Source organism: Polypterus senegalus, chromosome 8 (assembly GCF_016835505.1).
Source record: "Polypterus senegalus isolate Bchr_013 chromosome 8, ASM1683550v1, whole genome shotgun sequence".
NCBI classification, from domain to species: Eukaryota; Metazoa; Chordata; class Cladistia; order Polypteriformes; family Polypteridae; genus Polypterus; species Polypterus senegalus.
The window spans coordinates 42,457,161-42,745,518 of NC_053161.1; the positions used below are offsets into that span (position 1 = coordinate 42,457,161).

General features: G+C 37.8%; 2 protein-coding genes across 11 annotated transcripts in view; one reads left to right on the forward strand and one right to left on the reverse strand.

Moving 5' to 3' along the window:
- Positions 1 to 5,680: 5,680 nt before the first annotated feature.
- LOC120533923 (protein PHTF2-like) lies at positions 5,681 to 181,601 on the forward strand. Of its 5 annotated transcripts, XM_039761038.1 has the most exons (20): positions 5,681 to 5,895; positions 37,415 to 37,448; positions 90,981 to 91,061; positions 117,156 to 117,212; positions 117,451 to 117,462; positions 122,608 to 122,677; positions 126,397 to 126,555; positions 129,159 to 129,324; positions 137,673 to 137,834; positions 142,989 to 143,193; positions 144,389 to 144,550; positions 146,564 to 146,782; positions 147,041 to 147,169; positions 151,562 to 151,834; positions 153,654 to 153,785; positions 160,698 to 160,784; positions 169,170 to 169,325; positions 169,714 to 169,809; positions 170,751 to 170,876; positions 181,386 to 181,601. In XM_039761038.1, the coding sequence occupies exons 3-20, from the start codon at positions 91,017 to 91,019 to the stop codon at positions 181,404 to 181,406; spliced, it is 2,277 nt and encodes a 758-aa protein (XP_039616972.1). In that variant the 5' UTR covers positions 5,681 to 5,895; positions 37,415 to 37,448; positions 90,981 to 91,016; the 3' UTR covers positions 181,407 to 181,601. The 5 variants fall into 5 exon arrangements, with proteins under 5 accessions (XP_039616972.1, XP_039616974.1, XP_039616975.1 ...); XM_039761040.1 differs by lacking the exon at positions 37,415 to 37,448; XM_039761041.1 differs by lacking the exon at positions 117,451 to 117,462 and having other exon boundaries at positions 5,682 to 5,895.
- A 70,451-nt stretch (positions 181,602 to 252,052) lies between these two features.
- The window catches only part of magi2a (membrane associated guanylate kinase, WW and PDZ domain containing 2a), a 1,205,404-nt gene continuing 1,169,098 nt past the window's right edge, over positions 252,053 to 288,358 (reverse strand). For 4 of the 6 annotated variants that reach the window (XM_039761046.1, XM_039761045.1, XM_039761048.1 and 1 more), the window contains one exon: positions 252,053 to 255,869. In XM_039761046.1, the coding sequence (XP_039616980.1) occupies positions 255,094 to 255,869 (776 nt within the window). In that variant the 3' untranslated portion in view covers positions 252,053 to 255,093. The remainder of the gene's footprint in view (positions 255,870 to 288,358) is intronic. The other 2 variants (XM_039761047.1, XM_039761049.1) reach the window with 2 other exon arrangements.

Sequence of the window (288,358 nt, forward strand, 5' to 3'; positions counted from 1 at the left end):
TGCCTAAAAAGATTTAATTCTGTTACAGTTGGTTCACATTGCACCTGTAAGAATCCTAAACAAACAGAAGAAATCTGACCATATTGCACCAGTATTAGCATCTGTGCACCGGCAGCCTGTGTCTTTCAGAATCAATTTTAAAATACTGCTAATTGTTCATACTGCTTTGGATAAACTTGCCCCTTCATTTCTCTCTGAATATTTGTCCCCTTACATTGCCATTTGTAACCTTAAATCCTCACGTTCTGCTATTTCTGCTATTTTAAGTGTAAAACATAAAAAAGTGAAGAGACTGCTCTTAGTTTCTATGCTCAAAAAACATGGAATAATTGAACAATACAAATATATCAGGCTGGCACAGTAGGGCTGTTTAAATTACATCCTAAAACTTCCTTTTTCAATATGATTTTTCTTAAATTTGTGACTAATCACATTTGTTTGTCATTTGTTTCTCTTTTTGAGATCTGGTAGTGGTTCTGTGCCACCACCTTCTGAACAAAATTCCCTGAAGTTGATGAAAGAGAAGAATACTGAGGTCCTGTCCATGAAATCATCTGCACAGGCTGACTCTCTCTTTCATTTTCTTTATTTTGTATCTTAGATATATAATGGGCAGCACAGTGGCGCAGTGGGTATTGCTGCTGCCTCGCAGTTAGCAGACCCGTGTTCGCTTCCCGGATCCTCCCTGCATGGAGTTTGCGTGTTCTCCCCGTGTCTGCGTGGGTTTCCTCTGGGTACTCCGGTTTCCTCCCACGGTCCAAAGACATGCAGATTAGATGCATTGGTGATTCTAAATTGTCCCTAGTGTGTGCTTGGTGTGTGTGTGTGTGCCCTGCGGTGGGTTGGCGCCCCGCCTGGGGTTTGTTTCCTGCCTTGCGCCCTGTGTTGGCTGGGATTGGCTCCAGTAGACCCCTGTGACCCTGTAGTTAGGATATAGCAGGTTGGATAATGGATGGATGGATAGATATATAATAGAATGCCCAGTTGGGCCTGGGTGTGTTTTTGATCATGAACCCCAGAGGTTTTTTCTCCTCTGGATTTTATTCCTTTCCCAACTGACCATTCAACCCTTAGTACAATAGCTTATTTGACTATTTTGTTCTTCTTTGTTTCCACATACTATTATTTGTAAAGCATCTTGAATTATGCTCAGTATTGGAAGGTGCTATATACAGTAAATAAACATTGTTGCTGTTGACCTACAAATATTTGAGCAAAACTGTGAGAACTCAAGAAAAATAATACAAGCTGGTTGGGAACTGTATTTGATTCCGTGGAGCTAAGGGGCTGTAACACTAACTGCTGAGGTGTCAAGTAAGAAATTACATAATAAAATTTAAAGTAGACAGGGACACATGATTAGTGTGAGCTATGCAGGCCTGGAAGCATAATAATAATACTAACCACAGTATCATTCTTATATAAAGATTCCTCAAAAGGTAAGCCAACAAAGCCTGCCATTTCCAATGACAGTGCACAGAAGCATATCAGACTTCACTGCAGTTGTCAAATACATCTACCAAAAATAGCAGCTTTTTTATTCTCTGACTTTATTGATATTGATTTTGCTGTACGGTTTATCAGCTCTTAATATTACCACATTACTATTTAGCATCAACTTATTTTAACTTTTGCCAGCTTTTCCTAGTGTATATTTCCTTCTGCTTTAAAATGTATTCAGTTATCTTTTACTATGCAGTTACCTTTTTTCTTTGAATTGCGATCTTTCATGCTAAATAGTATCTTGTGATAGTGTATGCTGGCAAAGGTGTTCTATAAAATAAGGTTGATGAAAACGTCTGCCCATACTGGTGATGCCTATAGCGATTAGCTCTCCCATCTGAAAGACTAACTGGCCTAATATTCATTGTGAATTAGTGCACATCTGTGTACTAACGATTATTAGATCATAAGCAGATGGTGTCATAAAATGGTGAAGAAAGAGCGTCATCCAAATATGAGCCAACTTACTTTGATGCTGAAATAAATACTAGTGGAGAACAAATTTATAAGCAAAAATGAGCTGAAAGATGCCATGGAGAGCATGTGTTCTAATTGAGATGGAATATTCAAATGTGGGAATACAGAAAAGTATATTTGCATTATGTGTTGATTGATTGGAGGAAAATGTAGAAAAATAGTTAGGACATCTATTAAAAAAATGTTTTGTTTTTTCTTTTCTGTATATTCTTAGTTTCAAAGCAACCCCTGTAGGTGTCTATCTGTTTGTCTAATGCAGCATAGTAGCACCAAATTAGAAAAGAAACAGGTATGACTCTTTTGAACAAAGCAGATGTTAAAGTATATGATGCAGTAAATTAACACTTCCAAAAGGATGGCTTCCATTCATCCAAAAAACTTTACCAAGGGTAGATGGAAGGGTTAAAGGATTATGAGCAAGACTCTATGCTCTTCACACATGGTGTGTTTCTGTGCAGTCCTGTGGTTACAAGGAGTTTGTCTAATGGAGTCATTCTCACTCCTGTTGTAAATATAAGTAGACTTCATTTGATAGCAGGCAATATGTAACCTGTCAGCTGAAGTGTTAGTCTGTCCAGATTGCTGCCTGTCCAACCTCTACCAGGTCCAGTGGTCCATTGAGATAAACTTCTTTTGATTATTGAAAGCAATTGTGATAAAAGCCTCTGCAGAAATAAGGAGTGCATTAAACTCACAAAACCTAAAGTCTTAGCTATACACATTGGCGTGTCACCAGCTTTCCTCAATAAGGGCTAATACAAAATATCTTTGTTTGGCACTCATAAAATACAGAAGGTGGCCCTGACCTAATCATCCAGTTATCTGCTTAATCTATACCGAGGTCACAGAGAGCAGGTGTTACACGGGACAGGGAGCAGACTTAGAAGGAATGGCAGTCCATCACACGGCACAATGACTTGCTGTAAACATTTGTGGATTGTGGGAAGAAACCCAGTAAAACAAGATGAGAAAGCACGTCACTTGTTAATTAACTTGGGGTCCAAGCACTCTAGAGGAAATGCTGCTACTGTACCATTAGTATCTATCTATCTATCTATCTATCTATTATCCCAATGGCTTTTAGTATAGCACTACAATATATACTCTTTGGTTCGTTATTGTTTTTCTTCATCAATACATAATTACATTTTAGTAATTATTTCATAAGTATATACTTGTAAGAAACATAATACAAGGGCATCAGTCCTGCAAGGTCCCTGTTTCTACAGGAATTCAATATGCCCATTAAACAGATACCAGTTTAAAGGGTTAATGGGTATGCAGCTCATTTCTTTGAGCCTGCTTTATGAAAGCTAATAAGCCTCAACCAACACCACTTCCAGACAGGTTCAAACACACACTATATAACTCATGTGTGAACACAGTCAGTCATAAATAAATGACCCAGTTAACTGATGTGACAGTACAAATAGACAATTTAACTCTATTTAAAAACAGTATATGATCCTGGAAGTAAATTATATTTATATGTGTGTCATCAGTGTCCTGACTTGTGCTGCTAGATAGGCTCTGGCCCTCAGTGGCCCTGAACTGGATTAAATGAGTTTTAAAGTGTGTATGTGTGTGTATGTACATACTGTATTTGAGGCACTGTCATTCATTGTTTGAATGTTTTGTGTTACCATTTCATTAGGGTGGCCCATGCAAGCTGGTTAAAAGGCCTGATTGATCTATACAATTGCCAAGTTAATTTCTGTTGAAACAAGACTTTGTTGTCTCACATGATCAAAAGAGAGAATGAATGAACACTGCCAAACGTAAATCAACAGTGAGTATGCAAGTTTTATTTAATAACATTTTGACAGATGTGTTCTGAATAGCCTTACCTATGAGGGGGAAACAGTAAATTTTCAATAGTGGTATGAAATTAGGGTGACTTTCATTATGCAAAAATAATCAATACATTAATACAGCTGTGAGTGGGAAAAACAGTAAGAGTTACAAGAATAATTGGTCTGGCAAAAATGGCACTAACAACAACACCACTACACTACAACACTTACCTTATCATTGAGTAGTAGTTCTCTGTCTTGGAACTGAAAAACTCTACTTGCTACAAGTTTTCAGTCCAGACATCTCCCTTGTTTTAGCTAGACTAATATCTTCAAAAACCATGTTTAAGCATCCTTCATTATTACAACATAACCTAACATTCACAAATCTGTTTAATCCAATTCAGTTTGGCAGGGGCCTCAGTCTTATCTCAGAAGCCTTGGACAAGACACTAGTCCACTTTAGACCTTATTAAGTCATCATGACACTGGGGCCAATTATGACTACGTCCACACTTTAACATTATCATGTAAAAACACAAACATGAGTCCCCGTTTTCACCTTTTGTACGCAATAACCCAGTGTTTTTAACCACCGAAATAGAGGCTTTTACAAACGCTCCCCGGAGCAGTATACATGCGAAAATACAAGCTCAGATCTGCAATGTGAATCGCGCTCTGATTTGTTCATGTTTATTATGAAGCCCTTCCCTGATTAGATCTTGCTCGTTACAACGTTTTATTCCCCGAGTGATCCCCCATCATCACAGAAGAAAATACATATTCCAACACAGCGAACACTGTACAGTTTACTGCATAGGCCTACTTGTGTAAAAGGCGGTTGCTACACTTTTGCGATAAATCGCGTGGGTGGCAGCTTTACCATTCTTGTAAGGATTATTCTGCCGATGCGCATGTGCCCATATAGGTGCATTTTTTGCGTTTTAGTGTGAGATCGTTTTTTTTTTATTTTTAAAAACAGTATTTTAAATGATAACACAGTAGCGTTGACGTAACTTTAGAGTGATCCGTTAAGCTTATACCATCCAGAAATGTCCGCTAATCCCATTATAACATAAATTTGACGTCCTTTACCTGAACTTCCTTATCATGTTTTTACTGAATGTTACAATTTATTAAATTAGTGTAATGTCAACTATTTTTCTCAACTCATTTTTAAAGCACGGACAATACTGAAAATTCTGGTGAGCCTCAAATACATGTTTTTATTTGTAATGAATACGCTTTACTTTTTGCACTGTTGTCTGCACCTTATTTTCATATTTCATTTCATAGCCCACTTATCAACTTAAGGATAGCTGGGAACATGTATTCATCCTGTCAGTATTTGTGACAAGGTGGGATCGAGGCGCACACCAGTCCATCACAGGACATGCTCGAACACTGACATGAATTGACTGCAACGGAAATAACAGAGGATGAAATGTGAACGCTGTAACTGAAATCCACTGATCCGTTTTTACCATCTGGTGGCCCTGAGGCTAACTAACCAGAAGCTCTAGGTGTACAGCAAGCAGGAACTGATCCGAGACACATTCACTCATTCCAGGCCGACGTAAAGTCGCTAGGTGACCGAACAAGCTTTTTTCAAATGTGTTTATACGACAGCTATTTTTAGTGAGGATTGAGAGCTGAATTGCGCCAGCTTAAAAAATAAGACATAAAGATAAATTTAGAATCGGGCCTCGGATTTAATAATTGTAGGATAGACATTTGCTGCCACGCAAGGACCTTATAATGACGTTAAATCAGAAAACGTGAAACGTTCAGCAACATTAACATATCACCTACAACGACGTACCCTGAAGCAACAGTAGTCTTTGCAGACACGAACAGCTGAAATCGCCTAACACCGTCGACTGTCAGCGCGAGCAGGGCACTGTTTACGCTTGAGCGAGCGTGCGCGCACACGCGCGACTCTTGCGAGGATTACGGTAAGGAGTCTGGCAGGCTGGAGGTCAGAGCGAGAGAAAGACAGGCAGACAGCAGTTGCTCGACGCTACAGCTGCATCAACTTAGACACTTCACTGTGGAAGAAGGCGCCTTGCCGAAAGATAAGCCTGTATCCTCGCCTACTTGCAAAAATCAGCAACGAAGAGAGGTAAGGAACACAGTCTGCTTTTCGGGTTTTCGTTGCCGCGGTGGTCCCCCACGGGAGCCCTTCGAGGTGACCGTTGCCCTAGCAGTGAGTGCTTGCAGTGACTCCTCCACCTCACAAGCTGTCCCTTCGGGCACCCATTGTAATGCTCGCTCTTCGTATTTCGCCGTGATTATCCTTCCACCTCAGGTAAAGTTACCGCAGGCAGATGCGCATTGTTCGTGGCACTGGTGTGATTGTCTCATCGCTCTTGTGTGATGAATCGGCTCCCCGCCGAGCTCGGGTCTCTTGAACTGGATCTCAGCCTTGTGATTTATTGCTGCACTTGAGTATGTTTCTCGTGTTTACACGCGAATGCGGGGGGAGGGGGTGGTTGTCGTGTGGACGACTGTTCTTCATAGGTACTATTTTTATCTGCTAGCACGTAAACAGTGCGAGGACATCGCTGAGCTAGTGATCTCCAAAAACCAGATAGCAAAACAATGCAGACACATCTGAAACCCCTTTCTCTGGCATTGTTGCTTTGCCCATACTACACTAATGCCTTTCATTTTGAAGAAAGCCATGTGTGGCACAAAATACGTTTATTGCACTTTGTGCTCAACCCTGAGAGTGGCTAAGAAAAAGAAAGACATTTAAATAATAATCTCACAAATGAAGAAATGTTTAGATTCGTCTAAAACAGCAGTGGAGCTTGAAAGTGTTTTTAAGGTAACTCGCCTTGATCACCAGTCTTGAGCTGCCAGCTACATGGCTTAGCTCACTGATGCCACATTTCCTGACACCAAGAATCAAAATGAGGTAGATGACCACTTTTCAAGTGTTTTTTTCTATTATAAGCAAAAGCTTTAAAGATGTTGCATTGATTCCATTAGACTGTTCATACATGGCAGGTCAGCATTCCTTTGCTGTCCTGTTAATTGTTCTTTTTAACTGTTTTTTATACATTGGCTTCAGTTTGTTTTGTTTGCTCTATTTTATTCCGCAAATGACTGTAATTTGTACAGGGCAAATTTAAAGAAAAAAAAATGAACCTCCCCTCATGATGAAGAAAATGTCCAGTATAAGACAGTTTTACTGAAACAAGAAACTAGATGTCTGATAGTACTGAGGGTAAGGAGACGGTCCTCACTGCCAAGAAGTGAATAGGAGTGAGAGGAGGCCGGGACAAAAGAAGAGAAAGAAAGAAGATGCCATTCACATAGGGGATAATTAATAATGTGGCAGTGCTAATAAGAAGTGCAGTTAATCTAATCAGAGACCATCACAGTTTCCATCCACTCAAGGATCACCTGTACTGACAGACTGAGTGTTTGCTTCAAGGTGCCTTTCGATAACGTGCAACAGAAACAAACCATGACCCATGCTTGTTTCCCTCCTGCTCCTAGTTGCTAATGGAAAGGCCTTATAATGTTATCATCCAGCCATATGTCCACATAACCGTGGTGCACATTTGTTACGTTTTGGTCCTTACTAGTAGGCATACCACATGGGTGCTGGGCTCTATTAATTTTTTTGAAAAGTTTTTGCTCATTGTACTGTATTACAAATTTTGAACTAGATCGCCATTAAATCAGAAATACATTGATGTCTGCCATTTAGCAGGATAATTACTTTTTTTTTTTACACATTTTATTCTCTTTTATATTAAACCGTTTCCCTTTTTTCTGGTTGGATGTCAAGTGCAGTTCTTCATAGGTACTTTGCATTTCACTTCAAGAGGGGCCCACTGAATCAACAAGCTAATTAAAAAGGCAGGCTCAGTTATAGTTCACTCATTCTGAACCTCATGGAGAGAGCAGCCAAGGAGAGAATGAAAGCAAAACTGTGTACCATTGTGAACACTGCTGCACATCCTCTCTCCGTGACGCACCAACACTGAGGACTTTCAGCCAGTGAATTATTAAACAGAACTGTGTGTCAAGACATGCCACTAGAGCTCCTTTATACCTACAGCAATATGCCTGCATAATGTCTTACTTTAACTGCCAAGTCAGATATTTTCATTATTTTTAGTCATTTTTGTGTACATTGTATTGCATGTATTTATATATTTATTGAACTTCTGTAAAAGGCCAGATTTTCCCCTTGGGGTAAATGAAGTTCTATCTACCTGCCCAGCTGCCTGTTTTACATGGATTTTCAGTTCTGCATTCAACAGCTTGAGAATGTGGAAAAATCTTCCAGTTTATAAATTCATCTGCCACAGTTTTTACTCCTGCCGTGTGTTAGTTAGTTCTTTGTGTGTAGAAATGTAGTTTCTTTTTCTACAGCCATCTTCCATCGTGTTCTGCAGTGTGATACAGTTGAGGGCAGCCGCAGGATATGCAGGAGAAAAATGTGTGGGCAGAACCTTTGACTTCCTGCTGATAAGTTGGGGGAGCTGAAGATTAGTGCCTGTTTTGTATACATTTTTTAATTAAAATATAATCTTTTATGGCTTTTTTTTTGTTACACTTGTTGATATCTACCTGGCGTTGCATTGGTTTACGTGTAATATGGAAATTGTGTGTATCTTTACATTGTAAACAAATTCAGAGGTATAATAACATTACTAATAATTTGGGATTGTTTACTTTCATGCACATTATCAAACATTTTTTATTTTATAAAAATGCATTTTATGTACAAAGCACAAAGCACCCATTTACTGTTCAGATCTCAATAGAAATTAATTTGTTTGCTGGGCAGGTTGTAAGATTATACCAATGCTGGCTGAATCAATGGTGTGTTTCCTATTTATGGCGTTTGCTGATAAGTGGAGTCATGGCCTCTACACTGGTAGCGCATGCAGACTTGTGAATGTTTATTTTTTTATTATTATTATCAATATCTTTTTGCCTTTCATGTTATTTATTTATTTATTTTTTTCATTCTTTTGTTTTGGACAGTTGAATTATGGCCTGTTGATGAGGCCATAAGCAATCATTATCATGCCTTCAACATTTTGCTATGTGCTGTCCGTAATGGTGTGACATGCACGTGCAGTTTTGGCCACTTCCTGTTACTGCTTTGTATTTATTTGGAGAGAACAGGAGGAAAAGGTGCCACTTCAAAACAAAAAGCAGAATAAATCAATATTTTTGTATAGAGTAAAATGTTAAGAAAAGGTCTCTTGGGACCCAGTTCACCGTATTTATTTCAAAGCAAAGCCATCTTTTTGTTTTTTGGAATAATTTTAGTGTTGTGGAAGGAGGCTTCAAATGAAGAATAATTCCATTTTAGCTAACCATCTCACCAGTTGTTCCACTAAGCTAGCCATTTTTCTCTGACCGGTAACTGTGAGGTGTTTTCATTGATTTCCGTAGGGCATCCACATCTTACTGAGCAGCAGCAATGTTGTGTTTAGATTTAGCCAGTGCCCCATTGTTTGTTTTGTTACCTACCAGGACAGTAGTGACCTTGTGCTTTTTCAGCCGGGTTTAGCTCAGTTGGTACCTTGTTTTTTTTTTTACTGTTTTATTCTATGCTTTGATCCAGCTGTCAAGTACCATCATCTTCTTGTGTGTGTCTTGTCTCTGTCCTTTTGTCTTCAATACAAGCCTGTGCACTTAAGAATTAGACGTCTTGTTTTGTGCACTTCAGTGTGAGATGTGCTGTCTAGTTCTCCTTCTTTTCTTCATTCTTATACCTGTGGGAAGGGGGTGTTTGTCGGTAACTTGTAGCCCTCTTCAGGTAGCTATGTATAACCTGGAAAATGCAGTTCTCACCATACTTTAGTTTTCACCATGATAGGTTTGTTCAATAACACAGTGGTTCTCCCTATATTAAGAAGACCAAAGTAATTGTATAAAATTATGTTTTCATCAGATATTTCCCCACATTAAGGTTTGTGCTTTGGACCTGTGAGGTTTAATCCAAATAAATAAAATTTTCTCTGTTAGTGCCCAATTACTTTGTTATTGGAACCAGACCTTTTAGGTATTTAAACAAAGGAGCTCAAATATAACCTCAGCCATTCAGCAGGCATAAAGTAAGACTTTTTGTTTGCCCAGTTGGATCATGACAGCTAATAATCACAGTATTTTATTGACACGCACCATTACTGCTAAGAGTGTTTTCAAACAGTTGGTGCATTAGTTTAACTGTATCTTGAATATAACCACTTCTTCTGAAAATTACATTTTTCTTTTGTTTGTTCAAGAGAGGTACTATATGTCTATCTATCTAGTCTTTCCATTCACTGATTCATTCACTATCAAACTCACTTAATCCAGTTCAGTGTCACAAGCATGAGAGTCTGTCCAGGTAGCATTAGGCCCAAGGCCTGCCAGTCCATCACATGGAATGAAGAGATAAAAACGAAAGCTAGTTATTGCTAATGTGATTGCAGAGAACATTTCATTAAACCATTTGAGGCATTTTGTGAAAATAAACCAAATAGGTAATGCGACAAGGCCTTTCGACTTGCTATGTCAAGGTGAAATTCCAATTTGAGAATATGGGTAGGCAGCTTAAGACCCCTTTTACATGCTTACCTAACATGTGCACCAATTCCATGATTTACTTGTGTAATTAATATTCATACATTACTTTTATTGATGGGTCTTGTGGTGTTAAACTTAATGGACCAAATACATGTCGCTAAAATCTAGTTGCAAGTTTCTTTCGCATATTTGTAATATTGTTAGTGTAACTTTTTTGACTTAATACCTATTATAAGCCCTTTTTATTTAATTCTTTTAAGAGTATGAGTGTGAAAATCCTTCTATATAAAAGCGGTCAGGATTGTCCTTCCGTCCCGTGAGTGCTACGCAGGCGCGGAGTTTCACACAAACCCCTCCATTTTGCAATGCATGATGGGATTTGTAGTTTCATTTTTCCAGGTAAAAGATGATTTTCTACTCCAGACTGTGCGATATCTTCTTCTTCTTTCTTACTATATAAAAGCGGTCGGGATTGTCCTTCCGTCCCGTGAGTGGAAAGCGTAGCGGCATTCCGCTTATCACAGACTTACTACTTGCAGCTTGCGGTACGAAGCGACATGATGTGAGCAGAGTTCTGGTGCTCCCATTGTTCCCTTGCTTTTGTGCACGATGCGCTGGAAAAATAGACAAAATTATGTCTCTGGAAATAATTAATGTTGATGGAGTACAAATGCCTCACCGCGTAGTAAATATCAGGGAGGTTCAAAAGGGCGACCTCAATATAGAAAAAAAGTTTAAATTTCATCACAAAAATAACAGAAACTACGAGTATTAAAGTAATAGCGCTCAAATGCAATATAACCAAATTAATGAGTTTGTATAAAATATCAAATTGATCTACATATCGAATTGCCTTAAGAAGTGGTCAACTTAATAGTTGGTCTCCTTAAAAAGCGGGTCAGCCTAGTGAGTTATATTCCTTGTGTGTTAGAAATAAAATGAAAAAGTTAGTTATGCCATACACAGAATTACAGCTTGGTTCAGATAGGCATACATGTAACCGAATTTTTATATAGATTTGCACATAGAAAAAAGAATTATTTGTTGAAAGTATAAGAGGAAGGCTTTGTCACAGTGCATCCACAAAACCTGAAGGCTGATTTTATGGGGAAAAAAATGTTTGATGGTTGCAATACCTCATTGAATGCTGGTGTGCTTGTCTACTATCATCAATGAACAACGGATTTATTTTCATTTTTAATGGCTACATATTTGCACCCATTCTGGTCATGTAACATTTTTATTGTGTTGAATATAGTTTCTTTCATGTCCCACTCTTATTTTTATTTTGACAGCATTTCCCAGTTTAGTTGATGAATGAAAATGTCACGTCACTTCCACACAGAAACATAAAGTTACTGTCTTTCACCTATTTACATTTTCTTTTTTTGGTTATTGCAAAATTGTTTCACATCTTCACTTTGAGTACACTTTGTTGATTAATGTAATTAATATGCTTAAATTAGGTTGTCACATTAATTTAAAGAAAACCTGCTATTTCGTTAATTTTTAGAACAAAGTATAAATAACATAAATTTATTTTATGATAAGTAATTTAGCTCTCTTAGTTTATTATTAAAACAATAAGTTGCTTTCAGTCATGCAAGATTTTAAGAGAAAAAAAATTAAAATGAAAACCCATAGATGGGGGATGTCATTGCCAGAGATGAAGATGTCTTTTTTTTTTTTTGTTTTCTCAGTAGGTGAGACTACAAACTTGAAAAGTGTATCATTGCTTGCAGTTTCTGCTCCTCACTCAGAGTACATTTCTTGATATTCATTGCATATGTCATGAAGAGGACAGTTTGACATGCACGTAGACAAAACTGACATGCTGAGAAATGCTCTTATACCAGTAGCTCTGTGGTTCAGTTCCCTACATCTTTGTCTGTGGTTATGTTGCTACATTCTCAAGTTCTGCTGTGCATCGGAGCATTTAGCAGTGCAGTTTTGCACTAATGAGACCAACTTGTCAAAATCTGCCTTTGGTTTCATCACAGCAGAGGGTGCACTCTGACATGTCTAAGAAAGCCACTGGCAAGCTGAAGGCGAGAGGCTGCACTAGCTAGTTTAGAAGCAGGAACTAATATTTCATGAAGCTTTGCTGTGAATCAACAGTCAGAACAAATCACTAAAGCTAAAGCAGGATGTGATGAATTTGAAAGTAGAGCTTCCTGTGAGAAATTTGTGTGACACAGTGCCGCTTCCAGGGGGCTAAAGTTATGACAATGTTTGTATTTTTGCTATTCTTGGCCTCCAGCACATTACTGTAAATTGTACATACGCATCTAAGTTAATATAGTCATGTAGTTTTTTTTTTTTCACACCATTTCTTGATCTTTAGTACTTGTAACAAGGCCACACTACAGTGTCTAGAATAATTAAAAGCTGTTCATCAATCAAGGCATTCTTGGCCATCAAACTATACTCTGGGTATTAGTTAGTTGTTTTTCAAATATTAAAATAATGGTGAAATTGTGCCATTAAACAGAGTGCTTTAGTAAGTTGTTACTTAACAGCTGGAAATATTAAGAACACTGCTTTTATAACAGCATAATTAATAAGTGAAATTGATACAGAATCAGTTTTAATCTTAGTCTCCTACATACCGACTGAACAAAAGTAAGAGCTTCAGAATGAATAATTTTGTTCTTCATTAGCAAAGCACACTATTGATTGTGTGCATGCACAGAAAAAAGGAATCTTGAACTATGTTAAAGTGGAGGGTAGCATTTTCCTTCACAGATGGCCAAACTGATTGCTGCTTTCAAGGATGGGAGGCAAAGCAAGGATGTGACCTTTTTCAAAGTAAACCATTCAAGTGAAGTCACTTGTGAATTCTTTCACCAGTGCGGTAGAAGTACCTGATGACTGAAAAGCTGCTGCTTCACATAAACTACAAAAAAAATTAATTACTCTAATTATAGATCAGTAAGCATAAGATTTGACTCATGTAAGGCTTTGGAAACTGGTTAGTGGGTAGGAGACAAACAAGTATAAGTAAATGAGGATTAAGCATAATTCAATATTTGTTGTAGCCCAGTGCCAAATTGGTAGGCAGTGCTTCCTCTGTTCTTTTGACTCCTAGATTCAAAATTTAACCTGGTTACTTTCTTTTTTTAGGAGTTTGCCCATTCTCCTTCAGTCTGCATGAGTTTTCTTTGGTTACTCCAGTTTTAGGTTAGGCTGATTTGGTGACTCTCAATTGATTCCCTGGGTGTGTGCAAGAGCTTATCCTCTGATCGGGGCATCTTGTCCTTTTTTGTTTCCTGCCTCAAAGCTAGTGCTTTTGGGGTAGATTCTGGCACCATTGCAAACTTGAATAAGTAAGCTTCAAAATAAATGAACCAATAAGTATTCTGTATTGTGAGAAATTGAGAATATAATGAGTGACACAGTGATGTAGCACTCAGTACTTCTGCCTTACAGCTGCAGAATCCTGAGTTAAACTGCTGGGTCCAGCCAGGCATTAAGCTTACCCAAATGCATATTTCACAGGAAATGTTTTGTCTGTTCATTATATGTGTACGAATTTATTTTAACATTAAAATAATTAGTCAGAGACTGTTTACATTTCTGAAAGCATTTTATACATTTTTTGGTTAGGGATAGAATTTCTACCCAGCACCTTCAAAATAAGGCTGTTATTTGTATGTCTGGCTACAAAATGTTATGTCTGTACTATCCCAGATTTCATCTGTTAGCCCTCCCTTATGTAGAGGCACATTCGTTTAGTATGTGACTCAGTTGTTAGTGTAGTCTTAAAGTTTATTGTGATTGTGAACTTGTGCAGCATTCATTTGTAATGGGACAGACAGGAAATATAATGGGAACGCCCTTTCAAAGTGGTAACCCTCAGTGGGACAGTTCAAAACAAAACATTAAAAAAACTCAAACTAGCTGATCTGTGACGTACTCTTATCCTCTCACCCCATTCAATAATAAAATATTATTGGCTCTGGAAGAATTTTGTTTTTAATAGGTGTTTTTGTATGATGTTATACATTATATATGCATTTAATTTGCTTTTTATTTTATTGTACAACTCAATATAATCCTTAATTGCATTTTTATAGAGATTGACCACCAGTGTCATAGAAATTTCTTTCAAAGTGTTGACTGTAGTACTACGGTGTTGTACCGTGTTAGCCATTATGAATGTAGTGAAAAGTCAAGCAAAATGACACCTTTTTTTGGCTAACTAAAAAGATTACAATATGCAAGCGTTCGAGGCAACTCAGGGCCCTTCTTCAGGCAAGATGTAATCAAAGTGTTGACTGGAATTATATGTTTCCACAACTAAGTGGAAAGGCAAGATGTTGCAGTTGGTAACTTTGAATTACAGAATAATTGGCAGTGGCAAGCTGGGTTTTCAGATCTTGCTGATAAAGTGGATTTCAGTGTGGCTGGTGTCAGTGTCTCTAGATGGAGTGTGGTAGCCTGACTTAAGGTAATTGATTAGTCTTTACTGTCAACCACGCTTATTGACAACATATCTGGTTCTATCAATGTATATCCCTTATTTGTGCTTTTTTGATTGACAAAATGTCTTGTTCTGTCAATGTACAACATTGCATATCCCCATGATTGCTTGTGATTAGTTTTTTTTCATCCTAGTGATGTTGATGTGCTAAGTTGCTTAGCTCCAACCTTGCAAGCCTCATGATTGTTTCATATGTGATAATGTTTTTTAGATCTGCAGATTTGTGTGTCAGTGCTTTAAAAATGATCACCTTGAAATTAATTTTGTGTGCAAAGATTGTGCAATTTACTCTTGTTTTCTTTATAAACCTCCTTGTGATATTGTGTTACTTGAAGGGTGCCATTTGAAGTAAAGATTGACTGACTTAATATTACTTTGTATCCCTAGCAAATGGGCCTTGAAAAATTAACAATGGTAATAATTATGTTTGTTTCATTAATCTCAAGTAGCATACTAGATAGAAAATAAGACACCCACCAGACAGAAATCACATTAACTCTTGTCAGTTTAGTCTACAGAGCACCCAGATTTGCTCAAACACTTAATTATTAACTTCTTGCAGGATCTGATAATACAGATGTCATTCTGGCCTGGTTGTCAAGAGCAAAAGCAGGTTTTTAAAAAGTCAAAATGACTTCCCCTTCTTGTTTATCAAAAACCTATTAAGCACAAGGATGATGTTGCTAACCGTCTCAGTCATCCAACAATCCTTTTACGTAATAATATTAATAATAATTCCTGTTTTAGTTTGTGATTGGATAAAATCTGAGTTGAACTGAAAACTACAAAATACAAAACAGACTAGAAACATTATTTTAGTCTTGCTAGGTCTGTCAAATAGAGAATAATTGGTATTTGTCTTGAATTCTACTCAAATATAGATGAAATCCTGTTGATTCTATGATGGACTACAGCTTTGTATACCACCCACCCTGGAAAAAGAAGTGCTACAAAATTCAAGAGTGTCGATTTTATTAAAGAAGACAGTGATGCAATGAAGCTCACTGAGAGCAGCTTCTAAAACAGGGGTCCTCAGTCCCAGTCCTGGAGGGCCGCAGTGGCTGCAAGGTTTTTGTTCTAACCTGGTTGCTTAAGTAGAAAGCAATTCTTGCCAATAATTACATTTCATCACTTCTTAGTGCTTTAACTCTGCTGTGTTAGATAATTCTCATATACTGGATTTTCTTCCCCTTTCTAAGGATATCATCCAGATGAACAGAAGGCTAAAATGGATGAGTTATTCTCAATCCTTCACTTTTTTCTCTTCACTTTACTTCCAAGTATTTAATTAAACCCAATAGTGCATGATAAATACACACGTGTTTAAATGGTAACAAGCTAAATGGAGAAATGCTGGTCTCTTTTGTCATTTGCATGTTATTGCTAATGAGGAGCAAATAAAAACCAAGACTACAGCTGTTTTAAGACGAAAATAAGCAATAAGGGTTCAAAATCTTAACGATAGAGACAACTAAAGTGAAGCAGAAGTGTTACTTGAGCAATAAGTTATTAAGCAAATGGGTTGGAACAAAAACCAGCAGCCATTGTGGCCCTCCAGGACTGTGATTGAGGACGCCTGGTCTAAAACAAACAAAGGATTCATTTCTGGAATGAACGCCCTGGTGACCCCATACATTTTAGTCTGAATTCTCATTTAAATGACCACGTAACCTTAGTTTTCATGTGTTGCCTACCCACTGAAGTAGATTGTACAGCCCCAGGTGTCTCATATGAGATGCTTTTACTACCACTTTTGTGACAGAATAGGTTCACTTGACTTTCTGCTAGTATTTCATGACCTCCTTGTCATTGTGGTTCTCTAAAAATAATAACTTGTGGGGTACCAATTACACAAATTAGTAATGTCCACTGGAGGTCTGCTGTCTCACTGGTAGGCTCCCCTTTTAAAGCCAGTTTTGTTTGGTCCCTACTTTTCTTGCCTTTTATGGTCCAGGCCCCCTTCTCCAAATCAAAAGTGAAAATACCTTACAAAATATCTTCAGGCCCATGATAACTGATTTAAACCACTTAACAGTCAAGGAGTGTAAACTGTTCATTCCAGCTTTGAAAAGAACCACTTCACACATTTTCTACTTTTTTTTTGCCAATAGGGTCTATGTAACAGAATGGATCTGTTTTGCTTAAAGGAGACAAATTGCTTTTAATTTAGATGTTAAAGTTTGCAACAACTGAGAAATGGAAGATTGTTACTAACAGTTCCACCAATCTATTTAATTTAGTTCAGTGTCTTTGGGCCGGAGCCTATCCTGACCAGAGTGCGTGCAAAGCAAAAAAATAAATACATTTTTGACAGGTCATCTGTGAATTAAGTGCCACACTTATACAAACAAACCCACAGACATTTAAATGAGGCTATGTGGATATTACCAGTAAAGCTAACTTTTTTTGTACACAAAATTCAGCCAACAGTGATGTCAGAAATTAAACAATTCAGCTTAACAAGAGATAAGTAGGAGCCAGAGTGGCCAACCTGCTGTTTTATGTGATGTAAAAGAGTAGTGTGATATGTAGTGTTAAAAATAAGTAAAGAAATACAATGCAGGAATGAGCCTTTCTATATCTGCTGGAGAAAGCAGGCTTTAAGTAATGTTGCACTGTGTTTGGTGATCATAGTCATGCAGCTGTAGTATTCATCTGACAGTGTGCAGAAGCCGCAAGAGAATTTTTTTTTGAGTTCTTTGGATTGCCGATGGTGAATATTGTTTACTTGAACATAAAACATTAAAGGGGGAATGTTTTTGTGTTTGCTGAAAACAGAGCTTTCTTTGTAGTGTGCAGGTCAGGAAACCATGAGGTCTATTGCTCTCTTGCTAAACTCTCAAAATTCAAGTTTCATGCCATGGAGTCTCCAGTGAACTCAATGTCCAGTGAGAGTGCTGACAAAGATAGGGAACTCAGATGTTTGTCACTCCTTTAAAGTTGAGTTGAGTAGATAACGGAAACAAGGACCTTGATCTCTCCTTGAGTCAGGTCAGTTATATTCCTAAAGTTCATCATGGAAGGACATGGTTTTAAAGGAGTTTTTAACTTGTCAGTTGATTTTACTAACTTAGTAATCTCATGTAGCCACCACACTGAAAGAAGAAATCTGTACTGAATGTGATAGAGGTGCCATGAACTCTTGCAGGCAGACTTTCTTTTTCTGTAGTAGAGCTTGGAATTAAGGTGGTGAACCTGTTTTTCTGGGGCAGTCAGTTCTTCAGTCACACACTGAAGTTCAGAACTACAATTCCTCATTCTTTTTGGTGAGTTAAAATAAAAAAATGGATATCCATCTACACAGCAGAAATTATATAAGTCATAGACACTTTAACCAGTCAGACCTAAGGAGAAAAAAACAACAAAATGAAAGGTTAGTCTTTGCCATCTTATAATGTTATTTTTCTTTGTTACTTTAAAAGTGTATGTGCTTCAGAATCTTTAAGCATGGCTTAAAAGGTTTGGAGGGGTCGGATTTCTTTAAGTAAGATGTATGACATGTATTCCTGGGTGTAACAGATAATAAACTGTTAACCACAAAATAAATAATAAGTTGGAATCATTCAGTTGGTCTCATTTCTATGATCCAGAGTTTAGCTTTCTGATTCCTACCATTTATTCTTGATAGATAGTAGATACTTTATTAATCCCAAGGGGAAATTCACATTCTAATTATTTGATGCCTTCATTGTCATTTGTTAAGAAATAAGTAGTTGCAAAAAATCTCATTTTTCCCTTGGAGGATGTTTAAATATTTGCAAAAAACTAAATATTTTTTAAAAGCAATTAGATGGGCATTACAGTGGCTTAGTGGCAAAGGCTGCTGCTTTGCAACTCCAGGGGAAAGGGTTTAAAGTAATGATCTGGTCATATTCTGTAGGGTGTTGTACAACTGCTTTCTGTAGGTTTGCCTAATTAGTTCCATGTACAATATGTTAGGTGATTTAGACTTTAAATTTGGCTTGTTATGAATGTGCCTTACCATGGATTAACACGTTATCCAGAGCTGCTTCCTGCCTATTGTAATTCTGTAAATTTAATTTGAAAATGAACAAATAACAGATAAGCATCAGATGAATTGAATGTTCTGCGGTGGGTTGGCACCCTGCCCAGGATTGGTTCCTGCCTTGTGCCCTGTGTTGGCTGGGATTGGCTCCAGCAGACCCCCGTGACCCTGTATTCGGATTCAGCGGGTAAGAAACTGGTTGGTTGGTTGGTTGAATTGAATGTTTCCTCATATTTCATAAAATAGCAAATGTATGGCATATGGTTGCTGCCAGTTTATAGTCCCTTACTGTACATATTTGACGGGAAAGATAGGACAATACAAAAAGACCTGCCCAATAGATACCCAAAGCATCTAGGTTGATCATTTTCACTAAATAGATGGTTTAGAGGTTTGTCATTGTCTTTCAATACTCTATTGTCTCACTTAGCAATCTTACTGATATCCAGAACAGAAAGCAGTTCGGAATCTGCAGCTAATCTTATCTGACCAGAAATTGATTAATGACAGCATCAGTTTAGAAAATACTTGAAGTTTTTAATAAAATATTTGTACATAGTTGTAAAATATGTACTATGTTAAGTTTTTAAATTATATGAAAATATTATTCATTTTTAATGCCAAATAAAAAAATTTTTCATATTATTTCAACCGGGAGAAGGGATTGTGTAATTGGCCCTGTGTTTGCCTCAGGAAATGTATCTTTGTGGTGGCTGCTAGAAGTGTGTTCAAAGCTAACACATGCTTACCTTAACAGAGTGTAACAGACATGCACAGCTGTAAGCTGTAGCCAGGTTAAGGATTTTCATGACCATATACGTGGGTTACTTGTGTAGAAATCTACATGTGCTAACGTAGTTCCAAGTTTGTGTGACAGGAATAAGGTTATACTTGGCATTTTTGCAACTGGGTTTTTGTGAATAGCATGATTATTAAAGTGCATGTAAATGTATTCATTTACAAGCTCAGAAGTCTGTACCAGGGCTGTCAGAGTGAACGTCGCTATTCATATACAGTATTATATGAATGCGTTACTAAAAAATTGTACTCAATGGCAAAACCAGATATTTGAATGTAAACTTTTGGTTGGTTATTTTATCTCATCCAAATTTCAACATTGTATTGCACTATGTAATATATGATATCGTGATATTTTGCAGATCACTTATTATTGTTGAATGGAAATTTTGTATAATTACTAGTAAAATAGATGGTATGTTTTGCGAATGATTATTTCGCTGCTCTGCTTGTTTTATTTTCGAACTGTTGATTATCAAGCTTTGGAAACAAAAGCTGGCTTTCTTTTCACATTAAATATAATGGAAAGTAACTGTCTTATTTCTAATTTTCCTGTTGACATTGTAATAAAATCACTTTTTAAAGAGACTTTTCAATGTCAAAAGTGATCATTTTAGTTACCACAGACAAGCCGTGGTTTTACAGTTAGTCTGCATCTTTCATTTGGCTGCTGACTTGATATATATTACCAGAAATAGACATAACAAAAAGAAAATATTACATTGTATTACATTTTTTGCTTTAATTATAAAGAGGAAAAAATGGAGTGTCAGTTTAGTTTACTCCTTTAGTTTAGTCGCCCGTTGCACTTAACTGGTGTCCTGCATTAGGGTCCTTCACATATTATCTGTTGTCCATGAGCTACTTTTCATCTAGCCATCAAATTAACTCTAGCCTATTCATCATGTGCTTTACTTTAAAATTGTGTTCAGCAATATTAACTTACTTGTTTCCTGATAAATATCCTTTTACATATTTTTCTTTTTGTAAACTTCTTTGAATAAATGTGTCTGATGAAAAATAATGATGCTAACAAGGAGGAAATACTTTAAAAGACAGATTATGTCTCTTGGTGTCTAGAAGAAAAAGAAGCATACATGGGGCAGAAAACTGGGTTAATGACCTTGTTTAATGTTTGAATATTCCAGCTATTTTGTGTGTTTCTTATGTGCATCACCAATAGAATGAAGCAATCTGAACAGCTTCACTTTCTCTTTGATTACATTACTTTGCACTTGTAGTGAATGCTGTTTTTTGTGAATGGGTGTGTTTTTACGTCTCACATTCGTCTGAACACTGTAGTTTTCCCCTGCATTTTTGATGCACAAGCGATGAGCACATCATGTGTTATTGATATACCATGAGCAAACATGTAAAAATATTGATAATAAAAACCAGCATATTACAAACCTACCATACATGTAGCACTGGGAATTTTCAACCTAACTTTGAATGCTTTCAGATGTATACTTCAATTTAATTCAAATTCAAGTTTTCATTTTTGACAGCCCTACTCTGCACACATTGTCAAAAAACGTAAACGGAGAGAACAGCATTCTGTTAACACCAACCGATATGTAAATACAAAATACATACATACCTAAAATCTACATGTAGCAGCATTTTTTGGTTCTTCATAGTCCAAGCAGCGATAATTTTTAAATGGTAGTGTAAAGTACATCAAAATATGGACATGTTGGTAACCGAGCAAATGGTGGGGTGGGGTTTGAGGAGAAACAGTGTGCATAGATCCCAGAGAAAGAAAACCTCTACGGCTTCTGGCCATTTGCAGGAGGTATGCTAAAAGTCTAACTGACTTAGACCAGCTGTCTGCTCTGCTTTTTTTTTTTTTGCTTGAGAGTCTGTGGTGTGTTCAAATTAGTGCCATTGATTTGTGAGACTAAGGTTTGAGGTAGGTCTGTTACTGGTGAGGATGTCATCTCCCCTCCTCTCAGAGGTGCTTACTTTGTAACATCAGTCTACATTCGCATTTGTTTAAAGCACATTATGAAGAAACCTCTAAACTGTTTCTCCAGTCATGGCATTTTTGTGCTTGCAGTAAAGGTAATTTTGTTACGTATGTGTAAATGTGTCTAGTGCTTTGATTTTGTCATGGGGAGGACAAAGTGAACTGGAACTAGAATTGCAATGAAACTATGAAGGCTGACGGGTCCACTTATATTAGCAGGTAGATTATTCTAGAGTTTGGAGGATCTCCAACTGATGGCACTTCTTCCTGTATTAGTTTACATTTACCCTTGTAATTTGAAGAAGATCTGTATCCTCTATATGACATATGAACTCTGGAGCATTGGCAATAGTTCTGTAACTAAAGGAGAAGTCAGTCGTTCATTTTATTTATTTAAATAAGAATTTAATAGGCAATAAGCATACATGATAGCCAGTACAGAATTAGATTTTTACAGTTGTGCTTTGCAGTTTTAACTTGTATCTCTTTACCAGCTTGTTGTCGTGGAGCAGTACATTTTAATCTGTATTGTATTAACGCACAGTTGAATGCGTTGCATATGTTTGTGGCTGACACGTTTACAAGTGAACTCAACAGCTGACAGATTCATATTCTTTTTTTTTTTCCATATTTCCACAATTGAACACTGTGAGTTTAAGTGACTTACTCAGTGTCTGTGTCTGTGTCTGAGTCAGTGACTGTGTTTCATCCTATCATCTTGTGATGCAGTGTAAACCACTTTATTTATCAGGTCAGCTCATGTATTAATTTAATCATTTTCATGATGTTGTACAAAAAATAACACATTTTTAACAGTTGTCTAATGCTGCTTTTGAAGTAAATGATTTGGCTTTATAAAAGCTGGGCTACTTATAGACACATTCTAAGTGATAAAGATAAGCATTAGCCTAATAGACATTTCCTTTGTAGTTTGCATTAGATAAACTAATAAGTTTCTACCTAGTAGGTTGGTTGTATACTAGAAAAGAATCCAGTAATTTTGTTCTGCTCCTATCTGACATTCTTCTGAGTTGAATTCTTTTGGAAAATAACTGAAATTTAGGAGTAGTTGGTATGATCATAAATCTGTATCACCATTGTAAGTTCCATATGGTATTGTCTGGCATTCCATCCAGGAAGAAAGGTGCCCACTTGTCAGGAAGGGAGATTGGTGTAGAAGGGCAGCAATGGAGTAACATCCTGACCAGGTTGGGAATTTATCCCTTCCCTGGAAGGGAGGCCTGAATGATGGAAGGATTGGGGGAGTCAGCCAGTATATATTCTCCTGACATGCTAGAGGGCAGCATCCATATGTCACTGCTCACATTTTCCATACCACAGGAAAGGCTGGGAATCTTCGTCCCGTGGAACAGCCCTGTCATGGATGTCGCCAGGGGGAGCTACAACCATCCCATCCCTACTTTATGACACTTCCACCTGAACTGGAAGTACCTCCTCCAGACTTTGCCAAAAACACTGGAAGCACTTCCAGGGTCTGGCTTAATATGGAGTCAGAATCTGGAGGCAGCGGACACCACTTGTGAGGAGGAAGAAAAGTTTGGAAAAAGAGAAAAAAGACAAAGAATTCACAGTCACTGGATATAAGGTGCTGTGTAAGGTACATGAATGAAATTAAAATCATTATATCTGAACCCATGACTGTTCATGTCAATTGTGTCCAGGGTTTGGGTCTCAGTGATGCCCCCATCTTTCACAACAGCATAAGTAAAACTTCTGTCTGTTTCAGTATAATGTATTTGTACTCTTTAGACTGAAACTTATGTTAACAAATAGCAATAACAAATTAATGTAAAGATGAATTAACACAGGTGCCTCTCATATCCATTGGAATGCTTAGTGATGATCTGCTGCTCACCTAGATGTGATTGCAGGTGTTCAACTCTCTTGAACCGTATCTTTCTCTTTCATGCTCACTTGTGCCACCGCTGGCTGCCAAGCAAACACAGCACAAGACATGACTTATTCCTGTCCTTTCTTCTTGTTTGGATTGACTCACCCATTAGGTTCAGCTGCATATTGCCCTGGGTAATGCACTTCACACAGTTCAAATACAAGTCCATACACAATAATGTTACCTTTAAGACTCTAATACACCAATTCAGAATCACATTTCTTTTACTTGCATGTTGTATATTTTATGTTTAACTGTGTTTGTATATTTTCCGCAACTACTGATAAAATGTTTTTTTCAAAACGCCTACATGAAGATAAATTTCCTTCTGCCCCTTCTGTTAAATGGGATACCAGAATGAAGTCTAAAGCAGACTTGAGTTAGATGGGCCTTTCAGTCAGAGGTAAACTGGAGCAAGTCGTCGATGCTGCAGGGAAATTGAAGGGGGTTGGCTTAGTATGAAATACCTTATTGTGCTTTCAGATGCCAGGTAGACGGAGATTAAATAATTATTGAGGCAGGCCCACAGAGGTTGCAGGCTTTATCTTGTCTTCTGTTTTATTATCCATAATTTAATAGAAGTGTGATATGGGACTGGAAAACTGACTGGAGGAAGGTCTTGTAGTCTGTTTCTCACTTAACACCATCAACTGCAAACATCATAAAACCATGGATGCACATGAAAATGACAGTATCTTTTAATATGTTTTGAAATAAAAGGTCCTGCCCATCCCAAAGAAACCAAAGACCTACAACTGCACTCAGTTTATCATTCTTTCTGCTGTTGGTTTATCAATTCAGCACAACGTACACACAAAAAGAACACAGGAATGACTGTACTGTGTGTTTATTTGAAAGTATTTAAAGAGTTTGTTTTGTCATTTGTTTATAACTGTGCTGGCGGCTGAGACGAAGTGGGAATAATAGTGTTAGGTCATGTCACATTACATAACATTTGTAGCATATTTCCATCGTAGACTTCATTTACATGACATGAGCAAGCAGGCTCCCATGTTTTTCATGAGATCTAGCATACCCATAACTCACTCCAGGTAGTCCAACAGGTTAGATTTTGTCTTAAGTCGTAGGGCGGGCTCTCTGTCTGTATGAAAACTGACAACCAATGAGCGCCTTTGTGGAAGTATAATGCATATAATGTAGTAATGAGAAATAAAGAATGTGGGCGTTTTACAGACTGAAGAGGGGCTTGTCTGTCTGATGTTTCATGCTTTACATATGACTATAGAATGGGAAAAAGAAGTGAAAGGCAGAGAGATTGTGGTTGAACTTGCCATACCTATAAACACTTATTACAGCACTGATTCCATCGGGCATCAGTTTGTTAGTCATAGGGTCAAACACACTGTTCTTTGGAAGTTTGAAACTGTGCTGGAAGGTCATCATGCATTTATGTTACCTGACATGCCCAGTCATTTTTAGTCATTTGAACTGACAACTGCAATTGTCAAGATTGACATCCCCCCAACTAGAAGTTGTGTAATGTGTTTCTAAAATATGTTGATTACCCATTATTGACTGCTTTTTGAGGATGTCCTTGTCTTACACCGAGGTTTTCTTGGTTTACCTCAGCGGTCAAGCAATGTCAGTTCTGTGTGTATGTGTTTTGCATTGTTTTGTTTGTTTTTCCCTGCTACTCTACCTCTTGGGTTAGAAAAGTATGATTGACTGCCTTTGTGTTATATTCTAAATGGTAATAAATATGTAGATCTGTAAAATAGATAAAATGTGTTCAGTAATCGGGTAGACAGTTTGTTATAGAAGAGACAACAGACTTCTTTGAGTTACATTGTACTATGAGTAATGGAGTACATTGTGTAAAGAGACTGCTTTTTATTCTCCTGTAAAATTAAGCAATAGAGCAAATTTTCAGTTGATTTTTATGTGGAGTGAGTAATAACTCGACAGAGACCATGCTTTCCCCTGCATTACAAAAAAAAACAAAAACCAGCAACAAAATGTAGTTAATGTAGTGCTGGCTCGCTGCCACCTGCTACTGGCAAAGCAACACTTTCCAATTTAAAAGTTGAAAGGATGGGGTGGGGTGTAATGTTTGTTATGGTTAGTTGCAGTACTGCCACAAATGTCCTGGAGCTTCTTCATAGGTTGTACTGTTTGGTTACACAAGGACTTGTGTAGATCAGATTGATTATATGAAGGGGTGAGATTCACCAAAAATCCTTTGACACCTTAAGCAATTTTCAGGCATTTGCTGCATGTCTAAGCCAGTCTTGGAATCTTAGTAAATGTTTAATTTTGGGTTGTCCTTGAGTTGGGTGTATGCAGATGAAGACATTTGGAATTAGATGGTTACATTTTGACTGAAAAGCTTTTTGATGAAAGCCTAGTCCAGTACAAACCATGACCACTGTAAACTACTGTGCATGTAGCATTCAGGTGCAAGGACATTTGTCTTCAGTAGGGACGTTTTTTAAGAAAGAAAACAAACAAGACTCTGTGTACAAAGACTGAGCAAAAATAACAACAACAACAACATTTATTTATATAGCACATTTTTATACAAAAAGTAGCTCAAGGTGCTTTACATAATAAAGAAAAGAAAAATAAAAAAAACAAAATAAGAAAAGTAAAATAAGACAACATTAGTTAACATAGAAAAGGAGTAAGGTCCGATGGCCAGGGTGGACAGGAAAACCAGAAAAAAAAAAACTCCAGACGGCTGGAGAAAAAAAAAAAAAGTTTTAAAAAAGAATCTAAAATATCTTTAACTTGCCATTTCAAAACTGTCAATGGAATTCAATTGATAATCTGTGGAATAACTTCAAAAGTACAGTTTTAGAAAGTGAGAGGTGAAAATTTTGATATGCTGCATTTTCACAGGTCAGAGTTATGGGAGTGATTCAAGTAAAAGCAGGCTCTTGTAAGTACTAGTTCAAAGATGTGTACGTACAGTATGTATGTATATCTGACACTTTTTCTTTATGTATTTATAATAAAGTTTTTGTGCTTTATTTCCTACTAGCAAAATACCCGCGCTTCGCAGCGGAGAAGTAGTGTGTTAAAGAAGCAATGAAAAGAAAAGGAAACATTTTGAAAATAACGTAACCTGATTGTCAATGTAATTGTTTTGTCACTGTTGTGAGTGATGAGTGTTGTTGTCATATATATATATATATATATATATATATATATATATATATATATATATTTTACACACACACACATAAACATATATATATATATATATACATATCTATACATATACACATATATACATACATATATATCTACATATACACACACACATATATAAACATATATACATATACATACATATCTACATATATACACACACAGCTATTTCAGTATCAGTGCAATACGCTGTTTGTTAAAACGGTTGACTCCGCTCTTACGTGCAATAACAAATCAAATCATTCAGTTGTCTTTGCTCATATGTCATTTTAGAGCTGGACGCCTGGCATCTTTTTTTGGCCACAGGTTCGTTTCTGTTTGGTGTGAGGTTCTGTGTTGTGGAGATTCTCAGGATGGATTGCAGGGGCTCATCAGTGAGGCTACTCCTGTGTGCTGTTTTGTTAGTCTTTATCACTGAGAAGAGCTTCTCACACAGATATGTGCTACCAAACATGCACAAGGTTCGAGCCGCATGTAGACGGACTTTTTTTGTTCTTCAAAGTCACCAAAGTGCCGTGCAAACTCAGTGCGCAATAACTCTAGTAAGCGGTAAGTGTTCGCAAGGCAGCTGAAGCGCTGCATTATGGGATCTGTAGTTTATTGTGTTACCAGCGCTTCATATACCCGGCTTTAATAACAATAATACAGTATATAAAATGATCTCGGGCGGATATAATTACACGCCGGGCGGATGTGGCCCGCCCTTGAGTTTGACACATATGGACTAAATAGAACTTGAAAAGATATATTTTTCAAATGTGATCGCGCAATTCAGATAGAGTTGACGCAAGACTACAGCCTGCATGCCTCAATGAGTCATCCTCCCCTCGCTCTTACTTTTTTACCGTTCATCTAATGAATACACTGAGTATGGCTTTACCAAAACAATCACTGATGGCGAATAAAGTATCCATTATTCGAGTATGTAGAGCGGGATATATATATATACATATATATATACCCGCGTATCGCAGCGAGAAGTAGTGTGTTAAAAAAGCTAGAAAAAGAAAAGGGAACATTTTAAAATAACGTAACATGACAGTCAATATACAGTATTTGTTTTGTGAGTGTTACTGAGTGTTGCTGTCATCAAGGATTTGATTATCATTATTTCTTTCAATCAGGTTCGTATTTGTAGGATGTGTTGTGTTCAAGTTACATTCCGTGTTTGTCAATCGTTGTAAAGATGACAGGTTTCATTCATCGATTCGTTTCTTACTGCATCAATAAACAGCTCGTCTTCTTCTTTATCTGAGACCTGACACACTGCATGCACGGGTTTTTTTTACACTGTCTTCCTTTAGCGGGACATTGACTTTTTCCACCGTGTGCTTTGTTTCCACAGTAGCTGCATTTATGAATATGCTTATCAGACGCTTCATATTTTTGCTGCCTTTTCAATTGTGTAATTCAGTTTTTGTTTAGCGCTCTTTGGAACTGCTGCCTTTTATCTGTGCACTGCGTCAGTTCACGTGAGCCACTCGGTGTACATCCATCGAAGGTTCCCAGCTGTGCTGGTGCCATCTCGTGCTATGTCCATGGCTGTATTTAATGTTACCTTAGTCCTGGCACTTAAAACTTTCTCTCAGTTTCGCTGAGTTTGTGTCAAACACCACCCTGACCATCTCATCTTCCTCTCCATAAGCACAGTCCTTCAGCCGTGAATATTTACCCGTGGCAGTTTGCTATTGGATTGCCGCTGACGGACGGCCTTATATGGGCAGGCACTAAATTACAAATGCCAGCGGCAGCCTGTCTATGAACTTAATTTAAAGTGTAGGTTTACATCGTGCTTTGTTTCCGAAGTAGCAGAACTCATGAATATGGTTGTATATGTCACTCGCTCGCTTCTTGTTTCGCTGCCTTCTCAATTATATAATGCATGTTTTCTTGAGCGCTTTTTTGAGGTCTTCCTGGTTTTCTATGTACTGCGTGATTACGTGGGAGGCGTGATGATGTCACACGAAACTCCGCCCCCACGGCGTTGAAGCTCATCTCCATTACAGTAAATGGAGAAAAACTGCTTCCAGTTATGACCATTACGTGTAGAATTTCGATATAAAACCTGCCCAACTTTTGTAAGGAAGCTGTAAGGAATGAACCTGCCAAATTTCAGCCTTCCACCCACACGGGAAGTTGGAGAATTAGTGATGAGTCAGTGAGTGAGTGAGTGAGTGAGTGAGTCAGTGAGAGAGTGAGGGCTTTGCCTTTTATTAGTATAGATGTTACAATGTGTAAATAAATCAAAAACACTTAATACATCTTGAATGCAGACTGCAAAGACAAAGTACAGTACATAATAATCTATAGAGGTTGTGTAGATTTGCTTTAGACCCTGAATGTGCTAGTGTATATCTGTATTTTTGACAAATCATTCTGTAGTTTTTCCTTGCTTAAATTTTATTAAAGAGTGTTTGTAAATGCCCTTGTTGTTTTGGCAACGCTCATCAGTATTAACAGTCAAATGAGTGCACATTTTCAGTAGATAATGATGAACGTTAATTCCAGCCACAATGTCTCACAACTTAATGTTGAAAATGTATTGTTAATTACTCTCATTAATTAACATGATTAGTATAAGCTTTTTGTCTTCCAAAGAATCAAGTCACGTGGCTCCTGCACATTGCATAAACCATGCAGACATAGTCAAGAGGTTTAGTTGTTTTTGTCCTAGGTACTAGAAAGGAAAAATGAGTTATCTGAACAACTTTGACCATGGTATGATTCTTTTTGCCAGATGTGGTGGTTCCAGCATCTCAGAAGAAGCTGCTCTCCTGGGATTTTCACACACAGTAGTCTTTAGAGCAAGGGTCCCAAACTCCAGTCCTGGATGGCCCCAGTGTGTACAGGTTTTCATTCTAACGCTTTTCTTAATTATTGACCTGTTTTTGCTCTTAATTAACTCAGACTCCTTAATTGTTACTTTTTCCTTAATTGGCAGCCAAACAATAATGAGATGCAAAATGAACCAAAACATGACAAACATTGTCATCTGAAAATAGGGAAAGGTGAAGGTCTCAGGAATCTGACCTGATCCACAAAACATTTTAACAGTACTCTTAGAAAAGAGAAAATCAGCAATTTCAGAAATGTATGCTATTGCACAATGAGAGTAGCAACAAGACATGGAATTAAAGAAAGGGGTTAATTAACAAGAATCAGGACCTAATTAAGCAACTGGTTGTAGTGAAATTGGTTGGAGTTTGAGGCCCTGACTTAGTTGGTCTTCTGTTGGCTAACTCACTTCACATTTGATTTCTGTTTGGGTGCCATTTAAGGAAAGAAATGAAGCAATTCAGAGGAACGATGAAGAAATTCAGGGGAGCAAATCTCAAAACACAAGTCAATTAAAAATAATTCAAAAGAAGTTAATTAGCAGCAAAAGCTGGTCATAATTAAGAAAAGGGTTTCAAAGAAAAGTTGGGGACCCTGCTTTAGAGTGTAGAGAGAATGGTGCAATAAACAACAAAAATGCAATGACTGGCATTTCTAAGGGCAAAGACACTTCCAAATTAACAGAAAAGCTACAAATACTCAAAGTATCAATACTTTACAAGATAAGTATACAGCACCAGGGGACACATTTAGGAGTCAAATTACTTTTGAACTTGCCAAATTACAAAGCAAAATTATTCATGTTAACAAAGCACCTGTTTGTCCTCCCTTCCATGCATGCAAGTCCGACTTCCTCTTTTATGGCCTTCGTTAGACAGCTGAGGTTTATATCTGTAAGTGCCTGATATGTCTTTCCTGTAGTCTGTTATTATGGTTATGTCATTGCTCTTCTGTGCTTTCTTTAAGTACATTTCCCTTTTTTCTTTCATCTGGAATTCATCCAAACAAACTCCACACATACAGTCTCAGTGTCATGTCCTTGATACATTCAGCTCATTCTTTTTCCTTAGCACAATCTGAGAAATACATTTATCTAATTGCCATTCATCACAGGCAGTACACTTGAACTGCTTTATTTTTAACTCTTTAAAATCTTACTCTAAATTTTTTTGTGTTGGGTCTAAAACATGAACCAAACTCATGGTGTGTTTAGAGGCATGCTTTTAGCTGTCATGTAGTGGCTTGCAGTTTTGTGTTTTAAACTCATGCTGTATTTCCTTGTAGTCTTTTTCTTGTAAATGGCATGTATTACTTATGATTTCAGTTTTCACCTATTTTAGAGGAAAGGTTACAATGCATTGCTTCCTTCTCTGGGTCAGACCTTCCCCAGGCAAACATTTATAGCCACATCTTTTAAACATTTGGTTGCAGTAGTGTTTGTTTACAGTAGTATTGTATTTTGACACTATTATTGAACCAGTATTATTAAAGTGGACTAATGAAGTTTGAAGTTTCAACAGTATGGCAAGTGAGAAAATGCACCTGACCTAATGAAAGTTTCTTTTGTGTCTGATTAAATTGTAATTGAACTCAGCCTAGAGCAAGGGTGTCAAACTCCAGGCCTAGAGTGCTGCAGTGGCTATAGGTTTTCATTCTTACCATCTTCTAAATTAGTGACCAGTTTTTTCTCCTGATTACTTCTTTTAATTAACAACTCAAGCCCCATAGTTGTTTCTTTTTCTTTAATTAGTAGGAAAACAATAATGAGACACAAAACAAGCCACCACATGACCAGCTCCCCTGTGCCATTAAAGAAAGGTGTTGATCTTGGTAAGGCTGATTTCTCAAGTCACCAAAACATTTTGTCGATGCTCTTAGAAAGAACAGTAATGCAACAGTTTTCGAAATGTGTTCTGTGGCAGAATGAGAGCAGCAACCAGCCATTGAATTAAATAACGGGTTTAATTAACAGCAGAATTGGCTTCTCATTAAGAAAGTGATTGGAGTGAAATTGGTTGGAGTTTGAAGCCCCAGTTTAGCTGGTCATCTGTTAGCTCGTTTCACATCTCATTTCTGCTTGGCTGTCATTTAACGAAGAAAGGAATCAATTCAGTGGGCTGAACTCTTCTAACAGTGCTATTAAAGTGATGGGGAAAAAGTTAATTTGCAGTGAAAATTGGTCACTGATTAGGAAAAGGGTTAGAATGAAAACCTGTAGCCACTGCAGCACTTCAGGCCTGGAGAATGAGGTACAGTCAAAGGTGAGGGTGAACCTAATGGTTTGTGGGAAAAAATGTGTAGCTTCCAGTCGTCATTTGTGACTAAAATGATAAAAACTACACACTGTTTTTTTTATTGCTGTAAGCTAAGCCATGGCATTTAAAACTTAAATACATGCATCATGGTTTGAATCTTTACAATAACAACATTACAATATGTGACAAGTTAGTTCTTTGAGGGGCACAGTGCTTAGATTTTCTGAGTTCATTAGGTTGGTTCTAGAACCTTCTTAATCCATTTTAGGGTTTTGTGAGCTCAGTCTATCTCACTAGGATTTGGCAAAAATCACGGGGACCACTCTCACTCTTACTACTCTCACATAGGCAGGTAAATACACATGCACATACAACCACAATTTTTAAATGAAAGTTAAGATAGCCTAAATAGTGTAAAAAAAAAAGTGTTGTAAATAAATCTTTCTTTACTTGAACATGTCTAGCTATTGTAATTTTCATTAAATACAACTTGAAAGCTATGCATCCATCCATCCATCCTCTTCCACTTATCCGAGGTCGGGTCGCGGGGGCAGCAGCTTAAGCAGAGAGGCCCAGACTTCCCTCTCCCCGGCCACTTCTTCCAGCTCTTCCGGAGAATCCCAAAGCTCCCAGGCCAGCCGGAAGACATAGTCCCTCCAGCGTGTCCTGGGTCTTCCCGGGGCCTCCTCCCGGTTGGACGTGCCCGGAACACCTCACCAGGGAGGCGTCCAGGAGGCATCCTGATCAGATGCCCGAGCCACCTCATCTGACTCCTCTTGATGCGGAGGAGCAGCGGCTCTACTCTGAGCCCCTCCCGGATGACTGAGCTTCTCACCCTATCTTTAAGGGAAAGCCCAGACACCCTGCAGAGGAAACTCATTTCAGCCGCTTGTATTCGCGATCTCGTTCTTTCGGTCACTACCCATAGCTCATGACCATAGGTGAGGGTAGGAGCGTAGATCGACTGGTAAATTGAGAGCTTTGCCTTACGGCTCAGCTCCTTTTTCACCACGACAGACCATGCAGAGCCCGCATCACTGCGGATGCCGCACCGATCCGCCTGTCGATCTCACGCTCCATTCTTCCCTCACTCGTGAACAAGACCCCGAGATACTTGAACTTCTCCACTTGGGGCAGGATCTCTCCCCCAACCCTGAGAGGGCACTCCACCCTTTTCCGGCTGAGGACCATGGTCTCGGATTTGGAGGTGCTGATTCTCATCCCAGCCGCTTCACACTCAGCTGTGAACCGATCCAGAGAGAGCTGAAGATCACGGCCTGATGAAGCAAACAGGACAACATCATCTGCAAAAAGCAGTGACCCAATCCTGAGTCCACCAAACCGGACCCCTTCAACACCCTGGCTGCGCTTAGAAATTCTGTCCATAAAGTTATGAACAGAATCGGTGACAAAGGGCAGCCCTGGCGGAGTCCAACTCTCACTGGAAACGGGCTCGACTTACTGCCGGCAATGCGGACCAAGCTCTGACACGGTTGTACAGGACCGAACAGCCTTATCAGGGGTCCGGTACCCCATACTCCCGAGCACCCCCACAGGATTCCCGAGGGACACGGTCGAATGCCTTTTCCAAGTCCACAAAACACATGTAGACTGGTTGGGCAAACTCCCATGCACCCTCCAGGACTCTGCTAAGGGTGAAGAGCTGGTCCACTGTTCCGCGACCAGGACGAAAACCACACTGTTCCTCCTGAATCCGAGGTTCACTATCCACGGACCCTCCTCTCCAGAACCCCGAATAGACTTTTCCAGGGAGGCTGAGGAGTGTGATCCCTCTATAGTTGGAACACACCCTCCGGTCCCCTTTTAAAGAGGGGACCACCACCCCGTCTGCCAATCCAGAGGCACTGTCCCGATGTCCATGCGATGTTGCAGAGACGTGTCAACCAAGACAGTCCTACAACATCCAGAGCCTTAAGGAACTCGGTATCTCATCCACCCCCGGGGCCCTGCCACCAAGGAGTTTTTTGACCACCTCGGTGACTTCAGTCCCAGAGATGGGAGAGCCCACCTCAGAGTCCCCAGGCTCTGCTTCCTCATTGGAAGGCATGTTAGTGGGATTGAGGAGGTCTTCGAAGTACTCCCCCACCGACCCACAACGCCCCGAAGTGAGGTCGGCAGCGCACCTTCCCCACCATATACGGTGTTGACACTGCACTGCTTCCCCTCCCTGAGACGCCGGACGGTGGACCAGAATCTCCTCGAAGCCGTCCAAAGTCGTTCTCCATGGCCTCTCCAAACTCCTCCCATGCCCGAGTTTTTGCCTCAGCAACAACCGAAGCTGCATTCCGCTTGGCCTGCCAGTACCTATCAGCTGCCTCCAGAGACCCACAGGACAAAAGTCCTATGGGACTCCTTCTTCTGCTTGACGGCATCCCTCACTGCCAGTGTCCACCAACGGGTTCGGGGATTGCCGCCACGACAGGCACCGCCCACCTTGTGGCCACAGCTCCGGTCAGCCGCCTCAACAATAGAGGCACGGAACATGGCCCATTCGACTCAATGTCCCCACCTCCCTCGGGACGTGGTTGAAGTTCTGCCGGAGGTGGGAGTTGAAGCTACTTCTGACAGGGGACTCTGCCAGCCGTTCCCAGCAGACCCTCACAACATGTTTGGGCCTACCAGGTCTGACCGGCATCTTCCCCCACCATCGAAGCCAACTCACCACCAGGTGGTGATCAGTTGACAGCTCCGCCCCTCTCTTCACCCAAGTGTCCTAGACATATGGCCGCAAGTCCGACGACACGACCACAAAGTCGATCATCGACCTGAGGCCTAGGGTGTCCTGGTGCCAAGTGCACATATGAACACCCTTAAGTGCATACGAACAAACAACAGTCAGGTCCCTTCCCCACCCGAAGGCGGAGGGAGGCCACCCTCTCGTCCACCGGGGTAAACCCCAATGCACAGGCTCCAAGTCGGGGGCAATAAGTATGCCCACACCTGCTCAGCCCCTCTCAAGGAGATTGGTTCCAGAGTCCAAGCTGTGCATCAAGGTGAGTCCGACTATATCTAGCCGGAACCTCTCGACCTCGTGCATTAGCTCAGGCTCCTTCCCCTTCAGAGAGGTGACATTCCACATCCCAAGAGCCAGTTTCTGTAGCCGAGGATCAGACTGCCAAGGTCCCCATCTTCGGCAACCACCCAAAAGCTATGCAGTTACAGACAAATGTTAAAAAAGGGAAAAACAGTCGTGAAAAACAAACTTTATTACAGCAAGTGACCATTGTGGACATCAAGTGAATGTGATACTTTGATGGTAAATTTACATTGTAACCAGAAGTCCCAAACCTGGGAGTACCACTTGTGTAGAATGTATTCCCCAAAAATAAAGCCTCTCCTCATGTGTTTAATGGCTGCTTTATCTCATCGTCATCAGAGAGGGGTTAGGGCACGTCCTCACGATGCTGTTCATATTTAATGCAAGTTCTTAATTAAGTTTTCCCCATCAAAGTTTTGACTGTGATTTTATATGCATATTACTTCAAACTGCGGTATAAACTTCATATACGCTGTTCTAAATATTTTGTGAGAATGTATGTTTCAGAGGAGCAATTTTTAATTGGATGGATAGTCTGTTAAAACCTGGACATTTTGATATTCTTCAGTTATTTATCGGTATTCTCCCTGTCACCTAGGTGTCTGGCCACCCCTGTAAATTAAAGTGACAGTGAAATAGTAAATCGTTATAATCTGCAGATAATTTAATTTACCTGTTAGCAATGAAAACCTCAGGAGGCATGAGATGCATACAATCATGTGCATACTTAATCAGACAGCGACTTCCTACATTGTGCATGCAGTCTTCTAGTTTTTCCTTAACTTGTACCGAGGATCAGTTTGCCATCAGTAGTGTCTATTGGAGATAAAAAAGAGGAACATTTAAAAAATATTCAAATTGGTCTGAAACAGTGAACTTATTTGTAGTTAATATTGTTTTTTATATCATTATACTGCTGCTGGATTATGTGAATTCCCTCTTGGGATTAATAAAGTCTATCTATCTATCTATCTATCTATCTATCTATCTATCTATCTATCTATCTATCTATCTATCTATCTATCTATCTATCTATCTATCTATCTATCTATCTATCTATCTATCTATCTATCTATCTATCTATCTATCTATCTATCTATCTAGTTGAAGTCACACAGAACATTTCTCCATTTTAAGAAAGACAAGTACACAAATTCACCAGTGTGTTTCAGTGGAAGATGTTGACATTTTAAAGCTGTGTACAACACAGTCTGTTCAAGACATCTCAGTGAAAATTGACCTGTCTCAACAAATTTCCTTGAAGAGTAAATGTGCCACATTTCAACAAAACTGGTCCTGAGTTTTGCCGAGTTGGCTTATGGAGAAAGAAAGACAGACAGACAGGGCTGTCACAATAGGTGCTTTGGGCATTATATGCAAACATGCCTTAAAAGGGAATTTATTAACTATTCTGAATACGTTTTGAGAGTGCTATGGTTTTAGCATAAGTGACCAACCTGTTTTCTTATAAAGTCTCTTAATACATATACATAGTACATATGTGAACAGAAAAATGATTGTGGAGTTTACAAATGCTGTTTGTTAGTCATTAGGGATCTTTCAGTATTTGCCAAAATGATTGTCAGTCATTTCTGATACTTTTTGAGCATATACACAATAACTTCCTACCTATCTTTCTTTTAAAGAAAGACAATAGCATGGTTAAGTCTCTGTTCAGACTTGTTTGCTGCTTTATTTAGAGTACTTTTTTTCGGGTTGGGGAGGGTGGAGGCGGAATCTTGTATACGGTAACCATTCTTGTCAATCTGTTAGCAGTGTAAAGACCTGTAATCAAGGTTTAGTGCTCACTTGTTTATAGAAACAACAAACAAAGAAAGAAAGAAGTGGGATTTATTTTGTATTCCTAACTTTGGTTTCTCCTTCACATCAATCATCCAAAAAATGTAATAGAAAATCCAGGGTCTGGTGAATCAAACAGCTGATTTGTTGTAAAAACCTTGTTTTAGAATTGATACATTTAATGCAAAGAGAAGTAAGCAGTGAACGAATAACAGAGAAGTCAATAGCTGAGAGCCAAACAAATATATAAAGACGTTGTAGATGTTTTAGTACCATAATATGGTGCAGTCAACTTTACTTTTACTTTTTGAATTGAAGCAAATACAAATACATGAACACCTTATTTTTATTTAAATTCATTTTTTGCCCATTTTACTGGCATCAGGCAATGTCCTTGAAATCTGAAAAGATAATAATATTTAAAAACCAATGTCATTGCTTTTACGGCCTGCGTGGACAAAGAGAATAGGAAATCACAGCCAATCCCATCCTGTGTCACCCTCCACCTCCCCTCGTAAGGAAGTCGCCCATTAACATTTATATTTACTACATATTTAAATAGATTTCAGTTTGTTCTTGTTTATATATTTCCGTACATTTTAGCTTGTGTCCAAAACAAAGTACTCACACATATCGTCTGCAGAGACTAGACTTAATAAGAAACTTAATAAGACTATTTGGCCTGCGTTGAAATAGAGTACTAAGTGCATACCTCTGACACTTGTTTCTGCCACTTTTGCATCCTTTGGCACAAGGTGTGTATTTATACTGGAAGGTACTCTACAGTCTTTTTTTTCTTTTCTTTCAGATGTGATTTAGCTTCAGTTGATTGACTTCAACAGGTAATATGACTTTTTGCACATGCATGTTTTTTAATGTTTTAGTATTATTTTTGCATGATTTGTAGTAAAAAGTCCTTAGGCCACAAAAACTACAAGTGAGCAAGTTTTCTCAGTAAATTAAATTACGATTGACATAAAAAGTGTTAGTAAAAGTAACAGTGTAAGTGGGGTTGGTTTTGTGGTGTTGTGCTTACAGTAAATTGCCCCAGTTCATATTAAGTATTTAAAGAGGCACAGGTGGTAAAAGAGCACAGCTTTTTCTTTGTAATTGTAGAGGAAACGTACATATTATAAGGCATGTACATTTGTGTGTTTTATTTTTATTTAATAAATGTGTATATGTATCCGTCCATTTTCCTAACCTGCTAATCCAAGTTGGCTCCCTCAGAGTGCACTGACTAGCTGGCTAACTCTCTTGGCTCACTAGCTCCCTTTCCCAGAGCTTTGATTTTTACACAGTGTTATATAGTGGGTTTGTGGCATTGTGAAGTGAGAAGAATCAGTGTAACATACAGTAATATTCGCCACACTTCCAAACCCAATTATGGGCTGTAGGGAGCCATAGCATCTCGGGGGAAACACTAAGAGCCAGACAGGAAACAGTCCTGGACAGGGCATCACTCCATTTTCCCACTCACTTTCATATCTATCCAAAATGCCCCCCCAAAATCACACGCACGCACGCACGGTCAAATTAAAGTTGCCAGTTACCTTAGTCTGCATGCATTTGGGGATGTAGGACGAAAATTGGATTAACTGGGAGAAAAAAACCCTTGCAGACAGAAGGAAACAGTCCAAACTGCACACAAGCAGTGAACAGCTGCAGGATTTGAATCCATGATGCTTGGTCCATGAGGAAATTAAGTTACCCACTGGATCACCTTTTATATACTTTACAGGGAATATCAATATTAAGTATTTCAGAAAACAATGTGCACTAATACCAGAAGTAGAAAAATGTTAAGAGAAAGGAGCCTTGAAGCTTAAAAATTCAAAATGCATGTTGAACATACAGTCATGCACTATTTGGGACCGTCCATTTGGCCGTATGTCAGTCAAAAAGTGTACGGTTTATTGCTCTGTGGCTCACTGTTATGCATACTTTAACTGCCAGTGCGAAGAAGCTGAAACTAATTTTCAACTCTCGCCAGCTACAAGTCTTGTCAATGTAATGGAGGACAGTGCAGGCGAATGGCTAAGAATTAGCCATGTGGAGCAGCACTGATCAAAACAAGCCTTAAAGGGCCCTCCAAGAATCAGAAAACATGAGACCCAGTAAAGTAATAATAACGAAAGTTTTAGTACTATATACAGTTTCTGTCTTGTTGATAGAAGAAAACAGTGCAAACCATCTGCAAAAAAGACTTGCAAGCTGCATGAAGAGCAAAGTAAAAACAAAAATGCTGCAAGTCTCTTAAGACAAGGGATTTGCGGTTCGAACCCCATAAACGCCAGAAGTGACTCTACTCCGTTGGTCCCTTGAGCAAGGGTATGATATTAACTTGCATCCAACATGCAGAGAAAGCTCAGGGGTTGGTGGCAGGATTGGCACTCCAGCCACTGTTTTTTAAAAATCACACTGTTCCAGTGTGGCGCTGAGGTGTCACCTGTTGCACAATAGCACTCTGGTGCCAATCCAGGTGGTTTGGCTTGTGATGGGCGCAGCAGCGCACTGTAATCAGTGCATGTTCCCAACCTCTGTGGCATGGCCAACCGCTGTCCCAGAACTTGCAACTTTGAGTGCAGTCGTTTTTTTTTTCTTTCCTGATTGCTAGTTTGTGGTCATTCGTTGCTTGGATCATCAGTACATGAAAGAAAACAGCCAGGAGGCTGCTACTGTATCTCTTCAGCTCTTTCTTTGGCTGGCTGTGCTGCCACACAAGTATGTGACATACAAATGGCACATGGCCTCTGCAACCTGTCGTGGGTGGTTTTGGCAATTTCTAGTACATTATGATCCTATTGTTTTCCTATGGCCCTCGGGCCGTAAGAATGAATGGCCTTGACTTGGTTGGCCATAAATCAGTTAGTGTCTATATATCTGTCCAGTTGTTTTTGAATCCCATTTTTCCATTACATGGGTATAAAGAGCCAGAGCCAATCATGGCTGCATGTGGAGCTTGAATGTAAAAACATAGCATGGGTCACTATTCCATTCATGTGCACACCTGTTTGCCCCCATGACAGAATGGAATGCATGGGATATGGCATCTTATGTGGACCTGCCAGTGTTGTCTACAAACTCTAGTGTATTAGTGGATACTGTTTGACTTTCATTTCCTGTGTGACTTACTATCAGAGATGCACTGAATTTCAGTTTCAATCTGTATCAGACCTTGGTTAGAAATTGCAATAGGAGACCTTCCTGCCTCTCATGCCATTGGACTTAAGCAGAAGATGCAGACTGTATAGCATTCTGCATTTGCTGCATGCTGTACAGCCTATCTAGTCAAGCCCAGAGTATTTTCAAAAATCTTTCTCATTATATTGTTTATTTTTATGTTGCCTTAGTAACTGTCTGATAAAGATAAATTAGGAAGAGCTTACCAGACAGTTGGATTACTGGATGCTTGAGTGTTGCAGTAAATTTATTTGCACCTTATTGTATATAAAGCAGTCAGTCACCATTTTTGTAAGGCACTTGTAACTAGTTGACATGCCATAAATGTGTACTCCTCTGCCTTTTGGTCACATTGTTAAAAATGCATTTTCTTTCACTTTCATTACTTTTTATGTAGCTAGAAAGAATGAGACATTTTGTAATATATTGTAATCTTTTGGTATAATTGTCCCTAATTCTGGGCATTCAAAGAAAGAATCTGTCTTCAATATGCTGTTATTGGTATGTGATGTTACCTTCTTTAGACTAAATTATTCATATAACTAATACTGTATATAGCTTCTCCTGTCACTTAATGGCCGAGGAAGTGCTTTGGATTTTAATTTTAATGTCTCTTATTGCTGTGACAAAGTATTTTGCCCCTCTAAATATCTTCTGTTTAATGTATTTTACAGAATGAATAGCCTCAGACATTTAGACAAAATGCAGTATTAAAGAAAAGGAACCTGATTGAACATACACTGCAGTTTCTAAATCATTAGATTAATTTATGGAACAAAGTTATCCAACGTGCCTATTACCCATATGAAAAAGTAATTTTTCCCTGTATTTTCAATACTTGGTTGCAGCGCATTCAGCAGCAATAATATGAATTAAACACTTCCTATAATTTAATCAGTATTTCATATTACTTTTGAGGAATTTTAGCAAATTCTTCTTTGTAGAACTGCAATAATTCAGACACATCAGTAGGTTTACAAGCATGAACTGTTCATTTAGGGCTCAGATCGTGACTTTGACTAGGCCAATCCAGAACCTGGGGCATTCAGTTTTATTAATTGCTTTTGTGTTTTTGGTCATTGTCCTGCTGCAATACACAGATACCCTTCGGCTTGGTCATGGACAGATGATAAGGCATTCTCCTTACATACTTATAAAGTGCAAATTTCATGATTCATGATCATCAATAGTGGCAATTCTTCCAGGTTCCAAAGCACTCCCATTCCCATATTTTATTGCAGACATGGATTTCTTACTGTTGAACTCTGTATTGCCCATATTGCCCGGAGATCATCTCTGTATAACTTTATTCTAAACAGCTTTGGGATCTTCCTGGTGTTTCTTTTTAAATTTGAGACATGCACTGATGCTGATCTTAGATACCAGAGTATTCTGTCTTGCTACTCTCCCATGAAAACCATTTTTTCCAAGTTCTCTTTCTTAATGTACAGTCATAAACATTAATCTTAACTGAGGCTATCGAGAGTCATGTATATCCTTGAGTGTTGTTCTTGGGTCTGCTCTCACTCTGTGATCTTGGGGTAATTTTGGCTGCCCAGTCTTTCCTTGGAAGATTAACCACTGTTCCAAATGTTACTGTAATGGCTGTCACTGTGGTTTGATGGGATTCTAGTGCCTTAAAAATGGCTTTTTAACCCTTCCCTGATTGATAAGTTTCGAGAACCGTTTTACTCATCTCTTTCAGAAGTTTGTTTGATTGAGGCATAGTGTTCTTCTAGAAACTGTGAGGACTCATTCTTGGAGTAGTCAATCATACATGATGAGATTTAGATTCAGCAGTCAGTCAGCTGAGTTCAATTATCAATTAGAGGTAATTACTTTTTCACACAGGCAATAGAGGTGTTGGATAGCTGTATTACTTAAATATATTAAGTTACAGCTTACTGTAGGAACGGTGTTGAAGTGTTTACTCCTGTTCTATTTAACTAATACATTTTGTCTAAAGATATGAAGCCATTCATTGTGACAAATATGCAAAAACAGAGGGTATCATGAAGAGGGAAATGGTTTTTCACAGCACTGTACATATTCATTATGCAAATTATCTGAGTCTTTACATATTTTGCTTTCTTTTGCCAGAGAGGAATTTTTGTTTCATGCTACTTTTCCTGCCAAACACTAAGCACTCTTTGTATGTTTACACTGTGTATGTAAAAAGGATTTAATATTATTGACTGTAGAAGACGAACTAATGCACATTTTATAATACGTTTTGGTGTTTTGGTTTGACTGTTGTCTGCATCCTGATTTCCATGGAGCACAATCATGCTCCGATTTTTCTCTCGTCCATGTAGCACAACTTTTGTTGTTTGAGGCTATGGCAGTTTGTTAATTCTTTTTTCAGAAAGTTATCTTTTACCTTAATTAATATTGTATTATGGACTGTATTGAGTTACACATAATAAAGCAATGCAGACATGCATGTTTCTTTAAATGACTGTGTTGCAGACAAGAATTATCTTGAGAATAAAACAGTTAATTGTGAGTAGTCTACTGCTGTTTTAGCCTGTACAGCATCACTTCGATCACTTAAAATCCTTTCACCCACTTGTCGATTTTCATTTTATTACAGATATAAAAATACTGCCTGCATAAAAACTTCTAAAAATCTGCATACAGCATAAGCCTGAGAAGCCATGCTTGCACTGCAGTTTAAAATCAATCAAACTAATTCTAGCTGGTGTTAATAATTCATTGGTTTGGGGTATTGTGCCCTTCGATGGGGATAGGAAATCTTTAAAAAAATGGCACAGCAGTTCATTACTGAGAAGAGTAATAGTTTATTGACTTTGTAGGTCGTTTTTATTCATAAATTATTTCATCCAACCAAAACTGAACAGCATCAGGTCTAAGGCAGGAGCTAACCCAGAAGGGAGTGTTAATCCATTCCAAAGCAAAATCACACAGCTACATTCGCTTACACTGAGACACATATTACTCGTTAATCCACACGTGTTTGGGATGTAGGATGAAAACTGTAGAGCTAGGTTGGAAGAGCTGTTGAATATGTACATATGGGAAAAATATGAAAACTCTGTTCTGACAGAGACTGGGCCAGGATTTGAACACAGGACACTGGAATTGTGAGGAAGTAGTGCTAACCATTGTAGGTCCTCTGTAGTTTCATTACAGACAAATTGCACTTTCACTGCTTATTTTATCTTACTTCTTTCTTGGTGTTGCATTTTTTAAACAATCTTGACACCTATACTGTCACATACTGTGGGTGTGTGTATGTGTGTGTGTGTGTGTGTGTGTGTGTGTGTGTGTGTGTGTGTGTGTGTGTGTGTGTGTGTATGTATGTATGTATGTATGTGTGTGTGTGTGTGTGTATGTATATATATATATATATATATATATATATATATATATATATATATATATATATATATATATATATATATATATACTAGTAAAATACCAAGCCAGTGAGAAGTAGTGTGTTGAAGAAGCAATGAAAAGAAAAGGAAACATTTTGAAAATAACGTAACATGATTGTCAATGTAATTGTTTTGTCACTGTTGTGAGTGATTAGTGTTGCTGTCATATATATATATATATATATATATATATATATATTTACACTCACACTCACACACACATAAACATATATATACATATCTATACATATACACATATATACACATACACATATATACATACATATATATCTATACTAATAAAAGGCAAAGCCCTCACTCACTCACTCATCACTAATTCTCCAACTTCCCGTGTGGGTGGAAGGCTGAAATTTGGCAGGTTCATTCCTTACAGCTTCCTTACAAAAGTTGGGCAGGTTTTATATCGAAATTCTACGTGTAATGGTCATAACTGGAAGCAGTTTTTCTCCATTTACTGTAATGGAGATGAGCTTCAACGCCGTGGGGAGTTTCGTGTGACATCATCACGCCTCCCACGTAATCACGCAGTACATAGAAAACCAGGAAGACCTCAAAAAGCGCTCAAGAAAACATGCATTATATAATTGAGAAGGCAGCGAAACAATAAGAAGCGAGCGAGTGACATATACAACCATATTCATGAGTTCTGCTACTTGAAACAAAGCACGATGTAAACCTACACTTTAAATTAAGTTCATAGACAGGCTGGCGCTGGCGTTTGTAATTTAGTGCCTGCCCATATAAGGCCGTCCGTCAGCGGCAATCCAATAGCAAACTGCCACGGGTAAATATTCACGGGTGAAGGACTGTGCTTATGGAGAGGAAGATGAGATGGTCAGGGTGGTGTTTGACACAAACTCAGCGAAACTGCGAGAGAAAGTTTTAAGTGCCAGGACTAAGGTAACATTAAATACAGCCATGGACATAGCACGAGATGGCACCAGCACAGCTGGGAACCTTCGATGCAAGTACACCGAGTGGCTCACGTGAACTGACGAGTGCACAGATAAAAAGCAACAGTTCCTAAGAGCGCTGAACAAAAACCGAATTACACAATTGAAAAGGCAGCAAAAAATATGAAGCATCTGATAAGCATATTCATAAATGTAGCTACTGTGGAAACAAAGCACACGTTGGAAAAAGTCAATGTCCCGCTAAAGGAAGACAGTGTAAAAAAAACCCGTGCATGCAGTGTGTCAGGTCTCAGATAAAGAAGAAGACGAGCTGTTTATTGATGCAGTAAGAAACGAATCGATGAATGAAACCTGTCATCTTTACAACGATTGACAAACACGGAATGTAACTTGAACACAACACATCCTACAAATACGAACCTGATTGAAAGAAATAATGATAATCAAATCCTTGATGACAGCAACACTCAGTAACACTCACAAAACAAATACTGTATATTGACAGTCATGTTACGTTATTTTTAAAATGTTCCCTTTTCTTTTTCTACCTTTTTTAACACACTACTTCTCTGCTGCGATACACGGGTATATATATATGTATATATATATATTCCGCTCTACATACTCGAATAATGGATACTTTATTCGCCATCAATGATTGTTTTGGTAAAGCCATACTCAGTGTATTCATTAGATGAACGGTAAAAAAGTAAGAGCGAGGGAGGATGACTCATTGAGGCATGCAGGCTGTAGTCGCCAACTCTATCTGAATTGCGCGATCACATTTGAAAAAATATATCTTTTCAAGTTCTATTTAGTCCATATGTGTCAAACTCAAGGGCCGCGGGCCACATCCGCCCGGCGTAATTATATCCGCCCGAGATCATTTTATATACTGTATTATTGTTATTAAAGCCCGGGTATATGAAGCGCTGGTAACACAATAAACTACAGATCCCATAATGCAGCGCTTCAGCTGCCTTGCCGAACACTTACCGCTTACTACAGTTATTGCGCACTGAGTTTGCACGGCGCTTTGGTGACTTTGAAGAACAAAAAAAGTCCGTCTACATGCGGCTCGAACCTTGTGCATGTTTGGTAGCACATATCTGTGTGAGAAGCTCTTCTCAGTGATAAAGACTAACAAAACAGCACACAGGAGTCAGCCTCACTGATGAGCACCTGCAATCCATCCTGAGAATCTCCACAACACAGAACCTCACACCAAACAGAAACGAACTTGTGGCCAAAAAAAGATGCCAGGCGTCCAGCTCTAAAATGACATATGAGCAAAGACAACTGAATGATTTGATTTGTTATTGCACGTAAGAGCGGGAGTCAACCGTTTTAACAAACAGCGTATTGCACTGATACGAAATAGCTGTGTGTGTATATATATATGTAGATATGTATATATATGTTTATATATGTGTGTGTGTATGTATGTATGTATGTATATATATATGTATTTGTGTGTATATATGTGTGTGTATGTATGTATATGTGTGTATATATGTAGATATATATGTATGTATATATGTGTATATGTATAGATATGTATATATATATATATATGTTTATGTGTGTGTGTGTAAATATATATATATATATATATATATATATATATATATATATATATATATATATATATATATGACAACAACACTCATCACTCACAACAGTGACAAAACAATTACATTGACAATCAGGTTACGTTATTTTCAAAATGTTTCCTTTTCTTTTCATTGCTTCTTTAACACACTACTTCTCCGCTGCGAAGCGCGGGTATTTTGCTAGTATCTACATATATACACATACATATACATACACACATACATACATACACACACATATATACATATACATACACACACAGCTATTTCGTATCAGTGCAATACGCTGCTTGTTAAAACGGATAACTCCCGCTCTTACGTGCAAGTCGCCGTGGATATTATGAACTATCGTATTTGTTCAAGTTCTATTTAAATTTTAAATAGAAGGAATTTTTATTTAGTCGACAGAAATATCTTTGGTAGGAATGGTAAAACAGACAGGAATATTATTCGTGAATAAATCAACTCAAACCTTAAATAACTTAAAAGAACAAACATTCAAATTTCTTTACTCTTATGTAAATTTATATAAAAATAAACTTAGATTTTAAATATCCCAAAAGATTTTGCTCTCCATAAAAATATATCCTTTCAAAATTATACAAATTCAAATATGAACATGCTGCATAACAAAACCTGGAAATATAAATAAAATGTGTTCCTTTCAGCAATAACAAATCAAATCATTCAGTTGTCTTTGCTCATATGTCATTTTAGAGCTGGACGCCTGGCATCTTTTTTGGCAGCAGGTTCGTTTCTGTTTGGTGTGAGGTTCTGTGTTGTGGAGATTCTCAGGATGGATTGCAGGTGCTCATCAGTGAGGCGACTCCTGTGTGCTGTTTTGTTAGTCTTTATCACTGAGAAGAGCTTCTCACACAGATATGTGCTACCAAACATGCACAAGGTTCGAGCCGCATGTAGACGGACTTTTTTTGTTCTTCAAAGTCACCAAAGCGCCGGTTTATCAGCAAAGTGCGATTTGGGAACACCGTAGTGACGACTTGGTTTAACATTACTTGGCAACAGGGAAAGTTGCACTGGTGCATTTGTGTCTCCCATAAAAGCAACTTCACTTGAAATCACTTTGTGATTGTGCACGGTAAAACGTCCGCTGGTGTCAGATTCTTATTTAATTCTTCTGCTTTCTGTATCTTCTGCATTGCATTCAGGTCTTTCAGCCTCACTGATGAGCACCTGCAATCCATCCTGAGAATCTCCACAACACAGAACTCCCTGATGTTTTGTCTCATAGTGCCGTCTTAGATTAAATTCTGTAATTACAGCCACATTAGCTCCACAAATGAGACACACGGGTTCAGTAAACATATACTCAGCCTCCCATCGGTTTTTAAAGGCTCTATTTTCAGAATCAACTTTTCTCTTCAGCATCGTGTGAGCTAGCTTAGCAATAACTTGCAGCATCATAAGCTAGACTTGATTAACGCGGTAAGTGTTCGGCAAGGCAGCTGAAGCGCTGCATTATGGGATCTGTAGTTTATTGTGTTACCAGCGCTTCATATACCCGGCCATTAATAACAATAATACAGTATATAAAATGATCTCGGGCGGATATAATTACACGCCGGGCGGATGTGGCCCGCCCTTGAGTTTGACACATATGGACTAAATAGAACTTGAAAAGATATATTTTTCAAATGTGATCGCAATTCAGATAGAGTTGACACACACTACAGCCTGCATGCCTCAATAAGTCATCCTCCCTCGCTCTTACTTTTTACCGTTCATCTAATGAATACACTGAGTATGGCTTTACCAAAACAATCATTGATGGCGAATAAAGTATCCATTATTCGAGTATGTAGATCGGGATATATATATATACATATATATATACCCGCGAATCGCAGCGAGAAGTAGTGTGTTAAAAAGCTAGAAAAGAAAAGGGAACATTTTAAAAATAACGTAACATGACTGTCAATATACAGTATTTGTTTTGTGAGTGTTACTGAGTGTTGCTGTCATCAATGATTTGATTATCATTATTTCTTTCAATCAGGTTTGTATTTGTAGGATGTGTTGTGTTCAAGTTACATTCCGTGTTTGTCAATCGCTGTAAAGATGACAGGTTTCATTCATCGATTCGTTTCTTACTGCATCAATAAACAGCTCGTCTTCTTCTTTATCCGAGACCTGACACACTGCATGCACAGGTTTTTTACACTGTCTTCCTTTAGCGGACATTGACTTTTTCCACGTGTGCTTTGTTTCCGCAGTAGCTGGATTTATGAATATGCTTGTATGTATCAGACGCTTCATATTTTTTGCTGCCTTTTCAATTGTGTAATTCGGTTTTGTTCAGCGCTCTTTGGAACTGTTGCTTTTTTCTGTGCACTGCGCCAGTTCACGTGAGCCGCTCGGTGTACATGCATCGGTTCCCAGTTGTGCTGGTGCCATCTCGCTATGTCCATGGCTGTATTTAATGTTACCTTAGTCCTGGCACTTAAAACTTTCTCTCGCAGTTTCGCTGAGTTTGTGCCAAACACCACGCTGACCATCTCATCTTCCTCTGCATAAGCACAGTCCTTAACCCGTGAATATTTAGTGGAGTTTGCTATTGGATTGCCGCTGACGGACGGCCTTATATGGGCAGGCACTAAATTACAAACGCCAGCGCAGCCTGTCTATGAACTTAATTTAAAGTGTAGGTTTACATCGTGCTTTGTTTCCGAAGTAGCAGAACTCATCAATATGGTTGTATATGTCACTCGCTTTCTTATTGTTTCGCTGCCTTCTCAATTATATAATGCATGTTTTCTTCAGCGTTTTTGGAGGTCTTCCTGATTTTCTATGTACTGCATGATTACGTGGGAGGCGTGATGATGTCACACGAAACTCCCCCCCGGCGTTCAAGCTCATCTCCATTACAGTAAATGGAGAAAAACAGCTTCCAGTTATGACCATTACGCATAGAATTTCGAAATGAAACCTGCCCAACTTTTGTAAGGAAGCTGTAAGGAATGAACCTGCCAAATTTCAGCCTTCCACCCACACGGGAAGTTGGAGAATTAGTGATGAGTGAGTGAGTGAATGAGTGAGTGAGTGAGTGAGGGCTTTGCCTTTTATTAGTATATATATATATATATATATATATATATTACACATACATACACACACACACACACACACACAGTATATATATATAAAGCCTGGCAAAGTTAACACATTAACTTATGCAATTAATGTGGCCTGTTTAACGTATTGAAAAATATTGTTGCATCCAGGGCCGGCAATGAGGCAAATGCCTCTTGACAGTGCTTTGCTCAGGACAGCATTTTCATGTAAGTTTTTTTTTTTTTCATTACGAAACAAAAATACAGTGATCCCTCGCTATATCGTGCTTCAACTTTCGCGGCTTCACTCCATCGTGGATTGTAAATGTAAGCATATCTAAATATATATCACGGATTTTTTGCTGGTTCGCGGATTTCTGCATACAATGGGTCTTTTAATTTATGGTACATGCTTCCTCAGTTTGTTTGCCCAGTTGATTTCATACAAGGAACGCTATTGGCAGATGGCCGAGAAGCTACCCAATCAGAGCACGTATTACACATTAAATAAAACTACTCAATGATATACGATATGCTTCCTGCGCAGTGCTTCGCACACTTAAAAGCTCTAACAGCACGTATTCATTTTTGATTGTTTGCTTTTCTCTGTCTCTCTCACTCTCTCTGACATTTTCTGCTTCTGACAGAGGGGGTGTGAGCAGAGGGGCTGTTTGCACAGTGGCTGTTTGCTTAGAAGATACGGACACTCCTCTAAAAATTGCTGAAAGACTACCTTGACATTGATCCTTTCATTGCGGCCGCTTTATCGCGGTGCTTTGCATACATAAAAGCCCAACAGCCCTATTGATTTTTGATTGTTTACTTTTCTCTCTCTCTCTGACATTCTCTGCTCCGGACGTCGAACCTTGAAGAGGAAGATATGTTTGCATTCTTTTAATTGTGAGAAAGAACTGTCATCTCTGTCTTGTCGTGGAGCACAGTTTAAACTTTTGACTAAAGGGTGTTATTTCATGTCAAGAGGGCTCTAATAATGTTAAAAAACGTATTTAGAAGGTCTTAAACAGGTTTTCAATGCTCTAACTGCGAAAATATTAGATTTATAAATAAAGAATCCTACTTCGTGGAAATTCATTTATCGCGGTAGAGTCTGGAACGGATTAACTGCAATAAACGAGGGTTTACTGTATAACTGTGCGGGGAATATTCATAAACAGTGTGGGAGAGTTTCTAAGGGCTTAAAATATATAAAAATAACCTTACAAACATATGGTTTCTACTTCGCGGATTTTCACCAATCGCGGTCTGGAACGCAATCCCCGCGATCGAGGAGGGATTACTGTATTTCTGCATAAATATGACCTTAAACATCATCAGATTTTCACTCAAGTCCTAAAAGTAAATAAAGAGAAACCAGTTAAACAAATGAGACAAAATATTATACTTGGTCATTTATTTATTAAGGAAAATGATCGAATATTAGATATTTGTGAGTGGCAAAAGTATGTGAACCTTTGCTTTCAGTATCTGGTGTGACCCCCGCTTTGCAGCAATAACTGCAACTAAACGTTTCTGGTAACCTTTGATCATTCCTGCACACCGGCTTGGAGGAATTTTAGCCCATCCGTCCATACAGAACAGCTTCAACTCTGGGATGTTGGTGGGTTTCCTCACATTAACTTCTTGCTTCAGGTCCTTCCACAACATTTCGATTGGATTAAGGTCAGGATTTTGACTTGGCCTTTCGAAAACATTAACTTTATTCTTCTTTAACCATTCTTTGGTAGAACGACTTGTGTGCTTAGGGTCATTGTCTTGCTGCATGACCCACCTTCTCTTGAGATTCAGTTCATGGACAGATGTCCTGACATTTTCTTTTCCTCCTTTCTCTGATATGATTCAGAATTCATTGTTCGATCAATGAAGGCAAGCCATCCTGGCCCAGATGCAGCAAAGCATGCTCAAACCATGATACTACCACCACCATGTTTCACAAATGGGATAAGATTCTTATGCTGGAATGCAGTTTTTTCCTTTCTCCAAACATAACGCTTTTCACTCAAACCAAAAAGTTCTATTTTGGTCTCATCCGTCCACATAACATTCTTCCAATAGCCTTCTGGTTTGTCCACGTGATCTTTAGCAAACTGCAGACAAGCAGCAATGTTTTTTGGACAGCAGTGGCTTTCTCCTTGCAACCCTGCCATGCACACCATTGTTGTTCAGTGTTCTCCTGATGGTGGACTAGTGAACATGAAAATTAGCCAATGTGAGAGAGGCCTTCAGTTGCTTAGAAGTTACCCTGGGGTCCTTTGTGACCTCGTTGACTATTACACACCTTGCTTTTGGAGAGATCTTTGTTGGTCGACCACTCCTGGGGAAGGTAACAATGGTCTTGAATTTCCTCCATTTGTACACAATCTGTCTGACTGTGGATTGGTGGAGTCCAAAGTCTTTAGAGATGGTTTTGTAACCTTTTCCAGCCTGATGAGCATCAACAACTCTTTTTCTGAGGTCCTCAGAAATCTCCTTTGTCCGTGCCATGATACACTTCCACAAACATGTGTTGTGAAGAGCAGACTTTGATAGATCCCTGTTCTTTAAATAACACAAGGTGCCCAGTCACACCTGATTGTAATCCCATTGATTGAAAACACCTGACTCTAATTTCAACTTCAAACTAACTGCTAATCCTAGAGGTTCACATACTTTTGCCACTCACAAATATGTCATGTTCGATCATTTTCCTCAATAAATAAATGACCAAGTATAATATTTTTGTCTCATTTGTTAAACTGGTTTCCCTTTATCTACTTTTAGGACTTGATTGAAAATCTGATGATGTTTTAGGTCATATTTATGTAGAAATATAGAAAATTCTAAAGGGTTCAGAAACTTTCAAGCACAACTGTATGGAGTGTCTGCTGCAGTTATCCATAAAGCCATACTTGCTGCTTCCACATTTTGCCCTTTCTACCCTTTGTCCTTGCTCTCTGGCATCTCTTCCTCCTACCAGTTATACTTTAATGATATCTGCTGTATGACCAGAAGGGGCTTTTAAGCCTCGGCTGGAAACTTCTTCTAGCGGCAGCCAATAGATTGCTGGGGTCAACAAAGAAGTAAGAAACTCTTGGAGCTGCACTGTTAGCACTCCTAGCAGCTCCAGGTGTCTCTGTAATCCTGAACCTCTTAAAGAGTTCAAGCCATGCCAGGTTAATCTCCACATAACTTAACACACAAGTCTAAGGGATATGAGTGGAAAACTAAAATATCCAGAGAGATACTCTTAACTGCAGGCAGCAACTGGGTGAGAAACTGGTAATGAGTATATCTGGGTCTAGGTGGGAGCAACTCTAACCACTGTGGCAACTCACTGCCCATATGCATTGCAATAAATTAAAATGTCAACATACACATACGTTGTATTTTAATAATGATATTATTTCCTTCTGTCATTATCAACATATAGTTTATTTACTTTTGCCTGTGTATGCATTTCTCTCCCTTATATATTTATTATTTCAAATAGATAGTGTCATTAACATTTTTAATGAAATCTATACAATTAATGTTACATGAGGATTAATAAAATTAGAAAGTGAAAGATGTTACTCCTTCCTTCATGAAAGCAGTTTTGTAAACCTCTACAAACAGACTTTAAGAAGAACTAACATTTATACGTATAAATGCAAATCTTTTTTTTTTTTTCTTCTTCTTTTCTATGCAACATTGTTGGGTCACTTAAAATAAAGTCCTGGCCCATCAACTCCGAAGTCCAACCCTTAGGTAATGAGAACAGTGTGCCAGCTAAGAACAAAAAAAAATACTAGACAAGGAGTAAGGGTGCTGTTTTCAAAACACAGACTGAAAGAATGACGGGTCTTTGGTAGTTGTAGCATGACCGTCGTTCACCTGGATAAGCAACTGCAGCTCCTGTACGGTAGACACTCGAACAAATAGATGTGACATGGTCAAAACAAGCCAATTGCCATGATGGCTTTGTCCATTAATACTTAAAACATATACATTTCATTGGACTTTTTCCTATTCTTTTGATTAGTATTTTCCTAGTTATTTACAGAAAAGAAAATTTTACTCTGTTTAAAATTTTGCTTTGTTTTATTTGTATCTCTTTAAAAAATAATTAACATATGTTGGTGATATATCATTTATGTTTTCAGCCATTTTAAAAAAGAAAAATATAGTTACTTATTTCATGCTTAAGTCATTTTAAAGATTTTTAATTGGAACACAAGTTAACCCTAATAAATTGCATGGCTCACAAACGTTCAGCAAATACGATATATAGCAAATGTTTTTTTTTTCCTCTTTCATAGTTTTTAGTTTGTTATTTACACTGAATAGGATCTTTCTTGTTTTATAAAATGCTGATGTCCTGATTAGCAAACCAAATTATATTTCAGTTATTTGCAGAGTATGTCCTAGAAATGGTGTGTTAACTCATCTGGCCTGTTTTTGTTGGTTTACTAAAACTCACTTGGCTCCATTTTTTTTTCTTCATTATGTACTTGAAAGGCTTTAGTGCTTGTTACTGCTACTGATATTAAAGAAAATATAGTAAGACTGCAGCATTGCTTTTGTCATAATGCAGTTAATCTGACACAGTGCTAAGAACAGGATTATATAATTAGTTTCTCAAATCAATTATTGGAAATTATCCCTAGATAACAATATATTCTTCCTCAAGCTCAGCTTGCAACTTTACATGGCATACATCTCTCTCTGATTAAGACTGCCTATAATTGTTGAAGGCACATATTATTTTGTCTAGTTGAAATGGAGAAAAAATGTGTTAGTTAGTTTGGACCAGCAAAAATTAAGTTTACTGAACCAGTGTTTTAAACCATGCTGACAATAAGTCGTATTGCCCTTTGACTGGATTTTTATTTGCTGTATTATAGAATCACTTTAAAAACTCCTTCAGTACCCATTATAGTTGTGACTTGCTATTCCTCAGTACCTCGATCAACATTTACTTACCTGTGAGTCTGCTGAATTTATCTCACGTTGGCCTTCTCAATAGTATTGGCTTTCATTTACAGCTGAAAGTTTGTAAGCAGCTTCCTTCCCCCTTCTTCCATTGAATCCATATTTTGCTAGGATTTTTAGGCGGATTTTTGAGATGTTTGCTTTATGCATTTTGTATTCAGAATTTTAATTAAACAGTAAACACAGAAAGCTTGCATCTAAATGAGCAGCCAAAATGAGAACTGCAGTTTTGTACTGTCTGTGTTTTATTGACACTACTAATGTATGTAAACATCAGTGTACCAGAAGGAAATGTAGTTGCAATTTGTCTGTGTCTTCTTTTAGTGGTTTTTATAAAGTAACATGATAACATTTATAAATCATTAAATATTTTCACAGGAGGAAATGTCCAGTGAAGATTTCTTTTACAGTATGTCCTGGGCAAACAGTCTACTGCTGCTACCTTCAGCAAGAAGGCTATTTGTGTGCATTAGGGCAGATTTCTTGGTAAATGGATAGGTTAGTCAATTATATTTTCTTATGTATTGGCTCTGACCTTTCTTTTTTAAATAATTCTCTCTTGTGTTCTGTCTAGCTAGCAGCTCTGATGCTAGCTTGCTTGTTTGTTTGTTACTGTGAGTATGTATAATTCTTGGTTTTTGATTTGAAGTTAAAAGGCAAGCTATCAGGAGGCTGATGATTACTGATTAATAAAAAAAAGCACATTTCATTATACAAGTAGTCCTTTTGAGCTTTCTGTTTCTGTTCAATATGTCAAAAGATTGAAATGAAACAACTTGCTTGTCTTTGTATGATATGTTGATTTATGTATACTAGTCTATGCCATGCCTTCAGGCTCTAATTTAGCATATTGTGTGTGTTTCTGAAAATCCCCACTATATATGGCTCCGGCAAAATGAGTGTGTGCTTCCACAATAATCCTTTTAACAGCATGATCATGGATTAGATAGAATATTACTGGTGAAACATTTTTGCATGCTTGTCTGTATACATAGTGTGGAAGTTTTACACTGCTAATGCAAACTTCTCACACTCTCTGTACTCCTGTACTACTGTAGTAGGGTGGATTGATCATTCTTTTGTACGCCGTTATTAAGTCTGGGAGTCCCAAAGTACATAAGTTCCACAGGCACTTCCAAAAATGTCCAGTAGAAAAGGGAAATCCCATCAAAAGCCCCGACTAGATACAAAAATGGCCATGTAGAATCTTTATGAAATAAAAAAGTATCAAAAACAAAATGCCTGTAAGTACATGAAGCTCTGTAAAAATCCAAAGAATCAAAATTTCAAAAATACAGCAAAACCACACACGTAATATTCACCTGTTCCCTAGCACATTCAAAATGAATCGTCAGGAACTGTGGAAGACCCTCCAGATTTTTATGTCAGAGGGCATTTCCAGGTGGTGATTGGCAGGTGGCGGTGCCTCTTAGGAGACCACCCACAAAATACATAGAGCGTACCACAGGCATAGAAAACAAAGCAGACAATAAACAAAAGTAACATTAAAATATATGAACAATCTCAAAACTGAACAAAAAAAAAAAAACATAAAACAAGATCTGAACCCCCAGCCAGTGGAGGAACTCTGGTCAAAATATAGCAGCTTTGGGTCAGCTGCCATTGTAGCCTGGTTTGCCCATTTGTATATAATTAAAGGGAGCTGCACTTCTGCCAAATTCATCAACACTGAAAAAAATTATACATCACACATTTGGCCACCAGTCATGTTTGTTGTTTTCACTGACAAAATGGCCATGAAATTTGTTCATTGATCTCAGCATTCCATTCCACGCTTGCCAACCTTGGACTTCTTATAACAAGTTGTGGTGGTCATTCAAAGGATTGTTTCCTGTTTTGGGTAGCCGCTACCTTTGTACTCTGTTTTGTCCATGTGCAAGTGGAGTTGTGCTCTACTCGGGAAAAACTATGTAAGTTGTTAGAGGTTTTCTGCATTGTTCCTCTTATTGTTGTACTTTTAAGCTTCTCCTTTATATACTATAAAAAGTTTTAATAATAATGCTTCATCTTTATGCAGATGTGTTATTTCAAAAAAGAAGTTTAAGTTAATTTAAATACAGCAGCAAACAATAGTACAATTAATGTGGTTAAAGGCAGCTTTTGTATTGTGACACCATAGAGAAGAAAGCAACATACTGTATATTGTAAAGGTGAAAGATTAATACAGTAACTTTTCAAAGACCATGTCTTTGGATTTTTTTTTTTCACATCCATGAACTGGTATGTAACAGTTGTCAACTCTTTCTATTATGATGTCACCTTACTACTCAAACCATCCATCATTCATTGCGAGTACAGTACACAAGTGTGACTACAAATCCTAAACTGATGTGGTGCCTTCTGTTTCAGATTATAGTATTTTAGCCTCAAGTTACAAGTGTTTAAATTACACAAGTGAAGTTTTTTGGTAGTATAGTGAAATTTATGATTTTTTGTATGCCTTCTTTCCTAACTGTTTTCTAGTAGCATAGCATTCAGTTATTTCAGATTTACAGTTAACCAATTGACAGTTGCTTATCTTGTGTTTTAAAATAGTTCTACTGATAGCAAGGATAGCCAGAGTTTATCAAAGATAAAGTGAATGTTTGTATTGATCTAGCTTTGTATCTCTAGAGGTGATATCAGGTTATACCACTTCATTGACAGAAATGTTTACTGTGTGCTGGAGGTTAGTTAAAGAAGCAGTAAATTGCTGATTCAGATTACTGGATATGTTTACTGGACACTTAAATATTGATAAGTAGTTCAGACAAATATTTTATTATTAAATGAGAGTAGGCTATTCTTGCATTGTCAAATTCTATTACACCTTTGCCTATAGATTATGCTACAGTATGTTTTGCTTAACTTGCATTCCTAATTTTCTTCATGTAATTGTAATTGAATTACGTATTTATACTGATAATCATTTTGTTAAATTTCACTTTTAAAGAAAGGGTATTAGTTTTTGTAAAGCTAGCAAAGCACAGCTTTTCATTAATAACAACCAAATCAGATTAATGGTCTTTGTAATTGTTTCAACAGTCCCAATCAGTACTAGAACAGATTTATAAAGCCACCAGTGAAAGCATCCTCACTTTCTCCATAACAGTCCAGTATGGCAAATAATCTGCTCACTCCAAATATAAACTGCAACATTTTATTCAGACAGCAGAAAAGGTTGTAGGATTGAAACTGGACTCCTTTGAGGTCCTCTATACAGGGCAACTTGCTGAAAGTATAAGCAACAATGACACTCACCTGGGTAACCATCTCTTTCAGTTACTACCATTGAGGGAACATAACCAGTCACTGAAGGCAAGAACAACTAGACATAGAAACAGTTTATTTCCTGCTGGCTAAACACAGTTTCTGATTCTTCTATCTCTTCCTGATTTCCATTCTCCTAAATTCAATATAAATTGTTTATTTTATATTGGACTTACCTAATATATTACTGGGCTGGAGTGCAAATCTACTCTACTATATTCTTTTATATATCTGTGTTTATTGTATGTTATGATGGTGTCATGTATTGTATATTGTGTTTAATTCTATGTACCGTATTATGTGTATAGTTACAACACAGAGAGAAATTAAATTCTTAACAACTATGTTGCCTGCCAATAAAGTTCAAAGTACAGTTTAATATGTACTGTTATCTCATAGAAGCATGAATTTGTGTCAGAACAATAGATTCCCCCAAGCAGAAGAGCTGTTTTGAAAGCCTAATAAACAGGTGTCTTATCAAAGAAATCATCCAAAGCAACGATACTGGCATAGTTGCCATTATATTAAACAGTCAAGAGCCAGGTTTAATTAGTCGTTGAATTAACACTCCATACTTTGTCCTTTTTCAGTATTGAGAACTATACATTTTAAATTTGAAGGAAAGGCACTGGATACTAAAATAGACTCCAGAGTATTGGCAAGAAAACAAAAGCATGCTTGTCTGTATCCAGACATAACCCTCCCTTATGGCAGTCACTCCAACTGTGTCAGTTCCTTAATCTGTGTCACTCGAGTATTATTTTTTCCATCTGTTTAGTTGTGCCAGATTTTCCTTTAGACTGAATTGCAGACAACATGCAGGACATGCCCTCTGAAATGATGGTGTTTATTAAGCCGAAGCCTGTGTTTTATGCAGTGTCTTTTACATTCAAAGGAGTGTGTTTTTGTTTTGGATAGTCTTCATAGGTTTTTTGCCACGTTTCATATTTGAGGCAGAAGCTATGTTTCCATGTCATAACTAAAATTATGTGACAGATGGAGTGATGCAGGATGATAATACTTGGATCTTCCAAAATGAGCATTGGAGACAAAAGTCTTACACAAAAATGACATATATAACATTTTTAGTTAAACATTATGTGGTCATTAGAGCTAAGTATTTTTATGCAGTATGTATGGTTGTGTAACTGAGGAGCAATGTATTTCTTATCTTAATAAAAATAATTAGCTGTTGACCATACATTGTGCATTCAAGTTAAGCAAAATGAAAATTACACATGCTTATCATCTGCCTGTTTTCAAATGCTTTCACAAGTATTGCTAAAACTAATTTTCTAAGTATCTGACTTCACAAGAGAATTTAGTATTTCTGGTGTTACTGCTAAGTAAGCTCATTCTTTTTGAACAGCTAAGCAAAATGTTGGTAAATTATGTTAAATGTGTATGGGTGCTTACTGTTAAATATGCGTTAGAGGATCTTATGAGTCTGAGTTGTTTTCATAGGAACTATAAATTAACTGCTTTATGAAACCTTCTTAGAAAGTTAAAAAAAGAAAAAGACGAATATAAAAAGCAAAGTTTGCTGTATTGCACTTTTGTGTGTGGATTTAAAAAAAACCTAAATTAATAAATAACTTAGAAAATAAAATGCACAGTTAAACATGATGTGCAGTTAAAGTATATGTTGGGAACTTAGTGATGAATATTTTGAGGACCATCAGCACTGAGACAGCGATCCCTGGTGTTGAGACTGTACATACCATACAAGTATTTCAACTCAAGAGTAGCAGTGTTGGTGCTGTGTAGAATATATTTGTAATTTTACACACTGATGGTATTTCACATGTACATTTTGTCATTATAATGATCCATACTATTGATTTTCACAAAGTTTTTACAAGTTTATTGAAGATGAACTAGGCCAGTTTTCATTTGGCATATCAAATATCCCACAGCTCAGACGGCAAGTATTTTGCTGGTGTTCATTTTACAAATGTTGTCAAAAGAAAAAACACAATCCACAAAAGTGTGTGTGTTTATGTGCAATATTTGAAATGCTTGAAAAGATTTAATTTCCTTCTTTAAAGGGGTCACAATCAGAATATAATTAACGTTTATACGTGTTTATTAAATACCTGAACACTGCAGTTTTGTGTAGTGTTTGTGTTTCTGAACACTAAAATACTACATATTTCCTAAATATTCAGCTGTCTGCATTATCAAGTTTACACATAGGAAGTAAAAATGTTTGGTTTGAATACACAACAGGAGATCTGAAAATCAAAGTACCTGTTATGAGAAGGATTTAGAATTTGGAGTGGACTCAACACTTTCAACTGCCAGACAGTGTTCATAAGCCATTAAGAAGGCTAACAAAATGCTAGGTTATATAACAACGATGTATGGAGTACAAGGTGTTTGAGGTTATGTTCAAGTTTTATAACACACTGGTGAGGACCTCATCTGGAGTACTGTGTGCTGTTGTGGCCTCCAGGCTACAAAAAAGATATACAGTAACAGTACTGGAAAAAGTCCAGAGCAGAGTGATTAGGCTGATTCCAAGGCTACAGGGCATGAATTGCCAGCAAAGATTAAAGGAGCTGAGCCTTTTCAGTTTAAGCAAAAGGATATTAAGAGGAGACATCATTAAAGTTTTTAAAAGTATGAAGGGAATTAGTACAGTGGATCAAAACTGTTACTTTAAAATGAGTTCAACAAGAAGGATGGTATTTACCCTCAAGAATTGCCAGAATTCTTTGTGGACTGGATTGAGCCTGAGGCTGAAAAGATTATTTGGAAATTTTAGACATTGTTGTCTCTCTATAGCAGTCTCTGCAAATTTTCCTGCTGTAAACATGTCATTCAACCTCTCCTAAAGGTGACTGAGGTCTGCAGACTGTGCATGCTATTGGAATAAACTGAACTCACTGTTATGTTTATAGAGCTAACATAAGTTAATGATGTGTTCCACTGACATAGAACATTATGTTGCCATAACGCAATAGGTGTTTTGCAACTTCAAAGTACATCTTATGAGGAGGACTTAGGAATTGCAGTGAACTCTTCACAGAGTACATCCAAAGAGCATATAGAAACTACGAAAGAAGGCCAACAAGATGTTGGATGATCTACCAGAATCTGTAGAGTGCAGTTAAGGGAAATTATTGTAAAACTGAATAATGCACTACAATACACACCTGGCATTGATAATCCTTTGCTTAGACAGTGTGTCCTGCACATTGTAGTGTTTAGTCAATAAAGAATCAAGTTGTAAAATAGTGGGGGTGCCTATATATAAGGTTTACAAATATGCTATAATGTATTAAATCAACTGGTTCCTGTAACTGAGTTTATGAGAAAGTATTGTAGCAGCCAGTATGCAGCTTTTTACTGGAAGGGTGTAAAGGGAGCTGCCTATGAGCCTTTCTCCAGCAGAGCTGGTCTAGATGCCCAAGTTGCAGCAATGGGAACCTTTGGAAAGATTTGAGAAAGAGAGCATAGACTTAGCAGGATTTGGTGCTTGTGGTAGTCTCAGGGATGCTGAACTGTGATTGCTGATTACCTTGATACTGACAATGTTAATTTTGGAAGAGAGAATGTGAGACTAACTCTTATCTTTTCCCATTTCACGGTTGTTGTTTTGGAGGTATTTCCTGTGACCTATAGTATTCTTAACTAACTAGAATTCTACAGAGCTGATCTATGGCAGGGTGATATTGAAACAAATTGGTTCACTGCCTGTAATTATTTTAATCTGCCTAATGAAATAGTCATTTTAGAATTGCATACTGAACCACTAACAAAACCTCTCAGTTCTCACTGGCTGTTTACCACACTAGGATCTACAAAACTAAACAAGCCATACTTTTCAAGTTTGTTACCTTTAACATTAATACACTTGTTGTGATGTGATTTACTTTTTTATTTTTTATTGTGATTTACTCAATAACAGCTATTCTTTACCTCTCAAACAAACCATTTTGTCTTGATTTGTGTATCGATTCTTCTGTAACTGTATTCATTAGTTGGAGGTTGTAGCTCAGATTATAGTAGTTCTAACATCATGGAGTCCAGGTGGTAGTTTCAGAACAGGGTGATTGTCGCTTCTTTTAAAAACAGCAATTTTGGAGAACAACCACTGCAGTCCATTTGGTGTGAGCAGGCTTTGTCATGAAGCCAAGGTTAAATGGTCCAGAGCTTTCTTCACATTTTTATTTCTGATTGACTGCCACAGACGCCAACATAAAAAAATGTGCATTTGATCTTGCCAGTATTGTCTTGGACTTTAAATTTCTTTGTAATTTCATTATATCAGTTTTGTTTTTTGGACTCTGTGAAGTAGTAATGTCTCCAATTATCATTTCTAGTTATGTAGCACTTAATATCTTGGATTCCTAGCATGCAGAGACCTTGTTAATTGTTTGTGCTGAACAGATTTAACTGACTCATAACTGCTATATTGTCTGACACCTCATGCAGCGCTGATATGCAACACTTTTTTGGTGACCAGGTTTTTATTGAAGTTTAGCAAGATTATTTTGTTGTGTTTTTTGACCGTTTTCATAAATACCTTATTCAAAAATGTTTACTAAGAGAGGATTGTTCTGTTTTTTGGGACTTAGGTTTAATATATTGTGTTCAAAGAGTTTTGTGCACTAGAGACTTTCTCCCCAGCAGCAGTATGAATCTCAGAAAATGCAACCCATCTGTGCCCATGACATAAAGGGGGTTTGTGATCGCTAAAAAATATCTCTGTGGAACCATAAATAAACTTTACATTTTTATAACTCCACTTCAAAAGGATGCATTCTCCAGGGGTTCTCATGTTTTTGGGATTTCACTAGTCTGTGTAAGGGTTAGACTTGTTTCTTAACTCATAAATTTTATAGTACATGCTGCCTTTTTTGAAAATAAGCCAGAAGGCTAGCTTGTTTAGGAAATTCGGCTGGCAGTGTTATTAGCCTTTTATAGAAGGAATAATAGGCATTGAATTTTGTAGTTGCTTCCATTTTCTTATCATTTATCTCATCTCATACCTGCATTTTAGTATCTGCAGTTTCACATGCAGATTGAATCAGAAAGTACTGTCCTATACTGATTTGTGTTTGATTTTATTTCATCATGAATAACCTTGTTTTTTTGCTTTTCTAGCTAGCTGCATACATTAATAGCAAAATGTTCATGTTGCTAAATTCTATCTTGTACATAACTGACATAAAGTAAATGAAAAGATTGAATAATGCATGTGCTCCGTACCATGACTAAGGTACATTTATGTGTGGTCAGTTTAATATTGGCACAGCATACACATTTTTAGCAGGGCATCTCCTAGTCCAAACTTATTTATCCAAGAAAAGTATAAGGTCATAGTACAAGCTTGTAACATGACAAAACATCTTATTTTATATTAATGAGGGTAAGTAAGCAAGTAAATGCTTTATTTCCATAACAACATCAGCTGTGTAAAATCTGATTTGGTGAAGACCATACGAAATTTTAATTTCAAAATTTCCGACGACAAATGATATTTTAGCATTTGATATGCACCGCTGCGTAGAATCTACCAGCTTTTGATATTTTTTACAGAGTGAAGCACCATACTTCTGCAGGAAGTGTGTCATCAGCTGAGTTTCCAAAAGTTTTTTAATAAAAAATGTCTTGCCACTTTTGTATTTGATATCATAATTCTGATAATATTATAGTATTAGTAGTATTGATGAAAGCTTTGTCCCCATTCTGTCTTTGCAGTACGTGAACTGTTGTGAAAAACTAGTATAAAAGTTTTTAACAGGAAAAATGATGCATTTATGCTTAACATACCACTCCTGAAACAAAAGGTACAGCCTGTCAAAATCATAATAGCTACATCTTTCCAGAATGTTCACTGTCATCTTCAAAAACTAACATAACCACACTTCCTTTTGGGCATTCATCAAATGACACAGTATTGTGATTTTAAAAAGTTGTCTAGTTTGTGCATAGCCTGTCGAGGTTTTCATAATATGTAGTTGTCCTGAAGTTATTCTGCATAACCGAACAAATCTGAAGTAGTAAATATGGCTGCATCATGCGCATTTTCAGGTGTGCCAGCACTAGTGTTTTGGATTCGACACTTGTTAACAAACACTTTACAAATTATAGAAGGACATCCATTATGGAGTTGTGTTAACCTTCAGTTTCGAGAAGAGGTAAATGTGTTTTGTTTCATCAAGCGCACTTGTACATCTGTGTCACAAGGTGTCCAAAAAGTGTGCTATACAATCACCTTGTTTGTATAATGTTTAGTAACTTGATGTGCCTGTGCATTATTTTCATTAGAATGGCCATGCACACTGCATAAACATAGCACTTGTTGGTGGTGTTAATAACCCCAAACATCTCCCCCCACAGGTGTATATTGCTGCAGGTGGACAGTTTGTATAAAGCTATGGCAGTACGCTTTCATGTTGGATCTGGTGGTTAATGGCTCACTAGTCATCTGGTACTATGTGACTACACAGAACCTCAAATGTTGATCTTAACAGTTACAAATATTGCAGCTATGGTCTTTCAGTAAAATGTTTTTCACCTACAATCTTCCAGAACTTCCTGATATGTATTCTTTTTTGTACATTTAGTTTATACCACATTAAAAGGTTGGTTTCCTGCAGGTATATCATGAGTAATCACTACATTTTGGGAAGATTATCTTTAGATGTTATTAACTACATAGTTAGGCGAGACATGAGAATAATTAGAAATTGGCCAATATTAACCAGTTGTTTTTAAGACCTGTCCATTTAGTTTTTCTCACCCTGATCAGTAAGAAATGGAAAGTCAGGGGAGCCAAAGACAGATATTTTGTGAAGTACATGACCTTCAAAATGAAAACACATTATAAATATTTTTTCTCTTTAAAAGTAACTTTAGCAACAACCTCTTGGTTTTTTTTTCAGGAAATTAGGTCATTATGTAAATTATTGTAGTTGGTAAAATTCAGTTTGATTCAAATGAACTGCTGGCGGCAAAAATGACAAGCCGTTATTTAGAGTATTTTCATTTTGTTGCTTAAAAAAATGCACATTTTGCTAGTGGAAATATAGCAATTGATAACACCGTCACAAGCATCATTCCAGGTGGACACAGTGGATCACTACATAAAGGCATACCTATCATATCTTTGGACTGCACATGTTGTGTATCACATATCACGCATATTTTCTGTGGCAAGAAAGGATGAAGTAAATCTCCTAAAATCAACTGACTTTAGCATTGAGATGAAAGTGTACCGCCCCACCCTGTTTAATGTAGGTGGCTTCCTGAAATGCTAAGACTAAGCTTTCAGGCCTCTAAGCTTCTTTTGGTGTGTGCCATGCACTCACGAGATTGTAGAGAACTTGGTAAGTAATTAAGCTTTAGGTCATTACATACTGCATTTCAGTGCTGCTCCATTTCTTTTTATCTCCATAACATGTCATACCAGATATGTTGAATGCTATGTTTAAAGTAGTTTGGTCAGTCTTTTCTTGCCTGTTTAGTCTTGCCCTTAGAACAAATGCTGAGACATCATAGTCTATTAGTATGTGCTTTTGGCTCTAAGCATTATGTTGACTATTATTACTATTATGTGAAACGTCAGGGATTTCAGCCAGTTAAGCTCTGGTAATCACCTGTCTTTTAGAGTTAGTGTGCCCTCACTTCTTAGGCGGGTTAGCTGTAATTATAGGTAACAGGCTTTTTTAAAACAACGTTTGAGAGTGTGGGAACCACACCTATGTGAAAGCAAATGCCTTTGGCTTACTTTGAGTCCCTCATTTATCAGATGACTACTTTTTGGTCTTATTTAATTAGTGCACTGTACATTGTGGACACTGCAAAAATAGAAGTAAACTGCATAAATACTGACACTCAACATTAACAGAATCTATTAAATTGTTTCGCGATTATTGGTTTGGAAAAGTAGATGGCTGCCTGCACTGGTTTTTTTTACATTACAGGAATATAACAAGAAACCTGTTTCAGTTGTGTTTTTTCTGGTTTTTAGTTTGATAATGCAAACAGAAGTTTATATTCAAAGAACTAAAGATGTATGTGCTAATGATGTTAGATTTGAAGAAGCTGAAAATAACAAAAATAGATTACATAAACTGAGAGGGCATGCAATATGTATATATTAATGTTTAATATGTTAGGATATGATATGTAGTCATCCATCCTTTTTGGTGATGCAAATCATAAATGTTACTTTTTCATGACTAAATAAAAGCAGAACTGCTTTCAAAGGATATTTTTGTAAAAGTTTCTGAACTATCATCTAATATATTAATAGCATCAGAGTTGAACAAGAGCTTTTTGTGGTTGATTTTTGGTAGATTTGTTGCCTTTCTGCATCACAGAGGGTTAATTGAGTTTGAGATCCCATTATAGCTGCAGGGTATGGACAAACTTTTTTCCAGCAATATATTTCTCTTACTCCTAAGAGTGAGTAAGGCCACCATTAGCTTCAGAAGAGTTTCAGTACCTTGTATAATATTGTCAAAAGAAGTCTAGAGGTGTGAGTAGTGGAGTAGTGCATCATTCTTCAAGACTTCAGGTCTTTGTGTGATGAAGAAGGTACAAATTTAACTTGCATTCTGAGCCTAATGACTTTTCATAAAGGTTCAGTGATGTTTAGATCTCCTAATTTGGCTGGTCATCACTCAGTTAATTTAAACAACTCCCGTTTTCATATTCTACATACTTTCCATAGCTGAACTCAGTTTAAAAGGAAATTAATTAGGAAAATTGCCTTGAAAGTGTCTTAACCTGTTTTGTAGATCTTTACATGTTAAAATATTTATTTAAACAAAACTAGTACTTGCTTAACTAAAACAGACTGTGTATGGGGGGAAAAAAAGTTTTGTATATGGAAATTAATGTATGCACTAGATAACAATGGGTAAAAAAATGTAGCTCAGTTACAAAAGTAAGTGAACCACAAGGATTGTTAGCCCTGTCAGCACAGTAAGTTTCACCAGCTGTTACAGTGTTGTGTCCTTGAAAAGCTGTGGCTTCCCATGCTAAAAAAATCTTTCTTGGGAAAAAAAAAATGCCTTTGTTACATGGTAATCAGATTGAGGACATTCCAAATTAAATTTTCCCTCAAAATGAAAGGAACATTTTAAATTAATGATGTTTTTTCAAGGAGAATGACATGAAATAGCGAGAATCTGAATATTTTATCACAGCATTTATGTTGTTGTCTGCAGCACATCTTTGAGAATAGTAAAAACATGTTAAAAGGGGAGCAATTAAGTAGTATAGTGTGGGAAAACATTTTAAAAATAAGCATTGCTTGGATCATAATGAGTTTTCTGTCCAGAGAAACTGACACAAATTTTTTTATATACACACAGTGGACCCCGCGAAGTCACAGTTCAGAGTTTGCGGCCTGAGTCATTTGCGGATTTTTCCTTAGAACCTATCTAATAATTGTTAGCGGAAATCGCAATGGCAATACTGCACTGTAGAGAGAACAGGAAACAACTGTATTGGAAAAAGCGGCTTGGGATGGTGAAGGTAGCCAATAGAATTTGAATCTGCAACTCCCAGCAGTCCCTACAGGGGCTCTGATTGATCTTCTGGTGAGGGTGCTGGGGCTGTTGAGGTGAAAGGATGTCAGCGCGGCTTTTAAAAAGGGAGCCGTTAACCAAAAGCAAAAAAAAAAAAAAGTTTTTGTAATTTGTGTTACAAGTTCCTGTCTGCCTGCCTTCTGTTGGGTTACCTGTACTTATTCATTTTGTCCTGAATCGTTTTGTGTGTCTGGATTGTCTGCCTGTGTACATAAGGACTGTAAGTGGACTCATGGCCATCCTGCAAAGAAAGGAGCGCTCCTGAACCTGTCCACCCGTCTTCACCATTTCAGGAACTAGCTTTACATTCTCATTCAACGTGCGGATCTCTGGACTATCTATTTTCATCATTACATTTCATCCGTTGCCGTTTTTCATGACCGTTTTTCATGATTTACTGTGTATGTTTTGTTTTTGCTTTGTTGTATTTAATGTGTAATCACTGTAAGGGGAACAGGGGTGATATCATTGTTTTCATTTATTTCATTTGTTTTCATTACATTCTTTATTTGCTGTTTGATTACTGTTTTGCTTTTTTTTTTTTTTGTCTCTGTTTGTGAGTGCGTGCGGGTCCAGCCAAGGCTGGGTGCATCCCTGGAATCTCCACCATAAAAATAAAAAAATCACTGTCTTCTTTTACTAGAACAAGCTCTTCTCATAATGCCAGGTATTTGAAGAAATTATAAAGATAATATGGATCTTTAAATTGTAAGACAAGTGTGATATTTCTCACAAGTGTAAACTTCCTAACTGAGACAGGTTACAGGCCAACAGATGAAACCAACCCCCAGGCATAATGCTCTTTCTTAATACAGTTATTAATCAGAATGTTCCAGTTATAGAAAAAAGTGTACTGTAGCTTATAAAATTGTTGCCTTATCTATTACACTACTTTTTGTTAACAACTATGAAAAAAAGAGCTGCTACCACATACTACACTGGCTGTATTAGTATTGATTTAACATCTGAATACCTTCTTACTGCCAGTCAGCATTGCCATTCCACCACATTTGCACATTTTGCTCTGAACCAAAGACTTCTGCACAAGAGTCAAGAATTAAACAGTGAGCTTCAGTGATATGCTGTCATTCTGTTATTTTTGAAGATGTTTCAAGATGTTAAACCAGCCTCAGAAATTAAGATATTATTTTCTGTATGTTCTAATGTTCTGTTCTGTTCTCCACTGTCTGATTTTAAGGTGGGTGTTTGTGGGCTAGTACTGAACTTGAGCTTCCAAAATTAAAATGACCTTAGAAGAAGTAATCCGAAATGTAAAATATAGATGTCATTGTATGACATCCCCCAGATATTCTTTGACTATTTTGATAGATAAAATAAGGAAAATAAAAAGGTGTTTTTTCACTTGTGAAGAGGTCAGTAACAAATTGGGGATTTCGTGCTAAAGAATGCACCTTTTGAAAGTGTAATGCACTGTGTGCAGTTAAGATCTTTGTATTATTATGGTACATAAGAAGGACCAAATAGCACCGGAGAAATTCCACAAAAAATACTCCTACCAGACTCATCCTGCATTGCAAGGTTTGTATTTGGTCTGAAACAGAAGATTTCATGTTATGAAGCATTTCAGCTTAAGTCAATGGATGTTAAGAGAAGGCATGAGAAAAGGAGTGAATTTTTTTCTAATAAAACTTGTGCATTTTTCTTTTTAATCTCCCCTAGCAGATTGAAACTATATGATAGTAATGGCACATCCATTAAACACAATTGCTACACTTTACAATGACTGACCTTTTTTTTTTTATTGTTTTTTTTAACAATTTCATGTTTTAGCCACATACAGAGAGAAAGACAACCTAAGAAGTGTTTTTAAGCCTTTTTTGTTGCTTGTGAGATTGCAATAGTTTTCACTATTTAAGATCCACATTCTATTGTGTAGTTCATCTGTTTATAGGTTGATCAAATAACATAAATTAAATAGAGCTGACATGTTTCTTTGAGTTATTACATAATTTATTTTGGTACAGTAGCAGACTGAAATGATATTTGTCACACTGAGTTTCAGAGAGAGTGATTGTAGTCTTTCTTCTGATACTTTAGCTAAGTTGGTTTTACAAGTTGAATATAGATGGATTCATCTGTGCAACTTAGTACTCATTTGTAGATATTAATTAGTTTTTTCCCAACTCAGAATTTTGACAGGTGTCTAAAATCCCCATTCGGTGGTTCTATTTTATCAGATATTCAAGCATGCGTTATTTCTTGCTCAAATTACTACAGTAAGTTGTGATGTTTTTACTAACATTTGTAGTTTTTAAACTGATTTTGGATTGCACAAATATGGTTTATAGAGAGGTACAGTTGTTATACATAAAATAAATGTAAAACATAACACAAAAAAGGTTGTGACCTAAATAAAGTTTTGGAAGCTAAATGGCAGCACTGTCTGTATTTTTATTGGGGGAATGTGTAGCCAATGAAAATAAAATTCTTCTTTGACAGAGAGTTACTGTTTGTAGTTGTTGTTTTGGCAATGCAGCTAAAACAAGTTTTCTTTTGTGAAGCAGGCTATAAAGTATAGGGAGACTTTTATAAAAACTAGTCTAGTATTAATAGTAAAACAAATAAAGCTTTTGCAAGAAGTCCTTTATTTATCATTTTTATTAGTGTTTACCGATGTTTAATAACGGAAATCTCTTATGAGAAAACATTGGCAAAACACTTTCAACAAGTGTTTTCAAGATGCCAGAGTTTATGTGGAAAACATTCATGTTATCTAATAGCATGATTACATCCTGCAGCTTTATAAGATGTATTACATGTTGCATGTTAAAACAAGATAAAAGATAGCATGCTATTCTATGGCTTATGGTAACAGAATTTTTCCCAACCTTCTGTAAAGCGTATGCAGCAGTACATTTGCCTCTCAAGCTTAGGAATTCAAGGCAGTAAATACAGGGATGGATTTGTATCACAATAAAGTGGTGCAGTGGAAGTAAGTTATGTTAGCTTTTGTGACTGTTTTAAAGAACAAGCCCATAAAAAAAGTTACTTCAGAAAAAAATAATACTTTTTTTTTTTTTTTTAATTCACATACTTAGTTTTTTTCATTGGAGAGGCAGGGGACCAATAAGATTTGTACTGAAAAAAAAACAATCAAAGGAAACGTAATATAATGATAAAGTGATAAAAAATTTTTATGAAGCCCATATTAATTGTTTTCTTTATAGTGGTTAGTTTATTCTCCCTATTTTAATCATGATGAGTTTAGGTTAACACGAGGAGCCTGTTAGCAGTAACATAGCTGGCCCTTGGAACATGTAACAAAAGCTTTTATTATTGTTTAGTCTAAGCATAAATCATTTCAATGGGATTAAAAGTACCTTCACCATAAAATACTCACGTTGCTATTTATTAAATAAAAATGTGATACAATTTACACTTAACCTCTGTGTTAATGTAAGGATTTTGTTTGTTATTTTTTGCATGCTTTACTTTAATCTTCTATCAGTAGATTAGTAATATATTAAGTATGTTTTCTTAATGGGAAATAATTTCCCCAGGCTGTTTTTAATGCCAATGGGAGCTTCTTGGTACAGATGTTAAAAGTATCTCAGAGGTTTCCTATGTTGTTTTTATGGCCCTTACCATAGTCTGATTGTTGTTTTGGAATTTATTGGTAATACACTGATAATCTTTTCCCTGAAGTAGTGATCTGTTTTGTTTAACTTTGAATTAATTACAGTTCACAGGGTTAGGTAGGCAGGTAATGTGTCATGTTTCTTATACCTGGTTCAAAGAGTAAGGTAAAAATTATTTTAAGTGTTTTTTTTTTTTTAATTACACAACAAAAAACACAACTAATTACTTAAATCATAATAAACAAATAGAATTTACCTGCATTTCACTGGTCTCGATTATAATATAAAGCAAAGAGTTTGTTTTTAAGAACAATCAGACAGATCACTAAAAATTGCCTTTAAACTGTACTGTGCAAGATAAGATCATTCCGTTTAACTGTGATGTAGACCTCACCTCTTACTGAGATGCTTTCTCTCAGGCTGTAGAAAGTGAAGGAAGTTTAACAATTTTCTTTGTCTAATCTCTTCATCCCTCTTTCAAAGCGATCTCTCCAGAAGTTTTGTTAAATAGCCTGACTGCTGACCTGTCAGTGTTTAAAGCAGTTCAGATATAACTGATATAAACTTTGCAAAAAGACAAGGAAAAGGACAGAAACTTATTAACGTTGTAAATACTGTCTCACACAACATTGAGGAACCCTTCTGTTTATCATTCCTAGACAGATTCTGGAATATATACAGTATTCTCTGATGTAACAACCATTATTATAGTTTTAAGTGATGCTCTGGTACTCATAATTTATATTTTTGCTGTTTCAGTTATTTTTAAAGACGCTTTAAAGATTATGTTTGTTTTGTGAACACATTACTCTAAACATTCTGAAACTTACTATCATTAGATGCTGATGCTTAAACAAACTAATAGTTACAGTTTTCCCGTTAATATATGACTTCATCTGTTATTTGCAAGCTGCCTTGTAGTTAAATTCCTTTCTACTATATATATATATTTGGTGAAAGCTTTACCCTTTAAGCCAATTAGTTTTAGAAGACACCTATTTATTTCCATGGAGATCACTTGTTTTCATGTATGTGTGAGGTAAAACCTGTGTTGTGTCAGTATTGTGGCCTCACCTACACAATGAAGACAAAAGAGCACTACAAGCAACTCAGTGAAAATGTGATTGAAAAATACAAGTCAGAGAATGGAGACAAGAAACTTTCTAAGTCACTGAATATCCCTTGGAGTCTATTTAAGCCAGTCATTAAGAAATGGAGAGAGTAAGGCACTGCTGTAAAATTGAGTGATCATGCAAAAAGATGATGACTAGTGAGGATGGGCCACCAAGAGACATATTGTATGATAACTCAGAAAGAGTAACAAATTACAGTGGCTAAGATTGGAAAGACGATGCAGATAACAACTAGCTTTCATAGCTTTATGAGAGAGTGTTAAAGAGAGAGCCATTGTTAGAGAAAAATATACACAGAGAGTTAGCCAGAAGGTATATGAGAGACTCTAAAGTGAGCTGGAAGAAGATTCTGTGTTCTGCTGAGACCAAAATGTATGCTTTTTGGTGATCAGATTGAACGACATGTTTGATATAAGCCAAACACCACATGTTGTCAAAATCCAGTATTCCCATCATGAAGTATGATGGCAAAGGAAGGTTCATGCTTTTGAGATTCTTCTCAGCAGCAGGACCTGGAAGGCATATGTGTGTAAAATGAATGTAGCAAAATGCAGGGAAATCCAGGAGGCAAACCTGATGTAGTCTGCAAGAAACAAGTGCCTTGGGAGAAGATTTGTTTTCAGCAAGGCAAAAATCTCAAGCATAAAGCCAAAGTTACACAGAAATTGGTTAAAAACAACTCTAGAATTATCATGGAGTGGCTGAGTCAGAACCTAGATTGCTATCCATTTGAGAATTTGTGGCAGAACTTAAAAATAGGCTGTACATTCATGATTTCTATTAAGCCTGGCAGAGCTTGAGTAATTTTGCAAGGGAGAATGTGGAAGAATTGCAATGTTAAGATCTATAAAGTTGATAGAGACCTGTGCACACAGACTCAAGGCTAGAATGTCTGCCAAAGGTGTGTTTACTGAATATTGACTTGAAGTGAATGAATACTTAAGTAGTTATTTTTTGTGTTGTACATTTGTATTTAATTTGGATCACTTTGCAGAGATTTGATTTCACTTTGACATTAGTGTCAAAAGTAATCTATTGTGATTCAATGTTGCATGATAAGAAATTGTGAACACATTTTATTTTCACTGTATCTAATGGGTCCAGTAATTTTGAGGCAGTTTGTGCTATTTACTATGCTACTGTGCCTTCTTTCAGTTGAAATTTTGTTTAATTAAAAACCTAGGTAAATATGGTCTCTATGTTCAAGATAATGCTCAGAGTTGAGTAAAAACAAATTGTACTGCAATATTTATTTTACCACATGAATAAAAGAAGTTCTCATAGAAGGCATTATGCTATTTTTAAAAACACAGATAAAGAAAATGAGCACCTTCTAGTTATTCTGATTAAATGAATGTTCGATTCCCATACAGTATATGTGCTATAAGTTGTTCTCTCTCTCTCTCTGAAATAATTTTTCTGTGCTTAAACATATGTGGGCATATGGATTTCTTTATTCTGGGTACGTTTATGTGCAGTTGCCTTTTCAGTTCAATGTTCCCAATCACAGTGATTATTTGATTTGTGCTGCCACATTGTTATTTTGATTTGCATATGGGTGCTGCCATATTATCATTCCCATTACCAGAATGCTGCTTACAGTTGCTAATGGACAAGGGTTCGAAAGGTAATGCATCTTACGCCATCAGTACAACCCCTTAAATACCAGTGTGACGATTCATTCATACCTGTGATTTGGATTGAAAACTCTAAATTAATGCAGGGCAAATGACTTTTCCGGATTTCTGGTTTCTAAACTTTTGGTTTTCCTTCTGACTTTGAATTATGATTAGCAATTACTGTTTGATGTAAAGGGGTTTGTCTTCATAGTTTTGAGTTGTTTCTGGTTTTGACCGTGTTTCATCTCTTTGTCCTTTTCTAGCCTTCGGACAGATAATGTGATATAAATCAATAAGTCCTAAGGGAGGGATTAAGTCTTGGTTGTCACCCCAGAATAATTAATATGGCAATTTAAAATACATCATCCATGCAAGCATGTAACAAGAACTACTGTTACCAGTTGTTATTGAATGTATTGAGTCACTGTTTACACTGCTTAGATATAAGGATGGTGAATGTTCAGGTGGCATTTAAGGTGTTTATGGCTTCTTCTGAGTTACTGTATAGAAACAATCTTGCTATATTTATATTGTATCATCAACATCATGACAGACTGAAAAATTTCCATCCTAACTTAAAGGAAATTTCTGAGGTCCTCCCATGATATTGAAATCTACACTGGTGTTGTTGTAAAGTCCTAAAAGCAAACCCTTTATATAGCATGTTATTAGCCGGGATCTTGAAGGATGGCTTGGAGCTGCATTATTGAAAACTGAGAAACAATATTGTAGATTTTTTTTTCGGTCAGACATGTGTGCTTGCACGTGCGTGTGTGCTTTTGCTGTGAACTCTTTGTGCTCTATTTCATTTCCCTTCCGGTTCATACACGCGAATTACTGTATTTAAGCATGTGTTCAGCCTCTCCCTGTTCATTATTCTCAGTCAGACGTGCGTGCTCTACCTGAGAACTCTTTGTGCGCTACAGTTTTTCATGTGCTTTTGCAGTTAACCATGGCTTCTAAGCAAGTGAAGAGTGGTGAGAAGAAAGTTTTGAAGAAAATTGAAATCGAAGTAAAGAAAGAAATTTTTGAAAAGTATGAGCGTGGCGTTTGTGTTACTGATCTTGCCGCCGAGTACAAGAAGTAAAAATCTATGATTTTGAATATTCTAAAGCAGAAAATCTATTAAAGCAGATGATGTTGCAAAGGGAGTTACAGCATTAACCAGGCTGAGGCCTCAAGTGCTGGAAGAGGTGGAAAAACTGTTGTTAGTGTGGCTGAACGAGAAGCAACTTGCAGAGGATATCGTAAGCAAGGCGATGTTCTGCGAGAAAGCCAGGAAGATTCATGGCAATTTGCTGCAAAACTATCCTTCTATGAGTGGTGAAAGTGAGGAATTTAAAGCCAGTAGATGATGGTTTGAAAAGTTTTGCACGAGAAGTGGCATTCATAGTGTGAGAGAGGCTGCTAGTTCTGACGCTGAAACTGCGAAAGAATTCATGAAAAATTTCACAAAATTCGTGGAGGACAAAGGCTACATCCCGCAACAAGTCTTCAACTGCGACGAGACCAGATTGTTCTGGAAGAGGATGCCGAAGAGGACCTACATTACCCAGGAAGAGAAGGCTATGCCCAGCCATAAACCAATGAAGGACAGGTTAACCGTTTTGCTGTGTGCTAAAACAAGTGGCGACGTAAAAATCAAGCCGCTACACGTTTTCCATTTTTTGAACCCTCATGCTTTCAAGCAGCACAATGTAAACAAAGCCAGACTGCCCGTGATGTGGAGGGCAAACACGAAGGGTTGGGTCAAAAGGACCTTGTTTTTGGAATGACTGTACGAGGCTTTTGCTCCCGCCGTGAAGCAATATCTTGAAGAGAATAACCTGCCTAAAAAATGCCTTCTTTTAATGGACAATGCACCGGCACACCCTCTAAGTCTGATCCACTAGCTAAACAGCTAAAAAAAAACAGAAACCCAAGAAATCACCACAGAGAAAACACCTGAAGGAAAATATCTCTCCATCGCGGAGCCAGACTCTCCCTCAAAACTGTAGCCTCCTCTCCACCCAGTTCCTCCTCATTTCATGCCAGAACTCGACTCATGCAAGGTTAGTTTTCTTGGTGGTTTATTGTTAGTTTTTGTATTACGGATTTTTCAGATGTTCATTTTTCGGTTAGTAGCGTGAATTGTTGCAATGTTACTTTTCTCTTTTTTCAAATGTTCATTTTTTTCCCCTGTGCTTATAACTCATTTAAAAAAAAAGTGCTTACAGCAATCGGGTTGTAAGGCTATTAGCGTGATCTCCTGGAATGTTACGTTCTTGGTTGCTTGTGGTTGGTTTTTAAATAATGTTCGGATTTGTTCAAATGTTCCTTTTTTTCCCCCTGTGCTTAAAAAAAATTGTTTACAGCGATCAGGTTGTAAGGCTATAGTGCAAACTCTTGCAATGTTTTCTCTGTTGTTCAAGGTTTTCTCAGTGTTATTCAATGTTTTTATATTAGTTTACTATTACGATGTGCATTCTATGGTATAATTAACTATATTTTTTAGGGATGCACCGAAATGAAAATTCTGGGCCGAAAACGAAACCAAAATTTTTGGATGCACTTGGCCGAAAACCGATACCGAAACCGAAAATGGCTTCATTAAAAACATGTTTAAAATATTTTCTTTTTGTTTGTATTAAAAAAACTACAAATTAATTAAGCAATCAAACTTTTATTGATAATAAATAACAGTAATAAGGCTGTTTAACAATAACAAAACTAAATAAAATTTCTTTCTGTAACAAAATTGTGCAAAAAAAATGCTAGCTGCTTTTTTACTTCAATTTTAAATTACTGTACCAAACAACAGTGCACAAACAGAAGAAAAATAAATAAATCCAACCTCTTACTGTAAACAACATAACTATACACACTAAATTGGTCTGCTTTTAATTTAAGCAAAAGAAGCAGGTTTATCTTTATGAACAAAAGTTTTTCAGTTTTCTGGCTGAAGACACAGTTCCTCTTCTCATGAAGAACATACTGCACTGAATAAAATCACTCAGTCTGTGCTAGCTTTTAGTGCCTTTACGAATTGTGCAAAATATTACCTGCATTAAACGTTTTACTTCAATTTTAAATTACTGTGCAAAACAACATTGCAATAACAGAATAAATAAATCAAACCTTTAACTGTAAACAACATCAATTAGGCTGCTTTTATTTTAGCAAAAGTGGCAGATTTCTCTTTATGAACAAAAGTTGTTCAGCTTTCTGGCTGGAGAGACGATTTCTGTTCTCATCAAGAACATGAGATGCTGCACTGAATAATCTCTCACTGTCTGTGCTGGTGCTTGGGGCAGATAAGTACTTGCGCGCAGTCCATGCAAGCAAAGGAAAGCGATCTTTGTTCGCGCTCCAGTAGTCAAGTGGATTGTCACTTCTGCCAATGGGTAGTTCAGCTAGATAGGTTGCTACTTCTTGTGAAGCTGCGCTTGCTCTTACACCGCTGTGGGTTGGGACGCTTTCCTGTAAAATTTCGTCAAACATATCAGAAAGCGAAGGAATGTGCGCCTCATCACTTGTACGTGACCGTTTCTCAGGCACAGTTTGTTCTGTTCTCCCCGTCGCGGCTTGTGCTTCACCAGAGGTTTCAAGAGCCGTAAGCTCTGTTTGCACCATTTCGCGTACATCCTGCCTTTTCTCATCGTCAAAGTAATGGTCTTTAAAGCGTGGATCTAATATTGTTGCAATGCCGTAAAGAGGGTTGGACTCAATGTCTTGGAAGCGTTTGTTAACAGCCTCCAGTAGAGTTTTTTTAGCTGTTTTTACGCCATGATCTGTTTCCGCCTCTTTTCTAAGCAGGCGCTTCAGTGCTGCGATCAGTGGAATAACTTCAGCAACAGACGCTTGAGCTGAGCTTATTTCCTTGGTTAACTGTTCGAACGGGCGAGAAGAGACAATGTTTTCCACCAACATCCACTGATGTGCACTCAAAGTTGCTGGCAGGTCGTGATCTGTCATGTATGCAGCTAAAACCCGCTTCTGTTCAAGTAATCCTTGCAACATATAGTATGTACTGTTCCAGCGAGTGGCCACATCTTGCTGTAGTCGTTTGTTGGCATCCCAAACTGTTTTGCAAATCTTGTAGTCTGGAATAAGCAAGCGGAGAATGCTTAAAATGTCCCACAATTTTTCTCCCAGTTGCTGTGATTTCTGATATGCTCCGCTGACTAAGCACTCCCTCATTCACAGCCAACTGCAGCGTGTGTGCCATGCAAGGTATGCTCTTTAATCCACTGTCATCCATAGCCTTTATCATGTTCCGTGCATTATCTCTCACAATCACATGCACTTTAGACTTGTCTATGTTCCAAATTTCAAACATGTTAGCCAAAGCATCGGATATTGCTGCTGCAGTGTGTGAGCCGACAAACTCCTGTGCATGAAGCAGAATGTTTTGCAATTTAAACTCCGCGTTTATCCACTGCGCTGTCAAACTGAGCATGCTAGTTGGACTAACGTCAGAGCTCCATATGTCTGTGGTAAAACTTAGAGCAGAGATATCTGTGGTCATGAGCTCATGAACATGTTTTGCAACACGGTCATACATTTCAGGTAGAGAGGTCTCTGCAAAATACCGTCTGCTTGGCAGTGTGTAACGCGGCTCAATGTGGTGTATTAGCCTACGAAATCCGATGTCCTCCACGACTGAAAACGGCTCGTCATCTAAAGCAATGAATTCCATTACTTTCTCTGTTATGTCACGTGCTTTAGCACTGTCATTTGCAAATTTCTTAATTTTTTCGAAAAATGTGGCAACCGAGGGTGTTGATGTGCTAGTTGGCTTAGTTTTAACCAACGTTGTTTGACGGTATTCCTCAAATTCAATTGCGTGTCTTGACTTAAGGTGGCGTATTAAACCTGTAGTCGAAAATGTCTTTGCTGTTGAACCCCCTCTTGAAACTTTTGCAGAGCAAATGTTGCATATTGCAACTTTTCTGTCCTCATCTGAAACTTTGAAGTGCTTCCAAACCGCCGACATACTCCGTGTTTGATGCGTAATAACAGCGCAGCGAGGCGGGAGGATGGGAGAGCGTGGCGACAATTCGCTTTTATTTTGGCGCTTTCTTACGTTTGGCGAAACCGATAATGCTATTTCGGCCGAAAATTTTCGGCGGCCGAAATTTCGGTGCATCCCTAATATTTTTGCTTAAAAATCTTTAAAAAAATATATTTACATACAGTTCATATGGTCTGGATTAATTGTATTTACATACAATCCTATGGGGGAAATTGCTTCGGTTCTAGACCAAATTGGTTTACAACCAGAGTTTTGGAACGAATTATGGTCGTGAACCGAGGTTCCACTGTATTTGTCAAAATTCTAACACTTAATTTAATTATAAAATAACATTACTCCCTTACTGATGCTTGACTTAAGCAATTGCTACTGTTAACGCATTAACTCACAAAGATTTGTAAATATTAAGAAAATGTAATCCTAAAATTGTAACAGCACAATGTCAGTTAAACAAAACATCCCAAGAAATCTCCCTAATAATGGATCATATTTTGGAATGTGATGTCAAGATCTGAAATAAACTACCCATGTACTACAGCCAGTAAATCTCCAGCACTTGAAGTACAGTAAGTGTTCATGGAAGAATGGACAAAAAACCTGAACACGGATGTAAAAGATTAATTACTACCTAGAAACTGTTCAGTTGCTTTCATAACAGCTAAAATATGTGCTATTGCCATTTAAACAAAAAGGTTCTCCTTACTTAGGAACACATTACCTTATTGTTAAGTAGGAATGCCTAGTAAGCATATGTTTACTGTATGCAAGTTGTTCTAGTTATCTTCATTACATTGTTTTTTTTTATTTAGATTTTTTATATAAGGCATAGAGAAAAGTCCAGCAAAATGACACCTTTTATTGGCTAACTAAAAAGATTACAATATGCAAGCTTGAAACATTTAGTTATCACCTCTTTCCAAATACTTTTAGTCTCATTATATTAGTCATTTTGTGTATGAATCATTTTATTCATAGTTTCACCTTCATTATGAATAAGATTTTCATTTCACCTTCTAATTTTAGACGCTAAAAAACAAAACAGCTATATGCTTACTCATGTTTGAGTTTGTTTATACCTGTTAGCTTGTAATTATTTTGACTAATGTAACTTAATTTAACTTCCCAGTAACAAAGTAGTTTTTATAAACACCTTTGTAACTGACTTAAGTTTTAATTTTGTTGCTGTCATTGTACCTGTGTATCTAAGCAGATAATAATATTGTAAATGTCTTGAAAGACAGCATTCCAGGTCAGCTACTGTTCCAGGAGGTGAGTATGGCTGCTCAATCTGCTTTCCCACCCTGATTTACCCTGCACATGCAAACTATTTTTATGCTGTTGTGGCATGTTATTTTATGGCATTGCATGATAGTTTGTTTTAATTTGGGGATTGTATTGAGTTTTACTTTAAAAGATATGAGAAACTTTATTTGTAGTTTAAGTTAGAGCAATATAAACCACATTTTGCATCTGGGAACTTTTATATTTAAACATTAGCTGCTTTAATATTGTGTCCCTTGTGATGTACTCGACATCCTCTTGATCAAAGAGCTCCTAATGAATTGAATATACAGAGACAAATAAACTCTGTATATAATGCTGTAAGAGGCATGTGTTATAAAATGTTGTTCCAGATCCTGACATATATTTCAGTTTTTCCACCACATCTCTTGAATGTTCCAACAAGGATGGAGGATAAGTCTATGTTTGGGTAACTGAGTCTTTACCTTAATTGTTAGTGAATGTAAGTTGGTTAATTACAAAATGTAAATGCTTTGTTTTTGGTTTCTGCATACCATTTTAATAATGTAAAGAATAGGGAGATGGGGTGGGCCAGGCACATGGGTGTATTGATTGTGTTAAGCAGTAAATGCTGCAGTAATCACCAATCAGTAAGTGCTGTCGTCTTCTGGCTACTACACTAGCAATATGTTTACCTTTTACTGATTCCATGTTTGCAAGTGTTTGAGTGGATAAGTCTGTTTTATTTTTGAATTAAAAGAATTGTTTTTGTGAAGTGAAGACCTTTATTTGCTGCTTCATGTGTTGGAAATGGCACAGTGCCAATATAGCTCATGTACTTTATTTGTTTAGTTGCTCAGTGCACATTCACTATTATAAGCCAAGTACAGTTGGGTATTATCTTTATACTTTTCCATGAATTTAGAGTGTAACTTGAAAGTAATTACATATGTGATTACCTTTTTCTAGCAATAATTAATAATGTAAAATCTAGTTACAATTTGAGAGAAATACTTAGTAATTTGTAATGGCTTTCTTTCTGTCATGAATTGGGAGTCCCAAGCACATAGTCCAAAAAAATGCACACCAAAGGAGGAAACTGTCAAACCTAGCTAGTAACAAGGGCAATCTTTATATAAATACTATATATAATATAATATAAAGCTCCAAAGAGCACAAAAAGACATACAAAGTCTGTTAAAGGCAAATTTAACAAAAAAATAATCCCAAGACAGTATTCAAAGAATACTCACAAGGCACAATTGAATCATAGAACTTGCTATACATTCCTAAGTACATTTAAAGTGAACCCCCAGGAACAATGGAAGACCTTCCAGATTTGTAGGGAGGAGGGCCATGCCTGGTGGTGATTATCAGGTGACCCTTCTTCTTGAGGGACCACACACAACACACATGGAACATAACCAAGGCAGCTTATATAGACAGATAAAAACTAAATTAAACGATTATGCACATGCAATTTTTGTTCTTGCTGTTCTTTAAGTCAGGTATAATCATCTTTTGTTTTTTATGAAACATCCCTGTAGTTATACTGACCAAGAAGCATAGAAGTCTTTATCTAACTATGGGCATTTTAATAAACTCTTTACCAGTATTTCTGATATGATGACTTTATGTAGCTTCTTCAAGACAAGCCCAGCACGGGTAAATACATCCTGACCCAGTCAGCCATAAAGTTAAAGGGCTCATGGTGCCTCAGGCCTGTACAAAGTGAGATTAGATTATTTTTAATAAGAAGTATCACGGAAATTGCCCAGGAGGAGAATTCTTTTTTTTCTTTGACAGGTATGCTCTGCTTAGTCTGTTAACACTTAAATCCTTTCTGGAAAACAAGGTAGAAATTGAGAGATTTCTAAATAAATAAGTAAATACAAAGTGATCAATATATAGATTACAACTCTGCTGCTCCTGTTTGATGTATTACAAGTGCTAAACATAAATGACATGTCATTTTGAATAGGCACTAGAGTTTAGCTTTGGGAGAAACTGTTCTAAACATTAGTTTATTTACGCTGTTTTGAGTAATCATGAAAACTCAGCCATAATAGTATACAATCACCAAGATTTAATTCTTATAAAGTAGTTTTATTGGAAATGAACAGAATGCAACAGAATACATTACTTCAGTATATTCACAGACAAGAATGAATACCACACCCAGTGACACATTGCATTTGTTTTGTTTTATTTAAATAACTAAGTAGACTGAATAACATTATGTCAGAGTGTTTGAATGTCCCCTAACCTGAACTTAACTAGGGGCATTTACATAAAACAAAGCCTAAAGGTGACTGTTTGAATGTCCCCTAACCTGAACTTAGCTAGGAGCATTTACATAAAACAAAGCCTAAAGGTTTTTGAAGCAGGTGCTGTTGTTTCACATAAATATTGTATTCCGGGGCAGCATGGTTACACAATGATTAGTGCTGTTGCATCACAGCATCAGAGTCCTGGGTTTGTGATACAAGCCAGGCATCCATGTCTGTGTGGGTTTTTATCTCTGTATACTCTAATTTTCTTCCCATATACCAAGGACATTTATGTTTGTTTAATTGACAACTGTAATTTGTTCATATGTGTATGATTGTAAATGTGTGGATTGATTAATTGATGGCTGGATCTTCTATATTAAGAGAAAAGTCCTTCATTCTTTGTGAACATGATGGCAGCTCGCTTCGATTAGAGATCAAGTCCCCCTCACCCCGAGTTTATAAAAATACCAGTAACGGCGTACTGCACAATAACGTGCAATGAATACACTTGACTTACAGTTTTCATCCTCTTTCTCCATACGTTTAGCATTCGTTTGCTCAGAGGTTGATGTGCTTGCTGTTTCCTGAGCAGCTCTTCATTTCTCCACTCTAATGGCCCGCTTCTTCTCTTCTTTTACAACTGATTAAGTCAGTGGTTGTGTTGCAATTACTTAGTATGTTTTTCTTAATTTTTCACTTAAGCTGGCACTTAAGTGTTCAATCTGCCTCAAGAATGATTTAAGATATGAAGAGATAGGGGAAATGATGGCAAAGGTGGTAGGGTTGAGAACGGCACCCGTACACATGCGCCGCACGGCCGCCCTGCTGTGCGCTGCCAAGAGTTAATTCTATAATAAAATAAAATAAAAATAAAAAGAGTAATAAAAATCATCACTCCGAAAGCAGACAGTAGAGGTCACGTAGTATATGTGTACCAAATTTCAGGTCAAGTAGGTCAAATTGTTTGCGAGCTACAGGTGATTTAAAATCCTGGACAGGCAAACGAACAGCCACAGTATTGTATTATATAAAAAGATCTCTTTACCCACAGGAAGTCATGGAGAGTGGTACGAGGAGGATGAGTGAGAGGAGTGGAAGTCATCCCTGCCTGATTCTAAGCAAGTCATTTTCCCACAATGACAATGCGCTGATGTGCACTGGAAAGCTGACCATTGAAACTTTGGAGAAATCTGTCTTCCAACTGATTGAACCTCCTACGTATTTACCCGATTTAATGTAGAACTATGTGAATTTTGGCTGTTCCCAAAAACTAAAGAACCTTTGTGTGGAAATTTTTTTGAGACATATGATGAATTAATTTATGTGGTAAATGAACAACTTGAGAGCTTAACTCAAGGTAATTTTGCTTTGAGAAATGGATCAAGCACATAAAGTGCATTTATGTTGTGTAGAAGACAAAAATAAATTGGCTTTCATGGGGGAAAACATTTTGCTTTTATTTCTTTTTTGAAAGGCTAATGATTTTTGCAGCACTGCTCATATTTCATATTAAAAAAAATTGCATTTTTGCATATATTTGAATGTGGATTCAAAAATTTTGGTTGTCACATGTACCTTCCTCTATAGGGTGCATAATTTGTAGCAATGAAACCATTAACATGCTGATTTTCAATAAATTGTTTATTACACTATTCAATCTAAATGAATTAATGAATAAAGTTTATTATTCTCTGAACAGTATTTGTAATTGTAATAATCAATCTCAGGGAAAAAATGCTCTTGTGACCCTCTGCATTCTTCCCAATGTTGTTGTTGTTGTTGTTGTTTTTTAGTTTTCAATTACTTTTTTCATTTGCACATGAAGCTTTGTTGAAATTCTGGCAGTATTTATGCTTCCTGTGGGGGATGAATAAAGTGTTGAGAAGCGTATGCTGTCCTGATTGAGTGACATGTGTGGACAGTGTAGCTCTCAAATGAATGCAGCAAGTGGCTCTTAAAAATGTGCCGTTTCAAAAACATCTTGGAACTGCTCCCGGCCACCTGCCTGTATGTGTAACTGCACTGACCTTTTCAACCATTAACCAGTTAATATATTGCTACACTGCTAGTTGTCACGACTGTAGTGATAAGCTTCTTATGCTCCATTTGTTTGTAAAGAATTACCCAAGTTTATTTGATGTTTTTGATTTATTTGCAAATCTGTTAGGATAAAGGCATCTGCTTAATAATCATTTTTAAAGATTTGTAGTCCTGTGTTTCCTCTAGATTTAATCAATTAAATTACAAAAAACAGCCAGGTTGACTGTGTAAGAACAACATTTCTTTAATCATATACTTCAACTATTAAAAATACATCATACATATTTGACAGGCAGACTGAATAGCTAATACAGTATCTACAGTTAGGCTCATGCTGTAAGGGTTTGTTTATACTTTACGCTCAGAAGGCGTATGCGCACGTGTATGGCTGCCATGCTTTCTCAGCATTCATTTGACGCGGCCTCTGAGCAGATCCTCAGAAATCAACAAAATATGTATATGAGTTGCAGCCCCACCAAAAACAGCGCAGTGTGTTCAAGTTGGAATGTGACATCAGAGTTTCTGTTTACTATCAACATGTGACAGCAAGCAGCTTTACAGATCCTACAGGATCAAAGTGCTTGCTTCAATGTTTGATGAGTGGTTTGATGCGGTGAAGTAAATCATCAAACTTAAATGCTGACATAAAAATGTATTTATTTGTGGTGCTTTTCTTCATCTATTTCTCGCATAGGCAATATAAGCGTCACATATTCCCCATTGTAATGATGTGATACATTTTAAAGGTCTTACATACCATTTTCTGTGCTGTCTTTTTTTGGAATCTTTGCTGGAATGGGCACATCCCTGGATTGATGGATGGAATTAAACATCCATCCTTTTCAGAGATATTGTGGAAAGGTGTCCAAGGAATTTACTGGATGTTTCGAGCAATTCACAACATAGTGATGCCAAATATAGTTTTCTCACCATGTTGATATCTCGCACTGCCAGATTTACATAAAGTATGCATTCAATTATAAACAGTACACTGCTTGCATAGTGGTAGTGTCCGTAGGAGCACATGTCACATCGCATGAAGTATAAACCAAGTATAAGTATTTGGAAAGTGATGCAATTTTCACAATTTTTGATCTATTCACCACCACAATAGTTTCAATAGTTTTGAAATGAAGTAATCAAGATGCGATTGAAGTGTAGATTTAAAGTTTTAATTCAACAGGTTTATCAAAAACATTGTATGAGCCATTTAGAAAATACAGGCATTTTTATAAATAGTCCCTATTTTCAGGGGTTCAAAAATCATCAAATTTTTTTTTTCAATACTTGGTTGAAAGTCCTTTCCAGTCAGTGATAGCCTGAAGTCTGGAAATCATGGCTTTCTCCAAGTGCTGGGTTTCCTCCCCACTGTTGTTTTGCTAGTTCTTTCATGCAGCTTTATTCGGGTGCTTGGTGTTCACCAGACTTTCTAATTTCAAATTTGTCTTCAGCAAGTGAAATGCATGACCAGTTGGGTTGAGTTCAGTTGATTGACTTGGCTATTGCAGAATATTTCACTTATTTGCCTTGACAAACACTTGGTTTGCTTTCACAATATGTTTTGGTTCATTGTCCATCTGTACTATGAAGCATCGTCCTATCAGTTTTGAACCATTTGTCTGAATCTGAGCACGCAGTATAGCCTTGTACATTTCAGAATTCATCCTGCTACTTCTGTCAGCAATTACTGTATATCACCAATAAACACTATTGTCCATTTACATTGGCAGTCACGCTTGTATATGCCATAACATGATAGGCAGTGTGGTGTAGTGGTTAAGGCTTTGGACTTCAAACCCTGAGGTTGTGAGTTCATATCTTGCTATTGACACTATGTGACAATAAGCAAGTCACATGACCTTTCTGTATTCCAATTGGAAAGCCAAAAGAAATGTAACAAATTGTATAATAAATTTTGTAAGTTGCCTTGGATAAACTAAATAAGTAAACGTAATTGTAAAACTGCCTCCGCCGTGTTTCACAGATGATGTATTATGCTACAGATGCTTACAGTCAGAGGCTGTCATACAGATAAGCCTTTTGTAATTGTAGATGTGTTTACAACCATTGTGTGAGACTGAGATTTTCCTGGAATTTGATCAATTCTACAGTCATTTACATTTTTATTATGACCTATATATATATATACACACACAATAGAACATACATTTATTTCTAAACTGCTTTTTATTTTGTTTGGATGCATATTGCACATTAGATTTTCTCTTATATTGGGCCTTGGAACCCCCAGAGGTTCACTTTCTCCTGGAGTGTTACAGACTGGAGTTTTGGTTTTCCTCTCCTCCATTGTCAGCTGGCCATAGTCCAGCGATAAGGTTAATGGACTGATAATGCCAGACTCCATTTAAATTAAACAGTTTGGAAGTGCTTTGTCTTGCGTATGTTTAAATAAATCTGTATCTATGTGTACTTATTATGTAATTAATAATTTATAAAGTTCGTAATTGTATTTTATCTGCAAACTTGTTACAGTGCTCTGAGCCAGTACTGTACTAGTATTTGTAGATACTCATGACTCAGGCGCCTCCGGGAGTGGCAGCCTTTCCAGCAGCTCCGTATACGACTTTATCTTTCTACCTTTTTCTCCATTTCACTGATCACTCCTATCACTCTTTTATGTGGACTCATTCCCTGGACACTTTTTACTACTTTTTGCTACTTGGACATGGATTTTTACAGGCCAAGAATCATATATTTAAGTAGTCAACTTCAAGCACTGAGAACAAATGCCCACGCCGGTGTGGTTCCCTATTTACCTGATGAGGTAAGAAGGCGTTATCTTGGCAGCAGAGCCAGAACTAAGCTAAAAGCGAACCGGCTTACGAGAAAGTGGTGTTTCAAACCTTTGGTGCCATCTGTGATCCTGGGAAATGTGAACTCACTACCAAATAAGATCGACGAACTGGCCGCACTGGTGAAAAATGTCAGGACCTACAGAGAATGCAGTTTGTTGTGTTTTTGTGAAACGTGGCTAACAACTAACATCCCAGATGCTAACATGGAGCTACCCGGGTTTAGCACAGTTAGAGCGGACAGAGACGCAAATACCTGCAGAAAGGAGGAGGACTCGCACTCTATGTAAATACAAGGTGGTGTAACTCTGGACATGTAAATGTCAAAATCTCCACTTGCTGCAGTGACATCGAACTGTTGGCTGTAAGTCTGTGTCCCTATTACTTGCCCAGAGAGTTTGGACACATCATTGTTGTTATTGTTTACATCCCTCCGGATGGCGGACGCGGCGATACGGGTGACATAATCCATTCCGCTGTTGCTAAGTTACAAACACAGCACCCTGAGGCGCTTGTGCTAATCGCTGGAGACTTTAACCATGTGACGCTGGACAAAACATTACCTGCCTTCTCCCAGTATGTGGATTGTAACACCCGGGGAAATAGGACTATTGGCCTACTGTATGCAAATGTTAAAGACGCATACAGCGCCACCCCGCTGCCTGCGCTTGGGTAAGCAGGTCACAACCTGGTTCTGCTTCAGCCTCACTGCAAACCAAGAGTGAGGGAGCTACCTACAACCACGCGTTTATTCAGGAAGTGGTCCCCTGAGGCAGAACAGGCTCTGAGAGACTGCTTTGGAACAACGGACTGGGATATCCTGCAGGGGTCACATAGTGAGAACATTGAGGAGGTTGTTGACTGCACTACTGACGACATCAACTTCTGTATAGACATTGTAGTTCCAGTAAGAACCATACACTGCTATGCTAACAACAAGCCATGGATTACAAGTGACATCAAGGGCCTTTTGAACCCGAAGAAAAGGGCTTTTAAAGGTGGTGATCAGCATGAGCTCAAGCGCGTGCAGAAGGAACTCCGAGTCCAGCTCAGGGCGGCGAAGGAGCAGTACAGGAGAAAGCTGGAGCCGAAGTTGCAGAATAACAGCATGAAGGAAGTATGGGATGGGATAAAGATCATCACTGGCTGCAGCTCGAAGCGGGGTGCCAACATTGAGAGACGTGGAGAGAGCAAACCAAATGAACAGCTTCTTTAACAGGTTTGACTACCCTAACCCACTCACACCTTGGAGTACTGCACCCTCCACCCATCCTTCTGCTGATAACAGCATAGGAGAGACAACCCCACCCGCAATTACAGCAGCCCAGGTGAGCAGAGAGCTGAGGAGACTTCGTGCCAGTAAAGCAGTGGGTCCAGATGAAGTATTGCCACGACTGCTGAAGGCCTGCGTGCTGGAACTGGGGAGTCCGCTACAGTGCATCTTCAGCCTGAGCTTGGAACAGGGGAGAGTCCCAAGGCTTTGGAAAACGTCTTGCATCACCCCAGTCCCAAAGGTATCATGTCCTAGTGAGCTGAATGACTTCCGGCCTGTCTCCCTAACATCACATGTGATGAAGACCATGGAGCAGCTGCTGCTTCACCACCTGAGGCCACTGGTCTGCCACGCCCTCGACCCTCTGCAGTTCGCATACCAGGAGAAGGTGGGAGTGGAGGATGTCATCATCTATATGCTACACCGATCCCTCTCCCACTTGGACAGAGACAGTGGCGCTGTAAGAATTATGTTTCTGGACTACTCTAGCACCTTCAGCACCATCACACCTCTGCTCCTTAGAGACAAGCTGACAGAGATGGGAGTAGATTAATACCTGGTGACATGGATCGTGGACTATCTTACAGACAGACCTCAGTATGTGTGTCTCAGGAACTGCAGGTCTGACATTATAGTCAGCAACAGAGGAACGCCGCAGGGGACTGTATTTTCTCCCAGTCCTGTTCAGCCTATATACATCGGACTTCCAATACAACTCGGAGTCCTGCCACGTGCAAAAATTCACTGATGACACTGCTATCGTGGGCTGCACCAGGAGTGGGCAGGAGGAGGAGTATAGGAACCTAATCAAGGACTTTGTTAAATGGTGCGACTCAAACCACTTACACCTGAACACCAGAAAAACCAAGGAGCTGGTGGTGCATTTTAGGAGGACCAGGCCCCTCCTTGACCCCGTGATCATCAGAGGTGACTGTGCGCAGAGGGTGCAGACATATAAATACCTGGGAGTGCAGCTCGATGATAAATTGGACTGGACTGCCAATACTGATGCTCTGTGCAAGAGAGGACAGAGCCGACTATACTTCCTTAGAACACTCGCGTCCTTCAACACCTGCAAGAAGATGCTGCAGATGTTCTGTCAGATAGTTGTGGTGAGTGCCCTCTTCTACGCGGTGGTGTGCTGGGGAGGCAGCGTAAAGAAGAATGACGCCTCATGCCTGGACAGACTAATGAGGAAGGCAGGCTCTATTGTAGGTATGTAGCTGGACAGTTTGACATCTGTGGCAGAGTGACGGGCACTGAGTAGGCTCCTGTCAATCATGGAGAATCCACTGAACAGTATCATCTCCAGACAGAGGAGCAGCTTCAGCAACAGAATGCTGTCACTGTCCTGCTCCACTGACAGACTGAGGAGATCGTTCCTCCCCCACACTATGCAACTCTTAAATTCCACCCGGGGGAAGAAACGTTAACATTATACAAAGTTATTGTCTGTTTTACCTGCATTTTTATCACTCTTTAATTTAATATTGTTTTTTATCAGTATGCTGCTGTTGGAGTATGTGAATTCCCCCTTGGGATTAATAAAGTATCTTATCTATCTATCTGTCTGTCTGTCTGGAGAACAAAAACATGCAAGTAACCAAGGATCATATGAACTTTTGTTCTGTTAAGAAACATAAGTTCATACCTTTGGTAACATATAACTTTTAAGGGAACCACATTGTGCATTTAAACATCTTAACTTTCCCAATGACCTTTCAAATAATGGAGCATTCATATTAACCTGTGCATAGACAGAGTTATGTTTATAATGCAAAATAATTGCAGTGTACCTGAAAAACAAAATGCAGTATATTCAGGTTCTAAAAACATCTGAAATTTATTGCCTTATAAAACACTATATAGCTCTTTTCATACAGTTAACATTTATTTATGTTTTTACTCCATATGTAAATAGTTGTGTGTGAACTGATACGTGTAAAGTAGAGTTTGCCACCTCTAATCTTTGCTATATTTAATATCACCCTGTGAGCTTTTTGAATCAGTGATTATTATAGTATTTGACAACCTAGCTCTAGTTTTATCATACTGGCTTAAGTTTTTTTGCCAGGTAAGCTGTTACAGTAGGTGACTGGTTTGATTTATAACTGTTAATTATTTTTAATTATCCTTTAAAACAGTGCCTGTAATTACTACCTCAGCTAGACAGAGCTGTGAATGTCATTGCCTTTAAACCTGAGGAAGCAGGTTATCTAAAAGGAAATGTTTGAAGAAGGAAAAGCAAGGAGAATCAGTGCTGAATATACACATTAGAATTGTGTTTGATTTAAGTTCTAATTATAATTTCTGCTGGTGGTGCAACTAATGCCATCATGATTATTTGTAAGCATAATGCACTTTGTTTGCCATTGTTTATCGTGTCATTTTTTTGTTGGGAGTCGTGAAGTTAGGAATATACATTGTAACTAAACAAATTTCTGTTTTATTTAAGACATGTCTTTAGTGACAGAGTTAATCTGGAAAAGAACAATTGCTTAACTTTTTACTGTATCACTTTATAATTTATATCTTAATGTTAGGAGCAAACATTAATAACATGGTCATATGAGAAATATGACATTACTGAGCACTCACCCATATTATGATTTTGTGTTACACAGCTAAAAGAATTTTTGAGCATATAGGAAAAAAACACCAACAGTTCCAAGTGTTGTGATGGAAACTGTTAGGTACAAGTCTCATTAAATGCTATTTTTTCATGAAGTGTTTAAGTACATATTTTTATGTTTTGTTAAAAGAGCCTGAAGTTTGTTAAAGTGAGTTTGTAAAGCTTCATGCACACCACCTAATGTTATACATATGAGTCATGGTTTTAACTCCCTTTGAAAATGTACACATTTATTGCTTTTCAAAATAGAACTTAAAAACTTTAAAGGTGAATGCACAATATTTTCTAGATATTATCTTGCATCTCTTAGAAGAAATTACTGGTCCCTATAATATCCTGAAATACATATTTTTGCATATTCTGCTTCTTTTCAGATCCTCATTCAAAACCAGACTACAGAAAAAGTAATCTTTAAATACCTCTGTTTGCTTAAGAGAAAGTGTATTTAAATAATATTACTGTTTTATTAGTTGATGTAATAAAAAATAAATTGCTCTGTTGCTGCTGACAGGCAACTATCAGGTCAGAATAAATCCCACAAGCAGGAGCAAGTAGGCTGCTTTACAGAAGCAAACATCTTATTTTGTCTCTGCGATGTGATAGTTAAATAATAATGAGGGAAGGCGTGATGTCATTTGGTAAACACACCTGCCAAGCTTGTAAGATGAGGCTTTAAAAGAGCAGCCTTTCTACTTTTTGCAATGGGCAGGTGAAGCATTACTCGTTTTACTTTTTTTTTCCCAGGATAAAATGACCACTGTGTTGATCCTTGACATGTAAATGGCGTCCAAAGTCCGAGATGCTGTATTGTGGTACCAGAAAAAAGTAAGTCATCTATTTTTATGTTGTAATTTGTCAGTTATACATTTTGACTTTTGCTTTCCTAATATATTGTCTTGGTCATAAACAAAATTGGCTGGAGAATGGGAAACTATAAGGATCTTGCAGTATATTATAGCTCACCCTTGACCTGAAATTGCTTGAATCAATAGTTGTTAGGACTTTAAAGACATAAGCATGTTTCAACATTACTCATCGGCTTGTTCTGCGCTTTTGTTGTTGTTTTTCTGTGCCTGTCAGCTGGTGATCATTATAAAAGCTTGTCTTCAGTGTAGCTAATAAGATATGTAACTAATAGGACAACATAGTCATTTATCATTTAAGCTGAATTTTTGAGGAGAATGCAGAGGTAGCTGAAAACATTTGATACTGAACTAAACATACACTTATGCTACCATTATTCAGACATGTAATTAGGCTGTCTGGAGACACTGAAGAATTCTAAAGTAAATTAAAAAAAATTCAAATGTTCCTCATGAATTACTCATTTATATAAAATACTATTCTAGTGCTTCAGCACTTTGGGTTACTGTTTATTAAAATTCAGTAATGTGAAATATTCATAGTGCAGTTTTTTTAATCCATTTTTGATTTCACAGTAATGTAAATATATGTTTTAGGTTTGGAGAATATACCTTTTGAAATAGCATGAAATACAGTAAAAAGTGCTGTATGTTTCATTTTTTGAACAATTATTTCTACTGACTGAGGTGAAATGTTTTTGAACCTGTGAATATGAAAAGGCAGGCCTTTGTTCCTTCATGCTTGAACATGTACATTTTGCCCTACCCAAGACTGCCAGTAGCACCAATACATTCTGTTTGTAATAAAATATATGAATGTGTTATTATGAATTGCACATATTCTTTTAATATATCTGCTATGTAGCAACAACTGTAGAGCAATATTAAAATTGCATGTTTAGTTATTTATAGGATAGTCTTTTAAATTACACAAAAGCCATCATATATGTATGTGCTGAAACATACATTGATAAATGATTAGCTCAGTATGTCAAAATGTCAGCAAACTGAGACAATGCTTTTAACTTAGTATTCTTAAATAATAAACAATCAAGTATAGAGAGTGGTAAACAATTAAATTTACAATATGAAATATACAGCAAGTGCTGAAGAGCCTGCAGAACATTGGGACTGGCATACATTTTTTAGGGGTAAGGTAAGGAACAATGGGTTAATTATAAAAAAAATCATTATTTCCAAAATATTTTTATGCCTGAAACAATAAACTAGGAAGTTATTTATTAGATTTAATTTGTAAACTTGTAAGGTGATAATAAATGAACTTCTTGAAGAAATGACAGTGGTCTTTATGTGTCTTTCCTGGGGTTATGCAGCTTAAGAAAATTTGTTCATTTTATTTTCGTTAGATGTCAGGTCCAAACATTCTACAAACTGAATTCCTAGTAAGCAACCTTTTTTGTATTTGTACTCTGTACTGAATTTTAATGTTAGCATAGATCTTCTTATTTTTATAGTCAATATGTTATACTTTTTTATAATATTCATTCAAAAAAAAGTGTTGAAATATATAAATATATATATATACATATTATATTTATGTATCTCTCTATTATAAAAAAAAATCTTGGTGGAAGGGAAACGAGACGTGATCTTCTCGGAAGACACTTTAAAGACCCTTGAGATGAAAGAGATTGGCCAATGTCGTTAGTATTTTTTTAAATAATACTATGATCTCATAGTTTAAAAAGCAATTAATACAACTGTACACTCTTCCAGTTCTTATTTTGAGCTTATTGAGGCACTCTCATGTAGAGTATGTTTGTGGCTTGAATGCTGGAGGTTACTCTTAATACTTGTAGCTCCTAAAATAATCCTGAGTTCTTGATGTTTGAGATTGAGTCCTTTTCTCATTGTTATATGACATAATAAATACTAACGTGTCATAAAAGTGATGTCCTTTACACTCCCATTTTTCAGTCTGCCTGTGACAGTTATGTTTATAATAATAGACTGTGTACAGCTTTTGTACTAATGTAAAATATAATGATATTATTCATCTTGCGATATAATGTTCCTATTCAGAAATAATAATATTGTTAAACATGAAAGTTCTGTATTGCCTATAAGTAATGGAAATATTCAGTCCATAGAACTTTAATATTTTCTTATTAAACATCCTTTATTTGAACAGATGAACAGATACTGTTTGCTTCACAGTAATTCACATGTCAATGCATATTTTAATTCAGTATACTTTGATGTTCCAAACCTTAACAAGCAGTTCAGAGTTATAAAATCTCCTGATATGCAGGGTGATAGTTCCAAACAGTGCATGTCTGGACTTAACTCTGTCCATCAAGAGCACGGAGTCACTGCTAACCACACTGGAAATATTTTGAATTACTACTTATGGCAAAATACCTAGTGTTTTTGACTTTCTCTTCACAGATCTGTCATTGTTTATTAGCTAATAACCAGTGGGTACCATACATTGCAAAATAGGAGATACATGTCTGTTAAAAATGTATTAGTTGTTATAGACAGCAAAGTCTGATGTGAGTTACTGTTTCACAGCTGATTTGTTCTTATGTTAAGATAAAGTGTCTTTAATGAAGCTGCAGTTCATATTGAGATTAGATTCCAAGTATTGTCTGATTTTTACCTTTATACAGTGTAAGCTAATTGTTATATAAGTAGTTATATAACAATTCTTTCATTAATATGTTTTAGTTGTCAATTTAGATTTATTGTACATTAAAATATATTTTCTTAAGCTGCTTTTTAATTGTAGCATGGGAAACAGTTGTAGTTTGAGCTAAATATGATAAAATACTGTAGGCTTTTACTACGAGCAAAATGTTTGTATGACACATTGTGTTACCTGCCATTCTGGTTTTCAAAAACTGCTTGGCATTATAACTAATTTTGCAATTAAAAAATTCCTTTCTGTCAGCAGCTATTTGATGTAATTGTAAACGTGTTGATTAGATTTTTCTCAAAGGTGAAAAATTTGATGTAGAATTATAAGGAAAAGTATGCCTTTACAAATCACATACAGTCTTGATTTAATTGTATGCAAAAGTAGACATTTTGGATTACAATACATGAGACTGGCTGACACTCAGAATGTAAACACAGTATATACCATAGCTCCAAATGAACAGTAGAGAACTGAGATGAAAAAGCTTAAAGAGTTTTTTTTAATGGCTGACAACTTTATTCTAATATATACAAAGTAAAGGAAAAAATCTTTCTTAGTGCACTTTGAAGTAAATCTTTTTTATCCACTATTACTTTTTCTGTTTTTCTGTTTCATTCTACTTTTGTGCTTCTTTATTTTAGAGATAAGTTTCATTATTATTTTAGTTCAGTTCTGTTTTGGCCAAATGAAAAAGAGGGAAATGAAGTAAAAAAAAAAAGCAAACAGATCTTAACTTTCAAAGAAATATAATCTGCTTTTTCAGCTAGATTAGAAGGGCAGTAAGAAGCTAAATTACAGTAATCCTCTTAATTCATTACATCTCCAAGACTTTTTGTAATGTGTCTTTTGAGCACATAATCTTTATCCAACCCAGATTTTACAGTATTTTCTGTACAGCTTTTTAGTTCATATAAAATGCAAAAAGAACCTGCTTATTGCAGTCCTATCTCTCTGTATGTCTGTCCACATGACATAACTTGACTTCCACTCAAAGGGTTTTGTTGAAATTTGATAATCATATTCTTCAAAATTGTTTGTTTGTAAACCATTTAAAAGCATTGGGGAATTTTCAAAATCACTCACTTAACCTCCTAGGACCTGGCGTCCACATATGCGGACATCACATTTTGAGTTGTCTAGACCACAATACTAAATTTTGCTCTACAAGGACCTGATATCCACTTACGAGGACGTTATACTGCCACTTGGTGGTGGCAGAAGAGTATTTCTCATTACATGTTAGATTCAAGATGGCCGAAAACACACTCAGAAGTTCAGATGGCAACTCCCGAGCCAAACTTCGACCAAGTAAAAAATTCAATCACATTTCATGGCTGATTCTTGTTCAGATATGTATAAAAGTGTTCAATGTTTGTTATGGAAGGCAAATTTTACAAAAGTTAGTAACTGTAACGATTTACCATGCCGCTAAACATGTGGTACACGTATGTGGACAGAGGGACTTAGTTTTGTTAGCTTTGTTGACAATGTCCACAAATGTGGACAGAGGGAGTTATATGTTATCATAAATGCTAGCCACATGTGCTAGTAAAATGTGATAATGAAATTGTATTTTTGGATGATTTAGGTAGAAAACAATAGTTTACTACGGTACAAGCAGATATAGCATGTTTTATAAATAAATCTCCATAGTTTTTTATTTGATTTTTCTCGTGATATTTTTCTCAGAGCGTTATTCTCTCACAAGAGCAATGGAGTTACTGGGGTTAATTGGTGGAGACAACTCAGAGGTGGAAGATTTGTCAGACATTGACGATCCCATGGGGGATGCTGAATATCAACCCCCACGACAGGAGCTAAGCAGCAGTGAGGAGGACAGTAGTGGGTGTGAGGACCCCATTCCACAGCCCTCTCAGCTTATCAGGGGACATAAACGTCTCCGTGATGAATATGAAGGATATCATACAGATCGTGACATTGCCAGATCACGCACTCCCAGACATCACTCGGACACAGCAAGCTGAGGCTGATGTCTCAGACAATGTCCCTGAAGAGACAACACCAGGACCAAGCCATCAAGAACAGTCCAAGAAAGGGCATGGGATGCGATGGAAGGCTTCTCCGCTAACACCAAATCGAGCCCAGTTTGAGCATGAGGAAGAAACTGTGCAGGACAGAGAGGGCTGGACCCCACTGGACTACATAGAGCAGTATATTGATAAAGATGTGATGAAAATGATTGCAGATTGCTCTAATGCTACGTCACTGGCTAGAAGTGGGAACCCACTCAACACATCAACTGATGAAATTTATTATTTTTTTGGTGCCTGTATTTTGATGTCTTGCGTACCGTATCCTGCAATCAGGATGTACTGGTCCAAAACCTTGAGATTCCATGCCATCACTGAAAAGTTCACACGTGACAGATTCTTCAGACTAAGGCAATCACTCAAAGTGCTCATTGATGATGATGTTCCAGAGGATCTGAGGGAGTGTGATAAATTCTGGAAGGTGAGGCCTTTTCTGAACCGCATTCTGAAAGGATGCAAATCTCAGGCTCGCCCAGAATGCGTTTCCATTGATGAGCAGATGATTCCATTCACAGGAGCCTGTCCGTGTCGACAATATCTGCCAATGAAGCCAAACCCAGTTGGCATAAAAAACTTTGTTTGCACAACAGCAGATGGTATTGTGCTGGACTTTGACATTTATCAAGGGGCACGTGCACTCCTTGAGCAGGTTGAAGAACCAGAGGATCTGGGTTTGGGAGGCTTGGTCATAGATCGCCTGTCTCAAACACTGTATCCTAATACAAAGGTTTACTGTGATCGGTTCTTCATGTCCATCCAAGGTGTGGAATGCATGATGAAGAAGCAGATGTATGTAACTGGTACAGTTATGAAGAATCGGGTCGCTGCAGCAGTACAGAAGCTACCAACTGACAAAACAATGAAAAGAACGGAAGGGGACCTCAGCACAAGTTACCACTGAGGATGGAAAGATTTGCGTGGTGAAGTGGTATGACAACAAACCCGCATTGATGATGTGTGCTGTTCATGCTAGAAAACCAGAAGACACCTGCCAGAGATGGGACAAAACAATAAAACGATATGTGACCATCTCGCGACCAAGTATTATCCGTGAATACAACTCCAAGATGGGTGGAGTTGAGCTTGTCGATAGAATGATGAGTTACAATCGCATGAGTGGCCTTACAAAGAAATGGACACTGCGGATGCTAATGCACTTTACGGATCTGGCTTTAGCCAACAGTTGGCTACTGTACCACAAAGACCTTACTGTATGTGGCACACCAAAGAAGAACATCATGCAGTTTCTTGAATTTCGCATGGAAGTGGCCATGACCTTCTTGGCTTAGCATGCCAATGACAGCTCTGACTTTTCAGCGTAGGAAGATGACCCAGACGTGTTAATCCAAGGGAAAAAGCATCCAGTGAAGGCAGTGCCCCATGTCTCATTCCGCAGGAAGGCTAATGCACATCTGCCAGAGGTAGTAAAAATGAAGAATGCAGCGCGCTGCAGAGCAAAAGGCTGCTCAGGGAAAACTCGAGTGAAGTGTGTTACATGCAAGGTGTTCCTCTGCTTACAGGCAGATCGCAACTGTTACACAGCCTTTCACACATAAGTGTAAACATGTTGCCACGGGGGAAAAAAGTTTGAAGTAGCAGTTTTGGAGTGAAATGTTTCGTGTTTCATGTGATGTTCAGAAATCTTTTACTTTTTTTACTTTGTTACAGACATATGTCTTCCTGCAACTGTTAGCAGCACTTCAAATGAGCCATATTGCTCAAAGGGGCACAATTGTTGCTTCTCATTTTGTTTTTGTACTCAGGAAAAATGCTGCTGTGTTCTGACACCAAATAAAGAGTTTTGCCCATCATTACTCAATTGTGGCTTTATAGTGTTCTATCGAAATTTAAAACGAATGTCCTCATATGCGGACATCATTTTTCTCAGAAACTACATCAGGTAAAAAGATAATTCTTTGTTTTTATATTTATCAGGTCCCAATCATCCCAAATAGCAAAGAGAAATTAAAAATGCATGCCATGAAAGAGTTCGGGTCTTAGGAGGTTAAATTAAATAGATTTTCCTTGTGATTTCAGTGACCGTTTATTGTTTTAAATTTGCCTTTAGGGGTATTATTTCAGCATGTGTTTTATTTGTATTTTCCTCTTTTGCACGTCCGATAATCTGCTTCTGTTGGCAAAACAAATCCCAGTAAAAGTTTTTGAAATGCTAGCAGAGATGCATGTGCGGCAAAGAATACATGGACACATTAGCTGCTTGCACAGATCTCTGCAACACCAGCTTGTGATGAATTGGCCTACAAGTTTCATTTTTTTCCAACTGTTCTTGACTTCTAAAAATTATTTGAGTGTGGTTTTCAGTGTTTCTTAGGGCAAGGAATTTAGTGGTTGTATTCATCTTTTGTTTCTTTATGTTTTTAAAACAATCCATGTTCTCCTTTGGTGCTGTCTTGTTTTCGTTATGGGTACCTCCATGTTGGAGACTGGTTGCTAGACTGTGAGGCCCTGTTGCTGGAATGCAGCTCCCAGAGGTCACATGTCCTGATGTAACAAGTAAAACATTTCAAAAAAGCTGATGCAATGTGCACCTTATCATCCAAGATCTGGATTTGTGATTGAAAATAAAGAGAAAAGGAAAAAAAAACACCTTTGTGTCATTTCATTCTGTTACATTTTGAATTTACTACTTATAATTTATTTCAGCCCTGGGTTTCTTGGCTCTGGTTACATGTACTCTTTATGGCTTAGAACTTAGTGCTTTGTTCTCTGACCATGATTATGGTATGATTATTTGATTGTTATTTTCATTTTGGGGTTTGTGAGGTGCTATCATGTTGTGAAGAGATTATTGTGTTTCCTGAATGTCTTCTGTGACTTTAGTGTTTTTAATCACAGCAATCACAGTGCTGAAGAGCAAGTGTCATCAGAGTTGTGAGTGCACATATTGGGTGCACCCGTATTCTTCAGCAAAGAGAGCCAGGCAAGTCACTTCTGGACTCTAAATGAAGCACGTAGCATCCTGGAAATATCCAGAATTATATATGGGTGTCAGTAAGCATGAAAGTAGTTCTATGTGAAAAGAAAAAAAAATGATTGCATTATTTCACCAAAAGTTGCCTACTGCTATTGGTGCAACATCATGCTAGTGCATGAACCAGTAATCTAGTTATAACTAGTGTGGATGGGATTATCATACACAGTGGTAATCAACTCAAAAGAAGTGAATATATGTTTTATTCATATACAGTACATTTAATCATCAAATGTGCCATTTGGTTAAATTTAATGTGGCCAGTTTAGGGTCACTGAGAGTCAGTGATTCTCGTGGCACATCAGCCAGTGTTCACCCATGGGCTAGGATTTTGGATGGATGTTAATTACTTAAGGAAGAACTAAATGTATTTTCTTAATTCAGAAATATCACTCACACATTTTAAATATTCATTGTTCAAATAGGTAATTAATATTCAGTTCAACATGCTCAATAATACTGAATCAATCCAGAAATGCATGGGCATATGCAAATCCCATAGGGTGATGTGAGCATGAATTCTGCCACACATTCTGGTTAATAAAACAATTGTATCAAACTTTAACTTGATTAAAACTAAATACAGACAGTCCCCGGGATACGTACGAGATAGGGACTGTAAGTTTGTACCTAAGTTGAATTTGTATGTAAGTCGGAACAGGTACATAAATTTAATAAATTCTATTGTTGACCGACTATAACCAAGTGCTCTGCCAATGAATGATGAAGTTTCCTCTCTCTCTGAACTTTTTATTACTTCTACTTTATTTTCAGTGGTGATGATTTTAGTCTTCTTTACTGTATCACCAGCACTTGCATCAGATTTGTGTTTCAGAGACATTGTTGAAGGGTGAAGACAGCAGGAAGGCACCCATCGTCAACACGTCTGATGTACTGACAAGAGACAACTTCCTGCTATGTATGTAATAGTACAAGCAGGCTTGCTATTGAGAATGAATGGGGGCATCAACAGGCGGTTCATCACCAACCCACCTCACAGTCACCTCCACTACTGTATGTTGCCTGCAGCGTCCGCCCACCGAGAACGAACACGGTGCGGTCAAAGGCATGTAGTGAATCGCCCCCATTCAACAGGCAGCCATCTGATGCACACTACAATGCTACCCCATTTATTCTCAATGGCCTCCGTTCAGCCACAACCGGGTCACTGCTTGCAGCATTACCAGCCGCCCACCAAGAAAGAACAGGGCAGCCATGTGTGGTGAGTGGGCAGTGAAACGGCTTGCCGCTGGGAGCCGCCTGAGGGATACTACACTGCGCAAGCAGCAAAATCGCCCCCCTCCAGCCTCAGTCCAGCCACCGCTTGCAGCATTACCAGCCGCTCACCGAGAACAAACGGGACAGCCGTGTGTGGTGGGCAGGCAGTGAAATCGTTTGCCGCCGGGAGCTGCCTGAGAGACACTACATTAATCTGTCCCTCAATAGCTTTTACTACAAGATTGATGCACATGCATGGACTTCGATGCTACCATTTTTTTTCTTAATTTCAATGAACTGCTTTATCTAATAAAAGGCATTGACTTCCTGTAAAAGCACTTCCAAAAACGCTCTTTTTTGTTTTCTTTTACCAGCATTTTATGAACATTTACCATTGATTTCAATGGAACAGGTATTTGTCTAAAAACACTCAAAAACTGCTACATGCAGTAGTTTACTAACTGCTCACTGCTAAAACTCTTATATGTGAACAGTGTTATTCAAAATAATGGCACTTTTCCAGCAGTTTAGGAGCATTATGGTTTAACACTAAAATGACAGAAAAATGCTTAGGGTTGAATGGGCCCATAAAGTAAAATATGCAGCTGGGAAAGCGAAAAGTCAAAATATATATCTAGAAGGGCATCAAAATGGAAAGGTGCTATGATTCAGTAATTCTCTGACAATGTCAGTTATTGGCAGATCACCACAATGACCTGCTGTCCATCATGGTTTGTTGCAACCAGCAAATTTAAATTCTGACTTCAAAATTAATTGAAATTCTCCATTGGGTATTTGTTCAAGAACCTGTTATATTTAAGAAATATAAACTGTACATAGCCTAAGATGTTTTCATCTAACAACTTATAATAGTACACAAAATGCAATTTACATATGACCTAATTTGGTATCTCGTGTCTACCAAAGCTATTTTAGCCACTACAACCCTATTTGGGCTCATGTTTTAACTAAATGATATTACAAAATGCTGTTAAAACATGGATATATGTACACTACTAAAACATGTAATTGCATTCTTATATTACTTTTAATTTTAAATATGACTCTGTCATATATATGAAATCTGTCTCTGGCATAAAGTAAATACAGTCAACCCTCGTTTACCGCGGTTAATCCGTTCCAGACTCTGTCGCGATAAATGAATTTCCGTGAAGTAGGATTCTTTATTTATAAATTGAATGTTTTCGCAGTTAGAGCATAGAAAACCTGTTTCCGACCTTCTAAATACATTTTCTAACATTATTAGAGCCCTCTAGACATGAAAAAACACCCTTTAGTCAAATGTTTAAACTGTGCTCCATGACAAGACAGAGATGACAGTTCTGTCTAACAATTAAAAGAATGCAAACATATCTTCCTCTTCAAAGGAGTGTGCATCAGGAGCAGAGAATGTCAGAGAGAGAGAGAGAAAAGCAAACAATCAAAAATCAATAGGGCTGTTCGGGCTTTTAAGTATGCGAAGCACTGCCGGTCAAAGCAGCTACAAGGAAGGCAGCAATGTGAAGGTAGTCTTTCAGCATTTTTTAGAGGAGCGTCCATATCCTTTAGGCCAGTGTGCGAACAGCCCCTCTGATCACACCCCCTCCGTCAGGAGCAGAGAATGTCAGAGAGAGAGAGAGAGAGAGAGACAGAGACAAGCAAACAATCAAAAATCAATACTTGCTGTTTGGGGTTTCAAGAATGCGAAGCACCGCACGGGAAGCATATCATATATCATTGAGGAGTTTTATTTAATATGTAATACGTGCTCTGATTGGGTAGCTTCTCAACCATCTTGTAATAGCATCCCTTGTATGAAATCAACTGGGCAAAGCAACTGAGGAAGCATGTACCATAAATTAAAAGACCCATTGTCTGCAGAAATCCACGAACCAGCAAAAAATCTGTGATATATATTTAGATATGCTTACATTTAAAAGCCACGATGGAGTGAAGCTGCGAAAGTCGAAGCGCGATATAGCGAGGGATCACTGTAAACAAAAAGGAAAATACTTAACTTTTAACTTAACTAAGTTCCAGAACAAAAGTGAATGGTACACCATGCATACATGGTGTCATTTATTTTATGTTAGATATGTTGAAAAAATGTTTTTATAGAAATATGAATATGCTAATATGTCTCCATAGTTGCCTTGTCCATTTTCTATATAAAGTACAATGTCTCTGCTTTACAGTATATACAGTGCATCCTGAAAGTATTCACAACGCATCACTTTTTCCACATTTTGTTATGTTACAGCCTTATTCCAAAATGGATTAAATTCATTTTTTTCCTCAGAACACACAACACCCCATAATGACAATGTGAAAAAGTTTACTTGAGGTTTTTGCAAATTTATTAAAAATAAAAAAACTGAGAAATCACATGTAAAATAAGTATTCACAGCCTTTGCTCAATACTTTGTTGATGTACCTTTGGCAGCAATTACAGCCTCAAGTCTTTTTGAATATGATGCCACAAGCTTGGCACACATATCCTTGGCCAGTTTATCCCATTCCTGTTTGCAGCACCACTCAAGCTCCATCAGGTTGGATGGGAAGCGTCGGTGCACAGCCATTTTAAGATCTCTCCAGAGATGTTCAATCGGATTCAAGTCTGAGCTCCACTCAAGGACATTCACAGAGTTGTCTTCAAGCCACTCCTTTGATATCTTGGCTGTGTTCTTAGGGTCGTTGTCCTGCTGAAAGATGAACCGTCGCCCCAGTCTGAGGTCAAGAGCGCTCTGGAGCAGGTTTTCATCCAGGATGTCTCTGTACATTGCTGTAGTCATCTTTCCCTTTATCCTGACTAATCTCTCAGTTCCTGCCGCTGAAAAACATTCCCACAGCATGATGCTGCCACCACCATGCTTCACTGTAGGGATGGTATTGGCCTGGTGATGAGCGGTGCCTGGTTTCCTCCAAACATGATGCCTGGCATTCACACCAAAGAGTTCAATCTTTGTCTCATCAGACCAGAGAATTTTGTTTCTCATGGTCTGAGAGTCTTTCAGGTGCCTTTTGGCAAACTCCAGGTGGGCTGCCATGTGCCTTTTACTAAGGAGTGGCTTCCGTCTGGCCACTCTACCAAACAGGCCTAATTGGTGGATTGCTGCAGAGATGGTTGTCCTTCTGGAAGGTTCTCATCTCTACACAGAGGACCTCTGGAGCTCTGACAGGGTGACCATCGGGTTCTTAGTCACCTCCCTGACTAAGGTCCTTCTCCCCCGATCGCTCAGTCTAGATGGCCGGCCAGCTCTAGGAAGAGTCCTAGTGGTTTCAAGTTTCTTCCACTTACGGATGATGGAGGCCACTGTGCTCATTGGGACCTTCAAAGCAGCAGAAATTTTTCTGTAACCTTCCCCAGATTTGTGTCTCGAGACAATCCTGTCTCTGAGGTCTACAGACAATTCATTTGACTTCATGCTTGGTTTGTGCTCTGACATGAACTGTCAACTGTGGGACCTTATATAGACAGGTGTGTGCCTTTCCAAATCATGTCCAATCAACTGAATTTACCACAGGTGGACTCCAATTAACCTGCAGAAACATCTCAAGGATGATCAGGGAAACAGGATACACCTGAGCTCAATTTTGAGCTTCATGGCAAAGGCTGTGAATACTTATGTACATGTGCTTTCTCAGTTTTTTTATTTTTAATAAATTTGCAAAAATCTCATGTAAACTTTTTTCACGTTGTCATTATGGGGTGTTGTGTGTAGAATTCTGAGGAAAAAATAAATTTAATCCATTTTGGAATAAGGCTGTAACATAACAAAACGTGGAAAAAGTGATGCGCTGTGAATACTTTCTGGATGCACTGTATTCCTGTGTGTGTGTGTCTATGTTCATTGCACAGTCATACTAGTTCTTATCTAAAATTCAAGCATCAAATTACTTTTTCTCATTTATTAATGAAGTTAAAAGTTCTTTAACAAAGGAAATGGAATTGGGTCCAATTAAGAATTTCTTAATTTTTTGTGTCATTTTAGCATTACTTAGTCCTGTTGTTATTTTTTTTAAATATGCAGATAGATCTTGAGAGAGACGCTTGGGATGATAATTACACCCTGACAAGGTCTATGTAAGGTGACTGCTTAGCTGTTTCTTTCTCTTGAATCCAATCAATTACAACATGGCTTGCATAAATATTGTTTCCATCTTTAGGGCTTTTTCTTTCCATTGAGGTTTACATATGGTTGTTTTGTAAGAATGCTATGCTCATTTGCTTGTGCAGTCTAAGGTAAGTATACAGCATTTTCTGCTTTTAAAAATATGCTTACACTACGTCCAACATAATTTAATAACACACTAAGTTGACATGGGGGTATTTAAAAGTGTGACACCCATTGAAAATCGTTTATATATTTTTAATTTCCCTCATTTTCTACACCTGTTTGCTATTTAAGACTCAGCAAAACTTCTGAATTTGTTCTTTTAAGAGGAGAATGTTCAGACTAACTACCTATGGCACTGATGGCAGGTTTTATTCTCTATGTGAGTGGCACTTTGTATAGCCAAATAGTCAATTTTACAAAATATACTTAACTGTTTCCCTTAATCTAATATTGCAGTGTGTTGGGGTTAATTTTGGGTGTCTTAAAAACAGCAAACCGAATTTGAGCTAAACCTTCTATTATTTCCACTTACTGTCTGTCAGACTGGTCACAGGGAATGGAAAACACTAGCATATGTGCAAAAGATTTTTTGTATATGTGGTGAGAGTTTAATCCCCTATTTCATTGTTTCTTATAATTCTATCCTTTTGTTTTTTACATTATTTCTTTTATTATGTCTTTGCATTTTACATGTAAAATTTGGAAATTAGTTATATTTTTAGAGGTTAAACTAGGCTATTAAGGCTATTATTGTTCATTAGTCAAATTAACTAAATTAATACTGTATACTTTCACCTTGCATATTTAAAGTACATGTTGATATCTTACTCATCTTTCTGAGTTGCAGTTTACCAGCAATCCAGGAGCATATACTATACCCTGCCAATTTAAGTGCCAAAAAATTAATTGATCATCATTGAAAACTTTGCCTTTGTTGAGAGTAAAATGTAGAAGGCACCCCTTTACTGTTATCTAGGGGTAATCAAAAGGCAGGTGATTGCCTTAAAAATCATGGCAGTGACAAATTCAGAGGAAATTCTTTCAAGCCCCATCTCACCAACCACTATTTTAGGAGAGGAAACAATTCTTTTTCCATCTAAATGTGTAATGTCTGAATGTATCCATACAATTTTAGTGTGGTAACCCATTAATAAACATATACAAACTACAAGGGGAATAGAGAGGTCTGTCATCACCTCGAAGTACCATATTATTAGATAGAAGTTGAATTAATAAATATAAGTGTTAACACACAGTGGAACACTTGCTCTTTTTTTGTGATGCCATAACAATGGTCCTAAATGCACTAGAAGCATAATGCAGTTATTTTGAAGACATGTTTATAGCATACTAATTTTAGTGTTACACTTTAATTTGTGTTACAGTATATGCTTTATTTTATCACTCTAATGCATTAATGATTCATGCTGAAGCATTAGCCACAGGCAGGGGCTCAAGGTATATGGTATTAGCTAGCAAAAATCAAAAACATTTAACATTAATTAAAGTCATTTTGACATTGTGGCTTAAGTTGCTCAATGCCAGTTTTGTTTTTCTTCATCTAGTATTTTCCTATTTCCAAAAATTACCATCAAAGTTAATTTTCAAAGTATTTCCTCCTTCAAGTAAGTTGCAGCAGCCAAGTGTTTAAGCCCTGTTAATAAAATCAGCATAATTTACTCAGGCAGCAAATTAATAATTCTCTGCTTTTTGGTTATTTTTCTTTTTTTAATGTATCATCAACCAGTGAGATATTCAGATTTATTTTTCAGATATTACATTTTTAGGGCACTTTCTGTCTTGTGAGTTGTCATTGTAAGTTAAGAAGCACAGTTTAAGGAAAACTGATGGAATATGAAGCTAATATTGTATTATGGTTTAAATTATATCAACATCAGAGGTGCTTTCTTTATCTTAATATCAATTAAATTAGAACAATTGCACCTAGAACACGCCATTCAGCCCAACAAGCTTATCCATCCTATTCACCTAAACCAGTGAAAGGCAACCTTTTTCAAGTTGCAGCGCACTAAGTCCAAAAATTTTCTTTTGCGGCGCACCTGAGGGACTGCCTATAAATAAAGTCGTGACGACACACTCTATGGACAATCGCCAATAAAAACAGTTAATTTTACAAGTTTGAAAGACATTTTATTAATAAAGTAATCAAAAGATAAATCTTAAATTTAATTAATGTGAACATTGAGATTGTTTTTCAGCACATATGAGATTGATGTGAGGATCAATTTTTGAAAGACAGACGCGCATTTCCTTGTCGATCATTTGAAGTCTCTCGCGTTTCTTAGTCTTCATTTCCGTAAGTGTTCCGTTATCCGTTTTTTCCAACATAAAATATTTTTTTTGAACATTATCTTTTTAATCAACCAAAAATTCAAAAACACTAGCAATTTTAAATATTTTACAAAGTTTTCTCGGCGCCTCTAGAAAATTCCACAGCGCACCAGTTGCCCGACAATGACCTAAAATGATAAAATAACCTCAACCTGAAGCTCCCTAATGTCCTGCTCTCTACTACACTACTTGGTAATTTGTTCCACGTTCTTATGGTGCTTTGTGTGAAGAAAATCTTTCTAATATTTGTGCAAAATTTGCCCTTAAGAAGTTTCTAACTGTGTTCTTGTTGATGTATTTAATTTAAAGTAAGAGCTCAGACCCACTTAATTAATAACCTTCATAATTTTAAACATTTCAATCATGTGCCCGCTTATGCTTCATTTGCTTAACACAACGCATTTACAACACAAAAGACACTGATGGAGAGGTGCAAAGGGATTTAAGGTTGGCCGGGATTACACGTTTTTTTGTAGGTTTCAGGGATTCTAGTGTTAAGCTAAAAAGGTTTGACTACTTAGATCACAAATCATACCCTTTTAGTCCTGGGATAATCCTAGTTGCTCTTCTCTGGCCTTCTCTAGCACTGCTAAATCTTTTTTGTAATATGGAGATTAAAACTGTACACTGTACCCCAGGTGAGGCTTCACTAGCATGCTATATAACTTCAGCAGAACCTCTGTTGAATTGTACTCTACATATTGTGATTATGTAGAAGGTCTGGATGGGTTGTACTTTCAGTATTGATTTTAAAAGCAAACGTACATACTGTATTTCATCCTTAGTCTGTTAGTTGTTAAACAGTTCAATAATAAGTGATTTTAAATTGTAAGTTTTACTGAAGGTGACTGAAGGATAGAAAAAAATTTAGACGTGACCCTAGGAACCAAGTTACCTGAGCTATTCTATAACATTTCAGTAATTGTTTATGGCTCTGATGCTCATCTTTCTGATCGTTAAATAGGTTATTATGATAGCAATTTGCAAGATGAATTCGTAAGTAATTGCACAATTACAGTATTTGAGGGTTGCTCTAGAGTGCCTCTTTCTTTTGCACGATTTGGATCAAAAACTAATCAGCACATTGTCATCTTGCAACAGGCTTAAGTTTTGAGTTTGGGATATTTCCATCCAGCCATTGTAGCTCTAGACCATCCTCAAGAAACTGTGGCACACAGACACACACCCATCTTTGAGATATGGATTTTTTGAGTATCAGAGGACCCTAAAACATCAAGATCTGTGAAAACCTGAGATTGAAATTTTTGAAGAATCAAAAGCTTTTACTCCTCCCCCATAGATGATAGGTTATGGTGGGAGAGGGTGCAAAGCAATGAATCAAGCTATCAAATCCAGGTAGAGAGTAATGCTTTCAGAGTTTGTTGTAGAATATGCTGTAAAAATTTGAGCCTTGAAAATTTTGTAAAATTGTTTGAATCTCCCATGAAATGTGTGACCCTTTTTAACATTTACATGTCATGTCACTATTGCTAATGTGGACCTGGCAATATTACTGTTGTTTGTTATTCACCAAATTGTGAAAGGTATCTGTGCAGTTCATTTGATTCAAAGTCTACAATTAAAACTCCTATTTTGTGGGAATGATATATTTTAAATTTTGCTTAGCTATACCCATGTAGTGCAGCTGCTTCAAGGATCCAGCATTCCAGGTCTGAAACCCATAAATGGACATTTTTCCTGTAGAGTCTTGTGTGTTCCCTATGTGACTGCATGGTCTTCCTTCCACATGCACATATCTGCAGCTTAGGTTAGTTGAAGATTCCAAACTGGTCCCATTTTGAGTGTGGATATGTGCACAAGTAGGCCATGCAATGAACTGGTCAGGCCAAGGTTGATTCTTGCATTTCTCCCAGTGTTTCCAGGATGTGGCCCTGCAGCACCAAGAATTGGGTAAAGAGGATTTGAGAATGTCATATGCTATACATTGTTGCTAGCAGTACACTCAGTTTATACAATTGGCTTTTTTAAGGGTTTTTTGTTTTGCTTAGGTGGGCAGGATCAAATGGTTTTAATATGCAATGAGAGTCTTAACAAACAACACAGAACAAATAGATTGATTTCAAGCTTAGATCACAGATAAAGGACAGTCTAGAGCTGAAGCTCTCCTTGCAAACCTTGCTTCTAATTAACTAAATGCATTAGCCAGTCTACCGTAAAAAATTGAATTTTTTATTTTTTTCACTTGCTTATTTCACTGTTATAACTTATATGTTGTTAGTTTTCTTAGTTTGACAAACAATTCAGTCTGCCTTGCACATTTGAGATATATCATTATAAACATCTTTAGTAATGTTGATAAAATAGTTTTTACTTAGTGATCACTCCTGTTCACAAGTGAAGGGAAAAGGGATGTTGAGATTGACAGACAGATTTAGGCTATAGTATAGTGGTGATCCAGAAGGCAAAGTTTTGCCTACCCTCATCTACGGTCATGAGCTTTGCATATTCACAGAAAGAACAAAACTGTAGGTGCAAGTGGCCAAAATCAGTTTTCTCAGAAGCATGGCTGGACCTCCAAGAGAGGGTAGGAATAGAGCTGCTGACACTCTGCATTGATGCAAATGCCTCTGCAGACGTTTTACAGGCAAGACCAGCTGGAGGAGACCCTGGGAATTATATCTCCCAGATGGCATGAGAACACCTTGGGATTCCATGGCATGAGCTGGCAAATGTGGATGTGGAAAGAGATGTATGGGCTTCAGACTAAGACTATTGCCCTTGCAAATCAATCTCAGATAAGTGGTAGAAAATGAATGAATGAACATAGTGATTGAGTACGATTTACAAAATTATCTGTTTGTATTTTAACAGCTTATTATGGCAAGGACGGCTGATCAAATATGACAAGGTGAAAAATCAATTTGAAAAACCAGCAGCAGGTTTCTGACTTCTAGAAATGGTGAACATGATATAGCATTAGAAAAAGGCTGCATATAAAATTAAAGTATTCTAAAATACTCTGTGGTCCAGCATAAATAAAATGCAATAAAAATTTCATGTGCGTAATATGAGCACAACAAATTAGACTCAAATGTAAGTGACAGATTACATACATTTTCAATAAGAAATTTGCAGATGGAAAAATTCTGTATTTACATCTGCATCTGTACAACATCTGTTAAAGTCATCCTTTGATTTCTGTAGGTTGTGTAATGGCTTAAATTAAAATTAGTTTATCAGTGCCTGTGTTTGATGTGAGTAGCATACTGCCCTCATTTGCAGCACTTTTAGTATAAATAATATTTTTTCTATATTGCCTTCAAATGACTGTAGAAAGTCTTTTCTACTTTGCATATGTCTTACAGCCTTTTTATCTTTTAAATCATTTTGGGGTTTACACTGGGCCTTTACCCCAGAATCCTTTCTGCATCTGGGTCACACAGCAAAGTTATAGATCCACTAAGTCACAGCACCCTGTACTGGACCTGGATTCCAAGTTAATGACGCCCAGACTTTCCTAAGCTGCCTGTCTTTACTCATACTGAAGGTAACAGGATTCCAGTAGCTTTCTTATACAAATCTCTGTGATTATGTCTGTCAGTTTGAGTGCCTCCACTATTCTCTGGTTGTTAGTGTCCCCTAAGCCCTATAGTTGTGTAACTCAGCTTATAAATGGTGCTTCTGCCCTCATAACAACCCTGTCATGTTAGTTACTATTTTCCTAATTAGTGATTCTAGAATAAATTGAGCCATATTATGATACAGTGCATCTTAGGCTAGTTAACAGAACTTAATCTTCCTTGCTCACTACCTCTTTCTGTCTCACCGTCTAATTATGGCAAGTTACCCAGTGACATTTAAAACTTGTCAAAAATGTGTCATTAAACTAAAAGCACTGCTGATCACATGACCATAAAATGTCTGCCTGCATGTGTTTTTTGAATTTGGAAAAAACCATGCACTTCACAGTATCTTATAAAAGATACTTCAAGTATATAGGTTTCTGGGTCTCCCTCTGCATTATGTCTGGACTGTTAAGTGTGAGCATTGGGCTCCACCAAGGCTACATTTTGTCTGCTTTCCTGTTCATGATTTTCATGAATATGTATCAAAGCTATGCAAAGGTTTGTAGTGTATCCAGTTTTGGGAACCTGTGGGTTGTATGTCTGCTGTTTGCAGATATTGTTTTCATCATGGACTCATTTTTACAGTGATTCTATATACACATTAAAATGGTTCACAGCTGCATGCGATAAGGTTGGGGTGAGAATTAACACCTCTGCATTTCTGGTCATGGTCCTCGCCTGGAAAAAAGAATATTACTTCCTTAAGGTGAGAGATGAGTAGCTGTCCCCAAATGAAGGAATTTAAGTATTTCCAAGGTTTGTTTATGAGTGAGGATAGAGGTGATTGTGAGATGGTCCAATTAATAGGTGTAGCAAGAAGCTTTGGGTAATGACATAAGTGCAAGTGGCAGAAATGAAGTTCATGCACATGGTTGCTGGGCTCACTTTTCTTAACAGTATGAATACCTTAGCATTGCAGTTGGACCTTAGAGTAGAAGTGCTGCTTTCCTGTAGCTGGGATGTTCTTGGAACACCTCCCTAGGGAAGTATAGAAGGCATGACTTACGGAGAGAAGGCCAAAGAGTAGACACAAGATATGGTAGAGTGATTATATCTCTGGAATGTCTTGGGAGAGTCTGGGTATTCCTCAAGAAGGACTGAAGGAAGTTGCTGGATTAGGGACAACTTAACCATGTTGCTAATGTGTCTGACATGGAAGATTGGAATGAAAAAAGATGATGATATCTTTCATCTATGCCAGTGTGTTTCAAAAGAATAACTTATATTAAAGTAAAAGCTAGTACATATGAGTACATGGATTACTGTTGCGTTTAAAGCCTTGATTGGTTATTGTGAACAAAATATTTTTCTTTGTTTTATGGTAGTTATGAATTCCCACTTCTAAATCTTTTGCTTTGTCTTTTCAACCTCGAGTTTGGTTTGTTGTCTTTGACCTAATTGTCTGAAAGTGGTGGTTTCCTGATAATGATTTTTGGGCCATTTGGTCGACTGTTTTGTCTTCTAATCCCATAACGCACTCCCTGCCACATTTTATACTCTTAACTGAATACTGGCAAATTAAAAGTTTGTATTCTAGTATTCTTTAGAAGAAATATAACTCTCCCCAACACTGCAAGTATTAATATATGACCTAAATTTGATAATTAATATTGTCACCTTTTTTTCTTCTTCCACACATTTATGGTTATTTTTTCATTTGCAGAAGAAAGGTACTTTAAGTCTTAAATGTAAAGAGGAGTTAAGGCAGTAATAAGTAAACCCTAAGAGATACCTGAAGCAAATGTTTCTGCAAACCGTTTTTTCCATTAAATTTACTGATAGTTATAAAATGATTAACAAGAAAGATCATTTTCGATATTGAACCCAAATATTTTTGATTACAAGCAGCTGCAGTTTTTTAAATTGTTCAGATAAGCAGATGCTTTTTGTCTTTCTTAAATAATTTGTGCTGAATTAGCCAACAATTATTTGTACAATATTTACAAAGAAGTCCTATTATTATTTTATGTCTATTTGTTGTATCATGGTTACTTTATCTTGCACATAAAATGAAAATACCATATTCACAACTTAACACATTACTTTTGAGGGTTGGCTAGAATGGCCAAGGTTTTTTAAATATAATTTCATTCATTAATTTTGCATCTATACTAATAAAAGGCAAAGCCCTCACTGAATGACTGACTGACTCACTCATCACTAATTCTCCAACTTCCCTTGTAGGTAGAAGACTGAAATTTGGCCGGCTCATTCCTTACAGGTTACTTACAAAAGTTAGGCAGGTTTCATTTAGAAATTCTACGCATAACAATCATAACGGTCGACAACGTCCACCATGTTAAACTTTCTTATTTATGGCCCCATCTTCATGAAATTTGGTAGGCGGCTTCCCTGCGCTAACCGAAACCGATGTATCGATACTTATTTGGTGGTATGGCGCCCCTGTCGGCCGCCATATTGAAATTTCCAACGGTCTTTGTTACCTATGGGCCCATCTTCAAGAAATTTGGTACGCGGGTTCCCAACGCTAATTGAATCCTACTTACGTACATATATACGTCCATAGCCTGCAGCTTGGTCGCCGTGTGAGGCGATGTTGGGTCCCCCATCCCAACGCCTCCCACGTTGTTGGCTGCCTGCCTATATAAGGCCGTCCGTCGCTCCGGTCTCTTCATTCCCTTCCATGCTTCACCACGGTATTCACGTCTCCCTACTGATAACTGCAGCCATTTTATTTAATCCACTGCTTCTCCGCTGTTTTATTGTTCATTTATTATGATTATAGTTATTGTATAGGTATTTTAGACTTAGTTTACATTGTTCAGGTACCCATTTCCTTTATCGTTCCAACCGTACCCCCATTAACATGTCTATCGAGTTGATCACCATCGATCAAAGAACTGTCACTTACCGAGTAATTTCCATGCCCGGAGATGGCGCCTGCCTTTTCCCTTCTCTGTGTTACATATTGCACGGCCATATCAGGCTCACTCTTGATATCCGGGGGAACATTGTGTCTTATGTATTGAATGACTGGGACAGGTTCAAGGTGTGGACTGATGACGGTACTACACAGGAGCACTAGAAGAGTGAAATGCTTAAGCCCTTCACCTATGGTTCTGCTTGTGAGTTGATGGCTCTCGCTGAATTGTTCGGTTGTCATTTTCAAGTGTACCGAAATGGCCAAATATTTTACATATTTGGACAACCGCATGTTTATGAATGTTTAAACTCTCAATAGCTTGATGCGAAGTTATTGATGAAACTGGTTGTATGCTTACAACGCTTGACAGATGCCGAATGTCTCTTCAACACAAGTCCTACAAATACTGTCGTAATTGAAACAAACCATGAATCTCAAACCGATTATGACAGCAGCAATCCAAGCTGTGAGATTTGAGACAAGGTTACTGTTCACATGGCCAACTGTAAGTTACATGCTCAAGAGTAAGCTCAGCGCACAACTTGGTCATATTACAACCGGAGGGCTGAACTGACAACATGGCATACAAAGAGATCCTTAACAAATAATTATTGGTATATTTTCCCACAGTTTAAAAAGGTTTACTTTTCTTCTTAATAAAAATTTTAAGGCAGTACTTCGCCGCTGCGAAGCGCGGGTATTTTGCTAGTTGGTATATTTAAAAAAATTATAGTATTTATATTATTATATATCACTGTTGTCAGGATATTTGAATACACTGGGTTAATCTGCTAATGGCTTACTAAATGTTTCTTGCTCTTTGCTAGATCTTATAAAGGGGCTGTATTTAACTCCAAAAGACACCGTTTTTTGAATATAGATAGACTACTTAATGCCTCACATTTCATTTCCTTCTTTAGCTATTCCTATTGAATAACAGAATAGCATGTGTGGTGCTTCTTTTCAAAACATGAAGTTTCAGTACTGAACTATTTTGGCAGTCAAAATAGTGTGCGGATAACATCAGATCATCAAACAAAATGTTTCCAGTTTCATTTTACCCTTCATATTGTATATGTAACTGTCATAATATGGAGTAAAACTTGGAAAGTTTTTGTATTTTGCAAGACTATTTATTATACATGTGTCAGATCTGTGCCATGGGCTCTATATATGAATGATCTGTACTGCAAGCAGACTATTAATTATTTTTTTTAAACTGCTCCTTTATTTGATATTTCTAAATAAAAATACTCCCTTTTTGGTGGAATGTTGATCCTTACATTTTTCTTTCTAGTTAAACTTTCCTAATCAAAGGAAAGGTAGATAGTTGAAGGTAATTGTATCACAGACCTTGTAAGACTCCTTGGCAATGTATGTTTGATGAGTAATGAAAAATTTATCGTTTCCACTGTTGAAAGAGGGCATCAGCTGTATTATACTCCCAACTAATTTTAACTCCTTAATCCAACACGGGCAATTCTTTCATGTACTCCTATAATTTAAAACACAGTAATGAACTGTGAAATCAGATACAGCAGTGTTTTAAAAAGGAGATAAAATCACTTAATAAACATTTACAGATAATATTTTCGGAAATGTCTTAGAACATTTAAGCTTAAATAATGTAAATGTTTTCTGGTGTGATACCTATCTTAGTGTGCCAATTCAGAGTTTAAAAATACCAGCAAGATGCTTGCTTTACATCTTTTTTTGGGATTAGAAGAAAGACCCAAGGTGACGTAACTCTATGGTGTTCAGGTCATATGATCTCAGCAGGCTGCTTTCAATCAGTAATCATGTTTACTGGCATGTTAATGGGATGTCAAGTCATAGAAAAACACTAGGGATAGGCTGGAAGACAGAACAGAGTATGGTGAATTATATAATGATAACATCAAGAAACCAGACCTTCACATTTGCCGCCCAGTTGTGAGAGAACTTTCTGGTCTACAACATTTTAGAACATTTTTGGCAGCTTGCATTTACAGTGATAGCAGTACAGTAGAATATGCCTGGTTTCACATGCTAAAGTACTGTCTGATATCCAGTATTGCATGGAAAGTCATTAATGGATTATTCTTTTGTCTGACCTATCTCTCAGACTCCTTTACCATACAGTATGTGACCTTATTAAGAAAACATATCTCCAGACAAAATACTTCCAGTAATCATTGAGACAAACAGGTCTCTATAACACACTAGAATCCTTGACACTTCAAAGTAATGTTCACTTGCAGACCTGATTTACATAATCTTAACATGATGGATGCAGTTTGCAACATAGTCCTGTGACCTACCAGCTGTATAGTCTGACATCCCCAGCAACTTAGTCCTACCAATCTGCAGCTGGTCTGTAGGGGTGGGCTGAGAAGTCTCATGTTCTACATACCATGACAAAATGAAATAAAGTACCAAAAGGGCTGAGATTGTGGATGAATGTACAGTACCTGTAAAGCATTCAGTGGCTATGTCAGGTCACACATTTTGTCTGGCAGAAAAGGGGCAGTCTTGTTTTTTCAATACTGAATTAAGTCAATTTTAATTAACTACCAAAAAGAAATAATGTGACTCTCTAAATCCTCCTGTCTCACTGGATATTATTTGCTTTTTGTTTTTTTGATTTATGTACAGTTTTACATTTCTTGAGACAAACACAGTGCATGTGGAGTATTGTGTGAACACTTATCTTTTTTAAGAATGTTGTCTAGCCTTTTGTTTTTGAACTCTGCTTAATAATATTTTTGAAATATACCATAATTATAACTGGACAATTTGATAGAACATTCTATTGTACTGCACAATGTGTAAAACATATCCCAAGTTTGTTTAAAGGAGAAACAGTTCTTGCCTTTCAGCCAACATTGCCAGGATAGATTCCAGCCCTAAAGAGAATTAACCTGGTTTGGTAAAGTGTAGATAGATGTAGCAACAGTAACATTGGTCCAGCTCAGTGTTTTTCAAGCAGTGTGCCATGACACAGTGGTCCGCCATGAGAGATACCCAGGTGTGCCATTGAAATTATAGTGTAGTGTACCTTGGTCTGAACCTGGCTGAGACAACCTACTTGGGTAGTCAAGACCTGTTTGAGGAGGACATTGCTAACTGGAGAAACTGGCATAAAAGTAGCTCTGTGATCACTATGTTCCAGTAATCCTATCGTTATGGGCAGCTGAGGACTTGTACCAGATATATATTTGTTTGTGGTTGGTAAGAAAGATGCCTTAGAATGTTTTTGGTTACAAAAGGTGTGCCACCAAAGAAAAGAGATTGGCAAACACTGTTCTAGCTTCAGCACCAAGTCAGTATCAACTATATGCAATGTAATTGAACAAACACAATTGATTTTGCTGGGCTTGAGGCTTTTTATTTGTGAAGTATGTGGTTTTTCACATTATCTGATTATGACATGATTTGCCTGCAGAATTTAGTATTCGCATCTGTTTTCATGACGTAAATCAGCACTCAAGTGTGCCTATCAGCAGGCGTTTAGATATTGGACACCCATGCAATGGCTCATTCTTCCTACTACAAGGGAAATTCTGTATACCACCTTTCCTTTTTCTCATCGAACAGAAGATTTTTCAGTTTAATTTCTGCCTCTAGTATCTTTCCAAACAAATATATAAAGAAGTTGCCATTGGAGGTGATGAGGTGATATGAGATGGCGACTCTAGTGATCAACTCTAGTGATCATGTAGTGCTGGTAATGAAGCTTTACTTCCACTTACCTTTGGTGGAAAAACATTAAACTTATTTTGAATCATTTGTTATGATTGATATATTTTCCTGAATTCTGTTATTCATGATTCTTTTAAGAGCTTATTGTTTTGCCTTATGGAAACATTCCATTCCTTTCATAAAAGGTAACATATGTATTTGTAATACTTTTTTATGTTTGATTGATTATGCTTTGATTACAGCACAGTCTATTTACTTAAGCTTAAATATGTAGGAATAACATTGAAGGTCAGAATATAAATTAGATGTTTATTTTTTTCTAAAAAAGTTTATGTATTATTATCCGAATAGTGACCTTCATAACAATAGTGTTAAGATAAGGAAACGTTTAAGGATTAATCATTTCTGTTTTTGTATGCGGACATTTTCATGCAATGTTTCATATATGTTTATTTTAACAGTGTTGCAAAAATGTCAAATGATGATACGCTTTATTTTTTATCTTACTTAGATTGGGGCCTATGATCAACAGATTTGGGAGAAGTCGGTTGAACAGAGAGAGATAAAGGTAAACTATACTAAATGTCAAAGTAATTTACTTTTTCCCCCTCTTCATGTATTTACATGTTTCTCAATTGTTTTCCATTTTAGTTTCAGATTTTACGTCTGTGTTTGTATTGATCATTTTTCTGGTCATCACTCTGATTTCCGCTTCATGCTTTTGTTAGTAATTTTCATTTCCCATTAGTTACCTTTGCTTCCAGCTTACTTTTCCTCTTCTCTGATGTTACTTCTCATTTCTGCAGTTTGTTACATTGGTAAGTACTTTAAAGTGTTTTTGTGCACTCTTCAGCATTTGGTAGATTAGCTGATTGGGCTTCCAGATCTTTTTAAGAAATTAACACTTCTGCATGTGAACCATCTTCCTGTTTATACTAAACTTGTCTTAAAAAGGAATGGCTATCATATCACAGTAACAAGCTGTCTTGTCTAGTCTTTTAAACTTCGTAACAATTAGTAAAGTTTAACAAATATATATAGTAATTCTGAATTTTGTGTTTTCTGTACAGTGAACAGTTCAAATTTTACCTTAGTAACAGTCACTGTTCATTATGAACATATTACATTAGGTAAACAAACATATATAACATTTCAGAAATTTTCATAATTATGACAGACTTTAAGTAACCCTGGCCTTTTATTTCCTGTTCCAGTTACTTTGAATTCCCAATCCAGAGACTGGGTTTATTTGGACTCTGCATGTTTTTCACATGTATGCACGGGTTTTTCTCTGCTTTGCCTCCTAAAACCTAAAGACATGTTATTAATTCTTAATTGGGCCAGTAAGAATGTATTGGAAGAAATATAATTTACATTAAGTGATATTCCTTGTTTGACTCAAAAAGTGTGGAAGCACAGAAATGTTGTTACATTAAGTTAATATGCTAGAATTCTAGGAAAAAGCACCAAAAGCATTTGAACTAGGTTATTTTTTTGTATGTCTTCATTTTCAAGTATGAAAGTATATTATTTTAGAATTGCTGCCGTAGATTAAATATTACTCCCCTCCTAATCATGTCAGACATAGTAAGGCTAGAAAAATATGGTACAAAAGAGAAGATATTATGTACTTGATTTTAAATGAAGTGTTCACCTTTAATATGTAAAGATGAAAAATTGTCTTACAATTCTTCAGTGTGGTATTTGGCAATTTTTTTCTGTTTTCAGGCACAAGCAGAAGTGAATGTCTTTGATCTTACCGTTAAGCCAGGCTTAGAACCAATAAGGCTGTAACAGACTGTTATACCTTCAGAAATGTCCTTGGTTCCCAAAAAAACATAACCACGTGATTCTTTCTTTCTCTATGTATGTATGTTGTAAAAGAAGTACAAGTCAAACAGTAAGAGGTTTGAGATCCACCTTGTATATTATAAATTCTCTGTTTCAAAGTAGAGTATTTCCCAATGAGTATTCTTTGAAGACTGAGCCCAGAATGGAACTAGACAGAAGAGGCAAGGATTGGTTTTTATAGGTAGTGAGAGGTAAGAGAATTGTCCAAGGAAAAGACATTAGTACCTTTCGTCAACCCCTGAACTGGCTTTCCATTCCTTGTTAAATCCACTGACTACCTCCCTATGTAGATATATGAATTTTACTTTCACTGTGCCCCAGTTTGACATGCATCTGGTGGAACTTGTATGTATATGGGTCTTGTTGTAGTCATTTGATGTGAATAGACAACAAAGGTGATGTCCTTCATTCTTTTTTATGTCCATTGTGTCACAATGGGAGTATATATTCTGTGTATATATATATATATATATATATATATATATATATATATATATATATATATATATATATATATATATATATATATTCATTGCATTCATAGTCTGAATCACAATCTGATTGTATGGGTGTTTACCTACTGTAATAACTGGAGACCAGAGGCGTGGAAAGGTTTGGGGCAGCCACCCGTTTAATGCGGTTTCCCGGCTGCAATAGAAATTGAGGCATTTTCAAAACAGTTGTTTACACAACAGAGTCCAAGACAGAACTGCCTGCCTAAGCAAAGGCAGTGAGCTTTATAGCTCAGAGGGCGGAAATGATGTCGCCCTCTGGGCCGAACTGGAAGTGACATCACCCTTGGGGCCGGAACCGAAGTGACCTCATTCTTGGGGCCGGAACCGAGGTGGTGTGTCCTTCCTGGAAATGGCGGCTCCTGGTGGGATTTCCGGTAAGACCTGCAGAGAACTCAGAAAGAGCGCCAGCGCACCGCCCTGGGCAGATGTATAAACAGTATTGTCTAAGCCCTTCAGCTGCTTCCCATGCACACGCAGGTGACAAGACTCCCCTCAGCCCAGACCCGTGGGTCGGGCGACCTGCACCGAGAGGTCGTGGGCCCGGAGAGGGCATCGGCGCTTGGCATGAAGGGACCCCTGTCGATGAACGAGCGATATTTGTACTGCTGCAGGTCAAGAAACCACCTCGTGACCCGCTGGATTCGACTCCCTGTGAAGGGCCATCCACTTTAAAGGCGCATGATCCGTCACCAGAGTGAACACGCCACCCAAGAGGTAGTACCGCAGCTGCGTCACCGCCCATTTGATCGCCAGAGCCTCCTTCTCCACCGCCGCGTACCTGGTCTCCGTCCAACAGTTTCCGCTCAGGTACATAACGGGTGTTCAACACCGCCGACGCTTTGGCTCAACACGGCTCCCAAGCCTGTGTCCGGCGTCCGCCTGGAGGACAAAAGGGAGAGAGAAGTTAGGGGAGATTAAGATAGGTGCTGAAGTCAGAGCCCTTTTAAGTCACTGAATGCAGCCCCGCTTTATCAGACCATACCACCGTATTAGGAGCTCTTTTCTTTGTCAAGTCGGTCAAGGGCGCCGCTCTCGGAGAAGCGAGGCACAAACCGGGCGGTAGTACCCGCCAAACCGAAAGGATTGGACTTGCCGCTTGGTTTTGGACGGGCCAGGCCATTATGGCTTGCAACTTGGAACACTGTGGCCTCACAGTACCCGCCCACTAGGTAGCCCAAATATTTGGCTTCTCTCAACCCAAGTAACATTTCTTGGGGTTGATGCGAGCCCGCCTCTCCCAATGTCCGTAATACTGCTGTGACCTGCTGTATGTGCTCCTTCCAGGTGCTGGAATAGATGACAACGCCATCCAGATAGGCAGCACAGAACGAGTTATGGGGCCGGAGCACTTTGTCCACCAGACGCTGAAAAGTCGCAGGCGCCCCGTGTAACCCGAATGGAAGGACACGATACTGCCAGTGTCCGCTAGGAGTGCTAAACGCGGTTTTTTCCTTCGCGGACTCCGTTAAAGGACCCTGCCAGTACCCCTTTGTCATGTCAAGTGTAGTCAAGAATTTGGCTGGTCCCAGTCTCTCGAGGAGGTCGTCCACGCGAGGCATGGGATAAGCATCAAATCGGGAAACTTGGTTGAGCCGACGGAAGTCATTGCAAAACCTCCAACTGCCGCCAGGCTTAGCAATCAAGACGATGGGGCTGGACCAGGGACTACTACTTTCCTCGATCACTCCTAGTGCCAGCATTCGCTTGATTTCCAGTTCCACTTCTACTTTCTTTGCCTCCGGAGTCTGTAGGGTCGCCACGGACGATCACCCCGGTCAGTCAATATGTCGCGCAATCAGAGAGGTCCGACCTGGCTGTTCACTTACCACCTCTGGGACCGAGCGGATAGCTGCTTCGAGCTCCTGTCTCTGTCTGGGAGATAGCTGTTCACCGAAATTAAGGGCACTTACTTCCGCGAAGAGAGAGCAGGGCTGTCCGGAGGAGGGAGATCCCTCTCCTTCCACGGTTTCAGCAGGTTTACATGATATATTCGCTCAGCTGGTCGGCGATTGGGCTGTTTCACCAAATAGTCGACCAATCCCTTCCTCTCCTTAATTTCAGAGGGGCCTAGCCAATGTGCGAGCAGTTTAGAGTGTGAAGTAGGAACCAATACCATGACGCGATCCCCGTTGGAACTCCCGGAGAGTCGTACACGGTCATACAGGGGGCCTGTGCTGATTGTGCCTCCTCGATATGACTTTTTAGTATAGGTCTTATTACATCAAATCTATCGCGCAATTGGGCGATATACTCCAAAATGTTAGTGGAGGGCTGTGCCTCCCCTTCCCAGCCCTCTTTAAAATATCTAATAAGCCCCGGGCTGTCTTCCGTATAGTAATTCAAAGGGAGAGAACCCGTAGAGGCTTGAGGACTTCCGTAGGCAAAGAGGACAAGGGGAGGAGTTGGTCCCAATTCCTCCCATCCTTGCTGACTACCTTACGTAGCATTTGCTTGAGAGTTTGATTGAATCTCTCCACTAGCCCATCGGTTTGAGGATGATACACCGAGGTTTTAAATGCTTTATTTTCAGTAACTTGGCAGTCTCCTTGAACGTTTCCGAGGTGAAAGGCGTTCCTTGGTCCGTCAGGACTTCTCTAGGAATGCCCACCCGTGAAAAGACTCCTACTAGTTCCCGTGCAATATTTTTAGTGGTAGCCGAGCGCAATGGAACGGCTTCAGGGAATCGGGTTGCATAATCCACGAGGACGAGTATATATTTATATCCTCGGGCTGAGGGCTCCAGGGTCCTACTATATCCACCCCAATCCTGTCAAAGGAACGCCAATAAGGGAAGGGGAATCAGAGGAGCACGGTCCTTCCTAGGAATTTGCCGCAGTTGACACTCCGGGCAGGAAATGCAAAAGCGGCGAACCTCCTCATTAATCCCCGGCCAAAAAAAACGGAGCTTAATGCGCTCTAATGTTTTATCGGAGCCGAGATGGCCTCCAAGAAGGTGAGAGTGGGCTAACTCGCAAACCTGCCGCCGGTAGGTCCGCGGGACTAGCAACAACTTCCGGACCTTCCCCTCATGTTCAGCAACCCGATACAATAATTCATTATCCATGACAAAGTGAGGTCCCTGTGGCATGGGCAAATGCGTGCGTTGGCCGTTAACGAGAACCACTGCATTCTTTATGTGCTTCAGAGAGTCGTCATTCCACTGTTCTCTCTTGAAAGAAGCCGGAGTCATACAAAGCACTAGTGGCCCCTTGAATCATACATTGACCTGTTCATGTCCATTCCTCTCACTTTCTCTCTCTACTTCTGTATTTATGCCAGATTATCCATATACTTGAGTATTTAATGCATAGCCTCTTAGGAGCAAAAAAAGCATATTTGTAATTTTGTGTCACTATTTAGTTAATGTAGAAGAGTTGTAGCCTTTTGTTAAGTTTTATAAGGAAGTAAAGCAGAGGTGCAGGTTCTCAAACTGTTTAAATAAATAAGTTAGCCACTGAGTAATATTAGAACATGCATGGTTTATTTGTTTGCCACACTTTAATGGAGCATTTACCATTAGCACAGTGTAAAAAGTACATTTAGCTCCTCATTTGCCAAATGTTATAATTAATTTATTTTAAACATTTATTTTTATAGGGCCTAAGGAACAAGCCAAAGAAGACAGGACATGTGAAATCCGACCTTATAGATGTCGACCTTGTGCGAGGTTAGAAGATATTGTATCACATGTGGATCATGTTTGACTTCTAAATTTAATATTACTGGGACTGTTTCCAGGTTCTTTTTAGTTTAGTGCTGGTATATTGACAAGGGTTGATATATGCATTATGGCCTATTCTACAGATTAAAAAATACAAATTAATATATATTTTTGATTATTAAACTAATTAATGTAACTAGCTGGGTGAGATATGTGTGTAGGTGGGCTTGAGGAGACTTGAGATAGGGGTTGTTTAAAGTATTTTTTTAATATTATCTGCCCTTCTCTATGTAGCATATACTGTATGTGGAGCCATAACAGCAACAAAAAAGTACAGGTATTCAAAACACACATTATGGAAGAATTCTATTTTACACTCTTACATTAAAAATATGCTATTCATTTCTTGAACAAACTGCACCTCTGTCTGTATGTGGACATGCAATGTGAACAGTGGTATTAGACCACATTCAAATTCATAGTTGTCATGTGTAAAGAAAGCGTGAAATCTATTCAAGTGCATGCATATTATTCTGAACCTGATGCCCTGAGCACCTTGAAAGATTTATTGTTTAAAGCCTAGTTTACTGTAAACAACAAGGAGCAGTCTCTGCACTTTTTAAATACACAGTTTTTCCTTTGGCAAATGTACAGTATTATTTAATAATTGGCATTGGCTGATGCTTCTGGCCCCACCAGTAGTTAGGCAGTAGTGAAGATTTCTCATATTTATTCCAAAACAGAAAAAACAATGGCTCATTTGTAATATCCGTCTGTGATGCCTAGGTTGCCTACAGCTGGCACAACATCCCTGAACCCAGGATGTCGATATTCATGAATTCCTGAAGGACTAGGGCAAATGAGGACGCATAGCAACAAGAGGTTCGGGAAAACAGTGAATTGTGCTTTTATTTTCAAAACAAAGTGCAGTTCCAAATTCTCAACAAAAAACAATCCAATAAAAATTTGTGCTTTGTGATGAGATTAAAATGATTGATAAATAGGTCTATTAAAATCCACCAATCAAGCACAATTCAAACTTGTGTCCCTTTTAAAATACCACACTCCAAGCCCAGCACATCTTTTTATGATATCTCCCCAGCTCACCATTCAGATCACTATAGCTATCAGAAATACCAACAGCTGTGATCCCTCTCTCCGGCTTTCATCCCAGCCATAAATCTTTGGCATCCTTTGGGATGCTCAGATCCAGACCTTCGTCTTCCTTACACCCTTGTCATGTCTGCAGGATCTCTAGCAGAAAACTCAATCACTTCTCTCTATTCTGTAGTGCTCAGCAGGGAAGATTCTTTTTCCCTTGTTCGTTTTTCCCTTCCCAGTTCTTTCATCCCCCTCTATCCTATTCAGGCTCACTTTAAATCAGTGTTTCTCAGCCTCGGTCCTATGGACACCTGTGACTGCAGGTTTTTTTTCCAACCAGATTCCTAATCAGTGACAAAACCTGATAACACTGATCTTATTTAATTAGCTGGTATTTCTTTTTCTCTTATTCTACATTCAGAAATGCACAGCAGCATGATTTTTACATTTATAAGACATTTAGAAATATTTCTGCTTTTGCTATAGATTTAAGTGCTTAACTGTCTTTTGTTGATTTCATTATATTTTGCCCTTTCTCTGTGCAATTTTTCCCCTTTGTTGTATCTTATTAATGACAATTAAAAATGAGCTGAGTAGACAACACTGGCAAATAACACTGAATAATCAAAGGCTGCAAGTACTTTAGCATCAGACCCACTAATAAGTAAATAATTGATTAATTAAACAATTAGAACACCTAGAAAAGTAGAATGAAAATCAGGATGAAAATATTGTTAAAAAGAAAAAAATACATTATTACCATATAACTTCTTGGTACATTTTAATATATATGTATACTTTTTTTTTTTTTTTACCAAACTTAGTTTTCTAATTTCTATATTGTTCCCAAAAAGCAGAACTTGGGAAATAACACATCACTTAATTAGCCCAGGAGTCCAATTAAAAACAGAAGCTGGTTGGAACAAAGACCTGCAGCCACAGGGGGTCCCCAGGACTGGGGTTGGGAAACACTGCTTTAAATACCACTGGGTGCAACCTCCCAATTATGAACTGTGGATTGCCAATGTGGAACAGCAATGCAAATCAAGCAATCAGCTCGCTTCCACACTGAACACCTTACAGCTGCCCAGCTCCACAGCATTACCCACACCCACAGAACATGAAACACAGTTTTTTATTTTAAAAACTCACACTGCCACAGACACCTTAAATCACTTTACTTTATCATCAACAACTTCTTCACAAGTATCAGGTAACGAAAATGGTAGTGATTTGAGGAAGTTGTTAATTAAACTGGGGATGGATGTGAAATAAATAAATGAAAGAATGCAAGAAGGCTTAACTGATGCTAAGCAGAGATTAAAGATGCCGTGAAATGCTAAGCAACGCAAGTACACGTTAGAAAAATGACCAGTAAAATTAAGAATAAAACAAATGTAATTGTTGCCCAATATGGTGATAAACTCATGTTAACACCTTGCACTGAAAATTTAGAACAAATTGTGACTAACACTGATGAAATGTAAAACTTTTCTGAATAAATTAAAAAAATAAATAAGCAAGAATATGATAATATTAGAATGCCTGGAATACCTGACAAGCTAAAATGTGGAAAGCCTGCAAAATTCATGTGAGAGCTGTTCATTTAAATTCTGAGAGAAATCATTAAGGAAGTCCAAGAAATTGAAGAGCATATTGTTTTCCTGGCTCAGTAAGTGTTCTTAGAAAGCTTTAATTATCAAATTTGACATGCTTCCAGAAAGGAATATGTGTTATTGCATGTTATATGTCGTATTAATGTATTATTATTATTGTACTGTAATTATCATTAAGTCATATGATGTATATATTAGACTAATGTCAGGTTACTTGAAGTTAGCTTAGGGTAGGTTACGTCAGGTCAGATGTATACTTGACAGATCATCATTGCAGAAATGACATAAAGACATGTCCCTGCATGCTGCTGGTGCCTGGCTAGGTTTTTGCCTAGAATTGAATGCAGCAAATAATGCAGCCATGCAGAAATAGCACCTTGTGTCCAGAGTCAGCGTGGCAAAAATGACATGAGACAGTGGGTCAGTGGGGTCCACGGCCAGAAAACGGCAAACGTTATTGAAACTTCATGAAATAAAATCTCAAATTACTCATGTTACATTATCCACCTTTTACTTATCCAATCATATGATCACAATGCCCAAAAAAGTGCAGGTATTTCTTATTAAAATATTTTAAAATCAACACTGCCTCTAAATTAGAGTAGTGCATGAATTTGAAACGTTTTGCAAGAAAATTCAGGGATTAAGTGAATCTTCAATTTAAAAACTCATTCCAGCTGTAGCACATATTTGTTAAATTCTACCAGTATCATTCCTGAGTTAAATGAGCATCTGAGTAGACAAATGACTTGTGGATTATGCAACACAAGCAGCTTGAGGGTTTTTTATGGACATTTTAATATTGACTGCTCTTCTTTAGCGTTTGCCCCTACTGCCCTCCATTGAAGCCCGATGTATGAGAAACTTAATCTTCATTTTTGATGAAAGCTGCCATCACTACACACATTTTATTAATATATTTAAATGAATCATAACCTATTACTAAGGAGGATTTTTGTTAGTAAAAGAAGATTAATGCTTGTGTTTACATTTTTCACTTTTGGACAGGTTCGGCATTTGCTAAAGCAAAACCAGAAAGTCCTTGGACATCTCTGACCCGAAAGGGCATTGTACGAGTCGTGTTCTTTCCTTTCTTTTTCAAATGGTGGATCCAAGTTACCTCAAAAGCAATCTTCTTTTTGCTATTATTTCTGTACCTCCTTCAAGGTAGGTGACATGACAGTCATGTTACAGTATAAATAGATATGAAAATCTATGCTTTTTCAATTATAACTTTCCATGTAGAGCAAAATAAGAGCAGGTGCTTGATGGTGCATTTCCGGCAGCACTTTCAGGTGTGGTGGAAGAACCGTTCTCCAGGGCTCAGCTGCAGCTGTAACACCCCATGGCCACACCCTCGGATCCCAACAGGGCTGCACCAAACTCAAACTCCTATAAAGCCCTGTGGGAGTCCGAGGCACTGCTGCAGCCCAGGGGGAGCTGCCATCTAGCTTTCCTGGGGAGGTAACATTCTGAACACATTTGCTCCCCCAGTCCTCCCAGTCTGGAGGCATCCCAGCCAGGTCCTTGCCACACATGCAATAACATCTGTATGTCTTTATGTACTGTATCTCTATCTGTGCTATATTACATGCTTTGAATGTACATTATTATGAATATTGCCTCAAGTTTGTTTTAAAATCCATGTACAATCAGGTAAAATTTTAAGTTCTTGAACAGGCAATAGTATTGAAAAGGTCTTTAGGCAATTTTCTGTAATGGTGGCATGTATTCCTGTTGTTCATTCTGAGAATAGATATCATTTATGTAGTCATTCTTATTCCCATATTTTTAAAAGTATTATGCTGTGAACTAAGTAACAAACTAATTTTTTTCACTTTCTGTTTTAGTTGTTAATACATTTGTAAATACTGTACATTTATCTGTGTTTCTGTAATTGCTTTCATGCTGGTCTGAACTGTAGATGGTGAACTGGAGCCAGTAGTCAATTAAAACTAATCTCATTTAAAGTTTTAAGACTTTGAAAGTCCAACCATACAAACCATAAAAACATTCCAGACAGGTGATGTACCATTACTGATGCTGTGGTTATTTGAAAAACTTGTCATTTCTGATGAGAGGGCCTTCTGCATAGAGAGACAGCTCTTCAGTGGATTCACTGAGTCTTACACAGGAAAGATCAATAAAAGCACACAAGTGTCAACTTTTCAATTTAGAAAAAAACAGAACAAAAATTAGCTTTGACTTTATGCATATTGCCTTTGGTTTCTCAGTTTTGTATCTTCCTGACAAATAGGAGATGGAAACAATAAATTGTTATTGTATTCCATAATAAAATTAAAGTTCAGAAATTAAGAACATCTCATCTGGAATATTCTTTATTCTTTATTCCTATATCAGTTTTGTTTTAAATAATTAATTATAATTGTGATAAAGTTTTATCAAACTAGGTTTCATGCTTACAATATGTATGTAAAGCAAGTTATTGAACGTTTCTTGAGGTAAGCCTTTAATTTAAATATGTCTAGCTTTAGTTCAGTATTTTAGTTTATTATATCTCACTACTTATTTAATTTTTGGGGTAGCATGATGTTGCAGGGGTTAATGGTGCTGCCACACAGTTTTAGGTGACTGGTTCCATCACAGTTTGTATAGGGTTTGCATGTTCTCTCTGTTTATATTGGGTTTTGGTCTGGTACTCCGGTTTCCTCCTAAATTCCAGAAATGTACTTGTAAGTTTAAATGCTTACTCTAACTTTTCCCCATATGAGTGATTAGTGTGTCCCTCTTATTCTCCCAGAAGTTTGAATGGAGGATTGAACTTTCTTTAATTCTTGCTTGCTTTCTTTTGTTCTTCTTTTCTTTCCAAAATTGAAGGTTTGTAACTATGGATGTTTTAAAGAGAAATTCTAAAGACACCACTCAAATTCTTTTGTTCTCTACACACTTAGACAGACACACACACTCTCTACTTCAGTAGAACTGTTCAATGTCAATTTAAATCACAGTCTCCGTCACTTACACTTACTTACTTACTATGAAGGAAATTAAATTCCTGAGTTTTATCTCCTGGATGCTGCTAAGTCACTAAGTCTTTAATGTATCAAAATGCAAATTTTAGTTCAGCATTCACTGGATTGCTTTCAAAACAGCCAAGACAAACCTGTTTTATATTTTGAATTCTTATGTGTTCTGAGTGTATTCCTTGAATGCTTCATTTCTGTTCCCATGCATTCAGTTATGGCAGAACATTCACTTATAATCCCAAGTGTTGTATTGCAAATATAACTACCATATTCCAATTTAGAGTTGTCTGCAATCTTTTACAATTTATCATTTCACATTAAGCAAAGATGTTATATATTGAGTTTTACATCACTATTCCAGTACCTAAAGTATACTGCAGAGTTTACCTATGCACTTACCTTTAATGGATTTTTGACTTCGTCTGTATCCACTTTTATATTAGTTAATTAATTGATCTTTTAAATTTGTGTGTTTCTTAAAGTGCTCTATGCCTTTACCTATACTTCAAATGATTTCAGTCCAAAACGTCCCCCTCTTGTAGGCTGTTTATTTTCATAAGTGCCCTACACATTGCTTGTCCCTCATTAGTAATTTTCATTTGGATACATAAAATAAAGTTAGTTTTCCAGCTCTGTTATTTCTACTGTTTCCATGTTTAATTTGCTTTAGGCAGCCATACTGTACATGGAGTTTTGCCTTTAAGGTAACCTGAATGTTTAATAACATTTGTTCATTTTATGCAGGTGTTATTCTCATTCATCTGTTATTTAATTTCTTGGTAGTGGCAGCAGCAGTATTATTTTTTACAATTTCCCAAGAACACAACATCCCTGTTACTGAAGTGTTTGGAGCAGTTTGGCTCATGTTACTTTTGGGAACAGTTCATTGCCAGATTGTTTCAACAAGGACCCCTAAACCTGCTCCTAGTGGTGGTGGAAAAAGGAGAAGGTGGGTAATGTCGTTATTTGAGTTTGGCATAAACATTTTTTGCTGTTAGTAATTTCACATTTTTCATTTTGCGATAGGAGAGTCATATCTAACTACTGATGTCAGTCAGTTTTTGTTCTAAGCCTTTCATGCTCTTATCTCTTGAACAGTGCTTAAGAATGTAAACAAACAAAATATGTCCAAAGTACAACAATGGCATAGCCAAAAATTCACTTTGTTTATAAACAGAATGTAAAAATGTTCCTTGCTGCATGTAATTTGAATGTGTGGTGTAGTATATGCTGTTAAATGCAACCTAACAAAGTCTTCTGTTTTAATAGAGACATGAGCTCATTGCATATACCTAAGGAATAGAAAGTATATATTATACATGCTATATGAAATGGCCTATGCTTATCTATTAATATGTTTAGCCACTTTATTAAAAATATGTAAACATAAATCTTTACTTTCGAATGAAGTATTTCCCAAACCCATTATGATTGTAAGTCGTAAAAATATAACCTTACTATATAAAGGATAAATAAAAAAATATAGCTTCTGTTGACCATATTTTTAAGCATTCACAATATCTGCTATTACTGCATGTTGTTAAGTAGAATATTATAGATGAGTAACTGGCCATTCATACTTTATTGCTGTGTAGTTCATTATTTTAACCTTTTAAAGCAAATTCAACATACTTTGGATCTGGTCTTTTATTTTTATTTTCATTGTAATAAATGTTTAGCTTGGCTTAAAGCATATATTCTTTTGAATTTTTTTTTAGAGGTTTTTAGAGTAACTGTCAAAAACATTTCAGATTCAGTTCAGTCTTGAAATTGAGGCTGTATTATCAATAGAAAAATGTATTAAAATATTCAATACCCATTTTTTTACCTTGATTTTTTATACAAGTGTTTAACAAAAGTTTCAAGATATGACAAGAAGAAAAAAAATCCTTATGATAATCCAAAGGCACTCTGTAAAATACAGTGATGCATGAAAGTAAGTATATCCCTTGAAATCACTGTACAGTGGAACCTCGGTTTACGAGTAACTTGGTTCATGAGTGTTTGGCTAGACAAGCAAAATTTTTTAATAAATTTTGACTTGATAAACGAGCGATGTCTTGCAATACGAGTAGTATGGATACACTTTGTCTGCTGAGCGTCATGTGATTACAACTGAGCTGAAGGTTCTTCTCTCTCGCGCGCGCCTCTCTCTCTCTCTCTCTCTCTCTCTCCTTATCTCTCACTCACACGCAGTGCGTCTCTCTCTCTCTCTCCTTATCTCTCTCACTCGAGCGCATCCCTCTCTCTGCTTATCTCTCTTACTCACGCGCAGCGCATCTCTCTCTCTCTCCTTATCTCTCTCGCTCGCCTGCATCTCTCTCTCTCTCCTTATCTCGCTCGCGCGCACGTCTCTCTCTCTCTCTCTCTCTCTTGAGGGCAATCGTCTCCTATTCTCCGTCTGAGTCTGTGTACCTCACTCAATTAGTCAACATCCGTACGAGCGTATATTGTTTACTACAGCATTGTAACTGTGTTTGTGTGTGTGCGCACGCATGTGTGTGCTGTGAAGTGCAAGTCCCCATCTTGCGCCCAAAAACACGAAGCTGAGTCTCAGTACTTTAACAACACCAGCTTTATTCAGCTTGAAACAGCAACAGCGCTGTTATTTATTGTAGCGGGATCTTTATAATGTTCCTTGTATCACTCATTGACGGCAGGCGCTTATAGCATGTCTGCGATCTTTTTGGATGCGCTTATACGGCGAACTCCTACAGTGCTGGGAGACTGCGATTGCTTTGGGACACTCTTCCGCGTGTCGTCTCATTGGGTGGAGTCCCACAAGAGTTTAGAAACTCACTCACACCAGCCACGATACTTTTTAAAGGTAAAGTGCAGGTTAATTTGTTTTATGTATTTTTACTTTATATTTTATATTAATCATTTTTATATGAACAGTTTTGGGTTGTGGAACGAATTATCTGAGTTTCCATTATTTCTTATGGGGAAATTCGCTTTGATATACGAGTGCTTTGGATTGCAAGCACGTTTCCGGAACGAATTATGCTCGCAAACCGAGATTCCAGTGTATTTTGAACTATTGCAATAAGCAAAGTTATGGCTAGGTTGACCAAGGCCATCTGGCTTCCAAACCATACCCAAAGGCATTTCATAATACTTTACTGAATATTTTGGACCTCATAACTGTAGTATAATCATGTTGTTTATTGTGCTATGTCTGTCACTGTTGTTACCAAAGCTTCCTAGATACTCAGATGTCTCATTCAGTTGTCAATTTGGTCAAGGTGGTGGAACACTGCTAGCAGCCACATTATTATTCCAAATTTTAGTAGGTTTGTTGCTAAAGGCTATAAAGTGGCATGCAAAGGTTTGGGCACCTTTGCTTAAAATGTCTGTTACTGCGGATAGTTAAGATGAACTGATCACCAAAAGGCATAAAGTTAAAGATGACACATTTCTTTAAAATTTTAAGTAGGGTTTCATTTTTAGTTTCATCATTCAACATGTACAAAATACCAAAAAAGTGAAAAGGGCCTGAAGCAAATGTTTGGGCACCCGACATGGTCAGTACTCAGTAAGACCCCTAATGGCAAGTATCATAGCATGTAAACACTTTTTATAGCCATCTTAAGAGTCATTCAGTTCTTGCTTGTGGTATTTTCACCCATTCGTCCTGCAAAAGACTTCTAATTCTGCACGATTCATGGGTTGTCTTACATGCTATGTTCTTTTGAGATCAATGATGTTAATTTTGGGGTACTGTGAGGGCCATGGCAAAACCGTCCGCTTGCACCAATCTAGGTATTCCAATCTAGATTTTGAGGTGTGTTTTTGGTCGTTATCTTGTTGTAGGACCCATCCTTTTTTTTTACTTCAACTTATTTACAGATGGTCTGATGTTTGCTTCCAGAATTTGCTGGTATTTATTTGAATCCATACTTCCCTCTACCAATAACATGTTCACTTTGCCACTGGCTGCAACACAAGCCCAAAGCATGATCAGTTCACCCCCTTGCTTAATAGCTAGAGAGGTATTCTTTTCCTGGAATTCAGCACCCTTTTTTCTCCAAACATACTTTTGCACACTGTTGCCAAAAAGTCATATTTTGACTTCATCATTCCACATGACTTGTTTCCAAAATATATCAGGCTTGTTTAGATGTTCATTTGCAAACTTTAGGCACAGAGTTTTGTGGCTAGGAAACAGAGAAAGTTTTCTTATGCTGACTCTACTTTGAAAGTCATATTTCATCAGGTGTTGCTGTATAGTAGAACAGTGCATCAACACTCCAGAGTCTGTTAAAGCTTTCTGAAGGTCTTTTGCAGTGAAACTGAGGTTTTTATTTGCCTTTGTAGCAATCCAACAAGCAGTTCTTTCAAAAAGTTTTCTTGGTCTTCCAGACCTCAACTTGACCTCCATTTCTTTTAACTGCCATTTCTTAATAACATTACGAACTGAGGAAACAGCTACTGAAAACACCTTGCTATCTTCTTCTAGCCTTCTCCTGTTTTGTGAGTATCAATTCTTTTAATTTTCAGAGTGCTTGACCGCTGCTTAGAGAAGCCCGTGGCTACTGATTGTTGGGGCAAGGTTTGAGGAGTCCGAGAGTTTATACAGCTTTGCAATTTGGATCACCAGGGGTTTCCTAATGATGACTGAACAAATTGTAGCTCTAACAAGCTAATTAAGGTCTGAGACCTTAAGAAGAGTTATCTGAGGCCTCAAATATCTTGGGGTGCCCAAACATTTGCATGATTTTTCTGTCCTTTTTTTAGACTATATAATTGCACAAAAGAAAAACAATACAGTAATCCCTCCTCGATCGCGGGGGTTGCGTTCCAGAACACCCCGCGATAGATAAAAATCCGTGAAGTAGAAACCATGTTTGTATGGTTATTTTTATATATAAACTCTTCCACACTGTTAACATTATTAGAGCCCTCTAGACATGAAATAACACCCTTTAGTCAAAAGTTTAAACTGTGCTCCATGACAAGACAGAGATGACAGTTCTTTCTCACAATTAAAAGAATGCAAATATATCTTCTCTTCAAAGGAGTGTGCGAATTAGGAGCAGAGAATTTCAGAGAGAGAGAGAGCTTGCTAAGAAAAGCAAACAATCAAAAAATCAATACGTGCTTTTGTACTTTTAAGTATGCCGAAGCACCGCGATAAAGCGGCATTTTTTAGAGGAGCGTCCGTATCTTCTAAGCAAACAGCCTCTGTGCAAACAGCCCCTCTGCTCACACCCCCTCCGTCAGGCGCAGAGAACGTCGGAGAGAGAGAGAGCACGAGATTAAAGCAAACAATCAAAAAATCAATACGTGCTTTTGGGTTTTTAAGTATGCCGAAGCACCGCGATAAAGTGGCATTTTTTAGAGGAAGTTCCATATCCTCTAGGCAAACAGCCTCTGTGCAAACAGCCCCTCTGCTCATACCCCCTCCGTCAGGCAGAGAGAGTGAGAGAGACATAGAAAAGCAAACAATCAAGCACCGCGTGGGAAGCATATATCATTGAGGTTTAGTTAATATGTAATACATGCTCTGATTGGGTAGCTTCTAAGCCATCCGCCAATAGCGTCCCTTGTATGAAATCAACTGGGCAAACAAACTGAGGAAGCATGTACCATAGATTAAAAGACCCATTGTCCGCAGAAATCCGTAAACCAGCGAAAAATCCGTGATATATATTTAGATGTGCTTACATTTATAATCCGCGATAGAGTGAATCCGCGAAAGTCGAAGCGCGATATAGCGAGGGATTACTGTATACTAATCCAGCATAAAATGCTGAAAAGAAATGTGTCATCTTTAACTTTATGCCTTTTGGTGATCAGTTCATCTTCTGCTCACTTAACTGTTCACAGTAAGAGACATTTTAAGCAAGGGTGCCCAAACTTTATTACTTTTATTGGATTTTGAATAGGACTCGCATCTTGTGATGAGCTCTTTTAAATAAAGGTAACCAATGTCATATACCATTTTCTTAATTGGATATTTTTGAAATAAAATATGTTAAAAAATGAAAAACATTCTGCAGTGGGTTGGAGCCCTACCCGGGATTTGTTTCCTGCCTTGCTCCCTGTGTTGGCTGGGATTGGCTCCAGCAGACCCCCGTGACCCTGTGGTTAGGATATAGCTGGTTGAATAATAGATGGATGGATGAAAAACATTTTGGAGTGAAAATTACTTTCTCACAGCATTGTATTTCATTATATATTTCTTCTCCAAAATATGTTTTATAATGTGCTACACACTGCAACGTTTGCTGATGTAAAATAATAACAGCATGAGAACAATGTTGCAGTGGATAGAGTACAACGTGATGACTGAGTTTAAAGGCTTTCTACTTAGCTTACATGGGAACTCACTCCTTCAAAAAGCTAGTATAGAGTGTTGGCTACTTCATCATTAGTAACAATGGACCTGCCAGGTGACATTAAGAACCTAACAAGTTCAACAAAAAAGATAACTTTATGCAGTCAATCAAGAATGTTTGGTTAGTAAATTAGTAAAAAAAAGTTAGTAAATTTATCACAGTGTCTCACCCAGATACCTTTGGAAAGTTGTCAAGATTTTTATTTCATCTATAACTTGGGAAATGTTTTCCAGATTCCCATATCAGTGGAAAGAAGTGTTTTCTGGCTTGCGTGTTTAATGCATCTTTATTGAATTCCAAAATTGGCCTTGAGCGTGCAATTCTCTATTTCATTGAAAGAATTGTGATGACTCAACTTTATTGATACCTTTCTTCATATTTATGAAATCACAAAGTGCAATGCTTTATACACAGTTAGCAGCTGGTGGATCTGCTGTAGAGCAGAGATTCCGCATATGACTATATACATAAAATGAAGTGAGTACATCATGTTCCAACCCTCTCACCATCTACTAACAGGTTACATTCTTTTAGTATAAGTAGCACACTTGTGTGAATTTGGTCATGTAGTCATTTATGCAAGAAAATTCAGTGCCAGGGAGCAGAAGTACAAACTGCCAAAATTAAAATAAGAAATAAACTCTGTAATGGGGAAAAAATGAGTGTCAGGTCCATATTTTCTGAAATTTAGCCAAATTAATTGCTTAGTTTCAAGGCAGACTATTATTTCATTTTCATTGATATAATGTTTTAAATATGACATAAAAGCAAACAGTGAATTGAAAAACAGAAAATGAATACTACTTGAAAAGCAAATGTGAATAAACTAGTTAGTTACAATGTAGATGTACATTGTAATTGTAGATGTACCCATATAGTCAGGCTGTTTTAATTTTCCGATTGTTAGAGACTTGTTAGCATGGTCATTTCTTTATTAAACATTTATAGTTGTCTTCTGTTTTGTATTTTACACAATATAAATAAAATCAAAAAGATTCTCTTAGTAACTTAGTTTTAAAGTGACCGCAATACGTTAAAACTAAATTACCTCATACTGTAGTTGCAAGAAACGTTTTGTGAATATTTTTTCAATGTTTGGTTTTCTGCATAAATATATGGTCTGAACTTCACCTAAGTCACAATAGCTTTTCAAACTTAAGCTACTTTAACTAATATTTAAACAGTTGTGCTTCTTCTTCTCAATACTGAATATATTGTTCAAGCATTTGCAGTCTAGGCAGAAAAGGTGTGTTAACCAGTAGGCTAGTGCGCGCAAATTAGATGAAAGTTTTAAATATTCATATTAAGGGATAAGTTTGGTATTTTTCTAGTTGAAGGTCTTTCTTCATGGTATATACAGTATTAGTTTGCCTCATAAAATTATGTTCTAAAGTGAAGTGTATGTGATAAATTAAAAAAAAAGTACTTGTATGTTCTTATAGCATAATATGGAGGTAATTGGTACACAGGTCCATAGGTGAACGGCAAAGCCTTAAAACCAAGTTTCAATCCAAAAATCTCATCTTGAGATTACACATATATTGCAAAACAGTGTATCTATGGCATTTTAAGAAAGGAAAAAAAGCACAAAGCAAAACATTGTTGTAATATTCAGGCATTTTAAAAGGAATGTACTTTACTCCACTGCATCTTTCAGGGCCAGGGGCATGGATTGACCTCAGAAATAAATCACCAAGCACTGTTATTGACACTGAATGTTGATGCCAAGATATGGGTGAGTTGCTGCCTCTTATCTGGAGTCATCTAGGCAATAGTAACTGAAAAAGTGCACTCTTACAGCCGCTTATATTCTTTCACTATAGGGAATCTTATTTCATTATTTCAGCAGTGGCTTGCACCACACAACAACATGCGCTCCTGAATCACTCTGTTCACTCAGGGGCAGAGGCAAGCTGTATGCCACTTTTTCCCCCAATTCCTTGTGGGCAGCTGTGCATCAGGAGCAAAATCTCAAGTCAGTTCTACGAAACATGCAAGCTTGTACTATTAATCTGCCGTATAAGGTGCAGTGAGCAAACAAACAAATAGGTATTCTTACCTCAAGAAAAGGGTTCCAAAAACCAGTAGTGAAATAATTATTTCTTATTTCTTTTTGAATGCATGTTTTCTTAAATCGAAATTCTTCCTACTTTGATTTGGATGTTTTTTGGTACATTTTATGGCTGTTTTATTTACCTCTGTATCTGGGTACCCGTTAGTCCTATTGTAAGCTGTTAGAACTGAAAAAATGTATAAAAAAGATTGTTGATTAGGAAACTACTATATTAACAAACAAAGCTGACCCAAATTCTAAAGAAAATCAGAAGAATCATAAATTCTGTGTGTGTGTGTGCAGGCAGGAATTGTATATGTGACCAAATTCAGATCTCCCTTTTTCCCTTTGCATTTGCAACTTAAGTGTAATACAAGTATCTCAAAAATATATATTATATGGCAGTTATTTTCTATTATATCAGCTGTCCTTAATCTTATTTTTTGTACAAAATGTTCTGCTTCTGTATTTATGCTTCTCTATAACAGTATACATACACTTATTTAGATCTCCTATTATGGCCATTTTTGCCATTTAAGATACTGCATACTTTTTCATCTTGTATAGTAGATACTGATAAACTTTAGCTTCATCTTTCCTCTGTGAAGATGAAAGAGTATATATATAAAAAATTGGATTCAAATAAGGTTTTAAGTTTTTTTCTACTGTTTATTGCTTTATATATATATGTATGTATATATATATATTTTTTTTTTAACCAGTGACCAGATCCTTAGTATATAGAATTCAGCTTTGAGGTCAGTTTTCTTTTGTCGCTTCGGGTGCTGTTCTTATTTTTCTTTTTAACATGTTAAAGAGAAAAAAAAGATAAAGCTTCTGGCATGGGTGATCTGATGATTAACCTCTTTTTAAGCAAAACGCTTTCAATCTCTCTCGCTAAAGGAAGTTAAGAAAAGCAGCACATTGGGAGGTGCATAGGGAAGGAGATGGCTCTAGCACTACAGATAACACACAGGAGGGGGTGCTGCACTGCTCTGATTCTGCAATCACTTACAGCCTTGGTGCTATCTTCAGAGATTTCTGGCATGATTTCTTTAAACCAGGGTGTGTATTTTTTTTTCAAGATTTTATCTTTTATTGTAAGCCTTATTGTGCCTTTCAAAAGAATTATGAGACCAATGATTTTAATACATTTTTATTGCTTTTGTCTATTAATTCAAAAGGACTTTTTTAAAATCACATGTAGTGCTATTGAAATAGTATTATTTTAAAGGAGAAAAATTAAAAAGAGTGGGTCATATACTAGGAAACTTTAATTTGTTTTCCACTCAACTATTTTAAATAGTTTATGAATGTGTAAACGTTTTCATCCAATAGCATTTTTGATAAAATTTGTAAACATTAAGTTCGCCTGTAAGTAACTTTTAATGGTTTAATTTATGACAGTTAATTGAGTTACATTAAAATATATTTTGTAGTGGTGAACTATAATTAGAGTAATTTTTAACAAGGTTTTACTATTATATTTTAATGACTTTCATATATTCTATGCTTATACAGTGGCGTTCAAAACTATTCAGATCCTTTGAAAGTTTTTAAATATTGTCCGATTCTAAATACAGTTTAAGCATCGCGGTCAATTGTATTTTTAGTGCATACTAGTAAGCCAAGAAGAGGTGCCCAAAGGAAAAAAAGTTATTTGTTATCACAGAAGTTACTGATAAATCGACATCTGCTGCTTTCATAAGTATGAAATTTAAAAGTTATAAATACTTTCATAAAGGTCTTCATGTAGAGTATAGCTTTCTTCCAGTTGTCTACACACACTGGCAGTCTTGTCTAAATTACAACTTTGAATGATTCCCTGCCTGCTAGACATGTCCTAGGTTTTTGTATACACAAATATGACCCATAAAGTATGTAGTATAAATATGGTATAATTATTTTTGTAATTCCTGATAAATCTAAAACCAATGTGAGTAGCTAATTCTTAGAACTAAGCTCTTTAAAATTTGGTAGAATTGAAGGTTTGACTCTTATGCTAATACAGTTGGAAAAATAAAACAAAATTAAATTTTGTATTTTATTTATTGAGAAATTTTTGATTTATAAATAAAGATTTTGAATTGTTATATGTTACACATAAAAATATAAAGATGTTTTTTTATTTTGCTTCCTTCTGTAATGCATGACTACATAATCTAGTTCCTTTGCTTTTTATATTCTTGCTTAGCATGTCGCATTGAGCTTTTGCTTTTAATTTGTTGGTTCTATCAGTTTTAAATTGATTAAAGTGTATAGACTTTAGAAGTTAAAGTAAGGTGATAGTAAAAGTTTTAAGCATGTGCCAGACACAGCTCTTAATATTCATTGTGTGATGTTTGTTAGAATTTTGAACCATCAGGCTGTTGGTAGAGGGAGCAGACCTTTTTTTAAAAGTCTTTTCTAAATAATATTACGTTAAAACACTTAGTATTTCATAAATTTTTATAGTGTGTGCAAACATTGTTCTCACCTGTTTTTAGGTAACATGAGAGTATTTGATTTACTATTTTTAATTTGGTATGGCAACACAAATAATAAAGTCTTTAATTTTTAACTGCAAAAACACACACTTCTGATCCTTCATCTTCCCCTGTGTGTGATTGTTTATGTGTATTAATTGCATGTGAAATTAATATTACCATGTGTGATGTCACAGTTGCATAAAATTTGTTTTTATCTTTTATAATAGACTCTTAGTTTTATAAAAAATTATCATTAATGGTTTGTGATTCTTCACTACTGCCATGCATGTTTTAGAAAATGATCTAAGCATGTCATCTTCTGGTAAGGGATATGTATGAAAATAAGTGGAAAAGGAGATCAGCAGTGCAAGGGGAAAAAAATCAGCACTGGTAAAATATGTTAGCATTTTTCCATAAGGCTAAACGAAGAAACTGTCTGAACTTGCATTGCCATTGCAGCTCCACTTAAACGAAACACAGCATGTTTTGCCAGCAGTCAAAAAATACCTCGGCCTAAAACATAATAAATGCTTGAAGTAGAGGTCATTCAGGGAAAAAAAGATCCTTGACCTGGTCCCATTAGTCATGGACATGTTTGAAAGAGCAACGTAAAACTAGAAAAACTGCCTTAGGCACAAAAAATAAATTAAAGGTTCAATTACATCCCATTTCTCAAAAGGTTTGGTGCCAAAATGTACTGTTAGTCAGTCTTGATTTCTAGTACTTATATAAAGATCCGCATGAATGATTTGTGAAAGAATAATGTTTCAAGCATGTTGCTGTTCCTTAGGTGGTAAATAGTCTCTTAATACAAGTCTACATTTAATTATAGTCATGAATATTACTCTAATTAAATAATTATAATTAATATTATTATTACTATATTACTCTTATCTTACGATTTGTTTTTTCATGTATGCTGCACTCAGATTAGCAAAATGCTAAAGAATAAATACATGATGATGATTGTAAAAAAAGTTACCATTATAATAAAGCAAAATAATAGCTATAGTAACCCTGTTTAATGTTTGTAGCAGAGTGATACTGCAAAACAATAAAACATTAATAGCCAGGACAGTCTTGATCTAAGCTTTATGATCCCTGTGGTGAAAGGGCTTCTGAATCAGCAGTTCTGATTCCGTCATTCGCAGGGTTTTATGTTGAAAACGGGTTTCTTGGCCTTTGCTCTTTAAATATCTAGCAAGGCCGAAGGGGCAAGACATCTGAGGAGGAACTGACATCAGAATTCTTTCAGCAGTTCATCTTTCTTTCAGCAGAGAAGAACTCAACAAACATGTCAGTCTGTTTTTCAGTCCCGTTGTTTTTACTCATTAGAACCCTGAAGATGCCCCTAGGAACACGTATCTGATATCATCTTTTCTAAACTATAGGAAGGTTTTATCCTGTAGGAAGAACATTCAGGTAACATTTCCAGAATATCCGTGTTAGTTAGAGAGATGCAGTGTTTTAGTAGGATGTAATTTTAATATTACACACCATTTTGGATACACAGATGGCTTTAGAGAAATGTTTTGCCTTGTGTAAGCTTTTATTTTTAATTTTAATTATTTCCTTTCTATTTTGGGCTTTGGAAGATAAAATGTTTAGATTTCTATTTTTGTTTATTTTAAATTAAATATAAATTATGTTACAGTAAATTCAACTTTTAAGATGGCATTATTAACGTCAAAGTGATTTATTTTAAATAGACCAAGAGTTAAATAAAATAATTTTAAAAAAATTGCATTTTTGTCTGTTTAGGATAACTTATAGTCATTCTTTGATGCTTTTATTTTGAGTACATGTAACCTTCTTTCCTAAAATGTTTGTTTCAAATTAAAAATCCTATATAATCGTAATATTAACATAGTCACATTACATTTTGGCCATATTATTCTTCCCTTGTACTTGAATGTGTGCACAGTTAATTAGTTTTCCTCTAATAACACTATATTTGAAATTAAAATCATATTTATTTATAAGATTGCTGGTGCATGGATCCATTAGTCCAGCTCACAATCACCTCTATCCTCATTCACTAACAAGATCTCAAGGTACATCACCTATTTTATTGGGTATAGATGCCCACTCCTTACCTGCAGGAAAAAGAAAATCAGTGTTTTCTAAGAGATGACTATGAGTTTAGAGGTGTATAGATGCCAAGTCTCTCCCCACCTGTTTCATACCAAGTTGCAAACATTCTTTTTGTGTAACAGAGATCACAGTCTGATAATGCCAAAAGGACATCATATACAAAACAGCAAAGATGCCACACATAGGTTACCAGACCAGATGACTTTACTGAACTTTCATAACTTAATACAATATATGCAAAACCAAGAGCTGAGGTCTTCCAGGTTTGGCCAGAGGGCACTCTCTCTGTCTCAGCCAGGTCACCATCAAGAGTTATTTGGTCGGCAACATGGCAGCTACTACCCAAGAGTACAGAATATACATTCTTGGAAAAAAAAAATCATGATTACCGAGTCAGTCTTTGAACTTTACCCAAAAAATACTGTAGTACCAAGAACTGTCAACCTTTTGTTCTGAAATGGAGTGTGTGTTATGGCCAGTCCATAACTAACACAGAAATTCAGTAACAATTAACTGCTTAGACTCAGATCAGGCAGAGTGTTCCTCCCAGTGACACTCCTCCAGATATGTCAGTCATTCACTTTGTGCTGCAGAGAGGAAAACTTTGTTATTTACATGTATGTCTCAAACCTCTTGTGAATGGTATTCAACTTTTCTTAACACACTGGATTTGGCGCTTAAAAGGGTATCATCTACTGACACACTAGTTGTACAGGGAGATTTTGATGCTCACATGCAGTCCAGATCTGTCTCCTGTTGAAAATGTCTGGCAAATCATGAAGAGGAGAATCACACAATGGCGACCATCGACTGTTGAGCAGCTCAAATCTTGTTTGCAGCAAGAATGGAAACAAAATCCACTTGGAAAAAGTGCAACAATTAGTTTCTTCAGTGTTGCAGGCATCAGTTTCTAAATTTTTTTATGTTTAACAAATAGAATTAAGTTTGTCAGTGAGAACACTGAAGATCTTTTCTTTGTCAAGTGAATTACCAAATTACAGTGTCCCAACTTTTTTGGAAATCGGGTTTGTAATAAAGTTAGTGAATTCTGAACCATCAACTTCCTTGGTATTTTTGTAAAGATGCTAATATTTTTATAACCACATTTTTCATTTTTTTGATTCCAATATGTTTGTGTTGACTGTGTAATTTCTTGTTCTGTGACTTTACCATTGATCATTTCTTTACATATCTATACATATTGGCAGCTGCAGATAAGTAACCAACTCATGCCTTGTTGGAAATGTTCCTAACAGATATAAAACTGGTGGTCAAAGAAGGAGACAGCAGCACAAATACCATTTAACACTGTCTCTACTAGAATCTTAGTTTGGATTTCTAGAAAATGGAACCCACATAATCCACATTCAATAATAATCACACAGTGCTTGTTGTGGCAGCATGATATGTAAGCAAAGTATAGGTGACTACTTTAAATGGATTCATGTTGAGGCCCAGTACATAAACAATGCTCTCGTTAAGCAAATACAGAGGCCTGATGCATGTGGGAATAGTGTCAGTGCTTCAACAGACACATTATTAGCATCTTTATAGTACCTTTTCAGTGAGTCATATTATTATATATATTCTTCATTTTTGTGTTTAAAAATGTCATTTAAAATTACTGAATTATATATGAAAATTCCCCTTTCTTTAGATCAAAGAAAACAAAGGCATCAATTGACAAATCAACAGAAACCGATAATGGCTATGTGTCACTGGATGGAAAGATGACTAGTAAGAGCAGTGAGGATGGCACTCAGACACATAATCCACACGGTGATGTTGCGAGGTCAGAAGAGGGGGGCAGTTGGAATGCTGGTTCTGCTACGAGACACTTACACCATCATGGTCAACACAAGGTACTGTATACCCACTAATACCAAGAAAGTTTGCAGTGTTGGATGTCAGAGCGTTAATGTGTAATGTAAGCTGTCATGACTACCTGTTTTTGGCATTATAGGAAACAATGAGGGGAGGAGTTTCTATTGTATTAGGCTGTAATGGTTCATATAATTATATCAGCACCTGATTATTAGTTAATTGTTATTTTACCATAATTCATTTTTTAAATGTTCAGAATATATATTCTCTGTACCACAGGTATAACCATATAGGATATCTCAGGACTGAACCCTTGAAATGTATTTTATGACCATTCCAAGTGATTCATCATAAATTAAATTGAGATTCATGTAATTTCTCAAACCTATTCTAAAAATTAATATGATCCTGCCTTGTACTACACTAGGGTAACCCAGGAACTCCCAGAATTCATCCTCAAGTACTCCTTGTTGTGACCGATTATCCTTTACAGCTATTTTATTCATTATATCTATTCTATAATCTTAACTTTAGAGGCTTAAAGTAGAGGGGCTTCCACCAGGCATGAAGACAAATTGATATACTGTAGAATGTGATTTCTCATGACATCACCTAACCTTTGACATCTGTTCAGCACTCATCTCTGCCATGTATTTTTCCAGCTTCTGCTGCAGCTTAAAGGAAAAAGTGAAATGCATAATTATCTGCCACAATTATTCCAGTGTGGTGAAGTCCCTCTTACCTTTACCATATTTTCACTTAAGTAATGGGAGATTGAAAATATGTAATGAGATGCAGAGTTATTCTGCCATGCACCCAAGGTAGAGGCATTTAAAGCTGAGAAGACTTAACAAGTTTTTAACCAGACATGGAAACCAGCCTGTCCTGTTAGTTGTAAGCCAGTATACACATAGTTATGAACAAAACAGCAAAAATACTCCTACAGGAAAAGCTGTACATAGGGATGACGAGACCCTAAATGAAGAGTAAAATCAATTTTAGAGAAGATACTAATATAAATGCTTCAATAAATAGATACTAAATAAAGCACTGTATCCCTCAGAAAAGGAGACCAGAATTTAGGCCATATTATGTAAGACTAAAGCTACATTTGTATACCTTAAAATATGTATGTTTTTGGATGAATATGTATGCTATTATAATGGGCTTGTTTAAAAAAAAAAAAAAATGTCATAATTTTCTGTGTGATAACAATGTTATTTTTCTCTTCAGGAGTCACCCAGAACAATGGGCAGTTTGTCTGATGAAGTATCCAGTGAGGATGATGCAGGTGGAGGATTTGTGCATAGCCGTCGTGTAATTGACCGAGCTTCAAGTGACTGTGCATTGCGAAACAGAAAGCTACATCATTACAAGAAGCACTACATTTCTGAAGTGAGTCTTAGTTTCATATTACTATACACCAGTAACAGCGTACTGAACGATAACTTGCAGTGAATACACTTGTAGTTTTCATACTCTTTCTCTGTACGTTTAGCATTCATTTGCTCAGAGGTTGATGCACTTTCTGCTTCGTGAGCAGCTCTTGTTTTCTCCACTCTAGCAACCCACTTCTTCTCTTCTTCTGTTGGCATCTTTTTGCGTTAAAACTGATTAAGTCAGTTTTTGTGTTGCCATTACTTAGTACATTTTTCTTAATTTTCCACTTAACCTAGCACTTAAGTGTTCAATCTGCCTCAAGAATGATTTAAGGTATGAAGAGGTAGGGAAAGTGACAGTGAAGGTGGTAGGGATGAGAACGGCGGCACGGCCGCCCTGCTGCGCGCTGCCAAGAGTTAATTGTACTATAAGGTAAAATAAAAATAAAAAGAGTAATAAAAATCATCACCCCAAAAGCGGACAGTAGAAGTCACGTAATATACATGTACCAAATTTCAGGTCGATAGGTCAAACTGCATGCTTCCTCTGTGTATCTGTCTCTCCTATCACCCTGAATGCAACTACAAACTAATCTAGAGGCTTAAGAATATGTGTTATGTGCACTTAGTTTCTAATTGTACTTATGATCTTCCTGGACATATTTTGAATAAACTATAGGATAGGCATGACAATATTCATATCAGCCTGTGATTAAATTGTTACAACAGCAAAATATACATGTAACAAGTACATGAACTAGCTTTTTGTGTAGTAAGAAAAAAACCCTTCAAAATCTACAGCTGGAAAATGTAGGTTTCATGCAAATGATGTGAGTAATGTATAGTAATATGGGTCATTGTCAAAGATGATATCTGGAGTAGAAGTGGGTTTGACAAAGTCTATATTTAGGCTGAATTTGAAGTTGGCGGTACTCTCATAATTTACAGAATTTCAAATTACGAAAGTAAAATGTTTCACCCACATTTATGCAATGGTAATTGTCACATGTCCACCTTTTTCAGCTCACTGAAACTGTTAGCTAATAACATATTTGTAGTTTTGATTGACAAGTGCAGCTGAGTATTATCATCTGCATAAGAGTAAAAAAGAATATTACTTTTTTTCAATGGTAGCTCTAAATGATACCATAAAATTATAATATTGACCCCAACATTTTGCTTTAATTTGAGGTATGCCATAGCTGAAGTACATAGCAATGAAGAAATGTAAATGATATAAGTTATGGACGATGCAAGCTTAGTTATTGACTTTTTGTTCTTCAGCTGGGTCTGTTTGAAAAGGGATCGTACCAGGTTTCATTTTGGATATCATTGTGGAAAACTCTGTGCTTCATTAATGCTGTTAGGTTAAATAGTGACTTAACATGATCCCACAGTGCTAGGCTTTGAAGCATATATTTTCTTATAATCATAAACCATGTTTAGGTTTTGGTCTATAAATCTCGGAAATTGTTGCATTCTAATATAGGAATAGTTTTACAAAGCAGTTCTTTTTTTTGGTTGTTTTAATTAGAATGTGGGCTTGCCTGTTTTCATCAATCACTTGTGAGTAATATTTAGAGCATACAGTATAATTGAGCTTTCTTCTAATTTTTTCAGTCTGATAAATTAGAAACCTGTCATTTAGTTGTTCTTGTTCTGTAGTTTAGTTTTGGCATGTAAGTGCATGTGTTGTGTCATTACGTATGAGTACATTTTTTGTTTTTCCTTACTTTCTTTTAAGGAAGAGCTATTATATCTAAAGCAGTTGTCCATGATGACTGTAGATTCATTTTGTGCTGTGTCAGTAATAATTTTGAGTTCTTCACAGTATCAGTAAACTGTCCCATACTATGGTATACCTAGGCTACCACTCATGATATCTCTTGAAGTTATTTCATTATGTGCAAATGAAAATTAAAATAGAATGTCAAAATGAAAGAGAACATGATTTAAGGACATCCTGGAAGAACACAGTCTGAACTTTTACAATTGGTGCTTGATGTTGCCTTTCTCTGTTGTTTTACAGGATGCACCGAGATCAGGAACCAGCTGCAGCTCCCATTGTTCAAGCTCTCGTCAAGACTCTGAGAGTACGAGACAGGAATCTGAAACTGAAGATGTTCTTTGGGAAGATTTTCTGCACTGTGCAAAATGCCGTTCTTCCTGCACTAGTGAGACCGAAGGAGAGCACCCAAATGTTTGTACTGGAACCAAGAAAGAGTTCAGAGATGACCCCTTTCATCAGGTCCTTACTTGTAGTTTTATGGTTCTTATGTTGAGATACCTCTGAGAGCACTAAAATATGTATAAAATTGGACAATAAATGGCAGGTCTGAAATATCCTAAATGTCACAAGATCTATAAAAAAATCTACAATATAATAGATATAAAAAGATCATAAAAACGTTGCTTGCAGGCTTTTGGTAATCAATTAACTGGTTGATTTATTTTGAAATCTTTTCATAATTTAAAATTGTGTTTGATTTGTTTTTTTCTACTTAAGGCTCACATCCCATGGCTTCATAACTGTAACCCAGGCTTGGAAAGAGTGAGTGCCATAGTGTGGGAAGGTAATGAGTGTAAAAAAGCCGATATGTCTGTCCTGGAGATCAGTGGAATTATTATGAACCGAGTGAGTAACCTTTATCCTGCAAGCAAATTTGTATTGTTTCAGTGTGTAGTCATTTTTAAATGTATAGGAAAATTCAGTTTATTTAATATACACAATAAATGTTAAAAAATCTAAATGATATATTAGTGTTACCATTGTTTAAATTATTTTAAATTTCATAAAATTGATGGTGTCAAACTGTTGCATACCTTTATGATGATTCGATTAGATATTTCAGGTTGTACAGTATATATCACTTTAATTCTTATTGCCTTAAAATAACAGCTACAATAGATAGCACTAATATTTTAAAAGTGGGAGCTAAATTCATGGAGCCTTACACATTCAGGTTGAGCTCTACCATGGGGACAACAGAGTTCTTAACTGCATTGGTAAAAAGTCCCTCCACATTGAATATTACTATTACTGAATAAAACCAGTGGTCTGGTGTTTTTGAAATGGTCAGGGAAAGTAGTATATTCACACTGCAGCAATTTTATGTTCATTCATACCATTTATTTTTAAATCTGCCTTCATTGTATGTAGATGTATGCATGAATTTATGTATATATATTTAAAGTATGAATGTATAATTTATGCATTTAGTAGTAGTTGTAATATGGACATGTCTACAAAGTTCAGCGAAGTTGTTACTTGCTCAACTAAAATATAACACTACACTCCACTCCTGTTGCTTGATAAACTATTTTTACGTTTCATCAACCAACTACTACAAACCAGAACTACTTAAGAACATTTACATTAAGTAGAATGTCTATTGTGGGCTGGGTGGTCATTTGACATGTTCAGTGTCAATTTTGACAATAGATTTTGATATAGTTTTAGTCTTAGCCTTCTGACTTAGATACATTTTAGTTTTAGACACATTTTAGTAATTAAATTATTGTTAGTTTTGGTCTGGTTTTAGTCAACAAAAAATAAATTAATTTTAGTCGAGAAAGTAAATCGGTTTTAGTCATCTAAAAGTAAAATTAAATTAATCAGTTGGATACACAAATGAGCCAAACCACATGTAGAAGTGTAGAAAAGATTTACTCGAAAAGATCTTGGTCACATAATGGCAGCTCTGGTCCGTCATCACAATTATCTGGCCTTCAACATGCCTTAGTTATGCTGCTATAACATTTTACTAAAACACAGCATTTAATTTCAAGATAGGATTTAGAAAGAATTAAATCATCAGGGACTATCTGATTTATCTGACCACATACAGTACATGTAAATTTATTGTCTGATATATTTTCTCCAGCAACTGAAAAATACTGCATAAAATAATACTAAAAATTAAAATATTATTATATCTTTACTGTCGAATTGGTGAATTCCAAAATAATTTAGGATACTTCCATTTAAACAAACCCTTTAAAGCTGTTTTTGTAACAAAATACTTTTAAAATCTGTTCTGTTAGAGAATCACTCTGTTAGGTTTGCAACATTTGCTATTGTAAGATTTATATTTAAGTCATTAGCTTGTTAAAAAACTCACTAAAGAGTAATATTTAATGAATGAGTCATTTTTTTACATTAATTTGATATTTCAGAACTCTTGTAAAAAAGCCTTTGCTATGTTGATTCCAAAGTGTGTCACATGAGTGATTAGACTTTGTTACTGCTTAGCTTGTGTGCAACTCTAGAATTACAAAAGTTACCCATAGTCAATTAATTGTAATGGAGAGACTACATTCACTAACTTACCATTCTTATATAGGACATAAGTGCTTTTGCTACATTCTTCACATTTTAGAGGTCATGCTCATAAAAATTAGTTTACCCTCAAAAACCAAACATACTACAAATTTAGTGTTTGCAGATTTGTATGAAGTTATGTGGTACTGATTATGTTAATATCATATTAATTGGGAGATGTGCTTCAAGAACTTCAAACACTGATATCCTAAATGCCTTTTATTTTAGTATTAACAAATGGAGCAGCTCATTTCATCAATGAAGTGCACAAGCCAAATAGCCACTTGCCTCGATTTTTAATTGCTATGACTGTTGTCGTCATTGCCACTGTACCCTTATAGGAAAGTGGATGCATGTGAGGTGGTGTCACCCGCAACCCTGAACTGTATCCACCAGTTACAAAATGATATGCTCATTACAATCAAACAACGAATGTGAAGCTTCCATTCCTTTATCAAGACTATGTAGGACACTGTATTAAAAGTAATTAATCCCCTGTCATTTTATCTGCTGCCGTACACTACAATCTAAACAGTTACAACTCACAAAAGAGGCTGAGCACATCTGATTGCGCTCTCAAAGCTGCACAAATTAATTTTTTTAAAATAATTTGTAAAGGGATAAAACTGACAATAACAAAATCCTGTGTGTGTGTGTCTGTGTGTTAGCTTTTTTTAGCGGAGTAGGATTCTGGCTTCACTTTGTATGAAAATGTGTTATTGAAATAAATGTTGCTATCTACAGCTTTTGGTCCATTTGTCCAGACCAGGGTCATGTAAAAAACCATGCAACCATAATGTTACTTCCAATACCAAAGTCAGTTTACCTAACACATTATTGTACATTTCATAACATTGACTGTCTCACAGTATAAATTAAACAGCTTAGCAATGTATCTTTATAATTAAAAGAACTTAATTAACAATGACCATAATTTAAACCATGAACTCATTGTCATCTACTTACATACTATAACATAATTGCTTATATATATGAGAAGTTACGGATGATATTGATCCAAATCTATATAAGACACATTTCCTTTACTATATCCAAGAAGTTTAGTGGTATCTTGAATAGCAGTGGCAGGGGTTTGCTGCAGAGTAAGGTAATAATTTTTGTTTTACCCTGTTTCTGTGTTACTAAAGAAAGGGTAAATGTAAAAGCTGAAACTCACATTAAATAATTATTTATATACAGTAATGAAAAACAATAAAAATTCCAACTATTGATAACTACATACATTTTTATTAAGTAAAATGGGCAGTGGTTTCAGTGTATGTATGGCTGTGCTGAGCTACAGTATCTAAGCATAGTATGTGCTACATTTTGCTGTGGTTACACAGTCCATGAAAAATAGGTCCTTTCATCTCACACCTTACACAAACACAGAGATGCCTCAAAACAGTCAACAAAGGACATAACATTAGACCATTAGAAACTTTTTTTAATGCTGATTTGACTTTCGAAACAAATGGCCGACTTTCAAATCAGATATTTTACAGCTGAATGATTGTAATGCTTCACTGTTTCTGTTTTTATATTTTTAAAGCCTTAAGTGTTCTGTCCAAAAATATCCTTTCTCACCTTTCCTTTTATTGTATGACTGTTTGTTTAAATAAAACATACAACATAAATTGTTCGATCAATTATCCATCTAGTCAAATTAACAATTTTTTGGTTTTCTTCAATGACAGTGTAGACTTTGCCAGTACTTAATCTTTTTGTCTTCTAATTATTTTACTATTTTTTGTTAGTGCTCTGTGGTTTATAGCTTGTTTGTAGCTGGTCATATTATAACAAAGCTGTAGTAGCTACCTGTTTAAAATTTTAGGGATTGGCTTCATTATGCACAGTGAGTTGAATGTGCAGTTGCTTCATCCGTGCATCCTTGGCTTAGTATGCTTAGGAGCAACATTTCAATCATCTGTGGTGCTTCTTATTCTGTTTAAAGACAATCTATGACAATTTAATTATAATTCCCTACTAAAGTTTACATAATATAGATTGCTCTTAACTATTACACCCATTAAGGTGTCTCAGTTAAGCAACACATATATAGTGAAGTCTCCTAGCAGAACCACAGAGTCAATATATAGAATCCTTTCAATTACTACTTTCACTCAATATAGCACTAAAGAGGATGCATGCCAACAACATGTCAGTCAATCCGTCAGCATTCCTTTTTGCAATTTAGTGTTGTTATTTGTTCTTTTCATTTAATCCTACACGCTAAGATTTGATAGATCGTTAAATTTAATTTCAGCAACATGTGTACAAAATTAATATTGTTTAAGTACTTAAATAACATTTATGTGGTTGAATTATAGTGATAAAAGAATTTTGGTGCTAGTGCATCTGGTCTGTTTATCAAAATAATTACTGAATGTACTTCAGTATCTTTTCAGTGGCTATTCCAAAATATTGTCTATTTCAATTAAATAAACAATTGATTAAATTTCCCAGTTATGAAGAATGTGTATTTTTTTTAAACCATTACAGTTGCATTTATTTGCTTTTGAACTATATGGTAGCTTACAGTATCTTATAATCTGTGCATTAATGTTCTGAATACCAAGCATATTTTAAAAAAGTGATTTTTATATAAGTAAAACGGAGCCTTGTTGTAGCCTTGGTGAAATTCATAATTTGTCATATTAGTCAAGTTAACCCAAACCCTATTTTTTTCTTTCTTTTTTCTTTTAGGTAAATGTCTATACTCCCGGGATAGGTTACCAGATTTTTGGCAATGTGGTTTCATTAATCCTTGGACTGACTCCATTTGCATACAGACTGTCTCAGTACACTGACTTGGAGCAGCTCACCTCTTTGTCGGCCTTGGAGCTCTTAAATGTTGCATTTGGTTCTAACTCTGAAAGTACAGTCATATTAATGGTGCTGACAAGTTTTGTGGTCCGAATCTGTGTTATATGGCTTTTCTTCTTTCTTCTGAGTGTTGCAGAGCGCACTTACAAACAGGTGAGTTGTGTGCCGGTAAATAAAGATATTTTACTATTTTTCTGTTAATATTACATGGTGCATATTATCATTCTTATGTAACAAGAATTAATACATGATTAATATTAATACATGATGAATACAAGCATAGAAGAACTGAAACCCTTTCCATTTTAGACATTTTTGGACTGTACTTTTTGGAGAGGAATGGTGCTTTACAGCAAGGAATGACCTTCAGAAAAAATATTTAGTGTGTTCTCACAAATGCTGTCTTTGTGTTAGAAATGAGACTTTCATTTATGTAGTGAAGTCCCACTACACAAGACACATTCTGTGCAACAACACCAAAAGGACACTTAGTTCATGTGTAGTATTTTTGACTTTAAATGATAAGCATCTGTGAATCAAGAAATATCCTTATAGTTGACACAGTCATGGAGCATTGCTACACCTGCCAAAAATAAAACAAGAGTCATGGTTACAGAATGTCATACAGTAATTGTCATAATATGATCTGAAAGCACAGAGCAGTCAAATATTCATCATTAGCACATAAAACAATAGATTCTTATATAGCTATGCCTTAAACATCTTCTCCACCAGTAAAATGGTAAATAATGACGACTGATGTAACTCAAAATTAGTAAGTGGCAACTAGGCCACTTATTAAAAACACTATTTGAAGCCATATTTTTAATTTTCCAAAGGATTAAAACATAACTCTCTTTTCACCTACTGGGTTCAAAGAAAGTGCTTATTCTGGCAAATCCAGGAGTTGGTTTTGAAATCTGAGTGCCTAATATTGTCCTGGAAAGATACAGGGATTTGTATAGCTTTGAAACAGTGCAAATAGAAAGACTTGACCAGTCCGGATAACATAGAAGCATCACTTTGCAGTGTATACTGAAACTCATGTAGCTGCTTTTACAGATAGGTGGAGTATGTAGTTTGGTATACAGGTATTTTCAGCTAATGTGAATGTAGTGCATGCTGATTACGATCAGTCGTATTAGTTACAAGAGTAGAGAATGGCTCCTGTTTCAACAATTAGATGAAATGCATTTCACTGAATTTTCCAGCCTCTAATGTAAAGACTAAATATACAGTACCTAACATTAAATCATCTGTAGATTTATCGTTAGAAATGCATTATTCCTGTACAAATTCAAATAATATGGTATTTTTTATTTTTTACATTATATTGAGAGAGAGGAAATGACAGATTTAAATGAGTACACTTTTCTTTACTAAAGCAAGATATTGTTGCCATTAACAACATATTACAAATGTTTTTATCCTGGATAAGAAAATACTCTGTGTATGTAAAGTATATTTAATGCAGTGACTAAAATTACAGACTTATATTTATTTCAGGCGTGTTAAAATCGATATGCATTAAAATTGAACAATTATTATTCAGTTAGCTTAGTCAAATCTGGGCCAAAGGAGGCTGGATTCTAAACTGACAGCACTGGGTGTTAGGTAAGGAAGACCATACTGTAGATATAATGCCAGTCTATCACAGGGGTCACTCAAATACACACCAACATTCACTGTTACACAAGTTACAGTAATCTGGATTCATCATTTAACTCACATTTCTTTAGGGGTGTCTGAGAAAGACCCACACAGACAATAGGAAGTAATGTGCAAACTCTGCTCAGACACAGAATGGGTACAAAATTTGAATACAGGAAAGTTGACCTATTAGGCAGAAGCTCCTACCACTTCACCATTAACCTGTATTCAGTATACTTTTTTTTGTAATGTAATCAATAGCTACAAATAAATTCTAAATATTTACCTGGTCGTTTGTTTTATTTATTTATTTTTTAAACAGAGGCTTCTTTTTGCCAAGCTGTTTGGACATTTAACTTCTGCAAGAAGAGCCAGAAAATCAGAGGTTCCGCATTTTCGTTTGAAGAAAGTACAAAATATAAAGATGTGGCTGTCACTCAGATCATATTTGAAGGTAAAGCGTATATGTTTTTAATCTTCAGTGAATGACTGTTCTAATTATTAATATTTGAATCTACCGTTCACTGTTACTTTATGGATTAGTTAAATGAATATAGAGAAAAATATACATCTTCCTTCATATGTGTGCATGTTATCATATGACCCAGAGATGTATGTTATGTAGATATTTACAAGTATCATAAATTACACCGGTTGTTACAGACTGGAATCAAATGTATGTTTTTATTCTAAAATAGTAAGAATACGAGCAGCTCACTTCTCAAAACGGAATTGTTCCGGGATCGAACCCGTGAAGCTTTGATTAACAGTCAACAGTTGATACCGTTGCCACCGAAGCTGTCGTAGCAAATGCGTGTCAATGTGGCACCCTAAGGCGGGTTCTTTTTCTCCAGTTATATTTTTGAATAGAAGCGCATTTGTTCTGTTATATTTGTACCTTTTGTGAAAGTGTTTCTTTGATATTTGGAATTCAGGCTTCACGCATTATACACTTCATGTCTACATTTTGTCTGTTATTGCTAAAACATGAAAAACGTTTCTGTTTTAATGATGTGTTTACATAGATCGTTGTAGACACGGAACACACATGAAATGCGAGTGTTCCAAATAACGATATGGTATTTATAAAAGGTGTCATTTTGCTTGACGACTTACTCTATACAACTCTAAGCAACTGACACGCAGGTAAACAGACTTGACCTGAGAAAACTGTGTGGGGTGGGGGGGATGTGATATCAGGCTGATTGTTGTTTGCTGCTTATCAACACATTTAAAGGACAAAAGATGCTGATGGAGAGGTGCAAAGCTTTTTAAGGTGGGACGGATATACAAGTTTTTTCATAGGCTCTGGTAATTCTAGTACTAAGTGTTTGTGAATTTTGTTAATTTCTAGTGTTTAAAGGTTATATTATTTATTTATTTATTTATTTCTGCTTAGACCATTAGCAGTGTCTCAAATTTTTTTTTATTTTTCTAGAGATTTCATAGGGCCCTAATCAAAGCTTCGCTATAAGTTTTGTAATGGACAGAGACTAGGAAGGATTTCAGCAACCAGACACGTGTTTCAAAAATTAGCAAACAACGTGTCCCCTTTGAAAATGCACTTGCAGTGTTTCTTGATTAATGTTGTGCAGTCTCCCCAGTGGATGAGTCGGGAGATAGTTGGATGGATAGATATTTATTAATCCCCAGTGGGAATTTCACATACTCCAACAGCAGCATGCTGATAAAATCAATATTATTTAAAGAGCAATAAAAGAGCAGTGCAAGTTAAAAAATGCAAGGTGGAGCATGCGAGGCAGGTATAACAGTCTATAATCTTGTATAGTGTTAACGTAACATTAACATTTACCCCCCGCAGAAGAGTCGCATAGTGTGGGGGAGGAACAATTTCCTCAGTCTGTCAGTGGAGCAGGACAGTGACAGCAGTCTGTCTCTGAAGCTGCTCCTCTGTCTGGAGATGATACTATTCAGTGGATTCTCCATGATTGACACGAGCCTGCTCAGTGCCCGTCACTCTGCCACAGATGTCAAACTGTCCAGCTCCGTGCCTACAATAGAGCCTGCCTTCCTCACCAGTTTGTCCAGTCGTGAAGTGTCCCTCTTCTTTATGCTGCCTCCCCAGCACACCACCGCGTAGAAAAGGGCGCTCACCACAACCGTCTAATAGAGCATCTGCAGCATCTTATTGCAGATGTTGAAGGACACCAGCCTTCTAAGGAAGTATAGTCGGTTCTGTCCTCTCTTGCACAGAGCATCAGTATTGGCAGTCCAGTCGAGTTTATCATCCAGCTGCACTCCCAGGTATTTATAGGTCTGTACCCTCTGCACACAGTCACGTCTGATAATCACAGGGTCTGGGAGGGGCCTGGGCCTCCTTAAATCCACCACCAGCTCCTTGGTTTTGCTGGTGTTCAGGTGTAGGTGGTTTGAGTCACACTATTTAACAAAGTCCTTGATTAGGTTCCTATACTCCTCCTCCTTCTGCCCACTCCTGATGCAGCCCACGATAGCAGTGTCGTCAGCGAAGTTTTGCACGTGGCAGGAGTTGTATTGTATTGGAAGTCCGATGTATATAGCCTGAACAGGACTGGAGAAAGCATAGTCCCCTGCGGCGCTCTTTTGCTGCTGACTACAATGTCAAACCTGCAGTTCCTGAGACACACATACTGAGGTCTGTCTGTAAGATAGTCCACGATCCATGCCACCAGGTATGAATCTACTCCAATCTCTGCCAGCTTGTCACTAAGGAGCTGAGGTTGGATGGTGTTGAAGCCGCTCGAAATAGTCCAGAAACATAATTCTTACAGCACCAATGCCTCTGTCCAAGTGGGAGAGGGATAGTTGTAGCATATAGATGATGGCATCCTCCGCTCCGAACTGCAGAGGGTCGAGGGCATGGCCTCAGGTGGTGATGCAGCAGCCGTCTCCATGGCCTTCATCACGTGTGACGTCAGAGTCAGCTCACAAGGGCATGATACCTTTGGAACTGGGGTGATGAAAGATGTTTTCCAAAGCCTTGGGACTCTCCCCTGTTCCAGGCTCAGGTTGAAGATGCGCTGTAGAATACTCCCCAGCTCCAACGCACAGGCCTTCAGCAGTCATGGCGATACTCCATCTGGACCCACTGCTTTGCTGGCACGAAGTCTCCTCAGCTCTTCACCTTACCTAATTGTGGGTGGGGGGAAACTCTCTCCTATGCTGGTATCAGCAGAAGTATGGATGGAGAATGCAGTACTCTGAGGTGAACTTGTTAAAGAAGTTGTTCATCAGGTTTGCTGTCTCCACGTCTTTCTCAGTGGTGGCACCCCGCTTCGAGCTGCAGCCAGTGATGATCTTCATCCCATCCCACACTTGCTTCATGCTGTTATTCTGCAACTTCTGCTCCAGCTTTTTTCTGTACTGCTCCTTCGCCTCCCTAAGCTGGACTCGGAGTTCCTTCTGCACACGCTTGAGCTCATGCTGATCACCGCCTTTAAAAGTCTTTTTCTTTGGGTTCAAAAGGCCCTTGATGTAACTTGTAATCCATGGCTTGTTGTTAGCATAGCAGCGTACTGTTCTTACTGGAACTGCAATGTCCAAACAGAAGTTTATGTAGTCAGTAGTGCAGTCAACAACCTCCTCAATGTTCTCACTATATGATCCCAGTCCGTAGTTCCAAAAACAGTCTCTCAGAGCCTGCTCTGCCTCAGGGGACCACTAAAGGTGCCCTGAGATAAATGTATGTGTGAAAAAATAACTTTATATCCTCGCTTGATGTTTTGGTAGGTTTATCTTTTATAAAAATCTTCTATAGGCCAAGATCAGCCAATAATGTCTGTACCCAGATGTATCAGTTGGGGCCCAATATACAAAATGCACATAAACATGAAAACAAGAAGATAATCTTGTTTTAGAATACTGAACCAAACTGTAAATTTTGCATAAAAGGTCACATATAACTATCTGCATTTTACTATAGATAACCAAAGATTTTTTTATCTGTGGTACTGGACAAATTAGCCTTTTGACTATGTTAATTTGTTCTGTCACCGAATTGGGTTAATGTAGTTTTGGAGTCACAGAGGAATAAAGATGTTTTGACATAGTTGTACATAATGCAGGGACTAACTCTTAACTTTCTGTAGTCCATCACAGAAGGTACAGACACTCACACTCAAGCTGGCAGTATTAGAGTGGTCAATCAGCTTAAACTATATGTGTTTGGGATGTGCGAGGGGAAAAGGCAAAACCCCTTCAGACATGGTGAGAATGTACAAGTCTCCCACACATGGTAACTAGGCCACAATTCAAACTCCTGGTGCTGTGGGGCAGCATTACTAAACATTAGACTACCCAGCAGCTCCTTAATATATATCTAATAAGTAAGATGTCAGCCAGTAAATAAAATAAAATTTCTAGTAATTATATTAACCAAAATGTTTAATTGAATGTAATGTAAGTACTCAAAAACAACCAGTGACTGATGAAAAAAATTACAAATATTAGGTCTGTTTTGAAGAACAAAAATATGATTGTGAGTCACACAGTACTGTCAGTGATGCGTTTTCATGAGCTTTGGCAGGCACACAAGCTGCATAAATATTTTTAGCCCATTTATTTTAAGATAAACAAGCACTCATGAGCTAAATATAACAACTGGGAAAATCATTTTACCATGCAACATTTTAGTTATTTCTAACAGTTTTACATTACCACTTCTAAGGATCATCACTTACCTGTATGTTTCCCTTCTTGCCTTAATTATTTTATGTAGATCAAAGAATATTGATAGTGTAACACATTTTCTTGTATTGTGACTAAGACCTGAGACCTCCTTCCTGAAGTGAAGTGTGATTTGATGCTTTTAATATTCATCTGTATATTTTCAAACTTGAGGACATGGTTCATTTCCTTTGATTTCTCAGGAGACACATGCACAACAGGAAGAGTTCCAGAAGTAGAAGGTTTTTTTCATATTTGAATAGCTGCAATTTGCATGATTCATGTCAAGCCCTTTCTTCAGTGTAGTACTGAGCGAATCAAAGTGAACCCAATTGCTTTATCAACAGCATTTTGTATGATTTGCGTTGTAGTTTAAACAGATTAATAAAATTGTTCAGAGGCTATTAGTGCTCTCAGGATAAAGGACAAAAATGCAAAAACAAAATACTGATTACAAGTAATGTTGTAAAAAGTTCTGCACTGTTAGATGATATCTAAAACATTCATGTCAACCACTCCAAACCCCCACCTTACTTGTCTTGCCATGCAAAAAATATAAATGCAAAAAACAGCAAACAAATGAGAAAAAGCAAAGCTAACAAATAGAATATTCACAAAGGCAGGGTACTAAGGCACAAATGTAGAGTTATTATCCTCTTGTTACTGTGTAAAGTGACCTCAACATGTAAGTCAACAAGCAATTCCATAATCTCTTAAACCTCATGCCTTTTGTATATACTGGCCTACTTTTCATTGATTGCAGTTTCTCTCTTCTCCTGTTCCTCTTCTAACTTGCTTTGCAGTGGAAAACAGTGCAATTAGGAAGTAACCTTTGATTTAAGAGCTCACACAATAAATGGGGTTGAGGCTGTGAATTTCTCTTAGTAGATGAGCTGAGAGGCAACACACATTATTCATTAAAAGTTTTAGTTAAATCAATATCTTTGATGGTTTCTTGATAAATCTATTAATAGCTGACATACATAGGCTTCTGAGTCAGAAAGAAATCCGTTGTATTTGTTACTCTAATTGCTAAAAGATATATACAGGGTAGTGGCAACATATTAGAAATCTCAAAAAGCTATGAATGCTTATATGTTGATTAAGCTGACCACAAGCCCAAAAGACAATGACAGTCAAAATACTTCATTAATGTACTAGGAAATGAAGCTGTTTCTTTTATAAATGTGAGTGTGGTTTCTTTTATTGTTCATATTTTACAAAAAGGGAAAAACTAAGTAAGTGATCTCTTTTGTTATTTGTACTTCAGTTTTCTCAAGATGGTTGCAGTGCTATTTCCATGTTAGTCATATTACTCTGTTCAGCTTATGTACAAACATACCTGTTGTGATTTGCTACATAAATAAATTATAGCATTGATTTTGTGCAAAGCCTGTTTTGCATATCTTTTACCAATTTTAGTAAATCAGTCATTTGAGAAAATGTTTACAGTTGCTTAAGCAAATTATTTCAAGAGCTGAATTGTTTTAAGGGTTCAAAGAACATACTGTATGTTGCATAAAAAGACGACCTCTTCTACTGCATTTTGAATTACACAATGCTAGTCACATGTAAATGAAGGTCTTCCAAAGCTTACATAATTGCATATGTCTTTATGTTTCTGAAATTTAACAACACTGTACATTATGTACCACTATATGGTATGTGATAATGAAAATGATTAGTTGTAAAAGAAAAGTAACATCCTCCATTTTCAGTCAGTGGGTCAAGAGGTAGGTAGAGTTGAAATTTCTGTATCACTTAAAATTATGTCTTACAATGGATACAAAAAGACTCCACACCCCTACCGAAATCACAGATTTTGTGAAATAAAAAATGAAACCAAGATAAATCCTGTCAGATCTTATTCCATCTATATTGCCAAGTTGCAATCTGTACATGTCAGGTGTATGCAAACTACTATTTGAAATTATTCTTATTGTGATTGGTTGATTCTGAACGCAGCCACATCCTTGATTATTAAAGGGTGTGTACACTAATGTAGGCAGGTTTTTGTATGATATTTCCTTTTTTTCACTAAACAGATATGTTTTCAACTTCTTTGTATATATTTCAAATTTGCAATAAAGGTGGAATAAGTTCTGACAAGATTTCTCTTGGTTTCAATGTAGACTATTCATGAAAACTTTTGTTCAGATTTGTTTGGTAATTATATAATATAGCCTAAAATTATAATGTATGCTTTCAATGGTTTACACACTTGTTGAATAAAGTAGGTTCTTCTGGCAAGAAGATTCAAGAAAAGACACTTAGAGATATGTTATTATTGCTGTTTATTGCTGTTCTTTCTTGCTAGTATAATAGGTGATAATTGCATTTGCCAAATTTTGTATGTCTCTTCATAATTTTATTAGTTTTTGGTGCATTTTAAGTTATGTTTCTTTAATAGATTTGTTACAGTGTGTTGTCACTCGTGATATGTAAAAAGTATAACAGAGACCAGACAAATCTAAATTTGTAGAGGTAAAGTCTTCTTCTAGTATAATAGAAAGGCTTGGAGTGTTCAGTATTTACCATAGGCAAAGCCCTTACCACAGAAAGCAGCTAGCATTATGAGCTACTGCATTATTTCACTGAGTAGAATTATTTTCTTCTGATATTAATAAAGACTTGACTAAAATGAATTATTACACTTGACACATCTTGCAGTGTTCATAATCTGTCTCCTCCTGTGTTGCAGAGACGAGGCCCACAGCGGTCCGTGGATGTTATTGTTTCATCTGCTTTTCTACTGACCCTCTCTGTGGTCTTTATTTGCTGTGCACAGGTGAGACTTCAACTGAGAAATGAAAGTTGAATGATAATATAATGTTCTTTGATATCTTTGTAAAGAAAATGTATCTAATAAATGGGATTTAAAAAATTACTAAGTATACAGTATAATATGAAGTGGGATGTTTAACTGGCAGATGATATCTGAAAGTTAAGATTATAGAGATGCTAGCGGTCATTACCCAAACTTGCCTAATTAAATGAACATCAAATCAGTTAAACATCTCACAGTCTTTTTCAGAACATAAACATTTTCTACTTTTTTCCCTTTGAATGTGATAATGAAATTAATACTGTATGTAGCTTGTTTTAACATGTACCTTTTGCCCTGCTAAGGAGGTTGTTAGCTTTTTAATTTAAGGGAGTTGACATTAATTTATTAACCTGTCTCTTTCCACCTACCTATTATTAAATAAACATTTAACTAATGAATTAGTATTATGCCATGCCTCTGCAGTGAATTTTTTAAACTTTTTTGTCATCCCTGTATATGATCGGCTCTTTAAATGTACAATGATGCATTCTGGGACACAGTTTTCAAATTCATGTATAATCACAAGAACTGCAAGGGGAACATAACTCTCTGAAGCACAGTATAAAAAGTTTAGCTCAGAATAGTTAGGGTTTATTATTTTGCAAAAGATCTAGGCTGACATTTGAGACACCTTTATTTTATTTAAGAACCTACCCAATCAAACTTACAAACTGCATGTCTTTGTCCTTTTAATGCAGGACAACTGCAAATAAAAAAATTCAAAGTCTTCTTTACCACTGTAAGAAAACCCCAACTTGCTTACAGTTGCACAGTACGGCTGCAGTTCACAGCAAAATTTGAAATGCATAGAACAGGACTGATGTCATTTGAAACTAAAGACAATTTTAACCTCTCTCATGCTTAAGGCACAATTGTATATTCTTATTTTTTTATATTTTTACTTTTGTCTTTAACTTTATTTCTGTAACAATCTGATCAAATCTTAAATGCAATTTAACTTTCTTAGAAAATGTTGATTTTAATACCAACCCCAATTTCAAAAAAGTTGTGACGCTGTTTAAAATGTAAATAAAAACAGAACGCAATGATTTGCAAATTTCATAAACCTATATGCACAATAGAATATAGAAAACATATCATATGCTTAAACTGAGAAAATATTCTATTTTAAGAAAAGAATAAGATAATTTCAAATTTCTATAGCAGCAACATGTCTCAAAAAAGTTGGGACAGGGCCATGTTTATTACTGTGTATCATCCCCTCTTCTTTTAACAACAGTAAATAAACATCTGCTGAACTTTTGGGAGAGGAATGTTAACCTGTTCTTATCTAATATAGGATTCTGTATGCTCAACAGTCCTCGGTCTCCTTTGTCATATTTTTTTGTATCATGATGTGCCAAATGTTTTCAATTGGTGAAAGGTTTGGACTGAAGACAGGCCAGTTCAGCACCCGGACTCTTCTGCCATGAAGCCATGCTGTTGTAACAGATGCAGTATGCATTTTAGCATTGTCTCCCTGAAAAAGATGTTGTCTGGGTGGGAGCATATGTTGCTCTAAAACCTGTATAGACCTTTCAGCATTGATGATGCCTTTCCAGATGTGCAGGCTGCCAATTCCATAGGCACAAATGCACCCCCATGCCATCAGAGATGCACGCTTTTGAACTGAGTGCTGATAACAAGCCAGATGGTTCATCTACTCTTTAGTCCTAAGGACACGGCATCCATGTTTTCCTAAAAGAATTTCAAAGTTCAATTCATCTAACCACAGAACAGTTTTCGACTTTGCCTCAGTCCATTTTAAATGAGCTTTTGCCCAGAGAAGACGGTGGCATTTCAGGATCATGTTCACATATGGCTTCTTCTTTGCATGATAGAGCTTTAACCTGCATATGTGGATGGCATGGCGAACTGTGTCTACAGAGAGTGATTTCTGGAAGTGTTCCTAAGTCCATACAGTGATTTCCATGACCACATCATGCCTGGTTTTAATGTAGAGCTGCCTGAGGGCTCGAAGATCACAGGCATCCAGTATTGACTTTTCGGCCTTGTCCTTTCCACACAGATTTCTCCAGATATTTTGAATCTTTTGATGATATTACGTACTGTAGATGATGATATATTCAAAGTCTTCACAACTTTTCGATGAGGAACGTTATTCTGAAATTGTAGACGCAGTTTTTTGCTGATTTGTGAACCTCTGCCCATGTTTACTTCTGAGAGACTTTTTTACTTGTTTTTAATACCCAGTCATGTTACTGACCTGTTGCAAATTCACCTAATTAGTTTCAAAATGTTACTCTAGCTGCTTCTTTTTAGTACCAATTATTTTTCCAGCCTTTTTTTGCCCCCGTTGCAGCTTTTTTGAGATGTGTTGCTGCCATTAGATTCAAAATGAGCTAATATTTTTCATGAAACAGATGGGACCTGTTCCGCCGTGACGGGTTACATCTGAACCGGAGGGGCACCAATGTATTGGGGAGGCGTATGTGTAGGCTAGTCGAGGATTGTTTAAACTAGGGAATGGTGGGGCAGGGAGTTTAGGACAGGCCAGAATTAGATCTATACATGGAAGAACAAACAATGGTGTAGAAATAAAAATGCATAGTAATGTAAATTTTAAGCAAACACGTAAAGATAGAAGGATTAACACATTAAAAATAGCTTAGTATCAAAAATAAGGTAAGTGAGTTGGAGTTGTATGTAGCAGAGCATAATTATGATATTATAGCAATAACGGAAAGATGGGGATGAGTGTAACATAGAGGGATACACATTTTTTAGGAAGGATAGACAGAACAGAAAAGGAGGTGGGGTTGCTGTTTATGCCAAACAGGGTTTAAATGTAAGTCATCTTCAGTTGGCTGATGAGCCCCATCTTAGTGAGGACATGTGGCTTCGCCTGGAAAATATTAGGGAAAAAGGTCTTATTTTAGGAGTGTGTTATAGACCACCCAATTCAGACAGTAATTTCAACACACATCTTTTTAGTAATATCAAAAAGGCAAGTTTACAGGGGGATATTATAGTCATGGGGGACTTTAATTATCCAAATATTAACTGGGATAACCTTACAGATGGAGGAGCACAAGAGCAGGAGTTTTTAGAAGTAATCAGCGACTGTTTTTTAACACAGCATGTTAAAGCACCAACAAGGGGTGAAGCCTGTCTGGATTTAGTATTCTGTAATAATCAGGATAGAATTGAGGGTGTAGAGGTGATTGAACCACTAGGGTCAAGTGACCATAATGTAATACAATTCTCAGTATTTTGTAAGAGTACAGATGCAAAGACTAAAATTGTTAAGTTGAACTTTAGTAGGGCTAATTTTGAGCAGATGCGACAAAGTCTAAGTAGGATAGACTGGGATAAGCTTTTAAATGTGGAGACAGTCGAGGAGCAGTGGAACAGGTTTAAAAATGTTTTACATGTAATGCAGGACAGATACATACCTAAATTTGGAAGTAATAGGAAACTAAAAAATCTCCACGATGGATTAATAAAGATTTAAAAAGAAGTTGCAAAGGAAAAACTGCTGTATAAGGCATATAAGACTAATGACTGCAAAGAGAACCGTAGCGTATGAGAACATGAGGGCAACCATTAAGAAGGATATCAGAGAGGCTAAAAGACAGTTGGAGAGGAATATAGCAGATAAGGCGAAGAAGACCCCAAGAGATTCTTTCAGTATTTTAGTAGTAAAAGAACAGTTAAGGAGGAGGTCAAGTTCATCAGGAATAGTAAAGGGAATTAAAAGATACAGACAATGAAATAGCAGATGCCCTAAACTTACATTTTTCTGAGGTGTTTACAAGTGAGCAAGTGGATAACCTGCCAGAGGTAAACGCAACTACTAAGGAGGTACTGAGGGATTTGGAAATTGTAGAGGGAGAAGTGCTGCTCAGATTAAATAAGATGAAATCAAACAAATCACCAGGCCCAGATAATATTTATCCTCGTGTTCTTAAGGAGGCTAGTGAGTACATATATAAACCCTTGACACATATTTTTAGGAAGTCACTGTGCACTGGAGAGATTCCAAAGGACTGGAAAATGGCAAATATCATCCCATTATATAAAAAGGGTGACAGGGCAGATCCAAGCAACTATAGGCCAGTAAGCTTAACAAGCATCACAGGAAAATTAATGGAAGGAATTATTAAGGATAAGATTGAGCAACACATGACAAGGACAGGAGTTATTCTGAACAGTCAGCATGGGTTCAGAAGAGGGAGGTCGTGTTTTACTAACATGTTGGAATTCTATGAGGAGGCAACAAAAGGATACGATCAAAGTGGAGCTTATGATATTATTTATCTGGACTTTCAGAAAGCATTTGATAAGGTGCCACATGAGAGGTTGGGCATCAAGTTAAAAGAAGTGGGAGTTCAGGGTGATGTTTTTAGATGGGTGCAGAATTGGCTCAGACACAGGAAGCAGAGGGTGATGGTGCGAGGAACCTCATCAGAACTGGCGATGTTAAGAGTGGTGTTCCACAGGGGTCAGTGCTAGGGCGCTGCTATTTTTAATATATATAAATGATTTAGATAGGAATATAAGTAACAAGCTGGTTAAGTTTGCAGATGATACCAAGATAGGTGGATTAGCAGATAATTTGGAATCCGTTATATCATTACAGAAGGACTTGGATAGCATACAGGCTTGGGCAGATTTGTGGCAGATGAAATTTAATGTCAGTAAATGTAAAGTATTACACATAGGAAGTAAAAATATTAGGTTTGAATACACAATGGGCGGTCGGAAAATCGAGAGTACACCTTATGAGAAGGATTTAGGAGTCATAGTGGACTCCAAGCTATCAACTTCCAACAGTGTTCAGAAGCCATTAAGAAGGCTAACAGAATGTTAGGTTATATAGCACGATCTGTGGAGTACAAGTCCAAGGAGGTTATGCTCAACCTTTATAATGCACTGGTGAGGCCTCATCTTGAGTACTGTGTGCAGTTTTGGTCTCCAGGCTACAAAAGGACATAGCAGCACTAGAAAAGGTCCAGAGAAGAGCGACTAGGCTGATTCCAGGTCTACAGGGTTGAATTATGAGGAAAGATTAAAAGAGCTGAGCCTTTACAGTTTAAGCAAAAGAAGATTAAGAGGTGACATGATTGAAGTATTTAAAATTATGAAGGGAATTAGTGCAGTGGATCGAGACTTGTATTTTAAAATGAGTTCATCAAGAACACGGGGACACAGTTGGAAACTTGTTAAGGGTAAATTTCGCACAAACATTAGGAAGTTTTTCTTTACACAAAGAACGATAGACACTTGGAATAAGCTACCAAGTAGTGTGGTAGACAGTAAGACGTTAGGGACTTTCAAAACTCGACTTGATGTTTTCTTGGAGGAAACAAGTGGATAGGACTGGCGAGCTTTGTTGGGCTGAATGGCCTGTTCTCGTCTAGATTGTTCTAATGTTCTAATGAAATAGTAAAGGGTTTTATGTTCTATTGTGAATAAAATCTGGGTTTATGAGATTTGCAAATTATTGCATTCTGTTTTTATTTACATTCTGCACAGCGTCCCAACTTTTTTGGAATTGGGGTTAAAGTATTCTGTGCATCTTCTGAAAGTTTGGAGTAATGAGAATGCTAGGATAACTTCAAACTTTAATTGCATTTGTTTGAGGTTTATAAGAATGAATATACAACAATCTGACAACATGTTAATTTAAGGATACACTAAATTATACTGGTTTGTAGTGTCCATAGAAAAACAATACAAAAACTTGTTCTTGTAGAGACTAACCTTCATTTTTAACACTCTGCTAAAATTAGCAACCTTAGCAGCAAAGAAAGCACATAAACTGAATGCCTCAGCCAGTGAACACAAGAAGTTAATATCATGCATTTGAATGTCAATGCATAAGTCTAGAATATTGGCAGTAATCTGCAGAAATACAGTGTCGGAATTTATGTTGTCCTTCATTTACTATAGTAAAGTGTATAAATATATTTAATTAATATTTTAATGTCAGTTAACACATATTTAGTGTATGCTAATGATTTACATTATGAAAACAAAAATTTATACATTTATCTCTCAATATTGCTCTTTCTGAATGAAAAATAAATTGTAATGCTATAGCAACAAAAGAGATTTGCCTGAAATCAGATCACTGTACTGAAAAATGCTGCATATTTCTATGTGGACCTACTGTAAGTGTCTCCCTGGGGCTTGAATTATCTACATTAACTGTCACATTGTGTTATATGTCCTAGTTACTTCAGGGTGAACTTTGCAGGAAAATATATTATAGAAAATTATATTTTACACAAGCTTTCATATTTTAGACAGTTTGTAATAAATACAATACATTATAAAAACTTACAACTAGTATTTTTAAGCAAATTATGTCCAAATGAACCTCATGAACAAATAGTTGACGTTGTCCTCATAATAATGTCAACTTAAACTCTCGGGAATGCTAGTCTTAAGAAAACTAAAAACATCAAAAAGCGTACAATTTGAACATCTTTAACCTATTGTAAAATACTTTGTTTCAGAGCTATCTGTGGAAAAGCAAGGCAAACATTTGATATAAGTGCTCAAGAAATTCACACATATTTATAGCAATAATGCACTACAGTAAACAGTAAACTACTTTATATATTTATATGTAAAGACACAAATTACTGTAAACAGAACAATTCTCATTCATCTCATAAATTAATTTAGGTGTGGCAGGTTAACAGTGGGGGAGAGAGAAAATCCAAAACTCCAACAGAATTCCTGGAGAAGATAAACTTCTGGGGGAGCCCAATTTGTTATAAAAGACAAAGTCATGGTTCTGATGACCAACAAATTGAACTGCAGTGAAAGACTACTTCGCATTTAAAACATAGTAAGAGAGATCATTTTAAAACTCTTGGCCACTAAGTGGTGCCACAGAGCCATGTTAGGGAACAGCTACAGTATATGCAGATATTGTCCTGAAAAGCTTCATAACATTCCTAATGTTCATACTCATCTTTTATACCAGGGGTCTCAGACTTGGTTTATGAAGAGTCATAATGGCTGCACGTTTTCGTTCCAGACCTTCTGTTTCTTAATTACTGCAGCTACATTTGTTGCCTTCCTTTTAATTGATTGCTTCAGAAGATTCCAAAGCGTAACTTGCCTATATATATAATATATATATTATACTATATATATATATATATATATATATATATATATATATATATATATATATATATATATATATATATATATATATATATATATATATATTTGTTTTCCTTAACCAACTGCCAGTTAACAATATATACTGAATTCTCAAAAAATGTTTTTGGATAATATTCTAAGGAAAAATAAAACTTTCTAAAAATGTTTGATGTTTCAGACTGGGTGCACTGCCAAACTCTAATGCTGGGCCTCAAATATATGTTCAAAGTACTGAACCAAGTTACTGTATTTCTCATGGCTGTGACTCTAAATAGTGCATCAGAAAATTTAAACACGAACCAATGCAGTAGCAACATCTGGATATCTACAGGCATCGTAAAATCATACATACTCAGTTTCATTGAGTAAAACAGTACCCCAAATTATGGTACTTTGAATCAAGCTTGTGTATAAATAAATAAAAGTGAAAGGTTTGAGCAGCAGAATGAACACATTCATAATATCTCTCCTGATAATCTAATGTATGATTATATAAATTATGCTAATTATAATGGTGTGCTTCATGAAATCTGCTGTATAAGTTAATGACTGATTGACTATATGCATAAGGCCATGCTGTTTAACATTTTTCATTTAAATTGTTCATGTTGTACTAAAACAGTTGGTGCAGAAAATGTTTTTGCTGTTGCGGCAGTGCATTATTTATCACCCGAGGGCAGTAGAATGAGACACACCCGCATGACAACACTTATGCGTTTTCTGCTTTTAGAAAAGGCACAGTATTTCTAGACAAACATTTCTTACACAGACACATACTCCAGTGTTACAAAATAATACACTTGCCTGGTTTAGCTCATCACAAAACTGCAGATTCCATATTTAAAAATGATAAAGAGTTGAGAGAGGAGAATGAAAAGTGAATGAAAACAAGGTAAAAGAATAGAGGTGAAAGGCACAAAAAGTCAGAATAGACTAGTATGCTTTTGTCAAATCTTAGGAAGGCTAAAAACATCTCACTTTTTTGATTTTTTTTAATATATGCATTCATTGTGGCTGTTTTGTAGATGTACAAGGTGCAATACTAACATTTTACCTGTCTTACAAAAAATACACTTTTATTTAAAATATTAATGTGAATTAACATATCCATGTGGGCTACTACAAAAAGACAAATAAATACATACCTGTAATTGCATATTTTTTGCTTACTCAGTTTACATGTAATCTTTTACTCTGCAGCTTCTTCATGTCCATGAGACATTTCTTGACTGCCACTACAACTGGGAACTGGTTATCTGGTGTATTTCTTTATCATTGTTTCTGCTGAGGTTTGTTACCCTGGGATCTGAGACCAGCAAAAAATACAGCAATACCTCTATTCTGTTGACAGAGCAGGTATGTGTACCTTAGTCTGTTGTGTGCAAAATAGCCTGAAGTTAACTACTTACTGGGCCTAATCTTTTTAAATGATATGTGGTAAAGCACCAGTAAAGACTACGAAAACTGTACTGTGAACCTGACAAGATAAATTCATTTCTTGTTCCGTTATAGGTACAGTAGCTCTCTCATCTACATTGCTCATCTTTCACTTTTAAAACGGAAACTTTTCAGTAGATAGGAGCTCCCTGTCCAAGGTTGATTCTCTTGCTTGATGCTTCTGTGACAAGGTCTAGCCCTTGTGACTCTTATTTGAATTAACTGGATAGAAAATTGTTGCATAAATGCATATTTAGGTAGACTTTTCACATTACCATTTTTAAAATATTTGCTGTATTTTTTTCAGATCAACTTGTATTTAAAAATGGAGAAGAAACCTAATAAGAAGGAAGAGCTAACCTTAGTGAACAATGTGTTGAAATTAGCTACAAAGTTGCTCAAGGTAAAATGATCCTTTTTGTAGAAGTATGCCCCTCCTAAGATGGTGACCTTTGGTTTTAGAAGTGATTGTTTGGCTCAAGTAAGCACCAAACTATGTTTCTAAGAACGTTGTGCCTCTGTTGGTGTCAGAAAGGGAATCTAAGGGGAGAATCCAGAAAAAAGGGATACCAAATGTAGCTGTACATTTAAGCCAGTGCAAATCCCATCATTAACAGGGATACTGAAACACCTTTTTTACTCTTGACCCTCAAGCTAGTGCTAGTGCTAGTAAAGATACTATGGGCCCCATCTGGGAGAGTATTTTTACAAAAAAATAACAATATATGAATATAACACATTGTATTAAATAACTTAGTTCTACACTATACAAAGATTTCTTGTAGGCTTTTTTTTCTTTTGCTGTCCAGATTTTTGTTGATGCTCTACAATTCATTGATGGACTACTTTTTCCCAGTTCATAAAGCTGTTTTTGTTTAAAAGGCCATGAAATACTGGTTCAGAAACTTGTTTCTTAACTTGTACACTATATTGCTTCTTAAGCTAAGGTCACTTAATTAAAAAAAAAGTCCAGGGGCATGAGGCTAGAATTGCCTTGAAAAACTTAGGAGTATTTGAAAACAATATTTCTTTTCAGATGCTTTGATTTCTGCTTTACTATATGTGTCTGTTGAATTGCTTTTCATTGGCTGGGATTGGCTCCAGCAGACCCCCCGTGACCCTGTAATTAGGATATAGCGGGTTGGATAATGGGTGGATTGATGGATGACAGTGTAAATGTAGATTTCAGTGATGATTTTACACATAGTGATTCTGATTCTCTTCTGCATTCTTAAATGGTGTACTCCAAAGGATACTATACCTTCCTTAATCCTTTTAATCATATTATAATGAACAGTTCCATGTGAGTCCCAACTTACACTGTGTGCATTTTTGCATTAACAGGAGCTGGATACGCCATTTAGACTTTACGGACTGACAATGAACCCTTTACTATATAATATTACTCAGGTGGTAATACTGTCAGCTGTCTCTGGAGTCATCAGTGACCTGCTGGGCTTTAACCTAAAGGTGAGCTGCCTGTTACTTACTTTTACTTTCTTCTTTAAGGTGTAGCACAGTAATAATTATGTTAGTCTTGACACAATCTAATTATAGACATTTGAAAGTTGAATTGAAATTTCACTTTACCTCCAATTCAGCCTTATTTAAAAAAAATCTTGTGTGTGTTTATGGTAAACAAATTTACACGAAACCTATATTATGCAATAGTATCATCTTTCAGCAAATAAATCACAACATACTGTATCTTCTGATTCAGCAATCAGGTTGAACTGCACAACACTCTGGACAGTTCTGTTAAAAAGGCAGGTTCACTTATTAAACAATATAAGTCCATACACAAAGACGGGATAATGATACACTGACATTACCCATTACCTTTTGAATACATGTTTTGTGTTTTATGGTTAAATGTGTTCACAAGGTTTTCCTAAATTTTTAGATTACTGGTAAAATTATTTTCTTAGAACTCATAGTGGAAGAACAGTTTCTTCAAGGATATTACCACTACTTGGAGTTAAAACCATTATTTTCATTAATCAGTTTTGCTTTGAATTAATTTGTTTATATTCTTCTGAATTTTTCTTTATAATAGCTTTTTTTCATAAATTATCATTCTTGCTTCTCAGCTGATCAATTGTAGTCTTCATAATATACAGTCATATAAAAAAGTTTTGGAACCTCTTAATTCTTTGGATTTGTGTTTATCATTGGCTGAGCTTTCAAAGTTGCAACTTCTTTTTAATATATGACATGCCTTGTGGAAACAGTAGTATTCCAGCAGTGACATTAAGTTTATTGGATTAACAGAAAATAGGCAATATGCAGCATAACAAAATTAGACAGGTGCATAAATTTGGGCACCTCAACAGAGATATTACATCAATACTTAGTTGAGCCTTCTTTTGCAAATATAGCAGCCTCTAGACGCCTCCCATAGCCTTTGATGAGTGTCTCGATTCTGAATGGAAGCATGGACAGCCTGCTTCAAATCATCCCATATATCTTCTATAACATTCAAGTCAGGGGACTGTGACGGCCATTCCAGAACATTGTACTTCTCCCTCTGCATGAATGCCTTTGTAGATTTCGAACTGTGTTTTGGGTCATTGTCTTGTTGGAATATCCAACCCCTGCGTAACTTCAACTTTGTGACTGATGCTTGAACATTAGCCTGAAGAATTTGTTGATATTGGGTTGAATTTATCTGACCCTGTACTTTAACAAGGGCCCCAGTCCCTGAATTAGCAACACAGCCCCACAGCATTATGGAACCTCCACCAAATTTAACAGTAGGTAGTAGGTATTTTTCTTGGAATGCGATGTTCTTCTTCTGCCATGCAAAGTGCTTTTTGTTATGACCAAATGTCTCATCTGTTCAAAGCACTTTGTTCCAAAATGAATCTTTCTTGTCTAAATGAGCATTTGCATACAACAAGCGACTCTGTGGCGTGAGTACAGAAAGGGCTTCTTTCTCATCACCCTGCCATATAAATTGTTCTTTGTGCAAATTGCACTGAATTGTAGAATAATGTACAGATACACCATCTGCAGCAAGATGTTTTTGCAGGTCTTTGGAGGTGATCTGTGGGTTGTCTGTAACCATTCTCACAATCCTGCGCATATGCCGCTTCTGTATTTTCCTTGGCCTGCCAGACCTGGGTTTAACAGCAACTGTGCCTGTGGCCTTCCATCTCCTGATTACATTCCTTAAAGTTGAAACTGACAGTTTAAACCTCTGAGATAGCTTTTTGTAGCCTTCCCCTAAACCATGAGACTGAACAATCTTTGTTTTCAGATCTTTTGAGAGTTGCTTTGAGGGTCCCATGCTGTCACTCTTCAGAGGAGAGTCAAAGGGAAGCACAACTTGCAATTGACCACCTTAACACTAGAATTACCAGAGCCTACGAAAAAAGTCGTAGATTGAATTTTATTTATCCATTTACCTTTATTTATTTACTTACTTCCTACAGTCACAAGTAGAGTGCAGAGCTTCCCATGTACATATACAAAATACAGCGATGGCAAAAGTGCATTTTTGATCCGATGTAGAACCGTCATCATGATTTGAGTTTACCTCTGTTATAGCACATATATATGAAAACAGCAATGTCAAATGTGGGGATGTGGGGGTGGAGTTGGGATCATGAATGCGGCTGAGAGAATAAAACTGAATAAAAAAAAGACAAAGCTAACCTTTACAAGTATCATAAATTACACAGGCTGTTACAGACTGGAATCAAATTTATGTTTTTATTCTAAAATGGTAAGAATGCGAGCAGCTCAATTCTCAAAACGGACTCGTCCGGGATCGAACCCGTGAAGCTTTGATTACCAGTCAACAGTTGATACCGTTGCGCCACCGAAGCGGTCGTAGCAAATGCGTGTCAATGTCGCACCCTAGCGCGGGTTCTTTTTCTGCAGTTATATTTTTGAATGGAAGCGCATTTGTTCTGTTATATTTGTACCTTTTGTGAAAGTGTTTCTTTGATATTTGGAATTCATACTTCACACATTATACACTTCATGTCTACATTTTGTCAGTTATTACTAAAACATAAATAATGTTTCTGTTTTAACGATGTGTTTACATAGATCGTTGTAGACACGGAACACAGATGAAATGCAAGTGTTCCAAATAACGATATGGTATTTATTAAAGGTGTCATTTTGCTTGACTTCTCATTCTATGCAACTCTAAGCAGGTAAACGGACTTGACCTGATAAAACTGTCTGGGGTGGGGGGATGTGATATCAGGCTGCTTGCTGTTTGCTGCTTATCAACACATTTAAAGGACAAAAGAGACTGACAGAGAGGTGCGAAGCGTTTTAAGGTGGGACAGATCTACGAGTTTTTTCGTAGGCTCTGGTAATTCTAATGTTAAATACTTTTTCTCATGATTGGACACACCTGTCTATGAAGTTCAAGGCTTAACGAGCTAATCCAACCAATTTGGTGTTGCAAATAATCAGTATTGAGCAGTTACATGCATTCAAATCAGCAAAATTATAAGGGTACCCAAATTTTTCACATTTTATTTAATTTCATACAACTAAATACTGCTTCACTAAAAATGTTTGTTCAGAAAACACCCCAGTACTCAGATGTTCCTAGGAAATGAAAAACATACTGCTGTTATCTTTTTTGTTGAAAGTAGAGTAAATTATTATGCAGGCTGAGAGGGGTTCCCAAACTTTCATATGACTGTATATTGCTCTCAAAGCCTGATGGTGCTGTACAGACTCGGTACACCCTTATGTCTTATAATAATGGTATATGAGAATTTGATAATAATATGAATACTCATTTATACTGTGTGGAGGATTGCCGGCTTTCCATGCCGGTCCGCACCCCCAGGCCGCCAGGAGGAGCTCTCCCGACAGCAGGATCGTGCCCCGAGGTCCAGCAGGGCCTTATGGACCTTGTAGTGTTTATACACAGCCCTGCTGGATACTTTGGGGGCCACCAGGAGTCGCTGTGGGGGGGCTTATGGGCTCTTTTGTGCCCTATGACCTGGGAGTACATCATGTTCACGTGATAGAAAGGAACGACGTGCTCCCGGGTTGAAGAAAAGGACTGTTTGCCCTGACCCGGAAGGAATAAGGAACTGTGGACTGTTGGGACAGGAACACCTCTGGGTCAGGGGCTATAAAAGGACAGTGCCTCAGTCCAGACGCTGAGCTGTGCTGGGAGGTAGAGGAGCAAAGTGTCTGGGCGAGGAGGAGTGATTATTGTATTAGTTTATTGATTTATTGAATGAGTAGTGTGGAGGGTGCTTGGTGCACTGTGTTAAAAGAAAATAAAAAGGTTGTGGACTTTTACCTGGTGTCTGGAGTTGTACCTGAGGGTTCAAGAGTGCACTAGCGCCCCCTACTGCCACAACTGCTACATGGGTATACATCTCCCCTTAATTAAAAAACAAGTTCACATTCTTTGGCATATAATTTAAATGACCTAAGCTGCTTCAGCAGAGTGAAACTAGTTGCCTATCAAGTTTAGTGACTCTTGCTTCACTAGCACTGATTTATAAAGACATTTATTTTGAACAGTTACATTTGTTGGACTTTCATTGCACCTGAATCACTCAAAAGTTCCATAATAGAATACAGAGAAGAAAAACAAAGTTTAGTAATGGTTAATAATTTGTACAAATGAGTAACAAACAGAGATGCAAATCCTCAGATTTTATCAATGTATGCTAGATTAAGTCTTCACCCTGGATTTAAAAGCTGAGACTGAAAGGGCATCTCTGACATAAGTAGGCAGATTGTTCCTCAACCCAGGGGCTTTGACATCCTACTGTTGTTTTATTAATCTTGGAATCTTTAGTAGTCTGATCTCTTGAGTTTTTAATGCACACTTTTAAATTTGTAATGATAAGTTCAAATAAGTAAGCAGGACCTTTGCCTTGTAATGTTTTAGTATTTTGAAATCAGCTGTAATCTTAACTGGGAGCTAGTGTAAGAACTTGAGAACTGGAGTTATGCGTTCATACTGTTCTGCTAGCTGAAAGTTGCATATAAAACACTTTGAACAGCCTGTGAAAAACATCGTAGTAGTCAATCCAACAATTCATTTCTTAAGATCCTTTATATTTAGGTACTGTCTCAAGTTTTCAATATTATTAAGCTGAAAAAAAGGGTTTTAGACAGTGTTGTAATATGTGCTTGTTGCGTTACATCTATGTCAATTTTCTTGTCACCATTTCACTGCTTGCACATGTGGAGAACCCCAGGAGAGAGGGAGAATTTGATAGTGGGGCGAAGTGTCCCAGATCTTCTTTTGGCCAACATGCTGATTACACATCATAGTGTGTTTATACAGTACATGAATAATTAATTTTCAAAACAGTAATATGACTAAAAAATCTTAAATGGCCATTCTTCTAGTATAACCGTGCATCTTATTGATTCAATGTTGCGCTTCTTGAATAAAACGAGGTAAACTGGTTTATTTTGCCGTTTGGCGTAAATGACATAAAATATCTTTAGTACAGTATGTTTCTGTAACACATATTCCTTTTACATTGCACAAAGATCAAATTGCACATGAATGAAATCTTGAAGCTTTAATAACGTTGCTTGTTAAATTTTCATTTTTTACTCTCAATCAGTTTTCAGAAAATATTTACATTTGTAAGACATTTGAAAGACCTATATTTTTGTCATTGCTTTTAATTCACAGGAGTCTTTATTATTCTTGTTTTATTAAGTTTGTATAATATGTATCTCTTCTTTCATATCAGGAGTGCTATCTTGTGTAAATGTGTAAATTTAGCTGTATGTTTATGCAAAGATGCGTAAAACCAATGCAGACAGTGTTGAATTGCTATAGTGATCTTCGATAATATATTTTATATGGAAAATACATTGGATACAAAATTAAAGTTTTTCTATGTACAGAACACTATGTTGAGACTAATTTAAGTATATGCTGTATATTTCCCACTCATTTTCTTTTAATCACATTTAAGCACTATAGATGCCACATCCACATTCTAGATGGAGGCAAAAATATTCGTGAATATTTTCTCATGTTGTTTTTGTAGGCCTATCTACTGCTAGCTGTAGTTTTTACTAGTGGCAGCAGTTTCATGTTCAAAAAACACATCAAAGTAAGAAAACCTACATATGAATGGTGTGTTTTCTTTAATCTTTACTTAATGTACCCCTTTACTGGCAAGGCAGTTTTTTTTTTTCTTTTTTGTTTTTCTTCTGTGTCATTGATAAGTATAGCAGCCCCTGTAGTATTCCTACCCCTTGCATTGCAGCATCTCTGGAATCCAAAACCAATGCATTTTATCAGAACTTACATGTTAAAATATGTCATTTTACATTCCAACAGATGCCACACTACTTACATCCATCCAACTGCTGAGACTCCTATATATAATGTTCTGTTCACATTTCAATTTGAGTATTTTAGTTCATTTTGGTTTTCACAGTGTTACATTGAGGAAAGACATTGATATCTCAAGCATTATTATGATGATGTTAAATATCCTTTGCATATTACGTACTATGACTGCTACTGTCTCTCCTGCTCCATCTGACTGGAGCATTAAAGCTCAATTTATAATTAATTTAAAATTCACAAGGTGAAAATTGAAAGGGAATGGTGAGTAGCTAAAATCATCAGCTGAAATTACATAACACCTTTGGTTGCAGGGTTTGCAAGCTAATACAGATTAATTTTTGGCCAAGGTTCATCTCTGTGTGAGTCAAATAGAAAGTAAGCAAAAGGCACATGTCCTAAAATTAAATAAATGAAATTATGTAAAGTTTATCTTCACGGATTCCCCTCAACTCCAGCCTAAATAAAATCAGACTTTTATCAGTATTTGAGAATTAAATCGTTTTCAACATGTGCTTGCATAAGTGACCAATTTTAATAATTTATTTTGAAAATAGAGTGTTAATGGTTTACAAATAGGCGTGCGTTAGTTTATGAATATATTACTTACATTTTAGTACTAATGACTAACCACAGAGATGTAGTATGCACAGCTAATCAGGAGCTCTACCCAGGGTATGCTAAACTAAAGTAGTGAGTTTTCAGTCAGAATTAAAAGCTGAAAATATTAAGGGCACCACTTAAAGTAGCAGGAAGACCATTCCACAGGTTTGGGGCCCTGTAACTAAAAGCTTGACCACCCACTGTTGCATTATTAATTTTTGGAATCATAAGCAGACCGGCGTCTTGAGATCTTAATGTGCACTCTGGTTTGTAATAAACAATAAGTTTAAATAAATAAACAGATCCTTGGCCATTTAAGACTTAAAAGAAGGTTTTAGAAATATGTTAAACGTAACTGGTATCCAGTGTAAGGACTTTAAAGAACTGGAGTTCATATTTTCTTGTTTTTATAATAATTCTAGCAGCAGCATTTTGAATTAACTGAAAGCTGTATAAAGAAAAATTTGAACAGCCAGTGAACACTGCATTGCAGTAGTCAATCAAATGGATGAATGAATTTCTCAGTATCCTGCATATTTAGAAAACACCTTAATTTTGCAACATTTTTAAGATAGAAAAAACATGTTTTGGACAGTTTTGTAATGTTCTCTGTAAATGACATACAAGTGTCAAAGACAGCGCCTAGATTGTGCGCTAATTCAGTAAAACTAATGCCGATTCCAGCTTAGCTAAATAATGACAAAATATTGTGATCAGCATCATTTCATCCAATAGTTAACATTTCTGTTTTATCTGTGTTCAAAGACAAGTAGTTCTTATCCATCCACTCCTGTAGTTTGCTAACACATCTAATTAGGGACAACATCAGAGAAATGTTATTTGGTCTAAAAGTGGTATAACTGGGTGTCATCTATATACAAATGAAAATTACCGTTATGTTTTCTAATAATATATCCCAGAGGAAGCATGTAAAGTGAAAAGAATGAAGGTCCCAGAACTGAGCCCTGCAGGACACCATATCTCACTTCTTTGTATAATGATGGAGTGGTGTTGGCACATTTCTGTACATACTGGAATCAATTTGATAAATAAGAACTAAACCAGGCAAGGACAGTGCCTATATGCACAATGTCATTTTCCAGCCTGTGTAGTAAAAAGACTGCACTTAAATCTAACAACATAATTACAGTGGAATTTCCTTAATCAGAGGATATGAGAAAGTCATTTACAACACATTAGTGCTGTTTCTGTACTATGACCGTTGCGGAAACCATACAGGAAGTTCTCAAATAAATTGTGATTTGTAAAGTGAGACTGAAGAAGAGAGAAAAGATAAATTTGATATGGGTCTATAACTATAATGTAAGTCTAGGTGTGACTTCTTAAGTAACAGTTTGATAATTAACACTTTTAGTGCATCAGGTACTTCGACATGCAATAATGAGCCATTGATAATGCTAAGAATAGATGCTGCACGAACAACCATTGTGTTTTTTTTATTAGTTTTGTTGACACTAGATCTAAGGAAGAAGTAGTAGGTTTCATTTTAGAAATTTTAGGTAACACTTACTGTTCTGTTACATTATTAAAATTTATAAAGTACTGAATGCAAGGTGAGCTAGAGTTTGCCAAGCTAGTATGCGGATTACACTGTGATGTTGAGATCTGGGATCTTATATTTTAAATTTTTTCTTTAAAGAAGTTCTTAAAGTCTCTACTGCTAATGTCTGTTGGTATTTTGCACTGTAGTTCTAAATTCCCATTTGTTAGATTAGCCACTGTTCTAAACATTATACAAGGATTTTTTTTGCTGTTATCTATTATTTTACAATAGTAGTTTGAGCAGGCTTTAAAGAGAGCTTTTTTTTATATTTTTTAACACTCCCTGTCCATGCATTTCGAAAGACTTGCAGTTTTGTTGTTCTCAGTCTATACTCCAGTTTTTGACACTCTAATCTAAGAGCTTGAGTCCTCTTATTAAACCAGGGTGAGTTTCTATGTGCTTTAATCGCTTTTGTTTTAAGGGGACCTCTTGTCTCTAAAGCCTCTCTTAAGGTCATATTATAATTTGATGCTAAGTGATCTAAATTGTTTTCCTTGATTAAACTTGACTTACCCAACATATCTATCTACATTTTGAAGTAGAGTTTCAATGTCACTCTGTCTTTCTTTTAATCTGTGAATGTATTGGTAAGGGTGGAACCAAATCAAACGTAACTAAGTAGTGATGAGAAATAACTTCATTTAATGGAGTAATATTTCAATTTTAAATTTCAATTCTATGAGTTAAATTAAATCTTTTATGTGGTTATGATTATGAGTTAGACCAGTGACAATCTGACAAAATCCCCACTGAATTTAATAAATAAGTGAAACACTATAATTCTAATTATTGTTTGACTATGTACTGATTTGTGTGTGTTATCTACCATAAGTGAGAATTTCCAGTCTTACAGTAGAGATATTAAAATCCATTTTCACAATTAAAAAGGTTAAGTAGGATGTATTGAGTCTGTGGTTATTCAGTGTAATAGATTAACACATTTTTGTCAGTTGGGTTAAGACTTCTGCTTTAACTTGGGTCAAACTGAAAGTGAGCAATACAATGCAATATATTTGCAGAGTGGAATCTAAATACTAGATTTGTGTAATCTTCTAACCCACCTAATCCAGATCAGAGTCACAGTGTGGAGGGTGCTGGAGCCTATCCAAGCTAGCATAGGGCACAAAGCAGGAGCAAACCCTGGACAGGGTGGCAGTCCATCACAGGACAAACACACACCCACACCAAGAGCACACTAAGACCAATTCATCTAACATGCACGTCTTTCGACTGTGCAAAGAAACTGAAGCACCTACAGAAAACCTTAAAACCCATGCAGACATGGGAGAACATGCAAACTTCATGCACAGAGGACCTGGGACATGAACCTTGGTCTCCTTACTGTGAGGCAGCAGGGCTACCATCATGCCACTGTGCCATCCAATCTAAATACTTGACATTTTAAAACATAAAAATCAATGATCAGTAATACTATATTGTGGTATCTTTGGCAATATCCTTTACCGTGAATTAAATGTTCTACAGATGGTCATAGTAATTCATAAAGAGCACGTTAATTAATGAGTATGTGTGTAAGAGTACATGAGCATACACACATATAGTGTGTGTATGTTATCAGGTCTATCATCAGACCTACAGTCCAATCAGTCACTGTGCCAGCTTCCAAAAGTAAATCAGTTTAACAATGCTTGCTTACGTCTATCTGTCCAGAAAGTGAAGTTTAATGTATTTAATACTGTTTATTAGACTACCTCAGAAAAAATACAGCAGTCTGATTGTTTGTGTTTTGTGGTGATTAGTGAGGTGTTTCCGCTGCCGTCTGGTGAACATTTTAAGCATGAGAAACTATTTTCAAATAATTACTTCCAAATGACACAAAATATTACAAAACAATGCTCATGGCTTCTCTCAACAGTTGCATGATCACCAAGTCACCTCTATATTGATGGGCCGGAGTATTTGCTGTATTCACCAGTCACCTTTTGGTTATAAGTTAGCTTTTAACTTTCTTATGAATAAATAGTTTAGGTATTTTGTTTTGACACCATTGTGTTTAAGTCATATAGTGCTCAAAGGGGAAGAGGGAACTCCTATAGAGCATCTGTAAGCATGTTTTACTGTGCATGGGGTTTCAGTACATTTAAAGGAGTAATGATGGAGTAGGATAGATATTCCTTTGACTGATAACAAGAAGTTACAAGTTATTATGAATTGGTGAATCAATTTGAAGAATTTTAAGAAATATGGGGGATTGATGATGTTTTATTTTATATTAAAGAAGATACTCTGATTGTTTCTGAGTGAATTAATATGGTTTAGTCTGCTATGTAATAGTAAAAAAGTTTCTTTAAAACAAAATATGTATCTGTCTCTCTGTCTGCCTGTCTATCTATCTAGCTAACCAACTAAATTTAATCTTGTCATGTGTTTTCTTTGTTTTCTATTTAGCTCCATCCCACAATTCGGGAGTACTGTTTTAAATTGTAAAAGTCTGTATTACAATTTTTCTCTAATTTTTCTGATGTTTTATTCACAGCTTTGGAAGATCAAATCATAACAAGAAAAAAATGGATTCATGTTTGAACTTGGAGTAGAATAATTTAACAATCTCTGAAGCTATAGAAACTGACTTTGGACCTTAAGGACTGGACCTTTGTATTCAGACATATCAAAATGCTTACACCTGAGATGTTTGTGCAATTAAGATATTTATTTTACCTGTTCAGTGGTTCACTTTACTTTGCACTTGTAATTTTTTTGTTATTTTTATTTTCAAGTATTATGTTTGTTACGTCTGCAGTGGGCTGACGCCCTGCCCGGGGTTTGTTTCTTGCCTTGCGCCCTGTGTTGGCTGGGATTGGCTCCAGCAGACCCCTCTGACCCTGTAGTTAGACTATAGCGGGTTGGATAATGGATGGATGGATGTTTGTTAGGTTCTCAGCAAGGGGTGAGCAAACTGGACTTAAAGGAATTCTGACAGGTTGAGCTTCTTACGCTCTCCCCAAGAAGTGAAAATGTTGACTGTTGTAGATGCAGTAAGCTCTGTCTGCAGATTAGGTCATTTCAGAATTACTGATATTTATTAGGATGTTGCAACATGTAAAACTGCAGCAAAACCAAAGACTGAAACTGAATTTTTCTTGTAGATGAAGTTTGAGAATTTAAGTATTAGTGATGCTAGGTGCAGGGTAGAGTATTAAAAAAAAAAAAATGATATTTGTTACTTTAAGATATATATGAAGGCTAGGCCATCAGAAGCAGGGTATCATCATATATTTAGAGTCCTAGCTGTTTCAAGTGTTTACTTTCTTCTGTTTTTAAATTTCTTTTAATGGTTTATTTTAAAGGAAGTAATTTGAGCACCCTTTTTACACACATACACACACAATATATCTTATCTAATATATATACAGTGTGTGTATATGTGTGTGTGCATTTTTTCTGGGCAGAGCATGCCCTTTAAAGGTCAAAGTGTATTTACAGCAATAATTGTATATGTGTACCAAGCAAGAAAAGGGTACTTTGATATAATGTAGTAATAGTTGTATTTTTTATGTCTGAAAAGTATTTTTGTTGAGTTCTAGCAGCATATGCGAAATGTTTTAATGTCAAATTGTTTAGTTACAAAAATGAGTGTTTTCTGTTACATAATGTGGAAAAACATTTAAGATACCAAAGTGCATTTTGTTGATTAAGAATGTATCAGGACAGCTTTAAAGTTGCTTTCTACAGAAAAGTCTTCAAAGAGAATTCTGAGAGATGCTAGACTTTTCTTAAATTCATTCTGCTGTCATTCAGAATTGTTTTCCTTACTTTTGGATACCATTAGAAGTGCTGTATTTGGTGCTGGTAGCTTAAAGATAAAGGACTGGTGTGCCAAGGTGAAATTTAAAATGGTCATTGCTGTGTTTGTTTAAGGGTCAGATGTTAAGGAACGAAACATACTTAGCATTTTGTATAGCTCTGCTTTACTATAGGTCTTTGATGGGAGAATGAAGACATTATCAGAAAAACTGGTGTGCAGAGCCCTGCCTTCCAGGAGACCAGCTGTAACAGTTTCCATTACTAAATGCCATATGGAGAGAAAGGCTCACACACTAAATTCAGCCTCTTCTGGCATGCTGTGTTATTACAAGATATTTTCCTTTTGCTTTAATATTTGCTGAAGAAAAGAATTAACTTAAGAAATGTCAAAAAATAAAAGATTTTGTCAATGAAGAAAGCAATATACTATGCATCGCACAAAAACTTTTTTATTGTGAAGGGTACCATTTACTTTATTGGGTGAAAGATTTTTTTTAGAAGGCAGGCATATTTTTAAAAGTTTCCTGTTTTGATATGAAACCTGGCCAACTGACAAAACTCGCAATATGATACTGAACAAGAAGAATAAGCTACACCAGCTTTATTGATGTGCAAATTCCAGCAAACTTGAATCATGTCTGTTTCTTAGATTTTCATTTACCAGCTGATGACACTGTACTTCGATGAAACCTTTCATTAAAGGAAACTGTGGCTCACTGTTTTTGTGTCATTTTGTTAAGATCACTGACTTACTTTGACCTATTTGCTCACTTTTTCTTCCTAACGGTTAATATTGGTGTATTATTTTGTTTTCACCGTTCTACAAGGATCCTTCAGTGGTGGTATAGTGGTTAGCATTATTGCCTCACAAAGTCTTAGGTTTCAATCCCCCACCTAGTCATTGTCTTTGTGGAGTTTGCACAATATATGTGTTTGTGAGTGTATGCTTCCAAAAACATGTGTTGGGTTAAATGTGGGCGATACCTGTGATTAAATGGCACCCTGTCTAAGGTGAGCCCTTGGTGTGTGTCTGCTGCTGCCCAATAGGCTCTTTGGGGGAAAACTGGGTTTGAAACTAAGGTTTTATGAAGTAGTAATGTTTGGTAATCAATATACTAATGTTATTTGTACAGTACAGTAAAACCTTCATTATTTGTCACTCAATTAATGGTCAGTCTCCGTTAACCATCAGGGCCAAAAAAAAAAATTGCACACGCCAGTCCCTGCCAATTACTGTACTACAACTGCCGTGCAGAACACTGCTAGCAAATTGGAACAGCACTCCTTTGTACTAGTGTGCAGTGTCCTTCCCCAGCACCACATGTCATGTAGCATTCTGAAGTCACAGTGTCAGTAACGTACCTTCAGTTTTAATAGCGTTTTGTAGCTTTTCTCTTTTGTTATAATGAATCTACTATACATTGTTATGGCCAGTAAATGTACATATGCATGTGATGTTGGAATTGTCCCAAAAAATTGAGATTATTAAACATTTATGAAACAGCGAAAGTGCTTCAAGTATTGCTTCAATTTATGGAGTAGGAAGAACAATAGTGAATAAAATTAAGCATGATGCCAACAAAATTGAAAAACATTTCAAAAATGGAAACCGCTGATGGGAATGTTCTTCTGTATTGTAATTTTTTTTTAATTCTGTTATTATTTGTTACTATATTGTGACATGCAGGCAGCTTGTGATGCGCAGTTGGGGAGTAGAAAGGGTGGAATGAATGGTGTAAGTGATGGGACTGGATGAAGGGCTGGTGGACACGTCTGTTAGAAGATGAGTGACAGGAGAAGTTAGGAGAAAAGTGATGGTGCGGTGGAAGGAAGTTTTGAGTAGACAGTCGGGAGACAATAAGCAGGAGTGTTTGCGGTATAGAGAATGACAGAACGTGAGTGGCAGGAGATAAACTGATTGGTAAGGAAACCATTATTTAATAGTTTCGGAGGTGTGCTCCATAACCCAGATAGCAGTGAATAAGACAGGGTGCCATTTCTTATGGAAAAAAGACTCTAAATAAAACAGAAAACTTCCAATACCTCGGATTTGTATACGCTGATCATTACAATATTATATGAATTGATTCATTTTGTTAATACTGTATTATGTTAATATAGTTTTGTTTTGTGAATAAATATGACTATTTGCTAAACTAATCTACTATATATCATTTTCAAAAAGTACCTGTACTGTTATCTGTCTTGGTCTCGGTCCCGATCCCTGATGGATAATGAAGGTTTTATATGCATTGTACACCTCGGAGGAAGGTAACATTTCCATATAAATTCAATGTTTTGATTAGCATGTCTTCTTCTTTCAGCTGTTTCCCGTTAGGGGTTGCCCGAACGGATCATCTTTTTCCATATCTTCCTGTCCTCTGCTTCTTGCTCAGTTACACCCATCACCTGTTTCTCCTCTTTCACCACATCCATAAACCTTTTAGGCAGTTTTCCTCTTGCCTGGTAGCTATATTCTTAGCTTTGTTTTCCCAATATACCCAGCATCTCTTTTCTGCACATGTCCAAACTAGTGCAATCCCGCCACTCTGACTTTATCTTCAAACCTTCCAACCTGAGCTGACCTTCTAATGTACTCGTTTCTAATCCTGTCTATCCTCGTCAAACCCAGTGCAAATCTTAACATCTTTAACTCTGCCACCTCCAGCTCTGTCTACTGTTTTTTGGTCAGTGCAACTGTCTCCAACCTTTTTAACATAGCTGGTCTCACTACCATCCTGCCTTCCCTTTCACTCTTGCTGATACTCGTCTGTCACAAAATACTCCTGACACTTTTCTCCACCCATTCCACTTTCTTTTTCACCTCTCTTCCACAAACCCCATTACTCTGTACTGTTGATCCCAAGTATTTAAACTCATCCACCTTCACCAGCTGTTCTCCATGCATCCTCATCATTCCACTGACCTTTGTCTCATTTATACTCATGTATTCTGTCTTGTTCCTACTGACCTTCATTCCTCTCCTCTGTAGAGCATATCACCACCTCTCCAGGTTCTCCTCAACCTGCTCCCTATTATCGCTACAGATCACAATGTCATCAACAAATGTCACAGTCCACGGGGACTCCTGTCGACTTGTCCATCACCATTTCAAATAAAAGGCTCAGAGCTGATCCCCGATGTAATCCCATCTTCACGTTGAATGCATTCGTCACTCCTATTGCGGACCTCATCCCATCACACTTCCCTCGTACATATCCAGTACAACTCTTATATACTTCTCTGGCACACTTGATTTCCTCATACAATACCACAACTCCTCTCAAGGCACCCTGTCACATGCTTTCTCCAGGTCCACAAAACACAATACAACTCCTTCTGGCCTTCTCTAAACTTTTCCATCAACATCTTCAGAGCAAACATTGCATCTGTGGTGCTCTTTCTTAAAATGAAACCATACTGCTGCTCACTAATCATCACCTCACTTCTTAACCTTGCTTCCACTACTCTTTCCCATAACTTCATGCCGTGGCTCATTAATTTTATTTCCCCTGTAGTTACTGCAGTCCTGCACATCCCCTTTATTCTTAAATATTGGCACCAGTACACTTCTTCTCCACTCCTCAAGTATCCTTTCACTTTTCAAGATTCAATTAAACAATCTGGTTAAAAACTCCACCGCCCTCTCTCCTAAACACCTCCATGCTTCCATGGGTATGTAATCTGGACCAACAGCCTTTCCATTTTTCATCCTCTTCATTAGCCAAGTTTCCATCCAGTTTTTTGTGACGTTTTGTTATCGACAAACAGAATATACGTAAAAGAACTGTCTCCAGCCTGTTTTGATCCAACTGGCTTTTTATCGATAAAATGGTGTGTGTGGTGACGTCATCCCCTCCAAAACGAACTGTCGCATAAGTTTTGTTGTATCGCGAAAAAAAATCTGCCCTTGAGCCGTTTCCATACATAATTTTGTTTATGTCGCAAATTATCTACCTTTTGTTTTCCACGTTACATCCCCTCCACTAGATTATTCAGACAGTTTTTTGAAATTTGCCAGCTTACTGTTATTTCAGTTTCACAAATAATTGGAATTGTACATAATACCCGAAGACGAGAGCAGAATGAAGCAGTTGCTTGTCTGATAGCCCTAGAGCTCGAAGAAAGTACCCCAGTGTGACAAAACCCACGGGTATGGGAGAGACGACGGAATAAGACCTTCTGGGAGGAGGTGGTGGAGAGACACTTCACAGAAAATCTCTGGCTGCAACATTTTAGAATGACACTGCCAACGTTTGAGATGTTGTGTGGATTCATCAGTCCTGATGTTGCGCCCATCATAGGTTGCCACCGACCACCAGTTCCAACCCAAAAGCGGATTGCCATCGCCCTTTACAAGCTGGCAACCTGCGCCGAGTATAGAGTAGTTGGAGAAACTTTCGGGGTTAGTAAAACTACCGTCCATCGATGTGTATATGCTATGTGCACCGCTATTAAAGAAAAATTAATGCGGCGTTATATCAGACTTCCGACTGTAGCGGAGGCCAATGAAATTGCATACCGCAATTCCTTGGTGCATCTTGTGCCACAGATTTACGGTGCGCTGGATGGCACGCATGTGCCTATTCTTCCCCCGACGGAAGGCTACCGCGATTACATTAATCGCAAAGGGTGGCCATCATTTTGTTCTCCAGGCCCTTGTTGATGACAGGTGCATGAAACGAGACATTGGCGTTGGCACTCCTGGAAGTGCCCATGATGCAGCTGTGTTTGCAGCATCGGATCTGTACAGGTGAGCCTACCTTTCAATATCTCTTCTCAGTGCGATAACAACTGAATTAGTACTGTAACCTGCTTCCCTTAAGGTTTTAATTAAAACTGAAATTTGAATTAATACAAAATAACGACGTTTAATCAAAAAAAACTAAAGTTAATATTAATGAGAGAATTTCTGATATATGCTAAAACATCTGCCATTTAATAATAAGAAAAAAATGTTTAGATAATGAAACACACGGTTTATTAAATATTTTGACTGGCACAGTAAATTACCTTTGCGGTTTTTGTATTATTTAGACATCCTGAGAGACACCCCCAGGCTACAGTTGATGTGGAGGGAGTTCAGGTACCCCTTTTGGTGGCAGGAGACCCAGCCTATCCACTACTGCATTGGCTCATCACGAGAAATACGAGTCTCTTCATCAGACCATGCGAACCGCTCCGCTATTCTCGTTTTGATTGCACGTGATGAAAATGTATCATGTGACACATTTATTTGCGTTAAAGCCCTTTTTTCCGACAAAACGTGTTTCTAATGTAGTTTTTGCGACATCTGAAGTATCGATATGGAATTTATGCGCTAAAGTTAAACGGAAAAATATTATGTCGACATGTACAACATTTTATTGATAGTTAGCATTTCCATCAGCTAAAATTTGAAGCGCTAAATATTTTTTCGCAAAAACTCCTTGGATGGAAACCTGGTTATAGCTGTCTTTACTTCCTTTTTGATAATCTGTTGCACTTCCTGATTCACTATCTCCACATCATCCTACCTTCTCTGTCTCTTGTTCTGTTCATTTATCAGCCTTGCAAAGTACTCTTTTCATCTGCTCCACACATTCTCCTCACTTGTAAGTATGTTTCCATCTTTATCCTTATTTCCCCTAACCTGCTGCACATCTTTCTGAGCTTGGTCCTTCTGTCTAGCTAATCAGTACAGGTCCTCCTTATTATCCAGCCTCTCATACAACTCATCATATGCCTTTTCTTTAGCCGTCTCCACCTCTCTCTTCATCTTATGCCTTATCTCCTTGTACTCTTGTCTGCTTTCTGCATCTTTCTGACTTCTTCTTCACCAACCTCTTCCTCTGTATAATCTTCTGTATTTCCCTATTCCACCACCAGGTTTCCTTTTCCTCCTTCCTGTGTCTAGATGTCATACCAAGCAGCCTTCTTGCTGTCACCCTTACTACTTCTGCTGTTCAGTAGTTGTCCAGCTATCTGGCAACTCTTCACTGCCACCCAGTGCTTGTCTTACCACCTCCCTGAACTCAAACTTGTAGTCTTCCTTTTTCAGCTTCCACCATTTGATCCTTGGCCCTGCCCTCGCTCTTCTCCTCTTCTTGATCTCCAACATCATCCTAGAGAACACCGTCCTATGCTGTGTAATTACACTTTCCCCTGCCACCACTTTGCAGTCTTCAATCTCCTTCAGATTGACCCTCCTGCATAGGATATCATTACCTGTATGCATCTTCCTCCACTCTTGTACATCACCCTGTGTTCCTCTCTCTTCTTAAAATATGAGAGGGGAGCCAATCTAAAATTAGAAAATGGAACGAGCCTTAACAAAACTGATAATGTAATTTTTCAATCTAGTCTCCACCCTTCTCAATGCACTTGTGCCAGGAAGTGCCTCAGTTCCAGCAGAATAAAAGGTTTTCTCTTGTCCTTGCAACCACTTGTGCACCCGAGTTATTGTCAAAACACTACATGTCGTTACTGTGACTTGCTGGAAACCAATGTGAAGCCTGCTATTCAATCCAAGCAGTAGAGTCTGTTGTCTCAAAGAGTCATTTTGCTGGAAGACAGTGCCTCTCCACTCACTGCTAAGAACACTTGGCAGGCTTGTCTGGAGAAACTGAGGCTTGGGGTTTTGCCACATCCTCTGTATTTGCCAGATTTGGCACAGTGTGATTTTCACCTTTATGGACCACTAAAAAAACATCTGGCTGGTCGTCAATTCAAATGACGATGTGAATAAAGCCGTGCACGAAGACAAGACAAAACCTTTTTATTCTGCTGGAATCCAGGCACTTCCACTTATTCTGCACTTCCAGGCAGGTGACACAAATGCATTGAGAAGGGTGGAAACTACACTGAGAAATTAACGTTGTCAGTTTTGCTAAGGTTCAGTCCATTTTCTAATAGATCCAATTTTCTAACTTTAGCTTGATTCCCCCTCATACATTTTCACCACAGCCATATCCATCCTTTTTCGCACAATTCACCATCATCTGACCTTCTTCCTTCCTCTCCTTGTCTCCTCTGTTCCCTTCACCAATAGGTCCAATCACCATCCTTTCTCCCTTGGGTACACAGTCCATCACTGCATCCAACTCACTCCAGAAATCTTCTTTCTCGTACTTCACACACCCAACTTATGGGGCATATGCACTAACAACATTCATCATCACACATTCAATTTCCAGCTTCATAATCATTACTCTGTCTGACACCTTTTTCACCTCCAAAACACTCTTGATGTATATCATCCACACCATGATAGAACACTTTCAATCCACCCCCAATCCACCTGGCCTTACTCCCCTTCCATCTCGTCTCTTGCACGCACAATTTATGAACCTTTCTTCTCTCCATCATATCTGCTAACTCTCACCCCTTACCAGTCGTACTGCCAACATTCAAAGTTCCTATCCTCAGTTTCACTCTCTTTACCTTCCTCCTCCTACCTATCTCCACCCTCTTCTTCTCCTTCTTTGGCCAACAGTAGCCCAATTTTCACCAGCATGCAGGTGGCGGCCATTGTTAACCCAGGCCTGAACGATCCGGAATGGAAATCTGTATTGTTGTCCACAAATTGTTCTGGTAGAATTTTACACCAGATGCCCTTCCTGAAAGTAAACCTCCCCATTTTTCCAGGTTTGGGACTGGCACGAAGAAACATTGGTTTGTGCCTCCCCTGTGGCTGGGTTGTTTTGATTAGCATGTAATTCAGAAAATATACCTGAATTTTTTTTTCCTTTGTTTTGAACAGAATTAATTACTGAAAGAAAGTAAACCATTACAAATTACTTCTCTCATACTGTAACAGGGTTACTTTAAACTTCACTATGTGGAAAAAGTAATCGCATTACTTTTACATTACACTCTAAAACCAAGCAAAATGTAGATCAGTTGGAATTAATAGTACCTTCAGAAAGTGTTCAGCCCCTTTCACTTTTTTCACATTTTGTATGTTTGTAGCCTTCTGATAAAATTGTTTAGATTAATTTTTCCCTAATCTAGCAACCCTCAATATCCCAGAATGACAAAGTGAAAACCCAATTTTAGAAATTTCCTTTCTGGACATCAAGAGACTCAAGCTCTCCCATGCTGGGTGGAGACCATCAGTGAACAGGGGTATCACATGAAAAATGTTCTGCTTTACGTAGTCAAGTTACTTTTTAAATTAACAAGTAACATAACACAATACTTATTTTCTTGAAGTAATAATATGTACTACATGTTATTCCCACCAGTCCAATAAAAAAAAATGATTGCATTATTTCACAGGCATCCTGATTTTTTTTTCACAGTACAGTTCAGACATGGAGATGTGTCCCCGCATGTGGTGTGCATAGACACGGTGCTGTATATTCTAAATGATGAATTTCAAGGAGATACTGGTTACATGAGCACAAGAATGATGAACAAAGGGCTGAAGATGATGCAACAGGTCATCAATGCACAAGGAAGACATGCAAAAATATCTGAAGTGCATCTCTTCATTATGTTGGTCACTCACTTAATATTCTACTCTCCTTCCCTTCACCACTTTTGGTTGGCTTTTTGGCTTTGACATTCCATGTTTTCCTTCTTTTCACTCTTTAACATCAAAACTGGAGAGATGTGCTTGGATTTTCTTTTCCTAGTTAAGATTCTGGCAGCTGCTTTCTGCACTCATTGCAATTGATTGTTATCTTTTTTGGGTAGTCCTGAGAGGAGTGTGTTACAGTAATCTAGACGATTGAGAACAAAAGTGTGAATTTTTCAACATCTTGCAAAGTGATAAGGTTTCTAATTTATGCTATACTAGCAAAATACCCGCGCTTTGCAGCGGAGAAGTAGTGTGTTAAAGAAGTTAAGAAAAAGAAAAGGAAACATTTTAAAAATAACGTAACATGATTGTCAATGTAATTGTTTTGTCACTGTTGTGAGTGTTGCTTTCATATGTATGTGTGTGTATATATATATATATATATACATATATACATATCTACATATACACATATGTACACATATCAACATATATATACACATACATATACACACATACAAACACACACACATATACATATATACATATGCACATACATACATACTATATATCCACATATATATATATATATATATATATACATATCTACATATATATATATATATATACACATACATACATATATATCTACATATACTGTATACATATCTACATATATATATATATACTGTATATAGCAAATTACCCGTACTTCACAGCGACGAAGAACTGCTTTTAAATTTTTATTAAGAAGAAAAGAAAACCTTTTTAAACTGAGGGAAAATATACCAATAACTATCTGTTAAGGATCTCTTTGTATACCATGTTGTCAGTTCAGCACTCCGGTTGTAATATGACCAAGCTGTGCACTGAGATTACTTTTGAGAATGCAACGTATAGTTTTGTCCAGGAGGAAAGCAATGTTGCCTCAAATCAATGGCAACCTTTTGTAGGGTCTGTCCCTGAGAATTATTAATTGTCATCACGAACCAGAGCCTTACTGGAAATTTGATGCATTTGAATTGAAATGGGAGATCAGAGGGAATAACGGTGATGCCAGGAATACATTCAGATTGTGGCGCTCTGCTGTTTTTTTGTGTAGCTGCCTTCACACAGCTTCTCCGCTGCTTTATAAATGAACGCCATATAAGGCCATTGTTTCTCCTTGCTTCGCGGTTCTGTACTGTTTTATTGATCGTTTATTACGATTGTTATAGTTATTGTGTAGCTATTTGAGACTACCTTACTGTTCAGTTACCCATTTCCTTTATTTAATCCGCGTCTTGTACGCTATTTATTGTTTGTTTATTATGATTATAGATATCTATTGGTTCCCTTCTTTAGCTGACTACCTGCTCATATAAGGCACTCTGCTGTTTTTTTGTGAAACAGCCTTTACACAGCTTCTCCGCTGTTTTATAAACGAACGACATATAAGGCCATCCTTTTTCCTTGCTTCGCCAAGGAAGCAGCCTTTTTATTTAATCCACGGGTTCTCCGCTGTTTTATTGTTCGTTTATTACAATTGTTATAGTTCTCTTTATATAGTATGTTGTCAGTTCAGCACTCTGGTTGTAATATGATGAAGCTGCGCGAGCTCACTCTTGAGAATGCAACGTATAGTTGTCCAGGAGAAAAGCAATCTTGCCTGAAATCAATGGCATCCTTTTGTAGGGTCTGTCCCTGAGATGAGGTGACACGCAACTCCGCCCCCCACGGCCATCGAAGTCCATTACAGTATATGGAGAAAAATAGGTTCCAGTTATGACCATTACGCGTAGAATTTCGAAATTAAACCTGCCCAACTTTTGTAAGTTAGCTGTAAGGAATGAGCCTGTCAAATTTCAGCCTTCTACCTACACGGAAAGTTGGAGAATTAGTGATGAGTGAGTGAGTGAGGGCTTTGCCTTTTATTGGTATAGATTTCTTAAATGAAAAAATGCTGTCCTGGTAATCTGATTAATATGTGATTTAAAATTTAGGTCAAGTTTAGAGTCAATAATTACCCCTAAATTCTTTAACCTCTGTCTTGACTTTTGAGCCTAATGGATCAAGTTTATTTCTAATATCCTCATTATATCCTTTTTTGCCAATCACTAAGATTTCTATTTTCTTATTTTTTAGTTTGAAAAACTTACTATTCCTCCACTCAGAAACGCAAGTAATTGGGTCAGTGAACCAAGAGAGTCGGGGTCATCAGGTGCTATTGATAAATATAGTTGTGTGCCATTAGCATAGCTGTATTAGCTCACGTTATGCCTTGAAATAAGCTGACCAAATGGAGGCGTGTAGATTGAAAAGATCAGTGGACCCAGGATAGATCCTTGAGGAACAATGTATAGAATATCATGTGTCTTCAAAGTATAATTCCAACAACTAACAAAGAATTTTCTACCTGTTAAGTAAGATTCAAACCAATTCCAGACTTTACCAGAGAGGCTCACCAACTGACTAAGGCGATTGATTTCTTAGAATATTGTGATCGATGATATCAAATCTATGAGGATGAAAACTGTCTGCATTAACCCGCAAGCAATTTACTACTTTAACGGGTGTAGTTTCTGTATTGGGATTTGTTCTAAAACCTGACTAGAATCTTGTCAAGAACGGAATGTTTATTCAAGTGATCATTTAGCTGTGCAATGACTGCTTTTTCTGGGATTTTACTTAAGAGAGGCAGGTTAGAAATAGGTCTATACTTGTCAAAAACAGAGGAGTCAGAATTATTAACAACAGCAGTCCTAAGACAGTCTGGGAAGATCCCGATATCTAATGATGAATTTACTATCTCAAGAACACTATCAAGTAGCATGCCGGATACTTCTTTGAAAAAACTTGGTATTGGGTCAAGGACACAGGTGGAGGGTCTCAGTTGAGAAATCTCTCTATTATATAAAAAAAAAAATCTTGGGATGAGACGGGCTTTTTCAGAGAGATAATTTCACATCCCGCAAGATGAGACTTTGTACCAAGAGATGAATTAAAAACCTAACCGTGGGGGAGGAAATAAAAGACAAACAGTAGAAGAAGAAAAGACAAAGAATAGAAGACAAAGTAGAATGTTGTAAAGAGGTTAAAATTGTGTTAAAAAAATACTTTAGTTGCCTCACATTTTTATGCAATCTTTTTGTTCACCCCACTGAATTAAAGCTGAAAGTCTGCACTTGAACTGCATCTGAGTTGTTTCATTTAAAATTCATTGTGGTAATGTACAGAACCAAAATTAGAAAAAAAGTTGTCTCTGTCCAAATATTTATGGACCTAACTATCTATCAGTATTTCTATATTAAATAGTAAGAGAAAATGGTCAATGATCTGCCTAACATCAACTTTTAATCCTTTAGTAATCACTAAATTCAATGTGTGCCCCCCTTTGTATGTTGGCTCAGATCAGAAGTGTGCAGAAGATTCATGAATTCTTTTGCTTTCGGATCACACTGATTATTGATGTGAAAACTAAAGTCACCAACTATTAGGAACCTGTCATAGTTAGTTATGATAATTAACACGAAGTCTGAGAATTCCTTAAAGAAAGACACATTATATTTAGGAGGTCTATACACGGACAATACTAGAGTCCGAGAAACTCCTTGAATAACAACGCCAAGATAGTTGAAAGATGTAAACGTACCAAAGCTTACATCTTTACACTTTAGCTGACTTGAATAAATATTTGCTTAACCACTGTCTTTCTTACCTTGGAGAACCACATGAGTAAAGCTGTAATTCAGAGGTGTAGATTCAATTAATACAGCCACACCATTAAAGCTAATCCACGTTTCACTTAGTGTAATAAAGTCAATTTTCCTATCACTAATAAGATCATTGATGGACAACGTCTTGTTGGTTAATGCTGTAACATTTAATAAGGTCATATGTAAGGTCTCAGAAGAGCAGAACTGAATTGTTGGAACATTACGGCTGTTTGAAATGGTAATTAAGTTATTTGTATTAATGCCTCTTTGAGCAGATTTTTTATTTCAACTACAGTATAGTCTGTTTTTTTAGTTTTAATCAAGTGCACATCTAGAGGTAAAATGTTAATTAAATTATTCCCATTTATTCTGCACTGTCTGGATTTTTACATGAACTGAGGCTGGCTATTAAAGTATTGATGTAGTGCACATGTGAGTTAGAGTTCACTACAGAGTTATCATGTCCTAGCAAGGCATTATGGAAAGAATTAGGATTAAAAGTACATAGTCAAGGAGGGTGAATTACCTTACAGATGTTTTCGGAGAAGACCCGGGTGCCAGATCTATTAGGATGCAGACCATAATGCTTGAAGAAATGCATCCTCTCCCAGAAGAGATCCTGGTTGTCCATGAACCTGATGTTTTGTCCCTTGCAGAACCCTTTCAACCAGATGTTTAATGCCAGCAGATGACTGTAGCCAGAGGTAAAGGACCTGAGATGAAGATTCACACAGCCAGGGTCCTCTCCTTCATGGCATTAATAGGGGCTACAAAATCCACCTTAGGAATTTCTGACTGTCGGTATCTGACATCATTTACCCCGGCATGTATTACAATGGTTCCCAATGGCTCTTTTCTTGTGCCTCTCGAAGACTGTCAGCTCTCTTCTCATAATGTTTCGTAAACGAGCAGGATGACTAGACAGTGGAACCCAAAGCATTAAAATCTCTCTTTGAGAGACAACAGGATCCAGGCTTATCATAAGTATCACTACTGCTCTGTGATTATGGCTCCTAAGTTAATACTGCATGTACCTTAAAGTCAGAATAAAAGCCAGCAAATATGTCTGTAGGTCTTAAATCTGGTGATCTGCATTAGTCTAACTGGAAGGAAGTGACATACATGTGAAGACAAAATGTTGGGTTCACATAACATCTTAGCCAAAGACCAAATACTTTACCTCAGGCATGGCACCAGTCTCCAAGTTGCACACATATAGTTGATACAGTTGACCTTAATTTTAGTAAAGTGCAATCTTGAAAGAACAGTAAACAGACCAGAAATCATTTTATAGCATTCATCACTAAGATTATAAACAGCATTTCCAAAGCAAATTACAAGAATAAGAGAACACTGCTTCAAGGAGAAGAAGAAACTGCAGTTCCAGATTGTGTATCCAAACCATCACCCAGTGATTGAACCGGATATTTTAATTTAAATGTGCAAAATAAGACGTGGTTTCACAAAGAAAAAAGAAAAGAAAGCCATTGGGCTCCATTGGCTCAAAGAAAAAGAAGAAAATGTCATCTTGTCACATAGTCCAGTAGATGGCACTAAAGACACACACAACCTAACGAGGCCTACTGAACTGTAAAAGTCGATCACCTTGAAATTATCAAGAAACCTTTTAAAGAAAACCAGGCGATGAGAGTTGGAAACCCGAAGAACGACCAGAAGGGCCCAAGCTCAGTTTAATGTTGTTGTGATGGTCAACATCTTCATGTATTGATCAGTTCATTATTCTTCAGCTAGATGTTGCATGAACTAGGCCTACAGTAAATGCTTTTAAGTTTTCATCTTATGATCTGTAAGAAAAAAAAAAACTGTCAATTACCTAATGTTCAGAAAATGTGTAGAAAATTCAAAAATTACAGCATGTTTGGCTTGATGGCAGCGAAAAAAACATATTTAGGGCTTCTTCTATTTTTGGTCATCAAGCATCTGTCCCTTATTAATTTTGTTTTCTTCTCCAGTCAAAACCACAACAGCCTATTTTCAGTGTATTGCTCATTCCCATTGGTCATTTCTTCCAAATGTCTTGCGCAGTTGCTGTACAGACACCAGCTAACCAGTAGGGGTCTCCATCCAAGAATGAGATGGAGATTTTTTCAGTCAAGACATTCAACAGTGTAATAAATACTTCAGAAGAAACTGCCATCCTGGTGCATGAATGTCCTGGGATTGTGATGACTGCTGTGTTTCTGTGGTGTAAATTGTTACAAAGCCCGGCTCCACAACTTCATTATCACAAATGCTCGGTGCATTTCTGCATTTCCTTATCCTTTTGGAGAATGGCTGGTTATGAAAACTGATGACAGTTCAGGTACTTTTTACCAGCAAGGAAGTCTTCACCAGCACCAGTTCATCACATTCTGGATCAAACTGATGTTGATCCACATGTCACTCTTTACTCCCATGATGCATTTTAGGTACAACTTTGGGCAAAGTGAGTTTATAAGCTGACTTGGCAATTGAAAAAGTTGACTTTATTGAACTTAAAGATGCAGACCACCATTGTGACATCTGCTACTTGTATTTGAAATGTTACAGTGAAATGCTTGGAGGAGAATGGGCTCCCCAACCTTCTGTGATAAATCATGGAGCAACAGGACACCATCTCTCAACTCCACTTGAGGTACACGTTCTTGAAGGCTTTGGTGGTCAAATAGCAGAGTAAAACTTTTTCCATGACAGCAAACTGGAAAATTAGAAAAGAGGAATGAACAGAGGAGAGAGGTGGCAGAGGAATGCATGTATACAGTACATCTGAGGAATTGACACACACTTTATGAATCAGTTTGAACTGATGTATATATCTTCTTTTTAATTTCAAATTATTTTTCAGATTTTTATGTTATTTGTGTTAGTTTCACTTACCTTTTGCTGGTCCCCTTAAATGTGCCTAGACTCCCTGTGTTTTGTGGGTGGAGTACCCAGGAGGTGGGGCCACCATGATGTCACAACTACTGGCTCCTCCTCCTGCCTATTTATTCCAGTCAGAAATGCAACCCAAGAGCCAAGAATTGAAGTCGCTTCGAGTCATTTGTTGTTATTGTTTTCTTGTGGCTTTACAGGTTTTTCTGACTTTCTTCTCTTGTTCTTGGATTTTACAAGTCAGCGTGTGTTTTGCACTTTTGAGTGTTTTGCTGTACTTTTTAATTTTGTTAAATAAATCCTAATTTGTAAGGATTTTTGGTTTGCCCTTTTGTTCACATTCCCAGGGTTAATGGTCATCCTCTTCCTTGTGGGGTTTTTTACTTTATTTTGAGACTATTCTAGTTATTTTGCCAGCTCTCCTTATCTGGGGTTTGCTTGGCCAGAACTTATGGTGAGTTTCCTCAGGCCGACTGGTGAGGCACTTGGCCTGCTCTCATTGCCCTTTAAGAAGGCCTCACATCCATTGTTAATGTTGCAACGGAACCTGCTTAACACTGGGCACTACTGGCATTAAAATGTCTTCCTCCTCTCCTTTCTTCTTCAGTTGCTTTCTTTTCTACCTCCACAGTATATCGCTGAAGTTACATTTTACATTTTTATATTCACATCAGTGGTTCTCAACCTGTGGGGTGGGCCCCCCTAGGGGGGCGCGAAGATGTGAAAAAAAGAAAACAAGGATCAAAAATATGAAAAAAACATCTGTTGAAACCACAACAAATTAATTTAAACTACATTCTGATACTAGAACAATAAATATAGAGTTAGATAAATGTCCATAAAAGTTAAGTAGGTATAATAAAATTTCAAAAAAAATGTTAGGGGGGGCATGATTAAAACTGTTATGAAAACTCGGGTTGCAAATACTTAAAGGTTGAGAAAGGCTGCTTTACATAATATAACATTTTTTATTGTATCTTCCTAAGACTGGCATCTCTAAAGCTTCATCATGGGTCATGCCCTTTGGCACTGATAAGACTATATTGTAGTCCTTGTTTTGCTCTGTTTTTCTTTTAGATTTACACTTTTGCCCTTTTCCTCAGCATTGCTGGTCTAGGTCTGTCAGGTTTTTCAGTCATGGATTACTCGAGAGTCCAGTTTGTGGCACTGCTGCCTAAACCACATTGCTGTGTCATTAGCTCTCCAGCAGTGCTGTTCAGCTCCTTACTGGGCTTCCCTTTGTAAGCTTTGCCACACAAGTGTGTGTGTCAGGTGGGTCTTTCAAGCTAGGCTCTACCACCCAGGAGACGAGTGGGGTGTTGTCACTCAAATCCTTGTCTTGCTGTCTGCAGCGTCAAAGCACTTCAGCCAATTGATGTCTAGCCACGCCCCTACAGACCACCTAAGCCCCACCCCTTCCAGGCTTGGTGCTACATAAATGGCAGACAGAACTTAAGTTAATGTCTTTAGAGCCAGAGGCATGATAGAGATAGAACAGGATCCTCTCAAGCGCATCTGAAGTGTAGTACAGTGTTGGCAGCCATGACTGATACTTCTTCTTTGTACCATCAGCACTTAGGTTTGTTGCAATTAAATATTGGAATTCCTGACTTGGTGCCCTAACTGTTAAACCTGAGTCTGTCGATTACCATTGGTCTTTAGGTTAAGTAGATAAACTTTATTATTCCCATGGGGAAATTTGAAATTAGGGTTAGGGTTACGGTTAGGGTTTTTCATGTGTGGCTTTTGTTTGCATGTTTTTGGTTTTGTTGATTCGGTCTTATCTTTTTTTGGTTGGCCATTTTTTTGTTCTTTTGTTGTTGTCATCTCAAGCCCCGATAAAAGGGTGGGCATCTGGATAGGCATCCAGTCATAAAAATTATGCAGAAACCTCTCATCTAATCAAAAAAAGTAGTGAACCCATATTAAAATGGGAAGAGCTGCAGAAGAAGTGTTTTACTATGTTCTGTATTTCATTTTTTTTTCAATTTTACTATTTTTTAAAATGTGTATTTTTCAAAATTTCTGTTGAGAATAATGTTAAAAATATAGGCTGAGTTACTTAAAAACAATTTTTAAAAGACTAATCAAACAATTATTTTAAGTAAACAAGCAGAATTACACAGAAATCAAGCATCAAGACAGAGCTAAGCTAAAAATGAGACACCAACAGCAAGAAGAAGACAGTTGCCAGGTGTAACAGGCAGTTTGTACCTTTCCCTAGTCCTGAGAAGGCCGGAATGCCTGCATCTGTAATACCAGCCAATGGTTCATAAGGTAGGGAGTGCCTGGCTCAGAGGAGCAGATAAACTGTGCGGCGAGGAGCCAACCATACTTAAAAAGCCACGATGGGAGAAAGGTAAGAAGAAGCGACAACAGCACCAGATCAGAAGGAGACTCCAAAAAAGCAAGAGGGAAAGCTGCACTACCCGCTGAAGGAGGTCAGGTGAACTGGAGGTCATTTCAGGAAGATTCATTTTCCTTTTCTCCTGAGTGTGGTGAAATTATTTGGCAGAGGACCTGAGAGGCCAGCGTAAGGGACTGTGTAGGATAAGAGTTTCCCAGGACGTGAGGTGCGGCTCGTGCAGCCTTCACAATAATAAACTGTAAAGGATCCCGCATAACTGTGGCTATTTAAAGGACTCTGGTTTCATGAATCTCTTTCTCACAATTGTTACTGGTGTATTAGTGGTGTATTTCATAATCGGAATTCATGTGGGGGTGGAAGCGCAGCACTGCAGCACAGTACTAAGTGTACTGGGGATTTGTTTGTTTGGTACACTTACCTATTTACTGCATAATAGCAGTTCTCGTTTAACTCAACATTTGCTTTTGATGGTGTGCTTCTGTACTTGTGGTGGTCTAATAGGGAAGCAGTGTTGGTCGTTCCCACCCTGGATCATTTCTTTATTTTTTTCTCTCTTTGCTGCCACTGCATTATAATCATGCCAGCTCTGGAAGCGGTACAAACAACACATTTTCATCCATGAATGTAGCTCAAAGAACATTACATTTTAGAAAGTAAAGAAAATCACGAACAGGTTATATAAAGCAGTAGCAGTAGAGAATCCAAATGTGCAGCTTAACCAGACCAAGGTGGCTCTTGGCCGAATAACTGTGATCTGCTATTCCTGTTCCTGACTCGGGTGAGCCGTAATCAAAGAGATAAAGAGAAACACAGGCGAGTGGCCCATTTGTCTTTTATGAATTTCACGCGAGTCCTCACTCTAGTTAGTTATTTATGACCCTCGCACAGCGCATATCCCGAGGCCTTGCAAGCTGTTTATTGTATATTTACAGAAGTACGAATTGCAAGAAAAGACTTTGAAGTTCAAAGCTTTGTCATTTACAACTGTTAATCATGTCTAACCGGTAGTGAGCAGCTTAATTCTCCCATTTTCTTATCTCCAGCAAATGTTACAAAAGTCCTCCCATCTGAATCCGTACTAAACAAATGAATGATATCTTCTGCTGCTCAGTAACAAGAATGCCTGGTGTTTGCCAGGTTTGACCCTCAGACTTCTCCTCGAGACCCTCCAGCCATTCTGTGTGTTTGTTGAATTCCATCAGCAGCCCACCTGATGAGGTAGTGATGAACTGAACCAGGTGTGCTACTGGTGCAGATACTGGGAGTATTGGATGGGGAGCACAAATACAGGAATGGCTTGGGGAGGTGTGGCCATGGCTGAGCTAGCACACTTTGACCGACATAAAAATATAAAGAAAGGAATGGGGGAGGCAGGGGGGGCTTCAATTCAGAAATCCAAATTCACTTTCATGCACTGTTCTCATTTTCCAGTAGTATTTGTTTAACAATATTTTACCAAAAAATGCACGTTTTGGACATTGTGAGCATACAGCAAGGTAACTGACTTGTGGATTATGCAGCGTGATTAACTTGAGACTTTTCCGTGGATGTTTTCATACCGATTGCTGTTCTTCTGCGTTTGCCCCACCGAAGTCCACTGTATCACAAAGTGTGTTATCTCCATTTTCCAAGAAAATTCTACCATCACTTCACTTGACACATTTCATTACTTGAGTAACTCAACATTTTTTTTTTTTCATGGATGTGCTTGTTCTTGTTCAGCATTGGTCTCATTCAAGTCCATTATATCAGAAACTTTGTGGTGTCAGTTGGCCAGGAGAACAGCAGATATTTCCTGGACACCATCACCGACAGATTTTTAAAAAGATCTTTTTTGGACACAGTATTCATGGCGTGCATGAGTGGGCCCTGAGATGGACTGGCATCCAACCCAGGACTGTTTCCTACCTTGTGCCCACTACTGTTGGGGTGGACTCTGTCCTCAACAGTAAAATTGAGTTTATTTGGATGAGACATTGGGATTTTGATGCCAAACTTGAGAAATCTGCATTGAGTGTCTTTATCCGGACATCCTGACGGTGTATTGGACATTGGCATTAAAATGATGTCCCGTGCACAAACCGACTGTTTCAGTGGCTGCCGTGGCATTCATGAACCTTTATTTAGTTGGCTTGCAGGTTAAATGACATTCCCTACGCTGACATGTCTCACCTGGCAGTGACCCTGTGACCAAGTTTCAGCTTTTGCTCTACTGGCTTTGTCAGCCCTGTTGCTTTTCTCTTGTGGTTGAACTTGAGTTTCAGCAGCTGCTGCCCCCTTTCCAAAGAGTGGCAAAGAAAGCCTCGCAAAAGAGGAATCCCGGGATTCCAAGTGACCACTAGGGGTATTGGCAGTCAGTAGGTGACATTGGTCATACCCTGGCACATTTTGTAACAGACTCACTCACTTCAAAGCCTGGGTTTCAATTACCTCCCCCATATGTCCTCTGCCCCTGGACGTTCTCCAGGCCATGGCCTGCAGTTTAGCCCCATTTGGACATGATGGACTCTCCTTCCCTCCATTCATTCTTCTTAATCCTGACTTTATAGGCTGCTCTTCCTGCACCACTGGATTAGATCCAGTCCCTCCTGACTGAGCCTAGGTTCTCGGCTTTCTACTCACCTTGTGTGATGCTTTTTTCAGTACCCACCTTCTCCTTCCTTCAAAACCTACAAGTCAGTCTGAGCTCCAGCCAAGAGCCCTAGGATGAGTCTTACCATCCCATGTTACCAATTCTTTCTGCTATCAGGAAGGTTGTTTTATGAAGAATTTCTGAGCTGCGTGACATACCAGTTGGTTATGGAAAATATTGATTTTGTGGAAGGTTTGTCACCCCTCAGTAATCTGCTTTCGTTGGCCTGAACATGTGGTAGCTGCACCTAAAATGTCCAGAGAGCATATGCACCTATGGAGTCTCCTAACACCCTGGGGTCCCGTCTGCTGTCACAGCACCCCCGGTAACTGACTGTACATTCAATCAGTGTACCAAGTAGGTGAAGGATACGCGTATTAACAACTACATGAAGCCAAAAGTCCTTTCTGTAAAGTCACCCCATTCGGGTGTGGGAGGTGTACCATGGGGACCTCCATTTAAACTGGAAATCATCCCAGGTAAAGTTCCATTCACTTATTTAAACTTGAATCCAGCTGCAGGAAGCACAAGATGGGAACAAGCCCAGGATGGGGTGGGTAGACCCGCTATGGTGTCTTCACAGGTGACAGAGAAGATCATATCAAAGGCTTCCTTCCACTCTTCCTCATCATTCACTATATGAATCTGAAGAGCGACAAAAGTGCCTTCTGTTGAGCCACATGTAAGGTTTCTGCAGGTCAGTTATGTAAAGGACTGCTCTTGAGGAAAGTACCTTCTAAAAATGAAGCCACCGTTTTATTGTATGTTTTCTGTGTGCTCATGAACCAGTAATGGGTCCCGTGTCACTCACTCATTTAAAGGATGAACATTTCAGGAAACAAGCTCACCAGTCTGAAATGGGGCACCGTTAACATCTCCAGCATCCCAATTGGGCAGGATCAGTAATACAAAGAGCTGCACTTTCACCCCAGCATCCCCTGCAGAGATCTTGTCATCAAGATCATGGCTTTGAAGTCTGACTGTCTTATTAAAGTATTAATGAAGAATAAAGGCAAACAATTCATGAGCAATCAAGGAGCCTGCCATTCCTTGTTAAGCTGTGTGAAACCCAAGGGGAGGGCAGACGCGGCAGCACATAGGCAGGAGAAGAGCGGCGACAAGAAACCCGGCCAATGTTTGAGGGGAATCAGAATCCAGGCATATTTTGTTAAAATTAAGGCCAAGTACTTTCATTTTTTAATATTAAAATAATTGAGCAATTTCATAATCAGAATGCTGTGAACCATGAAAATTCTTATTGTCTCTCCCACAGCAAAACAAAGATGCTGAAGAAGAGCAGGGGTGCTCTTGATGCTTCTTTTTACTGCTAATGGTGGTCTTTCTTCCTTTTAAGGTTACAGTATAAGGGGGTGCACTTATTACCATTAGCACAGGTGCCACTGGCAGTCACCTGGGATGTAATATAAGAGAAAGCTTACGTCATGTAGCTGCAGAGGCAGTGGGGCTCAGTTATCTTTCACCGTCAAGTCCCACCTTGCAAGTCCCTGTGTTTGGTTTTCTGCCCTTTCTGGTTATGGGCCGCCGCTCTTTTGGATTGTGGTTTGGAGGTCTCAGCAAATGAGTGGAGTCAAATCTTTAGAGAATTCACAATTCACATTTAGAATTTTAGTTTGCTCTGTGGAATATGCTTTGGAGACGGTGGCACTGACCAGAAAGCAGGAGACAGAGCTGGAGGTAGCAGAGTTAAAGATGTTAAGATTTGCACTGGGTGTGACAAGGATGGATAGGATTACAAATGAGTACATTAGAGGGTCAGCTCAAGTTGGATGGTTGGGAGACAAAATCAGAGAGGTGAGATTGCGTTGGTTTGGACATGTGCAGAGGAGAGATGCTGGGTATATTGGAAGAGGGATGTTAAGGATAGAGCTACCAGGCAAGAGGAAAAGAGGAAGGCCTAAGCGAAAGTTTATGGATGTGGTGAGACAGGACATGAAGGTGATGGGTGTGACAGAACAAGATGCAGAGGACAGGAAGATATGGAAGAAGATTATCTGCTGTGGCAACCCCTAATGGGAGAAGCCGAAAGAAGAAGAATAATTATGAAGTTAGAGTTGTGTTTTTCTTTTCATGTTTGTCTCTTAATTTGGTCACTTTAAAAATACAATCTGTGCTTTCAAACCAAAACAATGTCTTGGAGTGATTTGCAAAATAAAATCCCAGTAAATGAATACATTTAAAACCATGTATTCTTTTAAAAGACACTATTCTCTTTTAGGATGTCTGATTGGCTTCACCTTGCACAGCCTGGCCTTTCCCGATCCACCATGGACCACAAACTGACACCTCAGTCAGCCTCCATCACTCCTTCTCCAGGGCGTCCTGCCCTCTCACTGGATGCCACCTGCTCCCCAGTCTACACTTGTTCCCGTGGCCTCTATCTGTTCACGTGTGCTCCCTTCCATTGTTCAGCCCACCAACTCTTCACTCGGTCCTGCTCTTGTTACAAGTGCTCAACAGTGCCAGATAAAAGCACAAAATGTTTTCTTGATTTGACATAGACTCAAGTCAAATGTACAGATAGTAGCAGTAGCAGCAGCCCACCACTCAGAGCCCTAAATGCAGGGAGGACCTGGGATCGAACTGGCAACGTCTTGATTACGATGGTGCAGTTCTTTCCCCTGCACCAGTGAAGCAGATATTTGTGAGACTGCTGCATTTACACTGTGAAAGATTCAAACACACACATGCATGCAAATGTCTTTGCTTCCTATTGATTGATATTTGGTTTTCACACATTGACAGCAACGTGTAAATTGAGCAATTTCTTTTTTTCAGTTTTATTCTTGAGTAAAAGCATACATTTACAGGTTGTTGTAGATACGTAACACACATGCAATGTATGTATTTCAAAGAACGACAAATTATTTTTCTATACAATTCCAGCTGCCTCACTCCCAGATCAATAGACTTCAACTGTGAGAATTTTATGTCTGACTTCAGCTGACTTGGTGGGCGATGGGATAGCAGGCTGCCTGCCTGAGGCCAATTGGTACATTTTGCGAAACAAAAGTGCTATTGACACTTAGATAACACAGTCATGAGGAGATAGCCCAACATTACGAATATTTTCGCAGGCTTCAGGGATTCTAGTGTTAAACAAACTAAACCAAAATCTGAGCTCTAAAGTCTTTGTACAGAGCCAAAATTCAAATAACTTAATAACAAGTACAATTTGCCAGAAACCACTAAACTAAACACAATATAAAGTGCAAACAAGAGCAGAAGCACACACCACAAGTTAATGTCAAGGCAATGATGCAGTGGATTAGAGAGCCTCAAATGGTCCTGAGCTGATACAGAATTGAAGGCCTGTTCTCTAATGAAGCTCTCACTCCTCCACCCATTAACAGGCAATACAACACTCAGCAAGACACACAAGGGAATAACTGGAGCAACAAAAGCAACTGGGCTTACATAACAAAGCAATGAACAAAAACAAGCAATTTTTGAAGAATTAAATAACATAAACCTGGGGTGAGAGCCACAGCAGATACACTACTCACGAAGAAGAAAAGCAAAGAAATGGGCCTGAAAAACAACAAGAGGTCATCGGCTCCACAGATTACGGTCAAAGGAGATGCTGTTTGTTCAAAAGCTGCCACCTACTGATTTCTACACAAGTACAGCTGCGGATCCCCACTTCAAATCCATATAGCGAATGTCGAGCGGTCAGTAACAATCTGAGTCATGGTGAGCAATGGCACTTATCAAGACAAGGTACATTTAGCCATAAAATGTTTACAATTCTCACAGGACACATGAAGGAATGCATTGACATTTTCCAGGGCAAATAAAATCAAAAAGGAAGTGTTAACAGTTCAGAATCATCCAGCCTGGCAGCCATGTGGAACCTGTTTGTCTGAGTGGGAGAAAAATGCATCAGGGAAACAGAGGAACTAAGAGGAGGGTCCTGCTGCCATCACAGAAAGAGTCTCAGAGGCAAAAGCATATGTCAGAAAATTATATTTGGTGCTGAGACGTATCCCCCTAAACGGGACACTGACGCTTATCATGGTGACAACACTAAAAGAAATGCCCAGTATACCCGGTGTTTTATCTTGGTAGAGTAATATATATATTGCTCTACTGTCCCCTATTGTATTATTAATATGTAGCCTTAGAATACCTAATCTCACAGACTTACCACTGTATATAACTTATCCCCACCTTCCCTTCTATATCTATAACCTCAGGCAATTAGATGTAGTAAAAAGACAAGCAGGAGTTAAGTTACACATAAAATAATGTATTATTGATAATATTCATAAATAATAACAAAATGCAAAGTACATTTGAATATTGACAACCATACAACCTGATATAATGGTGATGTATAATTCAGGTGGCACACAGACTTGTAGTTATTTAAAATGTCTCTAGTTAAGGCATCATTGGTGCTCAGCTTTCAGCCACATGTCTGTTCAAAATGGCTGAAGCTGTGCTCTTGATTGTGTTGTCTTCAGTTCATGGTGTGATGGTCTTCTTCAGTTGTTAGCAAGAGAAAGATATTTCTACATCATCACAGGTTAGCAAGAGAGATGCTTCTTCATCATATGTTGGGTAGAGTGAGAGAATGTGAGGTTAAGCTTGTACATTTATAGGTTTTCTGTCCAACCACTTCAGCCAATCCAGACAGCCATATCTCAGACCAATGGGGAAATAGTCCATCTTATCTCCTGCCCCCCCAAGACCATATGTTAAGCTAACCTGGCTTTGTGTGGGGAATGAGAGAAAGACTTTAGCAAAGAAATACTCAGCAAACTGGTTTTAAGACACATCCCCTAAATCCTGTTGTAAAATTACAAAGAAAAGTCGTAAACTTGGGGGGGCAAACACAAATGCCTCTCACCAAAGTAACACTAAATTACATTGCTTCGCTTAAATTATAAATAAAGACATACAAAACATTTATCAAGTTATATGCAAAATCTCACATCACAACACCAGGAGAGAGCAAACAGGGTGCACGCAGCAGGGACCACCCATTATCAGGGTGCCAGTCCATCATCATCACACACTTGAGTTAAGAATACAATAAAACTATTAAAAATGCAACAACAACAAAGCATAATAATAGAATACAGTAATAATAAAACGCCTTTACAAAACTCAAGCCTGTGCACAAGCAACAAAAGAAAACATACACAGACAGTAACATAAATACTAAATAAAACATCCAGCAGATATGAAAAAGGAAAGAGCAAAACAATCTATAAAAGTAAAAGGTTACGGTGTGTCTGTCTGTCCGTCACACAATTACTCACACACTAGAGGGGCCAGGACCTTGATCTTGGTCTTAATGAGAAGCCTATGAGCTGACAAGTTCTGAACATTCAAAAAATGTCATATAGCAACAATCTGGTGGCCATGAAGGACATCCAAGTGACCTGTGGTCGTGTGTTTAAATTACATTAGTTAAAAAACCATAGTGAAGAAAGGAGAAGAAGAGCAGCAACATCTGCTGAATATCAAGCAAATCACAGACTGCAGTAAGAATGAGAAGACAAGATCTTGAAGTACATCACTGCAAAAATGCATGCATAAAAACTAGACAAAAAAAAAACTTTACATAGGAGTTCATTAGCATAATAATTTGCCAATGGGGTTAGCAAAATTTACTTGACAAGATTTATTAAACTAAGCTCAATAATCATCGATACAATGTTTTTAATAATAAAGGCAATAATTCTAACAATAAGGAAAACATGATACAAATACTTTTTACTTGCTGAGATTTCATTTTTTCAGTGTAGATAAGCAAGAAGTAATCCTAGGACATCTTGAGGAACTGAAAGAAATAACTGTTTAGAAAACATAAGAAGTTTTTACAATTCCATATCTTTAACCTAACCAACCTTCAAGTGAGTGCGCCGCCTGGAGCGACATTCATAAGACAGGCATATCAGGCCCACTTCTGCTGCTGGCATCATGGGGATTAAGCCTGCAGAAGTACTGGGAGCTGCGTAATTTCTCAAGGCTGTTTATTGCAGATCAGACTCTTTATTATTGCCTGTCCTAATCTGAAATGTTTCCATCACTTGAAATGAATGCCTCACGGGAGCTGAGACTGAAACATGGCTGATAAATTCTCTGCAGCTCCTTAGGTGAATGCTGCTCAGCTAAAACAGCCCAGTTGCTGTATTGGAAGTCCGTTTATCTCGATCTGTTTTCCACTTAAGCACAGGTCCTACTTCGTGATTGGTGTAGGGGTGATCAAGAACCCCAGTCTACACTGCAGAGAGCTCTGGATGTGGCAGCAAGAGTCCAAAGTGAGATCATATCACTCCAGCTCTTAAATCGCTACACTGGCTTCCAGGTAAGTTTAGAGCTGATGTCAAATAAAAATCCCGCTTTTGACCAATAAAGCAGTAAATGGCTTAAGGAAGTTCTTTTGTAGACCACCTTTCTGCTATGAACATCCTCCCAAAATGTATATTTACTTTGTCCCTTGCAGTTAATTGAATGGTCTCGTGGTGTGAAGAGTTTCTCTGGTGATTCTTCTGTGCTTTTGTGTTAGTCTTGATTTTTTTGGACCTTTTACTCTTTTTGAATTTGCCTACTGAATTATGTAGTGGACCTTGCTTGCTTCTGAATTGCCTTTGCCTTTTCGGGCAATTCCTTTTGTCCCTTGTGTTCCAGTGCAAATATATTTTTTTATTAATAAAGATACTGTGTGGCCCTTTCCGTTACTAGCTGGTGTTTGACAGTTCCACCATGATGTGCATTTTGAGTGCTTTTGAGAATCTTTGTGCTTAGGAACTCTAAACTTAACAACAGAAATAATCCCTTAGTTCAAAAGGCCTTTTAGTTTTAGGATTACCAGTGAAGATTATTTATATTCAATTACTGAACTATTAAGGCTGATGGTGTAGCCGAACGTTTCCAGACTTTGTGTGGCTATCATCATAACCAAGTGCTGCTATCCCTACTCCCATTGTCTTCTCATGCCCACCTGGTGGCCCTTGTCATCATAGTTAGTCTGCATAGCCTCAGAATTGAATGATTGGATTAAACGTCATCCCCTGTAGCACTCTCTGGGTTTGCATCCTTCCACGACTGCACTGTTCCACAAAGACCAGGGATGCTGGCTGACCAGATGGCCTACAGGGTGTCAGGTAAATGTTGATGTTCGTTTTCCTGTGGGTCATCACAAGTTCCTTTTCTGCAGGGATCTTAATAAACTGACTGAGTGGTCAGAAGCAGTTGTACAGAAAGCTGGAGGAATATTGAGAACACTGGTGCATCCCGAAAATAGAACTTTAGTTTATTTGAACCATCATGGGATGAAAGAACCAACATGTAAAACTACAAAAATGGGCTTGATTCTCATCTAGTCTATGTGTTGTCTGCATGTTCTCCCTTCATTCCGTGGCCCTGTTTTCATCTCAAAATGCTTTGTTAATTGTCAACTGTAAACTGCGCCAGTAACTGAATGCTTTCTCTGATCTAGTTCTGGCATCCCAAGCCCTGTAATGGAAACATCACGTTCAGAAAGTGAATGGCTGGATAGATACTTATTAAATGACCATAACCAGCTCTCAAAACCTAACGAAATAGGTTCAGTTTTCTTGGCAGAAAGTAAAGAGTGTCTCTTAACTAACACAAATCTCTTCCTCCTCCTATGGCTTCTCCTTTTTCTCACTTGAAATGTCACAAAGAATCCAACCTCACCTTATCATCTGCCCAAGAAGCAAGCAAACTCCCAGCTCCTACATTTGGCTACTCACATTGTCAATACATCCCTCCCCAGCTAATGTAGAGGTCTTTAGTGTTTAACGACAAACAACAAATCAAGCCCAAAAAACAACAAAAAATTAGACTTAATAAATTAAATCATGTTAATAGAATATATTTTAAGTCTGCCTTTTGCCCAGTGATTACAGCCAAAAGGAGTTAAAAACACAAAAAAAGTCTCCTGTGTAGGTTAATATTACAGATATATAAAACTCAAAGTAGTGCAAGCCAAAATAAATAAATAGTAATAATAATAATAATAGTAATAAAGATGACAAAACCGAGTATAAACGCAAACTAAACTTAAGGCCAGGTATAAAAATAGTAAATTCTACACTGCAGTGCATTTGGGAATTTACAAATCAAAAGAAGACAGCACTGCCTTGAGTGAAAGCATCTGTAGGCCCAGGAGCCTCAGAGCAGTCAGTCAGTCAGTCAGTCATCGTCCAACCCGCTATATCCTAACTACAGGGTCACGGGGGTCTGCTGGAGCCAATCCCAGCCAACACAGGGCACAAGGCAGGAAACAAACCCTGGGCAGGGCGTTTGCACACACTAGGGCAAATTTAGGATTGCCAATGCACCTAACCTGCATGTCTTTGGACTGTGGGAAGAAACCGGAGCACCCGGAGGAAACCCACGCAGACACGGGGAGAACATGCAAACTCCACGCAGGGAGGACCCGGGAGGAAAACCCAGGTCTCCTTACTATGAGGCAGCAGCGCTACCACTGCGCCACCATGCTGCCCTCAGAGCAGTCAGGGCCTCGGTGAGCCTCACTGAGTATTATGACCAGTTCTACGCCTGTCAGGATTTCGCAAGCTTTCCATTATTGCTGTCTGCTCGTTGTGCTTTAACAGTGCCATTTAGCCCACCACAATGAGATCATTTCTGGTGTTCTTAATGGTAGGAGTAGGTGCTGCCACTGCTTCTCATAATAAGGACTTTTAAAAGAAACACAGTAAAACAATTTTGTTTTTTCCTCATTTGGATTAAAATGTAATCCCTTTTTGTTACTTAGTGATAGGGACCTGGGTCTCTGAACTGAGTAGGAGCTCACGGGAATCAATGTAATGCTTTAGTTTTGTTTGTCTTCCTCTCAAAAATTAAGGAAAACATATTAAGTAATTGCAACACAAACCCTGACTTAATCAGTTTTAACGTGAAGAGATGCCGACGAAAGAAGAGAAGAAGCAGGCCACATAGCTGGAGAAAAGAAAAGCTTCTTAGGAAGCAGCAAGCGTATGAACCTCTGAGCAAACGAATGCTAAACAGAGACATGAATGAAAACTAGGAATGCTCACGTCAAGTGTATTCACTGCGCATTATCGTACAGTATACTGTTACAGGTAATAAAATGACTGACCATTGCTTTCTAATAAGTGTTTCATTTATTAAGTGTTTTGATTATTTATCATATATGTATTGACCTGTGCTGCAGCATCCAGATAATAAATGGTTGAGCAGTCAATGTGTTAAATGGAAGAACAATAAATGTTAACTCCATAATGAAAAATATAAGGGAATTTAAAAACAGAGCACTGAGCATTGCTGTGAACCTCAGGCCTGGTGATCCATAGTGGTGGCAGCATTTTGTTCCAGCCAGTTATTTAATTAAAATAATGTTACAACTGCTAAATGAGGCATTGTTTTTTGCTCTAATTTATCTCCAAAGATATATAACAGGACTGGGAGAAAAAAGGAAAGAAGAAAGGCTTTATAAAGGTCCTTCATGATGGTTTTCAAAATGATTAAAAAGCCATGTAAACAGCCAAAGCCCCAGCCATGACAAGCAAATGCTACGCTTTGGTAGTCGTCCTCGGCCTTTGGGCCTTTCTAATGCTGGCGGGTTGACTGTCTGAGGTTTTGACTGCCCTAAAGATGAAAGCTCTTTAAGCAGTTTTAGTTATCCAGGGAATTTTAAGAACAGCAGAAATGTCTGATTGTGGTCTATGCTGTTCACTGAACGTGCCTGTCAAGGGGGGACAGGGACACAGGAATTGTGCGGGATGGCACAAGGTTAACGGTTACGTCTTGCAGAAGACATCTATGATGAAAGCCACAGTAAGAAACAGTTGAGGACCGTTACATGACATTTTAGGAAGGTGAGGCCTGCATGTAAAGCATTATGTGTCAGAAGACAAACAAGAAGGGGCACAACTGCGCAAATGAGGGGGCTGTAAACAGAGTGGCAGCTGACACAGCAGGTACCGGGTATTCATGACCTGATGTCCGGATAAAGCATAAACTCTGGAAGGGGTGGCAAGAAGAAACAACAACAACATTTATTTATATAGCACATTTTCATACAAAAGTAGCTCAAAGTGCTTTACATAATAAAGAATAGAAAAATAAAAGACACAATAAGAAAACAAAATAAGTCAACAGTAATTAACATCGAATAAGAGTAAGGTCCAATGGCCAGGGTGGACAGAAAAAACAAAAAAAACTCCAGACGGCTGGAGAATAAAATAAAATCTGTAGGGATTCCAGACCATGAGACCATAAATGAAACAGTCCTCTTTGGATTTAGGATTCTCACGGAAGGGCTTGATGATGATGATGATGGTCACGTAGACTTCTGCCTTTTAATCCATCCATCGTTGTTGGAGCATCATGAAGCTTTGAGTAGGTGGAGGTGGCGCAGGCCACCACCACAAAGAAACGAAAAAGAAACAGGAAAGAGAGTAGGGGTCAGTACGGATTTTAGAGCCAACATGAATAGTTATTATGAAGAATTGAACATACAGAGTATCGGGATTAAGTTAAATTAAGTTAAATTGAAGTTATAGAAAGGCCATGTTAAAGTAATGTGTTTTCAGCAGTGTTTTAAACTGCTCTACTGTATCAGCCTGGCGAATTCCTATTGGTAGGCTATTCCAGATTTTAGGTGCATAGCAGCAGAAGGCCGCCTCACCACTTCTTTTAAGTTTTGTTCTTGGAATTCTAAGGAGACACTCATTTGAGGATCTAAGGTTACGATTTGGAATATAGGGTGTCAGACATTCCGATATATATACGATGGGGCGAGATTATTTAAGGCTTTATAAACCATAAGCAGAATTTTAAAGTCAATTCTGAATGACACAGGTAACCAGTGTAGTGACATCAAAACTGGAGTAATGTGTTCGGATTTTCTTTTCCTAGTTAGGATTCTAGCAGCTGCATTCTGCACTCGTTGCAATCGATTTATGTCTTTTTTGGGTAGTCCTGAGAGGAGTGCATTACAGTAATCTAGTCGACTGAAAACAAACGCGTGAACTAGTTTCTCAGCATCTTTCAGTGATATAAGAGGTCTAACTTTACTTATGTTTCTTAAGTGAAAAAATGCTGTCCTAGTGATCTGATTAATATGCGATTTAAAATTCAGATTACAGTCAAAATTACCCCTAAGCTTTTTACCTCCGTCTTGACTTTTAATCCTAATGTATCCAGTTTATTTCTAATAGCCTCATTGTATCCATTATTGCTGATCACTAAGATTTCAGTTTTCTCTTTATTTAACTTGAGAAAGTTACTATTCATCCATTCTGAGATACAAGTCAGACATTTTCTTAGTGAATCAATAGAATCGGGGACATCAGGTGCTATTGATAAGTACAGCTGTGTGTCATCAGCATAGCTGTGGTAGCTCACGTTGTGCCCTGAGATAATCTGACCTAACGGAAGCATGTAGATTGAGAAGAGCAGCGGACCCAGGATAGAGCCTTGTGGAACACCATATTGGATATCATGTGTCTTTGAGTTGTAATTAGCACAACTAACAAAGAATTTTCTCCCTGTCAGGTAGGATGGTAAACAATGGTGTATTCTTATAAAGGGGTCAGATGGCGATATGTTGGGGGGCATTCAGGAGATGGCAGTAGATGGCACTATGCTGGAGAGGGCGTCTATCATTTTCAGAATGTGTCTACGTTGGAGACCAGCTGGTTTAAGCAATGGGAGTACAGGGTATCAGGGGCAAAAGAAGGGCAGCCCCGACCCTAAAAGGATTTCATTACGAGTGACTCTGGCAGCGGGTTTAATCTTTCTTTAATTTGCAGGGCACTTACTGGGGGGCATTGAGGGGAGGAAGAGGTAAGAAAAGGAATTCTTGGTCGCACATTTGAGGTTGGCAGGTAGGTGAGTCACTCCACCATGTCATTGAAGCAGCACGTTGATAGTGCTCTCTGTTGTATGGACCCTTGTCTTGTGTGCTTGAATTACTATGTACATGTTGTATAGCCGAAATACATGTACTGTGTAATCTTTTACATTTTTCCATTCCCTTTATTCTCCTCCTCCTCTCCTTTTTTCCTTCTCTCTTCCCCTCTCCTCAAAGCAACCTCTACCTCCTGATTGATTACATCAATATCCCACAGTACACATACTTTGCCTGTGGATGTCACCATGAAGCTGCCTCCAAATCATTAACAATGTGGAGTCTTGTCATTAAAGTTCAGGATGTTAGCCGTCTGCTGTATATTGGGGAGCAGCAGGGATTCTGGGCTGCTTGATGACTGAAGGAAAGTGCACACACAGGAGTGTGAGAGACAGGAATGAGGGAGGGCTAGTGTGTGTGTGTGTGCGTGTGTGTGTGTGGATGAAGAACGAGATGAAGGAGCTCTCAGAGTTAAGAGAGAAACCATGTAAGAAGAGAAGGAGAGACTGTAGTGTGATTTATTTCAGAGTTGTGTCTTGCAAAACCAAACAGCAGGCCAGGGAAGGCTTAATCACTGTTTTTAATTCCACTGTTTGGTTCAAAAACCAGTTTTGTGCTCTACTGCAATAAGTTATAGCAGTTAACGGATATACAGAATTCATGACTTCCAATTTCAAATCAATGGTTTAAAAACTGAAAGCCAGCAAAGTGACTTAAGAACTGTGTAAGTAATACTCATAATACGAAAAATGGCAAAAGACAAAAAAGGAAATCAAAAGCTGTATAAACAATGATGGAAATGACAAACACAAAGGCAAGCGATGGTTCATGAAAACCTATAATGACAATCATCAAAGCTCAATACGTAAAATAATCCCAACAATAACTTGAATTCTTTAGCCCTAACTATACAAACAAAACTAGGACTAGATTTTTTTTTTACTGATTTAAACAAGAATCCTAAAACCAGGTTATTTGTGCCGCCATCTTATATGGTGTCAGGGTGGGGAGCATGCTCAGGGATCCTGGTTGGCAACCCCCAAGGCAGACACGCAGTCCAGTCCCACCCTCTGGACATGACCCTCTATCTGCTACAGCCAGGTGGTACGTGGGCGTCCCCTTGGCCTGGTCCAGCCACACAGGTCCTCAACAGTGAGGATCCTGTGAGCCAGATTACCCTTGGGGAATTGCGATACATGGCCGTAGTGCTGTAACTGATGCTCCCTCACAATGCAGGCAATGTGCTTCATTTGGGACTCCATGAGCAACCGCTCATTTGACACAAACTCAAACCAACGGTACCCAAGGATTCTCCAAAGAGGCACAGCACCAAAGGAGTCCAGTCTTCATCTCAGGTCACTGGATGGCGTCTATATCTCGCAATCATATAGCAAGACAGGAAGCAACAGGACTCTAAAGACTTGGACCTTTGTCTTTTTGCATAGATATTGGGAGTGCCACACAACCCTTTCCAGTGACCTCATGTCCCCCCCATGCTCTCCCAGCTCATTTACTGACTTCATAGTAAGAGTCACCAGAGACATGAATGTCACTGCCAAGGTAAGTAAACCTCTCAACAAGGTCAACACTCTCTCCGCAAACAGACACACTGCTGATGGCTGTGCCCAAGAGGTCATTAAAGGCCTGGATCTTTGTTTTTATCCAGGACTCTCGCAGGCCCATACACTCAGACTCCTTGCTCAGTTTCTTGAGAGCCCAGACCATAGCCTTCATAGGCTCTGTGAAGATCTCAGCATTGTCAACAAAGTCAAGATCAGTGAATCTTTCTTCACCAACAGATGAACCACAGCTGCTGGACCCCACGACATTTGCAAGCATTGAACATATTAGGAGCAGAAACATACCCTTGATGGCAGGGTTCTGCCTCCACTCTGCACAGCACTCACAGTACCAGTGTACAGGGCGGCCATGACATGATATCCAACAACCTTGAGGGGATCCCACTAAATCTCAGGATGTGTCACAGAGCAGCTCGATCAACACAGAAACTGCTGATGAACCCTCAGTGCCAGGATTTAGTTGATGGTAGAGCTCTTAGGCATAAAATCAGACTGCATCAGTCGCTGGTAGGTGAGTAAGTGATCATGGATCCTATTGAGGACAACTCTAGCAAGGACCTTACCCAGCACCGAGAGCAGTGTTATCCCCCTGTAGTTTCCACAATCCAGGCGATCAACCTCCCCTTTCCAGATATGGATGACAAATCCTATTTTCCGGTCTGTTGGGATGATGGCAGTCTCCCAAATGGAAGCAAAGATTGCTTGGCAATGCCAGGAGGACAGCCTTACCACCAGCCTGGAGAAGTTCACCCTGGATACCACAGATCTCTGCAGCCTTCCCTCCCCTCAGCTGGTTCACCATCTGTGCCATCTCAGTGAGATTGGGTGGTTCACAGCTAATTGGAGGATCAGCCTCAAGAACCATGGACTCAGAGATATCCAATGTTCTAGCCAGAGGATCAGCTCTAAACAGCTTTTCAAAGTAGCCAGCCCAGCAGGTCATAACTGCAGTGTCATCTGTAAGGACCGTTCCATCAGCTGCCCTGACTGCGACTCTCTGAGGAACAGATTTGGATGTGCGTAATGTTTCGATTCCTCTGTAAGCAGGTGTGGATTGCTAGACCACAGATAGTGTGTCACTTGCTCACAGATTCCTCTAACAAACGCCTCTTTATCTGCCCTCAGAGCCCTCGCAGCCGTCCTTCTCAGTTCCTGGTACAGACCAGAGTTGCCATCAAGCCGTGTGCTGCGACTCCTCACAATGATATCCAGAGTGCCCTGCGAGATGAAACAGTGTTTTTGGGAACACTGGTAACACAAACACAACTCTCAGCAACATTCTGGGCCTTGTTACGGAAGGTCTCCCACATCACATTAGGATTGGAAGTTGCACCCAAATCTGTAAGTTCCTCCCATAAATTGTGTGCAAACTCGCCAGAAACAGCCTTATCTTGGAGTCTGGCCAGGTCCAGCCTCATTTTCCTAGTAGGTGGACTACTGGTTTCCTACTGGACCTAAGCTGGATTTTCAGAGTAGCAACAACAAGTCTGTGGACAGAATTCACAAACTGGGCGCTTCTGTAGAACCTGCAGTTTTGCAAGAGCCTCCAGCATGTGTCCATGAGGATGAAATTGATCTCCTTCACCAGAACACCAGTACTGGAGTACCAAGTCCAACGATATGGCTCAGGGCACTGGAACCAGGATCTAGAAATTCACTGTCCCTGACATTTTGCAAAGTCAAGGAACATGGAGTAACTTTCACCACAGTCACTTGACCCATGGGAACTGAGGCAATCCTCATAGCCAGCTCTGACAGTGCCAATGGTTGCACTGAAAGCAACTATGACCAGAGGAGTTGTGAATAAAATGTCTCCCTTGCCGAGACATCACTCACCATGGTCTGAGCGTACACTGAGACAACAGACAAGGACTGTTGTAATCTGAGTTTCATAATACACTCGTTGAAAAGGAGTAACATCGGACATTATCAGAAGGAGCTGATCCACTACAGCAACAGCTACTCCCTGAGTATGACAGACATCAGAGGCGACCAGACTAATAAAAGATGTACCCACCTACAGAGATCTGGCCAGTCCCATGTCTGCGCACCTCAGAGAGTGCCACCACTGAAATGCGGAGTTTATGCAGCTCCTCCAACAACAGAGGAAGATGCCTGAGAGACAAGACATTCCATGGGCCTACCTGAACGGGCCACCTTAAATTGGGACCCAGGTGCTGCCGTGCAGCAGTTGATGCCTTGGCACCACACCAGTTCTCATCCCCATTGGCTCTCTGACGGTTTTCACTCGCTGAGGGATTTCCCCCATCCTATAGGCGGCTGCAGCAGAGCTACTCCCACAGAGCTGAGTGAAGTTTTTTTTTTACGGTGGCTGGGGTGACAATCTTGCCACCAACACCCATGATTTCCCTGTAAGTTGGAGAACCGCTTACAGGGTCAGATGCAGTTTAACGTCATACCCAGGACAATCAACATGACATCAACAAAAACAATAATTTATTTCTTGTATGACCCAAAATCACACAAATAATGCTTCAATAGGCTTTATTAGGCCAATCTTGACCCCTAAGAGGACAAGGAAAAACCTCAAGAAAACTTTACAAGGAAAAAAAAAAAAATGGAGGAAATCATGGGAAGAGCAATTCAAAGAGAATCCGCCCCCACCACCCCAAATCATGCGGGGTATTTTGACAAACAGCGTGGTGACACTCAAGCAATACTCAAAAAACAAGAAAGGTCTTCAACAAAATGGCAGCATGTTGATGTCACTTTTGCGATGTTAAAGTAAGTAATGAAACGATAACATAAATAACAGATTCTCTTATGTCTGTGACTATACAGGTGCTGCCCCCTTAGCCACAGTTCTGATCCTTACCTGTAAAGTAGCAGCTGAGTGATCTGAAAGGCCTGACCGAAGAGCTTTGCAGGAGACATTCTGGGCTTTGGAAGTCATGGCGGAGGCCTCCATTTTATGTGACATGCCTAAGCCAAACAAAGCAGGTTTTAGAAAGCCTGTAAAAACTGAAGGTGAAATCCTTGTCGACGATAATTAATGACGTATCTAGAGGCGTATCATTTATTTTAACTTATAAATACAGCTGAGTGCCATTAGTATAATAGGTTTCTGAAGTACATCACGATCTCAAAATGGCAATATCAGAATATATTAGAAGATCATTTAATAACAGAACAGGAAATTATGCCTTTGATTTATGAAGTTAATCTAACCATCTGACCCTTAGGCCGAGCCGCAATTTAAATTAGTGGAAAACTCTGTTATTGTACTTCATTGTTAACATCATCGAAAAAGACTACAAACCCGCAATCAAGTGGCCCTTATTTTATGTGCTCATTTATAAAAAAATTAAAGTATAAAACTGCCATACAAGTGTGTTGGTGTTCATCAAGTAAATGGAGTTTACTGTCGGCTCCTGTTTGAGTAATTACAAGTGCAGTCTAATGGCGTCTCTTAGCAGAGAGTACAATAACAATAACACACAGTTTGTAAATGTGTTCAAACGGCCAGCGCTTGTCCTGAGAACAGAGCACTACTGTATATAAGAGGAATCTGAATTGACTAGATATGATTTAGTATACAGTGTATAGATTTCAACATCTAAGAAAATGAATGTCACGGAAGGGCAGTGCTGAAGGGTCACCAGAGCAGACTGTTACTGCACGCTTCCTCCTCAAATGAAAATCATTTGTTTTCATATAGAATAAAGGCAAATCCATCATTGTACTTGTCTTTGAAATGATATGTGAACTGATTAGATACATGAGCATACGGACATTTAATATTCTGAAGCTGTTTGGAGTGGACAGCTTTTATATTTTTTTGTCCGTTGTTCAGTTTCTTTCAGTTGCTTCTCTGGGCACATTTACTGGAACTCATTAGAAGAGGCTCATGTTTCACTTCAAAGATGATGGATTTCTAATTGCATTGAGAATTTTGCAAAGCTCCAAACAAGACACTCCCCACCCCATTAACCCCCCAACACACCACAATAACTGCTGGATAATTAGATAATGTTTAAGGACACCAATCAAACAACCTCCTCAGAAAACAAGATGACTTGAGACGACTGCAGATGATAAAAATGTCCTTTAAAACAATGGCAGGTTCATTTGCTGTGATTGGACAGTAGAGGTCAGATTTACTTAACAGCATTAATAAATACCAAAACAGTATGGCGGCCTCCCAGACTCTAAACTAGGAAAGGAATTAGTATGGTGAATTCCAGCTGTTCATTTATAACAAATGCTTCAACAAAGTCCTCAGGGGCATTTCACCCAAACATGAACTAAGAACACATGGAATAAACTGCCAAGAAGTGTGGTGGGGATTAGAACTTGAGGGACCTTCAAAACCCATCTTGATGTTATTTTAGGAAAGTTAGGTGGAAAGGATTGGTCAGCTTTGTTGGACCATACTTGTGTTCTAATGTCCTTCTGAAAATTCAAGAACGTTCTTAAATATCATTTTCAGATGTACCATAGGTTTCACAATGTTTTATAGAATATGTAGATGAATTCCAAATTGCATCTTAGATGTGGCTAATTAAATGCTGAGTCTCAGGGTCTCATTCAGATGTGTGGCATGGACTATTGAGGAAAACTCTCCTATCACAACATCAGCTTATTTTATTTTGTCATTTCTTTTGGATGCCATTGATTTTAATCCTTCTAGTATAGCACCGATGCACTCGGCCGTGAATGGACGCAGTGGATGATGAGCCTGACACTACTTTTGCACAAGACACTCGAACAACAGCCAATGCAGATAGCTTAAGTTGAGCTGGCAGCCCTGAGGAGAGCACAGACTCATCTCCAAAGTCATCACTGCATCCACCACAACAGCAAGTCATCCCTCATTGTCATTGGCCTCACCAACTGGGTACAACATGCGACAGGAACACAACACAAAAGAATGTCCAGGACTGGAACATGTGATATTCGGGCTAAGAGAGGAGGTTACAATGGACTACAAAGATTTTGCATCCTGGGCACTTTCAAAAGTATCTTATGGGTTTTGGCCTGTTGATCACAATAATCACCTTGAACTTTTCCGGTCACATACTGTTTTATCGCATTCACCTATTTTTGCAATTTCCTCCCATACTCTTAGTATGCAGAACACATAGACCACATCAAGTCCAACTAGAACATCTGCATGATCTAAGAGGAGTGGCACTGCTACTAGGAATGCGGTGCAGATACGCCAGGTACTGTTCTTTCATTCATGAATGGCACTGCCACGCTAAAGAGTCTCATTACATTACAAAGTCCTTGCCAGGCTGAAAGATGTTTGAATGCAGGGCAGTAAAATGTGGCACATAAACCCTCTGTCGACCCAACAAGGATATTTTTGCCTCCTCTTCATATAAAACTTGATTGGACTGATGAACAAGGAAGGTGAAAGATTTTGATATTAGAGACAGATGTTTCCACAAATAATAAATGCCAAGGTTAAGGAAGGCACTTTTGCTGGTCCACAAATCAGACATGTCATCAATGAATAAAATAGTTTGAAGATCTGTTCATGGAGCCAGAGGGAATCACATACAAGATAATGTAGAATCTGCGGTAGGTTGGCGCTCTGCCCGAGATTTGTTTCCTGCCTTGCACCCTGTGTTGGCTGGGATTGGCTCCTGTAGACCCCCGTGACCCTCAGCGGGTTGGAAAATGGATGGGTGGATAATGTAGAATGTTGTTGAAAATTTTCTTGGCGAGCACCAAACTATGTCCGGCTCAGCCTGCTTCAAACATACAAAACCATGAAGTGCAACATGTCACTAAAGATTCACTTCCTGCTAATGTTGGTGCAGTCAGTGACAAACATAGTAAAAAGTTTCACCAGGACATTGCAATGATGGAAAAGCAGTGTCAGGGCAAATGGAATCCATCTGTGCTGGGCGACTATTGCTGGACACTAAAACACGTAGCATCAGATGTGGAGTAAAACCAAAAATCAACAAAACATTTTAGGTCAACTGAACTAATGCAACATGTCAGCATCATTAAGTGGTTAAACACATTAAATTCAATACAAGTTAATTTCAAACTTCTCCAAATACATAGACCAGGGGTCACCAACTCCAGTCCTGGAGGACCACCATGGCTGCAGGTTTTTTAATTCTAACCCTTTTTTTAATGAGTGCCCTGTTTGTGCTGCTAACTAACTTGTGAATTCATTTTACTTGATTTGCTTTTTTCAGATTTGTTCCCCTGAATTTTTTCATCATTCCTCTGAATTGCTTCATTTCTTTCTTTAAATGGCACCCAAACAGAAATGAACTGTGAAGTGAGTGAGCCAAGAGAAGACCAACTAAGTCAGGGCCTGAAACTCCAACCAGTTGCATAATGAGGTGCCAATTCTTGTCGTTAATTAAACCAGTTCTGTAATTCCATAGCTTGTTGCTGCTCTCCTTGTGCATTAGCAGACATTTCTGAAATTGCTGATTTTCACTGTTCTAAGAGCTCTGTTAAAATGTTTTGGGGACCTGAGAAGATCGACATTCCTGAGACCTTCATCTTAATTTTCAGATGTTGTACTTTTGACACCAGTTGTTTTGGCTCATTTTGTATCTCATTATTGTTTTGGCTGCTAATTAAGGAGAGCGTTCTGAGTCTTCAAGAGCAAGTCATTTAAAATTAGTTCAAAAGAAGTTAATTAGTAGCAAAAATAGGTCACCCATTAAGAAAAGGGTTAGAATGAAAACCCTGCAGCCACGATGGTCCTCCAGGACTGGAGTTGGTGACCCCTGTCCTAGAACATCAAAACAGCATAAATGAGAACAGGCCATTGAGCCCAACAAAGCTCACCAGTCCTTCCACTTAAACGCCCCAAGTGTCTGTGGTTCTCTGTGTAAAGATAAAACCTTCCTAATGTTTGTGTGAAAGTTACCCTTAACCAGTTTCTAACTGTGTTCTTGCTGAACTCATTTTAAAGTAGCAGTCTGTACTAATTCATTTTAGAATTCATTTTACAATTTTAAACACTTCAATCATGTCTCCTCCTAATCTCCTTTTGCTTTAAAATGAAAAGGTTTGGCTCTTTCAATCTTTCCTCATAACTCATAATCCTGGAGATCAAAACTGCACACAGTACTCCAGATGAGGCCTCACCATTGCATTATAAAGCCTGAGCATAACCTCCTTGGACTTTTACTCCACACAGTGTGCTACATAATCTTACATTCTGTTAGCCTTCTTAATGGCTTCTGAACACTAATGATATGTGATTTATTTAATCGGAAATTACAACTTCTATTTGCCTTGCAACTGTCTATCATCACCATCACTAGAAATTATTTGGAAAGCAAAATGTTTTGAAAAAAAATTAAATCATGTGAAGCATACGGAACATAAAAGAAGAATGTGATTAATGATCAACTGGAAAATGTAACACACCGCAGCAAACAAGAACCAGAACAGATGACAGGAACAGAGTCACTGCTTCTCAAATCTAAAACAAAGCAGGAACAGATAAACAGGGCTCACAGGAAGAACCTCTGAATAACTGGGGTCCAAGATTAGGTAGAAAATGGAAGCCATACTAAATAATTGCTGCGATTAGTTACCTACATTCTTGAAAATGCCACTATGGAAAACCAGGCAAATGAAAGAGCTCATTGCTTACTGCCAGCTTAAATGGCCCCCAAGAATCGTCATTATTTTTCTCACTTTTTTAAGGTGTTCCATTGGGCCAGAGAGTTAAATGCACTCTTTTTGTGAACAGGACAATGTCAGTATTATTCCTTGTTTCAAGGCACACATAAAAGAACCTCTCAGTAGTAACTGTTCAATGTCCAACAGCGATGACTGCACATCCGACATGTCGGCACATCTGAAGAAGCTAAAAAGACCAAAAAGGATCTTCTCGCAATCGAAGTAAGTGAGAGGTGAGGGGGAAGGAGAACATCTTATAACAGCACCAAGCAGCAGCCGTGCAGGTCTCATGTATTGTTTTACAGATCCAATTAGACTGCACGTGATGACCTAATTTTAAAAAAATGATAGAGAGTAATGAAGCTGATAAGATATGTCACAAACTCCACAAAGAGTCATAGCAAGGTTTGGGGCAGCCACCCGTATATTTGGTTTCCTGGCTGCAATTTGAAGTTTGAAATAGTAGCACTGCTGTGCACAAAACCGAGTCCAAAACAGAACTGAGGGAATAGGGAAAAGGTGGAGGCTTTTAAAGGGGTAGACAAAAAGTGAGGTCAAAGGGGTCAGGCTCATAAGGGTCTTCAACCATAGGTTTGAGGCCAGACGTGACATCACAGGGGCCGGAGCCGGCAACGTCTTCTTCCATAGGCTCGGACCCAGAAGTGACGTCAAGAGGACCAGATGGAATCTCCCGTGACTGGTCTGCAGGAAAGGGAGAAAAAGAGTCAGTGCACTCTGCCACATCCCGGTATGATTCGGAGCTGCTCTTCCTCAAGCCCTTTAGCTACCTCCCATGCGCACGTGTGAGACAGATGATACATTCCTCACACTGTGGCTCCAAAGTTATTACTTTTAGCCCAATCATAAATCAATGTTTAAGTATCATCATATATGTGAAGACTGCGGTGTCTGGCAAGGCAGACAGCTGAAACATCGTGATCATGAAATAGACCAGGAGACAGAAAAAAATGCTGAAACAAAGTTAAGGAATAAGCTAGGGTCAAAGCCCTGGGAGTCAAAATGATTGTGCATCTAAACCAGTTCAGAAAACAAGAATGAAAGTGAAAAAAATCCAAGCTGCAAAAACAGCAATCTTTATAGCGTCACACTACTGACATCACAGGTTGCAACCTCCCTGCTGTCATGTGGTAGTTACACAACATTTCAAAATGGCAGCGCACCATTAGGACAACAAATCGGTGGTGCATCAAGACAAAATATTTTAAACAAACTGACAATTTACCACAGATAAGAAAACCAATAACAAAAATGAATTTCACATATTCAGAAGCAATCGTGGGAATACAGGAAATGATCACTGAGTAAAATTAAAAACTTAATTTTCATCACAAAGATTGGGTACGGCATTAATAATATTGAATACTTTGCATATTTTAGCAGTCTAGACACGACCAATTTCTTCATCTGTCGTGGAAATATAACTTTAGACCTGCTTTCCAGTAGATCTTCACTAATGTCCTACTTGAGAAACTTGCTTGTTTCTCGTGTGCCTGCGAGAGGACTGGGACTCCAAGTTGTGCTCGACTGAAGCCTTGTTTGGAGCTAAGATGGGAGAGAAGGGGCTGATGGGCTGAGACAGTTGTGGCGTTGGTGAGCTCTCCTCAAGCGCTTCTTCTGACTTAGATAGACACGTCGACGTATCACAAGGTGCACCGCCTGGCATGAAAACATTTTCAACAGTTTAATGACAGCCGTTATGTCCAAGCCATGGGCTAAAGGGCTAAATTAGTTTTTTATGTTTTTATTATTCATTCCTAATTCTTTAATTATTATTATGTTAATAGTATTGCCTAATTTGATTTTTATATTTTGTCTATTTTCTCTTTCTTCATCCTGTAAAGCACTTTGCGCTACATCATTTGTAAAATGTTCTACTGTATATAAATAAATATTGTTGCTGTAATATTGTTATTTTTGATTCTTTATATAGTTATGTATTTTGCTTACTTTTCTTTAGTATACAAGTTCCTTGTATTTTGTGGGTTGTTTCCCAAGAGGTGGGGCCACCTGTCCATTTCACTCTAAGGACCACCTCAAGTCCTATAAAGGCAGAGGAGGCGGCAGGCAGTTAAATGCGGTACATTGTGTGTGAGGGAGTTCTCTTATTTTTAGTTTATTCTTATTAATAAATTACTGGATTTCTGACCTTCTTGCTCTGTTTTTGACCACTCTATTCAAAACTTTTTTGGAATTCTGTTTGTCACCGGATTTAATTCCTTTTAAACAACTCCTTTTGTGCTTTTCTGCTCTTTAAGCTTCCTTTAATATTCAGAGCATTTTTCATAAATCTATTAGTTTTAAAGACTCTTCGTTTATCCGTTTTATCTCCTAACCAAGGGTTTAAGGCCATCCTCCTCCTGTTTGGGTATTTTTGATATCATTTGGACATTTAATATATTTTTCAGCTTTGATTGAGAAGCACACTTTGGCCCCGTGAAGGCCAAAGCCAGCCAGTCTTGATGGATTTCAGGCGAACTTTGTGTTTACTGGGCAGACCGATGAAGACTCCATCCTGTTTTTCTAGCCATTTTGGAGACTTCACACCAGTTTGAAAGTTTTGAGTGAGGAGATCACTGCAAAAGCAGCATAAAATAGCATTTTTCTATGGAAACTACAAGCTGAACAGGACCACACATTTCTTATGGTTGTTTTGCTTTTTTAATAGAAAATTCTGCCATTAGGCACAGGATTTCTGAAAATAAGCTAAATAATCTTAACTACAAAATTTCTGATGAGTCAACAAATCTCACAATAAGGAAAGCAAGATTTAATCACTTGATATGAAAACGTTTCATTTGCTTAGATTTTACTTGTTGCAGGTTTATTTGCTTCATTAACAAACAAATTGTCATTAGTCATTAGTCATATCTGAGTTCTCAATCACAAATTTGAAAGAAAAACATGTTAACTGGGGCGGCACGGTGGCGCAGTGGTAGCGCTGCTGCCTTGCAGTTAGGAGACCTGGGTTCGCTTCCTGGGTCCTCCCTGCGTGGAGTTTGCATGTTCTCCCCGTGTCTGCGTGGGTTTCCTCCCACAATCCAAAGACATGCAGGTTAGGTGGTTTGGCGATTCTAAATTGGCCCTAGTGTGTGCTTGGTGTGTGGGTGTGTTTGTGTGTGTCCTGCGGTGGGTTGGCACCCTGCCCAGGATTGGTTCCTGCCTTGTGCCCTGTGTTGGCTGGGATTGGCTCCAGCAGACCCCCGTGACCCTGTATTCGGATTCAGCGGGTTAGAAACTGGATGGATGGACATGTTAACTGTGTCTCAATGAACTGAAATCAGATTTGACCTTCCTGAAGAGCTCTTATGTAAATTTGAAAGATTAACGTCAGGTCAAGATTGCAGGTTGGATTGGTATATAATTCCCATTATGTGTTTCATATAACAGTGGCCTCAGAAGTAATTTCATACTCTGAAGGGTAAAAGTGAAGAAAACGAACACGTACACACCTACCTCGGATGACGAGGAATTTCTAGCTAATGTCTCGTATCTTCCCTTATATGCAAAAGTCACAAATGTATGTTAGCATCAAAGATGTTAACTGCATATTAAACATGGCTTCAGATTATTATTCTTCAACCACAAGAAAACTGTATCCACAATTTTGTAGTATTTAAAGATTTTAAGTTATTGGGCCCATGGAGGTTTCTCTACCCATATTTAAGACAATATTTTTTTTCTCTTTACTGCATCCATGTCAAGTCTTGAAGATATGATGCCACTGTTATTTCTGGCTTTGCTGTGCTTATTCTGGTTCTTAGATTTTTAATGATATTTTACTGAAACTAGTATTTGAAAGGAGTCTCAAGGTGAAATTACTTGCAACCCAGTAGCTGAACAGTATTGATAAGTGATGAACACCCATTGAAGAACTTGAGAAAAAGCTTAGCTTTGAAAGCAGAATCTGATTTCTGGAGAAACTGAGCAATTCTTATCTGAATCACATCAGTCTTATTATAAATATTGAAAAAAAAAAGAGTAAGTCCATCAAATGTAATACAAACAAAGAAGTTTGGAATGCTATTTTAGAAATGAACAATGCAGTTGGAACAAAAGTTATTGAAAAGAGAGAAATGAGGAACACAGTTAAAGATGAGACATGAGATGCTTTGCTCATTGGAATGAAATGCAAATAGAACATGCTGGAGATCTCTAAGGCTCTTCAAGATCTGTTGCACTGGCAAATCTCCACAGCAAGTTCAACAGAATTTTATACAGAAAAAAATTGTGTTAAATTAAGTCAAAAAATGCTGCTGTAACTGTGTTTATATTGGTATTTGGTACACTTATGGACACTAAGAAAGTAAAGCTCCTGCCTAAGACACTACACCAGGAATCAATATTGGTTTTCTTAAGAAAAATGAAGACACTTTTAAAATATGCCTCTTATAGGCCAATTTCATTATTAAAGAACAATGTTAAGATTAAGGCCATAGCTCTCACAAACAGAGTATAAACTGTGAGACCTTCATGTTATTTTGCAAATTCAGACTGAATTTTCTACAGACGACAGCAGAGCTCCCTGAGGCCTTGCTGACTGAGGATGGAGGCAGATCCCTGATGGGGCTGAATGACCACACTTATTCACTGAGTTGGGTAAAATTGGGTTGAGCGGTCATATTTCTGTTTCAAAGCATCACTTCGTTCCAGTATCATCAGTTCTGTTTATTTTACCTTAGACTATGAAACCAGACAGGGATATCCTCCATCACCAGTTTTATTTGTCTTCAACAGCAAACCTCTAGACTTGCACTTCTAAAAAAGAACAGAAAATCAGGAATTGCAAGTTCTCTTTTTATGCAAATCCCATTATGTTTCATACATAACTATCTAAACACTTATCCCAGGCATTGTCACAGGAAAGCTACAGCCTATCTCAGCCAGCATTGGACATAAGGCAGGACCAAACCCTGCTGAGGGTATTAGCCCTTCAGAGACATTACTTAAGTATCAAGTATAATAAACATATAGGGAGAGTTGTTAAAAAAAAATCTCTGTGTGGAGGATTAATTTAGATAAGTATACATTACTTCTTGTGAAATCTTTCACTTCATCTGAAATTTGTTCAGTTGCCTTTACCTGTTTGACGCATGTTCACATTCTTTAGAATCATAATTACAAATTTACAACCAATTCAAATTAAATTTTAGTTTCCTGATAGAAATGGTTGAACAGATGTTACCAACTTGTTTCATCTTACTTTGCTAGCTTAGATGATCTATCATTCAGCTCAGATTTTGCATATAACTTGATAAATATTTTGTATGTTTTTATTTGTAATTTAGGCAAAGCAATGTAATTAAGTGTTTACCCCCACACCTTAGGAATGGGTCTCTTTGAATTTTATGACAGAGTTGGGGGAGGATGAGTATTTCTCTGCTAAAGTCTTTCAACACCCGCAAGGAAGCCAAGTTACGTTAACATTTGGTTTGGGGGCAGGTGTTAAGATGTTCTATTTCCCCCCATTTATCTGAGGTATGGCTGTTTAGAATTTGCTTGTCTTAGAGGCCTTTAAGTACCATGATGTCTTATTGGCTCTAGGGGTTGGACAGAGAATCTATAAATCTGCTTGTTCAACCACATTCTCTCTCTTGCTAACCTGTGATGATGGAGACAACAAAATGAAGAGCACAGCTCAGTAGACATATTGAAAAGGCTTAAGGCCTGTTCTGAAGAAAGCTGAGCACCAATGATGCCTTAACTAGAGACATTTTACGTAACAAGAAGTTTGTGTGCCGTCTGAACTACACATCACCATTTAATCATGTTGTATGGTTGCCAATATTCAAATGTACTTTGCATTTTGTTATTATTTATGAATATTATCAGTAATACATTATTTTATGTGTAACTTAACTCCTGCTTGTCTTTTTACTACATCTAATTGCCTGAGGTTATAGATATAGAAGTGAAGGTGGGGGATAAGTTATATACAATAATCTATACTAATAAAAGGCAAAGCCCTCACTCACTCACTGACTCACTCACTGACTCATCACTAATTCTCCAACTTCCCGTGTAGGTAGAAGGCTGAAATTTGGCAGGCTTATTCCTTACAGCTTACTTACAAAAGTTGGGCAGGTTTCATTTCGAAATTCTACGCGTAATGGTCATAACTGGAAGCTATTTTTATCCATATACTGTAATGGAGAAAATGGCTGTGGGGGGCGGAATTACGTGTGACATCATCACGCCTCCCACGTAATCATGTGAACTGACTGTCAACGCAGTGCGTAGAAAACCAGAAAGAGCTCCAAAGAGCGCTGAAGAAAACATGCATTATATAATTGAGAAGGCAGCGAAACAATAAGAAGCGAGCGAGTGAAATATACTACCATATTCATGAGTGCTGCTACTTCGGAAAGAAAGCAAGGTATAAACCTAAACTTTAAATTAAGTTCATAGACAGGCTACCGCTGGCGTTTCACATGCCCACAGGTAATGCGGGATACAAGTTTAATGAGAGGACGCAGGATATAAACAAGAGTTTTGATCACTTTGTAACTAAGTTAAAATTGTAGGTGAAGGGGTGTGCTTATGCAAATTCCGAGAGACTGTGTTTGTGGGGGATTGACGGATAAGGCGGGTGGGGGAGTCACGTCATCATCTCCCCTCCCATTCATCTAATTTCGGTCTGAGCTGAGCTCCGCGCCGCCGTCTTCCGAAGCAACTTTGTCACACTGCCACCAAATACTCCCAGAAAAATCCACAAGTTAATACACACGCTGTCTCTAGAGTTTCTCCACACTCTGAATCCTCCAGGCACTACTTACAAAAGGTCACATTGACAATCGTGTTACGTTATTTTTAAAATCTTTCCTTTTCTTAGCACAAGCACAGCTGAGAAGCTTCGATGCATGTGCTCCAAAACGCTTAAAAATAATGCATTTAATCACACTTTGCATTACAAGCAAAGGGGAGCTTTTGTCAATGCATGATTTCCTGGTACACCGATTACACTGATTCACATATCAGAGCTACAAAAATGTAATAGTCAGAAGAAAGTGCGTTGCTACGACTGATTGGAGGAAAATTTCATTTCAAAAGACTACCCGACGGAAGCCTTGATAAAAGCATGGTTTATACATATATATGTATATGAGCAAAATACCCGCGCTTCGCAGCAGAGAAGTAGTGTGTTAAAGAAGCAATGAAAAAGAAAAGGAAACATTTTGAAAATAACGTAACATGATTGTCAATGTAATTGTTTTGTCACTGTTGTGAGTGATGAGTGTTGTTGTCATATATATATATATATATATATATATATATATATATATATATATATAAAAATATATATATATATATTTACACACACACACATAAACATATATATATATACATATCTATACATATACACATATATACATACATATATATCTACATATATACACACACATATATACACACAAATACATATATATATATACATACACACACATATATAAACATATATATACATATACATACATATCTACATATATACACACACAGCTATTTCGTATCAGTGAAATACGCTGCTTGTTAAAACGGTTGACTCCCGCTCTTACGTGCAATAACAAATCAAATCATTCAGTTGTCTTTGCTCAGATGTCATTTTAGAGCTGGACGCCTGGCATCTTTTTTTGGCCACAGGTTCGTTTCTGTGTGGTGTGAGGTTCTGTGTTGTGGAGATTCTCAGGATGGATTGCAGGTGCTCATCAGTGAGGCGACTCCTGTGTGCTGTTTTGTTAGTCTTTATCACTGAGAAGAGCTTCTCACACAGATATGTGCTACCAAACATGCACAAGGTTCGAGCCGCATGTAGACAGACTTTTTTTGTTCTTCAAAGTCACCAAAGCGCCGTGCAAACTCAGTGCGCAGTGCGCTCAGTTTATCAGCAAAGTGCGTATTTGGGAACACCGTAGTGACGACTTGGTTTAACATTACTTGGCAACAGGGAAAGTGGGGCAAGGTGAACTGGTGCATTTGTGTCTCCCATAAAAGCAGCTTCACTTGAAATCACTTTGTGATTGTGCACGGGTAAAACGTCCGCTGAAGTGTCAGATTCTTATTTAATTCTTCTGCTTTCTGTATCTTCTGCATTGCATTCAGGTCTCTCAGGTTACCCTGATGTTTTGTTTTATAGTGCCGTCTTAGATTAAATTCTGTAATTACAGCCACATTAGCTCCACAAATGAGACACACGGGTTCAGTAAACATATACTCAGCCTCCCATCGGTTTTTAAAGGCTCTATTTTCAGAATCAACTTTTCTCTTCAGCATCGTGTGAGCTAGCTTCGCAATAACTTGCAGCATCATAAGGTAGACTTGATTAACGCGTAAGTGTTACGCAAGGCAGCTGAAGCGCTGCATTATGGGATCTGTAGTTTATTGTGTTACCAGCGCTTCATATACCGGGCCATTAATAACAATAATACAGTATATAAAATGATCTCGCGGGCGGATATAATTACACGCCAGGCGGATGTGGCCCGCCCTTGAGTTTGACACATATGGACTAAATAGAACTTGAAAAGATATATTTTTTTAAATGTGATCGCGCAATTCAGATAGAGTTGACGCGCACTACAGCCTGCATGCCTCAATAAGTCATCCTCCCCTCGCTCTTACTTTTTTACCGTTCATCTAATGAATACACTGAGTATGGCTTTACCAAAACAATCATTGATGGCGAATAAAGTATCCATTATTCGAGTATGTAGATCGGGATATATATATACATATATATATACCCGTGTATCGCAGCAGAGAAGTAGTGTGTTAAAAAAGGTAGAAAAGAAAAGGGAACATTTTAAAAATAACGTAACATGACTGTCAATATACAGTATTTGTTTTGTGAGTGTTACTGAGTGTTGCTGTCATCAAGGATTTGATTATCATTATTTCTTTCAATCAGGTTCGTATTTGTAGGATGTGTTGTTTTCAAGTTACATTCCGTGTTTGTCAATCGTTGTAAAGATGACAGGTTTCATTCATCGATTCGTTTCTTACTGCATCAATAAACAGCTCGTCTTCTTCTTTATCTGAGACCTGACACACTGCATGCACGGTTTTTTTTTCACTGTCTTCCTTTAGCGGGACATTGACTTTTTCCAACGTGTGCTTTGTTTCCGCAGTAGCTGGATTTATGAATATGCTTGTATGTATCAGACGCTTCATATTTTTTGCTGCCTTTTCAATTGTGTAATTCAGTTTTTGTTTAACGCTCTTAGGAACTGTTGCTTTTTATCTGTGCACTGCGTCAGTTCACGTGAGCCACTCGGTGTACATGCATCGAAGGTTCCCAGCTGTGCTGGTGCCATCTCGTGCTATGTCCATGGCTGTATTTAATGTTACCTTAGTCCTGGCACTTAAAACTTTCTCTCGCAGTTTCTCTGAGTTTGTGTCAAACACCACCCTGACCATCTCATCTTCCTCTCCATAAGCACAGTCCTTCACCCGTGAATATTTACCCGTGGCAGTTTGCTATTGGATTGCCGCTGACGGACGGCCTTATATGGGCAGGCACTAAATTACAAACGCCAGCGCAGCCTGTCTATGAACTTAATTTAAAGTGTAGGTTTACATCGTGCTTTGTTTCCGAAGTAGCAGAACTCATGAATATGGTTGTATATGTCACTCGCTCGCTTCTTATTGTTTCGCTGCCTTCTCAATTATATAATGCATGTTTTCTTGAGCGCTTTTTTGAGGTCTTCCTGGTTTTCTATGTACTGCGTGATTACGTGGGAGGCGTGATGATGTCACACGAAACTCCGCCCCGGCGTTGAAGCTCATCTCCATTACAGTAAATGGAGAAAAACAGCTTCCAGTTATGACCATTACGCGTAGAATTTCGATATAAAACCTGCCCAACTTTTGTAAAGAAGCTGTAAGGAATGAACCTGCCAAATTTCAGCCTTCCACCCACACGGGAAGTTGGAGAATTAGTGATGAGTCAGTGAGTGAGTGAGGGCTTTGCCTTTAATTAGTATAGATATATGTGGATGTATATGTATATATACTGTATATACCTGTATGTGTGTATATGTATATATATGTTTATGTACTGTATGTATGTGTGTATATATATATATATATATACAGTGGTGTGAAAAACTATTTGCCCCCTTCCTGATTTCTTATTCTTTTGCATGTTTGTCACACAAAATGTTTCTGATCATCAAACACATTTAATCATTAGTCAAATATAACACAAGTAAACACAAAATGCAGTTTTTAAATGATGGTTTTTATTATTTAGAGAGAAAATAAAATCCAAACCTACATGGCCCTGTGTGAAAAAGTAATTGCCCCCTGAACCTAATAACTGTTGGGCCACCCTTAGCAGCAATAACTGCAATCAAGCGTTTGCGATAACTTGCAATGAGTCTCTTACAGCGCTCTGGAGGAATTTTGGCCCACTCATCTTTGCAGAATTGTTGTAATTCAGCTTTATTTGAGGGTTTTCTAGCATGAACCGCCTTTTTAAGGTCATGCCATAGCATCTCAATTGGATTCAGGTCAGGACTTTGACTAGGCCACTCCAAAGTCTTCATTTTGTTTTTCTTCAGCCGTTCAGAGGTGGATTTGCTGGTGTGTTTTGGGTCATTGTCCTGTTGCAGCAGCCAAGATCGCTTCAGCTTGAGTTGACAAACAGATGGCCGGACATTCTCCTTCAGGATTTTTTGGTAGACAGTATTCATGGTTCCATCTATCACAGCAAGCCTTCCAGGTCCTGAAGCAGCAAAACAACCCCAGACCATCACACTACCACCACCATATTTTACTGTTGGTATGATGTTCTTTTCTGAAATGCTGTGTTCCTTTTACGCCAGATGTAACGGACATTTGCCTTCCAAAAAGTTCAACTTTTGTCTCATCAGTCCACAAGGTATTTTCCCAAAAGTCTTGGCAATCATTGAGATGTTTCTTAGCAAAATTGAGATGAGCCCTAATGTTCTTTTTGCTTAACAGTGGTTTGCGTCTTGGAAATCTGCCATGCAGGCCGTTTTTGCCCAGTCTCTTTCTTATGGTGGAGTCGTGAACACTGACCTTAATTGAGGCAAGTGAGGCCTGCAGTTCTTTAGACGTTGTCCTGGGGTCTTTGTGACCTCTCGGATGAGTCATCTCTGCGCTCTTGGGGTAATTTTGGTCGGCCGGCCACTCCTGGGAAGGTTCACCACTGTTCCATGTTTTTGCTATTTGTGGATAATGGCTCTCACTGTGGTTCGCTGGAGTCCCAAAGCTTTAAAAATGGCTTTATAACCTTTACCAGACTGATAGATCTCAATTACTTCTGTTCTCATTTGTTCCTGAATTTCTTTGGATCTTGGCATGATGTCTAGCTTTTGAGGTGCTTTTGCTCTACTTCTCTGTGTCAGGCAGCTCCTATTTAAGTGATTTCTTGATTGAAACAGGTGTGGCAGTAATCAGGCCTGGGGGTGGCTACGGAAATTGAACTCAGGTGTGATACACCACAGTTAGGTTATTTTTTAACAAGGGGGCAATTACTTTTTCACACCACTGTATATGACAGCGACACTCATGACAATGTCAATCATGTTACGTTATTATTACAATGTTTCCTTTTCTTTTGCATTACTTTATTTAACACACTACTTCTCCGCTGCGAAGCGCAGGTATTTTGCTAGTACCTTATAAACAGTGGTAAGTCTGTGAGATTAGGCATCTAAGGCTACATGTTAATAATACAATAGGGGAAAGTAGAGCAATATATTACTCTACCAAGATAAAACAAGCTCTTTAGCGCATATGTCAGTTTGGTCCTCCAATGCACCAGGACCCTAGCAGAGATTATCCAATGTGGATAGCCCAAGGTATTGCGATGTGGGAAATGGACATTGGATGGAGGGGTTTGGACCTGCTCTTGCCTGGTTAATTTTTGAAGTCCCAGGAGGGTGTTTTAGTACATCTGTTGATGCCACAAAGCAATTGTTCCATGACCATCTGCCGGTGGTGTGGCACCCAACATGGCTGGCTCATCAGTGGTAGGACTTCTTGGCATTGATGATGGATTCTGCCACAAAGGACAACCTTCTTCTTGCTCAGGCTTTTTGTGTGCTGCCTTCTTATGTTATGTTTCTAAAATGAGTAGGCCTGATTTTTATATCTTTCAATGTATCTGAAATATTTTAAGAAGCCTTTCTTTTAAAATTACTGGATACAATTATACTGTTGCTCATTTGGAGCACAAAGATGCCACAGAACAGAAAAATGATTTTTGTTGGGACCATAAAAGAGAAAAAAGGCACACTGATCATTATGAGTGATGTTGTTGGGCACCTGCGTCACCGAGTGTCATGTTTTGGAGTCATCCCACCTCAGGTCATTTGTAGGAAATTCTTTGCTATTTTTTCAGACAATTTTGGACAAACAACAATGATTAATGTTATTATCAGGCTTTTGAATTGAAATTTTCTCCAAATTGTCCTTGGCTTCTATAAATGATTTGAATTTGGTTTTCAGGGTTTCTGAGGCACATTCATCTTTAGAAAGTAATTGTCTTTCCCCCTCAAGGCACTGCCTTGTATTCCTTGTGGGCCCTGCCATGTTGGAGGCTGAACACTGGGATGCAAGGCCCCGTTGCCGGAAGGTGATTCCTGAAGGTGACACCAAATTTTAAAAAGCCGACAGCAGGCAAACTAAATTATCTAAGAGCTCATATTGTGAGTTTTGAATTTCCTGGTTATGACATTTTCTTGGCCCGCTGATTAAGATTTACAGCTCGTGTTCCTTTGGCTCTGGTTGCGTGTGTGCTTTTTTGGCTTATGGCTTCCCACAGTGTTCACTGACCACAATTCTGTCTACATGTCCTGAGCTTTGTTATTTAATTATTGCCTTCCCTTTTATGACCACTGCATGACTTCTGACTCGTCCATGTCATTGCCTGCTTCTGTTTTTTTCTCCACACTTCTGTTGCAAACAGTACGCTCAAACCACTTAGAGTGCTGTTTGGGTTGACAGCTAATTGGACTTACTGCATCATGATGATAACAACTGCCTTTCTATCTGTTTGTCTTTTGTTGGTCAACAGAAAAAATTCTAATCTACATAATACCATAACACAATGGGAAAAGAGGTCCTGTTTGAGAAGGGTCCAGCTGCAGACTTCCACAGCTCCACAATTCAGTAGCTCTCCTGGACAGCCAATTGGATTGCAACTTTATGTCACGTGGTTTACTTGACTTGAATCAGCTAACTCTAACCCTAATCCTAATCTTAACCATAATGTAACCAGGTGTTATCACTGACGTATATTATACAGTAAAGCAGCAACCTGTTCAATGGAGTGGAGCTCTGGAGGCCCACAGTTAGTTAATTGGTCTGTTTCACATGAAATTCAAAAATACAGTATATAAAATTACAATTTTTCAAAGCAGCAGTCCAAAAACACCTTAGACTCTAGCAGCCATTTAATAATAACGTTCTCAAATAACATTAAAGCAGTGTTAGCTGTTGGCCATTTTTTCCACGATAACTTGAGTTAAGTATCTGGATGGACAGGGCGATGGTGTCTGATCTGTTTTAAACCAGATGTGGAGTGCTACTGACATGTCATTTACTCATTGGAACTGCAATCAATAACTTAAAAGTAAGTACAAGTAAACAGCCATCAGACTAGAGGCCTTCTCTTTCAAACCTCCATTTTAGGGAGTCTTCTGACCTTCAGTGTTTCATCTTGAGGCCTTTCAGATCGCGGCACTGGCCAAACCCAACTGCCCACTTGGATGTGAGACCATCACTGGAAGGCACAGTACAATTCCTTGCAAGTCAAGAGAACTTTAGAGATTGCAGATTACTTTAAAATTTGATTCTTTATATGTGTACAAGTGTGACGTCAAACGAAGCTGGAAATGTCTTTGCTTGTGCTTTTCAAAACCCGCTTTGACTGCTGCAGCCCATCATCATCTCTTGGCCTTTAATCCGTGCATTTGGGGTTATCTCTCCTCCGCAGCACTTCTGTCAGGATCTTTGTACTTCACTTCTGACGGCTCAGTTCAGTTCAAAAGGCTGAGAGGAGTTTGCCTGCAAATGCTCGAGTGCACAAAAAATATACAAAGAATATAAATAAAATGCACATTCAGGCCATAATATGCGTATGCCTGCCCACACTTCTGTGAAAAGCAGAAGGCGACCAGTGGGTGTGTGATGGTTGTGTCTTTAGGGGACTTCTGCCTGCTCAGGGGGCATACAGTAAGCAAATGAGATTATAAAGTTCTTGTTAATAAAATCAGCTTTTATTAAATGTACTGAAGATCAAACTGCTTCATTTTAGAGAAATTGAGGAATTCTATAGATTTATAAGACCCTCATTTCTCTATTGTCTTTATAATCGGACCACTGGCCAGTTAAGCCAACCTTTACCTTATCTAGTGCTTTTTTATAACGAATGGCATTCCAAGATACTTTCTAACTACAGACCAATTTAATACTAAACGGGCTTACATGTCTATCTATATTTGTAAATCAGAAGGAAAAGTGAATGCAATAAATAAAAACAAGTGGAGTGCATGAAGACTCAAGTGGAAGAGAAGAAAAAAGAGAAAAAACTAAAAGGATTTTGACCTGTAAATAAAGTCATGAAAACATGAAGACCTGACTGACAGAAGGGAGGTTTGGAGTTCTATCAAAGACATGAGGCTTGAAAGGTGAATGTGAGCCACCCTAAGTGAAAGGTGCCAACTGAGCAAAAGACAATGGAAAGAAGAAGACCAACAAACCAGGGAATTCACAAGCACAGCTCAATTCTGTGATGAGTGCAGAGATGGACACCTGAAGAGACACCACACAACATATCTTAGGCAGGGCCACAGGGACTTCCTCCAAACAAACAAGCATAAACACCCCGAGCTGAAACAATCTGGGGCTGTTCCTCAGGATGTGGGCTTGGACCCCTTGGTTCTGTGAAGGGTACTGTTCATGCTACAGCATACAAAGACATCTTAGACAGTTGTGTACTTCCTATTTTGTGGCAACAGTTTGGGGAAGACCCTTTCATATGCACAAAGCCAGGTCCATAAAGAAGTCGAGAAACTCAAATGGCCTGCACAGAGCCCTTGTGGTGGTCCAAGCTGGTTACAGCTTCCATACTCGCTTGTACCCAGGACTATTGCTAGTCATGTGCCGAGAACACATAACAGACAACAGAGAGGTGCAAAATGTGCAAAGTGCTTTTATTCAGACAAACAGTGTTTCAAATTAAAGTGCACAAGAAAGAAAGAAAGAAAATCCACAAAAACAAGTGATATGTGGAGGTTAAAAGGCAATAAATAGAACAATAAGTAAACCCTAAAATGAGGCTAAAATCCCACAGGCAGAATTAATCCATTCATTCAAAACAACCGGAGCCTTGGTGGTCGATTCCCTCTAAAACAGACATCTCCTCAGCTTACTGTTTTCACTCTCCTCAACATGAGGAGATATCCACCAACAAGTACAGTCATCTTGCTAATCAAACTCGGGTTCTCGACACAAGTCCTTAGGTGTCTTAAGGTGAGCTGTGCCAAACCCTGCTCCTTTTTCCCATAAGCTGTAGACCCTTAGGCTTGTTTTGGAGCCTCTCAGAGGGGTAAGATGTTCCTGCTCCTTGGTGCTCTCAGCAGGAGTGACCTCTCCATCCCCTTGAGTGTCAGCCACACCAAGACTCACTTCCCTGATTGTCTGCCCTTTCTCCACATTTGAAAGGGGCTCTCTTCTGATTCCACTCTCTCCTTCTGTCATTTACTGTACTTTCTGCTGTTTGTCCTCTGTTCAGGCCCTTCTTATAAATTCATCGCATGCAGGTAATACAGTCATGGACTCTGTAGCACTAACAAGGAGCCACAACGCCACCTATCTCATGTACTGGCGCCTTTCTGCAGCTTGAGTGCACCGCATTTATTTATTTTATAATCACACATTAACATAGATGTCTATTCTTAGCTCTGGCCTCAACCTTACTGAGCACCTTTAGAATGAACTGGATTGCCAATTGTGACCCAGATCTTCATGGCCAACATCAGTACCTGACCTAACAAAGGCTGTTTTGGATGAATGGGCACAAAGTCCCAGAATTCCTACACAAACACTCCAGAATCTTGTGGAAAGCTTTCCCATTAGAGTTGGGGCTGTTGGAGCTGCAAATTGGTTAATGCTCACAGTTTTGAAATGGGATGTCCAACAAGCTCATATAGGTGTGATGGTCAAGTGTCTTTTATGTCTAAGAGAGAGAGACACGGACAGCTGGTAAGTGCAACACCCTAAAAACCTCTTTTATTGTCTCCTTTTCTTTTACACCTCTCAGACCAAAGCAATCAAGCTCATCTACAAAAAGCAGACCTACAGCACATGGCTGCATAATCGAACCCTGTAATTAATAACACATTGCACATATGTAACATTTCTCACAGACATTTCACCATAGAGTGTATCTAAGCTACTAAGGCACACAGGCTTAATTTAAAAGTGGCTTGCCTTGAACCACATTTTTCTAACACAAATGGTTTAAGATAACAGGTTAAAATTGAAGAGTAAGGTAAGTTAGGCCTGGAATTTGTTCACAAAGAAGAGTGACCCCTGCAGCATCCAGTGCTCTGCGTGGACTGCTTGTCAAGAGTCTTCATTTCCTCAAGCAAGCAGTGAAGTGCAATTGTCGTGATGCAACAGTGCAAAGTGGCGAAAGGGGTGAATAGGCCTTAAAATAAATGAAAACCTGATCAGTCAGAAGCAGTCTTTACTCCATAATATTTATAATTTATAAAATTTTTTTTTATCATTTTACTCACTTAAAACAGCAAAAAAATGTTATAAAAATTCAAAAACATTTTAAATATCTCAAAGCCATAAAAATGCTACTCAAGGGTGAGGAAACCAAAAAAAGAAGGTTTATTGGACAAAGCAAGCAAATTCCTCTTCTTGTTGCTGATATCCGTCTGTCACAAATTACTCCCGACACTCTTCTCCACCCACTCCACCCTGCCTGCACTCTCCTTTTCACCTCTCTTCACAATCCCCGTCACTCTGAATTGTTGATCCCAAATATTTAAACTCATCCACTTTTGCCAACTCTACTCACCATTCCTGACCTCCCTCTCATTTACACACATGCATTCTGTCTTGTTCCTACTGACCTTCATTCCTCTCCTCTCTAGCGCATATCTCCACCTCTCCAGGGTCTCATCAACCTGCTACCTACTGTCACTACAGATCACAATATCATCAGCAAACATCATAGTCCACAGGGACTCCTGTCTAATCTCGTCTGTCAACCTGTCCATCACCATTGCAAATAAGGGAGGGCTCAGAGCTGATCCCTGATGTAATCCCACCTCCACGTTGAATGCATCCGTCACTCCTACCGCAGACCTCACCACTGTCACACTTCCCTCGTGCATATCCTGTACAACTCTTACATACTTCTCTGCCACTCCCGACATCCTCATACAATACCACAACTCCTCTCGAGGCACCCTGTCATATGCTTTCTCCAGGTCCACAAAGATGCAATGCAGCTCCTTCTGGACATCTCTATACTTCTCCATCAACATCATCAGATCAAACATTGCATCTGTGGTGCTCTTTCTTGGCATGAAACCATACTGCTGTCATGACCTCACTTCTTAACCTAGCTTCCACTGCTTTTTCCCATAACTTCATGCTGTGGCTCATCAGTTTTATCAATTGTTACTACAGCTCTGCACATCCCCTTTATTATTAAAAATCGGTACCAGTACACTTCTACTCCACCCCTCAGGCATCCTCTCACTTTCCACGATTGCATTGAACAGTCTGGTTAAAAACTCCACTGCCATCTCTCCTAAACACCTCCATGCTTCCACAGGAATGTCATCTGGACCAACAGCCTTTCCATTCTTCATCCTCTTTATTGCTGTCCTTACTTCCTCCTTGCTAATCCATTGCACTTCCTGATTCACTATCTGCACATCATCCAACCTCTTCTCTCTCTCGTTCTCTTCATTCATCAGCCTCTCAAAGTACTCTTTCCATCTGCTCAACACACTCTCCTCGCTTGTGAATACGTTTGCATCTTTATCCTTTATAACCCTAACCTGCTGCACATCTTTCCCAGCTCGGTCCCTCTGTCTAGCCAATCGGTACAGGTCCTTTTCTCCCTCCTTAGTGTCCAACCTCTCATACAACTCATCATACACCTTTTCTTTAGCCTTCACCACCTCTCTCTTCACCTTGCTCCTTATCTCCTTGTACTGTTGTCAATTTTTTGCATCTCCCTGATTATCTAACTTCTTCTTTGCCATCCTCTTCCTCTGTATACTCACCTCATTCCACCACCAGATTTCCTTTTCCTTCTTACAAGCACCCTTCTTGCTGTCACCTCTACTACTTTTGCTGTAGTTGCCCAGCTATCTGGTAACTCTTCACTGTCACCCAGTGCCTGTCTCACCTCCTCCCTAAGTTCAACCCTGCAGTCTTCCTTTTTCAACTTCCACCATTTGATCATTGGCTCTGCTCTCACTCTCTTCCTCTTCTTGATCTCCAACGTCATCCTACAGACCACCATCCTATGCTGCTTCACTAAACTTTCCCCTGCCACCACCTTGCAGTCTTCAATCTCCTTTAGACTGACCCTCCAGCATAAGATATAATTTACCTGTGTGCATCTTCCTCCACTCTTGTACATCACCCTTTGTTTCTCCCTCTTCTTAAAATATGCATACACTACAGCCATACCTGTCCTTTTAGCAAAATCCACTACCATCTGGCCTGCATTGCTCTCCTTGACACCACACCTACCCATCACCTCCTAATCTCCTCTGTTCCCTTCACCAACATGTCCATTTAAATCTGCTTCAATCACCACTCAGTCTCCCATGGGTACACTGTCCATCACTTCATCCAAATCACTCCAGAAATCGTCTTTCTCATCCATCGCACACCCAACTTGCAGGGCATATGCAATTTCCAGCTTTATAATCATCACTCTGTCTGATACTCTTTTCACCTCCAAAACACTCTTGATATACAGTAATCCCTCGCTATATCGCGCTTCGACTTTTGCGGCTTCTCGCGGATTTTAAATGTAAGCACATCTAGATAGATAGATAGATAGATAATCTAAATATATATCACGGATTTTTCGCTGGTTCGCGGACTTCTGCGGACAATGGGTCTTTTAATTTATGCTACACGCTTCCTCAGTTTGATTGCCCAGTTGATTTCATACAAGGGACGCTATTGGCGGATGGCTTAGAAGCTACCCAATCAGAGCATGTATTACATATTAACTAAAACTCTTCAATGATATAAGATATGCTTCCCGCGCTGTGCTTGTTTGCTTCTCTCTATCTTTCTCACTCTCTCTGCCTGACGGAGGGGGTGTGAGCAGAGGGGCTGTTTGCACAAAGGACACGGACGCTCTTCTACAAAATGCCGCTTTATCGCGGTGCTTCTGTATACTTAAAAGCATGTATTGATTTTTTGATTGTTTGCTTTTCTTTGCGAGCGCTCTCTGACATTCTCTGCTCCTGACAGCGCTTCTTTGAAGATAAGATATGTTTGCATTCTTTTAATTGTGAGAAAGAACTGCCATCTCAGTCTTGTCATGAAACACAGTTTAAACTTTTGACTAAAGGGTGTTATTTCATGTCTAGAGGGCTCTAATAATGTTAACAGTGTGGGAGAGTTTATAAGGGCTTAAAATATATAAAAATAACCATACAAACATATGGTTTTTACTTCGCGGATTTTCACCTATCGCGGGGGTGTCTGGAACGCAACTCCCGCGATTGAGGAGGGATTACTGTACTGTTCCTTCAGAATAACTCCTACCCCATTTCTCCTCCCATCCACACCATGATAGAACAATTTGAATCCACCTCCAATCCACCTGGCTTTACTCCCCTTCCATTTAGTCTCTTGCACACACAATATATCAGCCTTCCTTCTCTCCATCATATCTGCTAAGCCTGTTCTCCCTTCACCAGTCATACTGCCAACATTCAAAGTCCCTACCCTCAGTTCCACCCTCTTTATCTTTCTTCTCTCCTTCTGCCTCTGGTCACTCCTCCCCTCTCTTCTTCTTTGGCCAACAGTAGCCCGATTTTCCCCAGTACCCTGTTGGCTAACAGTGCTGATGGCAGCTGTTGGTAACCCGGGCCTCTACCTATCTGCTATGGAAATCTGTATTGTTGCCCGCATTTTGATCTGGCAAAATTTTACACCAGATGACCTTCCTTACGTAACCCTCAACATTCATCCAGGCTTGAGACCAGCAGAAACACACTGGCTTGTGCATCCACTGTGGCTGGGTTCAAAGATTTTTTATAAATGAAAAATGTATTCACAGAAATCAAAAAAGAAAACAAAATAGAAAAAGGCAAAATAAGAACAAAAGGGTCTGAGAAAGGAACAAGACTAAATCTGCTCTCCATTACTCAGAATCCAAAATTGTAAGCAATAAATCCACAAAAAAACAGACAAATCAACCCGATACTCACAGCTAGGATGTTTCCCCATCAATCTCAATAATGCTCTGCTCGTAGCATCTCCTAAAACTCATTATAAAGGCTGAGGGCAGCCCCACAGTGTGATGTCATAGTGGTCCCACCTCTGGGGCTCCACCCACAAAATATAAGGAACAGCTTCATTACATAAATACTAAACAGTAAACATCACAATATTACATAAAAGCCACAAACAAAAAGCACATTGATAACAATAATTAAAACATGACAAAAGTAACAATGAAATGGAACATAAACCTTCTGTGAGCCAGGGAACACACCATGGCTGTAGCATAGCAATGATAAAGCAGAGCCGCTGAAGTTTGTGCAGTGGTCATTTTCATTGTCTGTAACTGTTGTCCAGCTGGGGACAGCTGTGTTCTGCACCGCTATAAGGGTCAGCAGAGTGGATGGACCTCTTGATGACAGGACACCTCCACCCGCTCCTCGCTTCTCCTCCTGGATGACTCCTTGACAACTGGAGTAATTAATTAACACACTCCATGGGTTATTGAGTTTTAATTTACTCCTGTGTCTGGCCATAAATGGGCTCATCTGAGTTTCAGACATGCTAATAAAAAACATAATCACCATTCAACAAACCAGGCATTTTCATTGTGATAAGAAATTCAATTTTAAATGAAAATAATAATCAGTCATTCACCAGAGACCATTGAAAGAAACTTTATTATTTGAGGTATGGGGCTACATGCTGCAGTTACATTGTGCTTAGCTTGGTTGACTGTCATATTTTTAGCTTTCCAAAGAAGCGCATCTAATGAAAAAGTCAATTTATTGCTTTTTATGATCGTTTCTACTCTTAGTTTTTCCACTTATTAATGTCAGTTGCTATCATTATTAATTATGCTTGGAATGTTTCATATTGGCTTTTCTTGGGATTTCGCATTTTGACCACAGGACGCCAGGTATGGCTTCTATTCTCATTTTCCAGTTCTACCTAAAACAAACAGCTTACAAAACAAGTAGACTGCCTGATTCACAAGTGATCTTTATGGTGGTCAGTCCTGCAGAAGGTTATCAGTTCAAATTACAACACTGAGTGCCTCTCAAAACCTGCTCATCTACAACAATTGCACCATAAACACAACTTTACGTCACTTTGGCAGGCTGCAGCAAAGGACAACTGAAAATAATAAGCTTCTTAACTGCCATAACAAAATACTTATATGGAGCAAGACTGGGCGAATCTTATACAAACAAAACACAAATACAAAGGGAATATCCAGCAGCCTCTAAATGTCCAATCCTGTGCAGACCACATCTCTTTGAAAGCTTCTTTTGTTGTGTTCACCTATAACAGTGGTGTAGTCATCAGGATTTCAACTAGACCAGATGACCCTAAAAAGTCTTGTCAAGTGGATGCAACAGCCACAAGTTGCAAACCAGCAAATGATGTTAAGTGGAGGTATAATGAGTGGTCCTTGACTCACCACAACACAACAATGTCACACCAACACAGATACTATCAACAGTTCAGGCACAAGAGGATATTAAACCAAATGTATTTGTTTCTGAGTATGATGTTGTGCACCACCATTGGCAAGCTGAAGACTGGAGTCATATGTTGGCCTTGTTTCTGTCAGACCTAGAAGAATCTCAGTAAGAATGTCATGAGTGATTATTGGGTCCTTAAGAGGTTAATACTAGGCCAGTCAGCATCCAGGTTTGGGCACAAATGGCAAATTGGTTAGTGTGATACAAGGTTACAAGTGTACGATTAATTAGAAAATAATTCTCTTCACCAAAATCATGCAATCTAAAGGTACTTGCCTCTGCACCAATTTTGTTTTCTGCCTCATCTGACTTACCATTTTAGCATTGTACACATTCCACTTGCCACATACGAGTTGGAAAGACTCATCAGTGCAGCTTTTCTTCACTTCGGTCTTCTGGTTAACGCTTTTCTGTGTTGTGTGTTTTCCTCCGTTAAGTGTCGCGGTTAGACATTCTGGTTCATTGACACTTTGGTGTTAAACTTGGCCTGGCATTTTAACTATGTTTCATCCCAAGACTTTTAATTAAAAAAAAATTACCTGTGGAATTTCAGTGTTAGCCATTTTTGAGTCACCATTTCTGGCCATTACCCATTACGTTTACAGCAAGACTGTCTCAATAACTTAGAAGATTTTATATACTTTTCTAAAGAAATCATTTTGATGGATTCTGAGTTACACTCTCCTCAAATAAGAAGCCACGGCACACGTAGTTGTCCAGTAAGTGATGACCAGAAGGGCTTCAACTCCAGGCTCTCATGTCATCTGAGGATTAGCGGGTTTCTTGATGCCAGCTTGGTGTGGAGTTCAGTCATGCTGTGTGCTTCTTACTCACTGGGCAACATCAGCGTGTCAGCCCTCCAGAGTTTGAACTGAGCCTTCCACCCCAAATGTGTCTTCCCCTTTCCTGTGCAGGTCACTGATATTTTCTAAGCCTGATGTGTGAGTGTCTCTCAGCTGGGCCACTCCGTGCCGCAGAACTCTTCAGTGCTGACGTTGAAGGCGTTCGATCGAGGACATATGCCATGCATCTAAAAATAGGATTTTCATACCCACACTTCTGACGTATTTAAGAAGCCTCGGTTGAATGGAGTGGTACATCTGATATGTGATTTGGTTGCTTTTACAAAGGACTTTGAATATACTGTAAGGCTTCGCCTGACCAGAAAGCCACTGTGTTACACATGACTTCTCCATATTCAGCTGTCTCAGCACATCCCTTTCATAACTGACTTAGCTCTGAGCCCCCCTTTCATGACCGTTGCCGTTATTAATAGCCGGCCCAATCTGAGTTACGTTGTGCTAATTTTTGTCACCACTTGGACTTCCATAGAAATTCCCGCATATTATTTCACATGTTCAATAGACGCTCATATTACCAGGAAGGTTTTTTAGGAATGAAACACTAAAATGCATTTTTACTTACTGAAATGCACAACAAATGTAAGCAAATTCAGACAAATAGCCTGAGGAAAGTGCACAGTTTAATGAGCAGTGACAGAAGCACAGGCGGCTGGGCTGTGCTTGGCTCACAGGGCAGGTTATGCAAGCAGAGCAGGGGGTCCGCATGCAAACCTGATTTCCAGCATGAGCTTCCGGGGGCGTTTGCAGTTTGATTACAGGACATGTTGTACAGACGTAAAAGATGAGCCTCTTTGTGACATGACCTCTGCCCCAGTCACAGCAGCCATTCTGAGTGCACATGTTGGGGTCCACTCACTTCCAGAACATGCTGGATGACCACTTGGCATACTTCAAGGCGTCAAATGCATTTGCTTGACACACTTTTGTTATGTCCTGCATGTCTCTGGACCTTTCAGTGCTTCTCTTCAATTGCAGTTTTTTGACAGCATCTTGAGTCTGAAACTCAGTGACGACTGATCAGCACAAATCAATGCAACTTTTTACTTCAGTCTTTTGAATTTCGCTGTGTGGGTGTAAACGTGCCAGTTTAGCACTGGGATTGTTCCTCTTTCCTCTTCATCACGTTCAGGCGACATCTTCACTTTGCTCAGGACAGTCCACATGCTGTTCTTCACTGTGTGTGCAAGAAAATGGGCCTCCCTGAATGCTGATTACAACTCGCTGCATGACACATTTGTCACGTACAGTTTCATGACTGTCAAATGGTTGAAAATAGAGATGGACATTTTGGCTCAATAGAATTGCTGCCTTCTTTCTTACGTTTGCATCTACATCATGTAATGTAGGTCATTTTCTTTTAGTAAATATTGACAAAGCACTGTATCTTCCCCCCGAGATACTTAAGTATTTTTAAGGATCTCAGGGTCTTGCTCATGAGTGAGTGGGAGGTAGACAGTAGGGACAGAGTGGTGTCATGCAGATGATGTAGTGGTCAACTGTGGAGAAGGTGAGAGCTGAGGTGAAAGGCAAAGCTCCCGATTTACTGGTCAGTCTATGTTCCTGCCCTCACCTATAGCCAGAAGTTTTGGGTAGTGAGTAACAGAACTAGATTGTAGATAGCAACAGCAGAAATTTGTTTCTTTCACAGGGTGTCTGGACTCAGCTGTACAGATGAAGAGTGAAGAGCACAGACATTCAGCAGGAGCATAAAGTAGAGCCACTGCTCCTCCACATTAAGGTAGTTTAGGTATCTGAAAAGGATGCTTCAGCAACCCCAAGCACAAGAGTTGGAGGAGGTGATGAGGAGAAAGGGTTTCTGGATTAAGACTGCTGACTCCACAACCTGGACTTGGTTAAGTGGCACAAATATGGATGGATAGACAGATGGACACTTATTGTGAGTTCTTCAGAGTAAAAAATCCAAATTGTAATTACTTACGTGATTAGTAGGATCAAACCTCTCAGTACTGGGATTCCTGTTTCAATTGCGATAAATAAGATGCACACAAACGTCTGAGGAATGGTTTTAATATATTTTTATTTTCTATTAGGGTTTTGAACCATGCAGTTCTTAGTTTCATGTTTACTTTGTTATGAGTTGGTATTGGCAGGTTTTCAAATTTTGCTTGAGGTTCTTAGTTGGTTCTCTCATGGATTTCTAAATTTCAGTTTAGTTCTTCTGTGAACTCAGGCTGCAGCCATGTTGTACTTCACTAACGTTATGTTTTGGCATAGTGTTACCATTTTGTGGCACCATTACGGTGGTGTTTACACTGTGTGTACGTCAATGACCAAGATGGAAAGTCAAAGATGTTTGCTTTGCTCATGTAGACGTCCAGCTTTAGACTCTTGTTGCTCCTGAGTTAGACTTTAGTACTTTGGTTTCTGGTAGTCCTGGTCCATCCTCATTTTCCTTAGCAGGACGTGATTTGTACCTTTGATTTGGACCTTGTTATTTGATTTTCTAACACTTGGGAGAGCATTTGGTTTGAGTTGTGGATGCCACTGTTTTGAGCACCAATAATGTGACTGCTGTTTGGGGGTGTGACATCATCACGGCAGCACTATTTAACTACACTGCTATTATGAGGAAATCTGGGTCCAAATGTATGGGTAATAACCATAACTTTGAGTGTGCTATGTGCTAAATAGCTTTGTGAGGTCCTTCAGTCTCTGAATGTAGGCCACGTTTTGGTTCAGGCCCATGCCAGACGTTTGGTTTGTGATCCCATTGTTCAGTTCAGACTCTCCTGGCCATGTGTCTGCCAAATTCCATCTAATGGCGGAACAGAAGAATTGCCCTGATTGACTAGAAAGTCCATTTTAATTGGGAGCCTTTAGACTCGATTGGGTTAGCTTTACTGTCAAATGTATTAGTTATGCAAAAACAAATAGCAACCAGGTGTGTGTATACTAGAAATTATATATTTTTAGTTTATACTTTATGTATACATTGCTATTTATAAGAAACAGAGAGAATCACTTGAAATATGTGGAGCTCTGTCAAAAATAAAAAGCCACGGCTTAGAGCATCATTATTAGAATAAAATGAATCGTCTAGAACTGACAGAATGTGGCAACCATTTGCTGTTTTTTTTAATTGGCCCCAGTGGGCTGTCACAAACCACCATTGTTGGAGTGATACATCGATTTGCCAGATTGGGATGATGATTGATCAGCATTATAGGACTATCTGATGGTTCAGTAACAGGAGGAGTTGGAGAAAGAGCCAGTGGTAGGAAAATGAAAGACCAGACCATTCCTATCAGCGGAACATCCCAAACAAGCACTGGCAGCATGAATATGGGACTGTGGCACTGCTCAAAGTAATGGCGTCTCTTAGGCAGCTAACAGCAGGACAGTGCCATGGCACTCTAGTTTGTCCAATGCATTCTCACTGTGTAGTTGATACACCAAATCCTTTCACAGAGGTTGTGTTATATCCCAGGACCTCAAGCATACTTGACGTACGTGCCTTGGTACTTAAGATTCCATTGTTCACCCGCTAATGAGCCTGATGCATGTCCTTCACAGACAGGTAGGCTCTCTGTTCAACCACCTGTACCCTAAGTGATGCCTGGAATATACATGGAGAACACCAAAGGGGTCTAAAGTGTGATAACATCACAGTACCAGTGAATAGAACATCCTTCAGGTGCAAACTTCATGATCCACTACACCACATGTGACATCATATGACTAATGTTTTAACATAAACTGCCCTATCAAAGAGTCCAGGGAGTATTACCTGATGATTTCAATCTAAGATGAGTGTTCACTTCTTACATGGACTCCCTGTTTTCTTTCCATTGATCAAAAGGTTTGCTTGACAGGCCTATCAAACATCTCATGCCATGTAGAATTTCTTACAAAACAGAGGTCAGGCCTGTAGGTGCAGGATCAGGACCTGCTTGACTTCCCATCATCAGCTACCTCACATTTTCTAGGAGTTTGGATCATCTTTAATGCATTTCGTGCTGGAAAATTCAAACCCTCCAGTTGTTGCTTTATTTGGAAGAATTCAAAAACTTGACATTTTTTAAAATCTGATTAAATTATTTTCAGTTTACTTCTGTTTTAATTTGTAATTTGAATATGTTTGTTTAGCATTTCCCAGAGGTCCCATTATAGAAATACATCAAGGTGTTTGATGGTACAGAACTTTATGAATGTGGAATGCTTCTACTGCAATACATGTTTGTTGTTATTGAAACTGCAGTGTTGTTGCTCTTTTGATAAATATTTGGAGCTCCTTTATTCCATTTCCTGTAGACTGGCTTTATTCTTTTATTATTTGTTTATTTATTCATATCCATTAGGAAGCTTCTTTTTGTTCTCCCTTCATTTTTTAAACACTGTAAATCAGGGTAGTTTTGAAATATCAATATCTCTTAATATCAGTGACTTTGTCCTTACTTTCCTTGCATTCCTTTTCTTTTATTTCTGTAAGTCTAATTTCTAGAGTGAATTATATTACTTATCCTTAATCCTTTGACTTATAAAAACAGTTTTGTAATTGCTGCCTCCTAGTAGATCTGTCATTTCAGTCTCATTGACTTTATTTAGATTGCTTATTAACAAACAAGATGAGACCATTAAAGCCATGAAATAGTTCTCCATTAGCTAACAACTAAGTTGTCCTAATATGTCATCCAGATACTTTTTAAAAAGTGTCAAGGCTTTTGTTTCAAAAAATATGGCTCAGTATTTTGTGCCACATTCCCATAAGTCCTTGGTGTAAAGAAGTGTTTTCTGGCTTTAGTCCCACATGCATTTCCCCTTAATTTCCAGTGGCGTTCTAGAGTATGAGATTCGTTATGTAGTTTGAAGAACTCATTTGCCTCCAATTTACTGATGTAACATTTTAGAATGTTATGGATTAGGTCCCCGTGATGTTATTTCGAGTCAAGATGAAGGGGGTTTAATTCCTTAGCCGCTGGAGTCCACTTGGTAGCACTTGCTCTGGGTTGCTCTTTAGTGCACAGGGTCTGGAGCTGCACACAATACTCCGGTTGAGGTCTCACTAGGAGATAGTTTAGTGCAGCTATTCACTTAACTTCAGCAGGGCTAATGCTTCCTGCTGTTTTATCAAGACAAGGAAATATTAAAATGATCATTAAAACAGGCATCAAGTTATATACGTATTACAAGACATCTACCATGCGATATTTTTCCATTACGTAAGGAAAGGACTCAAAGGAATGTACTGCAGTATATCTTTATCACAGAGTCAGGATTTATTTGACAGTGTTTTAGAATATCATACAGTAAACAAGATTTATGTAAAAGTTAATTTATCCATAGTGGTGCATTTCATAAAAATAGTTGCTCACTTACAGTCTTTGTGACTATTAATACATGGAATCATATTTATAGAGATACAACTGTACAAGGTAAATACACAGCTAACACTAAACAGCAATACCTATCAGAATGGGGTTTATGTAACGTGCCTTCATTTGTCTTCATTTAAAAATACCACTGGCAATAATAAAATTAAAAAAAAACAAAAAAACGAGAAAATCATGTTTCCATTGTTAAAGCAATGTAAAGCCTGGAGAGCTTCTCTGCCTCTTCACACATGAAAAGTATGAGAACAATACTACGTCATGTACTGTACGCGCACAACACCCAGAGACCTCGTCCCGAGGCGGTCACGTGGGCCAGTGGTAGATTATACTGCATTGTCCTCTCATGGGGTAACACACACTGAAGTCAGCCTCTTACAAAGTAGTAGAAAGACTGCATCCTGGCTGATCCCAACAAACATCTGATGATGTTTTGTGCTTTTCTATACTTTCTACACTAAATTGAACCATCTGACGTTCCAAACACTCTCCATGCGGCCTAAACAGTACACAATGGGCATTTTGGCACCAAAGCAGCATAAGGAGGAATATGAGGCCTAATAATTTCATAGCACAAAATGACATCTAATCATATGGCACTATAATTAGAAGCAGTCTGAAGGAAAACAATTGTTCCATTTTGGCAACACTTTAGATAGTCAATAAAGCCTCTCTTTCATATTAGAAGAATACTCTATATTGTTCTGTCTAAAATGCATCATTTTAGAATGCTAGAAATATGCCAGATGCTTAGAACATGGGTCTAATGTGATTAACTCTTGACTTTCAGATGAGAGGATTTATATATTTTTTGCCTTTGTTGATGTGAGAAGAGAAATCATTCGAGATGAACAACCGTTTGGCGGCCACATTTAACATTCAGCCTGTGAAGGCCATGGCCTGCTTCAGAGGCATTAGAACCCACCGAGCGCTGAACTCATCTTACTGCAGCCGTGGCTCATCAATGGGGACCACAGGACATTTCTCGCAATGCTAGTATGAAGGAAACAGTCTTGAGCTGTTGAGGAAGCAACAAATCTAAATATCTTGGCTAGGAACACTGCATGGGTTTCCTAAGAGCCGGTCTAGACAGATCATCTAACTCTTCTTGCCTGTCACATAATGTTATGTATATATACCACATGTGTACATTATATGATAGATATATGTATACTATATGTAGACGTCAGAGTGGCACTTTGTTACCATGCTGATGCGTAATAGAAAAATGTAAAGAAAGAAAACATTTTCATATGCGTTTCAGCTTTCAAGATGTCAAGAAATGGAACACTAATCAAAATGTTGTGTTTTTACACCTTCTCCAAGGAAGGCACCTATACTTTTCATTTAAAGCATATTTTGTACTCTGACATACTGTACATTATTCTTAGCTTTCCGTTAACTTGATCCCACGAAGGGGCCCATGCCTTCTTATTTTAACTTTACTAAGAAATCAGACGTTACCCACTGCCGTCATAAAAACAGAACCTAAGGCTGGCATCAAACCATCGCATTCTGCAGTTGGCATGCATGCACCTCTTAGTTAAAGCATTTTGACGCAAGAGCTGTCATAAACAAAAGCAGAGAATCACAGAGTTGCTGTTCACCCCCTTCGCTGAGCTCATTCAATTTCTAAAAGTCAAAAAGGGAATAACATCTTGTGCACGATAATTACACAAAAGATCCCGAAAGCAGAGAGGCAGGCTCATATTCTAGTAGTGCCTTTCTTTGGATTTTTGCACTTCCACAAAATCAACTAAATGCTGTGTCCTTCACGTATTTAACTGGTTTTCTTTGTAATAAGTTGGTAACATAAATAACAAACTTAGAAAGACTCCATTGTCAAATTTGTAACATTGGGGTCTTAATTTATAAGAAGCAGCATCCAAAAAACGAAAATATATATTTCACGATAGTATTTTTCCTTCAGTTTACACGTGAATTTTAAAGGCTTCAAAGTTTAAACTTGGGAAAAGTTTTAAATATATTTACTGGCTTTGATGGAAGAGACTTTAGTGACATCACACTTACTTAAAAAGTCATTCTTCAGATACATATCACATATTGCACTCCACCCTCATTATAAGGCACTCTTTTCACATCACTGCCCCAAATAAGGCCACTGTTCCATGGCTCCCAATTTCAAAACACTCTCGGAAATCGTCATAAATTATACACATATCAACAACTTGGTCATCCAAGACAGTGTTATAATAAGGGGGAGTGAATTTTATATACATAGATTGGAGCAGGAGTCCAGCTAGAGCCCTGGAGTTATACAACTCACAATAATTAACCCCAAAGGACTAAAGCTGTAAGAGAGCAGGATAAAATGCCCATTATGCAAGAAAAATGGAAAATGCAATGCTACGAATTTCGACAAATTAGTATGCTACTCACAGAGCGTCTCAAAAACAACTTTAGCTTCTGACTAGATATAGATTTTGAGGGTTTTATTTACAATAATCCTTCTTTCTTGTAACTGTTGTTATTCGAGATATCCTGCATATCAGTGCTTTCTCAGATTAAGGCAGAGGTCCATTAGTGGATATCCTCTTTTGTGCACAGTCTGCTGATGACAGGGACAAAGGTGATGGTAATGAGGTGGAGAGGCAAATTCTTCATACTCTTACTTTATGAGACAACTTCAGTTTAAAAACAAAAAAGAAAAATGGCTGCAACACCATACACTGTTCTTGCAAAGCGTTCACTTCATAGGTTTGGTTCATTTGTAGCTGCCATAGCCCATGTACTGAAACGTAGGACTGGTTTGAGTTCCTGAATTTGACTTGTCACTGCATGCCTCTGATTAGACAACACACCTCAGTGTCCTTCTTTAGATGTCGCACACATTCTGGTTCACAAAGTGAATGCTTTCCAGTTATTAAGGTGGTGGGTGTATATTATCTTCAAATAATTTAAAACAAAATATAAATAAAAAAAAGTGATATGAAAAACATGGAATATTTATCTTTCATCTAATACAGGTGGCAAAATGATCATGACTCTGTGGCTGTCTTGTTTTTTTTTTTTTTTGTTTTTTTGTTATTATTATCTGCTCACAGTGGAAGTTCCAGACTTCAAAGCATTAGGAAGTTTGTCAGACCCTGGGATCTTCCAAGGCCCAGGGGACAGTGTGGACTTCCTTGATGCAGTTTTACTGCTGTTGCTCTGAATACAACTTCCAGAATTGGAATGCCCTTCACCAGAGATCCTCAAAGGCTCCCCATCAGGTTTCTTCTTGGCAGGGATCTCATAATTCCTGCCACTATTCTTGAATCCACCATTTAAACCTAACTGAATGTTCTTTTCCAGCGGCTCCTCATTTTGTTTCTCTCGTTGCGCTCGGTCTATTCCTTTCCTCTCTAAAGATCTTCCTCTGACACCTTTCAGACCATCGATATGCTCTTTTTGCATGTCTTCAATGTTCTCAATACCTGCTGAACACTTTGTTCTAGTTGCCCTGACTTCTGAGATGGACCTGCCACCTTCTCTTATTTTGCCACTGCTATTCTTTTTGGTGGAACTTTTCCCCGCCGAGCACTTCAACTGTGACCGATCTGTCTCTTTAGAGTTTTCCAAATGATCTTTTCTTTCCACTGATATCCTTGGTTCCATGCCACCTGATGACTGCTCCTTCCTCTGTCCTGTCTCGCTTTCCCCTTTGGTGTCCCATGCTGGCTCCAGGGGAAGCTGGTGAATGGGATCAGAGACTGGAGCTGGATGAGATGAAGGTAATGGTATGATCGTAGCATCAAGGGAAGAGACTACTTCCGGCAAACTTGGGGAGGCTGTAGGGGGAGAATCCCAGGAGCTTGGGCTGTCGGCTGAAAAACAAAACATAACAATTACAAATAAATGGTAGCTCTATAATTAGATGATGTGAGCTAATAATACTTTCACACTATGTATTTACATCAATAGTTTACTGGTTAAATTATTGTATGACAGTAAAAGTATAGTACATGAGTTAATTTATACTTTATACTATAAAAATTGCCCTAGATTGAGCAAAATTTTGATGTGTTTGAGTGTATGCTGGCATTTTACTACACTACAGGTAAACTGCTGGTCGCTCACTGATACTGTGCATTCACATTTGATAGTAGCACACCATGAGCATTCTAATGAAGTCTTATGTACAATTAGGAATCCAGCAAAACATCCATTATAAGTAACGGAACGACAACAGTGATAGCTAGCTAGATGGTGTGCAACTTTAAAGATCAAAATGATGCTTAGCCCATTCCCTCTACTATAATAAACAGAGGAACTGAAATTATAACTGCACACAAGTGTTTAAACTATGGGTTTTTCAACTGTGCAGGCAAAGTGAAATAAAAAAAATGTAATTAAGTTTACTGCGAAACTAGCAAATATTAACATGTATCAAGAAAGCTTCTACACACAAGCAAGTTCTGAATGTCTTTACTCCAAGTTGACTGGTTTTGTTGGTACACTTATTTTTCAAGGGCATTTCTCAGGAAAGGTCCATTTTTATTGTGCCATTTTGAAAAGAACGTGTGCTGTACACATCTTGAAACTTAAAAAAAATAAATAATTCCCATTTCACCCCTTATGAACTTAGGGGGTTTTGGCATTATTGTGCCTAAATATCATACTCAAAAATAAACAGCTATTATTCTGCTTATGTAATAAAGAAGAGTAGCAAGTACACCAGTTCAAACTTTTAAAAGAAAGTATTTATATGATTAAAGATGTTTGTTTACACCAATTCAACAAAACACCAAAAAATGCGATGCTTTACGGATTTCTCTCCAAAAAGCTGGATTTTACAGTACATAAGCAAGTTATTTTATGATGCACAACCCTGGAATTAAGTTTCTTTTGAGTTCCAATCTGTCAGCTATCAGTGTAGCCAGTTAAGATGTCATATCTCGTAGAATTGCAAAGTTATACTGTTTGGCACATTTAGTTTCAGTAGCAGTTATATATATCATACATACATACATACAGTACATACACACGTTTTGTCTTAGAAAAAAAAACTTTCACACACACGGCTATGTGCGTATATAATTATGTACTCATCCAAACTGTTTCTTTCAAATTTATTTTTCATACCAGTCTTTGAAACAATTTTATTTACCACTAGACGAAAGGAAGCTTATATTTTGTATAACAGATTTGAGGGTTTGTGCTGAAATTCACCCATCGTCCTGCCTTCTGTTGCAGTTCTCCCACAAAGGATTATGTATTTTTCTTGTTGTTGCTTTTCTTGCATTTCACATCTGGAATAAATTAAATACATACATATATTTTCATATCAGCTTCTTCCAGTGCTGGGTTACAGGGCTCGGAATGATGCCTTTGATGGTGGCTCTGGGCAGAGGGCTGGAAGCAGGCAGTTCTGAGCACAGAGCTAGTCATAAGGACACATACACCTGAACCAGTGTTTCTCGGCCACTTTTGAGTCACAGGTGGCAGTCACTGGGTCGCAAGCACGAGACTTGTTTTTGGTATAATCCGCCCCACTCTTACCACTGCCACCAGAAGAATCAATAGAGCTGTGGGAGATTCTTTATTCCATTTCTAATCGCACTCATTTCACCACGCACTTACTTCAACTTCTCATACAGACACCCCATACCCACTAATGGTAATGAGCCTTTCACTGTACGTGGCTTAACGTAAGTGACACCTGTGATAAAAGCACTCAGTTGTGGCACACTGTTTGCGCCTTGGGATATCCATCCATTATCCAACCCGCTATATCCTAACTACAGGGTCATGGGGGTCTGCTGGAGCCAATCCCAGCCAACACAGGGCGCAAGGCAGGAAACAAGCCCCGGGCAGGGCGCCAGCCCACCGCAGGCCTTGGGATATACATATACAAATCGTAGGCAACAGATATATGATTTATATGAAAGCAGACACCTTTGGGCATGTAAAATGCTATCATTGCTTTTAATTAACTTGTGGGATTACTGCAGTGTACACAAACAAGTTTGAAATATAGTCATGTCCAGCTGGCATGATGATTTGTAGACTTTTCTTTTAGATGTGCCATAAAATACCAATCGCCTACTGTTATTGTTATTTAAAAAGTATTGTTGAATTTCCCGAAACTTTTTGACATAAAACCAAAGAAAACACTCTATGCACCCTGTTACTAATTAATTTACCTTTGAGAAACCTTACTTTAATTCACATATTTTCCTCTTCTGACTGCCACTCCTGATGGCAGAACAGATGCCCAATGCACATTAAATACCAACACCAAATTCCAAGAGTCTTATGTACAATGGGAACTCATTGTTATGCCAACAATCCCTGCAGTATCAAATCTGTTGCTCGAAGTTGTACCACATAAGTGAAATCTTTGTAACCGGAAAACTAAACAAAAAAGTCACTTAGCTCATTCAATATTTAAGTTACACTAAAACAACCTAAATAACAGGAATAGAAATTGTTTTCCACAACATTTAAAGTCCTAAAATATGCTAGAATGTTATATCACGCTGTCAAACAAGTGTGTAGCAGCACTATGCGACTTCATAATTTCAGATCCTGGCAGACCTTACTGTGGTCCTGATTGGGCATCTGAGGAGAGGGCAGGGCTGCTGGGGACAAGATCGGCCAATGGGAGCTTTGAAAAAGGAAGCCAGCTTGTCAGTAAGGAGGTTCAGAAGTCTGTTGTTTCTGTCCGAGTTCATCTGTCTGTCTTGTCAACAATACCGTCACCTTTAGATTATCGTCTTTATCCTGGATCATCACACCTGTATGGATGCATGGACTGTCTTGTGCCTGCCTATCGTGTGAGTAGTGAGTTGAATTTATCATTGTGCTTCATCATTGTGTGCTCCCAAATCACACCACTCCTCATCGCATCAGGAATACCAGTAGGACTGTTTATACATGACTTACAGCAAGCTGTTCCCTGGATTTGTCATTTTTTCTCCTTCACTCCAAATCATCTGTTGCAGCTACGGAGTTATGGACATTGTCGTCCATATTGCTTATTGTTGTTAGGTGTTTATCGTGCTTATCGTATTTGTCGTATTGACATATTTTGAGATTGCCAATTAAGTGCTGGAGAGGGATTGTGTTTTTGTTTATTGTTTAGTTGTATGTTACCTTCGATATTTTGTATCTCTGTGTGTGAGTGGTACAAATCAGGCCAAGGTTGTGTGCATTCCTGGGGTCCCCACAGAAAAAACACATAAATCACCATCCTTGCAGCAATGTGAATCTTAGCGGCACTGCACCTGCTACAAGCTAGTCTGGTGAGTCCCTTATGTGGTCTTTGTAGGCATAACTTTAATACATCACTGTGCAAATCTATATATATAATTCACTAAGGCAAGACAACCATGGAAAGCACGCCGGAAGGGGCGTGGATTCACTGAGCCGCCGACAAGTAAGACACCTATGGCGCACACAGGAAGGAGCCACGGCCACCAACTCCTGGCACCTCCGAGCCACGTTGACTGTTCATAGAGGCATGTCTCTCGCGGAGGTGAATCGCCATATGCAGCGTGTAAAACGGTTTGCGAGGGGTATCCCATGGGATTCTTAAAACATTCCTTTACAACTGAGGTTAAAACACAATGAAGTGAGCAGTCTTTAAAAACCGAGTTTTCAGTTACGATGCACGACCGGGTGCACCATAGCAAACTGTTTTACACACTACATACAGTAAATGGCATCCGCGACAAACATGCGTCTTCATCACTCACGGACAATTATATGTTGTTCTCTCCAGAGTTCCATCTTTTCATTCACTTTCTGTTGTATCCTCAAACCCTCCCTTTTTAGACAACTGTGTCTTTCCAGAAGTGTTCAACCATCAATAAATAATTATGCGGCGTTTGTTATGCCGTGGTGGGCCTGAGCGCAGTGCACTCGCATCCCTCCATCTGGCAGGACAAAGCACGATGGCGGTCTGCCAGTTTTCAGTCACGGACGATTGTGTGTTGGTTCATTCCGTGCATTGTTACAATGTTGTTTTTCTTGCTGATTTATTACATTACTGATTTTTCAAATGTTAATTTTCTCCCTGTGCTTAAAAATCATTAAAAAAATCGGCCTGATTATGCGGCGTACGGGTTGGCTAGTATATCTTATAAGTCTGCTTTTTTTCTGCCCACATGCACAGCTGACACATAGCCACATTAAGCACAGGGGCTCACACAGAACTGCCAAGCAAGCAGTATGACAAAAGATGGACTGGGACAAACGGACAGCGTGCAGTCACACTGTGTGATGCTGTAATTGTGTGCTATTTTTATCTTATAAATCAGCATGGAATTGTATCCATGTTTAAGCATTGTTGTCTTGTTTGGAATTGCATGTTCACCTAAGGGGGCTCTGCACATGGAGAAAATAGTATAAAGCCTCGGCACATTGCCCAGCACATCTTTGAAGCCAACAAACGAGTGGAAGACGTCACCACTTGTTCCTGAGAATGCCTTCCACTGTGCCAACAACACCGGCAGACTCCGCACCTCGGGCAGGTCTTGTCACTGGCTTAATTCGTCTTTGTATCATCTGCAGTATAATGCGACATTAAACAAAGCTAAGTTATTTCTCCTATGTGATTTCTTATCACCAAATCACCAGGGAGGGGTATCGTCTTTTATATCTGTATAGACTTGGGTCAAGTAGCACGCTGCAATTACAAAAAAATCATTCCCAGGGAGCTAGCACCCCCTGCAGGACAAAGAAGGGGGCACTAGCACAATGAAAAGATTAAGGGCCATGCACATCCTTCAACCTTGTATATCCCTTGAATAGAGGAGGATGTCTCTCAACAGCCATAATGTCAGTTACAATACACCCCATAATACCGGCCTCTACATAGAATTCCCATATAAAATAAGTGCCACCATAGAAAGTCAGGGGTCATTTTGGAAGAAGCTGCTATACAGAGCAGAAATCCTTACAAAAAGGATCCTTGAACAAGCTTGAAACCGGGGATCCCATCTACGACCATAACCATCTGGTCTTCTTGTTAATGACGGGTGCATTTTCTAACTTGATTAACTCTTGTTGCTCTCTCAGTGAGACAAAACATAGCCTTACATAGCCTGGGCAGAGGCCTGAAAACCGTCGGGAATATTACAATATAATTTTTAAACCTCTCATCAGTTCTAAATCTAACATATTACATCTGTATCTTGGAGGACTTCATTTTTCATTCTAGCTACTTTCTAGCTTTCTAGCCACTCAATGATTTTTTTTGTGCTACTTGAAAAGAATCCTTATTCATCTGAAAGTAAATATCAATAAAAGAAACAAAGATTTAGTTCTAAAATAAAAAAATGCATGCCACATTTGTAGAGCATTTCACAAAATTAAAGTGTCTTGCTTTGGCCTTGGAAGTCTGAGAAAGATATTTCTAATCTATCTAAAAATAACACCACCAAAGCTGGTTTACTACAAAAGAATATTTATTTGTTTTAAAATTACATTTATATGAAATTAGCAACAAACCACAATTCACTTGAACTGCAAGAAAAAAAAAAACTGATGTATTTAAATTCAAACACAGAAATAAGTTTGAAACAATTTTGTGGTGTACCTAAATATTTACATTAATGATCTGATATTCAGAATGAAATGTAGCACTGATAGAAGCTGCTTTCACAGGTTATGAATGACATCTATCCTATTGGTGTTATGACTCTCATTTTTCTTGTGTACAGATGAACAGAGCAGCATCGACAAATTGCTTTAATGCAGTATAATCAATTCAAGTGCATTCAATCTCACATGCTATTTTATTTATTGCTGATGAGTTCTGAAATTTTAATACAATCTACAAACTTGCAAGGCGCAATTTATTTTAGCACGAAAGCATTGAGTAACATGTCAAATACAATTTTTGACAAACAAGATACTTTGAATAAATTGTAAAAACAAATAGTGGGGAGAGTCACCAAATGATACCATCCACCTAGTAGCCAATCTGACATTTAAAAATGAGGTTCAGAATAAACCCTGTAAAACAAACAAAAACACTGCTGCTCTTAATTAGAGTCTACAGATTTAGATTGCACAATTTAAGATATAAAGATAAGGAGTGTCTAATAATAGACAGACAGACAGACAGATAGACATGGAATGTGTTATATAATAGTTGATAACATGAAATGTGCTATATGATAGATAGCTAGACAGACAGACAGATATCTATAGACCTCTGCTCCTTTAAAACCTGTGATGGGGAAATTATGTACTGAATATGAATAAACAGAAGGATTAAAAAAAATCAAAAACAGCATGCAGAATTTTAACCTCATTTTAAGTCAAGTGTACCTTTAAAACCAAGTTTACATTGTGCTATGGAATATACATGATTTAAAAATTCAAATTTTACAACAGTGTGTCCTAACAGACTTTGAAAAACTTCATTGGAAAGTCTAATTATGTAATAAGAGAAAAAGCCTGAATTTCGGTGTGCAAAGCAAAACTGAAAGAGCTCTGCCATCACATATAAACATGGAACATCACATATAAACTACTAACAAGGATGTCTTGGTAGAGTTAACATGGAAGTGAAATTAATATCCTTTAATATGATCAGTGGTGTGTGATCAAGAAAATATTATTCTGCAAATATATAAACTACTGTGTTTCTAATTTTTAAACTTTATCCATTGTTTTTATAAACTACATTACAACAAAAGAACTACAAATAAAGCCAACAAACATGATCCAAAATCCCAATCCTATCTATCTAAAGAACAAAAAAAAAATCAGAGATCTGATGTGAGATAATTACTCATAGTTATTCAGGCATCCCATTGGTTAGCACTTTCCCGTTCACTATGCTTATAAAGAACAACATTAATAAACATCAGTCATATTTATTTAAGAAGTTCTGAATGGCTTCTTGCAAAGAAAACTATTTTTTCTTCCCTAATTCTAAGCAATAAAGACATAATTTTCCAAAAGTGTTATGATATATAGGACATGGCTTTTACAACTGAGCAAGATAAGGTGATGGACAAATGGCGAGGTTTAAGAAACCACAATAGAACCTTCTTTAATGAAGACAGACATTAAATTTAAGCGAAAAACATTAGCATGAGCCAACATCTGTGCAACTACAAAAGGCAAAAAAGACACACATATGAAAGCATGTTCCTTTTAGCCTCTTTTTAAGTTATATTGAAATATCAAAGAAGTAACCATTAGAATATTTCCTCGTTTGACATTACAATTAGTTAAGGCAGAGTAACACTAGATGTAGTTACACTGCCAATTTACCTTTGTTCAGTTTTACGAATTGATGACATCACGCGAATGGATCAGATTCATCTGCAAAACTTAGAATGTGATATAGTTAAGGAAGATCAAAAAATTTACAAAGCTGAATTTCATGGATACTTAAAGGATTACTCCACCTAAAACAAAATCATATTTTTTATATGCTGTTTACCACATTTAGTTTGTAGTGGGAACCAAAGAAAAATTTTAATCTCATACTCTCGTGGAGAAAATACATAAGAGAATCTAGTAGAACAGGTCCAAATAGTGACCAACGCTGGATGACGGCAACCTATTAGAAAAACGTTCAAGGATAAAAGAAACAAATTCCCATATAACTCATGTCACATAATCCAGAAGTTCATTACCCATTTATATGCTGATGGGCAAATATGCAAAAACATGCACCTTTTCCTAAAATAATACTACTACTTCCAGAAAACTCTGTGTGTAACATACACAAGAAATGTGTATTCTCATAATACTGTGATTTTGACTTGTGGAGTATGCAACATGTTACATGGAATTTTTTTTCTCTTTTCCATAAATGTTTTTCACATCATTTGCCATTGTTCAGCATTAATCATTATTGGTTCAAATTCTATCACAATCTTTTAAAACCATTAGGGGATGTCACTGAGTACCAAACACCAGATGCAATCACACCCAACACAGTCACAGATTCAATAATTGTTTCTTTTTAAACTAAACTAAATAAATAAACTAGTGACTGGGAGCCCGATTGAATCAGGTTACAAATTCTAGTGTTTATGAAATCCATACTTTTTCTGCAAAGAATTATTTGTTTTTTTAAGTTCTTGAAATTATTTTGTTATCATGGCGCTGATTTGTGCTTAAAATAGACCTTTTCGGCCGATGTAATGAAAAGCTTCTTGTTTAAACGGGGCTGCGAGATGTGAACTCAGCTCTTCAGCGCACCTGATTTTTTCCGACAAACAAATTTTCAAAACAAACTGTATTTTAAGACTCTGTTCAGAGTCATAGTAATAATTATGTTGGCGTGGTCATTTTAGATCTGAGATTGGCTAAAATTTAAACAATGACCGTTGTTAATACCCAGCCGTCATTACACAGTTTGCTAATAGATGTCAGAAGGACGGATGCCAAAACCGAACTGCCCAAAGATAGATTTCGACTGTTATCTGCTTGAACCAACACCGACTTACTATACTCGGCCGTCCAGCAGCGTCACTGAAGCATTCGGTCATTCTTAGCCAATCATGCAATACTGCGGCCGCGTTTGCCACGTTATGTTCTAACTACAGAGGCAGAGTCCCATTGCATGGCTCTAACTTGTATTAAGTCGAGGTATTGACACGAACACCATACATACGGATAGTATCAAATAATATATAAGGATGTTACCTTAACACACAAGTTAGCACAATCAAAGTATAAGCAGCACATAAATGTAATCCTCCTCCTTCACTTTCCTCCCATTAAGCCTCATTCACTGCCTCCTGACTCTGACTGCCTGGTCAAGGCGAAGGACCTCTTTTTATGTTTCACCTGGGAATATTTCTGGGGCTAGGACATGGTCCATCCGAAGCACTTCTAGGTCAGAAGTGAATCCTACAGAGTAGGGACAATATCCTCCTGTAGTGTCCACAGGTGGCACCCATGGGAACCAACAGGGATGTATTCCAGAACTCCCATGATGCCCTGTAGGTTGTTGAAGGGGACCTGAATCCTAAGGACTCTGCCCTCTAATGTATCTGGGGATACAGTACAGAGATACTGTTGTCTCTCCTGGTCCTTCCAACATACTGGTCAGAGAGTCTGTTCTTCCAGTTTCCTTTATTGTGTCATCCCGTTTGGGCAAGAAATCACCCACTGGGACACCCATCCATCTCATTCGGTACTCACACTTTAAGTACTTTCTCCATGAAAACATGATTAAAAATGTCCTTGACCACTAATACAAACTACTGCAGTAAGTAACATATAAGAAAATGTTTCGGGTGGAACATTCCTTTAATAATAAGTAAAGATTTAAAGGTCCGCACAATCCTACTCTTTTATTCCATGTGTTGTGGTATATTATGGAAAAGAGATGTGTATGGAATTTGCCCATAACAAGAATCTTGTTCTTGTTGAAGAATTTATTTTAAAGCAACACCTGGGATCCACTGTTCTCATTCTCTTCACACTTTAAACCAGGGGTGTCGAACACCAGTCCTGGAGGGCCGCAGTGGCTGCAGGTTTTCATTCTAACCATCTTCTAATTTACTGACCAGTTTTTGCTGCTAATTATTTCTTTTATTTAGCTTGACTCAGGCCCCTTAGTTGTTTCTTTTTCCTTAATTAGCGGCCAAACAACAATGAGACACGAAACAAGCAGCCACATGACCAGCTCACTTGTGCCCATCACACAGAATCTGAAAATAGAGAAAGTTGGAGGTATCTGTAAGGCTGATCTCTCATGTCATCAAAAACATCTTGATGGTGTTCTTAGAAAAAAAACATAAAATCATCAGTTTTGGAAATGTCTGCTGTGGCAGAATGAATAATTAAATAATGGATTTAATTAACAGCAAGCATTGGCTTCTCATTAGGAAACTGGTTGAAGTTTGAAGCCCTAGGTTAAGCTGGTCATCTGTTGGCTCGTTTCACTTCTCATTTCTGTTTGGCTGTCATTTAATAAGAAAACGAATCAATTCAGAGGACTGAATCCTTCTAACAGGGCTATTAAAATGAAGGGAAAAAAAGTGAATTAGCAGTGAAAACTGGTCACTGATTAGGAAAAGGGTTAGAATGAAAACCTGTATCCACTGCGGCCCTCCAGGCCTGGAGTTCGACACGCGTGCTTTAAACACTTCAGTCATCTAACTCATTAATATCTGTTTGCTTAAACTGAAAAGGGACATCTCCTTCAATATCTCCTCGTAGCTCATACCTCTCAGTCCTGAAATTGGCCTAGTTACTCTTCTGTGGATCTGTCTCTAGTGCTGCAATGCCTTTTTTGTAATAAACATAAGGTAAATATAAATTTATATATGATATAAGTAGATTAAGTAATAAAATCAATGTGTGTGTGTGTATGAGCATGTAGTAAACTTGTGGGCATATATTACCATAAATATATGGTATTTTTACAAACACATATTGTACCTGCATATCCTGTTTATAAACACTGTCACACACGCACGCATAGGAGGAAGCTGAAGGTACCAAATGAAGGTAATTCCATGTCAGGGAAGGAAGCCTTCCTCTGTTGTTTCTGCAGACCAAATACGGGAAGTTGTACCTGAGCCAACTTTGATGACACCACTTCCGGTTCTGGCCCTAAAAAACGACGGCACCCCTGGGGCTCAAGAATGATGTCACTTCCGGTTCCAGCTCCAAAGATGATGTCGCTTCCAGTTTCTGACCCCAAGACTAACCTCACATCAGGTTCTGGACCTCAATGACATCACTTCCCATTCCCTGCTTTAAAAGACTGGACAACATCAGTACACCTCAGTTCAATCTTGGACTCCAAACAATACATTTCAGTGTGACTTTTTCATGTACTTTTGCAGCCAGGGATAATATACAGGTGGCTGCCCCAAACCTTTTTTGTGTGTGTTGTGGCTGATTATTTCACAACACTCATTACCAATCTGGGTGTCTGCATTATACTGTATAAATGTTATTTTTGCCCCCCAGTCTGTTTCTCTGAGTTTTGGGTTTGCAGTGATATATCTAGTAACATATTCTGCTGTCTGGGTATCTGCTGGAATTAGAAAGGCATTAACATACATTTTCATGCTGCTCCATGTGTTTTAGGTCTGACTTCCATTGTACCCTCAGCTTGATATAAAATGTACTAATTGCCCAAAATGTTGTCTTTACTATTTTGATCCAGAATACTTTATGGTACAAAGCTTGTGAGTACCTCAATAATTTCGGAAGAAAAACAAACAAACAAAAAAAACTACTGTCTAAACTTGGCTTTAGTGTACTTGTAGTCTGCTTAGTGGCCAGCACTGTAAGAAGGCTGTGTAATCACTTTTGTTTGGGTGGCAGACGTCAAGTGGAGTGAACCTTGTATGGAAAAGACATCATTACTGTCAAAAGCCTGATTTGTAACTTGAGTTCTTCTTTTGTTTGACTTGATGATTGCTTTTTGCTCTTCATGTAGAAGTCAGGATATAAGATTAGGCTCTGAATGCTGAATGTGAGCAACTTACAGCAGGTTTCACTGTCTGTGTGAATAGAACCTAGTGACATTTCCAGTGTATGTCACTGATGTGCCATATAAAAAGAATTGCCACTTATTGTTTTATTTTATACATGTGGTGTGGTAAGTATATATAGTACAAGTTCCTAAAAAAACTCACATATAACAAATACATGCACAGCAGGTATCTGTGACAATACACTGCATGTAAACACAAATCCACTAATTTATGGCAGATATCTACAATGAATATCACAATACTAAATTGCTGCCTCTGACAATTTTATTTTAGCAATACAATGCACGTACAGGTTTAGAAAATGAATGATACAATATAGTACATGTAAGTCAGAAATGGCTTATCTCTGAAACGAGGATAAAAAAATATCATTAAATTCATGCCCTAACTGTCCATCATTTTAAAAGGCACCTTCTAAAGTTGCATTATGACTTTAGAAGGTTTAACTGTATAACACAATCCACATTAGTGATTCTACTAAAGAAACAAAAGAGTAAACTAGAAAAATGGAAAGCAGCGTGCTCCTGTGTTAATCATAAAAAATAATACAGAAAGAAATCATCTGAGATGGACAAAACCAGAGAGGAAAATGGTCAGACATACAAGTACTGTATATTGCTGTACTTTTGAAAGTCTATCACATGGTAGCTTTAAGTAGCACAGCACTGTAATGTTAAATGGCTAAATGGACTCGAGTGACAGTTCAGTGCTGAGGCACACATTACATATGAATGAGATTCAAGTGTTATATCCTCCTTGGAATCAACTGGAGTTGCTGACAGAATACATATATCAACCTGTAAATATCTATGGTCCTTACTAAGTGGTATATATGAAAACAATTTGTGTGATTTAAGCCCAGTCAAGATCCATCTATCATACAGTCTAAAAAAATAAAACCTGTTTCACTTCCAGAATAACCAAGAAAGTCAAGGAAATACTTGGAATGCCTTGAGGGTTAATGTCTCCTAGTTCTCACATTATTAGAAAAGAAAAAAAAAAAGTCTTGCAGGAAGCAAAACAAAACACAAGCAGTTCCTAAATGTTCAAACTTATTTGCACTTCAGACTGTCATATTATATTATACATAGCAAATGTCTTTATTATGGATGATTATTCGTGCCAAAATTAAATGCAATCCAACGTGTTAACTACATTGAAATGCAATACATATGCATGCGTGACATTTCATTTTTACGCTGTTTTACTGTCATAATTAAAAACACATCAACCGAATGATTGATTGATTTTTACAATGGCATGCAGTTTAAAATATAACACATGTGCATTTTAATTCATGTCCAAAGATTGCACATCATAACTAAAAGCAAAGCAGATCTATTGCATTTTGCTTAGTGGCAGCTCTGAGTATACTGCATTTCAATTCGAGACTAAATGACCAATCAGCATCAAAATGCAGGGCAAGAGGTGTCATTAACTGGGGAAATTCAGATAAGTTATATTTTCGGAAATTGATAGGGGGGCTTTGGATGTGTTGAGTTAGCTTTACTAGGGTGTTATGACACTATAAAACTTTGAGTCAAAATGAATGTCAGTTAACGAGTCTTCTTGCCTCTCAGACTAGAAATCACAGGAGGTGATGGATTACACCACTGCTTGATGTTTCAAACTGACTTTCACAACAGAGTCTGCAGACAGAAGGTCTCATTAAAGCAGTATATCACCGTATCTCGTCTTCGCCAGCAGCTATAGCTTCACAATGCAGCAATATATCATAGAGTCCTTTACATAACTTAACTTTACCTAAATTTGGCCTAGAGGATGTATTCAAATTAGAGGTGCAGCATTTCAAATTAAATTTCAAATAATTTACTTAACTATTATGGTAAAAGAAATGTAAAAATTAATTTCTAGCAAATATATGTTAGTTGTATGTGTAAATGTAACAATAGCAAACTTAATATAAGTATTCAACACCGTAAGAGCCTACAGGTTAGTAAAATTAGTAAGGTGTAGCGCTGAGCAAGTAGTTACAGTACAACTATTTTGTATTAAACCATTTTTTTCACAACCACCAAAATTTGTAGCATTGACAAAGGAAGAAAGGTGTTTAGCTCCTGTTTGGGAGCATTTTCCATAACTACTGTAATTCTACAGGTGTCTGTCTGTCATTTAGTGTTTAAATAAAATCCTCTTGTGTAGTCACTAGACTCATTTCCTGTCAGGTGTAGACATTTCGTTGACTCATAGACGCCAGCGTTATAAGGGGTTGTTCAATCCTAATGATGTACTGGAGGTAGAAATGATACCCAGTAGATTTTTCTCCAGAATCAGGGCATGCATATTTGTAGCCTCCTCTGCAAGAATGAAGAAACAGGAAATGGTTTTTGCAAAGGTAACAGGAAGGGGCCGGTTGCAGTGTTGTGTATTTTCTTGCAGAGAAAACATGGTATTATAGTAATGTCTACAATGGTGCATTCTGGCATGTGTTTTTGTGGAATATATGCATCATGGCACCCTCTGCAATGATGTGTATAAGAAGCATAACATGTAATTTATTTTACTGGTGTGCTGTTTATTACCTGCAGATAAAAGCAGAAGTGTAAATGAAGTTTTATGGAACAATATTTGTTGTTTTCCAACCCAAGCACCAAACAACTGTTTTTTTTTTTTGCATGCAAAACAAATTTCAGGACAGTTATCTTGTCTTATTTTCAACAATTGACCGTCTGTTAAACCCAGGGAACACAAAGGAATGCCCCCAGAATACTTCCAGTGAAACCTGTGAGAACATTGCTGTATTTTTCACTCAAAAAATTAATGATATTAGAGATAACATAGTATATCTCCCGAACACTGCAGAACCTCCAAAGCCCCGGTACTCCATTATAAACAAATTAAATGCTTTCACCAGGATAGATTTACCTGAATTACATAGTATAATCTCTCAACTGAAATCCTCCACCTGCGTCCTTGACCCAATACCAACCAGGTTTTTCAAAGAAATATCAGGCGTTCTAATTGACAATATTCTGGACATAGTAAATTCGTCATTAGATACGGGGGTCTTTCCAGACTGTCTTAAGACTGCTGTAGTTAAACCCCTTCTTAAGAAACATAATCTTGACCCCTCTGCCTTTGAAAATTTTAGACCCATTTCTAACCTGCCCTTCTTAAGTAAAATTTAGAGAAGGCAGTCATTATGCAGTTAAATGACCACCTAAATAAACATGCTATTCTTGATACTTTTCAGTCAGGCTTCAGAACAAATCACAGTACAGAAACTGCACTTGTTAAAGTAGTAAATGACTTGCGGGTAAATGCAGACAAAGGCCATTTATCTGTTCTCATCCTCTTAGATCTGAGTGCTGCATTTGACACCATTGATCATAATATTCTTAGAAATCGCCTTAGTCAATGGGTGGGCCTCTCTGGCAGTGTCTTAAATTGGTTTGAATCCTACCTGGCAGGGAGAAAATTCTTTGTGAGTTGTGGTAATCAAATCTCAAAGACACATGATATCCGATATGGTGTTCCACAAGGCTCTATCCTGGGTCCGCTGTTATTCTCAATCTACATGCTTCCGTTAGGTCAGATTATCTCAGGTTACAACGTGAGTTACCACAGCTATGCTGATGACACACAGCTGTACTTATCAATAGCACCTGATGACTCCGACTCTTTCGATACACTAACACAATGTCTTACTGGTATTTCTGAATGGATGAATAGTAATTTTCTCAAACTAAATAAAGAGAAAACTGAAATTTTGGTAATTGGCAATAATGGATTCAGCGAGGTTATCAGAAATAAACTTAATGCACTAGGATTAAAGTTAAGACGGAAGTAAAAAATTTAGGGGTAACCGTTGACTGTAATCTGAATTTTAAATCGCATATTCATCAGACCACTAGGACAGCATTTTTTCATTTAAGAAACATAGCTAAAGTTAGACCTCTTATATCATTGAAAGATGCTGAGAAATTAATTCACGCTTTTGTTTTCAGTAGACTAGATTACTGTAATGCACTCCTCTCAGGACTACCCAAAAAAGACATAAATCACTTGCAACGAGTGCAGAATGCAGCTGCTAGAATCCTAACTGGGAAAAGAAAATCCGAACACATTTCTCCAGTTTTGATGTCACTACACTGGTTGCCTGTGTCATTCAGGATTGACTTTAAAATACTGCTTATGGTTTATAAAGCCTTAAATAATCTCGCTCCATCTTATATATCGGAATGCCTGACACGTTATATTCCAAATCGTAACCTTAGATCTTCAAATGAGTGTCTCCTTATAATTCCAAAAGCTAAATTTAAAAGAAGTGGTGAGGCGGCCTTCTGCTGTTATGCACCTAAAATCTGGAATAGCCTGCCGATAGGAATTCGCCAGGCAAATACAGTGGAGCACTTTAAAACACTGCTGAAAACACATTACTTTAACATGGCCTTTTTATAACTTCACTTTAACATAATCCTGATACTCTGTATGTTCAATTCTTCATAATAACTATTCATGGTGGCTCTAAAATCCGTACTGACCCCTACTCTCTTCTGTTTCTTTTTCCGGTTTCTTTGTGGTGGCGGCCTGCGCCACCACCACCTACTCAAAGCATCATGATGCTCCAACAATGATGGACTGAAAGCCAGAAGTCTACGTGACCATCATCATCAGGTCCTTCCATGAAAATATGATGATTTATGTTAGGTAGAATGCCCAGAGGGACTGGGCGGTCTCTGGTCTGGAACCCCTACAGATTTTATTTTTTTCTCCAGCTTTTGGAGTTTTTTTTGTTTTTTCTGTCCACCCTGGCCATCGGACCTTACTCTTATTCTATGTTAATTAATGTTGACTTATGTTTATTTTTTATTGTGTCTTCTATTTTTCTATTCATTTTGTAAAGCACTTTGAGCTACATTTTTTTGTATGAATATGTGCTATATAAATAAATGTTGATTGATTGATTGATTATCCAAAGATCTTGACCATACATTGTTCTTCTCTCTCTTGTTAAATTAATCTTAGCCTGAATTAACCTATTAATTTTTTACATTTAAACACAGGGAACTCCAGTTTCTGTATTACATTTTGCCTGAAGAAGGAGCCTGAGTTGCCTCGAAAGCTTGCATATAGTAATCTTTTTAGTTAGCCAATAAAAGGTGTCATTTTGCTTGGCTTTTCTCTACATTCATAATGGCTAACACGGTACAACACCCTAGTACAACAGCATTAATTTCAGAAAATGAAACTCGCCTGTTTTGTTCTTTAGAAGTAAGGAGGTTTAAAATTTAGTCTTTAAAACCAATTTCACACATGAAGTTACAGAATATTCATTAAATATTTTTACCAGGAAGGGCTATAAATAAATGTAATTTGAAATGCTGAGATAGTTAATCCAGTGTAGCTAAGGACTGCAAGTGTTAAAGGGGGAATCTCCCACCACTTGTGGAAAAATTGACTTAGCAATGTTTTGATATTTACTGTATATGTGGAAAGGACATAAAACAACAATTATTCCCAAGTTATTCTGATCAAAATGACATGGAACAGCTATAGTCTTTAATCCTTTTTGAAATGACAGGCAATGGACTGGATAAAGTACACTGGTCTTCTTACTGGTATTCGATAAGGCATTTTTATTGCTCTAACATTACCTGTAACAACCTGCAGAGTGGAAAAGTCATTTAAGTCATCAATGAGAAATGTGCAACTTGGCTAAGGTCATGTGCACATTCATCTAGACTCAATCCTAAGATTCTTGAACATAGGAATAAACTCCAACCCAGTATCCAACCCGCTATATCCTAACCACAGGATCACGGGGGTCTGCTGGAGCCAATCCCAGCCAACACAGGGCACAAGGCAGGAAACAAACCCCGGGCAGGGAGCCAGCCCACCGCAGGGCGCACACACACACACACACACACACACTAGGGACAATTTAGAATCGCCAGAATGGACTGTGGGAGGAAACCAGAGTACCCAGAGGAAACCCACGCAGACACGGGGAGAACATGCAACTCCACGCAGGGAGGACCCAGGAAGCGAACCCGGGTCTCCTAACTGCAAGGCAGCAGTGCTACCCACTGCGCCTCCATGACGCCCATGAGGAATGAACTGATTAACATAATTAATTAATAAGTGAAGATGAGAGGAGTACCAACTACAACTGCATATTTCACTCTTGTATTATTCAACATCAAAATCTTGATTATATTAGTTTACTGATACTGTATATATCAATAACTGACATGCTTAATGTAATTAAAACTTTCATTTTAAAACTAAGAAATTAGATATAATTTGGGAGTTTAATTTCTACTATATCTATTTAAGTTTACCCTTTTTTCCTTTTAGTACTATTGGCCTCTATCAACATCCTGTTAATGTGTAGTTCACAGAAAATGTTTTGTTGCCCCCCCCCCGCCAAACATTTATGCAGATGCCCGTGGGTTCTAGCTGTACTAACTTTAAGTAAAATACTGCCAATTAAAATAAAAACAGTTCATTAAACTCTTAACATCCACTGGCTAGCAACTAATTGGCTGACTCCTTTTCCTAGAGGGAAAAAGAAATTATAAATGACAAATTATGATTATGCACAAGTCCATAGCAATAAAAAGGGAAAACTATTACATTGGACCTTTGGAATTATGTGTAGTAGTAACTCACCTATAGCATAATCACATGAAAAACATTTCTAGTCAGGTGCAGTTTCTCTCACATGGTCATAGAAATGTTTTTTCTTTTTTTTTTTATCAGGGGAGCCTTAATTCCACTACTACATCATTTAATATAAATACAGACTATTAGGAATATTTTGCATTACAGGATAAACATTTTTTAACTTTAAAAATAGTCAGATAAAATATTGTAACTACACTCATCTAAGAAACACAGACAACTGGATTTCATTTATAGGATTAAAGCTAACCATGTTTGTACTTCGCCGTTCATGTATCAGCTCTGCTCACAGACTGTTAAATGTGAATCAAAGCACACAGTTTCCAAATAGGACACTATTAGCTCCATCATATGACTAACATATAAAGACATTTTCATGGCCAAAGTATAGATGCTTACAAATTTAAAATAAAAAGGTGAAGGTTCAAAGCACTTTAGGTAATCAGAGTAAAATAAAAAGGTGAACAGCAGACCACATGGCTCACCAGCTCAAAAGTATATTTAAAAGGCACAGAACATATAAGCAATTAAACACACAAGCAAAAAATTCATGCAGTAAGAAAAAAGATTCACAACCTTTATGCAAAACAGGTGTAAAGAACACCGAACGCCCATGGAGTGACACTCTATGTTTACATGTAGCAAAGTAACTAACCTGTTATATCTGGACACATCTCAAGATCATTTTCATTTGATCTGAATTAGCATCACATTCAGCAGTAGTCATACAAAGCTTTCTATTGCTTTTAAAAAGAAATATTATACCAGTAACGGCGCAATGCATGATAACGTGCCGTGAATAAACTTGACTTGAGCATTCCTAGTTTTTATACTCTTTCTCTGTTTAGCATTCGTTTGCTCAGAGGTTGATGCGCTTGCTGCTTCCTGAGCAGCTCTTCTTTTCTCCACCTTAGCGGCCTGTTTGGCATCTTTTCGCGTTAAAACTGATTCAGTGTTTGAGCTACAGGTGATTTAATATCCAAGACAGACAAACGGACAGCCACGGTAGCGTATTATATATAAAGATCGGATTTTAATAAAGTGTACCATACAGTTTCACTTTTACAATATCTTGCCAGCGACTCTGTCACTATGGTTCCCCATCAGCCATCAGTGAACCTGTTTTCTGAACCCACTTTATACAGCATTGGCAGCACAAGGCAGGAACAAATCCTGGACAGGGCACCTCCCAATTCAAGACAGATTTATGGCCATGTTAACACAGAAATAATTACAGATACCTATTAACCTCAACTTGTCTCTTTAAAATGGTGAGGTAACATTGATGTCAGTGTTGGAGACTCACACATCTTTTGTCTTATTTGAAACCACTCAATTATGATGTGTCTCTCTCACATTATTCCAAGGTAGCATAGAAAAAATAAAATGCACAGCATTATATATTTTTTTAATGTAATGCAAATAAAACAATCAAATGTGTACACATATCTTGAAATACTGTCTCCTACAAAGTGATGTCACTTACTAATTACAATCCAACAATAAAACAGACATTTTTGGATATGTTGCGATTTTAAATCCAGGTGATCTATATGTTAACACACACTGGAACATCCTGCAAAATACCAAATCCTACAACACAGACATTACGCAAACTTAATTTTTCAGTTTTGTGTTTTCATTGCAACACTTTAGCCCTAGGCTATGCATTTTTTTGAAGCGGATCCAAAAAGATGCTGCTCTGAGCCCACTGCCATTACTTATAGCAAAGCTGCACTGATATCATACCTCTCAATGCTCTCAGCTCTTGTGGCTAGCATTGCCAACTATTAAAGTGTATGGCAAGAATATAACAATAATACCTAACCCAAAAGTGAACAACAACAAATGGTAAACAACGGAGTAATAATGCACAGAAAAAATAAATACTGGAAATCAAGACATGTAATAATGGTACTGTAACAAACAACAAAGCTGAACATAAAATGGAGCCCAATATTACTGAAGTGATTGTTTCTGTAATGGAACGCTGCACCTTCATGTTCAGCAACTGTAAGACAAGACACTTTATAGAGAGCTGCACAGCAGTTATTGTTTTAAAATGAAATAAGAAAAGTAGCATTGAACTCAAAGTGAACTGTAGCATACAGAGTAAGGCAGGCTTGGAATAAGGAAAAACTTACATTTTATTATATTCAGCAAGTAACTTCTTTTGTCGTTTATGTTATTTCTAATGTATTATTTTGTATGTGTTTATATTAACAATGCAAATTTTGTTATCCATTTATTATTTTCTTTCTATGTATCTGGTGTTGTTTTATTATGTACCATATTCTTTGAGGGTGGACCTCAAGAGGTAGGACCACACTGATGTCACTACTGAAGGACCACCATCAGCCTTTATATTTGAGGCTGGAGAGCAGGTTCTTGAGCTGCTCACTGGATGATGTTCAAAGAGTGCATTATCTTTAGGCAAACCCTTTTTTTTTTTCATTTGGTGTTCTTCTACCATTTTTGTTTCTTTTAATCCAAAAAAAATATCTTATTTTATAAAGATTCTGTTCTGCCCTTGTTCTTCCAGGCCTGCAGTGTTTTTTAACAGTTCCTCTCAGGGCATTTTCTGATATTTTTGTATATTTTGGGAGATTTAAGTCATTTTTGAACTTTAAAAACTTATTCGCATTTTGGAGTCTGGATGGGCCGAAGCAGGCCAGTAGAGTTTGGGGTGAGGTTTATTTCTAGACAGGTGAGGGAAAGCCCTGGTTTGGTTTATGGGTCCTTTGCAGGCTTCACACTCTTTTTCTATTTTTATGCACTCTTTCATAACACCCAAAACATTAAATAATTTTCAATGGAATCTCTATGTGTTATCTTTTCCTGGCATTCTCTATTTTAAAGTTATTTTACATCAGAAATTAAAAATTTAATGTATGTCTTGCAATTAAACCAAACAAGTGAATATCTTTGATCAGATGAAAGGTCACTCAAACTAAAGTTGCTCATCATTTCAATCAAGATTAATAGCGGAAAAAAGGGACCCAGAGCATTCAGGTAAAGTTTTTATACAGCATTTTGACTTCTCTGCGGTGGGCTGGCACCCTGCCCAGGGTTTGCGTCCTGCCTTGTGCCCTGTGGTGGGCTGGGATTGGATCCAGCAGACCCCCGTGACCCTGTAGTTAGGATATAGCAGGTTGGATAATGGATGGATAGATGGATTTTGACTTCTTGATGCAAAAAATAAATAAATAAATAAAATCACTGACAATGGAATACTGTATAGACAAAACCAGGTTCCAGTTAAAGCAAGAGCTGACATCAGGATCACCTCTTCCTTTACAATTTTAGACTTGAGTGCTCTGTCACTGTGGTTTGATTGAAATAACAAAATGGACAGATGGGAGATATGGTGCCCCAAACCTATATATTCTTTACTGTTTTACTATAAATTGCAAAAATGTAAAAATCAATGCATCAATAAGCACTTCAAAGGCTCAGCTCTTTCATAAGTACATTTAAATATGCCTAACTGTGAGATACATGGTCTTAAAATCACGCACCTACAGTATCATTTACTGCACTTAATTTTTATTTCAGTAACATAATTACACCTATATCAATGTATTTTTGTTCAATAAATATGTATATCAATAAAATAAACTGTGTCAAGCATAAATCATATTAAAAGTAAATCCATTCATCCATCCATTATCCAACCCACTATATCCTAACACAGGGTCACAGGGGTCTGCAGTAACTTATCTAATTTAATCAAAACACATTCAAAATACATTAAATCTGATAACCAAGTACCTTTCAAATGACCATATTTTTTACTATGATTTTTCAGATGATGTAGTTCAGATGCCTTCCATTGGGCACTTATACTGTGAGTCCTTCCTTTGAAGCAACAATTTGTTGTACTTTATCCAAGAATCTGAGTGGATTTTCTTTTGCCATTCGATGGATTCGCGCTTGCTCTGAAGTTGCAGCACTTGGGAAATATTTGAAAATAGAGAGGCTGCTTAGCATTTGCTTTTCAGGTTTGTTATAGCAAAAATGTAATGTTTTTTCCAACGCTTCAGAAGGAAGCTATCACTGGCTGACAAGATCCTTTACATAATAGCTGAAAATGGTATGCAAATATGTGTGGATGCTTGCAGCAACTGAAACTTACAGTATCCATTAAATAATCTATACTTTATAACCACCTCAAGTCAGCAGTAAGTGTTTTACTTGTTCAGACACATTATCGCACACTGCTCATCACATTGTGTCTGCTGTCTTTTCTCATTAACGCACACCCCTGCAAGCTGACTCAATTACATAAGCCATAAACACGAGGTTAATCCGAGAGAGATCAGCACATTATGAATATCTGAAATTGCCTTCTTTGAAACAGAATTGTTATGTTGGTGGAAAAGAAATTGGATTCTATGAACACATTTTATGTTTTTTTTCCAACTGACAATTTGAATGTACTTTCAAATAATGGCCTAGATAGACTCTGATTTGCACGCTGCGGATTGGCTAATAGTATTTTCGATTCTCAGCTTTACTGCAATGATGTACTGGGTTTAGATAAGTAAAATTTCTCCAAAGTCAAATACTTATTCTATTTTTGATCTGCATAGTATGATGTGCCAGATAAACTTAACTACTCGGTCCCTTTATGAAGAGGTGGTTTGTTTTGTTTTTTTTAATTTGTAAATAGAGTTGCTAGGGCTGATGAATTCATGGAAGGATAGGTGCTGTCAAATAACAAATGAAATAACAAATGATGATCAGGGATGAAATGTCTAAGTGGAATGCTTGCAAGTTGAACACAGAAGTTATTGTTAACTGTTTATTTACAATTGTTATATAACTCTTGCATTTGGGAAGACTCTTAAGGTTATTCTAGGTTAATGGGAAAGAAGCCCATTTTCGGGTGACATAGTTGATGTAATACATGCAAGTGCCTTACTTTTGCTAAAACTGAAGTAAATTCATCCAGATGGAAATGTAAAGCACATTTATTGTGTTCAATTTTGTAAGCAGAAACAAAGCATCTTGAGTTCTGAAAAATAATTGCTGCAGGAGTGCTGTAATTACAACTTGAGTTTTGCGTTTTTATTGTAAAGAAAAACAGAACAGGTGCATATTGGAACTGAAAATTCAAAACACCAACAGGGATTTACACTTTTTCTGCTGTAAATCATTTATCTTGTAAATCTCTATACTAATGCTAATCAGATATTCCAATGTGTAAATCTTTGTAAATTTCTGATAGGAAACCAGCTAGCATTAGGTTTCAACTGTAACATTTGCAATGAGGACCAGCAAACGTCTTTAAGTTTTTTTAATAATAAACTAGTATCATATCTTATATAACTTAAGGTTATGAATCAAAAGCACTGTGTGAGCTGCTGCTTTCCACGGGAAATGAATCAATGTGTACAATGTACATTACTGCTGATCCAGTGTTAGTAAACGGCAGCGTTTTCTATGAGAAATGAAAGTGATGCAGTCGCTCACAAACTCATGGCTGATTTAATTGTTTTTTTTGTTATCTTCAACACTAAAACAAGAGAAAATGCATTTGGGATATCAAGCGAAAATACCTAAATTTGTTGCTTTTTCATTATTTGATTACAATGTCTAGAATGTTTTCATGAGAAAAATGCTGTGTAGAAATCTCAACCATCTCTGCTATGACATTATTAAACTTGAAAACCAGAAATGTCAGCTCCTTTCAATCGGCCCTGTGAAAAAGGACATCTGTACTGTTATCTTTCAGCATAAACCATTGTTGAAATAAAGTCATATTTATAAATCTGCATTTCAAAAAAGATTTTTTGCTATCATCAGAGGAAAAAAATGTAAAGTTGCAAAAAACAATGTAAAAGGCAAAACCAAGCTTGCTGATCAGCTCAGTGAAATGTGTTTGGTTATACCATGGCAAATACTGCTTGTCTTAGGAGTGTGACTAACTTGAATTATGTACTCAGAAAGACAGAATTTTGGTAAATGATGAAATTGGTTGCTATATACAGTACAGTAGGGACCGGGCAGAGTATACAATTGTGTTTAAAACAATCAAAGATACAAAGGTTTCTATTATATTTAACCTGTCTCTGCAGAGCTAAAATGATAATTAAGAAGTAACAATCATAGAAATATAGAGAAAAAGAAGAGTTCATAATATGCTGAATGGCCTACCTTGTCTGTAACCTTATCTATTCAACTGGTGTGCCATGAGTAGCATAAAGATACAGTATCTCACAAAAGTGAGTACACCCCTCACAAATCTGTAGATATTTTATTATATCTTTTCATGGGACAACACTGAAGATATGACACTTTGATACAATATAAAGTAGTCAGTGTACACTTGTATAAGTGTAAATTTGCTGTCCCCTCAACTTTTTTTGCCAGCGGTTTAGACATTAATGGCTGCGTGTTGAGTTATTTTGAGGGGACAGCAAATTTAAACTGTTATACAAGCTGTACACTGACTACTTTACATTGTAACAAAGTGTCATATCTTCAGTAAATTACAATATAAAACAGGTTCAACAAAGTAGGGCTGGGATAAAGGTTAGAGGTAAGGTATAGAGTCTTCTAAGTAAAATATCTATATCCATCAATTAATCTGTTCATTTTAAAAATTAACTGATGTCTACAATAATTGTTAAAAACAACAGTATAACAATTAAGCAGTTGCAGACTGGCCTCCCATAGGTTGCATTGCAAAAACCCATGTAACCCCATATTCATCCAGTCAGTTTTCAATTCAAACTTGATCTGACAGGAAGGCTGGCCTTATAGCAAATAGAGAAAAAAAAAATTGTAAACTCCACACAGATGGCACCTGAGCCTGGACGATACCTTAAATCACAGCAATTATATAGCTTGATCTGCAGACATTATGTTTCCATGCAAAGCCATTACCAATAAACAGCCTTTTCATGTGTTCCTGTACTATTTTCATTTTGTACTTAAACAAGAAGAGTCAGAGTCTAAGAGAAAAGAAATGTTGGAAATACTAAAGTTATTAAATTACCAATTTAATTTCTTTTTGCAAAGTGAAGCAAAATTGTTATTTTAATAACCTACAGTAAATCCTGATATGATTTTATTTTTTGCCACATCAAATCAAAAGAGCTTTGAAGAGCAAAACATAACCACTGAAATGGGACTCTTGACTCTGCAGGTGGCAAATGCACTAAATGGCATGCCATTTTCTGCTTCATCTACAATTTAAATTAATTTTTTAGTGTTTGGGCTCTGGTTTCCGTGATATTCTATGCAATGAATTTAAAAGATATATGCTTCTAAGATCATTGGCATTAGTACTTTCTAAAAGAACACTAGTATGCTAATTTAAATTAAAATATATTATAGAAGTTAGTAGCATAACCCAACATAGCTTAGCCTACTTATGTTATTAGACCACCCTAGCAGAAAGAGTGAAAGAGAGAGAAGGAAAAGCAAAGATTAGACTTTTAGATATCATGGGATATGGGCTTGTTTCTGTATAACCTATATGCCCAAAATGAGGTCATCCAGATACAAAGATTGACTGAAAGATAGTATAGTAATCCCTCCTCAATCGCAAGGGTTGCGTTCCAGACCCCCGCGATAGGTGAAAATCCGCGAAGTAGAAACCATATGTTTGCATAGTTATTTTTATATATTTTAAGCCCTTATAAACTCTCCCACACTGTTTATAAATATTCTCCCTACAGTTATACAGTAAACCCTCGTTTATCGCTGTTAATCTGTTCCATACTCTACCGCGATAAATGAATTATCACAAAGTAGAATTCTTTATTAATAAATATATTTTCACAGTTAGAATATAGAACACCTGTTTACGACCTTCTAAATACGTTTTTTTAACATTATTAGAACACTCTAGACATGAAATAACACCCTTTAGTCAAAGGTTTAAACTGTGCTCCATGACAAGACAGAGATGACAGTTCTTTCTCACAATTAAAAGAATGCAAATATATCTTCCTCTTCAAAGGAGTGCGCATCAGGAGCAGAGAATGTCAGACAGAGAGAGAGAGAGAAAAGCAAAAAATCAAAAATCAATATGAGCTGTTGGGCTTTTAATTTTGCGAAGCACGGCGATAAAGCGGCCGCAAGAAAAAGGGAGCAATGTGATGGTAGTCTTTCAGCATTTTTGAAAGGAGCGTCCGTATCCTCTAGGCAAACAGCCCCTCTGCTCACACCACTTCCGTCAGGAGCAGAGAATGTCAAAGAGAGTGAGAGAGACAGAGAAACGCAAACAATCAAAAATCAATACGTGCTGTTAGAGCTTTTAAGTGTGCAAAGCACCACGCGGGAAGCATATCATATACCATTGAGGAGTTTTATTTAATACGTAATACGTGCTCTGATTGGGTAGCTTCTCAGCCATCTGCCAATAGCGTCCCTTGTCTGAAATCAACTGGACAAAGAAACTAAGGAAGCATGTACCATAAATGAAAAGACCCATTGTCCGCAGAAATCTGCGAACCAGCGAAAAATCCGTGATATATATATTTAGATATGCTTACATTTAAAATCCGCGATGGAATGGAGCCACAAAAGTCGAAGCGCGATATAGCTAGGGATTACTGTACACCCTGGAGCTTCCTGGTCACACTCTCAAATAAAATTATCATTTGTATATAAACAGAGAGCTCCTTTTAATACTACAGTCTTGACCATATCAGCAATTTTATTAAAATTTAACATAAAAGAAAGGGAGAACATGCAAGGACTCTACAGAAGACCTGAGGACTAAACTGAATTCATCCATCATTGAACCAATGTTCTGTTACTAAGGGTCACAGAATAGAAAACATATGCTGGTGCTATAAGCTGTAAGGCTTTTTAATGATCATTCAGGGACTAATGTAGAATAACTTGAAGGCGGCAGTGTTAACCATTGTTCCATGCTACTGTCCATTATATTGATTTATTTAAATTAAATAAATTCCCCAAGACATGTCAGGGATTACTGATTATTCTTGGAATATTTGGTTTGCTTTGCACATGTGTGTCATAGAAGTCCCAGAAGAATGTAAAGTATTCACTGTAACAACCCAATTAATCAGCTATGTGTTAACAGAATGTGGGCGAGTAGATTTTCAATAAAACAGAAAGACTGACTAAACAAAAAAATCAGATCTAGAAAACTGGCCTTGTATATGTAGGGTGAACTTCAGTCCTGTGGCATATGCATAAGAATGACAGACACCACACTGGGGTAAAACAGAGCTGTATCTGATAATCTTTGATGATGGCACGAGTGTGCACCACCAAAAGACATTTTTTGTAAGAATAATGTTCTTTTAAATTATGCTATAGACTGATTATGATTACTTTTGAAATCTATGTTTGTGATGCATTTAACATATGTATAAGTAAATCATGATGATTTTCTATGAGTGTCACTGGGACATAGTGGATAGTGGTGCTGTCTCACACATCCAACATCAGCTTCTATTCTGTGCCTGGTTGTTGTTTATATGAAATTTGCACATTCTCGCTGTGTCTGTATAGCTGCTTCTGTATACACTGTTTTTACACCAATATCCCCAAGGACTTGCAGGTTAGGTTAGCCGGGTTCAAATTAACTAAATGTCATGTGGATGTATGTGTGTGTCGGCCTTGTTATTGATACAGAATGTTATGTATGATTTTTTCGTCATGTGCAAATGTAAAATTCTTTACAAACTTCACCTTTACTGAACATTGAAGATTATATAAGGCTAGAAATGTGTGCAAAGCGAAGTATTTCACTTGATCAAATATTTATGGTAAATCCCTTTGGATTCTGCCTGTCAGATTTCAACTCCTTTTCATTTTACATTAACAGCATATAATCCAAAACAAATCAATAAAAGTCCTTATAAATTCACAACACACTCTACTTAGTTTCATCACATTAAAACTCTGTCTATAGTATACAAAAACCTGCTAGATGCTGCAAACCATCAACACTGTAGGACGACATTTACCCTTACACTGTTATGATTTTATGCTTCCATGCTGACAGCCTATGTCTGTAGAAGGGCTTACTCTGCCACAATTGCTGAACCTATGTTTAAAATTAAACACAAGGGGACATAATCTGTCTGCAGAAAGGGCTGATACCTTATGTTGTTTTGGTTCCAACTGACAGCTCTTTTAGTATCAGGGAGTGATATTTCTAAAGGCCGTAGCATGCATAAAACTGGGCAAACAATAGTTAACCTTTATGTCACTGCCCATACATTACAGGCAGTCCCTAACCCTTATCACAGAGGATATTAAACTGAGGAAAAAATAAGATTTATAGTCTGTCCTTGGGTACTTTTGTAATGAGGAATTCAAGGGAAAGAAATGGTGCAAAAGGAGCAAGTAGAAAAATACAGTTGACCACTAAATAAAATAGTTCTTGTTTTACTGTTTTTTTTCCCAGAAGAGACAGATCATCAGGAGATGAGTCTCAGTCTCTCAATAGACCACATTAATTATGTCAGATTACAAATTAATATGAAATGAAGCCAACAATATTCAGATGCATGTAATTTAAGCAGCTGCATGCCATATCTAAATGTTTTGAAGTGGATTCCAATCATGCAAATATACTCTGTCTACCATAGTTTGTGAGACACTGACACAAAAAAAAGAAAAGCTCATCCAGTGACAATAAAATTCCATTTTTCTGCATGCAGATGTTTGATCATGATCTGTAATTTCTCTCAAACGCAGTTCTGCCTCTAAGATACCCCTTCAGCTCTTCCCTAGTGTTCCAGTGATGCTTTCTTCTATGTCAGAAGTAAAAATTGTTGTTACAGAAATTTCTTGTGTGGTGCTCCTGACCTGATCTCTAACATACCTTTATGCTCACGAATAAAGTGATGACAGCCAGGGTAAATAATGTCTCCTAAGTGCTCATTGCTCATAACCTCCTTGATTCTCTCAATGAAGTCCGTGAATGCTACTGAATACCTGTGAAACTGAAGCACTCTTATACTTTTCAAGAAGACTGACTTATTACCTGTGACTCCTAGAATACTTCTTTCTGTGTCCAAGAGCCTTTTATGTTGTCTAAACGTTGACTCTCACATTTTAGCTGGTCTCAAAACTCCCTTCTAAAATATGCCCTCAAAAGCTACAAATATATTGGAATTCAATTTGTTTCAGAATCACCTAAAATCTCCCTGCTCAGTTGCAATGCTCGAAAACCAAACACCACAGAATGCCTCCCTAAGCTGTTTATCCGGGAGAAGGCTGACATCTGAAATCCTCTGAAGCTGAAATTCTAGCCTTTTAGAAGCCTTTAATGCACTGCTCTAGATGAACACATATTGTATACTGTGTTTGCCCTTTTTTGTTCACATTCTCTACAACTTTTATTCTTTAACTTTTCATAAAGATATCCTGATATTTAATTAGAAATTGAAGACCTACTGTTTCACTAATGCATTCAAAAATATAAATGATCAGTTCAATTTATTTTTGTATAGCTTTCATTATTGAGTATAGAATTAGAGCACTAATTTATTAGTATATGGCACCAAAGTAAACTATTAAATCAAGAAATATTTACACACAAATATACAAATTACAATATGCAATCAAACTCAGAAGTCCCAATTTGATTAACATGAACAAATCATGATAGCAGAAAGTTCATAATAATGTAATTAAGTTAAGGTCAATTAAAAATGGAGGAAAGGAAAAAAAAACAAAACAAAAACACTCTACTCGATAATATTCATGCTGAAAATAAATGGGTCCATGGTTGGTTGTAACAGTTGTGATGAGCTAGGTTAACTCGCCATCCTACCACTCCTGTGCGCTCTATGATATAATAAATATGTGCTGGACAATCTATAAAGAAGCAGACTACATTATTTTATGATTGAATCCTAAGGCAGTGAATATCTCTGGAGTCACTGGAATCAATCAATCTGAACAGGAGATGCAGAGTAACTTTTTTTATCATCATCATTATATAGCTCTCCACTTAACATGTTCTAGAATTCTTCTTTCATTGTAAGATGGCCTTCAATCACTTGGCCTTTGCCTGACATTTTAAAGGCATGCTACTCTAGCTTTTGGACTTGACAATTATTTTCTACCATGTCTACATTTCAAACATCTGCTGCATTACCTGCTTCTTTCTACTTTCCTCAGCATTTATATCCTGGAACTGAATAACACTGTGTTAAAGGCTGGTGTATAATTCATAGCTGGTGCCCTCAATTATCAACTTTATCTCTCTGCTCTGACAGTTTCAGCGTGTTTATGTGCGTCATGTTTGTTATACTATGGGATTACATTACATTACAAAATTTTGTAGCTTCTGCAAACTGCACAGTTTTTGTTTCGTCCTAGTAAACTAATGGGGGATGTTTTACTGTAAAGATTAAAATCTTTTGGATGAGCAACAAAGGTTAGCTTAAGGTTGGAGACAAAGAATACATCATCAATGGGGACCCTTAAGGATCAGAGGTAGGAACATTATTGTTTCTCATCCATATTAATGAACTACAACCTGATATTGATAGTAAAGCTGTGAAATTCACAATAGACAATAACATTGGTAGGACAGTAGATACTGAGGAGGCAGCAACACATTTCAAAATGACCTAAAAAAATCTTCAAAACCAAATGCAAATACAAAACAGGCAACAACATCTAAAGAGAATTTGAACTTTTATGTTGAAGCAGTATTGTTGAAGATATGGAAGAAGATGATCCGCTGTGGCAACCCCTAATGGGAACAGCCGAAGAAGATGTTGAAACAGTGTTGTCATTGACTATGCCGTATGCATAAGCAACTGAAAGAGCAAATAAAATGTTAGAGGTTATTGTGAAAACTGTGTGATATAAATCAAGGTGGTCAAGCCCTAATGAGATTGCATCTACTGTATATACTGTGAGCAGGTTTAGTCACCAGGTTACAAAAAGAGACATGGCAGCACTAGAGGTTGTGTGGTGATGAGCCACCAAGTGCATTACAGAACAAAAGTGTATTTCTTATTCTGACAGACTAAGATTATTAAAGCTAAAGTCTTGAACAGAAGAAGATGTGCTGAGTACCTAATCTAGGTGTTTAAAATTCTGAGTGACTAATAATAAAAGATCTGGTAGACCTGTTTCAATTAAATAGTGATGTGCATATTCAAGGCCACCACTGGAAATTAAGGAAGGAAGCATTAACACAAAGAACCTTGGAATCCAGAGCAAACTACTGGGTGAAGTTGGTGAAATGAAAACACTGACAGCTTTTAAAAAATATCTGGTTGAGAAACTAAATGAGCTTAAGAGACTGATTAGCATAATCTTGTTTGTCAAATGTCTTATGTTCTTGTTGTGATTTTTTGAGATCAATGAACCTTCCAAAACTCAAAAAAACACATTTTTCCCTCGCATAATATATTCCACACCAAATCAGAACTTTTTGCACAATTAACAAAAAATGTCTATTATTGGGACTAGAAGTAGTGTGGATGAATCTGTTATATTTCTAGTTCTGAAAAAAAAAGAAAAAAAAGAAAAATGCAACTCAAGAACAACCTCACTATATAAACCATCAAGTAGATAAAACATTTCTTAGGCTTATTTAAGGTGTGATAGTGTGTTTAACTACCACTAAAGATATTTCAGACTGTCTTTTAAACAATCTGCATAAAAAAGAAACACCAGACCACTTACTGAGAACCCACTCGGCCTCAGTATAACTAGTGGAGTTTTCACAGTGCATTTCCATATGACTCAATCAACTGCTCAAAGATCTAATTTAATGTTCAGTACTAGTTGCAATAAAAGAATTTCATAAAAGGCATTTTCTGTTGTTAGTCATTCTCTTTCATAAAACCTATGCAATACCAGGTACTTCTCAGTTTATTTGATGCTAATGTAATTAAATGAAATTGTAAACTATTTGTTTGGTAATCATGCAAAAAAGGCTGAAATGATATTCACAGAACTTTACTTGTGTGTTTCTGTTGGTTCAACATAAAATATAGGCTGTAATTTATATTGTAGAAAGAGATTGTAATTGAGGTGGGCAATCTAAAAGCCAGTACCAACACAGTTACTACATTTCCCATCAGGCAGAAAGAATGTGCTGGGGCTGATGGGAGCATGTTGTTATCACTGCACACCAAAGTGGGATCTCATCTAAGACTGCCGGTAAATCATTCTGCTCTGCTAAACTGGATAATAATTTCTATTGCCTTGCATTTGTCTAGGAGTATGTCATTTTGTCTCATCATTGGTTATGTTTGGCTGTATTG

Excerpts from the sequence above, each read along its gene's own strand:
- LOC120533923 (XM_039761038.1), top strand. The coding sequence starts at position 91,017 with ATGGCGTCCAAAGTCCGAGATGCTGTATTGTGGTACCAGAAAAAA. Across the intron at positions 160,785-169,169 it reads TCTTTATTTGCTGTGCACAG|CTTCTTCATGTCCATGAGAC; the intron begins GTGAGACTTCAA and ends TTTACTCTGCAG. Across the intron at positions 169,810-170,750 it reads TAGCTACAAAGTTGCTCAAG|GAGCTGGATACGCCATTTAG; the intron begins GTAAAATGATCC and ends TTGCATTAACAG.